The sequence below is a fragment of the Vanessa atalanta genome, chromosome 27, assembly GCF_905147765.1.
Source record: "Vanessa atalanta chromosome 27, ilVanAtal1.2, whole genome shotgun sequence".
In the NCBI taxonomy this organism is placed as follows: Eukaryota; Metazoa; Arthropoda; class Insecta; order Lepidoptera; family Nymphalidae; genus Vanessa; species Vanessa atalanta.
The window spans coordinates 406,576-694,933 of NC_061897.1; the positions used below are offsets into that span (position 1 = coordinate 406,576).

The 288,358-nt window shown below is 35.7% G+C and overlaps 12 protein-coding genes, 1 long non-coding RNA gene and 1 other non-coding gene across 18 annotated transcripts in view; 7 read left to right on the forward strand and 7 right to left on the reverse strand.

Moving 5' to 3' along the window:
* The window catches only part of LOC125074171 (aldo-keto reductase AKR2E4-like), a 7,114-nt gene extending 5,911 nt beyond the window's left edge, over positions 1–1,203 (forward strand). The window contains exons 6-7 of the mRNA XM_047685415.1: positions 1–84; positions 636–1,203. The exon at positions 1–84 is cut by the window's left edge and continues 120 nt beyond it. Coding sequence (XP_047541371.1) covers positions 1–84; positions 636–833 — 282 coding nt within the window. The 3' untranslated portion in view covers positions 834–1,203. The remainder of the gene's footprint in view (positions 85–635) is intronic.
* A 1,640-nt stretch (positions 1,204–2,843) lies between these two features.
* On the reverse strand, positions 2,844–14,720 carry LOC125074160 (protein ERGIC-53). The gene is made up of 12 exons (XM_047685403.1): positions 14,507–14,720; positions 9,790–9,944; positions 9,319–9,491; positions 8,874–8,989; positions 8,567–8,731; positions 8,119–8,231; positions 7,603–7,731; positions 6,787–6,888; positions 5,933–6,018; positions 5,576–5,716; positions 5,009–5,134; positions 2,844–4,392 (listed from the first exon to the last, which is right to left on the reverse strand). The coding sequence occupies exons 1-12, from the start codon at positions 14,667–14,669 to the stop codon at positions 4,356–4,358; spliced, it is 1,506 nt and encodes a 501-aa protein (XP_047541359.1). The 5' UTR covers positions 14,670–14,720; the 3' UTR covers positions 2,844–4,355.
* A 297-nt stretch (positions 14,721–15,017) lies between these two features.
* LOC125074163 lies at positions 15,018–21,446 on the forward strand. The gene is made up of 7 exons (XM_047685405.1): positions 15,018–15,256; positions 16,221–16,312; positions 17,610–18,080; positions 18,437–18,537; positions 18,901–18,997; positions 19,928–20,052; positions 20,248–21,446. The coding sequence occupies exons 1-7, from the start codon at positions 15,123–15,125 to the stop codon at positions 20,470–20,472; spliced, it is 1,245 nt and encodes a 414-aa protein (XP_047541361.1). The 5' UTR covers positions 15,018–15,122; the 3' UTR covers positions 20,473–21,446.
* A 4,663-nt stretch (positions 21,447–26,109) lies between these two features.
* Positions 26,110–45,390, reverse strand: LOC125074113 (polypeptide N-acetylgalactosaminyltransferase 1-like). The gene is made up of 20 exons (XM_047685340.1): positions 45,075–45,390; positions 43,157–43,357; positions 42,590–42,749; positions 40,569–40,782; positions 36,182–36,273; positions 35,699–35,826; positions 35,046–35,141; positions 34,307–34,386; positions 33,684–33,994; positions 33,212–33,287; positions 32,964–33,123; positions 32,314–32,368; positions 31,519–31,759; positions 30,585–30,686; positions 30,127–30,321; positions 29,559–29,629; positions 29,148–29,260; positions 28,705–28,784; positions 27,496–27,611; positions 26,110–27,053 (listed from the first exon to the last, which is right to left on the reverse strand). The coding sequence occupies exons 1-20, from the start codon at positions 45,388–45,390 to the stop codon at positions 26,858–26,860; spliced, it is 3,003 nt and encodes a 1,000-aa protein (XP_047541296.1). The 3' UTR covers positions 26,110–26,857.
* A 1,819-nt stretch (positions 45,391–47,209) lies between these two features.
* On the reverse strand, positions 47,210–54,728 carry LOC125074157 (vacuolar protein sorting-associated protein 53 homolog). Its single transcript, XM_047685398.1, has 12 exons — positions 54,548–54,728; positions 54,148–54,354; positions 53,509–53,727; positions 52,716–52,839; positions 52,141–52,259; positions 51,703–51,870; positions 51,097–51,220; positions 50,695–50,765; positions 49,988–50,128; positions 49,122–49,269; positions 48,674–48,818; positions 47,210–48,395 (listed from the first exon to the last, which is right to left on the reverse strand). Exons 1-12 carry the CDS (start codon positions 54,671–54,673, stop codon positions 47,606–47,608), a joined length of 2,382 nt encoding a protein of 793 aa, XP_047541354.1. The 5' UTR covers positions 54,674–54,728; the 3' UTR covers positions 47,210–47,605.
* A 279-nt stretch (positions 54,729–55,007) lies between these two features.
* Positions 55,008–122,234, forward strand: LOC125074166. 2 transcript variants are annotated; one of them, XM_047685409.1, is made up of 13 exons: positions 55,008–55,203; positions 94,966–95,031; positions 107,065–107,232; positions 108,004–108,076; positions 109,980–110,045; positions 111,105–111,245; positions 112,559–112,633; positions 114,237–114,320; positions 114,959–115,027; positions 115,902–115,987; positions 117,110–117,254; positions 117,480–117,562; positions 118,111–122,234. In XM_047685409.1, the coding sequence occupies exons 1-13, from the start codon at positions 55,124–55,126 to the stop codon at positions 118,142–118,144; spliced, it is 1,170 nt and encodes a 389-aa protein (XP_047541365.1). In that variant the 5' UTR covers positions 55,008–55,123; the 3' UTR covers positions 118,145–122,234. The 2 variants fall into 2 exon arrangements, with proteins under 2 accessions (XP_047541365.1, XP_047541366.1); XM_047685410.1 differs by having other exon boundaries at positions 112,568–112,633.
* A 504-nt stretch (positions 122,235–122,738) lies between these two features.
* On the forward strand, positions 122,739–127,268 carry LOC125074162. The gene is made up of 8 exons (XM_047685404.1): positions 122,739–122,785; positions 123,113–123,239; positions 123,603–123,779; positions 124,136–124,583; positions 125,827–126,009; positions 126,250–126,386; positions 126,870–126,927; positions 127,042–127,268. The coding sequence occupies exons 2-8, from the start codon at positions 123,118–123,120 to the stop codon at positions 127,237–127,239; spliced, it is 1,323 nt and encodes a 440-aa protein (XP_047541360.1). The 5' UTR covers positions 122,739–122,785; positions 123,113–123,117; the 3' UTR covers positions 127,240–127,268.
* A 3,043-nt stretch (positions 127,269–130,311) lies between these two features.
* Positions 130,312–132,485, forward strand: LOC125074176. 2 transcript variants are annotated; one of them, XR_007120091.1, is made up of 4 exons: positions 130,312–130,420; positions 131,046–131,172; positions 131,539–131,688; positions 132,303–132,485. It is a non-coding gene; the product is annotated as an uncharacterized LOC125074176 (long non-coding RNA). The 2 variants fall into 2 exon arrangements; XR_007120090.1 differs by having other exon boundaries at positions 131,539–131,681.
* On the reverse strand, positions 132,370–133,671 carry LOC125074175 (40S ribosomal protein S21). 2 transcript variants are annotated; one of them, XM_047685418.1, is made up of 4 exons: positions 133,553–133,670; positions 133,415–133,473; positions 132,951–133,142; positions 132,370–132,440 (listed from the first exon to the last, which is right to left on the reverse strand). In XM_047685418.1, exons 2-4 carry the CDS (start codon positions 133,462–133,464, stop codon positions 132,431–132,433), a joined length of 252 nt encoding a protein of 83 aa, XP_047541374.1. In that variant the 5' UTR covers positions 133,465–133,473; positions 133,553–133,670; the 3' UTR covers positions 132,370–132,430. The 2 variants fall into 2 exon arrangements, with proteins under 2 accessions (XP_047541374.1, XP_047541376.1); XM_047685420.1 differs by lacking the exon at positions 132,370–132,440 and having other exon boundaries at positions 132,947–133,142; positions 133,553–133,671.
* A 1,949-nt stretch (positions 133,672–135,620) lies between these two features.
* On the reverse strand, positions 135,621–142,630 carry LOC125074170 (cyclin-dependent kinase 6). The gene is made up of 7 exons (XM_047685414.1): positions 142,317–142,630; positions 140,701–140,869; positions 139,659–139,800; positions 139,080–139,247; positions 138,798–138,958; positions 138,327–138,462; positions 135,621–138,018 (listed from the first exon to the last, which is right to left on the reverse strand). The coding sequence occupies exons 1-7, from the start codon at positions 142,432–142,434 to the stop codon at positions 137,932–137,934; spliced, it is 981 nt and encodes a 326-aa protein (XP_047541370.1). The 5' UTR covers positions 142,435–142,630; the 3' UTR covers positions 135,621–137,931.
* Positions 142,631–143,414: 784 nt separating this feature from the next.
* On the reverse strand, positions 143,415–143,486 carry Trnap-cgg. The gene has a single exon. It is a non-coding gene; the product is annotated as a tRNA-Pro (tRNA).
* Positions 143,487–143,995: 509 nt separating this feature from the next.
* Positions 143,996–232,315, forward strand: LOC125074156. Of its 2 annotated transcripts, none has more exons than XM_047685397.1 (20): positions 143,996–144,305; positions 184,273–184,416; positions 210,259–211,773; positions 212,561–212,758; positions 213,281–213,445; positions 214,117–214,249; positions 215,112–215,185; positions 215,499–215,614; positions 215,981–216,055; positions 216,464–216,580; positions 217,016–217,163; positions 217,630–217,708; positions 218,900–219,028; positions 224,160–224,285; positions 228,303–228,408; positions 228,700–228,768; positions 229,238–229,326; positions 230,105–230,169; positions 231,069–231,181; positions 232,170–232,315. In XM_047685397.1, exons 2-20 carry the CDS (start codon positions 184,326–184,328, stop codon positions 232,287–232,289), a joined length of 3,528 nt encoding a protein of 1,175 aa, XP_047541353.1. In that variant the 5' UTR covers positions 143,996–144,305; positions 184,273–184,325; the 3' UTR covers positions 232,290–232,315. The 2 variants fall into 2 exon arrangements, with proteins under 2 accessions (XP_047541353.1, XP_047541352.1); XM_047685396.1 differs by lacking the exon at positions 143,996–144,305 and adding an exon at positions 181,857–181,908.
* Positions 157,662–159,678, forward strand: LOC125074114. The gene is made up of 3 exons (XM_047685341.1): positions 157,662–157,877; positions 158,426–158,795; positions 159,616–159,678. The coding sequence occupies exons 1-3, from the start codon at positions 157,807–157,809 to the stop codon at positions 159,676–159,678; spliced, it is 504 nt and encodes a 167-aa protein (XP_047541297.1). The 5' UTR covers positions 157,662–157,806.
* A 4,935-nt stretch (positions 232,316–237,250) lies between the features above and the next one.
* On the reverse strand, positions 237,251–252,633 carry LOC125074164. The gene is made up of 10 exons (XM_047685406.1): positions 252,588–252,633; positions 243,081–243,172; positions 242,034–242,198; positions 241,641–241,810; positions 240,891–241,020; positions 240,157–240,298; positions 239,714–239,805; positions 239,117–239,258; positions 238,014–238,210; positions 237,251–237,556 (listed from the first exon to the last, which is right to left on the reverse strand). The coding sequence occupies exons 2-10, from the start codon at positions 243,157–243,159 to the stop codon at positions 237,435–237,437; spliced, it is 1,239 nt and encodes a 412-aa protein (XP_047541362.1). The 5' UTR covers positions 243,160–243,172; positions 252,588–252,633; the 3' UTR covers positions 237,251–237,434.
* Between the last annotated feature and the right edge of the window lie 35,725 nt (positions 252,634–288,358).

Sequence of the window (288,358 nt, forward strand, 5' to 3'; positions counted from 1 at the left end):
CCGCCGAGGGTTGACGATCCGGCGCTGGTTACCATCGCTGAGAAGTATAAGAAAACGGTGCCACAGATAACATTGAGATATTTGGTAAGTTAGTTCTACTATTTTTATGGAAACTTTTTCAGCTATTACCTCTAACTTCATATGTAAAGTTTATTCGAATTAACTGCTAATTTATCTAAGTTTTTTAACAGTAGATTTACTTTTAAGAAATTACAGTATCGAGTTTTTTATATAAAACTTTATTCCAAATCAAAATCAAAATATACTTTATTCAAGTAGGCTTTTGCAAGCACTTATGAATCGTCATTTAACAAACTATATTAAGTGAAGCTACCACAAGTTCGGAATGCAGATTCTATCTAGAAGAACCAGCAAACTCAGTAGTTACTCTTTTTCAACATTTAAAAATACAAAGTCACGTTAGTTAAATACAATTATATACCTATGTATATAATACATTCTGCCTGGAAGTCAACAAGTATTATCTCCACGCCTTTTTATCATCTATATAATCTTGTATCGAATAATATGCCTCTTTGCCATTGTACTTTTTACAAATAATTTGAATTTATGATTTGGCAAAGTTAAAAATATCTACAGAATTTTATAATAGAAACGTATATTTTGTTTTGCAGGTGGAACTAGGCGTGGTGCCGTTGGCTAAATCTCTAACGAAGAGCCGGATTCAGCAAAATATCGACATATTCGATTTCCAGCTGACAGACGACGACAAAACAATTTTAAAATCCTTCGATAAAGGTTACCGGACCATCCCGCAATACAAATGGCTGGACCACCCTTATTATCCATTCGAAAAAAAATTAAACAATTAATTATTTTATTATTATTATGAAACTGGTCAAATATCATGACAAACGTTGATAGAATATTATTATTGCTGTAAAAAATATTAGGGAGGATTTGACATGCACCAAGTTCTCCCAGGAACTCAGGACAGGAATTATATATCAAGATTCTCAATTTGACATGATTAAGTAACAAACCTTTAAATAACGATATAATAACTTTTTTCCGATATGTAAATTAGGTACCATTATACGAATCGCTTTAATGTTAAAATTATTATAAAAAATGTCGAATACAACATTCCGGTATTTCACGATCGTTTGAATCGGGTGAATTACGAGTTACTTCTTACGGAATAGCTCCACTGATTGTAATTTAATTAAAACTTCTCAGTTATCTTGTTGTATTTTGTTAAAAACCCAATCCTAACATAAGAATAAATTTAATTTTGACTGAGTCGACGCAGTAATATTTCAATGTTCCACTTTAATGAAGTTTCAGACGCAAAAACGAAATATCTGCAACGTTCACTGTTATAGTTATCGAATTAGATGCTCAACCACGCACGGATCTACCATATGGCTTTTTGGGCTTCAGCCAAGACCCCCGTGGATTCAAGGGACCACAGCAAGTCAAAGTCAAAAATAGACGATAATGCGAAAGAATCCATAACTTTATTAAATTAAACAGATCGTATGGTTTGCAGCCCAGCGAGTCCTGCAATTAATCAAACCCATTCAATTAATTTAATTCAAGTCTACGTTCAGATATGTCTTAGATGGGTCCCTAAGTAGTGTTAGCCTACGGCCCCCTTAATTTACGGTCCGGTCCTGCTCAACCAGACAAACATGGTACTGAAAATGATCCAAAATCCGTGCCTAAAGTAAGTGCCGTGCACAAACTGGACGCGTTACTCCTTTCGCTTGTGTTCCTCTAATTGTGCCGTCATATACTCTTCTTGAGTAGTTAATCAAATCAATGGAGATAGTTAGGCATGTGTCCGATATATCGGAACTAATCAAGAATCGGATGTCATCCGAACATCAGATGTCATCGATTTGATGTTGACGAGTACCCGTTTTCACCGCATCTGATAAACTATGAATATTGTTTTGGACAAAGCATTCAAAGTACGATAACATTAAACTCATGAAACATTCACTATCTCTCTTTAACTTTACAGTAACCCATCTGTGAGAAAGAGATGAAGGGAATGTTAAACCGATTTCGATATCACATCCGTTTCATCTCTTTCTCACAAATCGTACGATGTTAAGTTAAACAAAGACAGGGCGACATCTGAAATCAAGTCACATCGAAATATACTCTATTCAAGTAGGCTTTTACACTTTTGAATCGTCATTTAACAAACTATTTAAAGTAAAGCTACCATCGGTTCGGAATGTAGATTCTACCGAGAAGAGCCGGTGAGAAAATCAATAGTCACTCTTTTTCAATATCTAAAAATACAGTCATGTTAGTTAAACACAATTATATATGTATGTTATGTCTCCTGCCTGGAAGTCAACGAGCATTAACTTCACGCTTTTTTATCACCATCGGATATCGGTCACGCCTAGAGGTGCCTACCGTGCACATGTCATGTCATTGCTCAAATAGCTTTACTAATTTTAGAATCATTTATTATAACTGTCAAGTATTGCTGACAAAATATAGGTTATATTCGATGGCTATCCAATGAACTTGCGGTATCTAGCGTGCTATAAATCTGTGATACAAACCAGTGCTATGTCCAGTGTCACTCACCAAATAATCCACCATTAAAAAGCACTCTACAGTTACAATAATTTCGCTGAAAATAATCTTCTTATATATTAATAGCGTAAGCAGATTTTTGTCCCAGGGATTATGGGACGATGGCTGCACATAAAAAGTCGGTTATTGTCTCATTCCGAAGAGCTCCAATTTTAGAGAGAAGATAATTGGTACGAAATTCAAAGACATCTTTTGAATTAACACGAAGTTTTCGGGAGACCCACTGCTTATAAACAAGGATCGGAAATAAAACAACGTACTGTGACAAATAATAAAATTTACTAAAAGAAATATATAAATATTTATTTATGTACAGATATATCACCCTTTCCTCAGTCACGCTGGTAAAAAAAAATTGAATCTCATCTCACTCTACTTACGTACAGACATTTTAACTCTTTATACATATAATAAAAATGCACTTTACATTTTTGATCATATACATTGAAAAACGCGAGTTTTGTTGACAAAATAATTACAAATACTCGAGAATCGTTTCGAGAACGTGTTGTTATCAATCGAAAAGTAAATAAACGTACAGAACAACGAATAAAAATAATACAACATACATTCTCATAAAACAAAAAACAAATGCCAATTTCACACAACCAGACTTTCAATTTTAATTATATTTAAAACAAAAAAAATATATTCTGACATTTAAACGACGCTCAAGTATTACGATATGCTTATTTTCTATATTATCGGAGGTAACAGTTAACAGAACTAAATCGTACCAGCGCCGCTCTGTACACGTCCACGTCGAATGAAAGGCGAAGCCACACTAAAGTCAGGTGTACGGACTGCAGTTCAGTTCAGTCGAACAGTGTTAGCGGATCGCGAAATCTAGTACAGTATATCGATGACTAGTGAATCATCTCGGCTCTAACATCACGTTGATATACTAAATTTAAATCGGGTGTTACTTCGAAGCGCAGCGACTTATATAATAATACTAGCTGAACCTGCGGATTTACACGCGCGAAATTCATAAAACACAAACTTCCAACACTCGATTTACCCCCTAAGGGGTGGGGTTTCGTTAAATCCGTTCTTAGCGGATGTCTACACCCCATAAGAAACCTACCTGCTAAATTTCAAGTTTGTAGGTGTTATAGTTATTTCGCTTTTATATATATAGATTATGTACTAAAGCGTTCTCCGAAACTCGCTTCATTTTCTGGTATAACTGTTATGTATATTATTAAAGATTTAGTATACGTCATTTCTGTCAAAGCAAATATATTCTCCCAAAAATCAGCATTCATTACACTTGAGCGTCCTCTCAGTCACTATAATCAACAATTACGCCTCTTAATGTCTAAATATCAAGAAAAATAATAATTCAAATGATATAATACATAAGTGTCTGCAAATATATAATTAGTACATAAAAAATAATTTGTGCAATATTAGGAGCTCGATGCGATACAGTCGACAAAAAATACCAAAAAAAAAAGTTTAAAAAGAAAAAATATTACACGTATAAATATATTACACTAATATTTTTTTTTTATGATATTGGTTGGCGGACGAGCATATGGGCTACCTGATGGTAAGTGGTCACCACCGCCCATAGACAAAGGCACTGTAAGAAATATTACAGTGTCTTTGTCTATAAATATATTTGTTTAACTAAAATATTTTAGCTATAAACTATTTTTGTTTATATTATGAACATTGTTTTGATACATACAAGCTAAGTGAACCTTATGGCTTCGTTAATAGATCTCAAATTCACACGTAAAGTACGTAAGTAGGTACACACACACTTAGAAGAACTTCTTAGCTTGTGCCTCCTTTCTTTCCCTGAAAAGAATAAATAATTAAATTACTACAGATATATATTTGATGATGAGGGCTTTGGGGCTCCAATATAAAAAGAAAAGGATCTATAATTGTCCCAAGTGTTACACAAGGCCCTCGAAATAAATAGCTATTATCGGTTCGCTAGGACCTGATTCAAAGAGAAACCGATGATATCACGCTGGCGAAATTTTTTTAAGTACAGCCTCGGGAGACAAATTTCAGCTTATTTTTACAAGTTCAGTTGAGACCTCGGAATCAGTGACCTGTGTTAGTTAGTCATTAGACCGACGAGGATATCATTTAAGTATATTTATTTTATTAATAGAGTTAGACGGTACACTTCTAAACTATCTACTACACCAAATCCTATTTCTAAACATTGTGTACAAGAGCTTTATCAGCGATAAGATCACTTTTGTAAGTGTTCTTAAATATTATGAACATTAAAGATAATTTGAGTTGATGTTGTTTGTGGCTGAGGGGGGGGGGCACTTGTTACGCACTTGTTGACATGACTAATTTCATGATTGGTTGAGTAAACCTAACCAACTCATTCTAGCATTTCTTTGAGAATTGCCACCATGAACACAGTTGTCAATATAAAAGATATACTTACTTATACAATCCGTAGAGGAACATAACAAGCAGCTGGCAGGTGATCACCACCAGCAGCGTCGTGGTGGACACGCACGATACCGTGGGACACATCGGCTGAGCTACCACGGGTGGGGCGGCCGCCACCCTGAACATAACATTTATTATTGGAATTATACCATCATATATGTGTATATCTTTTGCAATGAGAGAAAGAGTAAATATACATTTTGGATATCCATATTCTATGTAATTTATTAATAACTAAGGTATATTATCCTGTCTTATAAAAATGCATTTTATTCATGATTTATATAAATTTATTTATAATAGATATAACTACTTAAATCCATTAACCGACAACAATTTTAGTAACGTTCAAAACTTCACTAAAGTCTTATCAAAATCGGTCCAACCGATTAGGAGGACTTCAGCTACGAACGCGTACAGAAGATTGAGAAAAAAATATTGGATAATATCGCATTCGATCAGATGTCCCAAATACCCACGAATTATCTTTTAAGGGCTTTGGTTGTTTTGAATTTATATACTAAAAAAATAAAAGAAAAAGATGGCACATATATCTCACCTCTGCGCGACGCTCGCAACGGTCTGCTTGACCTGGTTCAGTCCATCTCGCATCTCGTTGAGCAGCTGCGGACTCGGAGCGGAACCCGCCCCGCCAGCCAGCAGCGTGTCAGACTTACGTGACACTTCGATCATGAAACCCCTGTTGACGTGACGTTTTATATAGTATTTATATTTAAATAATTAACTTCGTCTATTGACAGATTATGAGGTCCCAGGTTCGGATCTTGTTTTTCTATACAAAAATTATCAGTAGAAACCCGAAGTTATTAAAGCCATCTGACGTTTCAAACGAGTACTAAATGTAGGTAGTTCTGATACCAAACATCCTTCATCAGATACCAAATACAATACTTACTTTAACTCAGCAATCGTATTAATCATAATCTGGTTGTTAGTCGCCATCATTTCCCAATCCTGTCTTGTGATCGGTAGCGCTGGCATCTGGAAAATTTGTTAAGAAATATTTAATAATAATAATAATAACAATTTATTTCAAGTGACTATGACTCATTTTTATTGTTAGTGATACATATTACTTATCTCCTATGTTAGTGTACTAAAAACTATCAATAAATTGTAATTATGGTAGTAATCGCTGAACTAATCCGCTCGAAATAGCACAGCAATTACTAACATACTTACAGTCAAACCTATTTAAATAGATACTATGTTTCATGTTAGACCTAAGATGATTTGTTAACAGTTCTCCTATATCATGGACTATACTTAATTAATACACTTTTTCAATGTGGTAGGGCTTCGTGCAAGCATCTGGCTAGTTTTTTTTTTTTTATGGCATTGTTTGGCGGACGAGCATATGGGCCACCTGATGGTAAGTGGTCACCACCGCCCATAGACAAAGGCGCTGTAAGAAATATTAACCATTCTTCTTCAACTTGGGAACTAAGATGTTATGTCCCTTGTGCCTGTGATTACACTGGCTCACTCACCCTTCTAATCGGAACACGACAATACAGTGTACTGTTATTTGGCGGTAGAATATCTGATGAGTGGGTGGTACCTACCCAGACGGTGGTACATACCATCTACTCAATCAATATTCTATCGCGAAAAAACAATACTTTATAGAGTTGAGTGTTTTTACTATTAATGTGTGTTTTTATTATATTAGGTAGATTTTATATCCATGCGTTACAAGGTAATATAACCCAATTGGATTAGAACTTATGAAATTTTGGCTAAGCCTACCTGTGGAACCTGTCCGGGTTGAGTCGGCTGCAAAGGTTGCCCTTGAGAGTGGCTGTACACCGCTGTCAACATTGACAGTGAGTTCATTTGTTTCCCGATAACCTGAAAATAGATATTTCACTTATTATAAAATCATTATGAATGTTTGTCGTTTTACTGAACTTTAGTATTTATAAAGCATGCTCTCTTTTTATTTGATTATAATAGGACCAATGTTAATGTTTATGGTAAACAAAAGGTGTAAATTTTGAATTAGCCTGATATATATTACAGAAACACTTTACACGCTTTTCAATGTTCTAAATTTACAGCAAGTGAAGCTAAAAACCTAATCTGAAACATGTTATATCTTCTCGTACAAGTTTTATTTATATTTAGTATTTTTTTTAAACTAGCCGAATGGCCCATTGTTCAAACCCAGGCAAGCATCACTAAATTTTCATGAGCTTAATTTGTGTTTACAATTCATCTCGTGCTCGGCGGTGAAGGAAAACATCGTGAGGAAACCTGCATGTGTCTAATTTTAACGAAATTCTGCCACATGTGCATTCCACCAACCCGAGAGCCTTCTGCCACCTTCTACTCAATTGGGAGAGGAGGCCTTAGCCCAGCAGTGGAAAATTTTTGTGTGGGAAAAAAATATAAAAAAACATCTCATTGATACATATTTAGATATCTAAGAAAATATTGGGAACTGATTTTCCCAAAGTTGGTGGCACATTTCCGTTGAAAATGTTTTGGGCAGTGGCGACCACTTATCACTAAGTGGTCTATTTACCAGTCCACCCATCTATGCCATTACAATTATGTACATACCTCATCAACTTTCTTGTGTAGATCTCTCATAACATCCTGTATCTGTCCTAATCCTTGGAAGATCTGACGCAGTTCCCTCTGACCGTCAGATTCGAACCAATCATCGAACTCTCCTTCCTTATCACGCACCTGGCGATAGAAAGAGATACATATATATCAATCGGCCACAGCCTGAACATAGAAATATGAATGATTTATCCCAAAGAAAACCAGAGTTGTTGTCACTGTGCAGAGACTATGTTGTGGTTTATAGGCATTAAACTTTCTTGTGTTTAATTGATCTTTGAGTTGAGTCTTACATCGTGAGGGAAAACTTCATATCTTGGATGAGTGAGCCACATTTGTATCCACCAAACCGGAGAAACATAGTGGAATAACCTCCAAAATACTCCTTCAAAAGACAGAAGGCCTTTGTCCAGTAATTGGGCTCCAACTTTTAGTTACTTGAAGAAGTAAAACAGATAAAAACACTTCGCCAACGGACACATCAAATGAAAAGTGTATTGAAAAACATACTTCATCGGGATGTTCCTTCCTGTACTCTTCCTTCTGCTGCTCGAGTTTCTGCTGGTATTGCTGGTACTCCTGGGACAGTTTCTGCTGTTCATCGTTGCTGATCTGCTGACCACCTGAAGTCACAATCAATCAACGACTTATGCAATTGTTAAATTTTATTTGTAATAAGTCATCTTAAACGTATTTTTAAAAACAATTGAGTCCCACAGAACTTCTTACAACAATGTTGAGCTATGTGTCTTCTCTAATTTAATATGAATGAAACAACAGGATAGGAGTACTTACATATACACATACATATCCAGGACCTTAACATGGTGGCGGTCAATCAACCCACCATGTTACAAAAGTAGCACAAGGAGTAGGAGGTAGTAAGCTGACATCAAAAGTCCAAAGTAGACTTTGCTGATCCTAAATAATGGTAGCCAATGATAGTGGTAGTACTCACCGGCCTGTTGCGTGGAGTACAGGGACGACGTGAGGAGATGTATGACGTCGTGGTCATCAGCCAGGCCTCCTGTAGCGGCCGAAAGACCGAAGTAACCTCCACGAGGGAGCACCACGTTCTCCGCACGGAAACACAGTTCATAATCTGCCTCGTTGTTAGTGAGACCTGAAGTTACATAAATGATATATAAAATTACAAAGATATGGTTTTTAATATTGGTGGTACCAATATCCAGTGGCAATGGCATGCTAGTCCAAAATCCTACCACCAATTCAAAATGATGACATATATGGTACAGGCAACTTACCATTGTGGAAGTAAACTGTGAGGGTGTTCAAGTAATATTCAACGCGAGCGCGAGTCGGGAACGGCTTGTTACGGAAGTCCCGGAGACAACCGGAGAGAAGCTGAGTGGTACCATCACTGAAACAAGTTAATAATTTACATACCATATATTTTGGGGGACTGGAGTAGGGTACAAGATATGGTCGGTAGGGTGCTAATGGGAGTCATAAGCAATGACGGCAACCTCGATATCTTATCCCCTCATGGCCCCATTCAACCACCAATCTCTTCTCTCTTGTGTGTGTGTCTGTATGGTGCCTATACTGTATAAGTCATTGCTACATATAAGTACATTAATTTGACTTCATAATTATTTATAGATGATTCAATGAACAAATTTTAAAGAACCCACCAAGTAAAAGTCATAATGTTTTTATACAATGAAATTAAGAAGACAATCGACCTACCTCTTGTGATCGAAGTTTTTGGTACCATCGTTCAACACAGCCATGATATAGGGGTTGTTGTGTTTGTTGTCATTGTCGAACGAATCGAAGATGACCGCGAGACCGTTCCACCGGTCTGACGAACCGAACACCTCACCGGTGTAGTCGCCTCGTTGCGTCGTGTACCAGAAAGCCTGAAGAAAGGTATTTCAAATTAAGAGATAGACTGGCATCTGAAAGTCGGAACTGGACGTGGTCAATACATTGCCATCCATTGAAACAAAGATGATCCTTGCAACTAGCCCACCCTTAAACATACCAGCACATTAATATTTTGCAGTACAATCTTTTGGACGACAAGTTCCTCACACGGATCTGCTCAAAACTACAGAATAATGTCCCTGCGGCCTGTTATAGAGACCGATATATTTCAATAACATCTTGTAAAGTAATAATTCCTGTCATTGCGATGATATATGTTCATTAACTTACCAAACCATCAGCTCCGATACGACCTCGCCCGGTGACCTTGAACATGATGTCCACTTCCCACCAATCAAAGCCGATCGGTTGCTTCGTCCATATCGCACCCTTCTGGCTCCTGAGAGACGGCGCCAGACGGACACTCTCGCCAGACGCTATTGCATCTGAAAATTATACGTTCACTGTTAAAATCTATATAAATACAGTTATAGACATCAAGAAATCTTAAGGAAAATTTAAATTTGCATAATTTAAACTTAATCAGTTCAAATTGACTTGAAATAATTCTTCTCGTATGCGGCGGTGAAGGAAAGCATCACGCGAAATACTGCATGTAACAGATTTTTTATGCGATATAGTGTTGGCGGTCTGGTTAAATGGGCTACCTGATGGTAATATGGTGCTTAGTATTTGGTACAACATAGACATTGGTGCTACAAGAAATAATTATCATTCGCCACATCACGAATGGTTAACAACCTTGGGAATAAAGTTGTTATATCTGCAGATACACTCAGTCACCCTTCAAACCTATCTGGTATAAGAATATATGATGACTGAGTGACAAAGTCCTTCAAAGAAATAAAATGAAAAAGTTGCAATTCTGCAACATAAGACCATAAATACCGCAACGTGAAATGAAATAAACTCGCCCATAAAAGGAGCCCAGCAGTAAGACATACAAAGACTAACAATTTTTGAAGTCTTATTTCTAGCTATTAATTTGTACCGGAAATATATTAAGTTTAGATAAAACACAGAACATAAATGACGATATAAAAATATTGAATACGAATTAAAGAACTTCTCTTGTAATCTATTTTAAAAAAAAACTAAAGATATAAAGGAATATTTCTTATCTGACGAATTTATGACATATTAATCTCTGTAATTTATTAATCTTAAGCCTTTTACTGGCACGTTTAGCGGCTTTGCTCGCGAAATATATCTAATTCGATAAGACACGCGTTACGTATTCGATTTTATCGAAATCTTCACGAATATGGTTTCCAATATTGGCATATGTTCTGAGCGATTTGACCAAGTCTGCCATTCTTCAGTGAGACCAGCCAATTGCGTGGGATATTATAGTGAATAAGTGTGTACGCAAATACAAGTGCACTTTAAATCCCCTTACTTTCATTACCGACGGTTTTACGTGGTCTCCGAGGCACAGGAATATACACACTGGACACTTCCAACTTCTGGCTACAGGGAATATATCGACAGCAAGACCTTTTCATTTCATATTCTACCTGTCCCTGTCTAATACTAGTCTTGTCATCTTTCTCTCACTTTCTTATAGTATGTGGGAGTTTCTCTTGGTAGTAGGGCTTTGTGCAATCAGATATTCTAACGTCAAACAGCAGTACTCAGTATAGTTGTGTTCCGGTTTAAAGGGTGAGTGAGCCAATGTAACTACAGGCACAACATCTTAGTTCCCAAGGTTAGTGGCGTATCGGTGATGTAAAGAATGGTTAATATTTCTTACAACACCATTGTCTATGGGCGGTGGTGACCACTTCCCATAAAAAAAAGAATGATTTCGTGAAAAGGGACGAAATAGTGTAACAGGAAGACAGTTAACAGTCACATGGTTCCATGTTATGTTATGTCCTGAACATGTTAATGTTGCTTATTAATAAAGGTGAATCAGTTTATTACACATAACAAATAGGCTATATCTTATGGTACTACCTCAACTACAGTACATTTTTAAGGAAAGAAAGTACTAAAACTATTGGGAATTGGTATCTAAGACGATGGAATTTCATACAACAATACTTTAATGCAAGCATCCTTGCTTTGTGCAAGCTTGTACCCATCAGATATTCTACTTCCAAGCAGCAATACTTTGTAATGTTCAATGCTGGTTAGAAGGGTGAGTGAGGCAGTGTAAATCCAAGGGTAAGTCGCATTGGCGATGTAACAAATTGATATTTCGGTATGCGGGGTGACCACTTTACATAAGGTGCCATAAGTTGTCCGCTCCCCTACCAATACTATAAAATAACATCTGTATCTGTTCGTAGGTAACTTTCCCTTTATTAAGACCACATACCATCAATATTTTGCAGTCAGCCTACCTGTATCATATAAAAACAAAACGCCACATGAACCAGTATAAACTATTTGTTTCATCAGACAGGAGTCGAACTATATAGACTACAGTATAAGTACACTACATTACTTTCTATCTGAAAGTATTTTTACCGATAAATATTAACAAAGGCACAATTGACACACTTTAATATGCTGTTAAAACATATTTCACTTAAAAACAATTAGTGATATTAACGCTTACTTGATACTTTTATGCTTGACAAGCGATTATTATTTTCAATAGCAAAAAGTTAGAGTCTAGAACAGCTTGCGTCATAAAATATAACATATTAAGCATAAAGTGTGCATAATTTACTTAGTCACCGAGTATGGATTTGCAAAATTACAAAACAAGCTAAATATTTCAATTTTAAACCTTATTTCCATGTTAATAAAGATCAATGTATGAAATTACAAATTTGACATTCTTTGTAACACATATTTTATTAGCGATGTGATAATTTATTTAATCAAGAATTATAAATATTACTATGGGTTAAATGATAAATATTTGCCATATATAATATATTATTCAATAGGCATACTCTCATTACAGTAGCCACCATAACATGAACTGCCTCATTGGTCTGGTGGCTGTGTCCTAGGTTCAAACACCAGATTACGAAAAATAAAAAGCTATTGAGGGACTGCCATTCTATAATATTATATATCGATAAGTTTGCACACACAATATAGGTTTCGCTTGAGAATGGGCAACGAAACAAAAAAAACACCTAGATACATAAAACCACTTTTGAATCATCATATTACACTGGTGGTAGTAGCTTTAAATTTAATTCAAAATTAAATTTAAAGCTACCACCGGTTCGGAAAGTAGATTCTACTGAGAAGAACCGGCAAGAAACTCAGTTGTTACTCTTTTCCACCATTTTAATAACAGAGTATGTCAGTAAACAACAATTTTTTTTTATATATCCTGCCTAGAAGTCAATAAATACTACGTCCACACTTTTTTATCTTTAATATAATCATCATCTACCATTATTTGGTATTTCTGCTTGATATTGGTCTATCTCAAGGGCTGGTTGATCACCAGGAGATTGTAACTAATATTATAATCTAGTTTATTGGTATACTTTCAAGGAATCAACACAAAAATTTGCATGCATATTGTCATGGTTATTGAAATATTAATGTACATGTAATGTTGTTTAATTTTAACTCGCCCAGCATTTTTTACAAATTTTTTTGCCCAGTTGATGTTCTGGGTCTTTTAAATGGGTTATTTATATGACAAAAGGCAAGACATGCATGAGCTAAGATGTTATGTCCTGCGTGTCTAAAACTATACTGAGTCACTCATATTTTCCCCAGAATACAGCAATGCCATTGACAGTAGATTAACTGATGCATGTTTGGCACCTACTCAGAAAAATCTTACCACAACTTGCATACGGCCTTAATTCTATTAATACAAATTTTGTGTATAATTTACTGATACTGCTTAATTACATTACTTAAGTATTTAATCATCATTAATGTTAAACTGAGACATTAATTTAAAATATACTTGGATGACTAGTAATAAATAATACAGAAACAATCGTAACAGTGTTGTGGAGAAATGTTTAAACCCACAGACACAGTAGTAAAATTAATCAAGATTAAATGGAAACAATAACTGTTTTATTATACAAAATAAATACCATGTTACTACATAAAATTATTTATAAGTCTGTTCAAAACTAAATAATATACAAAAATAATATTAAGCGTTGCTCTTAAACAATTAAAAAGTTATTAAGCTGTAAGTCCCCTCAATTTTGTGGAATTTGAACCAATAAGAAATCTCTTGGCTGCATTAGGACCAATGACTGCTTAGCTTAATTAATGTGATTTATAATATAATTAATGTGATTTATTTTTTTTCCAATAGTAATTACCTAATATAATAAAGATAACTATAAATAAAATGTTTGCTATGTAAAGTATTTGAAGCTATTATTATTGGCACTGAAGGCTACTCATTATTACAATGATTTTAAAATATTAAATTATGTAGGTATACATTCATGAAATAATTATTGTATTAAAACTTTGGTTTAAGTCAATGAATGTCCTTGAGTATCTTTGTTGAAAGTATAAAGACGTTATTTTGTTTAAAATCATACAGGATTTATCTATTAAAACTAGTTTTATTTCAAATAAATTTTAATTTTCCAACATGTCTTAAATTAACATTTTAAAATGATTATTAAGATGAATAACTATATTAGTGCGTATGAAACGCGTAAATTATTTAAAACTATATTTATCATTTAATTCAAGAATCGATTTAAAAATATTAACAAAAAAAAAAAGTCATCAAATCCACGAGTGCTGTCGTGGAACCAAAAACGATAAACTGACAACAGCACTTTACTCTCTCGCACTCGTTCTAGTTCGTATATTGCTATCTTTTTTACACGTGACAAATATGACTGACGTGTCTCTGTCAGACGCGAAATACCGTAACAACAAGTTATTTTTATTTTAATATGCCTTTTTTATAACACAAAAATCATCAATACGATTATGGGACACACATAAAATACGAATTAACAAGACCAGATATTAACCATACGGTTGTTACACAGATTTATTTTAAGAAAACATCACTTACTTCCTCCGTACTCCCAGAAGGGTACAGATCCATCTTTTTGCGCTAAATACGGCGGTTTAAATGAAAATTTGTATTCAAATCTTTTGTGGACTGTCTGAGAATTAGAACTCACTAAACCGCTTAACACTGTGCACAATAATAAAATTAAACCGATGGTAGACATGTCGACAGCCCAGGTGACGACAATCTCGAATAAAATGTTCAACAGTAACTGTCAAATTATTTGGCAAATTGACGTATTGACGATACAATGTGGTTGTGGTGTGGGGATAATATCGTAACGTTTAGTTATTGCTATTGTTATTTTAGTTTCAGTTATATTTGTTATTATCAAAAAAGTTTTTTTTATGAATATGAATTATAAAAAATAATTATTAAATTATAATATTACTTTCTAAAGTTCAAAATTAATTAGATTTTTTTTATATTATCACACTCATACCTGATACACGATAGTAGGTACGATAGGTGACAGTTTAACTTAACTCATTTTTGTCAAGTACCGGCAACTTCAAATGGAATGCAAAAGTGTATACGATAAATTAGCAATTCAGCACAATATTATTTATTTTGAAAATAACTATTTACAAAATTAAAACGAATTCCATTATTGAATATGTCTGCATGCAAAAATCCAAAACCCGAGCTAATAGCCATATATCGCCTTGAGTTTTATAAAAAACAGAATAATTGGAAACTAAGTCCAACCCGTAAAGAGAGGAAATCATGTGGAAAATCTTCAGAAAAGAAGTAAGTCGATATTTAAACATACGTTGTAACGCTAGAAGTGATAAGAAGCGAAATTTAAATTGCATTTACTCATTGACGATGTTAGGTATACGAATATGCTAGTTTTCGACTAATTACACTTGTAATTAAGTTTGTGTAAGATATTTTGTGCGTGACTGTGGTGTTCGGTGGGTTTTTTATGTCTTTAATTATATTTTATAAAGTTAGTTTAGACTTTAGAAAATATTTTGATACAATACTTGAATATTGTTCAAGGAAATCTTCCATTCTCTAAACTTAAGATAATAAAATGTATTTCTTGCTATAAATAACACTATGTGCTTAAGATATTTTAAATTTTGAATTTATAATTATTTATATTGCATATATTTTATGTACATTTTGAGTATACATAAAAGATGCCTCAAAAATCAGATAAAGTATTACTTAATAATGAAAAATTTTTAAAAGTTGAACTTTTTTATTGATAACAGAAATACTGATAATAAACTAAGATCCTTATTGTAATTACATCATAAAAATAGGAACCATTTATGGAAAGCATACATAGACCTATACAAGATTAAACCTTGTCTTTATTGTCTCACACAATTCAACTGTTCTATTTAAGTCAATTTAATAAATTATAATTGTAAAACAGACATTGAATACCTTAAGAACTTGCTAATTGATACAATTATTTTCTCATTTAATTTGGAATTGTATAGGAATATACAAGACACACATTGATTTTAATACATAAAGATCTCTGATATGGTCTAGGCCTCTGGTGGTACCACTCAACAACTGTTTTCTGCTTTGATTGAGCTAATTAATAACAGGCACAGGAGATATACCATTTTAGATCCTATGTTGTAAAGAAAATTAGTGATTAGAGATCGCTTACCATCTATCGGAGAGTCACAACTACAACTAAAGTATAATTTTTTTTAAATTTGCCTTAAAAGCAATGATTCAATTTCAGAAAAAACCTGAATGTGACTTATGATCTTGACCATCATGATGTAGCTGAGCGATCAGATCCACTCAATGTGGCCTTTGTAGATTCTGACTCAGGTATTTTATTTTTTATTTTATCATATCCCTTACTTTTAATCCTATGTTTATGACGCTACGGCTACAGTATCGCTCGAACGTTTGTATTACATTAACAGCCAATGCGGGTTGGTGGATAAACATGTGGCAGAATTTCGTTGAAATTAGACACATGCAGTTTTCTTCACGATGTTTTCCTTCACCGCCGATCACGTGATGAATTATAAACACAAATTAAGCACATGAAAATTCTGGATATCATCGGTTAAGATGTACGCGTTCTAACCACTGGGCCACCTCGGTTGATTTGTATTGTGCTGTCAGAATCATATAGCAAAACACAAATATGTACACGCCGCTCGACGCCACAATGTTACGAATTGCATGTCTAAACGTATCGCAATAACGCAAGTCTTCACCTTATCGTGACAATGTGGCCGCAGCATGTATGAGTAGCTTACGAGTCATCGGTGCCTATCCACTTCAGTATCGACCTCTCGAAAGTCAGTTAGATATCTGATGAAGAACTCGCTTATTACGTCACCTGCTATATACCAACGAAAATTTAAGCTGACTTTGATTAGCGATTCAAAAACTAGGAGCTAGGTATGAAACGGCTTATTGAGATCTGCGCCAAAATAATTTCTATATTCTATAACTAACTTTAACAAACTTTTACAACAAACCTGTAACTCAGCGTAATCGAAGGTAGTTTATCTCAAAATGGCGATATTTTGGTGGTTTCTCTAGTGTTACAAATGTTTATAGGTATATATTCACTTAATCTTCCCGGTGATTCTTGTTTAACATTTCACTGCTTGGTGGCAAGGCTTTGTGCAAGCCCATCTGGGGAGGTACCACCCACTCATCAGATATTCTACCGCCAAACAGCAGTACTCAGTATTGTTGTGTTCCGGTTTGAAGGTGAGTGAGCCAGTGTAACTACAGGCACAAGGGACGTAACATCTTAGTTCCCAAGGTTGGTGGCGCATTGGTGACGTAAGGAATGGTTAATATTTCTTACAACGCCATTGTCTATGGGCGTTGCTGACCACTTACCATCAGGTGGCCCATTTGCTCGTCCGCCTACCGATATCATAAAAAAAAATCCTTCCAGTTTCCTTAAAGCCTCCCTCTTAAGAAAACTTATTCTCCCAATGGTATATATAAGAGGAATAGTTTATCGAGTCACTTTACCTTACGATGATTTTCTCCAAGACCATGAGATGAATTAGAAACATGAATTTGGCGTGTGCTTCAACTGAACCATCTTGGCTCTTCCACAGGGCCATCTGACCTACTATTACTCATATTTCAGACAAAACCACACAAACTAAATTATTGCCAGTATATTCTGATCAAAGAAATAAGGAGCTTTCACAGGAATGGCTCGAACCAGTTAACATTTGGCCAAGAGCTCTGCCTTCGGAAGATCCACCGAAATCTTCCACGATTGAAAAGGAGAAGAGTTTAATATGGAACATTCAAACAGATAGTAATGATAATTTTGTAGAAAGAATAAATTCTACCCAAAAACTTAAAACTTGTACTCGTAGGAGATTAGAAGAGTTACAGAAAGCAGCAAGATCAGAAGAATTCACGATAGAACAAGCGAACAATGAAGGAGACGCTTTTAAAGATGATTACCAAGAGGGTTCAGAATTAAAAACTTCGTGGGTAGATAGAAATGTTGATTCGAAATGGAAAGCGGAATGCTATCAAGAATTGCCGACGGACGCTGGAGCTGTGTTAGATTCTGGACACACAGCTCAAGATATTTGGACGCAAGGTATTTAAGACTCTTTTATTACTTATTAGCTCTGGTTTAATATACACGATTTTTAGACATGGCTCTTTAGAAAAACAATACATCTATGGTCGAAAGGTTAGGTGGTCATTTTTACTCGCTGGTTTAACTCTTTTTAGAGACGGACTTGCACCAAGCACTACCACCTAGTTACTGTTGATCAATATCAAGTCAATATTCTTATCCAAGTCCCAGGTTTATCTACATTTTAAACTTCATTAATATCAGTTAAGCGCGATCGTGTAACTTTGGTTGATAGTTAACGTTTTTTTTTTTTATATGGCACTTAACGAGCAATATTTGTAGTAGGTATGTCAGCCGTTTGTTTTGTACCACAGCACCAGAAGCGGATGTACCAGATGGGTTCGATTATCCTGATGTCATTAATCCAGAGGATTGGAGACCTCGACTAATGGACGGTGGTCATTGGACATCAGAGGTAAGCGACACATTAATGTCTTACTTGGTAAATGTCTCTCATACGGCGAAGGTGAAAAGTTTAATGCGTCAAATTGCTTAAATGCGGATCGGCGGATTAGAAGTTTCTAATTTCACTGGGAACATGCAAATTTTCTCCCGATAATTCTTAGTATCGAAGTATCGGTCATGTCGAATTTGACGATTTGACGCCCGTAGGATTATAAATGAGACCCGACGTTGCTACACAAACGTCGGCGTCGGCGAAGAAGTCGAAACCTGTCAGAAGGTCATCATAATTATACTTGATGAGATGTCATGAAGGGATTTCGCGCATGCGGACTCGTTGTGTGTAACTCAACTGAATGAGTACGCGTGTCCGCAGCGCTCGTGCGAGGGCTCGGTGGACAGCGAGGGCGAGTTCGTGCGCGGGGCGCACGCCGCGCCGCACTCCTCGGAGGCCGAGCTCGCGCTGCCCGCCGGTGAGCGCCGTGTGATTACATATTCGTCGACATTTTATTATATATATCTCTGCTAGTGTGCCTGGTTTGTGTTACTGTGCATGTGCATATACCACCGTTTATATTTCGTGTTGATGTGTGAGCCAGTACGGACGCAATGGACATAACATTTTAAATCTCGTCGATGGTCGTAGTATTATATTAAGAAGCGATTTTTGCTTCTTGTGGCTGACCACTTATCACCACGACACCTCCATCCTTCCAATTAAAGTTATTTATTTGATATAAAGTCACATAGTATAAGAATGGATCAGTGTTTTTTAAAGCACTACAATAAATCAGTTACTTAGCGAGCCGAAGTTAAATTAAATCAGATTTCCAGATTAATTAAATTCTGTTGGTATACTTTTGGTGTGTTAACAAAAACTCGACAAAGATGCCATTGGAAAAGTAGATGATGTTTTGAGAATTATGAAAGGCTTTCGACTAAGTACAACACGAGTCTATCATATTCAATATACTACATGTAGACGTGAATCAGTGACACAAAATGAGTGCAGTTTTACAAAATCTACAATCGTATCCCTGATTTGTTAATTGTGCAATAAAATGCAAACAATTTTCACAGAAATTATAAGTATGGGATCTTCCAGGGGTTAATTTTTGGTGCATTACACTTTCTTGTTTATATAAATAACTAAATTGAGAACAAGACATTTTGGTAATAACAATTTAAAGATTGGATAAATAGAGCTTAAGCTGCTTTTATTTTATTATATAATAAATTATTTGTATTTACGACTATTATTATAAATATACATATATATCATAACGAAATATGAAGCTTTTCGGTATTCCATTGTGTGGTAGAAAGCTATCCGTATCAAAATTCACCTTCCCTGCTAGTGTGGCCCTCTTGACATCAAAACATATGAATTAACATAAGTGCAGGTTTGAACACACTGGACGTGAGTTTCTCATCATTGTCGCGACTGTCGTCGTCGCAGTTGATGGTCGCCGCACGTCTGCACTCGCGCGTGTTGCGCAGACTGCTGCTGGAGAGCGAGCAGAGACAGGTGAGATAGCTAGTTGTCTATTTGGTGTTATAAATAGGACTCTCGCACATTTTCTTCAAAAAGTTATAACATACTAGCAGGCTCGGCAGACTTTGTCATAAGAGAGGAGCTGGGAGCTGGAAATCAAGGATAGTATGTTTTTATGAAACATAATAACATAATGTGTGTTAAAAAACCTTATTTTTGATGTTATAGAAATTAAGAAACATGGCTTCTATGAACAGCATCTCCGGGGGCAGTTTTGATGAATACCCCACGAGGGACATCGGCCTTTACGACTCGGGGAGTAGAGACAATAGTTGCGTGAATAGACATATATTCTATAATGATGTATTCCTTGCTGGTTCCTATAAGAATGTCTGTGCTGAGGAACGAGGAAGAGGGAGGGGGAGGCTGAATGAAACCTCCCTATGGAGATAAGGCGTTTATTCATTCAACTTACAAATGTCCAAAATCTGTTTATCTGGTAGTACGTTCAACTATTTCGGTTGAATTTATTTTTGATGAGCATTGGATTTATGAGCCCAAATTTATATAGAAGTAAAAGATTACTTAAATTAATAGTGAAATAGTTTTTTTTGTTTTTTTTTTTTATGTTTACAGTACATCTGTTTTCTCATTCTGTAAAAGAAAAGTTAAATTCCAATAAAAAATGATTTGATTATTTGGTACGGACAGCAAAAATATTGATTACCTAAGTAATTGCTAAAATTTCGTTAAATTATTAATTACATTATATTGTCTATAATTAAATTAATTTTGTGCACGTTTTGGTATTATTAAATTAGCTTATGCAAATATAAAAACTTATTTCGTTGATCCTCATACTAAAGTTGTCACTTTCGGTAATCGTTTAGGCTTAAAAACTGTTTTTCGAACCGTATAAGATATGACAGAGATGTGAATAGCGTGCAAGTGAGATAGCATGATATATGTATAATCATTTTATTGACAAATTTGAATTTGTTATCACCTAAAACGAATTCAATGCGACACAAGTCGCAAATATGTAAATTAAAAATGTTTACAAAACACTAAGAAATTTAAAATCGAATAAGCTACATATTATCTAAAATAGCTGTTTACATTTGGTCTCTGCGCACGCGCATATTCCTAACAAAGTTTATGTTATTGACAAGTTAAGACTGATTTTCCATATTAGTAATAAATAAATACTTAATTATAAACGATATCTTAATAATGCAGTTCTGACTTTTGAGAGTCAGAGGTCAGTTATACCGAAAATAAACAATCAAGTGTAATCTCAAGGTCAGTTGTTGTATATCAAGGTCAGTAAAAGGTTAGTTAGCAATATTTTTACTTAAATAGGCTTTTATATCAGGCCCTAGATACATAGTATAAGAGGTCACGAATAACTCTCTGGGATGTTCAAAGTGTTTTTATCAACATTTTGGTTTGTTTAAAGTTTCAAAAACCACTACTTTTTAACAACTTTGAATATACTTGAGCTTACTATACTCAAATGCTTTGTCCGTCTGTACACATCGTATAATTATTTCATACAGCAAATTGTTATGTGATTGTCTAACCCACAGTATTAAAACTATTAGCAAGCTTCAACCCCGTCTGGGTAGGATCTACCACTCATGTGTTCTACCGCCAAACATCAATACCAGTATTGATGTATTCCGGTTTAAAATGCGAGTGAGTTAGAACTGCACTCATAAATAACATAACATATTAGTTCCCAAGGTTGGTGGCGCATTGATGATACTTAGTATGATAAGTATTTCTTACAGTACCATTGTCTATGGGCGTGTGACCATATCAGATGACCTGTCTGTCAATCCGCCGACCAATACATATAATATAAAGACCTTCTATATATAAATAAATATATAAGAGGCATCTGTCAAATTAAACGATTTTTTCAAAGTAGAAATTAAATATACAAATACTATATTATATAAAAAATTATAAGTGTTAGATAATTTTATATATAAGCGCCATCTATTGGTTTAAATATATAAACATTTAGAAGCAGGACTTATAAACAAAAAGTGATAAAGTATTATATGTTTGACAACATATAATAACAGTGAATAGAGATTTTAACCAAATATATATTAAATATTATGGTCGAGTCAATAGTTACTTGTTTAGTAATCTACCGCCAACCACTAACAATTTGTAGATCGGTGTTAAGTTATATTTAAAATTAAATGTCTATTACAAGTATACTCAACATTCACACATAGTATCGTGATAATTTGATTTTAAGTTATGTCATAAAATTAAAAACAAACGTATGAAGATAAAGTAACTAATTTAGAATCTGAAAAATTAGTATGTTTATCGAGGCAGTGTAAATTTTATCAACATTTTGAAAATTAAGTAACCGAAAAGTCCGTTTAAATAATTAGTAACCGTATATCCCCTGCGCCTGTACTGAGAGTACGCCTGTACAGCCGCAGGGGATACAACGTCTTAATGTTTGGCAACGCATTGATACTGTACTGTTACCAATGTCTATAATGACGGTTCGTCACGTGACCTCAGTCTATTTGTCCCTGTCTGTCATCTGCGATATGAAGAAGACAGCATTAAGTCAATTAATTTATTGCTAACGCTAAAGTAACACAATAGCGACAGTTAAATCTTTATTCTTAGTATAAATTCGAAAGAGAGTATGTTTGTTTGTTTCACGATTTAACTGCTTAACTAAGTTATGAAATTTTGCACTCATACTGTTAGAGGTACAGAAAAACATCGAGTGTTAGATATCTGACCCGCTCCCCCCTTAACCCCCTAACAAGGGCTGTAAACCAAATTGTCATGAAAAAAAAACTAATGCTTTTTAAGTCCTGTTATAATTTTTGTGTTATAAAAATGTTGGACAGTAGATCTGTACAATGTTTATAAGTAAAGCAATAGGTATTATTATAAATATATATATTTTTCTAAATTTACTCCCAAGACTGATTGTAGCCAAATAAAAGAATAAAGTTGATTTTAGATTCTTTTAAGATTTATTTTGTTTAAGTTAAATACTGTGATTGCATGCCGATTTAAAATTATAGTTTTTGTATTTTTTGATAATAAATATTATTACTTATGTAAAAATTAGATTGTTTTATTTATTCTAAAATGATTGCAGTGGGAACACTGTTGGGATATAATTACAGACTTGAGAGTTAATATGTGAATTATTTGAGGACATTCTTAATTGGGCGGACCTTATATCACAGGTTGACCCGCTGTCTTCTTTAATCATTTTGCCCCCAAACAATTATACACTTTTATTAAGTTAACTATTTAATTATTAGTCTCAATTAAGTATTAATTATTTTAAAAAAAAAATCCAGCAGAGACCCAACTCTAACATACCCCCTTCTGGCGTACTATGTATAATAGATACTAGAAATATAACTTATCCAAAGACTAGAATTTAAACATAGACAAATTTACTACTTTTTAATGATTTGATCCCTAAAAAAAATGTTTTCCATATTTTAGAAAAAATGCACAGTATTTGTTGACGTTACTTTTTGCAGATTCAGTTTTTAGTCACCCAAGTTTTATCTTCTCAACTAATTTAATACATTTTCAAATTACAAATCAAATTCTATGATTGCATGAATTAAATTATATTTGATTAATATAAACTCTAATTAAAATGTTGGAAAATAGTGAGTTTTTTTTTTTTATGGCATTGGTTGGCGGACGAGCATATGAGCCACCTGATGGTAAGTGGTCACCACCGCCCATAGACAAAGGCGCTGTAAGAAATATTAACCATTCCTTACATCACCTATGCGCCACCAACCTCGGGAACTAAGATGTTATGTCCCTTGTGCCTGTGATTACACTGGCTAGTGAGCCAGTGTAATCAAGGGTGAGTGCACCCTTCTAACCGGAACACAACAATACAGTGTACTGTTATTTGGCGGTAGAATATCTGATGAGTGGGTGGTACCTACCCAGACGAGCTTGCACAAAGCCCTACCACCAAGTAGAGTAGAGTTTGAACAAAAGTGCTTTTATGAGTACATTGTTCTGTAATATATCGAGAGGTATATAATAATACTGAAGCCTTTAAATGCCTTACTGGTGGATGAAAGCCTCCCTTAAGATAATTTGGACCTTATTTCAACACGCTTCTTTAGTGAGCTTATGGAATAGGACGTATCCCTTAACCATCGAACGAAAATCGCATTTTTTTTATCCACTAAACTTGGCTCTGGAACGAAATTCGGACAATTAATAATCATTACATTCCTTTAAAAAAAAGTTAGGCAAAATGAAACAAAACGTTTCAGTCTTAAAAGTTTATTACAAATCTCCAACAAGCACTGAGATTCCAAACACACAAAAAAACTTCTAGAAAAATCTATTTATAATTTCAACCTTTACATTGATATGTATTAATGTCGGATCTTAATACTAATTAAATTGTCATTTATATAAATTTCGAAAAGACTAACGAATTTAAAGACAAACGATGATTCTTGAAAGCACACTTGGTTTCAAAAACTCTTAAAGTTAAAAACACATATAGATAAAGATTCAGTTGCACGCAAGTACGTGCACCAATCCCCCCCCCCCTCTCTATCAATGACGTAACCAGCCATTTTTGCACCCGGTGCGAGATTCTAGAAGCTGCTGATTCTAACTGCTGAATCTTTGCTAAATGCTCTAATCTTACAAACAGCTGTCAATAAAGTGTATTAAAATAACTATAAACAAATAAGAAATGTTTTTTTTTTTAAATAAGTATACAGTAATAGTAATTCTGTTCCTGATCTGGCCCTGTGCTCGGGTACCGCTTTAGTTACGATACTACACCACGTTTGAAAAAATCTTTGTAATTTTTAACTCATACTTTCGGAGTATAAAGTCAATAATAATATCATAACGCATACGATGGTCGTTAATATCAAAACGAGAAGATATACTAAAGTCTGACATACATTCTACATTTTTAGAAACGACAAAAACGTACGAATTTACGATAACAGTTCTTTAAATATGTTTTATTGGTATTCGTGAACCGGACATTATATGTAACTTAGTTAATGTCCCACAGATGAACACAGGACACTTCAAACAGAAAAAGAGTACTTAAGTATTAACGTTACCGCAACAAGATAGACTTACTATAAAACAATTTATATCATTGCAAAGAAAAATTATTCAACTTATAATAATAATAATATTATGTCATTTGAGCACCATCATTATGTAACTAAATAATTATACAATATTGCACTTAATTCTAGTTACTGAGAACCAATCGTGAAATACATATGCGATCAAGCTCTACCCACCATGCCCCCCCCCCTATTGGGGCGGCGGGGTACACATGTGGCAGAATTTCGTTGAAATTAGACACATGCATGTTTCCTCACGATGTTTTCCTTCACCGTCGAGCACGAGATGAATTATAAACACAAATTAAGCACATGAAATTTCAGTGGTGCCTGCCTGGGTTTGAACCCGAAATCATCGGTTAAGATGCACGCGTTCTAACCACTGGGCCATCTCGACTCTTTTTTTGATAACAAAGCATTGATTATTCATATGTCTAGATAGACTGTCAAAGGCGAGGAAGCATCGAAAATAGAGACCAACAGCTGACCTCGCAGCTTGGTACGACGTGAACTTGTTGCGAAAGCGGAAAGTCCGACACGACGAGGCGTCGGTACTGTGACATTAATTACAATAAGTTTTACATTTAATAACGTAGTAAAAGTCAAAACACATGAAACATCTTAACATATATGGGAAAGTAAATTTTTATTAAAAAAAAAAAAAATAAGCAACCTATGTATAATCTACATATAAAAATAACTTAAGTATACAAGTAACATACTGTACATCCCACTGGTGGGCTAAGGCCGGCTCTTTAGAGAGGGTTACGAAGTCAAAGGTAAGTCCAGCTAGGTAGTAGCAACGCTTAATATTGTTGTTTTGCGGTTAAAACAATACTAAATTGATCGGCAGTGATCATGTCGCTGGAAAAACACATTACGTGTCTCCCCTACATGAATTAGAGTAGGGGGGGGGGGGCTTGTGGGACTGGACTACCCACAAAAAAACAGCGTCACCCTCCGTCTTTTCAGGAGGCGTCATGGTCTTTCGCACGCTCCACCTCTAGTAGTAGTTACACCTCTAACCCTCTCGACCAAATACACGACCGCTCTTTGATTTCGCCTCTCTTTGACAATCCAAGTTTACAATAATACGTATAAAGAGTTACGGTACAGATATATTTTATAGAAGTCTAAATAGGACGGCATAGTTTCTATATAAAGCTTATTTATATCTAGAACTTAGTACATACAAATTTCCAATGTTAGGAAGGCAACATTGAAAAAGTAACAAATAATGTATTTTCGATTTCAAATGTCACTTTAATAAGAAAAAATAATCCCATACGCTCATATCTTAACATATTCGTCATATTTATTTCTGATTTCAACAATTATAACCTAACCCGACCTGAACCTTCGTCACGATTAACTCTGTCTATTAGTAAACACCGTGTGAACAAACATTCCGACTTTATTTATACGGAGAGACTTAAAGTGACATTTGAAAATGTCTTAGTTAGTTCTGCTTTTGGCCACGAATTCAAATGTGGCGCTGTTATATAAAAGCGCCAAGTATTAGGACTTAGCGTCAGCAAAACAATACAATATCGAACAAGAAAATAATTAGTTTTTATAAAATAAATATAATGAACAACTGCGTCAATTTAAATAAAATATATACATTTTTACTAAAAATTAATAGAACTTAAATTAATCAAGTGTTTTCGTAATATCGTCAACAAATAAAAATATCAATCCGAACTCGCGCTATCGGACTCGGACGAGTCGCCGTCAGTCCGGCCCGACAACACCATCTCCTTGTCTTTCTCACTCGTCGTATCTCCGTCTCGCTCGCTCTCTCTCTGCTCGTGTTCTGTGTCCGTGTCAGCGCGGTTGCGGACGGGAGTGAACGTGCTCGCTGGTATCATGAGCTCGCCGAGCAGATTACTGAAATACACACAAATAAAATAAAACAATAGTTTCGTTTAATTGTATAAAAATGCAATTATAAATTATGGACATTACAAAAGGATGGTTACTTATGTTTGCTAAGCGACCTCGTCTGTTAAGTTACTAGCAGATGTAAAAGATGATGTCTCAGATCAAATCAGAGGTCATGCTAATAAAAATTATTCGCATAATTCGCATTAATAGCATCATATTCTCCTGTTTGGGCATACAGACAGAAATATTTAGCGCTCAAGTTGGTGCGCAAACAATAGCGCACTATCCCAATTTAACACGACAGGAGAGGTCCAACGCTTCCAGAACTTTAAGTCCTTTCCGAAACAAGGGTTAAGTTAAGCGTTGCTAACTTCCAGGCTCCTGGTTGCTACAACAGAACGACAATTATTCGACAAAGTATACGTCGGATGGAAAATGAACTCACGCGACATCGTCCGCAGTGCGCTTCCTCCAGCGGAAGAACTCGTCACCGAAGTTGAAGGTGAGATTGCTTCTCATCACCACCTTCACCGGCGCGACGACTGTCGTACCACTTGCAACCTACACAAAATAATACTTAATTTGAAATCTTTTTAAAGCTAATGTCAATATTTTTATGGTTACAGGAACTCGAAATTCACGCCTGTCACATCAAGTTTAAAAATGGGGGGCGGGGTATATTGGTGTAACTGCAAAGCGCAGCTATTATAATAAAACCTTCTTCGAAACGCGTTGTATCTTCTCGTATAAGTTTTATGTATATTGGTTTAGCAGTTTCAGATGGGCATTACACAAAAATGTTTCCTTAACTTATTTTTATAGATTGCAAGATATTTTCACAAATAACATAGAAAACAAAGACGAACTTGTGACACCAAGTTTCCGGCTCCGCAAATTAATAAACCCCTTCTGTGGGCAAGATATTCGTTCATATAAAAAAAAAAAATTCAAGGATATTTGTAACTTTGCCAATTAAAACTAATATTATATACCCTACTTCTACTCCTTCGATTATACGAAGGAGTGAAGATATACAAAATTTAGATTAACATACTCCGTGCGATTTGCTAATAGTTTTGCTATATTATGTCTACAGGGTGTTCTTGACACATATATCTTTATTTACTTTTAAAGTTCAGATAACAGCTACACTGATATTTAAAATGATATTGTCACGAATACATGATAAATTTTATCAATTAATTGTCAAATGTTGTTTATTTTTGGTATGATGGCAAGTGGTCATCACCGCCCACAGACAATGAAGCTGTGAGAAATATTAACCATTCCTTATATCGCCAATGCGCCACCAACCTTGGGCACTAAGATGTTACGTCCCTTGTGCATGTAGTTACACTGACTAGCTGACCTATCAAACTGGAGTACAAAAATACTGAGTATTACTGTTTGGCGCATAAAACTATAATGAGTTTGTGGTACCTACTTAGACGGGCTTGCACAAAGCTCTACAACTAAGCCATTCATTTAATTATGTATATCATTTGAGAAGCAAATCAAGTACTAGTAAGTTAGGTTAGGTTTTCTAACGATGTTTTCTTTCACCAGTACGTTCAAATTTAGGGCAGCTTGCTCGGGTTTGAACTTCGGGTACAACTCAACCGGTCCGACCAATATCTAACTAAGCGTCACTCACCTCATCCGATGCGTACCCGTGCTCGGAGCCCCGCCTGTGCTCTGTTCTGTGCGTGATATTCCGACGGAAGCTGGACTTGCCTGATAATCAATTTACTATATATTATTATTACGATTTTATTTACACATTTTTATATAACAACGTCCCTTGACGTCCGTCCGTTTTTTTGTCGATTACTCCTTAAGGATTTCGGTTTTTACAATTATTTAGATATACAACTGGAAACGTTTGAGTAAACGATATCAAAATATACTTAATTCAAGGGGGCTTTTACAAACACTTTTGGCACAACCGGCTCGGAATGTAACTACTACCGAAAATAACCGGTAAGCTGCTCGGGGGACTTCCTAGGCCGCTAGGACAGCTATCGTCCCGTAACCCGTGAGTATCCACTAGCAAACGAGGCAGGCAGTCGGTCTGCACTTAATGAGTAAGATACGCACCAACGTGCCAGTTCTCGCTGGTGTCGTCTCGCCTCTCGGCGCTGGCCAGCATCGGAGCGCCCTCCGCGGACGCCACGGTGTCCACGCGCATCGAATCATCCCAATCGGCGACTCTGGAAACATATTCAATCTCTGTTGAGTAATTACATCTGATATTGATGTTGCGTGTGTATTGTGTATTATTATTGAAGATGTTCCGACTAGTCGTAAAAGCAGACCATCCGGTCGCATCCGTAGTCGGCGACTATTCGACGACTACACACACATGTGAATGGATGTTCGTATATTTAGATTCGGCATCGTTTGATGGATCACCACAAGAGTTGGTATATGTGTAAACGTGTTGTTTCATGGGGAAGGTTTTATAGACGCCAGGGAGGGGGGACGAGTAACCAAAGAGCTTAAGCTTACGTGGTGGGCGCGGCGCTGGCCCCCCCGCGGGGCCCGCGGATGCGCGGACGCTTTCGTTTCTTCGCCGCTCGCTGGAAAACAAGCAAATTTATTTTTTAATCCAAACTACCCGGTAGCAGGATTCAATTGATTGTATATTTGAACAAATAAAATCATGAAACATCGTTACATAGTGCAATTAAATCCTTTCCCCTGAATTGAAATTTGCAAATTCTAACTCCATACTTCTTTACCAGCTGTAGTCTTTTATAGAATACCCTAAAACTACCCTTTTATCTTTAATATTTTTGACGTCACCGACTGTTCTGTAGACATCAATATTGTTTAAAATTCAAAATTAATGTATTTCTTATATTATAGGCAACATTTTTAAGGTTTCGTGGCTGACCAAATTCAAAACTGCCAGGAATAGCAACAAGCACACAGAGGAGAAAAAGGTACTGCACTTTTTTGTCTCTGCCTGTTGCTATATAGATGAGTTACTAGGACTAGAAAGAGAAAGCAAGAGTGAGAGAAAGAATCCAGGCTGGAGCGCTGACTTTAGGCCCAGTCCGCATGTAATACATACGTGAGTGGTGGCCTTGGGCGTGACCTCCACGAAGTCCTCGATGATGATCTTCTGGTCGTGCGGGGGGGGCTCGACGTCGACGGCGCTGGCGATGTCGACGATGTCGGCGATGTTGGCGACGTCGACGGCGTTCGCGTCCTCGAGCGGTTGGATCTTTGGCTTCTTGCGTTTCCGTTTAATTTGTAGGATTGATTTCTAGGATGAATATTTAAGTTAAAATGATTTTACAGAGGCATGCGACGGGTACTTTTATCAAAGTGTAATACGAAAAATGTATTACGTGAAACAAAATGAAAATATACTTGATTCGAGTAGGCTTTATGTGCACTTTTGAATTGTCATTTTACACAACTGTTCTAAACGTAAAGCTACCGCTTCCGAATGCAGATTCTACCGAGAAAAACCGGCAAGAAACTCAGTTAATAATACAATCTGTTCACGTCACGCGCTTCACTCACCGCGGATTCCTCCTCGTGACGGGGCTCGGGAGTGTGGTCACGTTCTCTCTTCACCAGAGCCGACACCTTATTGTGTTCGAACACGCGACCGTTGTTGACCACCTTTAATTATACAAACGAAAAAAACGCATCAAATCTGAAATGGTCCAAGTATATCAAACCAAATCCCTTTATTCAATATAGAAGCATTACTTTTACTTATTGATAGTCAAATTAAACACAACCGCCGGTCCGGAAAAGATGATACCCTGACCTGAGAAGAACCGGCGAAAGAAACTCAGCGGGTCTTGTTTTTTTATTGTCAATATTATTACTTCCATATATTCAATATGAAAATAAATAGCCGGGAGATGATTGTAGTTTTGAGTATTAGCATTAGCAGCCTGTAAATTTTCCCACTGCTGGGCTAAAGGCCTCCTCTTCCTTTGAGGAGAAAGTTTAGAGCATATTCCACCACGCTAGGAATACACATGTGGCAGAATTTCGTTGAAATTAGACACATGCAGGTTTCCTCACGATGTTTTCCTTCACCGCCGAGCACGAGATGAATTGTAAACACAAATTAAGCACATGAAAATTCAGTGGTGCTTGCCTGGGTATGAACCCGAAATCATCGGTTAAGATGCACGCGTTCTAACCACTGGGCCATCTCGGCTCTAGTTTTGAGTATATTGTAAAAATTTAATTTCAATTTGTAATGAAACAAATGTAAAATAAGATGAGGTGGGAAGTTGTCTATTTCAAGCGACTTGACACTAAATTGGCGGCTTAGGGAACAACTTCATCATACACATAGTTATATGTCAATAAATACATCATCAAAAAAATCATGACGCACCTAAAGATGATGTACTGCAACATGGGGGGGGGGGGGCTTTGTTGCAAAATTTAAATCTAACCTGTGACGCTCATGATCGCAGGACGCTGGACTCACCTTAATATCCTTCTCATTGAGGATGGTAACCAGGTCCCTGACGAATGTATTGTTCGGGTACAGCCTCCTGTGCTTGCAGTAGACGTCCACCTCCAAGTGTTCCTCGGTATTGTTGGCGTCGCGCACCAGCTTCATAATGAACTTGTTCTTCTTGCTCTTCTTGTGCTTGTTCCTGTGCTTGTGCTTGTGTCGGCGGGTGGAATTAGGTTCCTCGTGATAGAGGAGGGATCGGGAGACTCGTCTGAAAGTTTTAAATTCAAATGTTAATAAAACTTTGTTGTTGAGTTAGGGGCTCAAAACTAAACTAAAATTTTTGGAATGATTTCTGTTACGCTTACAGCAGAGTGAACTGGCAGAAATCTTCCCATGAGGAAAAAGTATAAAGCCTCCTCCAGGCAACCTTATACTCTCATTCTATCTAGTATATTTTAGAGATAATCAATTTAAATGGGTATACGACCTCATTTATTAGAATGACAACAATAACACACAACGGGATTAGCGTTTTTTAGGTGGTGAGTTGGGAGACTTCAAGTGTAAATAATATAATTCGGGCACCGATTTCGTAATGATGGAAATAAAAAGATTCCATGGCGTAAATTAGACACATGCAGGTTTCCTCAAGATGTTTTCCTTCATCGCTGAGCACGAGATGAATTATAAACACAAATTAAGCTAATGAAAGTGGTGGTGGTAGTGGTGGTGGTGGTCTCAGATTTTTGTGAGATGCACCCACATTATAGTTTTATTTCATTAGTGTATTCTACACAATAGATATAATTATCCTTAACTAACCTTTGTCCTCTAAGTTTTCGCAATTTAATCTCTTGTTCGCTCAACTCCGGGTTATCTGCAACAAAAGGTGATTGACGAATGGTAACGAGGTCCAGTTCCTGCAGCGCCATCTAGCGAAACTTTACTCGGTGTAACCTTACTAGGCATCATCCACTCATAATATATTCTACTGCAGTTCTTAGTATTGTTGTGTTCCGGTTTCTAAGACTAAGAGAGTCAGCGTAACAAACACAGGGATATATATTTGGTTTGATTTCTTTGCCAACATTAGTTGCCACCAACATTGGCAATTAAGCGATGGCTAATATTCCTTAAAGAAATATCGCAATGAATAAATTATTTATAAATTGCGGACAGTACTTAGTGCGTAGGGACAGCAAAAAACTTATTAAACTCATTATTGAAATTATGTTAAATAAACAAGTAATCCAGTATTAACTATTATTACTTGGTGGTAGGCCTTTTTGCTAGGCCATCTGGGTAGGTACCATCAGGTAGGAAGTAAAGAATGGTTAATATGTCTTACAGCACCATTGTCTATGGGCGATGGTGGCCACTTACCAGGTGGCCCAATTGCTCGTTCGCCTACGTGCATGCACACTACACGATACGGCCGCGGCTCGTGGGTCGGGAGGAATAAGAGCAGTCACCGTCGAGATGGAAGTCGTTGAGCTCGCTGTAGTCGATGTCCCACAGCTGGGCGGCGGAGCGCCCGCAGCGCCGCGCGCGCGCCTCCTCGCCCACGCCCACGCTGAGGCACAGCCCGCTGTCCACGTGCTGCAGCTGCCGGCTGGGCAGGTAGCGCCATTTCTGTGGGAGTCGTTGAGGTTGCTTTCATCAGCGCCATGTTACAATCAAATGGGAAAGTAATCAGGTTCTATCGAAACGCATCACCGACCTGTCCTCGTTGTTTCCCGTGGCACGTCACCATCAAAACCCGTCTGCTCACGTCCTCGCCCATCTCACCCGTGTTCCTGAGGATTTCAATTTAAATAAATACTTACTAAACACGTAATTTTTCCTATCAATATAACAATGTTCTTCTATTTTTTTATCATCATCATCTCATCCATAATCGACAATGAGTGGACGGGATAGACCGTAGCGGGTAAATCTTCTAAGACACGTCACGTTTAGCCATGTTTCGTTACACGAGAGAGAAGAAAGTAATGACGTAAAGAGAACAAAATACACTAAAACAAAACGTACGTGCAAAAACAAAACATTTAAAACATTAATCGTTTTATTCTACTCAGAAACACAGCAGGCAAAAATAAAAAGGTAGTAAGAGTCACTGATGCTTTATAGCAGTTTAGACTGTAGAAGATACGACGATGAGTGGCTGATGAGAGGCTACCCCCGGCACCGACCTGGCGTACTGCACCTCGGCGCACTTCTCCTCGTCGCGCAGCTCCCCGCGCAGCGACAGCGCGAAGTGCTGCGTGGGCTCGAGGCGCGCGTGGCACGCGTACACGCCCAGCGCCGCCGCCTCGGCCTCGCGCTGCAGGCTGTCCAGGCACAGCCCGCTGCCGGCGTTGCGGAACCTGCCGAACCCGAACACGTCCCTCACGGGCACGAACTTCTCCCGGTACACGTTGTCGAGGTACCACTGGAAGCTCTTGCACTTCAACTTCTCGCGGAGGATGCGGCGGTGGGTCACGTCGCCGATCTTGGGGTTTTTCTGGAAAACACAGGACGAACATCCTTTCAATGTTCCCGCTGCTTCTTGTTCCCCCGTTCCTTCCCAGACGAAGACTTTCATTCGACACATGTAGACTTCCTCACGATGTTTGTGACTCCTCCACACATACATACATATATATATAAACATAAATAAATCGCGAGATTCAGTGGTCATTGTGAGCCCAATTATTGTCAACATCTTGAAGAGGCATTGACAACCACAAACTCTTTTACGAAGTTAAAAAGAAAACAGGTAATTCCAAATAAGGTATTTTTAGTGCTGTTAAAATCCAAAGATGCTATAACTTACCCTTAAATCAGGTCGATGCAGGTAGAACAGTTCCGCGTAATCATCCATCCATACTTCCGCCATACGCGCCGTGTTTATACCTTAAATACAAATATAATTATAGTAAACTTCAACAGTCTTGAGACTTTTGCATCAATGGACGTTTTACATGACTTCATAAATTTACAAGCTGAAACTGCGGTTTTAACCGCGCCAAGTTTATAAAACACAAACTTTCCACCCCCGTAGGGTATATCTACACCCTTTGAGGAACCTACCTGCCAAATTTCAAGTTCGTAGGTGTTATAGTTTCGCTTTGGTGATTAATCAGTGAGTGGTATTTCGCTTTTATATATAAGAAGAGCCGAGATGGCCCAGTGGTTAGAACGCGTGCATCTTAACCGATGATTTCGGGTTCAAACCCAGGCAAGCACCACTGAATTTTCATGTGCTTAATTTGTGTTTATAATTCATCTCGTGCTCGGCAGTGAAGGAAAACATCGTGAGGAAACCTGCATGTGTCTAATTTCAACGAAATTCTGCCACATGTGTATTCCGCCAACCCGCATTGGAGCAGCATGGTGGAATATGCTCCTAACCTTCTCCTCAAAGGGAGAGGAGGCCTTTAGCCCAGCAGTGGGAAATTTACAGGCTGCTAATGCTAAAATACTTAATATGGAAATAATAGTTTATTTCATGTTAAAAACAGTCACATAATTTTACCTTTGAATCATGTTTTAATCTCAAACAAATAACATACCGTGAGTGTCTGTATGAGCGGGCAGGCCGTAGGGATGGAAGCTGCGGAACACGTGACCCACGCGAGAGCACGGGATCGTCTCCAGAGTGCCTCCACCTAAGTTAGGAAGTGAGATAAACCTATTTAGATGACTTGCAAAGAGCTTTATTCTACGACTTAATTTGGGGTCGATGCGTTTATTCTGAATGAAATAATCTGAAACACTTGCGACCAACCTGACCTGCTTTGTTCAGCTTGTACGCTGCCTGACTGACTATAGGAAAACTCTTAATGTGTACTTATAAAATCGTTTATTCTAACTCTCTATCAACGCGACATCTAAAACCAGGGCCGGAACCATCTAAGCGCCCCGGGCTGGTCTTGCATTCGGCATTATATGACCAGGATTAGGAAGGTCAAAGAAAACATGGGACGAGCTTTTTTTCGTACATAGCGAGCGTAATTGCAGCGGGTCGAGTACCGACTCTAAAGTATAGAGTGTATGTAGGGCGGGAGGCAGGACAGATCTCTGACCAACCACGTTTTATAACGTTTTTTTTTTGGAATTAAGTGAGACGTGGGAGAGGCATGAAATTTACCCGTATAAATAACACATATTAAGAACCCCCTCCCCCCTTCTTTACTTTGATGTAAATAACTTAAATATTACTCACATTGCCAGATCCTAAAGGACATTTCCAAGTTCTCGCCCCCCCATCCGGCCATTTGTTCGTCGTAAGCTCCCAGCTCCCAATAGTACGCTCGGTTAATAGCGAACAAGCCACCGGCCATTGTTGGTGACCTAAAAAGGAGAAAGGGATTCAAACAACCAAGCGATGATTCGACGTGAATTTTACGGAATACTATTGACTTTTCAAATGAAAACATCGTGAGGAAACCTGCATGTGTCAGATGAATGTCTGCCACGTGTGTAGTTACCATGCGGTGGAATGACCTAGGAACGTTTTCCTCAAATAGTCGAGGAGTCTTTACCCCAGCAGTAGGACATTTTGCTGTTACTTTTAGCTCTCATGTTTTTTGACATATTTTTATTAATACTTAAGTTTGTCTGTTTATGTTCAAATAGCTAGCATATAATAACAATTATCATCTCTCATATATATTGACTAAGGTGCCAATTAATGTAATAATCTTACCAAGTAGGTGCTATGTCAGAGCCCCGTCTTTTCTTCTCCCGTTCCGGCACATCGATCCAAGTAAAATGTCCCATAAACGTGAAACCTCCCACCTACGCATCATAGAGATAATTATTTAAAAAAAAAAAAAACAACAGTACAAATAAAACAGACTTCATACAATAACGGCCTCAATTATACACGTTTGGCGGATGTATGGAATTCTATTCAAAATTAGTGAAAAGACTAGCAAATGAGCTACCAAGAGGGAGTGTGCGATCGCCTATACCCATTTGTGATCTCCATCGCGCCCCCTACCTTGGGAACTAACATATTATGTCCCTTGTGCCTGTAACTATCTCATCATTCAAACCGGAACTCAAAAACACTGTTGCGATTCTTTGGTAGAGTTTCTGATGAGTGGTTTAAACGTAACCAGGTTACATACAGTCCAAGTACCTATCAAAGTTCTATATAGTTCTATCTTTTTTAGGAACCTGTGGTAATGGAACTTATCTGGAGGGGATAGATTCCTTGAGACCACATTAAATTTAGTAGAGCTATTCTGTAAGAACAAACTCGAAGTTCATCGAACAGGAGCATGATAAGTCAGAATGAAACCAATGATTAGGATACAAGTATCAAAATGGCGTATCAATGAAGTCGATTGTCAATTATCACGAGTGAGATACGAAGTGAAATCTTACAGAATAGCACTTCTGGTTTATCTGAATGTTAATTACGTTTAATATATACAATCATGCAAGTAACTAAAAACAATTTACATTACTAAAACAACTTCTCACACACCGAATAAAGAAATTAGTACACATATACAAAACTAACTACGAAAAGCTGACATATATGATAAATTATATATATTATACTTACGTGTTACGATCCGTTAGTTAAAACTAACCGCACAATTATTATTTAATCTAAATATAATTCATTCAAGGAGGCTCGTAAAATTAATTTGATTCGTCGTGTTACACTATTGATTAATTTTTATTATTTAAAGTAGACTGCTTATAAATACCAAGGTCCCAGATCGACCTAGACGTTCTATCAACGACTATAGAGGCGGTTTTTGCCTGGCAAGACGGCAGAACACGTCAAGGGCCGAGGTGCGATCGCATTGGAGACATCATCATTCGGAGTCCAAGATATTAGATTGTTGTAGTGTGAATCGATATTATTTCATAATATTTAATTTGAGTAGTACCTTGATTATCCGAACCTCAATTATCCGAACGCTGACTTAGTTTATCCGAACGTTGACTTAGTTTATTGACTATTGTTTTTTTTTAATAATACATCTATTTATATATTATAAAGTGTATGTCGAATTTGAATAAACTGTACTGTTTTTATGGGAACAAGTTTTGTTTTTGTTTGATGTTGGCCCAGAGTAGCCAAACTTCGATTATCCAAACTAGTCTCGGTCCAAATTAGTTCGGATAACCGAGGCTCTATTGTATTTACAAGCTGATTTATTCCAGTGGTTAGAACGTAAATCTTAACCTATAAGTGCAAGTTCAAATCCAGACATAATCAGAAGTTTTATTTGCTTAATTTATATTATTATTTATCTCGTGCTCAGTTGAATGAAATTCTCATGCATATGTCCCAACTGGCGCTGGAGCAGTGTGCTGGATTTAGCTCCAAGCCTTCTCCTCAAAGGTGGCCTCAGCCCAGTATTGGGACATTCATAGGATGTCATCTTTAATGTTTGTAACATTATTACATAAGGAGAGCGTTTCAATTAAATTAATTAATATTAAAAATGTTTTCCAGGACCATGCTATAAGACGTATCAAAGAGCACATGTATGGGCGCAAACACAGATGTACTCTCTATTACCTCTCATCGAGGATTTACTTGCTGGTAGAGCTTTGTGCAAGCCCGTCTGGGTAGGTACCACCCACTCATCAGATATTCTACCACCCCACAGCAGTACTCAGTATTGTTGTGTTCTGGTTTGCAGGGTGAGTGAGCCAGTGTAACAACAGGCACAAGGGACGTAACATCTTAGTTCCTCAGGTCGGTGGCGCATTGGTGATGTAAGGAAACGTTAATATTTCTTACAACGCCATCGTCTATGGGCGGTGGTGACCACTTACCATCAGATGGCCCATTTGCTCGTCCGCCTACCGATATCATAAATAAAAAAGTCACATATCCGATACGATCGGTAAGTGTTCAAAATTCTGGAATCTGTCTAGACTATAACCAATAATCCTTACAAATTACAGAGACATATCGCGAATCTCTATCTCAAATCCTATTTACCAACAGAACGTCGTAATTCCTCTGTTTTCAATAATAAATAGATCATTTTAATATTGGACTGTTCATATATTATAACGTGCCGTTCTATTTGCATTGTTTAAACTTATCAATGAATTCCCACTGTTAGTATACAATTCTCACGCAGCACATTTTTTAACAATAAGACTATTGAGGCGTGATTTTTAATTGTTCTGGTAATGTTGGAAACGATTGTCACGCTTATTGTGTATCGTGGTTAGTTTGCACGGCTGCAGATCTAGAGGTCTTCGGTTGGGTTAATATCCGAAGGTGTATTCTTGATTTATAGTTTATTAGCGTTTAATAAATGAGGCATATTATTCAACACAAGATTAAACTTTCAAACAGGATACATTATATATAATTTTATTTAACAAATATTTCAAATTTTGGTAAAGAGTGACTACTGTATTTCTCGCCGGTTCTTCTGGGAAGAATCTACATTCCGAACCTATGGTAGCTAGATTGTAGGTAAAATTACAATTCAAAAATGCTTGTACAAGCCTACTTGAATGAAGTATATTTCAATCTGATTTGATTTTACTAGCGTGCGCCGTATACGTGTGAAAACTCATAATCAGTGGTATATGTACGACTACACAAACGATTTACAGGCAAGGGTCTACCCATGCGAGAGGGACGGGTATATAAATACACTTTCGTTTCGATTCGTTTAAATCTTTCCGTAGTGTTATCGCTCACACGCAGTTAGTATCGAGTACAAATTTATTATACAGATAAAAAATATATTCTTCTATAAGCGTTAGTACGTTAGCAGTATCGGAACTGATTAGTGCCACCACCTAAACTCAGCTTGACTCAGCCTGACCTGGAACTGCTGAGCGGCATCTAGCTGAAAGGTCGTCTGATCGATTACATCTATCAGTGGCGTTAGGACCGCATCCCTTTTATGTCTTATCCTTTGTAAGAGCGGTCTCAGCCAATCAGCGCCCGCCTCGCAGTGCGCGTCGAGGAACACGAGCACGTGTCCGCGGGCCGCGCGTGCGCCTGTTATGCGCGCGCGCATTAGACCTTGCCTGCGTTTTATTTTATCTGATCTCAATATATTGTATATACCTATTATTTTTTTATATTGTTCGTACAGATGTATGACTCCACTCCACCTGATGGTAAGTGGAAGTGGAGTCCAAACGCGAAGACGACTAGTACAGTCAGCTAGAATGAGGTGCACTAGTCACCCTCACCATGCGAGCCCGCAAGATGCCTCGTTTGAAGTCACCCAGGTTATAAGAGGAGGGGAACACGTGTGCTGATAAAGAGCTCCATCCTTTGGCGGTGCGACAAAGAAAAGAGTTGCCAAATAAAAATAAAAATAAATTGCCTATATACATTTACAGCTTTACTTACATATTTATTATAAATAAAAGTTTTTGAAATCGATAAATCTAATACTGCTAGTTGCCTTATACAAAATTGTCACGAGCTAAACTACAAGTTTATCCAAACCCGAATCAAAAAACAATTGACAACAAAAACGTCAAACGGAAAAACAAGAGAGGCAAATATATTTACAAGTTAATAAACAAAAGAAAAAACAACTAAAAAAGCAAAAGCAAACGAACGCGAAGAATGAAACAGTGTTGCAAACAATACAATACAATGGACACGTGATGTCGGTGAAAACATAGATAAGAGTGTTGAGGAAACATTTTGGTGCCTTTTTATTACAAACAGTGTGGAAAAACTTAATCGGACCGATTTATACAAGGAAGTATCGCCTTTAAATATAAATGTTGTTCAAGGGGAAATTAATCAAGAATTCTGTCTTCTTCCATCGTATATTAAATCAATGGTGACAGAAAGAGACAAAAGTGTCCAATTAATCATCCTCCAGACATCGTTTAATATAGGGCTTTGCATAGATTGCATTTTTTGTCTATAATTTTGACGGATTGGATGTCATAACTCAATTATTCGTTTTTTTTAATTTTCAATTAAGTATTAGGTATTTAATTAAAAGTTTTTTTGGGATCCCCCAGAGTACCATTTTAGGTCCGTCATTATTTACAATGTATAAGTAAGGTAAAAAAGAAGCAATAAACAAGTAAACACAAAAAAACGCTGCAACAAACGGCACCTGAAACGTGACAGGATCTTGGACGCTGTAGTAGAAGTTTGAAGCTTCGATGACATCAATGATCGGTACGACCACAGCGTGAGGGAAGTCTTTGACTCTCTGCAGGAGTGGCCTCAGCCAATCGATTTGAGCTTCGCAGTGCGAGTCTAGAAACACTAGCACGTCACCTGCCGCGTACCTCGCGCCCGCCAGTCGTGCTCTCGTTAGACCCACACTGTTTAGCCGTGAACAATATATATATTTAGTTGACACGGAGATAAAAGAAGATTTAAAAGAAAGAATAGAACATAGTCTGTACTACACATAAAATTAATTTACTCTACAAATAACAACTACATAAGTTACGAGTATAATTACATCAAGACAATGATTTAATAACAGACAACAACTGTAATTAATTAATGATCCTAATACTAATTACATTTATACGTCAAAAGAAAATAAACATGTACAACAATAACATTTACTATGACATGAAATATTTTATTTATAATAGGAAATTGGACTCGCGGAAGGGCCACGTGTTGGTAACCACTGCCTCTAGACATTGGTACAATAAGTACTATAATGTTGGCCTTGGGTTGGGTAACCAACCTTCAAACCGGAACAATACAGTAAAAGGTAGTGTTATTTAGTAGAATAAATGAGGAGTGGTTGGTACATAACAGAACAAATCCCTTTCACTGAGTATACATAATTTGAAAAATTAGAAATGATTACAGATTCCAACGTCAACAATCATCTAGATTAGTCTATAACAAGATTGTAGGAATGGCTGCGTTGGAGACTAGATTTTTATCATATTTATATATTTGGCAAACAAAATAAATCATGAAACCAAATCGGCGATAATAACAATTATGCCGCAACAAAAATATATGTAATTTTTTCTTGACTTCACGTAAATCAAGCTGATTTATCTCTCTCCCTTGCTACGATAATGTATTTTGAATGACACGTATACATAGATTACCACAATTATTAACTACAACAAACAAATAAAGCTACCCTTACAATTCACATTTCAATTACAACAAACCCAGCAACGAACGATTAAACATCCCTAGCTACGCAAAATCACCTCGAAATTCGAAATGTTCCCAGGTTGATATTCGAAAGTGTCTTGTTCTAAGAGATCTATGATTGGTGTGACGACGGCCTTTCGATTCTCTTTGATACGTTGTAACAGCGGCCTGAGCCAATCCATGACGCCTTCGCAATGGGAATCAAGGAAAACCATAACGTCACCGATGGCGGTACGAGCACCAGCGTGACGAGACTGAGTTACGCCTACCCTGTGCAAAGGTTAACTGATGATACTTCGAAGAATATGTTTTAGGAAATATAAGGAATAACAAAAGAGAAATTAAGAATAATATCTAAATAATTATTTAAAGATATAATTAAATCGCCTGCCCAATTTCAAATGCTCATCTTCGGCAATCATCAGAAAAGCGATTGAGACCACACTTCGCAAACTCTTCCAGATTCAAGAGCTATTATTTATATTTTTCTGAACTAACCGATCTTAGTTTTTGAATTTAAGCAGCCGTTTTATAATATAATATTCACTTAAATAACACTTAAATTAAAAGATTATATCTCCGACGACGTGCTGTGTGATATAGATGATGGCCTCCTGACCAATTGCTGTTAAAGCGGCCAATTTCAACGGAGCCTTCTTAACAGGCAACATTATAGTCCAAAAAATATATATGCAAAAGGCTATGCACTCTGCATTCCCTAACTTCTGGACAGGACGATAATTTGCCCGAACTGAAAAGGAGTAAAGGCTTTACGTGCTCTGCGAGACACCGAATTCTAAGATTGGATATTTAAAATTACACGATGTATGTTTCTTATCACAGAGCTCGAACTCAAACCAAAGTTCCAAAAAAGTTGGAACCTGTATTAGGATCAAATTTAATTTATTATTGACTTTAGTAATAATAGTACTATTGTTAAAAACTGAATAAATAAATAGTTTAAATTTTAAGCTAGGGTACAAATAGAACACTCACCGATCCGGTAATCTCAATATACGTATGAGATCTGGAGGTAGGCGCGTGCGCACGTAATGACTAAGTTTACCCTTCAGCTCTGGTAGCGTAGAGTTATCGTCCACCAAGATTATCTCCTTGAGATATACGTACGGGGACTTTTCGTCTTGACCAGGGTAACCTAGAGAAATAAATACATATTATATATAAAAAGAAATATTTTTACGGCAAATAAATAGGCAGTGGAGAAAAACATCGTGAGGAAACCTGGATGTCTCTAATTTCAACGAAATTCAGCCACATGTGTATTCCACAAACCCGCATTGAAGCAGCGTGGTGATTTTCATCGAACATATGCCTTTCTAAACCATTACCTTCTGTGGCAAAATACAAATTAATAGGATAATCCAGCGGTGCTTGACCGGATTTGAAACCAGAATTGTCGGTTAAGATCTTAAGCCGAGATGGCCTTGTGGTTAAAATACCTCATTCTAACTACAGGCCCATCTCGGCTCGTTTTACTAAATCCTAATGTTGGTATTGGAATTACAGCCCAGAAATAAAACGACAAATATATGTTTAACTCACCCAACCTCATGGTGTCTCCAGTTTCCCTGTTTATATAATTTGCCTTAGCGTACCACGGGTTGTCTCTGCGCGCACTGTTCAGAACGCTCCATATCGTACGAATCACTACAGAGTAGGGTTCATTGTGGAATATCAGTATAACAGAGGCGGATGGCAGTTCTGCGTCGTATACAACTCTCTGGCACGCTGGGTTGCGGTAATCTATTAATAAAACAATTGTATTTTATTAGTTTATTATTGAAGCGAGAGATAATCTATCTAAAGCTGCCTTAACAAGTTTCTACATAATCAGTCATTAAGGAAAGCGTTGAATAGCATTACAAACCCTTAAACCTTCACCCGGGTTGCAAGTCCCGGGAAAAGCTCGGAGTTTCACCTTTTGCACGATAAACCCGCGTGGTGAATCAATGGAGTGCTAAGCTTGTCTCCCACTATGCCCAACGGTTAGTACGAGAACGTAAAACAGTTGAAACCACGCGAATAAGCTTACATATCATTGGCAATGAAATTAGCAATGTAACATAGCTCGGTGTAGTTTAAGAAAAACTATTTAGTTACGTTGACTCAACAAAACAAACCTTAATCTAATCCAGTAATTGTCAGCCTGCAAGTGTCCAAGTATATACTACTATACAATATTCACGAGTTAATTGCGGTTTGGTTAAAATATAATCAGGATCGTATCATAAGTGATATAATAAGTTGAAATTGCCTCTCTGTTACCATTAAGCTGAAGTGATCTTTTATGAGGGACAGTCATTGCTGGATCGGAATAGACTTGGGAATTTATCTTTATCATTACAAGATAGTTAAATTGGCTCCTAGAATAGTTCCATACATTCTCTTATTTAGAGAAAGGTGAAATTATCAGTATGGAGATATGAACTCCAAACTTTCTATTTAAGAGGACAATTGATTGTCTTGTGGTAGAATATTTATATTTGAAATGTTGGAAAAGAAAAACACCATGGTAGTTTGCAATATAACAATCGATGAGTGTGTGCGTTTAAGAAAGATTTTTGATTTACTTTGTTTTTATTGAGTTTCTAGCTGTTTCTTTAGATAGAATCTACTTTCTACTTTCTGAGCCGGTAATAACTTTATAATTAATATAATCCTGCAAAATAACTGAAAGAACTTATAAAAGCTTTATCGATTTAAGTATATTTTGATTCAACCTACTATATTTATTCAGATTAAATACTTGAAATACTTTGGTAATTTAAGGGTTTATCATATAATGCCTGATATAACGAACCATTCATCGAGTTTATGGCTACGATAGATCAGGGTTTCAGGTTAAAGAATTTAAAGAATATTTGTATCAATTTAAGCGAAAGACTACCTTTTAAAATATTTTTTAGTAAACATAATCAAAGCCAATGACGGTGATTTTAGGAAACTTGAATATATTCATTCTAAATATTTCTTAAAATGTATTCCCTATTTGTGAATCGGATCAAAGATCTACACATAAGTTAATTTAATTATGGTATAGTTATTTTTAGAAAACTTATATATATATATATATATATTTTAATTTATATTGGAAACCATATTTATCTTCAATTACTTTCTTCTATGCTATTTACCTTAATTACCATGAATATTAATTACGGTTCCATTTAAATATGATGAATTATATTGTTAATATAGTTCAATTTAATAAAACTTGATAAAGAACGAATCTTATTTCATGGCAATTAATATTAATGTGTGATTTCGCTGATAAAAATTTTAAAAGTACTTTAAATCCTGTTTTAATTTGACAATCATGAACTCAATGAAATTCGAAATAAGTTATTGATATTGTATAAAAGAAATTGAACCTAATATATGGCATTAATTTGCTTAAATTATAAACGACAGGAAATAATCGTACCGGCAAAACGTCTAACTGTATATTATAAGTTCATACCTTTTAAAGTTCTATTGTAAGCAATTCGATCGCTTAGGTAAACGTTTATGGCCAATTTCTTCTCAGACTCCTCGCCTAGACGTTTCGCTTCACCGATCAAATGTGCGGCTACACCGCCTTCTCCTAAGCCAGTAATAATACGAGCCTCATCCTCCAGAATTTCTTTTTCATACTCATCTTCTGGATCGTAAAGTTGAGCGCCAGCTGATCGTTTCCCTCCGCGCCAATGTTCGAATAAACTCAATATTGTCACAACTAATATAAGAAAGAAAGTTACTTTTGCCGCATGATAGCACTTGCGAACCGGCAAATTCATTTTTTTGAATAAAGTACAAAGCCGCGCGTGCTTTACAAACAACAGCTAGGTTGACACTGACGTTTGCATGTTTACGAACAATTTTCTTAAACAGGAAGGCCGAAAGTAAACATGTCGTTCGGCCTAATCCTGTTTTGGTGATTCGAATTTTGCCATTAAAAATAACTGCGTTTAATTCGAAAAAGAGAAGCATTTTTCAGCATTGTATTGAATTGGGACCTGAAAGTAATTTCAAACATTTTTTCTTTCGTGAAACAATTGTTATCCTGATTTTTAGAATCCTTTTTTAATTTTTTATGTACAAGTCAATGAAATAAAGCTTGCTTGTTGGATCGGAATGAAATTATTTGCAAATATTACGGTATTTATACAGAAACTTATAATATCATTAACCAATAAAATCATTCAAATAGATATTTAGAATTTGTCCAAAAGAAACGCTTAAATTTATATCATTTACATTTAACTAATTAAAAATTGCAAATAATTTGATATTGAAAAGTAAATTAAACATTAGATTTTCCTACCAATAGAGAAGACTTAAGACTTCAGACACTTAGAAATTAATGTTATTCACCCATATGTGATGAATATCTACTCGTCATTGTCACTAGAACTCACCAATTCAAATTATTAAAAAAGGAAATATTGAATGACTGATGAGTGTGTGAAATTCGGGCGTATTTAACGTCTAGTAAAAAAACCCCTTTAAATAAGTATTTCTTATATGTATATACTGGATGGGTATCGGATGAACATTAGATTATATACGGTATATTTTGTTTAAAAAAGTCTACTCTAATGTCACCAAATACAAATCGTCTATTTTGACGTGTAGAAGAATATACACAAATGATATAAAAGCTGAATCCGCGTGGTTCAATTTGTGACGAAAATCCTTCAAGAACTTGCATACAATCCCTCATTGACAACTTTAGTAGATATGTGTAGGCTCTTTTCTTGAAGGTTATCGAACCGGCGAAAGGCGGGCAAACAATGTCTTAAAAATTACGCTGTTGCGGATTTTCGAACATCAAGCTGGTGCGGATGAATGTTGGAATTCTAACACGATGTCCGAAGGTGAAATCAGCAGCCGGGATTAATCCAAGCAATCCTAAAATACAACAATGTTTTTATATTTATGAATTTATAACGCTAATACAAAATACTTACACATTATTTTTATGAATAAAAAACAAAAATATATTCAATTATTTATTTATTTACGCGTACATATAAAAAAAATACCAACAATGTAATTGCACAGATAATAAATATCAACTATAATCGGAATGTGAATAACGTAGTAAATAATACTTAGAAATTTCCTTTATTACATACATTAATAGTATTAATCTTAGTATAACCTATTTTTTTTTCATAAGAATAAATATATTTATAATAATTAAAAGCGTGAGCTTGTTTGTCCTTAACAACACTCTAATTTCATCAAACACACGAATATCAACTTAAATAAGTTAGTCATTTATAAAAAAAAAGAAAAAAACGCTTGGACGTAAGCTATATTCCAATGGCACGAGGAATAAAGATAAACAAACCTTAGATTATACTATAGCCGAGATGGCCCAGTGGTTAGAACGGGTGCATCTTAACCGATGATTTCGGGTTCAAACCCAGGCAGGCACCACTGAATTTTCATGTGCTTAATCTGTGTTTATAATTCATCTCATGCTCGGCGGTGAAGGAAAACATGGTGAGGAAACTTGCATGTGTCTAATTTCAACGAAATTCTGTCACATGTGTATTCCACCAACCCGCATTGGAGCGTGGTGGAATATGCTCCAATCATTCTCCTCAAAGGGAGAGGAGGCCTTAGCCCAGCAGTGGGAAATTTACAGGCTGCTAATTTAAACCTTAGATTTACATATCACATACGATTTGCTAATAGCCCTGCTGTATTGTACACTGAAAACAGTTATCGATATATCTTTATTTATAATACAACACTATTCCATTTAACTACTTATATCCACTTTAGTTTTACTTCCAGTTTTACCGAGATTTAAAAAACATAATTTTTTCCGCAAGTTCATGATTAATATCCCGATCATTGATGTCATGTTAATTCAAGGTCAGTTGTTTTATTTTTACTCCTCGTGCCATTGAAATTGATTATATGATTTGATATTATTGTTTTCTTTGATAACCGCAGAGCAAATATAAATTGAATGTCAGCTGGAGAGTCGATTCAAGATCACTTGTTATCATTATGCATGTTCTTGGTGATATCTTTGAACAACGCGTCCAAAGAGCCCAACTGTGTCTTAGACATTTTAGCGCCTTTCATATCTAGAACTTTATGGAACTCGGCCAACGTACTCTCTGGTAGAAGTTGGACAAATTGCGCAACAAAACCCTCCAGATTCCCATCCAATGGTGCCATCACCAGCTTCAAAATCATTTCAGCCTTCGTCATCAGCTTAATAACGACTTTCGTGTATGTCGTTGGCGCTTGGCGTTTCACGTCGGAGCCGATCGAGGGCAGCTCCAGTAATGCCGTCTTGAGCATATGGGTATCTAGCAATAATTGCTCAGAACCTACGGTCGATATTGGTTTGCACTTGTAAATATTTTGTATAAATTTCGGTATGAAGGAATTTGCAAATCTTATACAGAACTGGGTAAAATATTTTCTGGACGAAGCCAAGTTGTCTCGAAGATTTGGAACTGTGTTTTTAAGGTGCATGATGATTTGAGTGACGTATGAGCTCTGGTCACCAACGTTGTCGAAATGTAGCCAAGATATCTTGGTCATAGCTTGGAGGGCTGGTTCGCAGGCCATCTCTAGATCCTGAACGAGGAGTTGGATGCAATTGCTGATCATTTTATGGAAGAGATCTTGTTCTGGCGCGAGGTCAATTTTATCAGCTAGATTGGGTGAGATCTTCTCTTTCAGCTTTTGTTCGAGGTGGATGGTCGTTTCGAGACAATATTCGGATGTCGTTATCACGCTCGTGATCTTAGCTATCTCCTGTCTCGTGTACCTGATATTGGAAAAAAATCAATTAGCTATTTACGTATAGATTTTTTATTTTCTGAATATACTTACGGTCCATTACGAACGAACAGCCTCAGAATTTTCATTTGCTGATTTTGTTTTTGTAAATTATTAGTACTCGTCAGTTAAGCAAATTATCGTAAAAAATTAACACATATCAGATGAATATCTAGCAAACGTGTATGTCTCCGTGGTAGTATGAGGCAAGCCTTCTCTTCAAGAGAAGAGTTGGCTTTACTACGAGGGTATCAGCAAGGCGGGCACCTGGGCGCGTCGTCCCTCAGCAGGCCCTGCAGGTTGGTGACGAGCGAGGGCACGGCGAGCGCGGGGGCCGCGGCGCGCGGGAGGGCGGCCTGCAGCACGCCGCCCGCGTACTCGCGCAGGTACTTGCCGAACACGCCCGCCAGCTCTGTGCACACCGCCGTTCAAAATCAACTTTACATATCCCTCGGCGCTAGGGCTAACAGCAAATATGTCTGGGTAAGTGCGCCAAGGGTTAGGCCCAATGGACATTATAACTTAGTTCCCGAAGTTGGTAGCATATTCGAGATGCAATGACGTGAAAAACATGGACGTTTTAACTCACATACCTTTGCGTTTGAATCTTGAAGAGATATCAAATACCCCCAATTGATCACATATTTAAAATAAATTGGCGTCAGGCAGTCAGACACAGCCTGCATGTCAATAAATAGGTCACTGTTAGTGTTACCTCGCATCGGTTCCCCGGTGGAGAGCGTGGCGCACTGCGCGAGGCACTTCTTGTAGAAGAGGAAGAGGTCGGCGCAGCTGGACATGACGGCGCCGGCGCCGCTGCCCACCTCGCCGCTGCACGCGCCCGGGTCGGCCGACTTTGCGTCCTGGTGGAAGACATTTCTACTATCAAAAATACAATTCAGGTCTTTTCGGAAAAAAATATCTTAACTTTTGGACCTCCTCTCCAGACACCAAATGGCAAAATTATATTTAGTCTTATCGATATTTATTTTCTATAGCTATATCTGTGAATATAACCAAACGCCACTGACTTATAACGAGCACTTTACAAATCAAGGTCCAATTGACTTGAAATTCAGCATCGTACTCCTCGGCGACGTGGACGCTAATTAGAAAAAGGTTTTTAAAAAGTCAACCTCATAATGTTAACTTTGTATGAACTGTAGCCATACGAACTAGGTATCGTGCGCTCAGCGAAGCGAGCGGATATTATCTAGCATAATATGTACATTCTTTTTATATAATATATGTACATTATTGCCAATAAAAAATGTCAAATAAAACATACACAAGTAACAGTAAAGGTGCCAATATTGGTTAAGGTTAGAGGACCTTTTTTTGACAAAATCTTTTGAAGAACATTTGGCACTTTTGCACCACACGGATAAATGTGGATGGTTGATGAAGATAACCTTCTGCAAACTTAGTAAGTCCTGGCAAACGTAACCTAGTTAACCAGAAGATTAATATCATCTATCCATAAATTTTAAAAGGACTCCTCTGTGTGCAACCTTAAAACTTAACCCGAGCATCTAAAGTTTAAGCCAGTGGTGGGTAATTTCCAGTAATGTATTCGTTTACCTGTATGAACCTGTCCATGAGGGCTCTCAAGTTTGTGTCCAGACTTGTGATGTAGAGAGACAAGTGGGGCTCGAAGCAGGCTCCTATTAAACCCACCCATGGGGAGCCTTTCGTGTTGACAGTGTTGTCATCCGTTTCGACCTGTTTTAGGTAAACTAATATTATGTATACTGCTCATTTAAAAGCTCTGACAATTTTGACACAGCCTACCGCTTTGATTTATCAATCTATATATTTTCATAAAATTTTTCACAAATTCAAATAATAGATTCTACTAAGAAGAAACGGCAAGAAACTCAGTAGTTACTCATTTTCACCAAATATAAGTAAAAAAATCATCAGGTAGCCACTCGTCTACCTTCGTAATATTCGTAACTGCATCACTAGTTTAGTAACTAGCGAGTCAAGCTACAAATTCCTGTGTTCAGATCCATGCACGTAAATGTTGACATGGTTGTCCAGAAACAAGTTCAGCTGATCAGCACCAGGATCCTCTCCATTGATTCCCCATTGCATTATAAGAGTAATAGGTCTGTCTGTGTTTGACTAGAAAAACACACGTACCTAAACTTGTATCCCATTATCCAATAAGAATGTGACTGTGTTTGCACACACAAACAATAGCTTACACAAACTTCTCCCGTGAAGTTAGGTTAGGTTGAACATATCCATTGAAAATGGCATTTTTGGCCGAAAATCAAACATACTTCTTTATCGTCGTCATCAAACACCAACGGCTTGACTCCGCCCTCAACGCCCTCCGCCCCTAGCTCCGTACCTGTGTAAATATTAAAACGTACAAATTATTTTTAACACGTTTGTTTTTATCTTTATTAAACAGGCTTTACACTGGTGCAATTTCTTATTAAATACAATATATACTCTGTAGCACTCAGGAATAATCTAGCTTTCTACCAGTTATTTTTCGAATGGGATAATTAAAACATGAGGTTAACCCCCCCCCCCCCCCCCCTACATACAGACAAACAAATTGTACCTCTTTATTATAATATAGGTATTTGAGTTGAATTCAATTTTGAAATTTCAATATAAGTATTGGCAATTATAAAAATACTTTTGGAATATTTATAGAAATAAAATATACAGACCGACGAATCTCTTGTGTAGCAAAAGTTCGAAGTTGTAAGTTTTCTGTATCGCGTACAGGAGGAGTTTCACGTCGACTTCGTTGCGTCGCGCCTGCATTATCTCGCTGAGAGCTTTTCGGGTTATCTACGATGGAATAACGTAAAATACATACATACGTATTTATTATTCATGTTTTACTATACATAGTATGGATCGATATTTATTTTGTAGATACTGTATGTGTATGTATGTATATGGTTTTTTTCTATAGCCAATCATTAATTACCGCCTTCAAACATCAACTGCTTAAATCCGCCTTTTCTTCTATTCACTTTGTGGTGGTAAAAATGTCTCACTACTGGTCGAGAGCTCGATTAATCTACGAAAACGAACTGCTATGATAATTTCAGAAGCAAAGTTAATGTGGAAATAAGTAGTTAATTGCATTAGTGTCGTATTATAAATAAAGATATATAGATCACAAACTCTTAGTAGTGCACAGTACAGCCGAGTTACGTTAATTTAAGGTTTGTTTATCTCTCATCCTACTTCCATTGGAATAGGCGATACGTACTTTTACGTACACAATATTGAGCTTTATCTCCGAGTATAAAGGTCCAAGTTACCTTGCAGAACCGGTGTGCGATGCGCTCGCTGAGCCTCCAGGCGGCCGGCAGCGCTTGCGCCAGCGAGTCCTCGAAGCGCAGCAGGTGCTTCTTGAGCCACGCGTAGCGCCGCTCCACGTGCGACACCCACGCCTCCTCCTGCTCGCCCGAGAACAGGTGCTCGTACTCCTGGCGAGCGCCGACCGAACGTTTTAATATATCACACAGACTCGCTGTAAAATATTGCATTAAAATAATTGTTATAGTAACTATAGTATAGGTGGCTTTCGACCATTTCCTCGAGAGGGGAGACCTTACCGAGCAGTTACTTAACTCATTGAGATGAGGTCAGACCTGCGCCTGATCTCTAAACCAATTATTTTAGATTTCCCGGATTATGAGGGAGAGAGTTTCCGATATTTAATTAAGGTAAGGTTTGATCTCGACGTGCTCCCATACCTGCAATTGCATGGAGATGAGCCACTTGATCAGCTCCTGCTTCACGTGCGGCTCCAGCGCGTCCACCACCGCACACGCCTCGCTCAGCGTGCGAGGCGATATCGTGGTTTTGCCACCACCTAGAGGTCATTCGAAATATTGTATTTACAAGTTGACTTGTTGGTTGAGATATTTGAATTTAGTTTTATTTATAAATTTAGTTTTATATATATTATAATAAAGTGGTCACCACCGCGCATAGGCAAAGACGCAACCAACGCACCAACGAACGCGAGAACTAAGGTGTCATGTCTCTTGTGCCCTGCCTATCTCACCATTTAGCCATACTAAGTGATGCTGATGAGTGGTGTTCGGACGAAATTCTCACGAGGTAAAGTTTAGTGTTAAATGAACATCATTAAATGTATACAAATTATAGAACTATGGAAATATATTTTTAAGCGGGCGGATTTTAGGAAGACTATTGGCTGAATAGTGGTCACCTTTGCTTACTTACCTGAAATTTTTAATCTACTCTTGTGTTGGGAATGTACCATCAAGTTCTTTGGTAAATATTTAGCATATATAATATTTACCTGTAAGTGCTTCCTTGAAATCAGCTAATATCTGCTGCGCGAGTTGGGCACGTATGGCGTGCACTTCGTCGCGCAGTGCGTTCAATTCTTTGATGTCACGATACATTTCCAGCTGCTCCAGAACCTTCGGGAATACAACTTAGAACTTTAGATACCGGGACCGGAGTTGAATGTTTGGAGGCCCTGGCGCCACAAAGGAGTGGAGGCCCCTAAATATCATTTTACAAATTAATTCGAAAAACTGAGGATAGCTAAACATATAATACATTTAAATTATTAATTATTTATTCGACGGAATTTCTATGGTGGGGGCCCCATCTCTAGTAGAGGCCCCAGGACAATGCACCGGTTCCCCTAAAAATCGGGCCCCATTAGATACACATTCTAAATGCACATTGGTCCTCCTTGTGTCCTCTTCACCAATTAGACCACAGTTATTAACAAGGGTGGCTAGAGACACAGGATATAAAGGACTAACACAAGTGCTTAGAGTGCTTAAGTGCAGTAGTGTAAACATTGCCCACAATCTGATATAGATTAGGGTAGGGTAGGGTACTTCTAAGAATTTCTATAATTGCTTCATTCAATCATTGATAATTTAAGATGTTTTTATGGTTTTTTTATAGCAGATGAGCATATAGACCACCCCTAGCCAATGGTGCTGTAAGAAATATTAACCATTCCTTACATCACCATTGCGCCATCAACCTTGGGAACTAAGTTGTTATGTTCCTTGTGCCTGTAGTTACACTGGCTCACTCACAAAATATTTTGATTTGATTTGATATCCTACCTCCATTATAGCCTGCAATGGCAATACTAATTCCTTATACTGTCTCTTTTGAGCCAGTGTCCTCAATGAAGCTGCACCACCCGCTAGCATATGCAGGTGGTTCAAGGCTGTGATCGCAGCTGTGAGGTTCCACTTGGCACAATCCAGCTGTTTGATCTCCGCTGTAATCTCCCGGACCATACTTTCACTACGTTCAGCCTTTTTGTTTATATCTGCTACCTGTAAAAATATTGGGGTTGGTTAAGATATATTATAAAAAATAAAAATTTGTAATACAAACTCAAACTCCTTTATTCAATATAGCATCATTACACTTACTTATTGATTGTCAAATTAAACACTACCACTGTGTTCAGAAAAAAAATACCTGACCTCAGAGGAAGCTTAGTTAAGTGGGCCTTTGTTTTATTTTTTAAAGTTCTTAACCCATAAAACACCTGTTGAATAAAGGAATTTGATTTGATTTGAATAGCTTCGTCTACTATAAAATTAATGACTAATTTTAATTGTTAACAATATGAAAGTTATAATAATTAATTTCATATATAAAAGGCATCCATTGGTTTCTTCAATATTTGCTAGTCTGCTGAAAAATTTTAGATACAAAATAATATGATGATAAAATAACCGTAAATCTACCTGCAATGCTAGCTCAGCTATACTATGTTGCGCGTCTAATAACGCCTGATGACCCGCAACCCGTTGATCATGCTGAGCGCGCACTAGTCTTCGTATGTCGTGCTGTACGCTCGCCAAACGAAATTCGCATCGCGCTGCTGCTGATTCCACACCAGATAGTGACTGTTCCGTCGGGAACACTCGGTTTATGTACGCTACTGCGTCGAACTGCCAAAGAGTAAGGAATATTATGTATTTGCATGTCATTATTCGACTATCTCATAATGTGGTTTTACTACGTTTTAAAAGGTCACATAGCTTTATTTTTATCGATACAATATATAATAGTTAAATATACATAGTATTTGATTGAAATTAATTATTAATTGTTTCAAAAAAGTGAAATTTTAGTTTAATTGACCTCTTCACTATCAAACTGCTCAGTTCCACCCATTAATTCTTCGATCCGGCTGATTACTGAGCCTGGCAAATTTAGCTGCACCTCCGGCCCACTGTCCTTGTCTTCCAAAACATCGCTTGAATCCATGTCTTATAATTAAAAAACGAATATTTACAATTTTATCACGCATGAACAGCAAACAAAATACTATCTCTGTCAAATGTCAAGTTGACATTTGTAATGTCAGCTGTCATTCAATATGACGAAACGGATACTTTAAAAAAATTATGTTTAAAATTGTTATGTTTAAACACAATATAACACATATAATGTAAACAAATTAATTTTGTAATATTAAATATAATTAGATATTTTTGTTTCTTTTATTTATAATTTGATAAAATATATTATATTTTGTAGCGAGTATCCAATACAATATGGTCCTATATTGTTTTCTTTCATTTAGTTTTTTCCATGCACGCGCTGCGTGTAGTTGTGTATCAGTGAACTTGTTATGATGAGCGGCCACGACCTCTCTCCGATCTAAGCCTAGTGATTGTTTCTTGGTTTTTCATTGTTAAAGTGAAGTGAAGTGCAATGGCTCGGTTAACGGAGGAAATGGTGATCGCTAGATCGAAACAGTCTGATCTATCAGCTATAAAGAAACTAAACTGCTGGTAAGTGAAGAAGAATGAGTCAGTTTCGTCAAATCAGGGAGAGTAGGGCTTACGTTGATAATATCGTTCCGGCTGTGACCTCGCGTTCGTTAACCCTATTTTTCCGGCCTAACGCTATAAAAAAAATAAAGACAATGCGTCGGCATTGAACTTAAAAACAGCTGGTCGTTTCTTGGGGGTTTGCGTTAGTTTCCAAATATTGTGTAAATAATTGTTTTATGAGTTCGGTGTTGTCCAAATAGCTACTAACTAACCATGATTCATAACTTACATTTAGTAATCAATAATTTTAATATTTATCAGTGAATATACATATTACTAACTTGAATAACAACATACAGACATGTCAACTCGAGATAACTCAAACAGTCAAATAATATGTGGATCAAAGCCAAAAGTCACTGGTTCTAATCTAGCTAAACACTTATTTAAAATGTTCTATATCCCACCAAAAAGCTACAAATAAACTCATAACCCTTTTAAGGAAAGAGGATATCTGCCCAGCTGTGGGATAATATATGTTTATCAATAAAACTTGTATTGATAAGGTATTCATTACCTTAACAATTTATTTTTTATTAATTATTATTATGGAAACTAGTACAATGACTTCAATACAATTGTGGGAAAAATACAATCTTCAACTATTTAAATCAGACAATGAATAAAACACTGTTATAGTTTTTAATACTGATAATGATTTACATTTGTTTAAATATTTTATTTACAAGCATTTTTAAATTTGGTATAGTGGTTATAAGAAAAATGGTTTAATGTATTTTGTCATAAATATGGCTCCTTTATATTTTGTAAATATTATAACAAAACAATAATTAATAGCAGTGTTGATCATGATGAAATAAACAAACTATCAGTGTTATATCATGCTTAGAAAGTGATTGGCCAGCTGTAGCTCTCACTGGTATAATTATAATCAAATTAAATCTTAATTTGATGTTTGTTTGTGTAATCTGTGACTTTCCTAATTTTGGCAATAAAAATTGTTACATAATATTAAGGTTCATTTTTTAACCATCCTAAGCTTTGAGATTTTTTATATGAATAGCCCAGCACCAGGTCTCTCCTGTTTGTTATCTTCAGAATATTTTTTACTTAACTAGCATAGAAAAAAAAAGAAATATTTTGTGTATTATTTTCTTATACACTAAAGTATTCTTATAATAATCCTATGGAAGGAATCTTATTGTGATGATGTAAACAAAAGAATAATAACTGTTTCATAGTCATATTGATGTCAATAGATATTTGACGTAGTTTTTGCACGCAGGCATGTGATTGGTTGGTAGGTTTTCAGGTGTTAATATTTAGTAGTCAGGTTTATTAGTATCTGTACATTAATTAACTTAAAATATTGTTACTGAGAACTTACATCTGGCATATGTTTTTCTGAATTGGTGGATCGGCATCATCATCGGAATTAAGTTTTTGATGTTTCGTGATAGGACTATTAAATTGGTGATAATCATTATGACATTCTATTTTCTAGGCAGACAGACCAACTGCACAGGAAATATGATTACATAAACACATTTATGTGTAATAACACATAAATGTGTTTATGTAAACAATGGCAAATCTGACATAACTAGATGATTTAAAATTGTAGAACTAATAGCTTTACATGTTTTTGGAGACGGAGGTGTGATGTGACTTCAGCTGAGGTTTACCAATTACAATGTAGCACCCATCTTGTATTTTGTGACTCAAGGAGCATGTTTCACGTGGGCAATGAACTTAATGCAGGATAATAAATGTCTGTTATCATGAGTGCCCACTTGTTATCATTTTATATCCCATTCATAGACCCATTGAGTCAAGCTCGACTACACTATCGAAAGAAATGGATTCAAGTGTGATTTAGGATGTTTCATTTTCAATCAATATAGAAATAAAAAATGTTTGCATGAGATATACTATCTATATTTTCTATATTATAATATTACAAATGTGAAAGTAACTCTGTCTCTCTTTCATTACCAAACCAATGAACCAAATTCGATGAAATTTGGTATGTAGCAAACTTGAACTCCAAGAAAGGATATACTTTTTTTGCCTAACACAAGACAACAAACCCTTTAAAGGCGAGCAAAGCGCCAGTGGCGACTAGTATTATTATAAACGCTTTGCTGTTTGCTGATTTGAATATAGACTATTAAGGTGACAAGAGTGAATAACATGTTACTGTACTACAGTAACATGTTATTCACTCTTAGTTCATTACAAAATTTAATTAGATAAGACTAAATCATAGCTCGTCAAGTTCAAATTTCCTTCAAAATAAATTTCATTAAATTCTGTTTAGTGGTTTGGCTGTGAATAGGCAAGATACAGACAGACAGAGTTACTTTCGCATTTATAATATTAGTAAAGAAGAGTTACAGATAAATTCTTGACAGATAATTTCAATGGTTCATCTTGCTATAATCTATATTCTAACCCTGTAACATGGCAACACGAATGTGCTTATACGAGCCTATTTGAATAAGAAATACTTTATTCGAGGCTACTCGTGCTATCCGTGTCTTTATTTTTATGTGTGGGCGCCTTTATCAGTATTAGAAAGTTACGTGATTTGTGTCCGCAGTCACTTTTTAAAAACGTGACTTTACTAAGGGAGCTCCTTATCACTATTTAGGAGTTTATTCTTGTAATAGCTGGTTTTTAAGTAACTCATAAATTTGAGTCAGTAATTATTTTCTATCCAAAATTACTTTGATCGTCAACACTGTTTATACATACTAGTATCGTTGTAAATTTTGTCCGTCGCAGTTACACGACCATCGTGGGAGTTTTGGTAGGTAAGAATAACATCCGGATTATGTGTGATTCTTACCTTAGTGTTTACGAATCTCCTTCATATTACGGACTTTTGATAAGTGAAAAAACAGCCGCAGGAATTAAATACTCAAAACTATATTATGTAAAAAAGTAGTTGGTAGTCTTTCCCGCGGGATCCAGTAAATGCTTCCATCAGTGCATCCAGTCTCTGCTCAGCTTATCTCTATTTTAATGATGTATTAATAACCTTATCTGTGGTATTAGATTATACTTCAAGCAAAATTTCTGACGTTGATCCTATCAGTAAAATGATCGAAGACGCCATTTTTTTTCTTGTCGATGTGTATTTTAAAGATCCTTTTAAAGCCTATATTTTTATTAATGGTAAAGAAAAATGTTCAGTAACTAAACTCCTTCTGCTAAACACGGTATATTTTTTGTTTTGTTTTGACGAGCATTAGGTTTATCAATAATTCCATATAATGATGATCTAGTTTTACTAAATGGCAATGTTTGTTTTATATAAAAATAAATATATTTTAAAATCGCAGAACGGCTTTTTTTGGGTAAATATGTGTTATACTAATACGTATTAATTACATAACGATTAATTCCGCAATGTTCCACGTGTGTGTCACGTCCTAATTGACGATTGTTTCGCGTGGAATATTTAAAACGTGTGGGTGCGGCTTTATGAATTATAGGCTGAATAGATGTGGGTGTTCGTCCTGTTATGGACTTCATAATAATTATGGAAACTAATACATATAAAGCGATGTTGTTGTTACGTTTTTGATATCAATTTTTATTAATGAAATGACCTCGTTCAATGAACACAGTATTACGCAATTTTATATTGATGTTAAATAAAATTACGCAGACGGTTGTATATTTACCGATAAATAAGGTTTAAACTCCGCAAAATTTCATAAAAGATCAACAGCTTGTAGTATTCGTTGATTTTCAAAATAAATACATTTAATTGTACATGGTTATTACATATTTATTTATTATAATAGAGTAACTACTTTTTTTATGATTCTTCTGCGTAGAATCCATGTTCACAAGACATTGTAATTCTTGTTGTCAGTTTATGCAATATTTTTCCCTCGCGGGAAAAACTCGTTACGTGATTCCCCCATCATTATTTGGGATTCGTTGGTGCCCAGGAAGATTAGCGTCTTAGCGTGCCCAGTACACTGGAATACCCACTAAAAAATCAGCGGTACCCTCTCCATCTCTTAGGGGGCATGCTACCGTGATATATCATGATTTCATACAACAATTGGATGTCCACGCTTAAATGTAATGAAGTAAAGTAACGACGATGCTTGAATAATTGTTTATGTTCACCCAAACACGCATGAGATGGCCCAGTGGTTAGGAAACGAGAAATCTTTAACGGATTTACCGAGTTCAAACGCAGCCAAGAGCCACTGAATTTTCATGTGCTTAAATTCTGTGCAAACAACTTGTGTAATAATGTCTAAGATATATACATATGTGTCCACAATAAAGTAGATTGCTGGACTATACACATATTTTTTATAAAGTACTTAGACCGGCGAATGGCCAAATGACAAGCAGTCACCACCGCTTGTAATTATTGGCATCCCTGGCAACCCATGGCGTCATGTCCCTTGTACCTTTACACTAGCTAACTCACCATTCAAACAGGAACACAACAATATCAATAACAGCTGTTTCATGGAAAATTATGGGATGAGTGGGCTTAACCCGAATTAACCATCAAGTCTAATATCAACCGTCGGTCATTTATGACTTTTTGTTTACAGACACTCCCCATACAAAAAGTAGTTGAATTTATATTAATTTATCGTCTTTAACCCGTTTTATTATCGTACGGCTAATTGCCTCGACGACTCGTTAAAGATTTTAAATTATTCATAAACTACACGTTCAAGGGCGGCATTTATAAACGAGTTATGTTTAACTCGTTTCAAATTGACGGAAGTCCTCTGCATACCATTTTTATGGCCATCACTGGAGTATTCTATATTACTTGCTGGACCTGCGGCTTTACCCGCTAGAAATTTATAAAACTTACCTGTAACGCACAAACCGTCACCTATTTTACCCCCTTGTAAACAAAGAGGCCTATGTTCTTCTCCGGAACTCAAACTATCTCCGAAGTGAATTTTACCTAAATCAGTTCAGCGGTTTAAGCGTGGAGGGTAACAGACGAGTAACTTTCGCGTTTATAATATTAGTATAGATATAATATAAATATATATATATATATATATATCTTGTTGAATTCCTTTCAGTGGTTCTTCTCAGGTCCAAGGTGTTAATTTCCGAATCGATGGTAGATTTTTGACTATCAATAAGCTAGTGTAACACTTCCATATTGAATGTAGATTTTTGACTTTGACATGTTACTGATGGTCATTAGGTAGGACTGGCAACGTCCTATGACGGTGAGCGTCAATACTCATGGAAATTAATGAGAATTATGAATTAAGATTTGCTTTGAAGTGTGAGTGTGTCCAATTACACTGAAACCGCTATACTAAGTGCTAAGTACGGACCTATTACTGAGACTCCGCTGTCCGTCTGTCACAAGTGCTGTATCTCATGAATCGTGATAGTTGAATATTTCACAGACGGTGTATTTCTGTTTCCGTTATAACAACAAATATTTAAAAATAGAATAAAATGAATATTTAAGGGGACTCCCATAAAACAGACATGATTTTGTCTGGTTTTTTATTAATAATTATTAATATCATAGTCTTTTTTGAATTTAATTGTTAAGATTCGAAAAAGAGAGGGAGTCAGGTTATTTGAAAACGAGACTGTCCTAACACAATACGAATCGTCTGGTCACATTACACGTGTATCAGATAGTACATAAATAACGGTAAAAACGTATACTCCCACGTAGAGCATGATGAAGTACGTTGTCTAGGATGTGAGGTATAAATAAGGCGTTAGTGCGTGGGTACACTCAGTTTCGACCATGTACGGTATACGACCGTAAGGTAATGTTCAAGGGGGAAAAAGTTGCCACACCAAAAAATAATGTAAAATTTGTATGTTTTTGTTAAGCTGCAATGTATATACACTCTGAAATGACAAGATAGAGATCTGAATACTATATTTAGGATTCGTTTTTTTTCTGTTTTAAGTTTCTTTCCGACCCGGTTGGTTTTTATATAAATTAGATAGATAGACTAACTATTAATATTCTCTTGATTTTTCCTGAGCCCTTTCCAGAGCACGCTGAGCGACTTTAACCCGGTGGACCAGCTTTGTCGTGAGTGTCCACGTTTCGGCTCCGTATGTCATGACGGGTAGGACGCACTGGTTGAAGACTTTCGATTCACATGTGGCAGAATGTAAATAAAATTAGAATCATTTTGGTTTCGACACAATGATTTCCTTCACCGCTCAAGATCAATTATATGTGTTCAGTGCATGCCTAGGTTTGCACCCGTAATCATCCGTTAACATGTAGCCATTGTAACCACTGGATCATCTCGACTACATCTATATATAATTTAACCTTCAGAGACATACATACACGTATATAAAGCATAAATAAAATGCTGTTCGAACCATATAGAGAAAAGTAATGCGGATACAACCTTGGATAGGGTAGAATAATAATCGAACCACAATTATCCGAATATGTACTTTATTTATAAAGACATAGGGCTACTGATCGCTTATATAATTTTTCATTCAAGGATCTGTTTTGACGTAGTCTGTTACTACGTATATCGTGGACTGCGGTATGTTTTATAACGTTATTCGTAGTAGAATTATATGTTGTTAGAAGCTGTTCTGGATGGATTTAATATAAAATAAGAGTCGAGAGCCACGTGGATGGAATACGAGGTATTATAACGAAGAAAGCGCGATCAGATTTGGATACTTGGTGGTAGGGCTTTGTGCAAGCCCGTCTAGGTAGAGACCACCCACTTATCAGATTTTTTCCCGCCAAACAACAGTACTTAGTATCGTTGTGTTCCGGTGTGGGACATAAAATCTTAGTTCCCAAGGTCGATGGCGCATTGGCGATGTAATTAATGGTTAATATTTCTTACAGCGCTATTGTCTATGGGCGCTGGTGACCACTTACCATCAGGTGGCCCATATGCTCCTCGGCCTTTCCGTACGCGTCGCGACCTTGTAAGGCATGCGTTTGATGTAATTCTTCACATGTACAATGTGCATCCACTAACCTGCGCTGAATCAGCGTCGTGTTATCTTAAAATATTTTTTCTTAAGATTAGATGCCGTTGTATTTTTTATTTTAGTTTAGTATAAAATTAAGGCGATTCTATGTGAATACAGAGATAAGTATTGTGAAACTTATATGTTTATTTTCACGTTAAATTATGTTTGTTCTATGCTGTGTACTATGTAGGTTGGAAATTTTAAATGTTAATATGTTTTACGTTCAGACTTTTAGCAAAGTAACCTGTCCCAAATATACCAGTGCTGGGCTCAGGCCTCCTCTCCCTTTAAGAATTAAGAACTTTTGGAGCTTATTCAACGCGTTGACCTGATGCGGCTTGTGGCAGAATGTCATTGAAATTAGAGATATGCAAGTATCCTCACGATGTTTTCCTCAAGACTTAATTTCCTAATTAAATATGTTAAACTAAATTAATATTATTACGTGGTATAGTATAATTTCAAAATATTTTTTTAACTAATTACCGTACGAGGCTTCGACAATGCGTGGGTGGGTACAGGGATGGATCAGTCCAGTTTTAGGTATCTCAAGTCTTATTCTGTACCGCTATCAAATTACATAATGTTCGGTTGAGTGGTTAAGGCGTGAAAGCGTGATAACCATACGTAAACTGACTTAAACATGTCTACAAAATCAAAATCAAAATATACTTTATTCAAGTAGGCTGTTACAAGCATTTTTGAATCGTCATTTAACAAGATATTAAAAGTAAAGCTACCACCGGTTCGGAATGTAGATTCTACCGAGAAGAACCGGCAAGAAACTCAGTAGATACTCTCTTTCAATATCCAAAAATACAGTCATGTTATGTTATGTCTCCTGCCTGGAAGTCAACAATACATACACACATATGTACAGTACATACATAGTATATACGCTTAGGTATTTTAAACTACGCAACTGACTTTAATGCGGTTTTCATTGATGTACAGAGTGAGTTAAGATGAAGGATTATATATGTATAATACATGCATATTATTATTTATTAAAGCCAAGAGTTTCAACTTCCGAGTCGTAAAAACATTTCTTTTTATGGTTGCTCTGCCGTCGTAACGCATATAGACCCTTTTTATATTCAAGTGAAGTTGGGTTGGGTAGCTAGTTCATCATATTAAAGTTATAACTTCTCTCGTCGTTGCGGCCGTTCGACAGGAATGTGACTGCAATGCGTCATCTTAAATTTTCATCCTTAAAACTTCCCTATTCATTCTACGCGTACACAATCTTATATGTACAAGTGATGTATACATTTATTTTTGGTGAGTGTAAATGAAATTTATAAGAAGATCTGAACTCAACTTAGCCGAGATGTGTGTGGTTAGAACGCGTGCATCTTAACCGATGATTGCGGGTTCAAACCCAGACAAGCACCACTGAATTTTCATGTGCTTAATTTGTGTTTATAATTCATCATTAGCAGCGTGGTGGAATATACTCCAAACCTTCTCCCCAAAGGGTGAGGAGGCCTTAGCCCAGCAGTGGGAAATTCACAGGCTGTTAATGTAATGTATGAACTAAAAGTATTGGTAGTATTACCGTGCTTAGCAAGTTGAAAACCGTTGAAACTCAATGGTCGTGTTAGATCATGATTCCATTAGTTTAAGCTATATAAATTATTACATTGGTTTAAACTAAAAATATTATCGGTAAACAACATTTGTATACACGTTTTTTCGTCGACTAGTTAGCGCCTGCGGCTTCGCTCTGTTTAAGGGATTGGTCGTTGGCATAAATAAGCCTATGACCTTCCTTGGAGTACAAGCTTGCATTCTACCGAATTTTATCACCGCCAAACAGTTGAGATCAGTGTTTTTGTGTTCCAGTCTGAAGGGCGAGTGAGACACTGTAGCCACAGGCACAAGGGACATAACACCTTATATCCGAGGGTTGATGACGCATTGGCGATGATTTACCATCAGGTGATCCAGTTGCTCGGCCGCTTAACTATATTATAAAAAAAACAGAAATAAATTGTAAACTCAAGTAAGCTCTTATAGGCACTTTCCCTTTCCCATTCAAACCATATTAAAATTCGCCCAATAAATTGTGTAAATGAAACACTTAAAGTAACAAAACAAAAGAGACTGTATTACACATCTGTTAGGAACGTAAATTGTATAACATTATCCAATCAGTAACGGGCAATGAACCGAAAACTAGGAGAGTGACGAGGGCTGACGACGTTGGAAAAAGTTGAGCAAGTATCGCATTAATCGTCGTGAATCGCGCTAGCGTTGTGTTTACTTGAGAGATATAAAGATGCCCTAAGAAGTTACGCTATTAACTCACGTGGGTACCTCAATACTGGGTCAAGGATAGGCTGGTAGAGTGCCATCCAGATCAAAACCAAACAATGACAATTAACAACGTAATCTCGAAATTATATAGAAATGTCGTCCTGACCAATCTCAAGGGAGACCAACCCAGGGCATTGAATAGTGCACAAATGTGTGTGTCCACTGTCGTAATCTGATGGGACGGCAAGGGCTGAATGCCATTTCTAGCAACGGAGTGTACACACTTCAAACTCCCAGACCCCGAGCTGTTACTGAGAGTTTTTTTGACAGAAAACCCAATAAGTTTTTAACGGCCCCATCTGGGCTGTAAACCTAATAACTTGGAGTTTGCGGCCTTATATGTAGCCACAAGACAAACGAGGCAGTTTACAAAACCAAATTAAATAACAGGAAGATACACGGACAACATGCCTGTGGAGATTTGTTTGAAAAATCCATCTGTCCTGCTCAGAGATAACTCACGAAATTCCATCCGACAGATATATGATTTCTCACAACTTAACCTTTCAAGTTGTTTTATTAAGTATATAGAGCAAGTTGGGATTTAGTAACCGCAAGGCTGCCAGTCTTGCCGGCTAGTGGGTTAAGAAGCTTAAATAACATTCTAGGTCTACTGTTCGACGCAATATAGGACAAGGTGAGTTTTGTGACCAGTCAAATGAGTAACTCAGTATTTGACCAACACCAACGCGACCATTTCAACCGCGTTATTTATATAAGTTTTGTTAAAATGATCTTGTGCTTGATGGTGTAGCACAAAATGGTGTGGACATCTGCACGTGTCGAATTAAATTTTAACACAAGTGTATCCAAACTATCCCTAACTCTAACTCTTAAGAGGAGTAATTAAAAGGTGAACGTTACTTGATTTGCCAATTAGTGCCAAAGATCTACAGGGTTTTTCTCCTCGCGGCCCTGCGCTAGACTAGTATGGTAATATTATATTATGAGTTTATTTGTTTGATTGAACGTGCTAGTCTCAGGAAATACTGGTCCGATTTGAAAGAAATATTTGAATGTAAGATAGCCTATTTATCGAGGATGCCTATATACCAACACGTTACGACCAATAGAAGAGGAGTATCATCGAAAAATCTTGCGAAAACGGGGATTTTATTCCTTTTGAGCGCTTCCGTTGCTGTTGGAATATACAAAAATTCAAGCCTCTATACATAATAGATTTCTCTTTCATTATATTATTCAATCTTTCACTCATTCACATTCGCTCACCACTCATTCAATCAACGAACAGCTTTACTTGATTATTTAATATTCATTATTAAAAACATTGTCAAACAGTGCAGACGTGTCTTATTATACCTACCCCATTTCCCTTCAGGTTATGGGCCCAGGTCATGTTTAAAGTTGTTTAAATAATTAAAATTAATAGTAAAAGTGTTACTCAAAATGGATTCGCGAAGTAAAAGAAATATACAACAATTTAACGGTGATCGCTATAGTACTTGGAAGTTTCGTATAAGGTCACTACTAGAAGAAATGCAGTTATTGCCTGTTATTGACGAAGAACCACCACCAATACCAGATAATGAGTGGATTAAGAAGAATATGCTAGCAAAAGGTACGATTGTAGATTACTTGGGTGACACATTTTTAAGCTTTGCAAGAGGTTCTTCTACTGCAAAATCCATAATGGCCGAACTAGACAAAGTATATGAGCGGAGGAGCTTAGCGACTCAATTGGCTTTACGTAAACAGTTACTTAATATGAAACTACAGCCAGATGTGACACTATTCGAACATTTTAACAATTTCGATAATATCATTACTGAATTAATATCGGCTGGTGCAAAATTGGATGAGATGGATAAAATATCACATTTACTTTTAACTCTACCCACATCATACGATGGTGTTATAACGGCACTGGAAACACTTGGAGAGGAACAATTGCATCTATCTTTTGTAAAAACTCGTCTTCTAGATCACGAAGTCAAACTAAAGAATACCACGACGACAGAACTCAAAGTTTTACATACATCAACGAATAAATTCAAATCGCAGAACAAAATTGGATTCGATAAAAGGAAATCATATAATTATTATAAAAAGAAGTCATACACCGGAAATTCATCATATAAAATTTCAAAATTATATTGTGATTATTGTGGACGACGAAATCATATGAAGAAGGATTGTCGATTTTTCAAAAAGTTACAACAAAATGGAGGTAGTAGCGGCAGTAAAACAGCAGCTGCGAGCGCTTTGCAAATCAGAAACGATAACGAGGACAGTTTCGCATTTATGTTTTCAACGTGTAAGTTGTCAAATTCTTATAAATATCATATTAATAATATTGTTTTCATTTTAGATTCGGGTGCAACTGACCACGTTGTAAATAGTAAGGAATTATTTTCTTCCTACTCAGAGTTCACAATACCGATTAAAATTGGTATAGCTAAGAACAATGAAAGCATTCAAGCGTTTGGTAAAGGTACAATAAATGTCACTACTAATTTAGGTTTTCAAGGGGCGATTAATAATGTATTATATGCGCCGGACGTGCCATGTAATTTAATATCTGTATATCGTATTCAACAAGGAGGTATGGTTGTTATATTTAAAAATAACAGTGTTTATATTAACAATAGTATCAAGTGTTTAGTATCGAGTGTTATCAGTAATAATTTATTTAAATTAGTTTTTCAAGTGCATACGCGATCTCAACATAATTTAAATTTGTCTCAAACTTCTACATCTTACGAACTATGGCATAAGCGTCTAGGTCACTTAAACAAAAATAAATTTAACATTCTAAAAAACTTAATTGATGATAGTTACCTAATTAATGATATTATGCCTAATGATACATTATGTGAGTCTTGCATACTTGGTAAACAGTCGCGGTTGCCCTTTGCAAAATCAAAAGATAAATCAGTCAGAAATAGGCCACTTTTTATAGTTCATTCCGATATTTGTGGTCCTATTACACCACCTACATTTGATGATAAAAATTATTTTATTACTTTTATTGACGATTTTACTCATTATACAGTAACGTATTTGATGCATTCTAAATCTGAAGCATATAAATGTATGAAAGACTACGTAACAAAATGTGAAAATTTATTTAATTCTAAAGTTGTTAATTTATATTGCGATAATGGCCGAGAGTACCTTTCAAACGAATTCAAAGAATTTTGTGTTGACAAAGGGATAATGTATCATTTAACGGTTCCTTACACCCCACAACAAAATGGTGTATCAGAAAGAATGAATCGTACATTAACCGAAATGGCTCGAACATTGGTTACAAGTGCGAAATTAAATAAAATATTTTGGGGTGAAGCTGTTTTAACAGCTACTTATTTAATTAACATACTACCCACTAAAACTCTGATAAATAAAACACCATACGAAATGTGGCATGGTAAAAGGCCGAAAATAAATCATTTAAAAATGTTTGGATCTACTGCATACGTTCATAACAAAGCTAGAAAAACTAAATTTGATGAGAAATCTTTCAAGTCAATATTGATCGGTTACGATGCAAACGGTTATAGATTATTCAATATCGAAAATAATCAAGTTTTTATAGCTCGCGATGTTATTTTTGACGAGTTAAACTTTGAAAAATCACGCCCTACACGTAGCAGTAGTGACAACATTGAAACCCTTTCAAAATTTAGTAAGCCCGAAATTGATTCGGCAAAGCTAAAAATAGATCAACAACAAGATTCTTTTAATGACAATTCGTTGGACGGTTCATCGAATACCACTAATTTAAGACGTAGCGAAAGAATTCGAGAATTACCCCCAAAGAATTATAAGCAAATGCACGATCCTGATTTATTTTTATCTCTTTTTAATGATACGCAATCTTTACCTACATCATATAAGAATATTTTCGATAGGCACGATTCTGATAAGTGGTTGAACGCTATACAGGATGAAATTGAGTCGCTTCGAAGCAACCAAACGTGGACATTAGTTATTAGACCGAAAAATGTTAATATTATAAGTTGCAAGTGGGTATTTACAATTAAAAATAATGAATTTGGTGAACCTACACGTTATAAAGCTCGGTTGGTTGCTCGAGGTTTCACTCAAGAGTATTTACAAGACTATCACGAAACGTTCGCACCAGTGGCTCGGATAACTACTTTTAGATTTATATTAGCACTGGCAAATCAGTTTGATTTACATTTACACCACATGGACGTTAAAACCGCGTTTCTAAATGGTATATTGAAAGAAAATATTTATATGGAAGTACCGGAAGGTATTTTAGCAAGTAATAACCAGGTTTGTAAATTGAATAAAACATTATATGGCCTAAAGCAGTCGTCCAGGTGTTGGTATGCACGGTTCGATCTCATTCTCAAGGAAATGGGTTTTAAGAACTCTGAATTAGATCCTTGTCTGTACATATTAGATAAAAATTGTATAGATAAAAACGTGTATATAGTTCTGTACGTTGATGATTTAATTATTACTACTAAAAATAGTAATTTATTACAAGCGTTTAAAAACAGTTTAATGCAAAAATTTCAAATGACTGATTTGAAGGACTTAAAACTATTTCTTGGTATTAGAATTCAAAGAACAACTAATACAATTTCTTTAGATCAAACAACATATTTGCAAAATGTTCTAAATAAATTTTCTATGAAAGATTGTAATCCATCGAATTCACCTTTTCCTTCTAAAATCAATTTTGTAGCTTTAAATTCAGACACTCACTATGATGCACCTTGTAAAAATGTTATAGGATGCCTTATGTATTCAATGCTTTGCACAAGGCCAGATATTTGTGCTTGTATTAATATATTAAGTAGATATCAATCTAAAAATAACGAAGAGTTGTGGAAATATTTAAAACATCTCTTACGATACATTAAAGGTACAATTAATTTAAAATTAGTTTATAAAAAATCTGAATATAAAGAGATAATAAGTGGGTATGCAGATTCCGACTGGGGAGGTGACGAGAACGACAGAAAAAGTACAACTGGCTATTTGTTTAAGGCCTTTAATAATTGTACAATTTCGTGGACCACACGAAAACAAAATACTGTCGCCGTCTCTTCAACGGAAGCTGAATACATGGCTCTCTTTGAGGCTGTGAGAGAAGCAGTCTGGATAAGGTCATTGTTAAATAGTATTTCTATACAAATAACAGAGCCTATTGTAATATTTGAAGACAATAATAGTTGTATATGTATTGCCAATAACCCCACAAATCACAAAAAATCTAAGCACATAGATATAAAATATCATTTTATTAGGGAACAAATCGCTAATCAAATAATAAAGCTAGAACCTATTTCCACAGGAAATCAACTAGCTGACATGTTCACAAAAGCGATACCCTCCAAGAGATTTATAGAATTAAGAAAGAATTTAAATTTGTTTTGAAAAATAATTCATGTTTTGTGTTAATCAAGTAAATGAAGGAATGAGTTTATTTAATAAATAAAACTATGGTTTATGTAACTAAATAGTTAGTATTTTATTTGTAAAAATGAGTAATGAAAGAAATTATGTTATGGTATTGTTATATTATATTAACTTGTATTTTTGAGGGGGACTGTTGGAATATACAAAAATTCAAGCCTCTATACATAATAGATTTCTCTTTCATTATATTATTCAATCTTTCACTCATTCACATTCGCTCACCACTCATTCAATCAACGAACAGCTTTACTTGATTATTTAATATTCATTATTAAAAACATTGTCAAACAGTGCAGACGTGTCTTATTATACCTACCCCATTTCCCTTCAGTTGCGTACGCATCGTAAACGGCTAAAGATTCGGATGAATCATATACGACAGAATATGTAATATAGCCGAGCAAAGTCGGGACGAGCAGCTAATATGCTATATGTAAAATAGCCTCAGGATTATCCAAGTTAAAAGCAATAAAACAGTTATAAGAAGTTATTTGATATTTAAATTACGTATATATAGGTATAATGAATTGTTTCCGAACCGTGTCGTTTACAGATACATCGTTACCGTGTATGATTGTAAGAGGTGACCTCATCGTTATGAACTTTACCAGCTGTGCTAATCTTTAAGAACTCACTTCGTAATATAAGAAATTTGGTATTATCGAAATAATTTCGTATCTAGAGCCGAGATGGTTTATTTGTTTTAACAGCTAAATTTTATCAAATGCATCCGAAGCAATTCGAATTGGAGTAGTTTAGAGGAATAAGTTCCGAATACAAGTAGTATTAAGGAGTATAAAGGAGTGAAAACCCTAATTTTCCGCGCTATGTGTCACGGATTGACTAAAAACTCAGTTGATTACTGCTCAAGACTGGACAAATTATCCATTTCCTCAGCATTGCGTAACTAACTATAATAGCCGTCAATTGTAAACCTGAACTTGTGACTCAGTGAGACAGTGGCCTCATTAAACGTTTCCCGACCTCGGGCCCCTCGCTCTGACAATGTCAAGAACAATAAACACTATTCCAGGACTGACGGCCTTTGTTCTTTGAAGTTTCCCAATCGACTGACATTCGTGGAAATTCCGGAAAGCGTTGAAGAATTCGTGTTACTAGTTATTTTTTCTGAATCATGGTATAGACATGGGTGGTTAGAACCCGTGCATCTTAACCGATGATTTCGGGTTCAAACCCAGGCTGAATTTTCATATGCTTAATTTGTGTTTATAATACATCTCGTGCTCAGCGGTGAAGGGAAACATCGTGAGGAAACCTGCATGTGTTCAATTTCAACAAAATTCAGCCACATGTGTATTCCACCAACCAGCATTGGAGCAGCATAGTGGAATATGCTCCAAACCTTTTCCTCAAAGGGAGAGGAGGCCTTAGCTCATCAGTGGGAAATTTACAGGCTGCTAATGTAATGTATGTAATAGACATTAAAAACTAGAAAACCCTACAAACAAGTTATATCAAACAAATCAATATTTGTGGATTGAACTGTTCACTACAATAGACTGGATTTAACAATAGTTTAGTATGTCATATTATGATTTTATAAATTGCGTGTCGAGTTCGCCTGTAAGTGTGTATACAATGTTAATCATATATTTTTAATTTAAATTTGATCATATATTCCATTATGCACCGTTGGCGTCTTAATAAAATAACTAGCCCACTGAAATAGCTACCAATTTACTGGCCAGATCTTTGTTTTACCACCCACTTATCAGATAACATACTTATAATACTTAGTACTGTAGTGTTCCGGCTTGAAGATTGAGTGAGCCAGTTTAACTGAACAAGTGACATAACATCTTAGCTGCCAAGATTGTTCGCGAATTGGTGATGAAGCGAATAGTTAATATTTTTCACAGCGCCGATATCAACATAAATAAATTGTTATAAATATACCATAAAAACTCTCAATCTGCAAACTTAATAATCCCAACAATTCTCACTACAATTGGCATGTACCCAAAAAATACATACGTCCTTGGAATCTTCCGAATTCTATGTAATTAAATATAGTAAGTATTTATTCAAATTACGTGCTGATTTATCTCGTCGGCTTGTTTACCTGTCACGTCGACCCCTGGCCGTTAGTCTCTGATCCCCCTCCACTATATTTAAAAGTCCTAATCCGTCTAGATGATTAGTGTTTCGAATCGAAGTTTTGCATTTTCGTTTGCATGCGTTAGCAAAGATATCTGAAATCGGATAATGTGCTGGTAAACTACTTGAATGACATCCATATTAATGACCTAGAAAGATATTTCAAATGTGCTATCGTTGCTATTTTCTTTCAATTTAACCGTTTGATGAATTATTTTTCGTCATAAAAACAGTATTATTTTGCCAGACTCTGGAAGTTTTGTAAACCGTTGGTAATAAGCTATTTTGAGCCGTGAGTTGTGCTTATGTGTGTTTAGTATGTGAGATTTTCGGCTACTTCGAAAAAGAAAGAGGTTATCGAATTGGATATCCATTAAATATTATAGTCAATATTGTTTAATTAATATCTTTCTTGTATTTCACGATCAAGTTCTTCGGTTAGTGTCGATTTTGTTCTTACAGTAATAATATCAAAATTAGACAAAACACCCTCTCAGATTGTTTCGGTGATTCTGCTCAGGATATTCTCTTTTAAGAAACAGTGGTGGTTTTAAATTTGACTAGCAATGAATAAGTGTAATGCTTCTGTATTGAATAAATGAATTTAAAATCGATTGTAATTTCAGTAACGCTCTGAAAACGAATCGTAACGAACGATTGGTTTGTTGAATTTTTTATCATTCAGCTCTCATTCGCGAATCAGTTACGATTCACCAAATAGACATTAAAACGATCTTCGATTTTCAAAATGCAGATTTTAGAGGCAGATTTGTTTGGTACGAAATTTATTGCATCTTTTGCGTTACCCAAAAGTAAAATATTGTTCTCATATAGGCATTTGTATTTTGAATTATTCATAAGTACTCAAGAAATGAATATTCAGTATCAACATACACTGTATTCATCAAGTAGTCTCTTGCAAGCACTTGATTCGTCATGTTACAAGATTATATTAAATTTAAAGCGATCAGTGGCTCGGAACGTATATTCCTGACAAGTGGAAAAAAATATCATTATTTGTACTGCTTGCCAATATTTTTGAAGTGAATTTATAAAAGGCCTTGGTCATTCCCTTCCGGGTACCAATCATATTTTACCGCCTTACAGCAATACTTAGTATTTTCGTTATTGATGGATGAGTAAGCCAGTGCTACTACAGGCACAAGGGACATCATCACGGTAGCATGCGAAAGCTATCCCGTGGCGCCCACCGAAGGGACGGACCGCTGGTTTTTTAGTGGTTATTCCAGTGTACTAGTGGTCCTGGGCACTGATGAGTCTCACAAACACCCCCCCCCCTCCCCTTCACGTAGGGGAAACCAGTAATGCGTTTTGCAAGCGACAAAAAAAGCACTAGTAATATGACATCAGTAATATGAGAGATGGGTCATATGTCTGTGTCGATGTCCAAGGGTGAATGGTGATGATGACTCCTTACCACTAGATGGCCCATTTGCAAGTCTGCCTGCCTATTTCAAATGTTGAACATATGCTTGGAACTTCACTATCGATTAGAGAACAATAATAAACATCGTTGTAGTTCAAAGTGTATAAATAATTTCATTGGTTCGTGTTTCAAGTAAAGTTCAAAGTCCAGCTAAACTATAAGTAGCAACGTTAATCACGATATACAATTAATCGGAAATTTCATTTACTGTAATTTAATACTTATGTTAATTGAACGAAGGATGAATTTTCCATGTTTATATGGAATATAACAGAAGTGGGGCTTCGTATACTGTTTATAGTAAAGGTTTAAGTTTGTTTACAAAATTATTCTTTCATTTATTTATACGGAATATATTAATTATTCGAGTCTACATTTACATTTTGTCATTAAGATTGTTCTCTGTGATAAGAGATGACATTGGTGACGATGGTCTTCTGACCTGGACTTCGAACATGGCTTCCGTTATTGATTGGCCAACTGCTTTTCGTACTTTCCGAGGTATGCGAATGTAATCACTGCCCATTTGTGGACCTGACCGCGACTTTTCTTTCGAGAATTTCTCGTCAGAAAAAGCAAGTAACTCATTTAACCTCGACCCAGACTCAAATCTGGGATCTAAAGATGAAAGAGCCCTGTAAAGATTTATCTATACTAATATTATAGAGAGTATTTGTATGTTCGGGGGTTATCTTCGGAACTAATTATCTAATTCTATCATAATTTGTAAAAAAGCTACACTATTCCTGAGCGTTATAGAGTTATAAAAAATATTTATAGTATAACAGTTTCTTTATAAACATAAATTTCTATATAAACTACATATTTGAATGACATAGCTACGCATGGGGCGTAGCTATGTCATTCAAATATAAGTAAATTTATATAATATAACCTGCCGATGAATGGATGTCAACAAGTACTAACTCCACAATCTTATTTTGAGGAATATTTAGGTACATCGATCAACGCTTTGAAAATGAATTCAAAATTGTTTTGGTTTACTTATATAAGGTACTTTGAAATATAATTTTACTTTCATAACAATTTCAACAAAGCTTTCATAGAGTAAAGTCGTAAATGTACGTCGGCAAGGGAAATAAATCTTCTCTTGAATAAAGGGTTTCGAGATTAAAAACTAGGTGATGCTGCCTGCGTTTGAACAAGCAATGTTCGGTTAGTATTTACCTATTTTAATTGAGTTTCAAGTTTTCATTCTTAATGTTCTCTCGAGTGTTTTTTTATGTCATTGGTTGGCGGACGAGCATATGGGCCACCTGATGGTAAGTGGTCACCACCGCCCTTAGACAAAGGCGCTGTAAGAAATATTAACCATTCCTTACATCACCTATGCACCACCAACCTCGGGAACTAAGATGTTATATCCCTTGTGCCTGTGATTACACTGGCTCACTCACCCTTCTAACCGGAACACAACAATACAGTGTACTGTTATTTGGCGGTAGAATATCTGATGAGTGGGTGGTACCTACCCAGACGGGCTTGCACAGCCCGTGTTATAGCTGTTCCCTAATATTTACCCATTTCAAGATGATTATTCTCTTTAAAAATGCTAGCCACATAAGCGAGTTGAGAAAACGTGAATAAAAATAGAAAATTTAACAATCGTGACGTAAAATCAGTGAAATGGGCGTGAACTTTGAAATCGTGACAGTTTGTCGCAGCAGCAGTCAGGTAATTCATTTTAAAGAAAATAGAGCCTGTGTCAGTACGAATAAAGTTTATACCTCCGTAGAGGTATACTTTAATTGATAAGGTCGCTGCAAAATTGGCGCTGAGCCAAATTATAACGGATACTATGTTTACTGTAGCGACGAAGCCTTCGACTGAGGACGTTCGGATCTAGTTCCATTCAAACAATATTAACTTTTTAAAAGTTCTATTGGATACGTTTGTGGTATAAATTATATAATGGAATATTCTAGAAAACATTCTAGTTGGTTGAAATATATTGTTCAAGGTCACGATATGATTTTCGCATCGTGTTGTTATGGTACTGTTTTTTTTCCTCCAGCATCTCGCATCTAATCTTGTACATCGAACACAATATAACTTAATATCAAATGATTACATAATCAAAGTATACCTTATTCAAATGGTCTCTGGCAACCATAATTGTATCGCTATTTTACAGGATTTTATTAAATGTAAAGCGTCATGTTAGATATGAATTATTCGACCGAGGATACCCAATAAGAATCTCAGTTATTACACATTAAATTCCACCATCCAATCTTATACTACCAAACATCAAACCAAGTATTGTTCTGTTTCAATTTGAAGGCAAGCAAGTATAGATACAAGGGACATAACTTCTTAGTTCCCAAGGTTAGTGGTTAATATTTCTTGCAGCGCCGAAATAAGGTAGCAGAAAAACGAAGATACTTAAATAAATTAAATAGCCAATACACAACGTAGGGTCCTAACCACTAGACGATCACGGCCAAGAGCCGAGATGGCCCAGTGGTTAGAAAAGAGCCGAGATGGCCCAGTGGTTAGAAAAGAACCGAGATGGCCCAGTGGTTAGAAAAGAGCCGTGATGGCCCAGTGGTTAGAAAAGAGCCGAGATGGCCCAGTGGTTAGAAAAGAGCCGAGATGGCCCAGTGGTTAAAACGCGTGCATCTTAACCGATGATTTCGGGTTCAAACCCAGGCAGGCACCACTGAATTTTCATGTGCTTAATTTGTGCTTATAATTCATCTCGTGCTCGGCGGTGAAGGAAAACATCGTGAGGAAACCTGCATGTGTCTAATTTCAACGAAATTCTGCCACATGTGTATTCCGCCAACCCGCACCGAGCAGCGTGGTGGAATATGCTCCAAACCTTCTCCTCAAAGGGAGAGGAGGTCTTTAGCCCAGCAGTGGGCAATTTACAGGCTGCTAATGCTACAATCCTTGGACTTGTCTGTCTTAATCTGTGTGGGTACTCAGGAACTTGTGGTTTTCCGTGTCTTCTTGATTTTAAGATTTAATAAATAAATAAATATTGGACAACGTAACATACATTACTCTAATCAAAATGAAAGTAGCTAAAGCACTTGTGTTATGGAAAATCAGAAGTAACGACGGTACCACAAACACCCAGACCCAAGACAACATAGTAAACTTAACTTCTTCTAAATCGAGTCGGCCGAGAATCGAACCCGGGAGGAGTGACGTAGGTGAACCGGTGTACACACTACTCGACCCCGAAGGTCGTCAAGATTTAAATATTGTATTTTTTCTAATGTGTTCTGAAGTAGCAACTCTGTTTAAGTTTCTCAATACATATGTTTCGTAATTTTGAACTTGTTGACGATTGGATTAGCGCCGGTCTAATTTGTGGCGAACTTGAATGGCAATTATCGGTGACACTTGTGACCTAATTCGTCATTTATGTGGGTCACTTTTGGATTGAATACAAGAACTGCATTAATATTATACAGTGAATCTACGGAAAATTTTCGTGTCGGTATATAGCCCTATATTTGTTCAGGCCGCGATTTCGCCAGATTTTCTTGAAGGGGGGGGGGGGATTATATTTCTTACAGTCTATGGGGGAGTGGTGACCACTTACCATCAGATGACCCGATTTCCTAGAAAAGACAATGATATCAATTCTGGCATTGGATTTGTGTCGATATTAATATATCACAAAAAATCCGTATCCATATGACCTTATTAAATAGTTTTGATAGTAAACTTAAGCAATAAGTTTTGTGAGTCATTTTCGCGTGTGACACAGAGCCTACACGGACGTACGGAACCGGTGACAGTGCCGATAAACTTAACCTAACCTACTTACATTACAATGATCTTACATAACTTTGTAGATTAGAATGACATATTATTTACTAGTTGTGACGCAGGGTGGTACAAAAAGGTCATTGTTTATCTTTTAAATGTAATTGCACTTGGGGCTTTATGGGGGTAGGTACTATCCTCTAATCATTTATTCTTCCGCCAAACAGCAGTGCTTAGTGTCTTAATATTCCGGTTTGAAGGTTGAGAGAAGCTATATACAAGCACAAGGGACGTAACGTCTTGGTTCCCATGGTCGGTGTTGCGTTTTAATGGTTAATATTTCTTAGTGCTATTGTCTATACCCATAGACGATCATGTGGTCCGTAAAAAAAAAAAATAGTTGTTCTTTAGGTTCTCTATGTATTATATGTGTTGATCTTTTATAGTTTTTATTTAATTAAAATACGTTAGCAGATCGGCGAATGGCCCACTTGTTAGTAAGGGGTTATCACCGACCATAGATATTGACACAATTAATTGTGAGGAATATTAACAATCCCCTACATAGCTGATGCTCAACCTCAGGAATTAAGATATTATATCCTTTGTGTCCCGCCTAAACAGTATAGCTTAACATAATTAAAACCTCGAGAAATATCTAGTATAATAATAAAAGTTACATATCAACATAAAATCCGGCACCATATGGTCTAATCTGAAAGTTTACGAACATGCAAATGGGTCGCATACCGACCTTCGACCTTCTAGTTTCTAGGAACCAAAGCTGGCTGGGTGAGTCACCTTTGATATTTACCGAAATTGAATGCAATTTGCAATGCATTGTGTAGTTTAACTTTGTTTGATGTATAAATGTGATTTAGAAACGTACAAATTGAGTTTAAATTGAACTTCATCATTCTTATGAAGCTTGCACAATACGTATCATTCACGAAGGCGCGCTCGCCCCCCACGACAATTTTTTATCCGCGTGCGTTAGTATAGGTGTGTGACGCCTGTGCTTATAAGATATCTTAGTGTGTGTATGACAAAGAGTAGAGACAGCAAAAAAATACAAATTAGATTTTATTTGTTAAGTTTATTAAATTTAAAATTAATTATTTGAACGTAGATGGACGCGTCTTCGTAAGTGAATAGGTTTATTTAAGCGTCTATTGTTGTATGAAATTGTAATGTAACTACTAAGTTTCTTGCTGGTTCTTCTCGGTAGATTCTACTTTCCGAACCGGTGGTATCTTTACATTTATTTCAATATTGTAACATGTCGATTCAAAGGTGCTTTTTATGAGCCTAATTGAATAAATAATAATTATTAACCACATGTTTTCCATATAAATGGTTAATTTCGTTTTAAAATAATTTACTGTACTGTTGGCAAACTGATTCGGCAATGATTTTTGACAGCGAACACAATTGAAATTTAATTTAATGATTAAAAAAAATTAACAAGGAAATAGTAAGACGTACAATATCCGTCGATTTTGTAAAATAATTTTGGTTTTAAAATGAAGACATAAATTTACGCCCGGTTTTGCCCTTGTGTATTAAGTAAAGGAAATTGTACGATATAAATATACCCTATAGAATTCAAGAATAATGTAGCTGTCTACTCTTTAAGAATATTTTTGAATGAATACTGTAGTGGTACGTGGAAAAGACGTTCTTATCGCACTTTCTTCCAACCAGTGGCAACCATTGATAATACGATTTTTGAACAAATAAGAACAATGACGAGTGTACCTGTAGAGCAATTCTGTAAGAAGCATCTCAAAACTCGTCGTAGAATACGAGCGTGAAATGTTAAAATGTGATTTTGATGAGTTTGATGTTCATGGATACACGCCACGTAATGGCGTATCACCGTGAGTCACTTGTCAACATTTCACGAGTGAGATACGAAGTGAATTGTTAGAGAATCGTACTGCAGTACGAACTTAGTATGAAATAGTCAGCAATAATCACTGTATAAACACGAAAGTAAAGATAAGATTGTTAACATCGAATTTTCGAATCCGCAAAGTCATTAAATCCTTTCTGGGGCAAGGTATTCGCTTATATCAAGGTTTATATAATAAAATTCTGCAGATATTTTAAACTAAAAATTTATATATTTTGGTTAAAAATGATATACTAACTTAATAATGATAACTACTTAGTTTCTTCCCGATTCTTCTCGGTAGAATCTACTTTCTAAACCGGTGGTAGCTTTGCAATCAATTCATGAACATGACGATTCAAAAAATACTTTTATGAGCCTAATTTAATAAAGAATAATTTTATTTGATTAGATATATTATATTAATATTTTTTTTAGCATTTATCAATTTCTCAACACAACATGATAAAGCTGACACAAAGCGTGGATTTAGTATTTGTTGATATTTAGGCAGGATATGTTGTCGATAAATATAATTTTATCTAGTTAAATACTTACTTTTTTATATATATGTTGGTGGACGAGCACTTGGGCCACCTGATGGTTAGTGGTCGCCACAGCCCATAGATATTAGTGTTGTACGAAATATAAACCATTGCTTACATCAACAATGCGCCATCAACCTTGGGAGCTAAGATGTTATGTTCCTATGTGGCTCACTCACCCTTAAAACCGGTACATTATGCCAAGTACTGCTGCTTGGCGGTAGAATATTTATTATAATCGATGGTGGTACTTACTATTATCACTAAGAAGAATTTTGTATAAAAGAATGAGGTGTTGCCGGCTCTTGTCTTGTCCATGTTAAATGACGATTCATAAGTGCTTGTAGAACTCCACTTGAATTAAGTATATTATATGAAGACTTAAACATGAAGCACGCTTGTCCAAATGTTTCATAATTACGTAAGTGTTTTTCTGTCTTTGTGTCCAAGAAAGCGAACCACACCAAAGCCTCATACAAAACTCTTGAAACATGGAAACATAAAATGAATGAATTTTTTTATGAGAAGAGAAAAAAGGTAATGAATTTATGACTGTTAAATTTTCAAATTTTAAGGATTTATTGCGTTTGGTCGCAGTCCTAACTAAGATTATAAATACGAATGTGAGTTTCACACCTTGTCATTACGTAACACCTGCCCCCCAGCACCCCCCCCCTCTCTGACGTGGACGAAGCCGCGAGCGGGAACAGTATGCCAAATATTACCTTAGTTGAAAAAATGTAGTATAAGATATGTGGTGAATAGAATGAACAGCAACATAGTATATGTCGATTTACATTATCGTAATATCAAATCTATTTTGTGAATTTGTCAGAGGTATCGATTGGAGCGGACGATAGAGCCGTCCATTAAGGTCAAACTAATTTCCACAGTTCTCGAACGATTGAGAATGTGCTGTGTGCTTTCCTATTATTTTCTATTGATCGGACTTATGTACGTCATTCGAATTATACGAAACTATTTGTCGGCCACGGCTTCGCTCACCTTGGGGGCTGGTCAGGTGTTAGGCATAGAAAAAACTTCCTTGGAGTTCAAGCTTGCTTCATACCAAATGTCATCAAATCCAAAGTTCAACACACAGACAGCCATTCGTCTTGTGAGCTTATAAGGCTGCGGTTATGAAGGTCCCGGCTTCGACTTCCGAAACTACCGCGTCGAATAAAATTACCCGCTTCAGGAAGTTGACAGTATATACATTCTAGTATATTACATGTTTTCGGTTGTGACGTACCCTCGGAACTCTTGAATGTGAGGTCAAACAGTTCCAGTAGCTTGGATATGATGATGCAACCAATGCAGTCGCATAAGGCTTCCTGATACATGAATGCCAAAACAAAAACAATAATTTTAATTCAGAGCCAGAAGACTCTCATAGACGTTTAAGGAACGCAAGGAAAATAGGTCCCAAATGTGAGCGTGTACACTAGGTCTGGCTAGATATAAGACCGAAGATCCTGGGTTCAAACCTCAGCTTAGGTTGTAAATAAATTATTGGGTTTTTCAATCGAAAATAATCTCGGAAGCATGTAAAGCCAGTTGTCTTTGTCCAAGACTCTTTCCCGTCGTGTGGCATTCTCTGTCCCATGTGATTATAAGCGTAAAATAATCTCGAAAACACGTAGAGCTGTTTAGTGAGGAAACAGAGAGGGCACCTGTGCTGCACACACATACTTGTGCACTGTAATAAATCCTGTGTAATTAGGTAGTTTTCTTGAGATTAGCCGCCGTGTCCAAAATCGGTCAGACCAAAATCATCATGATGACAAACGATCACAATGATGAAATATTTATTTCTATGAACGCACTACTTATAAGATTAGATATGCTTTAGGTAGATCATTCACTTTGTGCAAGCCCGTCTGGGTAGGTACCAATCACTCATCAGATATTCTACCGCCAAATACCAGTACTCCGTATTGTTGTGTTCCGGTCAGAAGGGTGAGTGAGCCAGTATAATCACAGGCACAATGGACATAACTTCTTAGTTCCCAAGTTTGGTGGCGCATAGATGATCTAAGCAATGGTTAATATTTCTTACAGCGCCTTTGTCTATGGGCGGTGGTGACCACTTACCATCAGGTGACCCATATGCTCTTCCGCCAACCAATACCATAAAAAATATCGTGAAAAGAAGTAAGAAGACTCTATAACGTCACGCTATACAACGTACAGGGGCGGAGTAGTATCGTTGAGGTGAAACCGCGCGAAGCAGCCAGTAATTATGTATTTCAAGCCAATTGTAAGATAATTCTCAGATTGCTATCAGTTTTCGTAATCAATGATATTAGTAAAGTATTCTTGACAATTAACAATCAATTCAGTCTGATTTAATCTCGTTAATTGACTGTTCAAGAATGTCTTAAGAGCCTACTTGAATACAGTAATTTAAAATTAGACACGACTACTGGATATTGCCAACTTAAGTACCGACCCTTTACCGGATGGTAGGTCTTTGTGCCCTTGTGTGTTCACCTACTCATCAATTCCGCTCCTGTTCTTCAGACCAGTCGATAGACAATTTCTCACTTTCCAAACGTCAATACTGTAAAGGAAATAACTTAGTTCCCAAGGTTGGAAATGCAAGGAGTAATTAAAATTTGATACGGGTGGGGATCACTTAATATCTGGTGGCCCATTTGCCTGTACACCTACCTCTTTCTTAATAAAGATACACACACACACATATATATATATATATATATATATATATATATATATATATATATATATATTAATTTTGTTAATATATATATATATATATATATTAACAAACCGCCCTTAGACATTTTAACCAGCTCTTATATTGCAATGCTCCACAAAGCTTGGAAACTATGATATCATGTCAAGGTGTCTGTAATAGGGTATTCTACTATGTTGGAAAAATCACTTTAAAATGTTGATTTTCATAACAAAATGCCACAAAAAAGAATATTTCGGCAAAATAAACAAGCTTTCTTCCCATAAAATTAAATCAAATTTTAAAACTTTTTTTTATCCCTGTAAAACGCTGTCAGTCATTTCGATGACGTCAGATTGTTAAAAACAACAGTTGTGTTTGTACAACCAGCACTCATTCAATGTTAACAGCTATGAATACTTTTTTGTTTTTTGTTATCCTTAGTGTATAGTGTACAATTATCAGAGTGCCAGATGATATCGAAATGACAGTTTTTGCCTGTATGACTTAAGACCATGGCGGCTCGTGTTATAGGTCACGTGGTGTACAGACTAAAAATTACGAATTTTAATTTTATTATAATGAACCAGTAATGTGCTTTTATGACTCAAAATCAGAATATTTACGTAAATTTCTAGATATATTCTAATTTTTATCAAATTTCATAATTTATTTTTCTATTAAATACCAGTCACACTGATTTTATTGTTGTTTGTTGGTATATATGCCCAGATGGGTATGCACAAAGCTCAACCACAAAATAAAATTTTCGTCTCGTTGATTCGAGTATTGTCATCTGATGATGAAATCTATATTTACAACACACAATACAACGTTGATAATAATGTGTTGTATTGTATGTTTGACTAATCATCCCATACGTTCTCGTCCATTGTGATAAATTTCGTATCGATCACGTCGAAGCGCGACTAATGACTCGTAACTCACGCGAGATCGCGTTCGTTTTTTGTATCAATGAAATTGATAATCAATACTTTATCGTTAGTATATTATTTGCTTTTTATGTTATATTTATACAGTCTTATGTCATCGAGGAATATTTAATACTTGATGTCTTGACTGAGTTAAATTATCATGATAGATAACCCTATTAGTTTGCGTGGTGAGTAAAGCTCACAGTCGGTAGATTTTTCGGACATCTTCAATAATCATTGTTATATTTCAACCACTTTATACAAAACCGTGTTCAATATACCTAAACCTTCGTCATAAATCACTCTGATCAATGCAAATGTGATTGATAATAGACAGGCAGACGAGGTAGCATTATTTATATAATGTATAAATTGTTTACAATTGTCTCAGATCATTAAAAGCGATATGTAATATGTATAAATAAAAATATACTTTGAACTTGACTTTATTTAATCCGATTTTCTGATTGGTCAATTGACATCTTGGAATCTTTCTAGAGTGATTTCCATTGGTTAAATATAACCTATACTTTTTAAAGTAGATTCAATATTATGTTACAAAAAGTTAAAAAAATCAAAATCTTAATCTTGTATTTGATAAATAGTTGTCGGTTCTGTAAAGTGAAAATATACATAATTCTTGAACTAGTAGGTAATAATCTCGGTAAAATCCTTATGTGTTGGATACGTTCTGAGATCAGTCATGAGCTCTAATTTGGGGCAACTAATTCGTTTCAGTTGCTTGTCCTAAATGTTAGACCTACAATCTTATGAATATTTGGCAAGTCAACGATTCTAGCACGGGTGGAAACATTAACCTGATTAGTAATTCATGGATAAGTAATCGTTTCAATAGTTTGCAGACCTAAAAAGGCTATTGTTATAAACCCCAATATTTGCAATTGTTGGTATATTCTTGGATAATTGAGTTCCATTTCTTGATAAGTATAGTAATGCATTGATATGAATTTAATTCAAAGAGTGGACTTTGACTTATAGTAGCTACAAGACGGTTTTTTGTTATTAAAAGATCTGTCATAACTAGTTATTTTATTTATTTATATATCTTGATAACTTAAACATTAACAGCCTGTAAATTTCCCAATGCTGGGGTAAAGCCTTCTCTCCCTTTGATGGTTTGAAGCATATTCCACTACGCTGCCCCAATGCCATATGTGTATCCACACACGTGGCAGAACTTCGTTGAATTAGACACATGCAGGTTTCCTTATGATGTTTTTCTTTACCACCGAGCACGAGATGAATTATAAAGAACACATGAAAATTCGGTGGTGTTTGTCTGGGTCTGAACCAATCATTAAGCTACAGGCGTTCTAACCACTGGGTCATCTTGGCTCATGATAACTTAATCTTGTTCATATTATAGAGAATGTTTCTGAACCGTTGCTTTGCGTGCTCTTTCATTCGTAATTAATATAATATTATAAAAATAACTTCTCGTCTCGTCAGACTAATCCTTTAAATATATTTTTTTCTTCACATATATATAGTGACGACCTCCGTGGTCGAGCAGTGTGTACACCGGTTTTAATGGGTACACCAATGGTGATTTTCCATAACACAAGTGATTTAGCTACTTACATTGGGATCGAGTAATGTATGTGATGTTGTCCAATATTTATTTATATAATAATTATAAAAAATCTATTGACGGCACGAGAACTGATTTGCTTACCGTGAGGAATATATATTATTTTTGAAATATCGGATTAAAGCTTAAGGCCATTCATCCAATGTGTCATTGGGAATTTTTAATTTGCAGTCTAATCCGTCTTTGAAATGTCACCTAATTGATATAATTATTAATAAGTATTGCAATAGGTCTCCTTTAAAGTCCCGCTTGTTTCTTATAAAGCGCTTTAATTTTCGTAATTATTTTTCATAGTATATGGAATACTAAAATCGAAAATCAAAAATATACTTAATTCAAGTAGGCTTTTACAAGCACTTTTGAATCGTCATTTAACAAACTATTTAAAGTGAAGCTACCACCGGTTCGGAATGTAGATTCTACCGAGAAGACCCGGCAAGAAACTCACTAGTTACTCTTTTTCAATATTTAAAAACAGTCATGTTAGTTAAATAAAATTATATATGTATGTAATAAATATACCTGGAAGTCAACAAGTATTAACTCCACGCTTTTTTATCATCAAAATAATCAAAATAAACTTAGTTACGTTACGAATATTACTTTGGTGTATGTGTTCGTAAAGAATAAACACATAATCTAAACTCTAAACATTAGCTAACGACATGTCGAAGTGGGGCGTGTTAGGGTGCAGGCGACGGCACGTGCCGGCACACCCTCGAGTGGAACATATTTCTATTTCGCAAAGGTGCGGTTTAATGAGGGTAGTTGACTCATTGACAAGAACTTAACCCAGGCGTTTACACGTCTGTAAGATGTCTTACAGAATTTTAAGTGCAAGAGTGTATAAATATTTTTTTTTACGTGCGACCGCGTCTTTGCCTTAGAACCGGATGTATTCCATTTTGTGGATCTTTTCTTTTAGGTTTTCTATGTGTGCTTAATGTTGGGCGTTTGAACGTCAGGTTCCTGTGAAGCTGACAACGTACCCTCGACTCTCTTTTGTGTCTCAAATATTAGTCGTAATTTTGACATCAGATATGTCAGTCCTTTTTTCTTTGGTGTGTCGCAATCTCCAGCAAATTTAGAAAATTACGGTACTGATCAAAGAATTTAGATCTCATTATTTGCATAGCAAGCTAAGATGTAAGATGTTTCAGAATTTCTTCCTAAACTTGAAGATTTCGGCCTTATCCTACACATCTGAGAAGGAAATCATTTACTTATATATCATCCAAATGGGGTTGTGATGAAAAATGTATCCACTGTTCGTTACTTTTCTGTTCTTGTGGTAACAGCCAAGTCACATATTTTGACTAAGGTGTAGAGTTTGTAAAGTTAGGCCTGATAGAGTTAGGACGAGTAGAGTTATAAGCTTGGCTCTACATGAGATTTGATAACTTTTTGACAGTGCAAGTCTCAAATATGGTCTCGTCTTGGATACATTTTAATTGTTTTTCTTTTTCGGTGGGATGCATTATACTACATAAACAACAGTAGTCAGTGGGTCGTGTTAATTCAAATTGATATCGATAAGGAAATGTCAATAATCATTAAAATTTACTTTTGTAGATTAGGAGATTAGTACAACGTGTTCAAAGATTATTCTCAATTGATAAGAATAAATGATAACGACGGTTTCAAAGAGACAATGATATTTATCGATTGGTGAATGTCGGAGGAAAGCGGTCGTATCTATCGTCATTTCGCCTATTATCTGACGTGATTTGGAATGCCATTATTTTTCCCTGATTTCTCTTCTTTATGACATTATCAAAGAGCTACATCAATCATTTGGAAACTTTGTAAGTTTAGCGGTATTTCTATCTTTTGTCACCGGATACTTTTACTTCCGACGTTGAAATACATTTATGCAGGATGGAAAGTCGATGTATACGAAATTTATATAATACAATATGTTTAGTATAGAATCAGTCTGGGTAGACACCGCCTATAACCAATTTCCGATATAAATGGTGTTTTTTTTATATGATCTCGGTAAGCGGACGAGCAAATAAATCCCCTGATGCCCATAGACAATGGCTTGTAAGAAATATTAACCATTCCTTATATCACCAATGCACCACCAACCTCGGGAACTAAGATGTTACGTCCCTTGTGCCTGTAGTTACACTGGCTCACTAACCCTTCAAACCGTAAAACAACAATACTGAGTACTGCTGTTTGGCGGTAGAATATCTGATGAGTGGGTGGTACCTACCCAGACGGGCTTGCACAAAGCCCTACCACCAAGAAAATTTGAGACAGTTTCATTTTATAGACATAAGAGATACTGTCTTCCTGTGTTTGGCGGAGCATTGTCGGTCTACGAAGTATTATATAATTTGTGCCATTGGAAATAGCGTTAAGGGGTCACATGCCATCAAGTGGTCCATTAGCTCGTCTTCAATAAACTAACCTAAAAATTGTTGCTTTCGTAAAATTAATACTCACAAGGTATAGTAGTTAATTGACATTTTATGTTCCAGTGTTACAGTCTTCTGGGATCCTATTCACGCGAACTCTAGGATATTTACGACACGCCCAATCCAATGTAGTAGTATAAATACGAAATTTTACAGCTGGCACTCGATCGTCTCCCTGGTGTGTCATATTATATAATTTGACGAATCCCTACCAGTCAGTCAGTCACGGAGGCTGACTGACTTGAATCTATTAGACATGTGTTCAATATGCATACTTACAAATACTATAAGTTAAAATACTACATCAGTACATATAAAATTAAATCAGACGGGAACTGACGCGAAGCCACTTTTAGAGCACACCGGTCTATCCGTCTGGGTTCGATAGACTCGGAAATTGACCGGATTTTCGTACGCTTTTCACCAATAAATGGAACGACTCATGAGGAAGGTTTAGGTGTATACCATTTTGCATAAATTATCAAGCTGAGAGCGGTAATGGCGTGCGCGGCGTAAACCAATAAAGATGTAAACATTATGTCGACTTTTTTTTCTAAACCAGGACGTATTGTTTCGTAACGTAAAAAAGCGTGGAGTTAATGCTTGTTGACTTCCAGGCAGGAGACATAAGATACATATATAATTGTATTTAACTAACATTACTGTATTTTTAGATGTTGAAAAAGAGTAAACACTGAATTGCTTGATCAGTACATACTAATCCGAAATACCGCTACAGTATTGAGATCTAAAACATCGCATATTTATATAAAACATATATATTCGAGGCATATTAGTAACTGGTAAGTTACTAAAGTTATAATAACGAAATCAAAATATACTTTATTCGAGTAGGCTTAAAGAAAATACTTTGAAGTCGTCAATGAATTAAAGTTGAAGTTACAAGATGAATTGAACGCGTACGCTACATCAAATCTTGCGTGTTCACAGTGAAATAAGTTTACAATCGCGTGTAACGCCTGAGGTTTTTTCTAAAAATACCGATTGTCTTTTAACAATGCCCTTTTCTTTCGACAAGGGTCCTTATAGAAACTTGTAGGTATTGGAGTTGAACTGTTGAAATATCTCGTTTTTGAAATCCAATTTCGGATTCACGTAAAAACCTTGCCTTACCTTAAAATAGCTGAGATTAGTCGAGCTGGCCCATTGGTTAGAACGCGTGCATCTTGACCGATGATTGCGGGATCAAACCCGGACAAGTATAACTACATTTTCATGTGCTTAATTTGTGTTTATAATTCATCTCGTGCTCGGCGGTGAAAGAAAACATCGTGAGGAAATCTGCATGTGTCTAATTTCAAACTAAATTTTTAAGATAGAAAAATATATGATCTCAGCATACATAGGGACAGACAGACAGCGACTTTGTTTTATACTATGTAGTTAGGATATATTAGTCTAGAACAGTATGTACCTATCGTATTATCAGATCGCATGTAATATGTAAATGTGAGATTCGTATATATATCTTTACTCCTCCTTCAATTGGAACCGGGATTTGCAAAAATATCAAGTATGTATGTTACGGGAACATTTTATCTGGCAGACGCCCCGGCGCCTATCAAACGAGCTCGGCCAGTTTGGCAACTCTCCGTTTCGACGTCGGCCGAGCATTGAACCTAACGTTTCGTTTTTCGTTGTAAGAATTCATATATCATTCGACATAATTATAACTTTCGCCGGATTTCGTTCTCGTTAAGAATTATAATCGAGTTCTTTGGTTATATAGTTTTCATCTAGATTTTTTTTGTGATATGGATAGGGGGACGAGCAAATGGGCCATCTGATGGTAAGTGGTCACCAGTGCCCATAGACAATGTCATTGTAAGGAGTATTAATCATTCCTTACATCGCCAATGCGCCACCAACCTTGGGAACTAAGATGTTGTGTTCCTGGTGTTTGGCGGTAGAATATTTGATGAGGGGGAGGTACCTACCCAGACGGGTTTGCACAAAGCCCTACCACCAAATATTTATTATCTACAACCTTTGCCCCTTTCGGATTAATCGGATCGGAAATAATAATTGGTCCTACAACTTTACAATAGTAACGTTATGTTCCTTGTGCCTATTTACACTGGCTCACTCACCCTTCAAATAATGTATAGCGGTACAGCGATAGAATATATACTGAGTGAGTGGTACAGCCAGGCTTGTGCAAATCCACAACATCCTTATTTATAAAGATTACAATACGATCGGGAATCTGCTACGAACCTTCGACCACACCGCAACTGGCTCACCGTCTTAGTAGGACAGGAGAACGGCTAAACGGCCATGATTACATTTCGTCTTAGAAGTCGAATTGATTTTATCTACCATCAAATATCAACACACGAAATGTCATCGAAATCCTGCAAATGGTCTTCGCGTGATGCTACCGATAGCCGGACAAATATCTAAAATTTAACATAACGGGAACTACTCTCATTTGAATAATTATTATTCTGTTATATTTAGTATAACATAGCGTGAATTATTTGTAAGTACATAACCTAAAAAGTAGAAGAACGGAACAATCACTAAATGTAGACCAATATTATATAGTACACTAGGCCCGTGGCTTATCCTGTGAGTGAAGGGAGGGGGGGTTGGTAGGTCAAGTCTACGATCCGGTATCCTTTCTTGTACCCCTGACAACTTGTTTTCAATATGTAATGATAGGTTTAGTATTTAAGTGGTAACAGATAAACAAATTCGCTTTTGTGTTTATAGTATTGGTCAAGATTGTACAAAACAATAATGTTTACGTATATCACTGTAATATTGTAAGGACAGTCTGTTTATAATACATCTAGATTGTAAACTGTCGCAATCGCAAAATTGTCAACAGTGGTTATTGTTTTTATTTAGATATGTGCCGATTATAACTTTGGCCGACCAGCTGACTAACCGTCTAGTCGGTGGTAGAGAGCCTAGCCGGCTAGCTTTATATTTATTATATATTATATTTTTTTTTATATAATTAAAAAAATAATGAATATATATTAAATGTGAAAGTAAATCTGTCTGTCTGTTACTCTTTAATGGGTAAACTAATGAATCGAATTTGATGAAAACAATTATGATGTAAGCTTGATCTCTACGGAAGGAAAAAGGATATTTTTCATTCCTGACTACTATAGACCTATAACTAAAATGCGAGCGATGCCTAGGCGATAACTGGTCTATAAAGTATATATAGTCTGGCTATGTAACTCGTAGGTGAGCGAACGCAGTTGACATTTCACCATCTATATATAAAGCTGCGTAGGTGTATGTGTGTCACGGCTCACTGATATACACTAGGAATGATTGAAGCTATTTGGATAGCAATGATTGTATTTATAAATGCATAATTTTGTAATACACTGAATCATCGGATACTTATAGTTGCCTGTTCGCTGGTATTTCTGGGATTGGTTGTTGGGTGTTAGGCATCAAAAGTAGCCTCACTAGTTTAGTTAGCTTGCTAAATATCAAATTTCGTTAATTACGGTTCAGTGGTTTGACCAAGCAAGAGCAACAGACAGACAGTTACTTTTGCATTTACAATATTAGCGCAGATAATAATATGCTTGCATTATAACATTAAAAAACAGAAATATTTTATGGTCTTCTACCGCCGACCACGGAGACAAATCTTTTGTTTTTCAAGCAGGTGAAATCCTAAGAAACCTTCAGCTCAGAATAATATATGTCGGATTATAAGATACCGGGAAATAGATACTGGATTTAGGCTCCGGTTCCATCACAGGTCACTAATTATTGTAAAAAAAAACAGCTTTGTAAATCTGTTTATTTAAAAAGAGCAACTATGCGAGCTTCTTACCGTTTCTTCTCGCTGGAGGCTGCTTTCCGAGACGGTGGTAGTATTTAAATATCGACGATTCAAAAACGCTTCGTTGTGAAGTTTACTTGAATAAAATTGATTTGATTTAATTAAGCCACAAAACTCCGGCGATGGTATTACTCGACTCATGGAAAGGAAATTCGCTAGTGGCATAGTGGCAAGGCAAAGATCGCAAATACGATCCTCTGCATGATCCAATAATTAAGCATTCTTTATATAATAGTTACTAAATTTAGAGTTACTATAATCAGCGATTAACTGTAGTTCACAAAGATGATTCCGATCAGAGCGTCGTCTAACAGGAATTCTGAATTGATTTTCCCAAGGTCACGCACACATGCTCAACGACGCTTGTGTGCGTGCATCGCGTAACCCATTGTTGAATAATATGTGCACGCGCATGTCTTTATTAAACATATTGAACGATTATTATACAAAACAATGATATAGCTTGAAATAAATATAATATGTTATATGTTAATCTGTTTTTTTATTTATATTATATAAGTCTTATGTCATATGGAATGTTGTTATGGGGTAATGCAGCAGATATTGAAATAGTATTTATTCTGCAGAAAAGAGCTATCCGAACTATTTACAATATTAGCTCTAGGACATAGTTACGTGAAAAATTTAAAGAAATACGTGTATCAACGGCTGCTTCACAATATATTTATGATAATATAATGTTTATACAGAAGAATATACAAAAGTATTCCATAAAAGCTGATATACATACTATTAAAACAAGAAATAAGAAAAAACTTGTAACCCCTACTTTCCGTTTGCATACGGTACAGAGAACGTTTTTGGGCGATGGTATACGCATACATAATAAGATACCGGGAAATGTAACCAATTTACCATTTATGAAATTTAAAAAGTTTATTAAGACTAAATTAATAAAATCTTTTAATCTTTAGAGAGTACTTTTTAGAAAAAAAAAACGCCTGGATGTATGCTCGGGTTCCATAACAGGACACTAATTATTGTAAAAAAAAACAGCATTGTAAATCTGTTTATTTGAAAAGAGCAACTATGCGAGTGTCTTGCCTTTCTTCTCGCTGAAGGCTGCTTTCCGAAACGGTGTTAGTATATAAATATCGACGATTCAAAAACGCTTCATTGTGTACTTGAATAAAATTGATATGATTTATTTATTTATTTATTTATTTATTTATTTATAGGTACACAAACAGAATACTATCAGAACATACATTAAAATTATGGAATTACACAATTTTGAGCTAGATTACATTCCTAAGCATGTGTACACGGCATGCTCGTATCAATTATATATCAATGCAGTCTGGTACTATTTTATGTAATAATCAAAAATTAATAAATTACAGCAATTAATTATCTAAATAACATTGAATATTCATTACTATTAAACTAATAACAATACATCCATTTGAATTATGAGACTAAGATAATAAATTAAATTGATTTGAATGTGAAACCTTAAAATCATAATGTACCTTCTAGCCTAAGTTAATGTTGAAAACATTTCGAACTGTGATTAGTAATACAAAAGAAAATCTAAAATATACATACATTTAACTTCCCCTTTTATTGTCTTCAATAGTAGCAGGTTTAGTTCATTTTCTTCATTAAAATGGAAACGCTGCTAGCATTCTTGCTGCTAGTTTACTATACTAAATAAATAAAGAGTTGTAACTTGCCATTGAGTATGTTTAACGTTTGCACGGTTTGTCTTCTTTGAAACGTCACATTGTGAAAGAGAGCAATCGATGTGAAATCGTCATCCGTTAAACAAGTCTTATTAATAATGCCGTGTTTTTGTTTGGAATATATCGTACTAGCGACCCGCCCCGGCTTCGCACGGGTGCAATGTGGGTAATCCCTAAGAGATAGACATATGCCATCGCGGACTTTTTTGAAGACCGTTTTATGGTGTACAATACTGAAGTACATTATTTTGATCTATCTTGTAGGGTTCAGCCAGCGTTTACAATGTAAGCGCAAAAAATGTATAAATTTACGACATCACATTAGAAACTTTTAAAATTATCAGTGTTACTTAACTATATTGTCTTATGTATTATATACAAAACCTTCCTCTCGAATCACTCTATTTATTAAAAAATACCGCATCAAAATCCGTTGCGTAGTTTTAAAGATTTAAGCATACAAATGGACATAGGGACAGAGAAAGCGACTTTGTTTTATACTATGTAAAGATTAGTCAAAACTAGTAGATTTGTATGTATATATTTGAGTACGCCAGAAGTCTATGATAGAATTAGTTCGCTGTAGTAATAATCAGTATATAATGTTAATGGTAACTCAAAAAGATTAAGAACGATAAGTGATAATTATGTGTGTGTAAACTCAAAACTCAAACTTAAATTCCTTTATTCAATATAGAAGCCTTACATTTATTGACAGTCAAATTAAACACTACCACCGGTTCGGAAAAATAACACCCTGACCTGAGAGGAACCGGCGAAAGAAACTCAGCGGGTCTTTTTATTTATTGATTTTTTATTATATGAAAATTGATATTGTTATATCTTTTTGAGATGCATGTGCGACTTGTCATATTTACTTATGTATTTTTTGTATATAATCAGCTTTGCTGTACCTCGTCTCTAGATTAAGCTATAGTATTAACTTGTGTACCGTCCAACCGATCTCCTTGACAATGTGTATCGGATTATAGTTTTATTTAAAGAGGCAATGTATGTCGAACATTCAAGACAATGTTGTTGTTTTTTTAAGTGATGTTTTTTATATGAGACTGAGGTACAATTTTTAAGTATGTGCCTCGCTAAGGCAGATTTCGTTACATGAGAGAGAAGAATTATATGACGTAGAAGAAATATAAATATATATGTTTAAGAAGTTTCACTTCTATCACGTGTCCGGTACTGTGCGCTTTTATATTTAGTAATTTTATACTTTAAAATACTATAATACAATATATTAAACGATCACGAATTGTGATTCTGTTATCACGGTAACAATTCCATCGTTGAAGATGAAAAGTGATTGCATTTTAATCGATAATAAACCGTTCTCTCGAAAATCGTTTTCGTTGGCATTGAATCGTTCAAGGTCAACCTGCGCGTGAGTTGAATCGCGACGCATAATAAGCGCTCGTTGAGTATGCGACGCGAGTATCTTTTATTATGTCACATTACATTAAAATACTTCTTATTTAATCGTTTTCGATATGTTTATTAGTATTATATCTTATCAGTATGTTTTTATATGTTTATGACAGGATGTAGGTATAAGTGGAATTTACAGGTTATGGACTGCCTATGAAATTTTAGCTTTACATTTACTTGGTAGGGCTTTGTGGGGGTTCGTCTGGGTGGTACCGGATGTCTGGATAGACATCGCTTATTCTACATCCAAATATAAGTTCGTTGTATTGTTGTGTTCCGTCTTGAAGGTCGAGTGAGCCAGAGTAAAGACAAACTCAAGGGACATCACATCGTAGATCCTAAGGTTGGTCACGCTCACGCATTGCCGACGTACGGGATTGTTGATAATTCTTATAGTGCCAATGTCTATGAGCGGTGGTGAACACTTACCATCAGGTGGCAAATTTGCCAGAATGCCCCAAAAAATAAGAGAGGGCTTTACAGACCTCGGTGATTTATTTTCGAGAAATTTATAATTCCCTATAAATGGTCAGTAAAAACGGCACAATAACTAGTTTAATCTTAAATGTTTCCTGTGATTTTTTTTATTAATAATCGTGCGTTTGTTCCAGGGGCGCCGAACTCGGTGATGTGAGTCTCATACGAAGGATGCCGAACGTCGAAGTTTTGGCGCTGAGGTAAGAGACTTTATATTAATTATATTATACAATATAGTGAGGAAACCTGTACATTGTGGGTGAGCATCTGACGTACCCACCAACTCGCATTGGAGCAAAAGCAGCAACGTGGTGGAGAGAGTTCCAAACCTTCTCAAACTGCTAGGAGGTCCACATTGGTGTCCTATTTTACCTATTTAGAAAGACCAGCACAAAGACTGTTAGTTAGTTAAGTCATCTTCCGATTTCGTACCGTTAACAAAACAATAAAATAACCATTATTTTAGAACTACCGTCGTAATAATGTTACACACTTTCACACCGTCCGAAAATCGATTCGCGTGCCTTAAAACAAATCGAATATATTTATCACGCTATCAAATATAACGTTCATGTAATCTTATTATTAAAGCGATAATGATTGTACGGTTAATATATATGTATGTTAAGTAAATTCTGCGTTCGTATCGCGAATTGTAGTTGCGTGCTCGTGCGCGTAAATTGCGATCGTCGATGTTCATTGACCTCTGGGTCGTTTGGTCGGTTTTAATGGAGTTTTCATTCATTAAACTGTGTTTATAATAATATGATTGACATTGAATTATTTTATTGGATTAAATTTATACAACAAAGATCTAGTTGATGAATCTTTTTGTCCCACTTTTAGGTGTCCTTTCCTCTTAGGATAGTTCCATATTCCGTATAAAACCGTGTTAATATTTAAGTTGTTTTTATGGTCCGTTGAGCCACTTTGAGCGAGTCGTGCGGCCCAGTCGCATATTAGCTTATAAAAAATTTTATCAATCATTTTAGTTTAGAGCATGTTCAAAGAAAGTCTAGATAAATTGAGTAAATATCTTGCGGATTGCAAAATCTCTTTTAAAATATTGTCAAGATGGCATCTTGGTTGTAATATCGTTTTTTTACGGCTTGTACTATGATTAGTCCAATGAACCATTAAATATATATTTCTTTTTATCTAAATAAATTTACGCAGTACCAAAACCAAAGAGTCTTTACTTAAAATAATAGGCCGAGTGTTGCTGACGTATATACTTGGTTGCAAGCTTTATGCTCGTCTGAGTTGGTCCCTTACCATATCTTCTACTGCCAAGCGTTAGGTTTGGTGTATTCTGGTTTGAAACATAAGTGAGGCAGTGGAACCCAAAAAAGCTCATGTACACAATTTGTTTGCAGTCTTGTCTAAATCTAGGGTATTTACATTAGCAACACTGGCAGTGGACCTCTGTCCCTGAAACGAATATAAATTTTACTGATGTCGGAGTCAGCGATTCCTCGAAGATTATTTTCAAACTAGATGATATTCCTTAATAGGGAATACTTTCAAAAGGTGTAGAATATATATATATATAAAAAAGAAATGAAAACCAAAATAATATTATGTTCGTAAGTGCGATTTTGGTTGTCTATGTGTATATGTGTGCGTGTACAAGGGACACAACTCGGTTCCCAAGGTTGTGTAAGGTATGGTTAAAATTTCTTACAGCACTCTTTACTTGATGGTAGGGCTTTGTGCAAGTCCGTCTGGGTAGGTACCACCCACTCATCAGATATTCTATCACCAAACAGTAGTACTCAGTATTGTTTTGTTTGAAGGGTGAGTGAGCCAGTGTAACTAGAGGCATAAGGAATGTAACATCTTAGTTCCCAAAATTGGTGGCGCATTGGTGATGTAAGGAATGGTTAATATTTCTAACAACGCAACAATTGTCTATGGGCGGTGGTGACCACTTACCATCAGATGGCCCATTTGCTCGTCCGCCTACCGATACCATAAAAAAAGCACCAATGCATCCATACCCAATGGCTAGCAGTACGCTGTGACAACTTTCCATCAGGTGTTCTATTCGCCAGCCCGACAACATATGCTATAATTTTTTTTATAAATTATAGTAATAATGATAAGCTTATTCATCGGCCAATATAAAAATTGGAAAGTGCAGCCATTACCGCTAACCACAAGTTCTAATGCCAGTGACATTAAATTACACTCCCCGTGTTGATTTTCATTCGCTTTCACGTATCGTTAGACCATATTCGAGATTATTGACAATTTGTCCAGCATATGGAAGAAAGTACATAAGTACATTCCAATGGCACGACGAGTTAAGATAAACAAACCTTAGATTTCATATTCCATGCGATTTGCTAATAGTTCTGCTATATTGTACACTACATATAGTTCTTGACCAAAATATATTTATTTATAATACAATTTTAATGTGATTACAACTTCGCTGCTAACAAACTGTCAACTTTTTACTAATCCATTATGAATACTGTAGTCTTATACCGACCTGAAGTGAATATGACCTTTTAAAGAGGAATAGACTTACTTTTACCTCTTTAATTACTTTCTGATTTAATAATAACAAATAACAGTTTAAATGAATAATAAGTACTCACAAAAAACAAATAAAATGACAATTTTTCTCTGGCTCTGAAATAGTATGTCCGAAGTACCCATAATTCGCGCCAAAAGTTAACCAAAGCCCCTGACAGGCGATAGTACGCCCTTTTATTTCAATATGTATCAGTCGACAAGAATTGTTTTTAGATCTCGACCAATGATATTTACTCAATTCGAGGTCAAAGCTCAGCAGTGTACGTTTAAATGCGGGAGGAGTAAAGATCCTCCTCCCGCATTTAAACGTACACTGGATAACCTAGTACTGATGAAAATCAGCTCCATGTGTATCCACGACCTCAAATTAGAGAAGCTTTAATTTTCTCAAAAGGGAAGGCGGCCCTAGCCCAGCAGTGGGATGTATACAGACTTTTTACTTTTATACTTTTAGAGAACCGTTAAAAGCACTCCGTCTTTTCGAAGATTAATTAAACATATATTTTTTTGTATCGTCTTCAATTCACGAATTCCAAACCTAAGTTAAGCCGATATTGACTTGATTATATGACTTTTGTTTATCTATTTCAGCTAATATACGTCACATACAAACTATATATGTATATATAATAAACACTAATAAAATCACAGGAAACATTTAAGTACTCTATAAGTGTACGTCTAGCACGAACATACAACAAATTATTTTCTCATTTAGACCTGTTTCACTTATCCAAAAAACAATTGAGGAATCAAATAACACTATCTTACCGCCAAAAATAAACACGCACACACACACAAACACACACACACACACTTTTGTTATCCACTTTGTTAAATATATTATATTAAACACTCTATATTGTAATCTTTGTGGCCATAGTCTTCATGAAATTTAAAAAACTGTACAAATATATTCTGAATATGCTGTTGATTACAAATAAATAAATAAATAAATAAATAATATACTTATCTTGTCTAAGGAAGTTAGTCTGCGCACCTCATCTCTGGTCTCGCCGGGTCATGAACTTCTATACTAATATTATAAATCTAAAGAGTTTGTTTGTCTAGTTGAACGCTCTAGTCGCAAGAACTATTGCTACGATTTGAAAAAAATCTTTCATTGTTCGATAGCCCATCTATTGAGGAAGGCTATTCGCTATATACAATCACGATACGACCAATAAATACGAAGTATCAATGAAAAAAATCATGTATGACAGATTCTGTAATATAGCCAAGCGAAGTCGGGACGAGCAGCTAGTGTACAATAAAATTACACCTGTGTCCTGTCTGTATATTGAATACGATATGGCTCAGTATGTAGCGTGTCATCAATTCTATAATTTTTATTTCCTACTGTTGTGTGATGGTTCCTCCTGCTTGACCTAGGCCAAGCGGGGTAAGGGCATACCTCCTTGTCCGAGCATGTCCTCAACGGTAGCACGCAGCTACGGTGTCAATGTGTTTTGACCCGATGGCTCAGGGCCCTATAGGCCCAGTGGTGTGTCCAATCCGGTAAGGTCGCCTAGGTCAGATTATAGATGGCAGCGCTGTGCAACATGAAGTTCGTTATAATCAATTTTTCTACACTCGAATAATGAATAATAAAATACTTTATGCTTGATTAGTTAACGAACTTAGTAATTTAACAAATTATAAATATTTCAATCGTAACCTCATTTCATATTCTGATCTAATATCAGTCAAGTAAATATAATTATCGGTTAGTTATGTGATTGTAGTATATGACTTTATTTATTATAATTTAATACATTTTGAAATATAACGTAAATCCAATCCTCTGAGCCTCGGCGATGTAGTTCCATATATTAAATACTAAATACGGCCGCGGCTTCGCTAGCGTCTTCAGGGTTGGTCGTCACGTATTATTCCTTGAAGTTCAAGCTTGCTTCGTATATTCGATTCAGTGTTTTGGTCGTGAAAGAGCAACATACAGACTGAGATTCTATCGCATTTATAATAGTAGTATAGAGGAATAATGTCTTGAACAATTAACACGTTAAATTATTAGCCTTAAGAATTTAACACGTTAAATTATCTTTGAGAGTCGAGGTGGCCCAGTGGTTAGAACGCGTGCATCTTAACCAATGATTTCGGGTTCAAACCCAGGCAAGCACCACTGAATTTTCATGTGCTTAATTTGTGTTTATAATTCATCTCGTGCTCGGCGGCGAAGGAAAACATCGTGAATAAACCTGCATGTGTCTAATTTCAACGAAATTTTGCCACATGTGTATTCCACCAACCCGCATTGGAGCAGCGTGGTGGAATATGCTCCAAACCTTCTCCTCAAGGGAGAGGAGGCCTTTAGCCCAGCAGTGGGAAATTTACAGACTGCTAATGCTAAAAAAAAGAAAAATTATCTTTCTTTTTGTTGGAGGCCTTTTAGGAAGGAATACCCTCTTTTCTGAGCGTTCCCAAGTCGTATCGCTTCGGAAAAACCGCCGGCGAAAGCTGGTTCCACAGAGTGATTGTGCGAGGCAAAATATGTCTTAAAAATCACGCTGTTGTGGATTTTCGGCGCTTTAATAAACTAAACTTAACAAATTAAATCTAATTTGTATTTTTTTGCTGTCGATACTCTTAGTCTCACGCACACTAAGACATCTTGTAAGGTCCGTCACTCGTACTAATGCAAGCCGATGATAATATTTTTACGTGGCTGGGCGGGCGCGCCCTTGAGGTTATAATAGTCTATAAATTTTAAGAATATAATAGTATAGGTACGTGAAGTGTACTTAGGCTACGTCTCGTCGGGTCGTGACCTGTCTGCATTTTGTGATATTAAAGTTGTAATCACATTTGGATTGTAGGAAACATCGTCTACGTTTTCTACGTTTGGTTTTTACTGTACATCCGACTGAGCCACCTTTTTTTATTGTTTAACAGGTTTTGATGAAGTTGATTGGACGTGCATATATAAATAAAATCAAAACATACTTTATTAAAGTTGGTTTTTACAAGCACTTTTGAATCGTCATTTATCAAGCTATATTAAGTAAAGCTACCACCGGTTCGTAATGTCCATTCTAACGAGAAGAACCGGCAAGAAACTCAGTAGTTACTCTTTTTCAACACCTAAAAATACAGTCATGTTAGTTACATACAATTATATATGTATGTATGTTATATCTCCTGCCTGGAAGTCAACAAGCATTAACTCCACGCTTTTCTATCATCGATATAATCTTGTATCGAATAATATGCCTTCATTACCGATGTATTTTTTACAAATGATTAGAATCTATGAAACGGCAAAGTTAAAAATGTCTGTTTAAAATATACTTACAACAGTCATTAGTACACTGTTTTATTGTTTGTCACCTGGAATGGAAACCTTAAGTAATTTACCTGGAGGGCGTACTGGATAATGTGGGATTCCTACCTACTAAAACTACCGCGATGATCGTCTTCGGCACGGAACTCAGACGCTGCGGTATTGTATCGATACAACGCATTTGCAAGTTGTGCTCCGTTCGTGTCTCGGCGAAGCTGTCCTCGGGGAAATCATCTTAAATCTTCAATACACCACCACCCTTAGGATTAGTTCCTATGACAGTACACAGATTTACCAATCATTAATATTATAAATGCGAGAGTAAGTTTGTTTGTTACGCTTTTACGTCTAATCTACTTAAGTGATCATTTTGAAATGCATATACGTCTCGGACACAAGGACGTAGGGTATCATCCGCCCCCTTCAAAAGTGCGAAGCCACGACCGGAAGCTATTAGTAACATAATTATTTTGACTTTGTAGCGCAGTTTGCGTACATTTGCGAATTTAATTAGTAGATTAATTCTAACATTATTCAGAAGGTTAATATGATTTGCTAACGCCTTTCACTGCTCTCGCGAGATGAAAGTGCCTCAACAGTACAGTCGAAGGCAGGAAATTATGAATGAATTACTTAAAATTTTTATTGTTAAATGTTTCCGTTACTTTAGAAAGTTACGAGCCATGTTTCGTAGCTGCCTGTACATGAATGAATATTTATAAAATAGACGTTACTTTTGGATAGTAATCAGCATATGACTAGATTTTTTTCTGGACACTAGAGGACAGATCATTTTGCTTTCAGTTTTATTTTTGTATATAAACTAAACTAAACTTTTAATCTAACACAAAAAAAACATGTTTACCTAATTAATATGCTATTCTTAATTTTAAGTAACTAATTCAGATTTGTTTTTTGCTGCTACGTATATTTTTGTGTGTATCTTTTGTTGGAGACTCATGAATTAAATAAATACGGTGACACTAGGATTTATGGAAGCATTCATCTTCCAAACTAAGAATTAATAAAGGTAAACAAACCTTAGTATTCCGTGCGATTTGCTAATGACTCGTATTATGATTAATACATCTTTAATTAAACTTAAGTTCTAATAACAGTTTCGTCGACGTTGAAATTTTTTCGAAAATCGAAATTGTTCCGTGCAGTGACGGAGTAAGAATACAATTCACTGCCCCTCTCTCTCCCATGGGTGTCGTAAGAGGCGACTAAGGGACATCTGAGCGACCATCTGCTCATCTGGTGGTAGGATGTCAATCATCCGCCTGGCTTGTTACCACCGTACGCATGGTGAAACACTCGTGAAGTGGCTGCTTGCAGCCGCGTTTCGAGATCAGCCGGCGTACAGCCAGTGCCCGAGCGCGCATTGTCGCGATAAGTGTTGGTCCGGTGGATGTTGCTGTTGAACCAATGCTGGAGGAAAGTATATTGACCCGCCGGTCAGGGAGACCCGTAGAAACGGTTGTTCCGCTGGCCGCCCGTGGCAGAGTACAGGGGCCCAAGCGTTGCTAACCAGCTCGCGAGGCTGCCCCACCAGGCCACGCATAATCCCGGTGTGGACCGTCGTGCCGGTTGGTGACCGGACGGTGGGGTCCCGGCGGCCACTACCGGGAGGGTTCGGGGGCCCTTCCGCCCGGCGGGTCGGTTTATTTTCTCTTCTGGCAACTTATTGGGGAAACACAGCTCCACACTTTGACCGTCCTTATCGTGGCAACGCATCGCTCGCTTCACGTCTCTTCCTCTTTTTTCCCCCTATCCATGACAGTGCATAAAAGAAATTACGGTCGTACAGCGGTGCACACCCCCACCATTCCCACGCTGTTTGAGGTTGAGTTCGTTAACATCCGTGGACTCCACGCTAACCTCAATGCTGTCCACCACCATCTCGAGACAGCACGGCCAGCAATGTTGTTTCTGACGGAGACTCAAATACTCCGTCCTGTCGATACCAGCTACCTTAATTATCCCGGCTACATGCTTGAAGAATCCTTCAAAGCAAAAGCCGGAGTATGCTTGTTCGTCAGGGCGGATGTTTGTTGTCACCGTCTGCGCTGCTTGGAGGACCCTTCCTTCTCCCTGTTAGTGGTACGTGTGGACTTGGTTCGTCAGAGTCGGGTCTACGTGTGCCTCTACAGATCCCACAATGGTGACTTGGAGACAAGCCGACTATTTGACCATCTTAGTCGGGTGGCAGATGCTGCGCAAGAGCAGTTTCCTAACGCGGAACTGGTGTTTTTGGGGGACTTTAACGCTCACCATGAATCATGGTTGAAGTCCTCCAAAACTGACCATGCGGGAAGGACTGCCCATGCTTTCGCTCTCACGCATGACTTGACCCAGTTGGTTGATCAGCCCACCAGGATCCCAGACATTGACGGGCAAGCGCCTTCCCTACTGGACCTTATGCTGACTAGCCACCCGGTGGAATATCAGGTTGAGGTTCGGGCTCCACTTGGTTCTTCGGATCACTGCCTGATATCTACCAAAGTGCCACAGGCCAAGCTGCCGCCACCAACGGTAAGCAAACGTCGCATTTGGCACTATAAGTCGGCAGATTGGGACGGTTTGCGCGATTACTATGCGTCAGTCCCTTGGAAGGAGCGTTGCTTCAGTGAGAATGACTCGACAGCTAGCGCCGCTGCTATTGCTGGTGAGATCCTGTTGGGGATGGAATACTACATTCCTAACTCAGACCTTGCCAGTAAGGGTACGCGTAACCGTTGGTTCACTCGCGAATGTGCCGATGCTGTGTCTTCTAAGCAGGCGGCATATCGCGCGTGGATCAATGGCTGCGTTAGTGGGGCATCTAACATTGACTCACTGAAAGCAACCTACAATAAAACTTCCAAGTCTTGTAGGAAGGCATACACAAGAGCGGATGCACAGCGCATTGCGCGGTTTGGCCATGACCTTATTTCACATCCTAGAGGCTCCCGTAGCTTCTGGCGTCTGACCAAATCTGTGCAAAGCAATTTCTGTCAACCTTCGCTGCCACCGCTCAGGTATCCGGACGGATCGCTAGCTCACAGTCCGCAGGAGAAAGCTGATCTTCTGGCAAACCTCTTTGCGGATAATTCCGTAATCAATGATTGTAGTGCGCTGCCACCAACAATTCCTTCATGTGGCTACACGATGCCTGACATCAAAATCAGGCAACGTGATGTACGTGCAGAGCTACAATCACTTGATGTGCGGAAAGCTAGCGGTCCCGATGGAATACCAGCCATAGTGCTGATGAAGTGTGCAGCGGAGCTGTCTCCTGTGTTAACGCGCCTGTTCCAGCTGTCTCTTTCTACAGGATGTGTGCCGGATTCTTGGAGAGAAGCTAATGTGCAAGCGGTTCCCAAAAAAGGGGATCGATCTGACCCGGCAAATTATCGGCCAATAGCTATCACCTCAGTTCTTTGTAAGGTGATGGAACGGATCTTAAACAACCAACTGATCCATTACCTAGAAGATCACTGTCTAATTAATGATCGTCAGTACGGGTTTCGACCAAAACGGTCCACAGGTGATCTTCTAGCGTACGTAACACACCTCTGGGGTGAAGCTATCGATAAGCGTGGAGAGTCGTTGGCCGTCAGCCTCGATATCTCCAAGGCTTTCGACAGAGTCTGGCACAGAAGTCTTCTCTCCAAGCTGCCGGCATACGGTCTGCCGGTTCAGCTCTGCACCTGGATTGCTAGCTTCCTACACAAGCGTAGCCTTCGCGTTCTAGTTGATGGTTGCGCTTCAAAATCCCATGTAGTGAATGCTGGAGTCCCCCAGGGGTCTGTGATATCCCCCACGCTCTTTCTTCTGCATATCAATGATATGCTCTCTCTCGGGAACATGCATTGCTATGCAGATGACAGTACGGTGCACGGGGGATACCACGGACGCGCAGCGGCTGGACGGGCGGAAACTGAGGAGAGACGGAGGGATCTTGTTGTTGAGCTCGATAGGACGTTAGGACTCATCGCCAAATGGGGCTCTGACAATCTTGTTGAGTTTAACGCCAAGAAAACACAGGTGTGCGCTCTCACAGCGAAAAAGTCACCATTTTCCCCTCCTCCTTCCCTCTGTGGCACCACGCTGGAGATACATAGCAAAGTCGCCATACTGGGAATCGACGTTCGGTGCGACCTCAATCCAAAGGATCACATCGAGGCTGTTATAAAAACAGCCTCACGTAAACTCGGAGTCCTGAACAAGGTGCGGCGTTTTTTCACGCCTGCTCAACTGCTCCTGCTGTATAAAACACAGGTACGGTCCTGCGTTGAATATTGCTCGCACCTCTGGGATGGCTCCGCTAAGTACCTACTGGAGGCCTTGGATCGGTTGCAGCGACGTGCGGTTCGCATTATTGGCGATGTAAAGGTCACCAACACCCTCGAGCCTTTACAATTGCGTCGAGAGATAGCGGCACTCAGCGCTTTCTATCGAATGTGTCACGGCGAGTGCTCAGAGGAACTATTCTCCCTTATTCCTGCTTCCCCTTTCCTTCACAAGTCCACGCGTGCTGGTTCTCGATGTCACCGCCTAACTGTGACATTAATTCCATCGCGTACAAAGAAATTTGGCAACTCTTTTCTTTGTCGCACTTCCAAAACATGGAATTCTTTACCAGCGCACGTATTCCCCTCCTCTTATGACCTGGGTTCCTTCAAGCGAGGCGTGAAGAGGCATCTTGCGGGCCGGCAAGGCGGGGGCGGCTAGTGCAGATCACCTTTCCCAACTGCACTAGCCGTCGTCGCGTTTGGACTCTACTACCACTTACCATCAGGTGGAGCAGAGTCATTTGCCCTCCCGGGCAATAAAAAAAAAAATAAAAAAAATAGTTGGAATAGGCTATAGAGGATATGGAGCCCTGCGTGCACATTTCTACCTCTATCGTTTGGTTCACTACCCAAAGAATTTGGTTAAAGAGTATTCTATCATTTGACTTGAGGTTTCATATCGCTTATTGTCACCTGGTTTACTCACGCTTCTAGCAAGCAGCAGCACAGTCAAACAGCAATACGTAGTATTTTTGAGTTCCGGCTTGAGCGGTAAGCGAGCGAGTTTAACTACAGGCACAAGGGACATAACATCTTAGTTCCCGAGGTTAGAGGCGCATTGGCGATGTGAGGCGGTTATGACCACATATCAACCTATTTGCTCGTCCACTTATCCATATTAAATATATAATAAATGTATTAATTAGGAAACATTTAATAAATTTAAATATAAACACATATTACAGATTAAAAAACGTGTTGTTTCAACGAGTACGGGACCAATCAGAGCGTTGCGCTTCATCTTGCCCAATCAACGAACGTAACGTTGCCCAATCAACACGACTGACCGTAACAACATTGTTTAAATAAATAAAAAAAAAGAATCGCATTAATTTGAAATTAATGTGACCTTTATTTCTATACATATTCGATTGGTTTTTCTTTAATTTTATTTTTTGCGATTTCCAGTTGAATAGGCTTAAAACGAAACAGCGTTAATCTTAACAACATGAGATTGAAATTGATTTTTATTCTTATGTATTTAAGGTTTAATTTTCATTGAAGAATTATGACAGGAAATATCAAATATTGTTCGGTTTTAATTTGGCGGTTTGAGGGATTATTTGTACGTCCGGAGGAAACTTGTTATTTTCTTTGCTATTGTTGCGCCGTCACGGATCGTTATTCGTTTTCCATTTGCGTAAGTTTAATTATATTTGAAATGTTTATTTTGAATGTAAAATTGTTACATGGCTGATTTTCTTTATATACGGCTCGAGTACAGTCGACAGAACATACGAGCTAACTACGAATGTTCAAACTCTCCTGAATATTTTAATCGTATAGATATTACCAATTAATTGAAGTACCAGCCTGTACATATACCACTGCTGGGCTAAGGTATCGTCTCCCTTTGAGGAGATGGCTTTGTCTCTTGTACGGGTTAGTGGATACGTATGTGGCAGAATTTCACACGTGCCGGTTTCCTCACGATGTTTTCCTTCACCAAGCACGAGGTGAATTATAAACATAAATTAAGCACATGACAATTCAGTGGTACTTAGTCTGCTTGGTTGGTAAGATGCATGAAAAAAAAAGAAAAAAGTCCGGCTGAGATTCTTTCGCCGGTTCTTCTCAGGTCGCAGGCGTTTATTTCCGAATGGATGGTAGATTTATTTTTCTAGACTTTTTTGACTTTGAGGATAGTTGAGTTGAGGAGGGCTGTGGATGAGATCTAAATCAAAATAATTATGAGGAAGATTTTGTCTCGTTGGATGATATAAACAGGTATTTTTCTTCTGGTACAATATAATGCCGTTTAAATAAAAATAATTATAATTTCCCCTTCTATTCCTTTAAATATATTTTAACGATGAATTATTTTTCCACAGCATCAATAAAATACGAACGCTGGGCGACTTCGCGGGCTGCCGGCGTCTCCGAGAGCTCTACGTGCGGAAGAACGAGATACGTGATCTGGCCGAGATACGACATCTTCGACACCTTCCCGACTTGACCAGTCTCTGGTTGGACGAGAACCCGTGTACTTTACACCCGGAGTGAGTATTCTAACTGTTCCACTAGATAGCGATACTCGTGAAAGGAATCTCTGTTTGTCTTGTGTAGATATTTTCTATGAGCGAAATATAGCGTCGTTACAAGTTTTAATTAAAAATGTAAAGCTATCGGTGCGGACTGTAATTTCTTTTGAGAGGAATTAATAATAACTTTAGTATTAATTTTTTTGATATTTATTTACAAATCAAATTACATCGATATACAACTGCAGCGGACACCCGGCAATCCGACAAATGTTTTGTAAGGCAGTGTCGGCCTATCGAATTTACCTAAGATTATATTCTGGATTTTTTTACAAAAGGATGGGACCTTGTTATCCGACTAATTACATATCCAATGATAATACTCTACGTGTTATACTCTGAAGTATAAAGAAGTGATAGCTATCACATGTGGTCAAATTCAAACTAAGCTATCAAAATCAGTGATTGTCGAAAAGATATTTGACAATAATAGAGACGTCGGATTAGCCAGGGGCCTGATTACCAAATACTTAATCTCTTTTTTGTCGTATTCTATTGAGCTCTGATATTGTAACACATCAGCTCTTTTTAACCCAAAATGTAATGTTGGCATGCTTCTCATGTTTTTACAATGACTGTCGCTGATTCTACCAAAATTTCGGCAATAAATATACATATTGTGTTGTATACATTATTTGATTTACATGTATGGATTCCAACTTAGCTGAAAACATCCAGCTTCGAGACCACCAGACATCTGAAGTGAATTTTCAATTTTATAATTTCCAGGTATCGAATGACGGTGTTGAGGAATCTTCCGAATCTCGAAAAGTTGGACAATGTCGTCGTTCAAGCTGATGAAGTAAGTCCTAACTTATTTCACCATTGATTGTCACCGTGAAAAATATGTCCATTTTTTAATTTGTCAGTTCACCACTAACTATGAGCTTATCATCCTTCAAGGGACAAAAATTAAAGTATTATTAAAATTCTATTAGACATTTGAGGTTTAGTATTGTTTAAGTTCAGTTCGGTTTAGTTTTGTGGTTGGTATTGCTTCGTAGAATAATGAAATGCTAAAATGGTGCTGGTGATCAAATTTACTCGTAAAAGATACTTACAGTTTATAAATATTAGAATTATTAGTAACTACTGGCCTTGTTGCTGATTTCATAGGACATCAGAGTGACCTAATGTTATGCGATTGACTGACTCATTTAAAAAGGTTAAGAATTACACTAGTCACAGTAAAATAAATGGCTGACCTAAGAAGAAGTTCCGAAAGAAACAAAGCTAGTTTATTTTTGGAAATAATTGGGATATTTTTTAAATTTGGAAATACAGTAACATCGGCTTGCAAATATTTTGTTTTTACTGAAAAAACATCTATTCAACTTTGAAAAACTCTTTATTCAATATAGGATTGATGGATTTGCATTATAATATTGATTGTCACACAGAAGTACTTCAGACAGAACAATGAAATGATGTCAAATTATATGATATAAAAAAAGATTACACCTACGACATATATATATGACTTCCTAACAGTTTACTATGAATATATGTATGTACATATGTCTCGCGGCAAGCCCTTGACATTGAAGATGCTCCGCCAAGCATGGAATCAAGTTGTCATGACCCTTTTGTTATTGAACAAGTTCTGTATTAAACCGGTAACCGTCTCGTTAAAGTTGCTAGCATAAAGAATTTAGTTTCTGAGGTCTTTGGATCATAATTTTTTATGTCCAGAAAATCTCCCATGATTTAGGAAGGTGCAGTGTTAAACTGTCGTGTCTCGAAATTTTTTATATCCAAAATATTCGAATCTTTATATATGTGACAGTATATTGCAAATTCAAAGTCCAGTTGAACATGTTCCTCTTCTTCATGGTCGTTCTCTTCATTATTGAAGGTCATGTCTTTGAAAATCCTGCGTGGCATCGGTTGAATGGTTTTTCCATCTCGTTCAGATTTTAGCTTTCCTTAGCACAGTTGTTATGGCGAGGCCAGTGAGAGTCGTTACCCAGGTATCGACGAGTAGGTGTTCGGCCGTGGTGTTTTATCGTCAACTTTGCCCACCACCAAAATATTTTAATTATGTATCATAAATGTTTATGGGGGAGTTAACTTTTTTTTTAAAATCGTAGTTAGAACGTAGATTAAAAATTGATCTTAAGTTAAGCTATGATCAAATAATTACTGTTTAAATACGTTGTCAATTTTATATGTTGCTACTAAGTGAGCCTATAAAGATGGTAATATGAGAATTATTAAATATAAACAAACTTAAGATTTACATATTCCATGCGATTTACTAATAGACATACTATATTATACACTCAAGCAGATCTCGATTAATATATGGTCCAATGTCTAGATATAAGGCCACAGAATCCGATGTTCTGGGTTCAAAACCCCAGATCGGGCCAATACAAAGTTATTAGGGTTTTCTATCTAAAAAAATCTCAGTAACACCCCGCAGTCTGGATTTTAGAAGATTTTTGAAGTTCGTAAAGCTGTCGGAACCTGCACTTTCCGATCGTGTCGAATTTTCTATCCCATCGGACAAGGAGCGTCAAGGAACAGGGCACTACAATATTTTCGGCGTAGGTGTCTAATCTCGCCTTGACTGGAATCGATAAGTACGTCATCATCACCAATTTTTTTAATAATGCACTCGAACACTATTCCATTCGACTAATTTTAAATATCTTTTAATCTTTTGACTTCCGAAATTCTGATCACATTCAACAAATTTTCAGGTGCAAGAGGCGATGCGACGCGGCGTCCACATTCCAGACTCTGACGATGAAGGATACCCCCAGCAGGTGAGAAATACAATCGATTTGTGATCATGGTATATGTATGCTCTGCTGTTACTCTTTACTAAATGGCGCTGCGATACTAGGACTTCTACACCGTTTTAACGACCATTGAGACAATCTATTTTCATGGCTAAATCGCTGGACCGAAATTATCATATTTGGTATGCAAGATAAGCAAGCTCAAGGAAAGCGTCGTCGGCCACCCTAGTAGATAGGAGAAGCCGCGGGTGGAAAATAATTGGTTGAGAAATACAATGAAATAGTTTTTGCTCTTGTTCGTATTCTATACGATGACGCACTCATTCGATTAAAGCTGAAACTTTGTACGGTTATTGTAACTCATAATAAGATTTATTATCTTCAGAGTTACGTGGTTTCGTTAACCGAACTGTCGCATCATCACTTTACAAAGTTCTTAAATGACGGGAGCCCACGTGACACATTTGACAATAAATCCATTTTAAAAATAACAATGTTACAAAATGTTTTTAAGAAATACATATTTGAATCTGTTTACGATATATTATTAAATCACTAATAAAAAAGTCAATAATACTGTCGATAAGATTAGGATCCTCAGACGCAAATACGAACGACAGGATATATATAGCTCTGAATGTTGTATAGGCTGTGAGTTCTGATTAGTTGAACGATGCTTTGTCTTCTTCTTTCGACTATTAAGTAAATGACGATAGAAAGAGAGATCAGTGTTTAACTAAACACCCGCTAAATTACGTTTGTAAATTTGCTTTACATAGATTGGAATTAATTATGATTACTGTTATGTATTTTTAAAATAAGTTTGGAGGTTTAATTGCAGTTATTGTAATACATTAGCCATTACTTGTATAATACTTGGAATTCGTTTGAGATATTCGTTTTGGTGTCTCTCAGGGTCGTATTCTAGGACCGTTATTATTTAAAATGTATAATTGTGGTAAAAAGAAAGCAACAATCAGAGAAATATTACAAATCGCTTCGGATAACGGCACTTGACAATTATAAGGTCGTAGATAATTAGTTTATTCTGTGAAATAAGTAAGAATTTGATTTTGATTACAGCAAGAATCATACGGTCAGTACCGCAGACAGCGGTCTTGCGAGTCGAGCCCCGAGCGCGAGCCCGAGCTGTACTACGCGCGGTCCGCGGCGCCGCCCGCGCCCGCGCACCCCGCGCACCCCGCGCACGCGCACCGACACGAGGTGAGCCCACTCTATGATATACACGTGTCGTCTATTTAACGAGGAATGAATTTGCATGATTTATGTTGAATGTATAAATAAATATATCATGTGATAGATCTCTGAAACATTCATTTCATTTTTGAAATAAAATCACGTTACTTACGACTTTTTGTACTTATATTACAGAAGTTTTATGTGTTTGGACGCATGTATTTTTAATACGCGATATGTCAATATTATATGCCATATTGATATGATTCGCTTTATATCTAAAATGTTTATATAAAACATTACATCGTAATTTTATATTTCTTCTATGTATGTTATATGTATGTGTATTTCGTATCACTAATATAATAAACTATTAATGTTTGTGCTAATCACAGTGGACATACCACAGATTTGGAGTAGGCTTGATACCGCACCAAGCGTGCCCGAAGTTTAGACCGCCCGGCCCGAAATTGGACGCGAAATACTTCAGTTTGGGTCTTTGTAATTGTGCCGTTGTAAACTGTAAAAACTCTTCTTGGGTCATAAATTAAGTCAAGGGGGGTATTACCTACCATAGCTAATTAAATTGGTTGCTTAAAATGCTGTCATTAATTTTAGAATCATTTTAAATGTTCAAGTATGTCATCGTAGGTTTAAAAAACACGACACGCTCGGTTTTTATACGATCTAATGAAGATGCGGCATCTAGCGTACTCTAAATCTTTGGGACGGACATATTTGGCAGTTTGGATATTTCCGGTTATATCTGGTTTTTTTAAGTTTTAACTAGATCCGAATTGTAGAGCATACGAATATAAGTGCATAGTATAAGTATATAGTATAGTATATATAATATTAATATAACAACATAGAAAATTAATGAACTTTTTCTACATCGACTCGGCCGGGAATCGAGCCCGGGACCTCGGAGTGGCGTACCCATGAAAACCGGTGTACCCACTACTCGACCGCGGAGGTGTAATCTACGATAGTTTTTGTTAATTTCGTTGACCAGTTATCGGGTTGAGCAAGTGAGGTCGACCAATGGGGATGAAGTTGTTAGTTTAGTCTTAGTCTTAGTTTTAAAATGTGTTCACGGTATTTTAACTTTTGTTATTGTTTTATTTTATTTCTTGTTTTATTTGATCACGTGCTCGTTTCTTATATTGTAATACGGCTATATGCTTGGTAAGCTCATGGTTATATTTGATAGTAGTTTTTAGTACTCGTAGTGACTTGATTTTGTGGTCACAATAGTGATAGAGATTAATTGTTTACAACTGCCAAATATGTAGTAGGCGTGAATGTGTACTGTATGTGTACGTGCAACTAACTCGTAGTGGGCGCAGGGAAGGGACAGTCCGGCGGAGCCCGAGCCCGCGACCGAGCCCCCGCGCTCTCCGCCCACTCAGCAGGTCTGTTTATAATACATTTGTTTTTAAATTATCACTAGCTATGTCTTTAGAAGTGATTTATTAGTCTAATCTCTTCGATTAGGTGTAAAACTTGTGTTAAGTGGACGTCAGTAAAAAAAAAACATAATGGTACGGAAGGTAAGGTGACCATAAGTCACTAAAAAAGTTTGGACTAATTTAATCTATATTTTACTATACACTGTACTACATTTATTCGAAACACCATCGGCATGTTCAAAAAATATTTAGTAAAAGTAGGGAACAAGTTCTTTTTCAGTGTGGTGTGTGTGTACACCACTAGACGCGTTTTCATTATACATTTATAACAACCAAACTAAACAGCGTACTCCTATATATATATAAATCTTTTAAACACACTACATTATACTACGCTACGTAATGTCTTGACATTATTCTAAAGTAATCACTGAACTGTTCTACACTTCTTTATATAAAACTTAATACAATTATACAAGTACCTACCTGTATTCGAATGATGCGCTTTTATATACAATGATTCAATCCTTAATAGCGTCGTGTTTCAGACGCTATGATATATCAAATATTATATTTTTATTATATATAAGTAAGTAAGTACAATATATTCAGCCACTACAAAAGCATGCTACTATAATATACATATAATAGTATGTAAATTTGAAATATATAGAACGGTATTATTATGTTTATTTACGCGATATATTGTCCACGTCAATGTAAATCTTGAACGTAGATAACGGGTTCAAAACTCTACAGTTATCACTGAATCATTATTTTCTTTTTTCTTCTGTAGTATGTCAAACCACTTATGACAGACAGGGACAGAGATATTTATGATTATATTATTTTTTGTTTTTATTTTTAATATATAGATTCGCATGTTCTGTTGTCTGCTGTATAATTAATACGTACTTAACATGTTTGTGTTTAATATGAGTAATAATTGAACAGAAAATATTGCCCTAATAAATAATTGTTTTGGTTAATTTAAAAACTAATACAGGTGTTTTTAATATTCATTAATCATTCTATGCTTGTGTATAGTAGAATTGTCTACGAGGCGTAATTTTATATATACGATTGGCTTGCTACTTACAGTTCACAGGGCTACGAATAACGGATAGTTGGGTAAATGTTTAAGAATGACAGATTCTAGTGTCTTTATAGCAAAATTGCAAACGTCAATCAGACAATTATACTATAAAGAAATTGAATAGATATTCGAATATAGGAACAGGGCTTCAGACAAGAGATAAACGATTTGATTTTTATGCATGTAAGTTAGTGAATCGTAAAGAGATTTTTAGAAAAATATATTATGATACGTTCCAATGGTGCGAGGAGTTAAGATAAACAAACCTTAGGTTTACATATTCCATGCGATATGCCAATAGATCTGTTGTATCGTGCACTACAAACAGCTCTTGATAAATATATATTTATTTATAATACGTTTCAAGGTCAAATTTAGTTTATTTAAATTAACTCGTCCTGCCATTGGAATAGACACAAGTCGATGCGACATTAAGTAAATTAGTAGTATTAGTAATTCGTTAATATTAGTAAGTTAGCGAGTGTATCGGCGTGTGCGTTGTGCCCGCAGTGCCCCGCGTCGCCGGCGCGCCGCGCGTCGCCCGACGCCGACGAGCGCTACGACCACCCCGCCATGACCACCTCGCAGTACGAGGTGAGCCCCTACGCACTGACGTGTCATCTTAACCCGACCCGTGTGAAGGCGGATCGGGTAGCGAGTAATACTTTGTATTTTATATTATCCCATCAAAAACATAAATGTAAAAATGAGAGTCAAGTTAAATATTATGATATATACCTTGGTTGTTGTCTTCAACGACAAAAGAAGTGAGATCTAAATTTGTGCCAAGCTAAATAGCCCTTTCTGAAATTTATTTATAACTACATAAAATATCATTTCTTCTTATAACTTGGGATAATATATTGTTGCCTAAGGTCTGACTTGGCTAGTTCTTACCCCGAGAAGGATTTATCCTTCTCGGGGTAAGGTTTTCGTTTCCATGATAAAACTCCGCAGATATTTTTAACTTTTCCGATCCATAAACTCAAAACATTTGTTAAAATAACATTAATAAATAAAGCATGTTATATTATTTAACACAAGATTATACAGATCACAAAAAAGCGTGGAGCTAATAATTTTTGACTTTCAGACAACATTTGACATAATACTTTGTATTTCAAATATTGCAACAGATAGTTTTACGTTTACGACAATTGTGTAAAATGATTTTTCAAAAGTGCTCGTATAAAGTGTATTTTGGTTTTGAGTAACCGTTTGTTCCCGTGCAGCCGCGCGGCGGGCCGCGCTCGCCGGACGCGGCCGCGCTCCGCCACTCCGTGTCGGCGCACAGCGTCAAGGTAAGCACTGCACGGTGAAACAGACACAGTACGATGGATATCAGTGACGAGCGGGGGGAAATCAGAGAGGGGTGGGGGCAACGGCTGGACGCTTAATCGGCCTCTAAACGTTGCATTTAAGAACTTACATCATAAAAGTATGTTTTGATGAAATATTAACGCGGACGGACAGTACAAAGAGTGGTGAATTATCGTTTGCTCGGGGCTTGACCTAACTGAGTGATTGCTTTTAGCAGATTTAACACCTTAAAAGAAAACAAAAACTATTAGATTTTTTTTTTTTAGCATTAGCAGCCTGTAAATTTTCCCACTGCTGGGCTAAAGGCCTCCTCTCCCTTTGAGGAGAAGGTTTGGAGCATATTCCACCACGCTGCTCCAATGCGGGTTGGCGAAATACACATGTGGCAGAATTTCGTTGAAATTAGACACATGCAGGTTTCCTCACGATGTTTTCCTTCACCGCCGAGCACGAGATGAATTATAAACACAAATTAAGCACATGAAATTTCAGTGGTGCCTGCCTGGGTTTGAACCCGAAATCATCGGTTAAGATGCACGCGTTCTAACCACTGGGCCATCTCGGCTCTTTAGAATAATTAAGTTTACTAAGATTTGTCACGGAAGAACTTGATGTTTTTAGAGGGGGGCTTGAGTCTCTTACACCCTCAAATCCGCCACTTCGTACTCCACAAACTCATGTGAGATTTATGTTATATATTTATGTATATTATTGTAATCATTTTCTTTTACCAAAATCATGTAATTCTGTCTACGACTATATTTGATAAGACAAGATATAATTGTAAACGCTTTTGATTAGGATTAAATAATCAAATGTATTTATATATAATATTTTGTGTGCTTGTGTCGGTAGGAGTACTCGTATCCCACGAACGGCGAGTGGAGACACAGCGGGAACGCGCTCACGTCGCCGCACGAACACTGCTCCGATAGAGACAGGTGACATCCCGCTCTCTTCGCGCCGCACTCTTAATTAAATACTGACCGAAATCAAAATCACTAACTTTAAATTTGAGACGTTGCGACCATGTACGTTAAAAAATGAATAAATCCTAATTTAACTTTTTGATGCATCGACGTATATTTTTGGTGTAGTTACCATATTTTCGAAATTGCTGTTAAATTGTAACTGAAAATCGCAAGACAAAATTAAAACTGTGTGGTTTTGTCTTAAATATATAACCTTTTAGTTTTATGAAATAAAAGAAATGTATTTTCGTTCATTAATTTAAAAACGGGACGCCCGACAGAAGTGGTAACTTAAAAAAAAACAGTCTGTCCGAAATAAGTGAGAGAAGAACCTGCCTACCGCTGCCGTATGCGTAAGAGGAAGGGAAGACTGATGCCGTAACGCGTTACGTAACGAAACGGCTTACCCCCCCCCCCCCTCCATAAGAAGTTATCACTTCAAAATGTTTTTTAATGTATTTTTACTCAACTAGAGTCAGCATTTTAAAATATGTTATTTTATAAAATTTTGATTTCGGTTGTTGATTTACTAAGAGCGCTATATACATATACAACTATATGTATTTGTATATATATAATGCTTTTTTGACTATATACTACGAGCTTAACACATAATATTATCTTAATCGATGCTTCTTGCTATATTCAACTGTTTTATATGGATGTTTGAGTCAATTTTATACGATATGATAATTTAACTGACAGTTTTATACAGTGGGTATTTTTTTTAATACAATAATATATGTAATTATTGTTATGTATTTCATTCTGTAGGGCTATTCAGAAAGAACAAATGATAGTAGCATGTCAGAATCAGAAAGTGATAAGTGACATCGACTTATAACAATAATACAATTTAAAGACAAGTATCAAAATCGTGTATCATCGTTAGTCGCTTTACAGCATCTCACAAGTGATACCAAAAGCACTGCGGGTTAAGATACTTTTCAAACGCCTTTTTTTTGACTGACAACACTAGCTTTCAATTTTTTAACTTAGTATTGCCAGTATATAACTATATGGCAATAAGTTACGCTAATCAAATGATAATAATAATATAATCACTAATGTTATCTGAATGTTACCTTTCAGAAGCGAAACTTACTCGGTGCGCGGCGACTGGGAGAGGGAGCGAGACAGGGATAGGGACAGGGAGAGTGTGCGGGATAGGGACAGAGAGTATCCGTCCGCTGTCATGGCGGAACATCGCGGCTTCACAAGGAGGCCGGTCGCAAGGGTGAGTGTGTTGTAAAAACATACATATGTACATATGTGTATGTAAAGAAAAAAATGTATTTTCGAACGCGCAGTGACATGTAAACTAAATTTTGTAGTTTCCTTAGAAAAGAACTAAAAACGAGCCAAATTTATTATTTTGTTGTGCGTGACGTTTACTAGTGTGGCCAACCGTTGGCTGTTATAACGACGACAACGCAGTATATAAAGATGTCGAACGTTTCAGAACTCAAACCTCCTATCTGCTGTCCTGTGTCTGGTCAAAGAACTGGACTACCCGAGCCTCGAGGTCGCCGAGATGGCGGTGCGGTGAGTAACGCTCAGATATCGTATTCGTTTATTTAAGTAATTAACTGAAGATAAATTATTATGAATCTTGCGAATAAATCAGTTGATATTAATACCGCTGCTGGTTTTAAAACTTTGTGTACGTTATTTATTTTTTTATGAAATAGTTTGGCGGACGAGCTAATGGGCCAGCTTATGGTAAGTGGTCAACATCGGCCATAGACAATGGTGCTGTTAGAAATATTAACCTTTTTTAAGATCGCCAATTCGCCACCAACCTTGTGAGCCAAGATATTATGGCCATTGTGCCTATAGTTACACTGGCTCAAATCCTTTCAATTCTTCAAACCGGAACACAACGATACTGAGTACCGTTGTTTGGCGGTATATAATATCTGATGAGTGGGTGGGTGGTATCTACCCAGACGGGCTTGCACAAAGCCCTACTACCAAGTACACGTATATTTTAATTAATTGAATTGAATTTTAATCAGTTTAAGTTGATTAATTGGAATATCTATTTAGACGATTTAAATCGGCCTTCAATATTCAAGTTTCTTGTACTTCAGATGTCGCATGGACGAGCTTGCGAACAGCCAGTGACCCAACGCTGAAGCCGAAAACTGACCGGCGAGCAATTTTCGATCTTAAGTCACACACAATAGAGGCGATGCGTCGCCTCGTTACGGGAAATTGAGCTTTTAGTGCAGGCCTATAGGCAGTCGTTAAGGACTAATATTGTGTGTGATCAAGGAATATGAACCTTAAGTGCGACCAGTAAAGTCTAAATTTGATTAAAGCTTACTAATATGTTACGCGAAGACCTTTTTTTCGTTGTATAATAACTAACAGATTTTTCAAAGGATATTGAATCTTATACCTATAAAATAAAGGTGATTATCGCATAACTATATAGATAAGATTTATATGTAAAAAATATTAATTTTGCGTGCAATAAATGATTTTCAGGCGATAGAGGGTCTTATGTGTATTGGTATAAAGGCGTTATTAGCGTGAATGATGTTGGTGGTTCCTGATTGGATGTTACGTTTGTGTGATTATCGTTCGATGTATGAATTGTTGGTGATGTGTTGGCGTCGATTTTAACAAATGTTTGGTATTAGCTATTGGTCACGAGGTTGGATCAATTTATGTATAAAAATACGATAAATTAACTATTATAAATTAGGAGTGTTAGCTTTCTTAATTAAATTAGGCTTACTAGCATATATACGCGGCTTTGTCTACTATTATAATTGAATTATTTTATCCCTATTCCATCCAAACATTTTTATATATAATGTTATTAAAGGTCCGGCGAAAATTAATACTTTTTTTAGGATGTACTTAGTACTAAGTGCCCTTCCAACTTTGTATTTATATAACTAACCTAACCTATCCCGTAGAATAGATGACCCCTGAAATTGAAATATTCAATTCTCACCTTATTAAATAAACCTACCCGACTACCGGTTCCAAATATCCTGTCCGTTTATAGTCAGTCAGGATGAACGACAGTAAGTTTAACACAACATTGCAACGTGACACATTCATATATATCGTCCTAGATGAATTCGTTTGTCTTTGAACGTGATTATTTTGTTATCATTCGCCAAATGTTTGTTCAAAATCGATACAGCCTCGTAATTGTGATATAACGATCGTTTGAGGCTTTATTTTGAATTAGCACTCATTAATGTTACTAATAAAGAATTATTTTACATTATTATAATTAGATATATATTATTTTTAAAATATTTTTAATGATTTCTTGTAGAATTGTTTATTTTTCTTTTTTGTATATAATATTAAATGTTTGTATTTTCTTAATTAAAACTTGATGTACAAATCAGTAATTAGTTTTATGTACTGTTATTAAAAACCGCAATTTTTTATTCTCTTTTATAATTTTTTATCTGTAATCGTTTTGGTTATAAATTTTAATCTGTTTCTCTTATTGTGTTGTGACATATGGGGGGGGAGTAGTATATCGTTTGCTGTGTTATCTGTGGACATTACAAAGATGTTTTGTTATTAGACTGCAGAGGTTCTAAGGTCTTTTCTGTCTAGAAACACCTTGTCCTCGGAGAGGTCTTAGTCTTTTGACCTATGCCTGAACTCAGAAACTCACCACAATTAAGAGTTGTGCTCTATAATGTGCCTCGTGTAGCTGGCTAGCCTATTCAAAAAGGAAGACTTCCAAAGCAACAATGAAAGTCGGAAAACTCCCTTAAATGTCTCTAAATATCGAATTCAAACGAAGTGTTCCCAAATGTATGTCAATTTTCTTGCTAATTAATTTGCACAGTTAATTATTCTAAATTAAAAACAATTAAAAACTGTCTATCATTTTATTACTTACATGACTGTTAACTCACTTACTCAGGTTCAAGGTCATTATTTACCCTAAACAGTCCTATTTGAACTCTATTACATATTTGAAATTAATTTAAATGATAGAATACCAGACTTCTCCAAATGTCGGAATACAAAACCAAAATGACATACATTATTACTAAAAATATACGAACTAATTTTAATATTTTTAAATGTATCGTAGCTAAAATATATTTTATCCTTTTTCTTTCGAAGATATTTTGTCTTGGGAAGAGCGAGATAGCCGATTTTTTATATTTCAAGGCCAGTGATTTAAAAAGGAATTATAGCGTATATATTATTAATACAGTTTACTGTTAATTATTTCTTTTTAATTTTAGAATATTATGTGTTATCTGTACAAATTGATTTGTAAAAAAAAAAATCTTATTGAGTCTTATGAATACTTAATTTACTTTTTAAAAATTTTGAAAATCTTTTAAACTGATTCATTCATTGAAATGACATTGGATTCGAATCCAATATTGCAATTTATAAAATATAAATCTTATATTATTTTGTATGTATATTAATTTTAAATTACATATATTGTTTTTGATTATTCCGGCTTCATCGAACCCTCCAAACGTCCTTAAGATACTTTTGCCCAGCGATGGGAGTGGGCTCATACCACTTATAAAAATTTATAACGTAATCACTATATATGATTTCATGTATGCACATACGACTTTTTGTAATTAATAACGATCAGTGAAACTGGTATATTTAATAAGGTTAAAATTAAATGGAGTATACAGTTTTTTTTTTTATTTACTCTAATGTGATTAAATACATATTAGCTTTTAAATGCGGTTGAGAAACTGATCCAAATGGTAGTCGAATATTTATATAAGTACCGTAAATGATGCGAACTCGCAGACAAATGTAATGTATGTGTAAATATATTTGTTATTAAACGTTATGTATACAGTGTAATTAGTTTTTTTTAGTTAAAACTAGGTGTTAGGTCGTTTTTTGTATGTCTGTAGACAATTGTTAGATACGTTTCGCGTAACGTAGTATGTACTGACAGTTATGACAAGAGGCAAATGCAGAGGTTCAATTAAAGATGGTCTAAGAAAAGATTCGGAACAATGAAATAAACATATATATGTATATATTGTGTAGCTATGGCATTATATACGCACAAAATGCAAACCCTTTCAGGATTTTGCTATATGCCAATATTGTCAGCCATATTGGATTTTATGTGGGCAAATATTTGTCTATGCTATGATGTGTGTTTCTTATTTATTAATAATTTGTTATAAAACAGTTAGCAAAATAAATTTACTTACATATATGTATGTATATATACGTAAATTTATTCTGCTCGGTTAATTTTTATTACAAAAAATAAATAGAACTATTTGAAAAGCAATTTATTCTGGATCATCATGAGCCGATCTGACAAATCCTGAAAAATTGTCGTCGATTTTTAGGACAGTCTTTATAATTTGAGTCTGTGTTTCGTTCAATTGAATATTCTTTAAGAACGCTTTAAACAAATGTAATAATAATCGTTCCTATATAAATACTAATTTGTATAATACCTACTAACGCTATGAATAAAGCAAAACTTATAACTAGAGGTGTTTTCAAAAATAGCCAGTTGATCTTAGAGTTATGATTATATATTTGTAGATACTTTATTCAGAAATCTAGTAATTGTATATTAAGTGTCATATATGTATAGTATCAGTACTTTGTATTGCGGTATTCTCAATTGAAGGGCGAGTGAGCCAGGATAATGACAGGTACAATGGATCAAGTCAGTTATGGTTTTGTTAATATTTCTTATAGTACCCCTCACATCAGATGCTCAAAAAAAAACCAATAAAGTCAGAAATCGTTTTGTTTTTATTATTATTATCAATAGAATGTTCTTTTTTTGTTATGTATAGGTTTCTCCAGAGACTGTAACTGTCTTTATCAGTTTCTTCTTTGTATTGGTCTTACATGTCTTATTAATAATGAAATAAATGTATTTACGAGTAAACAATACTCGCTCGTTGCGTTTAAGTGGAACAAACTGCGTAACGCAGTTATTTATGTATTAATACTAAAATCTTCTCCGAAACGAGCAGCATTTTCTGGTATAGTTATATGTATCATGTGTATAGTGTATTTAATGTAATATATAATATAAATAAATTTAATTGAATAAAAATATGCTGATATTCAAAGTCCAAAAATGAAATGTATAAATATTTTTGTCTGTAAGTTCGCGTCCAACAAGTCCCTGGACACCACACTAGATAACAGATTGATTGTTATATAATAATTAATTATTAATAAAATTAACTTGCCGACTCTATTTAGTCGTTTTATTTTAACACAAACTTTTTCTTTAGTATTTTAACGTGCGTGCGTGATATACTTTAGCGTGTTGCCTGTGTTTTATAATTATATAAAACGTTATAGTTCAAAAAGCAACGTTGAATGGTAAACATGGCAATACAGCTTGTGCGCACGTGCACGGTGTCGTGCTAAAGCTGCTATTAAAAATTCATGATTACTCTCTGAATAGGTCTGTATCCCAAAAGATGGTTACCATTTTGAGAGTTAGCCTTTTTATGCATGCTTCAACTCTTGCTTTGACTGAGATTCATAATGGGTAAATTAACCGTTAACGTAGTTTCATAGTAGCAGGAGCGGAGTACCCGTAAACAGCTAATTGTGAATCGTCGAGTTATTTGTCAAAATATGTACAATATAAAAACTATTATCACAGATTGCTAAAGAATCAAATATAGATTAAGATATAATCAAAATGACGCTTATCATCTTGACGAACGTCAATCATGCCTCATGTGTCAGTTATGTGTACAGCAACAAACTGGAGGCCTACCACCTACCACTAATCAGGTAAAACATAGGTTAAGATATCATTCTACAGTTTGAACATGATAACAAATATTTTATTTTTATAATTTTAATTTGCTGAACGAACTCATTCGAACAAACATTTTTTTTTCTTTTCAACTGTTTCCTTTAAATTTCAATGGACTTGTACTCCATTGAACGTGGAAAGTACTTCCGACAAATTTCTAGCTCGAAATGATTTATAAAAACAATTTTAGCACACCAAAACCTTACTTATTAGGCACACTAATCGAGAATTTGCTTAGCACTTTCGACATACCCAGGCATTTTCTATTTCATATACACATTTTTCTTATTTATGCTGTAAAGGCGCAATGTCTGCGTCGACTGTGTCGCGCGGGACACCCGCGAGGGTAAACGGCACGGACATCATAGACCTGGATCGCTACATGCGTGCTACGGTACGACCCTCGCGACACCGACCTCAACACAACCGGTAACTGTGGATGTTATTTATTCCTTTATCTTAAAAGTATATTAATCCTTTCCTTTATCCTTTATCCGAAATAATTACTTATCTAAAAGTCGAAGAGCAATAAAAGTTATGCAGAACAATTCAGTAACTAGAATAGATAATTAACAACACGACCACTCCACGTTGAGACTCGCTGGTAGTTGGTGCTGTATTACGCGTCCTATATCAATCAAGCGATCGTCTAGAAAATTGGATATGGTATATGTATATACATAGGTAGGACAATGTTTGCGCAAGCGCAGCTGCAGTCTCTCTTTGTCTAAAAGGAATGGCATTGTCAAGAATAGCTCACGTAACAGAAACCTAATTTATATAATATTACAGTGAGCGCTTGATCGTGGATGCGGGCGGTATAAACAGAATACCAGTAGATGTCAGCTCCAGTACCGAGAGTAGTCCATTGCAATCGCACACACACACTCGGGATCACTGCAAGCAATACTCGCACGACTCTGGATTGTCCGATGGTAGTTATCTGAGGCAGAGACATCGACCACAGAGGTAGGAAAGCTTAAAACTAACGCAATTCTCTTCGTGAAATCTAATAGATCGTAAACTTCGCTTTATGTTTTAGAGAGTATAATGAAAGTAATATCTCAATAATGTTGTAATTACGTCTCCTTGAAGAATTATTTAGGCATTTTTTAAACAGGCTTTAAATAAATAAGTATTAATTTTTGAGAAAATTTTCCATCATTTCTGGTTGGTTTTCATATGTTTTTGCTTCAGTTAATTTTAGATGCTCAAATTGACTCACAGTGTTAGGTAAATACTGCTTTACTTTCAAAAACGTTAAGAGAAAAATTCGTTAATACAAGTAATATTACAACATTATTGTATTATTAAAAATATTTCAGACGCGTCAGCGTAGAAAAATCTCGCGAGTCGAGTCGAGTGGCGGGATCAAACTCGTCAGTGCGCGAATTCAAAGCTGCTTGCGAGAAGGCGTTACGCGAACAACAGCAACAAATAGCTCGAGTCGCTGAACTTTGCGAGAAATTAGTGCAACCGCAAATCGCACAAAATATTCTTCAAACAGCAACTCCGAACGTCACAAACGATGGACAAAATTCTCCCAACACTCCCCGAGTGACTCAGACTTATAACTGTATGAGCCAAAATACAAATCAATTTGGCCAATATTTGAATTCCGATTTGAATGAGAACACTATGTGTGTAAAACAAAATTTCGGTCAAAATGTAAGCCCAATTAAACGCGTTAACCGTAATCTTTCACCGTGTACAAGTGACATTACATCCAGCAGTTGTAGTACGAGAAATATTAAGATACGCGACAAACATCGCGTGAGTATTTTGAAATACACGATTTATATGATACTCGTATCTGTAATAAGATTCTGCAGCAATTTATAACTTGGCCTATTAAAAAAATTAAAGCTAATGTCCAAGAACTAAATAAGCATCTTATTCGTGGAGTTAATTATTGTTGACTTCCAGGCAGGAGACGTAACATACATATATAATTGTATTTAACTAACATGACTGTATTTTTAGATGTTGAAAAAGAGTAACTACTGAGTTTCTTGCCGGCTCTTCTCGGTAGAATCTACATTCCGAACCGGTGGTAGCTTTACTTTAAATAGTTTGTTAAAGGACGATTCAAAAGTGCAAAAGCTTAGAATAAAGTATATTTTGATTTAATTTGATTTAATTGAAGATAAAAAAACGTGGACTTAGTATTTAATTATTTCTAGGCAGAATCTATAAAAAAATAATTGATGTAATCAAAATGGTGGAAAAGAGTAACTATTGAGTTTGTTGCCGGTTCTATTCGGTAGAATCTACTTTCCGAACTTACAAGATTTACATTTAAATTAAATAAACTGTAATATGACGATTCAAAAGTGCTTTTATGAGTGCTCCGAAAACACAAGAATCTTTTGGCAGCTCATAAAAAATACGTCAAACGACCATTATTTTTCATTAATTATATAATTTAAATCTTGATACCTATACTTTATATTATGATATTTTCTGTCTTCCACTCCAAGTAGCTGATAGGCTATTTGACAATGCGAAAAATAAAGTGTCAATTATTGTAATCAGTATATATTATGAGTTTTAATATGGTTATTTATCAACGAAAGTTGAAAATAATAATTAATTTATTCAAAATTCCATAAATAAAAATGCATTTTTTTAAACGATTGCCACGTGACACAATACGCTCCCGATTGGTCGGGCTTATGATGACGTCACTTGCTTATTAACCTCGTTTGTGGCTTATATGTGCCCCAGATTACAATACAGGCAAGTGACGTCACCGAACCCTTTGCAGCGCCATATCGTCAAAGTAGCGTTTTCGCGCGCTATTTAAATATGGAATTTTTAATTTGATATTTTTCAGCAAATATGTACTAGAATTTAAAAAAAAACACACCTTTTACTGGGTTCCTTAACCTCTATTAAATAATATAAACAGTCAAATAGCCTGTTAGTACCGCGTTGATGGCTTGAAGATAAATATTTTAAATTTAACATTGCTTTACGTTAATTGATGATGTTTGATTGAAATTATTTGATACAGTCTGACTCGTGTAAAACCTACAAGTTGATAATGGGAAAATTGGACGAACTAAGCCAGCTGTTTGCGACTCGACGCGTGCCCGTTCAAACTCAACTTGTAAGACAGTCCTCTGAGTCAGTGTCGATGTGTGACAAGGTGGTGGCCACGGACGACGGAAGGGGGAGAAATTTTGACACCGTAAAGGTAACTGGCATAAATGTGCCGTTTAAAAATGGTATAAATTATTGTGTGCCTTCTAAAAATCCCATGTTCTCGAATAAAGGGCGTTGATATATATCATAATTGTTAAAATACAAAATGCGTTTTTTAAAATCAAAATTAAGAAAATGTACGATTCATATATTGAAACCGAAAACGAGTTAACGGTATTTATAAAAATATGATTCATTTTTTTTTTATTAATATAATATGCTTCCAATAAAGGTACTTCATACTAGCAAACTGAACGGTCGTGTGCAGCCGAATATAAATCAATCTCTTGAAAGACGTCAGCTCAAAGCACTACACGCGATGAATGTCACAACAGTGGGACAGGGGACAAATCATGTTGCTGGCGATGGGTGATTTTTTGTATTAATATTTTTTGTTATCAAATTGGCCATGTGATGTTAAGTGTTTGGTGGGCTCAGTGCAAGCCCGTCTTGGTAGGTAACACCCACTCATCAGATATACCGCTAACAACAATACTCAGTATTCCGTTCCGGTTCGAAGGGTCAGTAAGCAAGTGTAACTAAAATCATAATTCATACATTTGTTAGGAACTTTCAAACCGGAACAGTTTATTACCTACCAAAAAAATTAGGTTAAATTGTAAGCAGTATGTTTACTTTACGGTCCTAGATTCAAGGTCGGGCTGATAAAAAGTTATATTTTAGGTTTTTCTATGGACAAATTCTCAATAACAGCCCGGAGTTTGAAAGTTGGAAGTATGAGAGGTACTCCTGTGTCTCTGATAGCACTGCGTAGTCGGCACATCATCACCTTGTCAAAGTGTTATTGGTAGATTTTAAGTAAATAGTCTATAACAATATGGCTGATTGCAGTTGCCTGAGCGACACCGGCTCAGTCAGCGATGTCTTCGACTTGGACAACCCTTTGCATGTGAGTTAATTTAGTTACTTTTAAATGATCTTTAAATTTATAATTAGTCTATGGTTTTTAATAATTCTTACTTAAATACGGCCTTATTACTATCTTTTTTATATATATTATCAGTTATATTCGCAAGCTAAACGCTTACAAGAGTTACGAGCGAGTAGCCAACGCACGAGTTCCAGTCGTCCACCGCACAAACAACAGAACGCACGCGACTACGAGTCGGACGCGCTGGGCGACCAGGTCGAGGGCACTCGCTCCGTGTGCGCGCTGTGTCGTGAATACTGGCGAATTATAAGACAGTATTTCAATAAATAATTCTTTGGAACTTTTATTTGATTCAGTATTATAATCATTTGTGATGTTATGTATTGTGTTTTATTTTTAATAAAGTTTGCGCACGGTTAAATATTTCTTATTATTTTATACCGAAATATTATTATACACACGTTACATATTTCTTCTAACATTTCTTAAATCAAAACATATTAGTTATATGTTTCTCTCCACCCACGACCAAACATTACACTAGCTCACTGACCCTTTAAACCGGAACACAACGATACTAAATTCTGCTCTTTGGCGGAAGAACAAGCGACGAGAGGGACATTAAGTGTATGTGTTTACGAAAATAAATATTTAATATACTAAAACTTTCCATGTAGCCATAAGTACCTATATATTATAACCTAGTAAGAAAATATTCGAAATAGTTCGTGAAAAAAACAACTGGTAAAAAAATGGACCGAAGCATGTGGAACTCTAGAATTTATGACACGACTTATAGTCGGGCTTAATAGCCAGTAACCGCGATATATTAATCTTAGTATCCTTAAATTATGAAATATTACATATTTACCAAGATTTATTTGATATCTATGAAAAAAATATTAAAGTATTTAATGAAAATTTAAATCAAAAGCCTTTCTAAAATCTGCATATAACTTACAAATTAGATTAAGGTGCTCAAAACTCAAAGAGTATAAAATTTGTCTATGTAGACAACAAATCCATTAAATAGTTTAAAAATAAGAACCTTTTAACGATTCACATTCAATTTTACTTCACTTGTTGCGTTATTTGATAAAAGGATAAAGAAATATTTTGACGTACGCGGATAATAATGATGTTCTCCTGGCCGATTTAACTTGGCAAACACATGTACTTTCAACAATACACTTTCTTTCCATCCTTTTCAAATTGTAGGCGTAAAGCGATCGGCTTTATTCGTTTTCCAAGACACGGAAGTGTAAACTGTCCAACTTCCAAACTAAACGCTGAAACCTAATAACTTTTTACCAACAGAAGGATTGAACTCAGGCCCTTTGTATCTGCAGTCTATTGACATGTGTGGAATAGGTTCGGGTGTGGTGACATAGATATTTATATTTGAATAATATATAGCAGTAATTATAAACGAGAGTTTAGACACGGGTTCATTGCCAAACTTGTTAAAATGTAGTAAAGATTTACCACTTTTAAGGACTGGAAATATCTTTAAGTAAAATATTGGAAAAAAATATTTTAATTCCACTTCTCGTCCATTTCGGTACAAATACTATTTTTCATAGGGAGCAACTCGGTTTTACAAGAGGTCGCTCGACAACTGATGCGGGAAAAGCACTTCTTAAACATATTTACGATGCTTGTGAAAAATCACAGAATGCTATTGGAGTATTCTGTGAATTGTCTAAAGCATTTGATTGTGTAGAACACGAGATGCTTCTTTATAAGCTCAAATACTACGGTATTAAAGGTAAAGCTCTTGATCTCATTGCTTCATATTTAAGTCAAAGAGTCTAGCAAGTTTTCATTAATATCATAAAGTCTTCTGGATCTACGTTAAAAATGGGTGTTCCATTAGGATCAATTTTGGGTCCCATTCTATTTCTAGTATATATAAATGATCTTCCTTTTTATGTTAAAGGTATTTGTGATATAGTGTTGTTTGCTGACGATACTTCACTGATTTTTAAGGTAGACAGGAAAAAACTAACTATGATGACGTGAACGATGCATTATCACAGATACACGATTGGTTTACAGTAAATAATTAAGTTTTGAATACTCAAAAAACAAAATGTGTAGATTTTACCCTACCCAATGCTAAAAAGCAAAATTATAAAATATCTTTAAATAGTAGCCGTCTTGATGGAGCCGATACTACGGCTTTTTGTGAAAAGCATTGGATTCCAAACTTCAGTGGAGTCCTCATTTATCATCCCTGACAGGAAGACTCAGCTCCGCAGCATACGCGGCTAGAAAAGTTAGACAACTAACTGATATTGATACCGTCTAGTATATTTTGGTTATTTTCACAGTATTATGTCATATTGCATATTACTTTGGGGTAATGCTGCAGATATTGAATCTGTTTTTATTTTACAAAAGAGAGCAATCCGGTCCATTTATAATCTTGGAGCTAGAGACTCTCTTCGGGATGTTTTTAACAAAGTAGGAATACTCAATGTTGCATCACAATAAATTTACAACAATATTATGTATATTCACAGTAGCATTGATCACTTTGATAAAATCAGTGATAATCATTGTATGTGCACAAGAAGTAAGGATAAGTTTCGAACGCCAAGTTTCCGACTCCGCAATCTCAAAAAATCATTCGTGGGGCAAGGTATCCGCTTCTATAATAAAATTTCGCAGACATTTTTAACTTTGCCGTTTCATAGATTCAAATAAATTGTAAAAAATACATTGGTAAAGAAGGCATATTATTCAATACAAGATTATATTGATGATAAAAAAGCGTTGAGCTAATGCTTGTTGACTTCCAGGCAGGAGACATAACATACATATATAATTGTATTTAACTAACATTACTGTATTTTTAGATGTTGAAAAAGAGTAACTACTGAGTTTCTTGCCGTTGTTATTCTCGGTATAATCTACATTCCGAACCGATGGTAGCTTTACTTTAAATAGTTTGTTAAATGACGATTCAAAAGTGCTTGTAAGAGCCTACTTGAATTAAGTATATTTTGATTGATTGATTAATTAATTAAAATGTAAAACCTCGTCTTATTGAACTGGACAGGAGTTGGCTGGGTTTGCCCAAAGGAACGGAATTTGGATTCAACGGGGAAATGCTGCTAGCATTTTTGCCACCACTCCACTTAGTCGTGTTTTATACAAATATTTAGGCGATCAAAGCGACATTGGTTTTACATAAAAAAGTTTAGTTCCTTACATTTATGATGTTATACAATTTTCTCCTAATCTTCTTTACCGTAGAACCTCCTTAACACTGACAGCGTCATCGATCAGAAAATTATTATTACGATTAAGTTGAATTGACAGAACAAAAGAAATTTTCAATCATGACAAAATTACAAGTTCATAATACATATTATAATAATATATAAAAATGAAAAACATGTAAAAAATTAATATGCTGGAAAGAATTAAAACATAAATTACATTTCAAGTAAATATGAAGAACTTCGAACTTGGTCTTTGCGGGCTCTTGTTTCTTCTGATACAGGTATGATTTTAACATTTTAATAATAAGCGTTTCTTGTTGTGCTATCTGAGCCAAATGGTCTTTGTTTGATCGTGAAAATTATCTAATTACTCTCAGTAGACGTTCATGGTAATAAATCAGTATTCAACGTTTCGTGTTCTCTTCAAATGTTTAAATATTTTAAATCTTAATACCGTTTCTAAAGTTACGTCAATTTAAACGTCACGGCAACAGTTTTAGTCCTCCTGAGAGTCGTATTATTGTAATGAATGATTTCAACTCTTGAAACTTTATGGATAAAAATGTGTTCAGAATGTATTTATACAACGTACGTATATAGTATTATGGAAATTGGCAATTTGTATATTTTGTGGAACCGCCCAGAAATGCCTTAAATTAATTACACACTTCTTAATCATCTAAATAGGTATCCAGGTTTTATCCAAACAACTTGCAATGTATATAAGTCTTTTACAAGCTTTTATACAACTTTAGTCGTGTGGATCAAATCTAAAGCTGAGCAGAATATAAGTTTTACGAAACCATTTGTAATTCGTTCAAAATTCCAACATTTTTCTTATATTATCTTATTTAATATATTTTAACTAAATGCTTAGCAAGTCATTATTATTGTTTATTAATTAAGGTTGTAAGCGCTTTTGCCTGTAAGAGAAAATCGTCTTGTCGTCCCCCGCGCTGTCCCGGCGGTTGCAAGCCCAAGTACTGGTAGATGACAAGAACTTCGGCTGAGCTTTTTTATCGACAGAATCATGGTATGTCTTACTAATTTAAAATATACTAATTATAAAGGCTTATAGCTCGTGTTTTGTATACTATTTACACTATCAAGAACCCGGGACCTCGGAGTGGCGTACCCATGAAAACCGGTGTACACACTACTCGACCACGGAGGTCGTCAATGCTTCAAGGACCTGAAATCTATCGACCGGGTTTCGAACTTGTATTTAAACGAAGCATATGAGATAAATACGCTATTCGAGCTTGTAAAAATGAAGTTCTCGGACATCATTAATTTAAATTTTTACTTTTTTAAATTAAGCGTAATTGCTATAAAGTTTTTGGAAGGAAGACATTGTCAAATTCTGCCTGCCTGTCTGTGATCTGATTTTATACTTTAGGTATTTTCACTGCTATGGCGTTACGTGTGGTGGGTGGCGTGGTGCGCGGCGTGGATGGTCGCGGGGGCGAGGGGCTGTAAAAAGAAAACAATCTGCCGCCCGCCTCCCGGTGGCCGACCTGGGTGTGGCGGAGGCAGATAAATGTTCGTGGTACCTATATTGTTTTTAAAAACTAATTACAAGAACATGAAATATAAACATGTCACAGTAAATTTAAAGATGAAACAGTCAAATAGTAACTTTTACTATATTATAATTTTACAAAATCCTTCTCTTCTCCGAAAACGGCAGCATCTTCTTGTATAAGTTTTATGTATATTGGTTTAGTATTAGTAGTTTTTAGTTAGCCTTTACAAAAAAAATCTCTTAATTTATAGTATAGACTATTAAAAATACATATCTGGTTATATATATAATGGTTTAGTGTAAATAGACCAATATTTAATTCATCATTTTAATCCTTCACTTAAGGCCAAATCTTTGAACCGAATTTCATAAAATTTGCTATGAAGCAAGCTTAACACCAGGGAAGGACAAAGGTAAATTTTTTATGCCTATAATCTGACAACCAAACTAAAACGCGAGCGTAGCCGCGGGCGACCACTAGTACTTATTAATCATTCGGTTGTTAAACTTGAGTAATCTATTGCAGAATTTGACTCACAAATACTAACAATTACAAGTTATTTAAAGGCTCGTTTGTATTGAGTTACATTTTAAGATTATTTTAGTTTATAATATTGAATTATGAATTTAATTCACAGATTCAACTACTCCAATGTCCAGATCTGATAAAGCACAAGTGGAAAATGTAACAAGGAATAAAACAAATTGACTTTTTATGAATTTTTATTGATTTTTTTCTTATAAAATATGCTTCTTACACGACTACTCAGTAGTTCCTGAAACAAGACATTAGTTTTTTTATCAAATCATGAAGTTTTTAATTTTGATTAAATATAAGATGCACTAAGCTTGATTGTTTTCAATTATTTATCTCCCTAATCAGGGGTTCGATGAAACCCTAATTTATATATAGTATGTATATCAGTGTAATAGTATATGTTCAACAATGAGCCCAAGACCTGTGTAAATTATGATAGTGTAACAAAATAAATCGACTTAACACTATCCATATGGATAATAATCATGGGTATATGGAGGTAAAGTCATTGAGACAATCAGCTAGCTAACTCAACATTTAATTAAGTTTGATTACAGATTGATACTAAAAGAAAATATTGTTATAAGTTTCTGTTAATTGTTTTCAAGTAAAGTAATCCATTCCCAATACATTTATTCATAAAAAATGCGTTTGTTGTTAAGATTGTGTTCATCAAATCATTGTTGTTCTCTGTAGTTAGTTGATTTATTTAAAAATATCTGATGAGAAAAATTAGAATTTGACTCACTTTGTTAAGATTCCATCTTTCTTGGTTAGTCTGACAATACAATCATCAGACTCCCCCATGCGTCTGATGGCACCGCAGATGACGTACATCTTGTTGGTGTCAGCAGCGCGGCCGGTGGCTGGGTCCACATCGGCGATCACGAGCTGTACGGATGCGTGATCCTTAGCGTGGATAAGACGGTTGCTCGCAGAGCTGAAAACAAAGAAAAATCACAATAAACATTGAAGGGTTCTCTTGTTAATGAGGTTATAAATTAAATAAATCATTATTTTAACTGCTTACATTATAAAGTAATACATGATTATTGTTCATTTATAAAAGCATCCTAAGATATGTAAGAAATGTTACGTGCAACGCTTATTAAGTAATAATAACTTTCAAACAGAATGTTAATATTAACACGAATCGTGGTATTGCGTTAAAACAATGAGACTTCTAAAAGAAATATGTGTAAGAAAAATCACCATTTCCTCGGGCAGTACAAGTCAACGAATTCACCAGCGTCGTTCTGCATTTTGTTTTTCTGAAATTAGATTTTAAACACAGTTAGTTCACTGTTTTGCAATTAATTACACAAAAGTTAAACTTGAGCCAAAACTAACCTAAAAGAAACACGCGAAACGATCAAACGTCAGAAGCGAAAAGAACATGGCTGCGGCATAAAGTTGCCACAACGATGATCAAAAACTTAGAAACTACACTAGCTGATCTTAATGATTATAATATACTCTAATAATATAATATTATCATATGTAATGATCACTATAAAGATGGTTTTTGAAGAAGATTTAATAAAAAACAATATATATTTTTTTAAATCTTTACGGTAAGGGTTGACTTGCCATGCAAATCCATTTTATATTATTTTTTTACGATAACAATTGTTTGCTATCAACAAAAAGAGCTGTTTTTTTATCTCCTTAGCTCTATTGTTGATTGTAATAATATAAAATATATAAAAAAAGTGTTCATTAGTTTTTTTTCCATGGAGCGATTTCAACTTGTTTTTTGTTATGGCAAGTATTGGGATCTACAATATAATCTATATTATGTTGTGATTCACAATATCAATAAGAGATGGCGCTACAGGTAAGTTAAATCGCGCTAGCATTAGACTTAGAAATTTATATATATGTATATTTTTAAAACTATTGTTTGCTTGCCTGGATTTGAAATCCGTTATTTTTGACGACCGATTCAACTGTGATTTCGGTTGATAATAAGTTTGTCAAGTTATTCCAAACAGTATTGTTATTTGATCAGCGTTGCAAAACTATCGATAGTGTGATATCGATATCTATGTATCAGTAGTAAAATAAAAGTTTACTAAAAAGTAATAAAGGTTTACTATCTATAGTATTGCTCATGGGGAGCTATCGATACTATCGATAGTATTGACACGTGACAATACTATCGATACTATCTCTAACACCTTAACTATCGATAGTCTATCGATATGCAACATTATATCTAGATCATCATAAAAATAATACTTAACATAGTATCCACTATCCATATCTTAGGGTTCTTTTAAAAAAATATTATTCGTGGGATCGCTTGCGCATGCTACCATAACGACTCAACGGATGGCCTACACAGGTTCCCAAATTGTTTATAAGCCTAGAACCCACTTACAGTTCAGAGTATTTTCTTTTCTGAACCGGTGGTAGTGTTTAATTTGACTATCAATAAGCAATAGTAATGCTTTCTATATTGCATTGAGAAAATTTATTTGACTTTACACGAAGCCGCGAAAGACTTCTTATAAACATTTTTATGTGGGTTGGAACATTTCTACACAACACGGCAATTAAATCTTGAAACATTTAATAATAACATGATATTTAATTTGACAAGGACAACATTTTTAACGTGTAAATAAAACAAATTATGTATTTATTGTCGATGTTACAAAAATTATTGTATATTTATCAAAATTATTTCTTATATCACTTAATAAGGAACATTTATTGTACTTAAAAATAATTAAGGTTTTGTTTTTGTTCACAGAATATTAAAACATATACTCGTGTATTAATTTTTTCTATGGTTTTAAAGAAAAGCAATTCGATTTTATCGTATTAGAGGACCCTTCGGTAATATGGCGCCCACTTTTATATAACCTATATGAGCAAACTAGGCTTGTATTTTATCTTAACGAGCTAGACTTCCGACTCCCGACTTCAGGATGTTTTTAACTAAGTAAGAATACTTACAGTTGCGTCACAATGTATTTACAACAATGTTATGTATATTCGCAGTAACATTGATCACTTTGATTGAATCAGTGATAATCACTGTATAAACACGACAAGTAAGGATAAACTTTTAGCTGAGTTTTTAAAGACTCTGTAAAGTAAATAATTTTTTCCTGGAATTTAAAACTTATTCTATAGTAAATTTGCTGATATTTTTAGCTTTACCGATTCATAATTTCAAATCGATTTTTACAAAAACATTAAATAAGGCACATTATTTAACACAAGAGTATTCAGACGCAAATCATTTAGAATGTTATTCGGTAAGAGTAACTACTGAGTTTCTTGCCGGTTTTTCTCAGTAATGAAAAGTATTATTTTACAATTTTGTGTGCATACTTGAGTTGAGTATATTTTGATATTGATTGAAGTCACATCATAATTTTAAAGGAATTTAAATATTTGTTACTGATCTCTATATCTTCTGTTGAATTATATGTTTTTTTTTTTTTTATTATTGTATTTTTTATAAATGATTTGAATTTTTGCATCGGCGAAGTTTTATGTAGTATGAATATTTTTCTGCAGGAAAGGACATAACTAATCAAACGCCCTACAAATGCAACTGTCCCTAAAAAAGGATTGTATGTTTTATATTATATATATCGAATACGTCTTAGGTCACGTGACTGCATTTCTCGTTTCTGGTCACACCTTGGTACTACCACTGAAAATACATGTGATTCATGTTTATAATTGATCTCGTGCTCGGCGGTAAGTCGTAGGAAAACCTGCATACTTCAGATGTGGTTCTGACACACACTTTAATCTAACCAGTAACCCACATTGGAGACGCATTGTGGAATTATCTCTGGGCCACCTCTTCTCAGGGCGAGAGATGACTCTTATCGCAGCAGTGGGATATTTACTTAGCAAATTTATATATATATTAGAGCGTTTGCCCGATTACCGAGGATCCATAGTTTTTTTTTATTTGTTTCGATTACAAATGAATCAAAGAAGCATTTTTTAATGTATCGCCGGTATGTTATTTCTTATTATTCGAAGAAATATTAATTGATAATCATTTCAAACTATGTAATAAATAAAAAGTTAAATGTTAGCAAAATAAACGACAATTTGATTTACCCTGAAATTTCATTTACATCACGCAGTAAGTTACTTTAAAGATGTATGTGTGTATGTCGTAATCCATAAATCCTTTTATAATACTTATACGAGTTATAATTGAGTTTCTTATTTGGTTAAATTCAATGTTATCCATAATTGACACAATATTATACTTTTATAAAGCACATTTTTAGTTTAAGCTGGCGGTTCAAATGATAGCGCCATATTGAATAAGATTTTTGTGCTGTATATAATATAGCGGACGGTGGGTGCCATATTTGTATTTATATATATTGATGAGGCAAATTTTGTGCGTTAAAGAAATATATAATCGGTTATTCCAGTGGCGGATTCAGAGTTAGGAGCTCAAAAGAGCTTCGGAGTTCATTCGTGAAAGTGAATTTCAAAATTATTATACGATTTTTTTTTTTTTTAAATATTAAAGATGTTCCGACTAGTCGGTAAATCCGGCCGCGTTGTAGTCGGCGACTACTCGGCCAAGAGTGGATTTTAGAGAAATTATCTTTTGTTACACTTGACTTTACATGAATCCAATTAGTAAAAAAAATCCACATGGGAGACTATTTTTGAGATAATTATATTTTAATTCTCTCAAACTCTTGAGCTTCATTTTAATTATCTGAAACTTTTTCACTGTAATGAATAATAACACTTAATTTTTTTCACAAAACACCGCTCTGATCTGTGCAAAGCAAAAATCAAGAGGCCGATTAGACGGCTAGTCAAGTTATAATCGGCACATCTCTAATAAATATATTTCTCACGGGAACAAGCCCCTTCCAAACGATATTTCTGAATCTGCCTCTAGATGAATCGCATACGGTTTTTTATCTTAATTAAACATGATCTTGAGTGTTAAAATAAAAAAATAATTAAAAACTAAGTAAGCTTATTGGTGGGCTAAATTAATATCTAACTAATTACTAAATATGGGGTTGAAATCTATTTATGAAATTCTAATTCTTGAAAATTCAACATGGCTCCACAGATTGAACTGCAGATGGTACATTCGAAGCCGAGCAAGCGTCATCAGAATTGTATATAAAACTTAGTTAAGGAAACCATTATTTAATCTGGGTAGAATCCATTATCTTCTTAAGATGATGGACTTTGCCCAGTCGTGGAACATTAACTGGCTGATTGTGGGCTTAGACGAAGTCATATGGCGAGTGTTGATTTCGTTTGCAGAAATGAAATGACTTAAAAATCGATTTATCACGTGCAACCTATTACATTGCTTGCTTGGTGGGGCTTAGTGCAAGTCTGTCTGGGTAGGTTACTTCACATATATTCTACCGCGAAAAACAATACATAGTATTGTTGTTTCGTTTTAAAGAGTACATATGAGAATAACTACAGGCACAAGGGACATGACATCTTAGTTTCCAAGGTTGGCGGAGCATTACAGCCCCAATGTTTATAAGCGATCTCACCATTTACCACCAAGTGGCCCATTTGACCGTCCACCTACGAATTTAATAATTTCGACGAAAGCGTAGATGAAATCGCTTTGACAAATGTCGAATGCACTTTCTCTAGCCCCCTCTTCTTGCGTATAAGGTTCGATTTAGCCCCAAATGATTATAATTGGTTTTTTTTTTGCTGACTGTATATGAGCTGCGTCAGCTATGTTATGTGAGCGGTTCTTCAGTGAAGTACGGGTGTTCGAGGCAGTCCAAAGCAGTCAGGCGTTTTGCCGGGTCGAAGACTAGCATACCCTAAAAAATAATATCAAATTTGTAACCAATGCTATTATAATGGATTGCTTGAGACATTTTTTTTAATTGTCCTCGTTTCAAGTCGTAAATTAGAGGTAATACACATGCAGTTATCCTCACGATGTTTTCCTTCACCGCTGATTAGGAAATTAAATATAAACTCAAATTAAACATAAAATTCAGAAGTGCTTGCCTGGGATGAACCCGCAATCATCGGTCAAGATTCCCAAGTTCTTACGGCTGGACGAACTCAGATCCAAAGACTTACAAAAAAACTCAATTCGTTTCGTTAGAATGTTAGATATTACCTTAATTAAATCTAGTGCGTGGGGGTGTATCCTTGGCAAGATGTCAGCGAGGTCCTGAGCCGGGTATTCCGGGAAGCTATCTGCTACTATCGATACGTTCTCTGGCCATTCATGGCGAGGTGGGCGTCCTATCAATCTGCAATTAGAAAAGATCATTTATTTTAATAAAAAAAAATACGTGTGCGTCACGGGACGTCAGACAGAAGTGGCTTCTTAAAGTTGAACTAATTAATATTGAAATTGTTTAAATTGAGAAAAGCATATAGTTATAAAATATTCTAGAGTGAGAGGGGAGGAAATTGCCTCCCGCTGTCGTACGCGTGTGAGAAAGAGAACCCAGACAGACTAGCGCCGTAACGCGTTACGTAACGAAGTGATTTACCATAAGAAATTCATCACTTCACAAAATTATAACTGTACAAGCAGTATTAAATAATTCAATCAAATATTATCGGCTTCAATGGCACTGACCGGAAGATGCAGTGCAGCTGCTCGGAGTCGCAGGAGCCCTGCAGTAACGGAGCGCGGGTGTGCAGCTGCGCCAGCACGCAGCCCGACGACCACACGTCCACCGCCGTGTTGTACGACACGCCCAGCAGCACCTCGGGCGGACGGTACCACAGCGTCACCACCTGTGGCATCACGTACCATTACTATGGATTCACATACACACACATACTACGCTCAGTCTCTACCGTGGGGTCTAGAACCGTGATATAAAATGAGTAAGTCTCGAATGACCTGAATACTCACCACACTAGTAAGCTTCATCTCCGTGTCGTAAGTCTTAGCGAGTCCAAAGTCAGCCAGTTTGACACGTCCAGTCGAAGTCACCAAGAGGTTGTGGGGTTTCAGATCTCTGTGGACTATTCTGTGGGAGTGCAGGAAATCCACGCCAGATAGTATATCGTAGGACATGCTCTGAAAAATAAAGGGGTTTCTTATTAGTTATAATGAATGAAAAAACACCAACAATATCTACAACCTGTAAATTTCCCACTGCTGGGCTAAGGCGACCTCGACGACGCTGTTCCATTGCGGGTTAGTGGATTCACATATGGCAGAATTTCGTTGAAATCAGAGAAATACAGTTTTCCTCACTATGTTGTCCTCGATTGAAATGAGCCCATGAAAATTCAGTGGTGCTTGCCTGGGTTTGAACACGCAATCATCAGTTAAGATGTACGCTTTCTAACTACTGGGCCATCGCGGCTCATAGCCAATGTCAGATACAAATCCGCCAACCCGCATTAGAGGAGCATGGTACCAGCTCCAAAGCATCTTATGGAGGAGCTACTTTTATATTATTATACTTTTAACTAAAAGACTCACCCTGATCCTATTCTCCGAAAGTGGTCCAGGTGCTCTTTTGAGGTAAGAGTCTAAGTCTTGCTCAACGTGTTCAAATACAAGGAACAGTACGAGCTGGTGGTCACGTTCCACTGACTGACCGCCGTGGCATACATCTAGAAGCCTGAAAAGACAAACATGACCGTCAACTTCCTGTACAAGTTGCTAGCTTATCGGCTACGAGAGAACTCATCCTGAGCTTTTAGGAATTATTTTTATGAGTTGTGACGCTTATCAGCAAGAAACAACGAGAAAATGTAATATGCTTAGATTAATTTAGTCTAGATAGACCGCAAAGCTGAGAGCGCGTCGAAATAACTAGTATCCAACAGGTCGTCACTATGCACACACACAAAGTAGATGACGTTTGGAGAGTGTCAACGTGTAATATTGGCACACAATAAACAATAAAGTTGGCTCGTTCTTTTGTAGTACGACACTCTAGACATATAAATAATCCAAGTTCATGTTTTTGATTATGACGTATACCGGGACGGCAAACAGCTTGACGCACTCTACGCCCTCCCTGTTCTTGTTGCACATATACTGTGGCTATATTTGGTGGTACGGTTTTGTGCAAGCCCTTCAGCATCAGTATTTGGTATTATTGCGTTCAGGTTTGAAGGTTGAGTGAGTCAGTGTAATTACAGGCACAAGGGATATAGCAGCTTAGCTCCCATGGTTATGGCACATTGGCAATGTAAGGATTACTCAATATTTCTCACGGAGTAATGTCTATGGGCAGTGATGACCTCTTACCATCAGATGGCCGATATGCCTGTCCGACAAACATCATATAAAAAAATAATCTTCATATATAGGAAAATCTACCACAGGTGTATCCATCAAATGTGGAATAAACTTCTCAATATAAGGAGCCATTGAACGAAGGCTATCACTTTTTTTAATAATCATTAACTATTTTTATAAATACCAAAAACCATTAAATAATTCATCTAATTTTACATTACATTATAGCATACTTACTATTAAAAACTGCTATTTAAATAATTTAATAGCTGACCTGACAATATTGGGATGTCTATAAGCTTCAAGCTGTCTCAATAACGCTATCTCTCTTAATGTTGACAATGGTATACCATCCTCTGTTAATGCAACTTTAACCTTTTTCATAGCGACTATTTGACCACCATTGTGGAGGTCCCGGGCTTTGTAAACTGTTCCATAAGCTCCTGAAAAGAGAAATATTAATATTAAAGTGTATTATCAAATGAAAATATACTTTATTTGAGTTAGAATCAAACTAATTGAATAACTATTTCAAAAATTAAATTGAATTTAAAGATACCATAGCTTAAGATTACAGATTGTAACGATAAAAGGTGTAAAGAAACTTGTACACTTTTCGGAAAATTTAATCATATGGGTATGAATTTAAATACAATTCAATTATTGTTTATCTATAAGCAACTCATATACTTATGATTTTCATTCGGGAAATCTATTTTCTGTTAAAGAGAATTTATAGCTTCATTCTTAAAATTATTTTGGAATTGAAAACCTTTAGGTGCAATTTTAATCACAATTTTTCCTTTAAATTCGGATTTATTACTACAATACATAACAACAATACAAAAAAACATGGTAAACATCCCGTTTTAAATAAATAAAACGGGATGTTTACCATGTTTTTTATTTTTATTTGGTGGAGTTCGATATTTTGACATTATCTACGAATGTCTTGTTCACGAGATAATGTCAAAATATTGAGCTCCACCAAAGAATATAAAAAACATGGTAAATATCCCATTTTAAATACTTGTAGTAATAAAAATAACCATGTTAATTTAAAATCTTATATAAAATTAGGATTTGTTTAAATTAGTACCCTATGCCATTGATTAAAATTTAATGTTAAAATTTCTTATTTGTCCTCTATTTTAAAGGCTTGAATTTCTTTAATTTTTTTTTAAATGTTTCATACATTATTTGTATTAATAATCCTTGATAATATCCCATTGTTGTAGTATATATGAATATGTTCAAAAAGCTAAAATAAAAGGTCAAATCAAGGGTATGTGTAAATATGAAGTACTTTTTATGACTACAATTTAAGGTAAAATAAAATTGTAGAATGGTTTTGTACCGTTTTTTTTTAAACTAAATTATTAACAATTATTATAAATTGAACTCAAATTGTTGAACACAATTGTATTCAAATCAAAAGTTATCGTGCTCCGAATATTTCGCTTTCAAATATATATTTTTTATTAACATTCATACTCTTAAACTGGTTATAGTGTCAAGATAAATCAAATGTATTTTTAACTACAAATACGATGAACATAAAGTTTTTTTTTTATTAAATGGCTAGGCTTGAGCATTATGCTGTACGTCTAAAAAAACGAAAGAGATAACAGTATTTAATTATTCTTGTCTTTTTCATTCACGGACCAATTATTTTGACTCCGGTTGAATTGATATTAAATTCAAACCACCATGAACCATATTGATATAATGTTTTATTAATAAATTAAGTTTCGAAGTTAAAGGTTTTTATAACACATATATTCTCATATAAAAATAATGGTTTAAAAAATGCGCGAGATAGTTAATCGGTTATACCGGCACATGGCGTACAGGTTAGATTATTTAAAGTTGAAAGTTTCTACTACTAACCTGTTCCGATAACATTTAGCTCTTCATATTTCTTAGCCGTCTGGAATAAAGCACTAACATCACTTATTGAAGCCATATTTGGTGGACTTTGTGAGGAACTACTACCACTTGACGACATTATAAACTTTTTATTTGTTATTATTTTATATTTAAAACGTATTTAAACAACTAAGTTAAATGTTTGATTTCAATCTACAAACACACATAATATGTTTTGACTTGTTATTGAATAAAATAAACAGTGTAATATTACAAAGATAAGTTTGTCACACATGAACTTTTTGATTATCTTTTAGTTTGTCGTTAGCGGGGCGCGGGGTACACAAAACGTAAAAGTTAAAACACCTGTTGTATAACATAAACAAATGTTGTTTACATCTCGGCGAAAAGAATATAATAGCAATACTGGTAACCGTATTTAGCCGCATTATACTATTCTTTGTAACCAGCGCCATCTTACGGTAAGCTTTTTAAATAATGATATTAGATGATATAAATAGATGGCATTCATTGAAAATGATTAAAACAATCCCTATTTTAATATTGTACTACTTTTTTTTGTTTTTCAGACGAAATTCGAGCATTTGTTATTATGAATTTGGAAATTCATGTATGTATCTATTGTCGGTACTTTCGAATAGATTAATAACATTAATTCTCGTCTTTACTTTTCTACTTTAACGTATTAATTTAGAATAAAATAAAAATTGTTGAATTTAGATATACAAATTTAAAAGATATTTTGAATTTTTTTTGTTATGATATTATCTACATAATGAAGTTATTTATATGAACGAAATATATTGACTAATATTCTTATAGAAAGTTCTCTCATTGATTCTGATATAAATAAAATTGTTCATTGTGTCATGAGTTTTAAATTATGAAGTTTTTATATTATTACTAATGTTTTCAATGCGTAAGAATTGGGCTATTAAACATAAATATTACGTCGATATGCATGAAGATGATATATTACTGGAAACACTTGCAAATCATATTAACTTTCACTTCTGTAGCTAAAACTAAATTGTTGTGAGATGTACGGACGTCAGTGTTATAAAAAAAAAGTAAAATAAAACTGCAAAAACAATCCTTGGGCTCGTCCGGGATTTGAACCCGGGACCTCTCGCACCCGAAGCGAGAATCATACCCCTAGACCAACGAGCCACATCTATTGAGGGCGAATTTATACATACAATTTTAAAATGAGTGATGTAATATTGAAAATATAACAAAGGATGAAATATCACTGAAAAGTAATTGCAAATTGAACGCAATTATTTTCAATACAATAAAGTTCCGGTAAACAGAACATTGCTGATTACTTAAATAATATAATATGTATGTTATTTAATGTGTAATCCACAATATTTTACACAAAAGTAACTAATTAATATCAAGTAATAGCTTAATTATTAATTATTAAAATTATTAAAAAATATAATTGACAAATCAGAAATCACTTCTAGGTGTTTTAGAAAGTTGAGCGCGAAAGGAGAAAAAAATTACCGCTACATGACAGTAAATATCCTATCCCTTTCCGTTCATCCGATTTTTATCTCTTCTCCTTGTCTAACATACGAGTTTTCGGTGAATTGAATTCGCTCGTGTCGTGTCGTCGCTCATCGTACGTTGCATCGGGCAATCACGTCAGTAAAGCCAAACGCCAACTTCAGTCGACACGCCGTTAGAGAGTACCGCGCGCATGTTCAAAAGTGGAACCAATTTTACGGAAAAGTGTTAAATTTAACTTCTTACTGGTGGTTCAATTTTAAACAATTTTAAACTGAAAGTTAAATATTTAATTATATAATTTGGTGTATTTTAAATGTTTCTCATTTGTGTTTAAACGGAACTGGTGTCTTAGTGTCTGGTGAAAGTTATCGTGTGCTAGCAAGACAGAATATATGTAAAGTGCGTTGTATTTTTCATATTCAAAATATTATTGAAACAACGAAACTGCTGTTATATATTTATTTTTAAATGGTAAGTACCTAACTCATTCGAGTTTTCTTTTTTTATGTTAGAAAGTTATCACTGGACCACATTACACGTCGTATTGGACCATTGATCAAAATTTTTGATATAATGGCGTGAATAAGCGCCTTTACGAAAATATCCCGTGAATATTCAGTTAGAAAAATTAATAAAGTCATTATAAAAGCGTGTTGCTGTAACGTTGAGCGCTATGCTTGACTTATTTTAGCCTAATTATTAGCCAACACGATACATCTACAGTCTCTACAGACGACTTCAAGCGGATGTAACTTAAAGATGTGAAATCACTTCGCTTTGTGAAACAGTTAATTCTTTAATATTTATTCTCTTATTTTACTTGGTTTTGTGTTAGTTGGCTTGATTGGACTTTTGTACGTCTGAGTAGGTACCACCCGCTCATAATATAAGTATTCAACCACCAAAAAGTAACACTTATTAATAACAAGAAGTACAGCGATGTTAAGTATGGGTGTGTTCCGATTTTAAGGGTGAGTGAGCTAGTGTAACTACAGGTACAAGAGACATATCTCAGAAGCCATAAAAATAACCGATAATTATGAAAAAGCTATTTAAATTTTTAAAAATACTATCACGTTATGAATTCTGCTATTTGGTTATTAGTATATGTTTATGTTGTATGTATTTATCTAATTTCCTTTCATGTTCTGTCATTGATATTAATACAATCTGATGTTAAGCATTCGAATATTATAAACCAATAATTATTTAAAAATTTTGTAATATTAATTGCACGTCGTAAGTTGTAATGTGGAGACAGAAAATACTCTACTAATTTAATTTCTATCGAGAATAATTCAAAGTAATTAAAAAACAAATCAACTCAATCAGTTTATAATATTCTTTAGACAAGTCGGCTCCTAAAACACTTGAATGTTGCTTCATTCAATTCAATGTAAGATTAGCACCGGTTCGGAATGTAGAACCTATCGAGGAGTACCGTGAAAAATTCTCCGTAATTATTATTTACTCTTCTCACATGGAAACAGGGTCAACTATGTAAAATAATTCTATAGGTACTTAAAACTAATTAATAATGTACGAACAGTCACATAATAGGTAACTTTAAGAATATTTCATGTGGACGTTCCTCTCCCAATAGTTGAATTGTATTGTACCAAATGATAATAATTTGTAATATTAACAACATTAATTATTAATTACTTTATATTATTTATTATTATATTTAATTATTGGTGTGTACTGTTTTGTTAATCGACTTTAGATTTTATAGTCTGTGGAAAAGATGAGTACGGCACTAAGGCGGGCTTTTAAGAAAATATTAGATTGGAGTAAAATAAAAATGGCGGTTTATTTTAGTACTTATTAAAGTACATAGTCTTTATTTTACAGAACATACACAACTATAATTTATAGAACGGTGTTTTTCTTATAATAGTCTCGCAGAATTTACAACTCAACTTCACAATTAGTCATAATCAACAAATGTATCCCTTAATCAGAGAGCCTATGTCTGTCAGTAGAAAATAAAAAAACAAAATTCGAAGTTTGAAATGTAAAACGTACTTCATTCAAATCGGGTTCTAGAATTTTCGAATCATTATAACGAAGTTATTTCGCTAGTATTCAACGGTTGATAATTTAGAAACATTGAATCGGTGAGACACTAACCTAACCTAGTATTTTTGAATTAATTACTGTATCATTACATAGTATAAAACAAAGTCGCTTACCGCTGCCTGTCCCTATGTATGCTTAGATCTTTAAAATTACACAACGGATTTTGATGCGGTTTTTTTTAATAGATAGATTGATTCAAGAGGAAAGTTTATATGTATGTATTATACATATATGCACAACATAGTAGAGAAACACTGATAATTTTAGAGATTTCTAAAGTGATGTCGTAAATAAACACATTTATTGCGCTTACATTGCAAATGCTGGCTCAATACTACGAGATACATCAAAACCGGATTCGTTAACAAAAATAAAAAATTGACCATAATCTAAGAAATAACCTAGCAAGTGTCATACCATTTTGGAATCCTTATTAAATGCGCCAAATTTTAATTTATAATTTTGCCTAACCAGTGTAGTATATTTTTTTGTCAGAAGAGTCTGTTGAAATTGAACGAAAAATTCAATTTCCCTTTTGATATGGGAATAATGTGTCATTTTTCTTTAAAATTGGAGCAGTTGGGTTAAAATTTCAGACTATTAGCTACAGGAGATTTACTCAGGGTTACAAAATAAATAAAAATAATGTGGAAATTTGTAGAAACGGGAAGTGAAAATGAATTACAGGATGTATATTTTTCGAGATTTTTCCAAATGGTCATAATTTTTAAAATACATGACATAGATTTTCTTTTAGATTTTTAAGATAACTCTTATGACCTGACCTATCACCCGGTACCGGCCCGGTCGCATTCCGGGACACTCTATGACGTGATAGATAAATGCGCGTTGCATTAGCTTGGATACAAATAAATAAAATTTAAACTATCTGTTTGTGATTGTATTTAAGGGGACTACATGAGCTAAATGCAAGTTTTATAATGCAAAAAAGTATATGATCCAATGCAGTAAACCAAATGAAAAAAAGATATGATAATCTTCAGGATACATGCTAAGTATTTGTTATTTTGAAAACATGATGTAATTAATTTGGTACGATAGAAAAAAATCACAAAGTTACCTCTAAAAAGATATTTTAATCAATAATAACTATACTTATATACGTTCCATAATTCTGGTTTTTTGTCAGATTATTCTACAAGCAATATACTATTTAACCTGGGTGTCACTTTTTTAGTAAAATCAATAGATTTTTTTTAAATCCGATATTTCTTATTTTCGAACAAAATACGTACGCATGTGTGCGTAAACGCCGTGTACAGACAATGCCGGCCGAGGCCTGATGCTATACAGACGTGTCGATCTTTTCGCCGCATCATTCATTACGTTACGAGATATTTTTTTGTAATTTTAATTGTAAATTCATTGTTTCATGTTTTCTTATAATAAATTTTATTCTTTCTTGTAAATAAATTTATTAAGTTAAAATAGTGTAGTAGTAATTAGGCATTTGTTTTTTTATTATATTATTTGTTATAAATTTTAATTGTGTAAATATGGGAAATAAAGTGAAACGCGTGAGGAAAATTAAAAAACGTTTATATAAATCAAGCGCCGAACATACATATGAACGATATTAAAAGGTAAGAGTATTTAATTAGTAAACATATTTTTTTTTTATAAACTATGAATATTGAAAACATTTATTAGAAAAATGTGCAATCAGTTCGCATATAATCAGATTTTTCGAGCCATTCTTAATAATTACGATAGAGTATTTGGTCAAAGGAAGGAAAACATCAATTGACTTTCATGTGGATCAAGTGACTACATTCGATCCCCATGAACTCGAAGCATTTTTTTTTTCTTTATAACTACTATGACATATTAAGATACATATTTTTTAAATACATAATTTTATAATTAATAAAAATGTAATTACTAACATATATTTATTTTTTACAGAATAAAGAAAGTCGAAAACAATAACACGGAAGCTATTTATATTGCGTAAGAGTTTAATTTTATCGATTGTTTATAATAAGAATTAAAGTTATGTATGAACTAATTTTAATAATAATAAAAAAAAGTAAAGTCGTAACAAAAAAAATGTAATTGTTGTGAACCAGAGAACTAGAATATTTAGAAGTGTCATTTGTACGTAATTCATAAATTTAAATTTTTTTGTAACGTCCGCCATATTGGATTGAATATAGCAGCAATTCATGAATCGTGCATTGTCATCGAGATTAAATATGTGTGCCAACTTTCAGCTGAAAGTGGGTGTAATATTTATTCCAAGATTCCAGGACATATGTAATAACATTAATACATACAAGTGAAAATAAATAAAATAAATATATAAAAATATATGAAAATAAATAAATTATAATTTAAAAAAAAATTAACACTAAATGTTTTTTTTTTTGTACTAAATATAAATAAAAATATTTTAAGTTTAATTAAATCAGTTTTATTTTTTAATCATTTTCGAATAACAGTCAAAAGCAATACAAATAATTCTAATATCCTATCTATTTTTATGAGATTTATGATTAAACCTATTATGATTAACCTCAATGATTCAACCAAATCGAATTGACAACATTTTTTTCTAGTAAATATTTAGTTTTTTTTTTTTAAATTGAATATATTTTTTTTCTTTATGAACCAATATTAATAAAACGAACAAATACTACGCCATATGTTACCCCACGGTCACTACACTACAGATTTCGAACACTTACGATTTTATTATATAAATAGATCATTAAACTTTAATAAAATGTTAAAAATTGGTATATTTCAATATTTAGTATAAGAACTAATTGTGGTATAATAATATAAATAATAGAAAAAAAAGGTTAAAACTAACTGTCTATTTTATTGTGTACAAAATATAAATAAAAATATTGTAAGTTTAATTGAATCAGTTTTATTTTATAATCATTTGTTAACTAACATCGAAAGAAATAAAAATAATTCTGTTGTCCTATCTATTTTTTATGAGATTTATGATAGATCTTACGTCGCTCGGTTTGGCGCCATCTATTAGAATATTTGGGCGTAATCTCGTTACCTCGCTTAACCCTTAGTACACGGGCTTGCCGTTTTTGTCGATTTTGTAAGTGTGTGCGTGCGATTCTCAAGGGCAGTTAGCTCTTGTAGTCCTCTTAAGATATAACTACCAATTGGCGAGTTACCCATGACCAACATTTAATTATATTTGTCCGGGGCAATCAACACATTTAAAGAAAATAAAAGTGTCAATTAGATTTTATTATTAGTAGGTAAGAATTCTAAGGTTATTTTTTTAACACTTTCTTGGTGGTAGGCCCAGTGGTTAGAACGCGTGCATCTTAACCGATGATTTCGGGTTCAAACCCAGGCAGGCACCACTGAATTTTCATGTGCTTAATTTGTGTTTATAATTCATCTCGTGCTCGGCGGTGAAGGAAAACATGGTGAGGAAACTTGCATGTGTATAATTTCAACGAAATTCTGCCACATGTGTATTCCGCCAACCCGCATTGGAGCAGCGTGGTGGAATATGCTCCAAACCTTCTCCTCAAAGGGAGAGGAGGCCTTTATCCCAGCAGTGGGAAAATTAACAGGCTGCTAATGGTGGTAGGAATTTGTGCAAGTACTCCTGGGTTTCACCACTGAACGTTATATTATCGTTATGCCAGAAGGGGGCGTTGGCAGTATATTAAAACTTCATCAATATAGTATTCTTAAGTGTGTCGAGTGGAATAAAAAGTACTGTTCCCGGGTCATAACAGATTGGTTCCGGAAATTGCTGACGTATTGACGCTTAAACGATTTTTTAATATTCCTTACAGCGTTAAAGTCTATAGAGGTTGTGCCCGCTTACCATAAGGCGGTCGGCTATTTGACAATAGTTTATTCCACTCATGGGAGAAGTCAATACATATAAACAACTTAGACATTGAATTGACGAATTCATCATGGATTCACGTAAAATTTGGTGTTTTTAATGTTGGCAAAGTTGCTATCGGAATTACTGAAGTAAAATTGTTAATGTATTAAAGTGGATATACTTCAGTAGATAAGTGGAGTACTGTTGTATTATTGACGATTGATTCGTCTCGGCCATGCACGGGTGCAATAAAGAGAGGACAGTTTGATTTTTTTACAGTTATCCGACTTCCTATTGCGGGAATTTTTCGATAGAAAGACCCAATACCTTTATCAGCCAGAACTGGGGTTTGAACCAAGGATCTCGGGGTCTCATGTAACATATATTACCCTTTGTATGGTTTGAGTTCAGGACCTTATACCCTATTCAAACCATAACAGAGAAAAAGTCAAATAAATAACATTTGACAGCAAATTGACGCGATATCATTGGCCGAGAGCTTTATAAATCTATGATATTCACTAATGATTTGCAAAAAAATTGCGTTTTCAACGTCTACGAAACTATTATCGGATTTTTGGAAGTTAAACCAAAGTGGAAATAAGTAGTTAAGTGTAATAGTGTTGTATTATAAATAAAGATATATTAATCATAAACTCTTAGTATAGCTGAGTTATTAAGAAATCGCACGAAATCTTAGGTTTGTTTATCTTATTTCCTATTTCGATTGGAATTAGGTATTCAGCTTTATACGCTAATAACTGGACACAGGGTATAAATTGACTACTGCCAAAGAATACCGTTTGCGAATAATGTTTAAATTCGTAAATACAAACGTTTAAGAAGGTGTCGAATTGAGATTTCGTTGGTTTCATGCCAAGTTTCTCGCGCTGCATGGATACGTGTTATTGAATGGAATTGAAGTAGGTTCATGTATGTGTAGATTATGATACCACCGAATGAGTGCGAAATATTTATATATTTAGATAGTGTTTTATGACAAATGAATTAAAACAACTGAATTATCTCGGTGTGCGTGACAGATATGCTTGACTAGTATGCGTGTCCTGTTGTGTTTGGATGTGTGCGGCCGCAGATGGTCATTTTTTTTCGACGTGTTTTCTATTTAGATAGCTTTGACAGTCTCTCTCTCTTCTCTCTCTCTCTCTCTCTCTCTCTCTCTATCTATCTCTCTTTGACAGATCTCTCCCCCGAGATTGGTCGCGTTACCGATAGCACTTACAAACTTCGTTTTTAACTAGTTCGGTGATTTGATAGTTTCAGATATTTTTATGACATCGATAGGCGAACGAGCAAATAGGTAACCTGATAATAAGATGTCACTAACGCCCATAGAAAATGGAAATTCGAACTGTCACTCTCCCGTGACTCAGAAAACACGTAACATTACTGTTAAGTTTTTCTCTAGTGACCTCTCACCGATCATGTCAGCTGCCTCTTACCTAATATGATAAATAAGACATGACTAACAATTTACGTCACGAATAAATGACACGTAACGTGTATGGAAGAAAATAAATACTGTTACTTGGTGATAGGGCTTTTCCGTCGCCACAGGGCAACACTGAACATATAAAACATCTCGTTTCAAAAGACTGGTGGCGCCTTAGAGAAGGGATGATGAATATATATATATTTAAATTCAAATAACTACGAACGGTGCCCGCAAATTACCATCAAGTGACCCTGAGCCTGAGAGCCATATTAAACAAACTGTCCTTTCACATCATCTGTCCAATATGACGACACGGGCCATGATACGGTGGCAAAGTCAAATCAATAAATACACCAATTTTAAGAATTTCTCAACTGATATAGATATTCTACCGCTTAACAGCAGTACTCAGTATTGTTGTGTTCCGATTTGAAGAGTTAGTGAGCCAGTGTAAGTACAGGCACAACATCTTAGTTCCCAAGGTTGCTGGCGCATTGGTGACCACGCAATAGTTAATATTTCTTGCAACGCCATTGTCAACGCGGTGGTGACCACTTACCATCAGATGACCCATTTGCTCGTCCGCTTACCGATATCATAAAAAAAGATATATATGGCTATAGCCTATTATAAGTCAGATAAACAAACCTTAAATATACATCTTCCATGATATTCGATGATAGCTTTGCTATATTATGTACGAATTATTCTTGATTAATATATCTTTATATATAATACAAAACTCTTCCACTTAAACACTCATATCTATTTTAATTCTAAAGTTCGAAAATCTAATATTTCACGAATCCGTAATGTGTATGGTCTATTATTCAATGATATCGCGTCAATTGAATGTCAAATTAATTTATTTGTCTTCACGCGTGTGATTGGGATGTGCTATACCAGTGTCTCCCGTAGTTGATTGGACCGCAACCCACCAAACCAAAATTTGGGACTCATCTCTAGGTTCTAAGGAAGAGAAGGCATAACAATGAGAATGTGAATGATGTATTTGTTTCCTAATTTTAACTTTATCGGCAATTTTTAGTTAATTTTGATCGTAAATTATTTCGATATTAATTTTTAATATTAATAAATTGAAGCTTCTTACATAGGTATGAAATAATGATCGGAAGGACTTTGATGGCGCCATCAAAAATCAAGACGGCACTTTCGACGACTCAACAATGGGTTCACCACACTCAGGGAAATTGTCATTCACATGAATTGTTTTACTAATTATATTTTTTTAAAAAGCAAATACTATTAAACCTTGGTACCTTATAGGGTACCTTGGTACCTTATATACCTATATTTATAATAAAGTGTTATAAATTTGTAACGCAGAGAGGGCTACTAACCTACATTCCTAAGGTACGCGCCCACTAACCGGTTCCGTAGCGTGTTGTGGCTTGCAACTTTAGTTTGTATTTGTATAGCAGTCAACAGTCTAACTCCTTTTTCCCTAACTTTAAGCTAGAATACGAATTTTTAAAATAATTATAAATGTATTTTTAATTAAAATTGACAATTAAAAAAAATACGTTTATTTACTTTACAGCGAGTACCTATATTTATTTAAATATTTATCGTTTTATAATATTTAATTATTAAATATTAATTTCTAAAATACATACAATAAAATTCCGCAGTCATTTTTAACTTTGCAGTTTCATAAATTCAAATCATTTGTAAAAATTACATTGGTAAAGAAGGCTTATTATTCGATACAAGATTATATAGATGATAAAAAAGCGTGGAGTTAATGCGTGTTGACTTCCAGGCAGGATATATAACATACATATATAATTGTATTTAACTAATATGTATTAATAATATAAAATACTTTGTATTTTGAAATGTTGAAAAAGAGTAACTGCTTAATTTCTTGCCGGTTCTTCTCGGTAGAATCTGCATTTCGAACCGGTGGTGGCTACACATAATACAACCTGTAAGATGACAATTCAAAAGTGCTCGTAAAAGCCTACTTGAATAAAGTATATTTTGATTTTGATTTTATGTATTTTTATAAAATAAAGTATTCTCACGTCCTTGCCCGCACAAAAAAGTACGTTAATAATACTTACTGTAAGGTACGGATGGCAACTCTGTTTCATCTCTATCTAATTTTTTTTTTTGATTTGAATGTATTTATTGGTTTCGTAGAATATTGTTCCCGTTTGGTCCATTTTAAATTTGAAGATAAGAAGTCGAATAAGCACTCTATGTGACCGACTAGAATCAACCGATTAGTAATCACAATAAATTAATAATCACTAAATAACACATAAAACCTTCGAAAATGAAAAAAAAAACATTTTATTATAAATAAATAAATATTGAACAACATTACATACATTACTCTGATCCCAATGTAAGTAGCTCAAGCACTTGTGCTATGGAAAAACAGAAGAAACGACGGTATTACATACACCCAGACCCAAGACAACATAGAAAACTAATGAACTTTTTCTACATCGACTCGACCGGGAATCGAACCTGGGACCTCGGAGTGGCTTACCCATGAAAACCGGTGTACACACTACTCGACCACGGATGTCGTCATATTATATTATATATAATAAAATTGGAGTGTCTGTTTGTAATATTAAATTAACAGCTTTTACGGTATACACAGTAAATATACCAAAACAACATTTTTTTTTTTTTTAATTTTTGTCTGTTTTTTCCGGCTAATCTCTGGAACGGCTGGACCGATTTTGACGGGAAGTGAAAGTTCACTGGCATATAGCTGATGTAATAAGAAGTAACTTAGGCTACAACGATAACTTTTTTGTTAAATTCAAACGCGCACAGCTAACATAAAATAATGTATGTTATTTTTATTTTAATGAAAGTATCTGGTCGACAGAACTTTGTACTTTGTCCATGTGCGGTGTCACTATCCATCAGGTGAGCCTCCTGCTCGTTCGCCATCTATAACATAAAAAAAATATAAACTATTGTTTCGTGACGGGATGATATCAAGCTCACGAATGAATGATATAATATTTAATGAGAAAATTAATGAACCACCCAACGCCATCGGAATTGATGAAGTCACGTCTCTGGATCTTTAGATGTCCATCTCGAATTCTGTTCGAGAGAACGATGAAAAATAACGCAGTAGTAGATAAACTTCACACGTCTGGCGCCGGTAAAAATTCCTCAGAACTGACCGCCGAAAAAATATATTGCGTCATTTTTTTGCGTGCACTACTAGTCATCGTTGAGCGACTAACATATCTATTAAATACGTCAAATTAGTTATCGAATTATTATCGACATATTTTCGTAAAGAGTATGACTTACGTATATAGTACGTAGTACGAAGCACACTGGCGTCGAGAACTCGATAGGACTGTATCAGTGACGTCATCTTAATACAAGAGGCGAGCCCATGAGTAAATTAACGCCTTATCGAATAAATTAATTAATTAGAAACTTATATTTAATTAATTATAACTATTTGTTCTATGATTCATTTATCTCCATATAGTATAAAAACAAGTCGCTTCCCGTCTGTACGCTTAGATATTTTAAACTACGCAATGGATTTTAATGTGGTTTTTGTCAATGAACAGAGCAAGTTAAAGTTTATATGTATAATAGATTTATTTATTTGGATCCAAAATATAAAAAAAAAATGGTTAAATAAAAATAACAAAAATTTTAAGCTAAATTAATAGTTGCACTATAAAATAAATCTCATGTTTTCATGACTGATGAGAGCCAGTCACAACCATTTTCCAGCGTTGCTGTATTTTTTAAACAATAGGCTATTTGACTGTTTTTAAAATCCATTTTATATTATTTAGTAGAGGTTAAGGAACCCAGTAAAAGTAGTTTTTTTAAATTCTAATACATATTTGCTGAAAAATATCAAATTAAATATTCCATATTTAAATAGCGCGCGAAAACGCTACTTTGACAATATGGCGCTGCATTGGGGTCGGTGACGTCACTTGCCTGTATTGTAATCTGTGGCACATATACCTAATCCACATACAGTAGGCAAATGAGGTTAACGAGCAAGTGACGTCATCATAAGCCCGACCAATCAGGAGAGTTTTGTGTCACGTGACAAACGTTTAATGGATTACATTTTTATTTATGGATTTTTGAATTAATCAATTATTATTTTCAACTTTCGTTGATAAATAATCATTCTTAAACTCATAATATATACTGATTACAATAATTGACACTATATTTTTCACATTATCAAATAGCCTGTTATTATGCTCTCGCGACATTCGATATCGAGTCATTTCGTCCAAGTTTCCTTCGTTCGCCGCCAATTTTAAAGAACGTACATACATGGGTTGCTACTTGCTAGGTTGTCGTCAAAGAACATTAATATTAAATCTAATCAACAGTGTATCGTCATAATTTATTTCATTAAAAACTTTATAAAGCAATTTCATATATGAGATCGGTGAATCGCCAGTGACTTCATTTTAAAAGCCAAGAATTTCGTCATCCGTAGTGTTTTCCTGTTTGATATTCAATTTAAAAGTATGTACACCATTATTGTAAACGTGTCAAGCCGGGACAAATAGCTAGTATATATTAATGTGTGTTAAAAATTAATAACGGAAAACCTACTGAAGTTGTGCTTGTGTTAAGCCGGGGCGATTAGCCAGATGAAACGCAAATCGAAATTGAACGGGTGCAATGCTGATACTAGATATACTACAGAATGTCTTACAACGTTCACAGTTGTTCAGTCATTAGACAATACAAACCGCTATGTCTCTGCGTTTTAAAACTGTAATATCTTCAAAAATATTCATTTAAATTACATGCCCTAAAGGGCCATATTGATCTATATTAAATTAACAATGTATTTAAGGTACTTTATTGAGTAAGGATTAATGTTGTATTGTTTAAAATCACTTCGAAAATAAGCCATTATTTCTCGTAAAAAGTAAATGCTAAAAAATGGTTATTGTAGGGTATCCCTAAGAGATAGACATAAACCATTGTAGACTTTTTTGAAGAGCCTTTTAAGGTGTACAATACTGTAGTACATTATTTTGATATATCTCGTAGGGTTCATCCAGCGTTTGGAATGTAAGCGCATAAAAATCCGTTGTGTAATTTTAAAGATTAAAGCACACACAGGGACAGACAGCGGTAAGTGACTTTGTTTTATACTATGTAATGATTACAAATGTTTCTATATAGAGATTACAATATAGATAGAGAAAAAATTTAGAGAAAACAAAATTGGTAAGCACACTAGTAATAAAAAATAATTTTAGTAGCTATGAAATCGTGACAGACAGACAGAATTCCTTATGCATTTATAATGTTAATAAGCCTTACGTCCAAGTAGAAGTTAAAACTTTTGGGAGTTTTCTTGGGTAAAATCTCAAGCGATTGGGAATTTTTAATGGCAAAGGCGAGGTCGAGGTCAGGGAAACTACGTTACGTATACTACGGACGCGGAGATAAATCAGCGTCGTGTAGATCTTGTACTTTGTGACATTACCGAACCGAGATTATGCGGCAGAGGGCTGACACGTTCTTGGAAATTTTATCATATCTTAGCCAATTGGATAGGTCAACATATTTAACTGAAACTAATACTAATGTATTACTTATAGACTGGGAGATCCCTTATAGACGGGACACCAAAAACTAGGTCATTGGTACCAGTAAGGCGGTTCTTCAGGGGTCTAATTACGTAAAGGCATAAAGGAAAATGATCGTCATAGCGCTCGCACCGGCGGCCCAATCGCGTGGGCGTTAATCGAACGCGTCGGATAAATAACGAGTGTCGAACGATTTGTTCCACAAAAATGTTTGTATTTTCAGTTAGTAGTTTATAGATATATTATAATTTATATCTATCTATATTACTTTATAAATCTGTACTGTCTGTACACGCAATTTCATTGTCGTATTTCGTCATAAATATTCGTTATATGACCCATTGAAATCAGTTTTACCGTTTTTGGTACGAGGCGTGGTTACTTTGATTGTTTATTTGGATAATTAATGAATAGTTGGCAATAATGTTTGATGGCTGATTTACTTCTAAGAGCGGGTCATCCCGAATGGAGTTGTGTTGAGTGTCATGGCAACGCGAGTCGTTATGTTTTGTAAAGCGATTCGAATGCGATGGTTGCATTTTGCTCTTAATCGAGATCAATTATTGTAATCCATTGATATTTTTGTGGTGTACAATGAAGAATGCTACTAGGTATGCCAAATCGCTTGAAATTTTTTCTCAGTAAAGCCTGTATGTATACAAATACACTAGTTTTTGTTGTAGTCAAAAATACCTAGTAGTTTTGATTTTATAGGCATTCAAAGTTTCGAAAAAAATCGTGTCCCGCTAACAGCCGCTTGAGTACCTGTGACGTCATATCACAACGCGTCGCGCGGGCAGCGTACCGCTTAGTATCAAGTCGCCAGCACTTATAGTTGTTGAAATAGCTTGCGCAGTATTTTGTCGTGTTTTCGTTCGCGTATTACGTTAATAGTCTAATAATAGTAAATATTATTCGATTATTTATATTAATAAAAAGGACGAAGGATTCGAAAAAGGGCAATCGGATAATCTACCTAAAATAGATGGATTAATGGTTGCTCATTATTTATCAACAAATAGTGATTTTGTTGCCACCGAAATGCGAGGGATAAAAATGCAAAGGTAAGTAAACTTTCCAGAATTAATGAATTTATTTAAAAATGCACGAGTATTTATACAAGCATAGGAGTGGGCATAGACAGAGCTACCTTATTTCAATGCACACTTGTTTCAAACGAATGCACAAGTTTTTATACAAAAAACAGACGTTGCAATAAATAATTATTTTCGGAAAAATAAGTTACAAACGACCGCGTGCTACTTCAAATTCCAATAACAAAATCTGAAAGCTTTTCATTGTTTCAAAGGGGTCGTGTAATAGGTGTGGCATGCGGTTCAAATAAGTTAAGTTTATTATTAGTTACTTACATACTTGACATAAGTTTTGGTTTCTGTTGATAATGCGACGACGTATTGCTACAAACTCAAATAGTAGAAGTACCTACCTATCATTAAATTTAAAATACGTAAGGTCATTTTATTTTATTTTACTCAATTTTTATTGCAAATATAGATGTTTGGACAGTTGTACTAAACCTTTTTTATTTATTTGTATTTTTTTACTAACAAAATACGTAAGACCATTTATTTTTATTGAAAACTTATTTCAGATCGGCAAGAGACAGCTATGGCGATGATGCTATTGGTTATGTTCAAGTAAAAAGAGTAGGTGATGTATGTACGGTTAAATGTAGAATCACGCCAGAACACCGCGTACGTACCATACCTTATCATTGCAGCTTAGAATGTAATGAAAAGGATGAAGAAGTTTTAAATGTAACCTGCGAAGATTGTGCCGCCAGCAGAGGTGGCTGTAAGCATACTATAGCATTTTTAATGTGGCTACATCGTCGAAGCGAGGAGCCTTCAACGACTGCTACCAAGTGTTATTGGAAAAAATCTAAGCTCTCAGGTATTGGTACCACACTGAAAATGATTAAAGCTAAAGATTTCGGTACAAGTGGTATAACACTTCATTCAGTCGGCCAGAATGGAAATATTTTTTTTTTTTTTTTGACCAAGTAGCATTAAAGCTTAGAGAGCTTCAAATACAATGTTCTCTTTCACATTTTATATGTGAAAAAAAAAAAAAAAGAAGTTGAAAAGATGTCCATTCATTATTTAATTAATCGTTTCAAAAAATCCTGTGTTGATTTTCACGTTGAAAGTTTTATAACATTTTGTAAAAACGAAATGACGGAATCAAGATGTCATCAAGTAAAAGAGGGTACAACAGCTCAATCAGATTCAAATTTGTGGTTTGAGATGCGCTACGGACGTATAACAGCTTCAAAAATGCACGAAGCTGCTCAGTGCACAACAAAATGACTGCGTTCTTGAAGTAAAGTGTCCAACCAAGGCAAACACTTTTACTACGTATTGTAGTAAAGGTAAACTAGGCAAAAAATATTATGCTCAGATACAAACACAAATGCAAATGACCGGAAAAAGGAAAGCCCTATTTTGTATTGCACATGTTGACTTTGAAAGCTCAAGGAAGGTTGATGTGCATGAAGTAGTTTATAATAAAAAATATTGTGATGATATGTTTGAAAAATGTATTAAGTTTTGGAAGGAAAATATTTTTGATAAATTAATAAAATAACATTATCCTAATGTAAGATAGTTTTATTAAAACTCTATAAATAACACAAACATTAATGGAAAATGGAATGTACGTTACCTCAATATTTTATATTTTTAATACAATAAAATAAACTTAAATGTATTTTGCTTAAAACACTAGGAAGCTACTCTAAATTAAACAGACTGCTTTGAAGATTAACTATTCCCCATGCAGAAATCACTACTGAATCTAGCAGGTCAACTTGCTTTAGATCTACACAAGCGTGTTGTACAATGACGTCACACCGTCACCCGCAGCCCGCGTCGTGCGGTTGCAGCTTGTTTTACTTATAAATCGGAAACTAATTGACGTATCGAATTAATTCTTTCGCTATTATTTTTTATTTTTGACAGAAAATATGGAGTGCCAATAATCAAAATTAGTTAACATTCTTCATTGTTGAATCAATTAATACAGTGATTAGACCATATTACCTAAATACGTTTTATTTTGTGTATATCTCCATTGCACGCCCACATAGTCTTCCAAATGTCGGATCAATCCCCGAACCCAACTGTTTGGCATCCTGCTCCTCCGACATATATATATATATAAATTTCACATAAGGAAAATCACTACTTGTAATGAATCCTGTGGCTTTAAGCGAATATATATTTTTAGATATCAGAGAAACGAAAGTTTAATGTAACCATGAGTTGCTTATTGTAAGGTTAAACCTGTGGTCATGGCTAGAAACCATGGCGAAGGTTATTAAAAAAAAACCAAGGGGTTTTCCGTCGAAAAAAATCTAAGTTATAACCCAGGATTTGCAAGTTACCAGTGTACTCTCATGCCTCGGAAGGCTATGTAGTTCCTTCTGCGTCTGAACTTCTGGTTGTGCCGTTCGATCACTATCAATAGCAAGGTCTCGTGTTATATGTAATTGAAGTTAATTACCAATTATACCGAAAGTGCCGTAACTGTGCCTTTGATACCTATACCCGATTAGTCATGATTTATGCATTGCGGATCCCAGAGAGGGAACTCAAATTGACACTTACTAAATAAAAAAAAGTAATTTAATAGCCGAGATGGCTCAGGGGTTAGAACGCGTGCATCTTAAACGTTGATTTTGGGTTCAAACCCAGGCAAGCACCACTGAATTTTCACGTGCTTAATTTGTGTTTATATTTCAACGAAATTCTGCCACATGTGTATTACGCCAACCCGCATTGGAGCACCGTGGTGAAATATGCTCCAAACCTTCTCTTCAAAGGAGAGGAGGCCTTTATCCCAGCAGTGGGACATTTACGGGCTGCTAATGCTAAAAATAGTTATTTCTATTGGTGGTCTCATTTTTCATTAAAATATATTAATCAGAAGTCGAGAGTCTAGTTAGGTAAGCTACAAACGAACGGATGATAAATGTTTACGTAATTTGAAAGTGAACTCACATAATGGCATTACTCATTCAACTTAGCAACGAAATATAGTTTTTCTCTTTGTATTTATCAATGAATATTTTGGATATAGTTAGTAGGGGGGCAGGTAGGCCCTGTAGGCCTTTTAAGTAATGTTGCCTTTGAAAAATTAAACGATGTTCGCTTTAGTTGTCAAGACGTGAAGTGTAAAAAAGCAACTAACTTTCACTTTATGTTTTAGTTGAGATTCAAGTCGGCTCTTATAAATTGTCATTTTAAAAGATTCTATTAAGTCGAGTCAATTGTTGACAAGGCGGTGCGGCCATATAGCTCAATTTGAGCTCTGGAATAGCTCAATTTGAGCTGATTTTATCATAGTAAGCTTGGTTTAATAAATATTGTGCATGATGATAATTTTTTCAATGATTTATGCAGAAGCAATTAAAATAATAACTAGAGTGGTCAAAGATTTTTTTATAAAAGTTCGCTATTTTTTTCTGTAGTAATTTTTTTTTATCGTGTACCTATATATTTTCTGGAAAGAAAAATATATTAAACATCAATGTTAGGTAATATTTGTGTGTCATAAAAAAAATCTTAAAACGAAATCAAAAGTATGTTCAGTCGAAATCGACAACGATTTTCTAAGTTCACTTCAATTATTGCAATGATCGTAAATTTAAAGTTTCTACCGAGTAGAACGGACAAATAAACTTATCGTTATCTCTTTTCCACAAAATTAAATAATATATGTAGATATTTTAATAAGATAGGAGTCGAAGTCGTAAATTGTACAATTAAAATATGTTTAGCGATAAGATCCCGTTAACAGTTCAATGACCTGTCGCTTTCGACTTTGCGAAGTTTTTTTATGAGTGTTATATGTGTGTTATCATTGGTCTAGATGGCATAAATAGCCAAGGTCCTGGGTTTTAACGGATCGGACTGAGAGTCATTGGGTTTTTCTGATAAGAATTTTTCAAAAATATACTACAATATTAATACCGTCTTAAAAACAGTTTAAATGAGACCTTCCGGGGCGCTCATTGTTCAGGACCATCATGAGCCCCCAAAGCGTGGCGCCTGGGTTTTAATAAATCCCCTGCACCCTGGATTAAGACGGATTTAGATAGTCAAATTACCGTGTTGATATATAGATAGACCATAAATATATAACTTTTAATATATATTATTATTTTTCGTTGAAATCAGACCCATGCCGGTTTCCTCCGAGCACGAGATGATTTATAAACACAAATTAAGCACATGAAAATTCAGTGGTGCTCGCCTGAGTTTGAACCCGCAGTCATCGTTTAACGTCTAACATCCTACGGCTCGGCGTTTACAAGACTGGGACGAATAAAAAGTAAAACGAGGACATCCGGGGGAAATGAGGACGAACGGCTGAACTACGCAGGCAGCCTCGTAAACTCCGGTAATAAACTTGCATAACACATCTGTCGCAAGCGGCTCCGAAGGCTTTCGGTTGACTCACCGACTGTGTCAAATGAGGAATTAAGTTCGGTAACAATGTGCATGGTTTTAGGGTTCCGTAGATATGTTAAAATTATGTTTACAATTTAAAAGATGGATTAAAGTCGAAATAATAAATTCCTACCCAATGTTTGTTCATAGTACAAAACAAGTTATTTATTTAATTTACGAGTCTCAAATGATACACACTAAATACATTTTTTTTTATGATATCGGTAGGCGGACGAGCAAATGGACCACGCGATGGTAAGTGGTCACCACCGCCCATAGACAATGGCTATGTAAGAAATATTAACCATTCCTTACGTTACCAATGCGCCACCAACCTCGAGAACTAAGATGTTACGTCCCTTGTGCCTGTAGTTACACTGGCAAACCGGAACAACAATGCTAAGTACTGCTGTTTGGCGGTAGAATATCTGATGAGTTGGTGGTACCTGCCCAGACGGGCTTGCACAAAGCCCTTCCACCAAGTAAAATGCTTAGTATTAAACAATATAAGGTTTACAAGTTGTGTGATCCTTCAATAATAGGAGACCACAGCATGCACTAATAAGCAAATAATTATTTAGGTAAGAAACGAGATGAATAGCTTCATTTTCTTTGTATTAAATATTTATTTTATGTTTTATTTACACTTACATAAAATCAAACACAAAACGAAATATTCTTTAATCAAGTAGACTCATAAAAGTACTTTTGAATCGTTACAGTGTTGAATTAAATGTAAAGCTACCGGTTCGGTAAGTAGATTCTACCGAGAAGAACCGGCAAGAAACGCAGTAGTTACTCTTTTTCAATATTTTAATTACATATATTACATTAGCAGCCTGTAAATTTCCCACTGCTGGGCAAAGGCCTCCTCTCCCTTTGGGGCGAAGGTTTGGAACATAGACCACCACGCTGCTCCAATGCGGGTTTGTGGAATACACATGCAGGTTTCCCTTCACCGCCGAGCACTATATGAATTATAAATACAAATTAAGCACATGAAAATTCAGTCGTCTCTGCCTGGGTTTGAACCCGAAATCATCGGTTAAGATACACGTGTTCTAACTACTGGGCCATCTCGGCTCGATTACTCAATAGATGAATCGTTTTCGGATCGTACGTTTTAGGTATAAAAAGTACCCTATGTTCTCAAAATTTACATACAAGTAAAGTGTTAACATCCGGTTTAAAAATATTAATAGTTGACGTTTATTATTTGAGTAATACTTTAAAGCGATACCGATTCACATGCGTCATAAATATAACGTAATATAAATAAGATTTCAGTAGACTTATTCCCGCCTTTGAAATCGATTGTATCATTTAGAATATGTAGGTATTTATTGCACAAATTAAATCCAGCTCTCGGGGAAGTGGATTTAATTAAACGTTTAACGTTATTGCCACCGCTGTGGGTCATATAATATGAGGCGTGATGTTTTATAGCTCACTATGTAAGGTATGGTTAATATTTCTTACAGCACCATTGTCTGTAGGCGATGGTGGCCACTTACCGTATGGTGGCCAATTTGTTTGCCACCCTTTAACATAGAAAAAATCCCTTCCTCAATAATCGATCTTTTTTCTTGATTTAACTTACACACAATCTTTCTATTTTGAAATATTTTAAGCGATATATATTTGGTTGTATTTGACAAGATTTGTATCGATTTTGATATGCTATAATTCTTATTTACCGGTTTTTCGTTGATTGAAAGGTCGACATGTGGTGTGACGAAGTAAATTACGACGAAAACTCTGACACTAAAGTCGCAGTAAAGGCTTCCTGTAATCCGCCATTTTATTTAGCATATACATACATACATGTAACGTAATTTACTTCCAATCATCTATAAATATAAAATAAATAAATAAATAAATAAATATTGGACGACATCACATAGGTTACTCTGATCCCAATGTAAGTAGCTAAAGCACTTGTGTTATGAAAAATCAGAAGTAACGGCGGTACCACAGACACCCAGACCCAAGACAACATAGAAAACTAATGAACTTTTTCTACATCGACTCGGCCGGGAATCGAACCCGGGACCTCAGAGTGACGTACCCATGAAAACCGGTGTACACACTACTCGACCACGGAGGTCGTCGTCTATGAACCGATCATTCATCAGACTTCTTATCTATTTATACAAACTCACAGCAGAATACGATGGTAAATTTTATAAAAGTCGTATACGATATTGAAAGTAAACATTATTACATTTAAAGGAAACACGTATCAAATTCGCTTATCAACGACTTCGTTTTTAAACACTTCACGTGTGAGATAAAGAGTTCTCACATAATGGTGACGGTTTTGCAAAAAAACGGGCATAAATATTCCAGGCAATAAATTATTTCCAAGAATACATTTCGTCGCTGTATTCTTATCTTATCTAGCGGTGCAATGAAATTGCAACTGTGTTTTAGCTGAACTATTTGTATAAATGATTAGATAGACTTTTTAAATTAAATACGCTAATAAGATATTTAGAGCCGAGATGGCCCAGTTAGAACGCGTGCATCTTGACCGATGATTTCGGGTTCAAACCCAGGCATTCACCACTGAATTTTCATGTGCTTAATTTGTGTTTGTAATTCATCTCGTGCTCGGCGGTGAAGGAAAACATCGTGAGGTAACCTGCATGTGTGCAGGTGCGCATGGAGCTGCGTGTTGGACTATGCTCCATACCTTCTCCTCGAACTGAGAGGAGGCCTTAGCCCGGCGATGGGAAATTTACAGGCTGTTCATGTTCATAATATATTTAGAAGATTCCTTTAGCCATACAACTTACTAGAACAAATTTAAAAAAAAAAACAAAAGCGCGGGATTAATCCGCCATTATTTTTCTTTTCGGGCGCGGGCAGTAACTTGTAATTTGTTAAAAGTGTTCCTTGTGTTTTATTTTGGACTTGTAAGATTAACTCAATAAGTACTTTACTTAAATATTGTATGATTAAGAGATAACGTTAAGATAATTTCGAAGTTAGTACTATTGGTTTTTTAGCAGGGTTCGCGGATATATATCAGCGGGTATATATCATGATATATATCACGATATATATCAATTGATTTTTTCCTATCTTCTGAACAACACTCATAGATGAGTGTCTTAAGGCCTGACTCTGAATGATAACTTTTTATGATTAGTCGATTACAAATTAATATTAAAATAAAATTAGTTGATTTATCTCACAAACAAATGAAGATATAATAATAAAAGGTACTTGCTTTTTAAATGTTCATTAAAATTTCTTTCTCAAATAGATCCAAATTAATTCCTTTGTTACTTTTTTTTTAAATAAAAAAATATGGTATTTCGACACTTGTATTATTTTTAAGTGTTTACAGAATTAAATTCGTTTCGTTTTCTTAGCCTGGATACATATATCAGATATATATCGGATATGTATAAAAATATCTGATTTTTGATATTTATTATAAAAATCGGATTTTTTCGAACCCTGTTTGTTAGTAAATTGTTTTAAGTATTATAACAATTTTGTTTTTTAATCTATTTCACTTATGTACGCTAAATATATTGTTATCAAACAAAATTGATAATAACCTTCACATTGTTTTACATTTATGAATGAGTTATCTTGAGAGAAATTATGATTAATTGATGATATCTTATCGTATTACACATGTTATTAATTAATAAGTGTCAATTTTATTTTTATTTGATGGTACGGGTTTGAGCAAGACCAAACAGTAATACTTTGTATGGCTGAGTCCCGTTTTAAAGGTCCAGTGAGCCAGAGTTTGGTGGCGCAGTGGAAATTGAAAGGAATGACTAAAATATCTTACGGCGCCATTGTCTTTGTTGAGTGGTGATTTTTAACTATCAGAAGGGTCATTTGCCAGTCCTTCTACGTATTTCGTAAAAAAATTGCACAGTAGTTAACAAGTTTGAAAGGCACAGGTTCGATCCTGACTTGGTTTATTGTCGTCCCCACTAACATAAACCTAACGCTTATATAGAAATATCGTTATTATGACTTTGATTTAAAAGCAACGTTTTAAATCAAAAGATCATCATTCAGTGTACGTTAATAACAAAATTCTAAATAATAAGGAAATCAATAAAATATGAATGATCCTTGGGTCATTTTAATTCGTCATAAATATCTTAATGATTTCGAGTTCAAACCCAGGCAGTGGAGCATATACCACCACGCTGCTCCAATGCTGGTTGGTGGAATACACGTGTGGCAGAATTTCGTTGAAATTAGACACATGCTGGTTTCCTAACGATGTTTTCCTTCACCGCCGAGCACGAGACGAATTATAAACACAAATTAAGCACATGAAATTCAGTGGTGCCTGCCTGGATTTGAAGACGAAATCATCGGTTAAGATGCACGCGTTCAATCTCGGCTCGGCGATGTAAAGGATGGTTTTAATTTCTTACAGCGGCAAGGTCAATGAGGACATTACCATGACTATTTCAAACTGAGAGCTAAACTGTCATGCATTATTCCATTGTGTACTTAATTTAAACGATTTAAACACTAATAAACAATCAATAGGATGCTACGAACGTAACGGTAAGACAGGTGGAATGACCCACATAACTCCATTCAAGTTTGACGCATACGACGCGGTGCGTGTGCGCAAGCATGTCGGAACGAAAGACCGTTGTGGCTTGTGCCATGCTCATTATATAGTCACCATGATTGTACAAATGTATTTATTATTTATTTAATGTGTATTTGTAGGGATTAAATGGACAATGATTAAAAGGGTTTCAATTGGAAATTATTGTTACATAATATGGAATTTGATATCAATGTACACCGGTTTTCATGGGTGCCACTCCGAGGTCCCGTTTTCGATTCCCGGCCGATTCGTTGTAGAAAAAGTTCATTAGTTTTCTATGTTGTCTTGGGTCTGGGTGTTATTGGTACCGCCGTTACTTCTGATTTTTCATAACACAAGTGCTTTAGCTACTTAAATTGGGATCAGAGTAACCTATGTGATGTTGTCCAATATTTACATCCAATGAATGTGCCTTGCCTGGGCCCTCTCGCTAATAAGTTGGTATGCGAAAGTACATCCACAATTTCCAATTTTTGAGTACCAACCACGTCATTTGTTTTTATACTTTAAGAACAGTATCTTTATATATATATATAGAGATAGGCTCTAACATTATATAGATATATCTATATAATGTTAGAGTAATTTTTTACACATTGTATAACTATAATTTATTAGATTAATTTAATTAATAATATGTCGATTGACTATTTTTAGAATATGTTGTAATGTGATATTTTAATTTTTCACGATGAATACTTCCCGAATGTCTGATACGGGCCGGTAAACAAAAGAATGTCAAGAAATCGAACACGGCGGCAGTGTTTTGTTATATAATGCTAATTATTATTATTTTTTAATAAATAATAAATATTGGACAACATCACATACATTACTCTGATCCCAATGTAAGTAGCTAAAGCACTTGTGTTATGGAAATCAGAAGTAACGACGGTACCACAGACACCCAGACCCAAGACAACGTAGAAAACTAATGAACTTTTTCTACATCGACTCGGCCGGGAATCGAACCCAGGACCTCGGAGTGGCGTACCCATGAAAACCGGTGTACACACTACTCGACCATGGAGGTCGTCAAATTATTAAAAATAATTAGAATTATAGGCGAGATTTGGAGAATACGGGATGCATTGTGAAACACGGATTAGTGGGTAAAATAAATGTGAAAATAGTGTGGAATCTGGAAGGTGTTGTTTAAACTTGCGACCATCCTAAGAATACTATGTTAAAACGTGGGTATGGGTACCATGCAACACCACAGAGTCCTGTAACTTATTTAATCAAAATTTTATCATCTCAAGTCAAAACTATTTCTTTTTTTTTTTTTTTATGGTATTGGTTGGCGGACGAGCATATGGGCCACCTGATGGTAAGTGGTCACCACCGCCCATAGACAAAGGCACTGTAAGAAATATTAACCATTCCTTACATCACCTATGCGCCACCAACCTTGGCAACTAAGATGTTAAGTCCCTTGTAAGAAATATTAACCATTCCTTACATCACCTATGCGCCACCAACCTTGGGAACTAAGATGTTAAGTCCCTTGTGCCTGTGATTACACTGGCTCACTCACCCTTCTAACCGGAATACAACAATACAGTATACTGTTATTTGGCGGTAGAATATCTGATGAGTGGGTGGTACCTACCCAGACGGGCTTGCACAAAACCCTACCACCAAGAAGATTTACTCTTCAATAATCCAACTATTACCCAAAACGGGGTTCTTGCTGACTATATCTATTTAATATAAGAATAACATGTTTTCTCTTTGTAAAAAAGTTAAAATCATAACTAACAAACCTAACTTTTAAGTTCTTACTACAATTAGAATTACTAACCAAATACATACATTATACTTTTTCTTATATATATATATAGATACATTCACAATGCATATAAACTTGTGATATTTAATATGTAAAAGCAAGAAATAAATGGCTTATTATTGTTCTCTTTATTTATTCTTACTCGTGTTTAATACATTTTTAAATATAAAATACAAAATAAATTTAAAAACATAAAATACAGAGGTCAACCAGTGGCGGGAACAGGGTCCAAGCCACCGGTGGTCAGGGCCCCAGAGAGAGGAACTTCCTCACAATACGCGCCGTGCCGAGGAGTACTGCCTTCTGCATCAGGCCCTTGACCCAGCTGCCTAACGAGAGCCTCTTAAGGTGTTGGTCGAGGCCATTAGGTCAATCGCTGAAATTATTATTATTATTATTATTAATCCAACTAAGCATCCTCACAACCCTTAATAGAAAAGCTAACGGCAGCTTTTATAGTATGTACTTTATTAAATAAGAATAAAATGAAAATTGTTCAATCAAACGAACTAACAGTTTCATCAAAACCAGTTCAGACGCTTAATGTCCTTCAAGTATTGCGGTCACAGACACATGTTTGTTCGACGTTTGATAAAATACCGCTATAATAGAAACTATGTTTACAACATACATTCCGAAACGGTGTGAAGTGTATATCTTGTAACTTATATACATATAGATATCACTAAAAATTAAAATACTATTGTATAACCATATCTATTACTTGGTGGTAGGGCTTTGTGCAAGCCCGTCTGGGTAGGTACCACCAACTCATAAGATATTCTACCGGTAACTAACAACTAACAATACTCAGTATTGTTGCGTTCCGGTTTGAAAGGTGAGTGAGCCAGTGTAGCTACAGGCACAAGGGACGTAACATCTTGGTTCCCAAGGTTGGTGGCGCATTGGTGATGTGAGGAATGGTTAATATTCCTTACGGCGCCATATATGGTTGGTGGTGACCACTTACCAGGTGGCCTATTTGCTCGTCCGCCTACCGACATCATAAAAAACAAAATCTATGATAGTATCTTTATCTATATTAAAAATGAATGTCTGTACGTTTATCCTCTTAAAAATCTTGTCAGTTTGTTTCTAAACCATTGATTTGATTGTGATCAAATCTAAGTGAGTGTAGGAGTGTGTAGTGTGTCTTAGGTTTTTGAAGAAAAAAGACAAAGAAAATCAATGTATGTCCGTCAGCCGATACAAACATCTAGTCTAATATTATAGATCCGAAAGTATTTGTCTGTTAGTAACGCTCTCACTGCTAAGCTATTGAATTGGATTTAATAATAATAATAATAATAAAGAAGTTTATTCGCCAAGCATAGAGGATGAAAACTAATTTCTTACTACTAAATAAAAATAACACAGAAAAAAAAACACATTAATCTATGCCGGTAAAAAGGTCGTAGACTCAGCTTAAAGCTGCTTTTCAGTCTGCACCTACTTACATACAAATGCTGCCAACACAAAGTGTAAACTACTTATTTTATACTTACAAAGTTTAGAAGAAAATAAATATATATAGGGTAACAAAATATTGAAAGGATTTGATGAAATTTGGCTTGAAGCAAACTTGGACTTCCAGAAAGGGTACATTTAAACCTATGACCACCTGGTAACCAAGACCTATTTCGTTCAAGTTTATTCCAAACGAAGAAGCCAAAATACACAAACCTTAGATTTACGTATTCAAGGCGATTCGCTACAAACTATTCTTGACATATATCTATATTTATGATACAACACTATACCACTTAACTATCATATCATCCTCCTGCCCTTATCCCAATTTTACTTGGGGTCGGCGCAGCATATCCAGCATATTCCAGCATATCATCTTTCACACAATCCATCCATCGTTTCTTGGGTCGTCCCCTACCTCTATATCCATCCACATCCATACTCAAAACCTTTCTCACAACATGGTCCTCATTCCTCCGCATAACATGCCCATACCAAGACAGCCGGTTTCCAGATAGCTTCTCGATATATACCACTTAACTACTTGTATCCATTTTAATACTACTTCTGTAAAGTTCTGATAACAATTTCGTCGACATTCAAAACGTTGTTTTTCCACGAACCAGTAAAGAGAACCATGGATTGTTCGAGATCTTTTATGTATTAATTAATTGTATATTCCTTCGTTTCATTATTCTTTTTTATACCTTGCTACTATTAGCGAGTAGCCCTGGCACCCGATACGGTGTTACGTCATACGATGTCATAATTAATTATATCACATTATTATATATAATGATTATAATCGAAACTGTATATTTTACTGTGAGAGTCGAGATGGCCCAGTGGTTAGAAAACGTGCATCTTAACCGATGATTTCGGATTCAAACCCAGGCAGGCACCATTGAAATTTCATGTGCTTAATTTGTGTTTATAATTCATCTCGTGCTCGGCGGTGAAGGAAAACATCGTGAGGAAACCTGCATGTGTCTAATTTCAACGAAATTCTGCCACATGTGTATTCCACCAACCCGCATTGGAGCAGCGTGGTGGAATATGCTCCAAACCTTCTCCTCAAAGGGAGAAGAGGCCTTTATCCCAGCAGTGGGACATTTACGGGCTGCTAATGCTAAAAAATGCTAATGCTAATGTACCTATATAAAATTATTTTTATAATTATTTGTTAAACTTTAAGTTTTTACATTTCACATTAGCAGCCTGTAACCTTCCTTCACCGCCACATTCACAAATTAAGCACATGAAAATTCAGTGGTGCCTGCCTGGGCTTGAACCCGAACTCATCGGTTAAGATGCATGCGTTCTAACCACTGGGCCATCTCGGTTCAGACTTTAATTAATACTATTTTATTTGGCACTAAGACTAAAACTTAATTTTTTAAAAAGATCGATCTTTCACGAGAAGTAATGAGATGATTGAAAGTTATCGAAAAGTATATTTGTTGGAGACTTATTATAAAACGTGATTGTATTTTATCATCTTAAACTACTGAATTAGACTACCTACTCCTTACTTTAAAAAGCAATTGATTCATCATCTTAAGTCTATCGAAACAAATTTTATTTTGGTAGCCGCGCTATGTGCGAACCGGCTTGGGTACACCCACTGCAATACAAATAATTGTATTCCGGTTTGAAGGATGAATGAGCCAGTGTAACTACACGCACAGCGGAAATGACATTTCAGTTCCCAAGTAATGTCAGTTAAAGACATCACGTCATTGACAATTAAATTTATTCGTTTCTAACCAGCTAGGTATAACCTTAACTAAAACACCAACGTTGGTGGAGTATTGGCGATGTTGGGCATTGGTGACCATCACCGTCATTCACAAATCCTCCCTATGCTATAGAAGAAAAACTTGAAGTTATCGGTCGGAATGTGGGCGTTATAAAAGTATAACTGTTTTAAAAAAAAACAGTTGATTTAGGTGACTTCCGTTCGAATATTTATTAAATATTTATATATTTATTAAAATAACCAACATAAGAAATTTTTATATTAAATTGACAAGATATAAAAATGTATATAATTTTATATAAATCATAAACGACTTTGTAAACTGAACGTCATTCAATTGTCCTCGAACGCGTCTGAATCATTTTGTTATCTGTATTTATTATTTGCTAATACTAAATTTGATTTTAAAAGTAGTTTAATATTTTTTTATTACCTTATATAAAATTACTTACTATAAAAATCTTTTTTTTTTTTTATTCATTATAAAACTGTGGCTCCGGTGTTGCCCGAGCATGCATCCTACATAAACTGGGAAATTCCGATAAATCCTTTAAATTGTTTCATTTATTTACTAGAAACCCGCCCCAGCTTCGCACGGGTACAATGCTTATACTAAACATACTACAGAATGTCTAACAACTTTCACAGCTTTTTTGTAATTTAACATCTGTAATATCTTCGAAAATATTCATTGAAATTACATGCCATAAAGGCTATTTTGATCTATATTAAATGCACAATGTATTTAAGGTACTTAATTGAATAAGGATTAATGATTTATTGCTTAAAATCGCTTCGTAAATAAGCAATTATTTCTCGTAAAAAGTAAATGATAAAAAATGGTTATTGTATCAGTAAAAGACCATCCATGACTTTTTAAGGTGTACAATAATGTAGTACATTATTTTGAAAGAAAGAAAGAAAGAAAGAAAGATTTTTTTATTTGTAAGCATCGTTTTGAGACATCAGTGACATAAACAAAACAACAAAAAAAAAAAAAAAAACAAAAACTTAAAATAACAATACAATTAAATAATATCTAAGAAAAATTGTAAAAAGAGGATTTTGATCTATCTCGTAGGATACAGCCATCGTTCGCAATGTAAACGCAAAAAATGTGTTCATTTACGTCATCACTTTAGAAACCTCTAAAATAATCAGTGTTTCACTATTATCCATGTATTATTCATATCAAGTAAGTGGTAGTGCCACACTGCATACCTTCGGGTTGCAGCCGAATGGGCCGGCACGCCCGGGGAAGTACCACTCTCTCACTTAAAATCGGCGTGAAGTGGTAGCTATGTTACCGCGTTTCGTCTGGTATGTGAGAGTCCCGGAGGCCCGATACCCCCCCCCCCCCCCTTAAACATGATGGTTGTGCAGAATTTGGTTACATTACCCCAGGAGGGTACCATCAGCGACTGCGGTGGAGAATCCCTCTCTGGGCATCCATGCTCAGGACATACACCACCTGAGCAGGAATGCCCAGGCTGCCCTCCGAATTCTGGGGGGGGGCAATTTTGCGCTCGCCACTGTTCGGGGCAAGCGGAGCAGGCATCATAAGGCAACCCCTACCACCCTCACTGTGGACTTCTGCAACATAAGGGGACTCAACTCGAACTTGAACGCCGTCCACTTTCACCTTGAGACGGCGAAGCCGGCCTTGCTCTTTCTTACCGAGACTCAGATATCTTCTCCTGCCGATACGACTTTTCTTTCCTACCGCGGGTATAAATTGGAACATTCCTTTGTACCACGAGCTGGGGTGTGCGTTTACGTCAGAGACTGCTCTCGACGCCTCGGCAGCCTTGAAGGACAGGACCTATCAATTATATGGCTGCGTGTAGATTGTGACGACCATCCGCGAATCTACGCTTGCCTTTATAGGTCCCATAGCGGTAATGCCGAAACCGACCGACTGGTTGAGCACGTCCAAATGGCTACAGATTCCGTACTGCAGCAGATCCCATCCGCAGAGATCGTTATTCTTGGCGATTTTAATGCCCACCATGCCGAATGGCTTGGATCGCGCACTACCGATCATGCGGGTAGATCTGTTCTCGACTTCGCTTTAGCATATGATTTGACACAACTAGTCCCCTCGCCAACGCGAATACCAGACGTGGAGGATCATACACCTTCCCTGTTGGACCTTCTGCTGACTTCCCATCCGGACGGCTACCAGGTTATCGTCGAACCCCCTCTGGGCTCGTCGGACCACTGTCTCGTCCGAAGTACAGTGCCGGTTGCGCGTTACTCACGACCTCGTTTCGTGGGCTGCCGCCGAGTGTGGCACTACAGGTCAGCAGATTGGGATGGGATGCGGTCCTTCTTTGCATCCTACCCATGGGGGCAGGTTTGTTTCTCGCCGGATGATCCGAGTGTTGTTGCTGACTCTGTTGCCGATGTGGTACTTCAGGGTATGGAACTATTCATTCCGTATTCTGCGGTCCCCATCGGTGGCAAGTCCCAGCCCTGGTTTGGTCGTTTCTGCAAAACGGCTTCACGCAGAAAATGGGAACGCTACCAAGACTGGGCTAACGCATCAGCGTCTCGTGATGTAAATACCAGCGCAATCAGAAAGGAATATAACTCTGCCTCTAGGTCCTTCAAAAACGTGATTGCTAAGGCGAAGACGGAGTACATTGGCAGAATTGGCGAGAGACTGGTGCGCCTCCCTTCAGGAACACGTGCGTTCTGGTCTCTCGCCAAGGCTGTCTTAGGGAATTTCTGTCAGCCTTCCTTACCATCTCTGCACAAGGACGGTGAGTCATTGGCCCATACAGCGAAGGAGAAGGCTGATCTTTTAGGCTCTCTCTTCGCAGCGAACTCGACTCTGGATGACCGAGGAAAGTCACCACCAACAATCCCGCGGTGTGATACCACGATGCCGGAGGTTAAATTCCGGCAAAGTGCAGTTCGTAAAGCACTTATTTCCTTGGATATTCATAAGTCGAGTGGACCCGATGGCATCCCTCCAATCGTGCTACGGACTTGTGCTCCCGAGTTGGCGCCGGTCTTAACGCGTCTTTTCCGGCAATCCTATGCATTCGGCGTCGTCCCGAACTCCTGGAAGACTGCTTTGGTGCATCCGATCCCTAAAAAGGGCAACCGCTCAGACCCGTCCAATTATAGGCCTATAGCCATTACCTCCTTGTTCTCCAAGGTAATGGAGTCCATTATAAACTGCCAGCTCCTGCGGTACCTAGAGGAGTACCAGCTGATTAGCGACCGCCAGTACGGTTTCCGTCGGGGTCGCTCAGCCGGTGATCTTCTAGTTTACCTTACTCATAGATGGGCGGAAGCAGTTGAGAGCAAAGGGGAGGCATTAGCAGCCAGTCTGGACATAGCGAAGGCCTTCGATCGCGTGTGGCACAAAGCGCTTCTTTCGAAGCTTCCTTCCTATGGGCTTCCCGGGAAATTATGCAATTGGATTACCAGTTTTTTGGCAGATCGGAGCATCAAGGTCGTTGTCGACGGTGCATGCTCTGACTTAAAATTCGTCAATGCTGGTGTTCCACAAGGCTGCGTTCTATCACCCACTCTGTTTCTTCTGCATATCAATGACTTGTTGCAAATCAGTAACATTCATTGCTATGCAGACGACAGCACCGTAGACACCTCATACACCGGCCGTGCTAATATTTCTCGGGAAAACGTCGAAGAAAACCGGAACAAACTTGTATCTGAAATCGAGTCTTCGTTAAACAAAGTCTCGAACTGGGGTCGGCTAAACCTAGTTCACTTCAACCCCAAAAAGACGCAAGTTTGCGCGTTAACTGCTAAAAAAACACCATTTGTCGTATCTCCACGATTCGAGAACATTCCGTTAGCCGCTACAGCTAGTATCGGAATACTTGGCGTTGATGTTTCGAGTCTCGTTCAGTTCCGCGGTCAATTGGAAGGCAAATCCAAATTGGCATCAAAAAAGCTTGGTGTGCTCAGCAAGGCAAGACAGTATTTCACGTCGGCCCATCGTCTAAGACTATACAAGGCGCAAATTCGGCCTCACATGGAATACTGCTCTCACCTCTGGGCGGGTGCTCCCCAGTACCAGCTCCTTCCATTTGACCGTATCCAACGTAGAGCGGCTCGAATTATCGACGATCAAGCCCTTTCCGATCTGCTTGATCCTTTGGCTTTGCGTAGAGATGTTGGATCGCTCTGCATCTTCTACAGAATTTATCACGGGGAATGTTCCGAGGAATTGTTCGAATTAATCCCGGCTGCTGAATTTCACCTTCGGACATCTCGTCAAAATTCCAAATATCACCCGCACCACCTAGATGTCCGAAAATCCACAACAGCGCGATTTTTAAGACATTTTCTGCCTCGCACAACCACTCTGTGGAACCAGCTTTCGCCGGCGGTTTTTCCGAACCGATACGACTTGGGAACCTTCAAGAAAAGAGCGTACTCTTTCCTGAAAGGCCGGCAACGCACCTGCAAGCCCCCCGGTGTTGCAGATGTCCATGGGCGGTGGTAGTCACTTTCCATCAGGTGAGCCTCCTGCTCGTTTGCCACCTTATGACATAAAAAAAAAAAAAAACCTTCCTCTGGAAACATTCTATCTGTTTAAACCTGCATCAAAATCCGTTGCGTAGTTTTCAATATCTAAGCGTACACAGGGACAGACAGACATGTAGCGATTTTTTTATAACGTGACTTTGAGCCACCTGATTGACCATTTAGGTTACTCCTAGACACGACCGTAAGATATTTTAATAATGCTTTAATAAATATTCGTCAACACGTCACCAACCTTGAGATTTGACACAATGTCCCTCGTGCCTGTAGTTCCACTGGCTCGTTCATCCTCCAAACCGGGACACAATAATCCTACGTATTACTGCTTGGCGGTAGACTTTCTGATAAGTGGTTTGCATAAAGTCTGATCACTAAGTAAGTAGTCAATATCAAAATATACTTTATTCAAGAAGGCTTTTATAAGCACTTTTGAATCGTCATTCAACAAACTATTTAAATTTTTAAATTTATAAATTTTTAAATATTTAAATTTAAAGCTACCACCGGTTCCACCATGATAAGTTTTGTATTCGTTATAAATGCGTAGAATCGTAATCGACGGCGGCGAATTACTATTTGCATTCGCGTTAAAAACAATTAAACAAATAATTTTATTGTTATACAGTTAACTCTATAATTGTCAAAATGAATTGCGTTATAAATATATTTATAAAATACAATAAAACGAAATTACGCTTATCAATGACGACACGTACGTTCGAGTCGAGAACAACACGTGATTTTTAACCGGTGATGATGAACTCACTATTCACTACACATTACACAAATTTAATTAAAACTGGAAGTGTTGTAAATTTAAAACATAAATAATTTAATTAGTAATTATTTACTAATAGCATACTTGTTACAACAAGTATTTAATACGGGATATTTACTACGTTTTTATATTTATTTGGTGAAGCTCGATATTTCGTGAACAAGACATTCGTAGATAATGTCGAAAACATGGTAAATACCCCGTTTTAAATACTTGTTGTAATAAAAATAACCATGTTAATTTAAAAGCATACACTTGGTTATTGAATACACGTTTTAATATTAATTGTTGCAAATTTTTCTGTGTAACCTATTCATATGTTTAGATGGTCAATGACAGGGCATTTGACCTAAAAACCGCATCCATTCTGGGCCAGGCGCGTCCTTGAATAACAAGTACATAACCTCAACACATTCCGCGTTCACTTATGGGCAACATTGATGTCTAACTTCCATGGAAGTGTCATGATTAAATATTCACAATATATAAATATATACGAGTAACGGGGCGTCTGTTGTTAACAGTTAGATACTTAATCGGCTTATACGATTGATGTTGTTATACATGTGTAATGTTGTTTACACCTTTAAAGACGTATCACTTTGTATGTTACCCAAGTCAGATATTAATTTTAAGTGCTTTGTGATAAGTTGATGGTGTAACTTTTCCAATAAATAAATGTAAACTAGATTTTATGAACGAATTAAAAAAAAAGACTCTACTGCTTCAGAACTTCGATATTTATGAACGGATTTGGAGTAAGTATTTTCTGACCGGAGATTTAGTAAAAGATACGCCTAAGAGTGCGAAATATGGGATGTTTTTATTATGAAGTCGAATTTTATTAATGAGTTGTCGCTCGCGGTTTCGCTCGCATTTTAGGGGTTGGTCGTTAGATGTTAAAAATAAAAAGTAATCTCTTATATCAAATTCGGTTCAGTGGCTTAGAAAGAAAGAGCCACAAACGGACAGACAGACAGAGTTACTTACACATTTATAATATTAGTAGAGATTAATTTCCTCAGAGTTTATTTTGAAGTGTTGTATGTAAGGTTTTTTTTAATTTAAAATAATAACACCAGCTATTCGTGAAATTGGACTACCAGGTCGTGGAAATGGGTTATAATAAAATATAATATATATAATAAAATATATGAATGTAGAAATGTAAGTTATAAGCACTTAACATACCTAAACACAGCCGAGATGGCTCAGTTATTAGAACGGTTACATCTTAACCGTTAATTGCGGGTTCAAGTACAGGCAAGCACCACTGAATTTTCATGTGCTTAATATATGTTAATAATTGGTGTCGTACTTAGTGAAGGAAATGAATATATCTAATTTCAACGAAATTCTGCCACCATCACTCATTGGAGCGAAGTAGAATAACCTCTTTCTGCTCAAAGGAGAGGCCTTAGCCCAGCAGTAGAAAAATTAACATCCTGTTACTTTATACCTAAACAAGCTGCACACGTTTCACGCGTTTAACGTGATCTTTCGCCAGTCATAGTGTGAAGATATACATATCTCAACGAATAGGCCATCTCTCAAAGATTTCCTCAAATCAGATTGATAAATTCTGAGATTTCGAAGCGATTTTGAACAAAACAGCATTAATTCTTATTAAATAAAGTACCTTAAATACATTATGCCTTTAATATAGATCAATATGGCCCTTTACAGCACGTAATTTAAATGAATATTTCCGAAGATATTAAAACGCAGTTACGTAGCGGTTTATATTGTCTATTGACTGAAAAACTGTGAACGTTGTATATAGAGACATACTGTAGTATATTGACTATCAGCAATGCACCCGTACGAAGCCGGGGCGGGTCGCTAGTATTACTACAATGATGTAATAATTCAAGTGATTGCGTTCGTCTCGTCGTTTCGTTTATAAATAATAAGTTAAATTAAAAAAATCATAAACACAAAAAACACTATTATTTACCAGTGAAAGTAATGTATTAAAACAATAATTAATTTTATATGAGCACGCGTGTGTGTGTAATCGTATCAACGGAAGTAGGAGTAGAGATAAACAAACCTTAGATTTACGTATTTAATGCGATTTCGCTAATAACTCAGCTATATTGTGCGCTACTGAGAGTTCATGATTAATATATTTTTTATTCATAACACATAACTATTTTACTTGACTACTTATTTCCACTTTAATTTTACTCCCAAAATTCCGATAACAGTTTCGTCGACTTTCAAAACGTAATTTTTTCGCAAATCCATAGTGAATATCATAGATTAATCAAGCTAACCAATGATATCGCGTCAATTTGCTGTCAAATGTCGTTTATTTGGCTTTTATCCTTTTATAATTGGAACAGAGTATATGTCTGTACATGAGTATTTATGTGTGTATTTATATGTGTGCTATGTAAATATATATTATATGTATCGCCAATGCGCTTCCAACCTTAGGAACTAAGTTTTAAGTCCCTTGTGCTTGTCACTGGATCGTGAACACTTTGAACCGTAACTGAACAGTACTAAGTATCGCTGCTTGGCTCTAGAACAACCTCTTTCCGGTCTTGAAGTATATGACGTCATCGTATCGGATCACGCGAGTTAAGGAAATGGGGAACAGGGCGCATGCGTGATTGCCAACACACTAGAGCATGTATTATGTTGCGCACTTGGACTAAATCCTCTTGAGGAAATTTTCAAAATTGATGTATGTATGATGTGATGTATCGTCTTTAAATACAAACTTATTTAAATTAAATACTATTCTACGTTTAGCTATAAAGCTTTGTCATATTGATTAAGATAATAGCTGGATATAAAATCAGAATTTATATTTAATCTATCTCTCTTAAGAAAAGCAGCCTTCAACGATAATAAACGTCAAGATACTCGCATAGTTGATCATTTAAAATAAACAGAATTACAATAGGCTATTTGACTGGTTTTTAAAATCCATTTTATAGTATTTAGTAGAGGTTACCCAATAAAAGTTGTGTTTTTTAATTCTAGTGCATATTTGCTAGAGCCGAGTTGGCCCAGTGGTTAGAACGCGTGCATCTTAACCGATGATTTCGGGTTCAATCCCATGCAGGCACCACTGAATTTTCATGTGCTTAATTTGTGTTTATAATTCATCTCGTGCTCGGCGGTGAAGGAAAACATCGTGAGGAAACCTGCATGTGTCTAATTTCAACAAAATTCTGTCACATGTGTATTCCGCCAACCCGCATTGGAGCAGCGTGGTGGAATATGCTCTCCAAACCTTCTCCTCAAAGGGAGAGGAGGCCTTTAGCCCAGCAGTGGGAAAATTTACAGGCTGCTAATGCTAAAAAAAAAACATATTTGCTGAAAAATATCAAATTAAAAATTCAATATTTAAATAGCGGACGAAAACGCTACTTTGACAATATGGCGCTGCTGTGGGGTCGGTGACGTCACTTGCCTTTATTGTAATCTGTGGCACATATAATCCACATACAGTAGGCAAACGAGGTTAACAAGAAAGTGACATCATCATAAACCCAACCAATCAGGAACGTTTTGTGTCACGTGACAAACGTTGAAAAAAAAAAAAAAGGGTTTTTTATTTATGAATTTTTGATAAATTGAATTTATTATTTTCAACTTTCGTTAGTGAATAACCATTTTTAAACTCATAATATATACTGATTACAATAATTGACACTTTATTTTTTGCATTGTCAGATAGCGTATTATTCCCAATTAATATTCAAACAGTACCGTGATGGTAGCGGAGCCTAAATCCAGCCTTTTATTTCGAAAAAGTAGTCTTTTGATGAATAATAAGATTTATTGATTAATTTAGGCTTAATAAAATTTTTAAATATTATAGGCCCAACATAGTCTAATTTGCAAGGAAACACACCCAAAAAGCCTAACCTAGACTCGTATCTCGACGCCTAGCAACCTTCGATATCAAAATCAAAATATACTCTATTCAAGTACTTTTACGAGAACTTTTGAACTGTCATTTTACAGAACTATGTGAAGTATGTGAAGCTACCACCGGAAGAACCGACAAGAAATTGAGTAGTAACTATTTTTAACATTTATAATACAAAGTTATGTTAGTTAAATACATGTATATAATATATCCTGCCTGGAAGTCAACAAGTGTTAGCTTTATATTTTCTTATCTAATATATAATTTTGTATTGGATAATATGCTTTTTTATGAATGTTGAAAATACAAATAATTTGAATGTATGTATGAAATACGAACCTCAATATGGATACGACTTGGGAACCTTCAAGAAAAGAGCGTACTTATTCCTTAAAGGCCGGCAACGCACCTGCAACCCCCCTAGTGTTGCAGATGTCCATGGGCGGTGGTAATCACTTTCCATCAGATGAGCCTCCAGCTTGTTTGCCCCCTATAACATAAAAAAAAAAAAAAAACGATCCCGCAAATACGGACCTCTATGTGTGAACGTGTTCTTACACGACCTTCAAGTAATAAGTAAACCTGAAAGCTGTTTGTTAACCAATGGAAAATATCCAGAGATTAGATTGTTTGTTTAGTTACGGAAATAGCGGGAATTTTCAGTGCGGGGAATTCCCGGTATCATTCCCGTTAAGTAACTGTTCATGGAATACAAATTGATATTGTAGTTGAACGAATTATTTATTTAACACTGTTTGAATAGATCTGGATGGTCGTGTGGTAGCTAACCGTAGAGCGTGAGTTCTTCTACCATTTCCATGAGTTTAATTTTTATCTAATTGGTCTCGTGTGTTATCAAATTTTGCCGCATGTGAACTCTTAACACTAATTAAAAAAATGCAAGAGAAATATGTGCCGTCATAATAGTTTTTTAACGAACGTCGCTCATTTTTTCGTTTCATTTTTTCGTTTGTCGAATCTTGAAACCCCACGAATTTCTTGGAATACGTTTTAAACATCCCATGACGTAGTTCAACAACCCCAGTTAATGATTAATAATATATAATATTGCGGTTTCTTAACGGTACATAAGTTGACATTTTCTAAATATATATTTTTTTACTGGTGAGAACGAATAAAGGTGAAAGCCTGTAGAGCCTAAGGCACTAAACACACTCAAAAATTACATTTATTTTTAGGAATAAACCAACTGTCAACTCTTGAAAAAAAAAAAATATAATTAAAACATATATATTGAAAATGTAATATAAAACTATAATGATTCGTACTTTAAAATTAAAAAAAAAAATACAGTAATGTATTTAGATATCTTTAACGTGAATCTGTTTAGATTCTTAAGAGCTTGAAGAAAATATATTTGTCATTAATATTCTTTGTTTTGTTAGTTTGTTTGTTTGTCTGTTTTGTTACAGTTTAAAATACTTTTACTTTTTTTTTTTTAAAAACCCAGATTTTATATACTTTTATTATCTTATTAGATTCACTTCATGTTTTAATGTAACAGTGGAAACTTTGTTCGTTTATGTGACATATTTTGGTATTAAATGTTTGTGCAGTATACTATGCTGTATGTTTTCCGAAAATAAAATAAAATAAAATAAATAGATTATCGTCACGCAAATAATTCCTACGTTAGTCCTTTAACAAAACAATGTTTTTATTTTTTATTTATTATTAATGGTTTTTTTTTATTATTAATGGTAGTTTTGAAATACATATTTGTATTTCTGAAATCATTTTTTAATTTTAAAACCTTGCCTCGTAGTTTCTATAGCGTATTTACAGATCTGAATATCTATTACAGTTAATAAAAAGGATTGATCAATCGACGATCTATTGATTGACGATTTTGACACCTTTTTTTCGGCTTTAGTGTTGGACCAAAACACTTGCCACCATAAACACGGCCTTATACTCACGAATACTTCTTAGCTGGTCCTTACACTTTATCTTTTAAACATCATTGAGTATACTGTCAGTAGAAGAAAACATTGTTTATTTACTCATCCCAAATAGCTTTGTCGGCTTTAAAATGTTCGTTATAAACTCTTAGATATTGCTAGTTCCGTAAACAGATTTAAATCTGTCGATTAATAATCAACCATTGAACAAAATCAACGGATAAGTCAAGTTTAATATTAACACATACACAAAATTTAAAAATAATTATAAAATAATGTATGTGATATCAAAATCTCTATTTAAATTAATTCATTGCTGTTATAAGTTAATTCAAGTTACAAAAACCAATAGAACCATTTCTTTCATTTTCTTCAAGACTTACAATTTAATACAAATTCAATACAGATGCGTTATTAAAACAAGTGTTCCAAGTGTATTCTCCAAACGAAGAAAACACCTGGCCGTGTTGATATAAACAATTTATATCACATTATGACTTATTTTTAACAAACCTTAAATATGTTTTTACATTGCATTAGTAGCATGTAGCCACTGCTGGGTTAAGGCCTCCTCTCAATTGAGGAGAAGGTTTGGAGCATATTCCACCACGATGTTCCAATGCGGGTTGGTGGAATACATATGTGGCAGAATTTCGTTGAGATTAGACACATGTAGGTTTCCTCACGATGTTTTCCTTCACCGCCGAGCACGAGATGAATTTTAAAGACAAATTAAGCAAATGAAAATTCAGTGGTGCTTGCCTGGGCTTGAACCCGAAACCATCGGTTAAGATGCACGGATTCTAACCACTGGGCCATCTTGGCTCTAGAAGTATGTACTCTTACAATTTTAATTATCTTAAAACGAGTCAATTATCTTATCGCCTCCCAATTCTCGTATAAAACCATTATGTGGAACTCCAAGTTACAGAGGTTCCCGAGGTATAGGGAATCCCTGCTAACAGTAACCAGTACGAAGCTAGGCAGATAAAGGCCCCCGGTTATTCTAATATATGAAAATTAATAAAATCTTCTCCTTTACGTTTCAGAGGGCAAAAATGTAAAATCAAATGACCTCTAATTACTCTATTGAAATAAAGAATATTCAAAATATCGGTTGCTAAATAAGTCTACTTTAACTTACGAGTGCTCTTTTCCTATGATCTAGGTACCACGTCACAGTATCTAATGCCGATAGACTTTGTTACATCGATACTAACGTAATTTTCTCTATTCCAGATAACAAAAGACGAGCATATCCCGGTTCCAAAGTGATGTAAGTTATGTGACTCATGGCCTGTGACGGGAAAAACAAGATGGCGGTGGGAAGATGGCGCACGTGTTTTGGCGCGCTTTTCATTATATGTGTACAAATTGTTAATTGTAAGTATTTTATATTTTATCTTTTAAAATTTAATCAAATATTCCAAAAATCAAAATCAAAATATACTTTATTCAAGTAGGCTTTTACAAATATTTTTGAATCGTCATTTAACAATCAAATAAGTGAAGCTACCACCGGTTCGGAATGTAGATTCTACCGAGAAGAACCGGCAAGAAACTCAGTAGTTACTCTTTTTCAACATTTAAAAAATACAGTTATGTTAGTTAAATACAATTATATGTATGTAATACATCCTGCTTGGATATCAACAAGTATTAACTCCACGCTTTTCTATCATATGTTTTGAATAATATGCCTTCTATACCAAATTATTTTTTACAAATGTCTTGAATTTATGAAACGGCAAAGTTAATAATGTCTGCGGAATTTTGTTATAGAATCCGTTTCTCTTATAAAATACCTTACCTCAAGATGGATTTATTGACTTTACGAAGTCTTGAAATTTGGCGGAAACTTGGCGTTATAAACTTATCCTTACGTCATGTGAACAAACAATGATTTTAACTGATTTTACCAAAGTGTTACTGTGAATATACATAATGTTTTTGTAAATATATTGTGACGCAACAGAGAGTCTCTAGCTCCAAGATTATAAATAAAATGATTTAATGTTAGTATTTAGCTATAAGTATTGTTTTGGGTGAGATTGATTATAATGTTTAATTATTTATATGTGTAGATAGACTGTCTGTCTGAGCTGAGAACGCGTCCAAAAAAATTGGATTCAAACGTTTGGTTAACTAATACACGCACACTAGTACAGTAGTATGATGTTTGCCGACTGTCAAGTGTATCTGTCACGCACACCAATATAAAAAAGTTGGCTCGTTAGGGTTGAAGGGTGAGTGAGCCAGTGTAGCTACAGGCACAAGGGACACAAAATCTTAGTTCCCGAGGTTGGTGGCGCATTGGTGATGTAAGGAATGGTTAATATTTCTTACAATGTCTATAGGTGAGTGTGGTGACCACTTACCATCAGATGACCTATTTGCTCGTCCGCCTACCCATATCATTCATTCAAAGAACGATTTTTAAGCCAATCCGTAAAGAAAATCAAAGATTATACAAGCTCTCGACCAATGATATCGCGTCAATACGATGTTAAATATTGTTTATTTTATTCTTGTGGTTGTAATAGATTATTTGTATTATTTTAAGCTCTGATAATAAATGTTTTAATAAACACTTAATTATCAGAAGTTGTTGAAGCGCTAATTGAAAATTAACTCACAATATTTGATAAAAAGCAGTCATTCGAAAATTTGTCGCTGACCATAAGCAATAAGGAAAACATAACATGTACAATATGTAAAGCAACGGAACGGAACGCTGATTTCTTAGATACGAACAATTAAAAAACTTATTACTTACATCACTCTGCATCTGTTACCGAATTTTTCACGGGGAGTGTTTGGATTAATCCCGACTGCTGAGTTTTAATTTCTGACAATATTACAAACAACATTAACAGCCTGTAAATTTCCCACTGCTGGGCTAATGCCTCCTCTCCCTTTGAGGAAAAGGTTTGGAGCATATTCCACCACGCTGCTCCAATATGGGTCTGTTGATTCACAAGTGGAAGAATTTTGTTGAAATTAAACACATGCAAGTTTCCTCACGATGTTTTCCTTCACCGCCGAGCAAGAGATGAATTATAAACACAAACGCTTCGTGGTCCACAGCTAAATAAGCATAATACCGAGAGTCAGTTATTTTACCAAGAGAAATATAAAATGCAGCACAAGAAAGTTACTTTTTCTCGCTTAACAAACATCTAGGCCAATGGATCGGATGCTTCCTAGATATCGATCTGTTTGTCTTTATATATATTTGCATAATAAAAATCGTCTGTCTGTACATTCCAGTGATAATAAAGTTTTGTCGATATTGTTAGACAATTTTAACGGAGGTGAGCCCTAAGTGGAATTTTCGTTATAAACCACAATAACATTGTCCATTTTAATGAATTACTATTATTTCTATTTGGGGCAAATAAACCTAAAGTTAGTCGTAATGGTCTCATGGTATTCAGGCCATGGTCACAGAGGAATGGAGGCCCTGGAGACACAAAGAAGAGGCCCATTATTATTATTTCACTGATAAATGTCATTTTCATTTCTGTTTGTCAGGTTTGTTAATAATTTATTTATTCTTAAAACAGTCATTAGTAATCTTGTATATTAATAGCGTAAGCCGATTTCTGTCCCAGTGATTATGGGGCGATGGCTGCACATGAAAAGTCGATAATGGTCTCATTTGAAGAGCTCCAGCCAAAGATGTGCAGAAAATTTAAGAGCATTCTTGGTTGTAACTCAGTAAATTGTTACAATTAAAAAAAAAACTGAGAGAGCTGAAGTTACTGGCCGTTTATAGAGAACTAATGTAACATGTATTTGACATTAAAAAAATCGTTCAAAAAAGGTTTCATCATTTTACAATGAAATGAAATCAAAACAAAACATAGTCATAGTATTTGAGATACCCGAAAAAAACTTTTGAATAAACCGAAAAAGGGCGACCGACTAGTATAATAATAATTTGATTATATCTAGACATCTAAACATATACTATATTACAATTAAAAATTCTTAACATCTCTCGTGGAAGTCCCAGGGCTCTAAATCCGGCCCTGCTTCCCGCTTTTATATACTAACATCATTTTAAAAACGATGAAGTTCAAAATCAGTTCAACAAAACATTGACCTATTTCTCACCACGCAAACAAAACCCGGCGAGTTAATGACCGCGATTTAAAAATACCGATGATATAATGTAACGCTTTGAAATGTAGTGAATATTTGCATTCGGCGTTTAATAAAAGATTATTTAATACAGCGTGGCGTAAAACGAAGTCGCTTCCCGCCTCTGCGGTTAGATATTTTAAACTACGCGACCGATTTCCATGCGGTTTTTGTCAATAAATAGGGGGTCAACTCTACTAACTTATAACGGAAATGACACGTTCCCGTATCGATACCATGAAGTAATTTTTTTTTAATTAACATCAGCTAAGCAAATAAAACCGGCCAAGTGTAGTACTCGCGAACGAAGGATTCCGTACCATTATCTATAAAAAATATTTATATCTGTTGTGTGGGAGGCCCCTTAAATATTTATTTTATTCTGTTTTTTGTTGTTAGAGCGGCAATAAAAATACAATACATGTGTGAAAACTTCAACTGTCTAACTATCACGTTCATGAAATACAGCCTGGTGACCGACGCGACGGACGGACGGACATAGAGTCGCATTAATAGGTTACCCTTTGGTACGGAACCCTAAAAATGATCTGTTACGGCTGTTTACATTCTCAAAAATATTGGCAATGTTTAAACAAACTTGGCACGCTTCAGTTGGCAACACAAGCTTACAATAATATAATTTTTCGAAAAAAATCGATGGCTTTGATAATAACAATGACAAATATTTCGTAAACAAAAGATGTAAAGATATTTGTGGAAAATGTACGCCTCCGCAAGTCGATTCATCTTCCGTTGGACAATGTGTTGTGTAGGTATAAATAGGTATACAATCTGCAAATTCTTTTATTATTATTATTTTTTATGATATACAATATAATCCGTTTATCATGACTCCGCCTATATTGACCAACCGTTTATAATGATGTAATTACATGAAGTTTGGATTTCATTTAAAATTTTTTGTAAAAAAGTCGGATATAATGACTTTCCTTATAGTGACAGTTCGCTTATTATGACCCATTTTTAATACATTGTGTCCGGTTATAATGACCGACATGATTCTTTACACCTTCGGTAATGTTCGTTTGGCATCTGTCTCGTTATTGTTTTTAATCACATACGGGGAAAAAGAAGGCGAGGTAGAACCATTACTTACCGCAGAAGAGGCAGTAAAGGCTGCAGATTTGTTTATAGCAATATTGAAAATGATAATTTGGAGCCCTCTTAAATATTTATTTTAATCTGATATTAAGTATTTGTTTTGATAGCGGCAACAGAAATAAATATGTGAAAAATTTCAAGTGTCTAATTTTATCACGGTTCATGAGATACAGCCGGATGACAGACGGGCGCTCGGACGGACGGACAACGGAGTCTCAGGAATACGGTTTAAACCTTTGGGTACGGAACCCTAAAAAGCATGGAGTTAGTATATATAGTAGTTGGATTTTAGGAGGTTATTACCGCTGTTTCGCGGTAGACTTACATTTTGAAACGGTAAATTTTAATATTACTATTAATTCTATTAATTCAGTAGGAACGTCAAAGCACGTACTCATGAACACCTGTTACTAAGAAAATGGAGGGTATTAAGGAATGTGTGCTCTAATTGGGTGCCCCTCCCCAATATTATACTACAGTACCTATTATGATAAAAGTTTGCGTAATGTATAATCTAAAATGGATAGATAGGATTTTGTAGTACTTTGAAGTTAATATTGTGCCTCGGTAAACATCGTAATTGAATACGGAAAAATCGTATTGTACTTTATAAAAGTAAAAAAATTTAAAAAACAATCTTGATATTTGAATTTTAATACATTTTTTTATGGTATAGGTTGGCGGATATTATTTATATAGATGATAAAAAAGTGTGGATTTAGTTAGAATCTTGTATCGAATAATATGCCTTCTTTATCAATGTATTTTTTTTACAAATGATTTGAATTTATGAAACGAAAAAAATTAAAAATGACTGCGGACTTTTATTAAAGAAACGGAAATTAATAATTAATGATATAATAATTAATTATTATAAAACATAATGGCATAAACGATAAATATTTAAATAAACATAGGTACTAGCTGTAAAGTAATTGTGAAAGCCTACTCGAATAAAGTAAATTTTGATTTTAGTTTATGATTTTAGATAGGTAAATCCTACCTTTACACGGTCTTGATGGTTACTGGTCACCACTTGTTACTATTGACCTGTTAACGGTTAATATTTATATATGCCCATATACGTTAGCGCTGTAAGAAATATTAAAAAATCCTTACATTTATTTATTTTATTTATTTATTAGATCACCAAAAAAATACACACTGAAAACAATCCAGATACATGAATAAAAAATAAGACTAGTGGTATCTCACTTATAGGTGATAACAGCATGCACAAAATAAAAGTTAAGCGACAACAAAAGGAAGGTAAAAAATGCTAATTAAAGACTATTACAAAACAACAATAAATTAAAATTAAGATAAGAACACAATTAAACTATCTAAACTAATAATTTTGAGTAATTATAGTTAATATTTTATTTTTAATTTTTTTCATATTAACGGAAATATCTAAATCATTGGTGACATATACGTACAAAATAATTATTTATGACTTTTCTCGCATTATAGCGGTTGATCGGCCCGTATTAAGCATACAGCTTAGCCTATATTCCTCCCTGGAGTTAAAGCTTAATAACAAAATCGGTTCAGTAGTTTGACAAAACAGACAGAAATAAAATAATTTAATATATTTAGAATAAGAACATATTTTTCATAAACTTTTTATTAGATCACCATTGAAATTAAAACGCTGTTGAACTATACACCAAGTGCAAATCGATCATTGACCTTTAGAACCTTGAATTCGCTTCGATGTTTGCGCCGTGATGAAATAATCGTCATTTTAACGCGCTCAGGGAAATACATCGAACGACTTAAATTCGAGATTAGTAACTTAACGTTACTTTATTTTTGAGGGTAAGTGGGGGGGGGGGGTGTTAATGAAAATTGGTATGAAAAAGTCCACGATAACAGTAAGTTCACGGCAGCTTTATATTGAATATCACAATTCAAATGTGCTTGTAAGAGCTACTGTACTGTACTGTAGAATATAGTATATATTCTTGATACCGTCACGTATGATACGTCAATTATTATTACAGTGACAGCACCCTTGTTAAAATAAGTATGTATCTTAGTATGTTGTTTTGTTGTTTATTTTAAAGACATTTCACATTTTTTTTAATGTATGTATATGTCGTGGCCATATCGTAGATTTGCTCACTTCATGAAATGCTCGAGAATTTCATGAAATGGTCGCATTTCATGATGTGGGCAACTTAATTTGACCAGAACATTAAATCGTCAACATTTCACGATTTTTTCATCCACATTTGGCCGGATCGTATAAATAGGGTGTCAATAAAATATTTAATAAAAATCCAGAATATCTTAAGAATTTCTTTATTGTTATTTAAGTCCGACTGATACAAACAAAATGAATTAAATTTTTGTAACAAAATTAAACATCAAACACGTCAAGTAACACAATTATTTTTAGAAAACAAACAAATATTTAGAAATAAGTATTTTGATAACCAGTAATAGTCCATGGACTTCTTTTGCGTAGTCACCCTATTCTCCTTTTATTAACGAATTATTCACTTTTTCACTGCGAGAAACAACATTATCGACAGCGGCCGCCATCTTCACACATAAACAAAGCGTTTGCAGCGCCTCTACCGGTAATTAATGTAACTACTTTACGGTATGATCAAATAATCTTGGCCATTTCATGAAGAAGCCGCGCGTTTAGTTGCCCATATCGAGAAACGATTTCTTATCATTGATCTGCCCAAACTACATCATGATGTGGCCAATAAACAATGAAACATTTCATGAAATGTAACCATTTCATGAAATTCTCGAACATTTCATGAAGTGAGCAAATCTACGATATGGCCACGACATATATACATTAAACACATTATATATATCTATACATAGATATATTACATATATCTATGTAAAGATCTTCTTTCCAATACGGTGTTCCAAGACTATCAATTCTATTCAATCTAACAGCTGAGTTTCGAAACTAAGTATTAATTAAATTGGAAATCGTTAATAACAGTAACAACCTTTAAATTTCCAACTGCTGGGCTAAGGACTCCTCTCCCTTTGCTTTCCACCAGCCCGCATTGGAGCAGCGTGGTGGATGAGCTCCAAACCTTCTCCGCAAAGGGAGACGACATCGTCAGTCATATGTAGCTAATTGTCATAATTACAATTTTTTTTATGATATTTGTAGGCGAAAGAGCAAATGGGCCACCTGATGGTAAGTAGTCACCACCGCCCATAGACAATGGCGTTGTAAGAAATATTAACCATTAACATCACCAATGCGCCACCAACCTCGGGAACTAAAATGTTACGTCCCTTGTGCCTGTAGTTACACTGGCTCACTCACTCTTCAAACCGGAACACAACAATACTGAGTACTATTCTTTGATAAATTTACTACAGTCATTTTTCCATTATAATTGTTAAAGTATTTCACTTTCCCTTCTTTGTACCGTATGTTATATATGGCACCGTATTTTTACATTTGCAATCTTAATTAATTACACATCTACGTAATTAAATTAATATTTCTTAATTAGCCTTAATTACTGCTTTGAATCTTTCGTGTTTTTTTGTGTCTTAGTCTTTTACCACTAGGTTCCGTCACGACGTTTTCTTTCATGACCGAGCACAAAATGAATCTTAAACACAAATAAATAGACGCCTCATCAATGCTTGATGTGATTGTTAAGCCTATGATCATACCCTGTACAAGTTAGCTTGATCTTTTTGACAGATGTAATTGTATGTAATTTTTCGGATCGACATAACTTTGCAATGACGAACATATTATTTTCTTAATTTAATGATTTTAAAAATTGTATAAATATTTAAAATGTACATGTAACACAAAAGTCCCTAAATATTCAAGCGTTATCCGAAAATTTTAAGACTTTTCATTGCTTCAAAGTAAATTTTAAGTAGAAACACTGAAAATAATAGACGCTTGTACAATGTTACATCGGTCGGACGGTAGGGACGCGAATGACAGGCAGTAACTGTTACAAATATCGATTAAAAAAAAATCATTATTAAAGATCATTGTTAAGTTATTGTTACGAACGGGGCTTTTTGGTTGGGGTCACTTTAGCTGGTATAGTTATTTTTAGAAAGATAAGTTAAACAAAATAATTGATTTCTAATTTGAATTACGCAATTATTTATGTCAAGTGCAATGAAGAATTTTACACATAATACATGCACCCCATCTCGTCACATTTACAAGTATTTTAAAACATTATTTTTTGAACTACTAGATATTTTCTGTTTCCCATCAAACAAAAAAAAAAACACAGGGTATAAGTAACTATTTATATTCCATTAATTCAGATCCGAAAGTCTAACCATATTTCGCCTAGTCTCGTATAGAATCGGGATTAAAAAAATTGTCCTATCTTTTTAAGTAAAAATAAAAATATATCATAGTTTTATTAATAAATAACTTATCCTTATATTATGATATTAATATACATACAATTTAAGTATTAATAAGTAAATCTAAGCTTTTTTCAAGTTAAACGATTTCAATATTAAATAGTTTAACTTAGATTAGTTTAAGTTATCACTTCAGTAGGGCATTTCAAGACGAACACGTATTTTTATGAAGAAGAGATGACAGAAAATCTGTGATGCCATGTGTCATTAACTTCATCTGGCTTAATATAGCTGCACTCGAGCACCTTTCATTATCCTACTTCCCTTATACCAATTTTATTTGGGGTCAGCGCAGCATGTCTTCTTCCATACTTCTCTGTCTAACGTCATCTCACAAATAACATTCTTTCCAGCCATATCATCTTTCACACAATCCATCCATCGTTTATTTGGTCGTCCTCTTCCTCCATCCATCCACATCTATGCTCAAGACCTTTCTCAAACATGGTCCTCATTCCTCCAAATAACATACCATGACAGGGCTTCCACATAACCAGAGCAACAAATGTTGTGTGTCTATTTTTCTATAGTCTATTGCAATCGAAGACGAGATAAAGATAAACAAACCTTAAATTAACGCCACGTTTTGCTAATAGCTCAGCTATTTTGTGCCCTTCTAACAGTTAACTAATATTACCTAACCCTCAATTATGATGAGGTAGAATCACTATTAAAACGCATATTATAATTTACACACTTAATAATATATACATGTATATGTCATTTACGTAGTTACATGACACACGCACACACACACAAAAAAACACACACACGCTTATAATATATGCTGTTGTAAGAGCGGTGTCTTCTGGCACAGGTGCCCTGCTGAACTTAAAAGAAGGCAACCCAACCTTTTTTACCATACCATAAGGCATATCATAGATTTTATTCGAGCTCTCGACCAATGATATCGCGTCAATTCAATACTAAATGTTATTTATTTGGCTTTTGTCCTCTTATGTAATTAACTACACATATCAAGTTATCGATAATCTTTACACGTTTTAATGGATTGAAGCAAATGCCAAAGTATGAAGACGTCGATTAGGTTAGTTGGTGAATATTTTATGAGTTCGTGCTACCCAGATGGGCTTGCACAAAGCCCAGCTAAATATGGTAGATTCAAAGCGTTAGCCAGTTCAGACAAACTTTTATTTATTATATATAGTTACGGATAAGTCCTACGTAAATCGTAGTTAGGGTAGTTTTGATTTTTATATGATTTTTATTATTAACTAATATTTAAAAGTGGTTCAATTAAATAAAAAACAATATATATGTACATTTTTTTAATCGCTCGTCGTCTTCTTTTTGCCGGAATAATTTTAATATAATCTATTGTCTAAAATTTGCTATCAAATTACCACGCGTGGGCGAAACCGTGGGCGGCGTATGCGACAGGCGCGTGGGCGATGGGAGCGGGATGGGTCTGAGAGAGAGACTGGGTCGACACGGACTGGCTACCAGCGATGACGGGAGCGGCGTAAGCTCCAGCGGTGTAAGCGCCAGCGATGTAAGAGGGAGCTGCGTAGGTGGCGTAGGCGGGGGCGGCGTATGCAGCCACAGGTGCGGCTACAACGGGAGCAACGTGACCGGCGAGCTGGCGAGCGATGACGGGAGCGGCGTTAGCGGCGGCACCGTCAATAGCAGCGGCAGCGGTCTGAGCAGCGTTCACCGCTTGCCAGGCGTGGTCCTCAGCGGCGTTGATGGCTTTGCCGTGGCTCTCGGCGACTTGGTCGTTGATCTGTTGGACGGTGTCGACAGCGGCACGAGCGTGGTCGGAGGCTTCGACGTGGGCGTCGATGGCAGCACCCTCGATATCACCAGGGGGAATAGTAGGGACGGCTACTGGGGCAGCGTGGGCTACTGCCACGGGGGCAGCGGCGTAGGCCAAAGGTGCAGCGTGAGCTACAGCCCATGGTGCTGCGTGGTTGATAAGACCACTGGAGTAAGATGTGGCCAGCAGGGGCCCAGAAGGCGCGGCTGCGGCGCAAGCGAAGACGGCGGCGGCTACAATCTGTTGAAAAAAAAAAACAATTAATGGAGTCAACGTGACCTTCTGAAGTCAATGGTTGTACGAATAGCAAAACGCGCTCGGTTTCAATGGCACAAGTAAAAGTCTCTCGATATCAAATTAGCAAGCAATTAATTGAACAGCATTGAGAAATAATTGAATTACGATAAAAATATAAACCAACCAGAAATCTCATCGTGCACTTCTGTTTGACTGCTCGAAAGCTACTGATAGATTTTGCAACGCCTCAGACAGCTTTTATACCCGCTCGACTATGACTAAACGGAACTCGAACGAGTAACTGGCCACCACCAAGGGCGCAGGGGGGCCAGGAAGCAATTTTGACAGATCTCTGCGCGGCAAGTCTGACATGTGTTCGAATTTGGAATGCGGCCAATGTCAATTACTTTTTAATGTCAGATTTGTCCGGTCCACGCAAAGGACCACCTTTCTTATTACGTATCGAATTATATTTATTAAATTTTAGATTGTTGTTAACATTGGTTAGAAATGTCCGGGATTTGGACTCGCACGGACGTCTTATGTATTAATTTAATATATTAAAATAAAGTTTATTTGATTAGTTCGTATGTAAGTGCATATTGACGCAGGTCTGTACTTAGGTAACGTTTTTAAATCTGACTGTACCTATTATGTCATGGCGGATCGTTAGTTACTGGATTTGGAATTTTGTTGTGTGTGTGACTAACTACGCCGTTGCTAAAAAACCACATACGATTAAACAAACCGTTGTGTCAATGAAGAATCAGTGGAAATTACTTTGATATTGATTTTTATTTCAAACAAAAAAATATGAACCGTTTAGTTGCGACACTGTATGTTCATATTTTACAAGAACGCTAAGTAAACGCTTGTTATCTGCGATCGATGCGATGTTGAATCTGATCTTCTCTGAAACATCTTTTGGTATAAAAGTAAAGTTTTATGTATATTGGTTTAGAATTAATTTCAGCTAGGTATAACAAAGATAGTCTTCTCGTATAGTGTAGATAGTATTTGTTTAATCAGACTTCTGGGACGCCTCACCAATGGTCCAAGACTTAAACATATCGGCGACGAGACAGACGGACGGACAGCAGTCTTATATCCTGTACAAGATAGCTTGATCTTTTTGATAGATGTATTTTTTTCTGATCGACATAACTTTGCAATGACGAACATATTATTTTCTTTTATATGTATCCTATCAAAATATGTCGCAAACATACACCAACGACAATTTGTATATACGAGTCGTTACGAACGATATATGTAGGTATGAACGATGATGTTCCGGCACAGAATAGCACCTCCTCTTTCATGTGTTAGTGTCGAAGCCCATTAGAATATGTTAAATGTGCATTTTTTAAGTACATGAGCAATTTGGATGTATTTCCATTAAGACAATATCTTCGATGGATCTAAATTTTGTTATACTAGATGAAATACCGGTTTCGCTTAGGTAAAATAAATAAAACTAAACAAATACGGTTTACTGTTTACTTGTTTTACATATTATAAAACAAAGTCGCTTATCGCTGTCTGTTCCTGTGTATGCTTAGATCTTTAAAATTACACAACGGATTTTAATGCGGTTTTTTTAATAGATAGATTGATTCAAGAGGAAAGTTTATATGTATAATTTATGCACAATATAGTAGAGAAACACAGCTAACCCTACGATATAGATCAAAATAATGATATATGTATATCTTTAAGGGTTAGCCCACAACAAGCATTTTTTATACTTTACTTTTTACGAGAAATAATGGCTGATTTTCGAAGCGATTTTAAACAATACAGCAATACAGCGACTGAAAAACTGTGCACGTTGTAAGACATTCTGTAGTAGGTATATTTAGTATCAGCATTGCACCCGTGCGAAGCCGGGGCGGGTCGGTAGTTTCATATAAAATATACCTTCTTCATAAATGTCGTGAACATCTACGATTATCAAACATCTATATTTTCTATTTAGGTGGTGAGAAATAAGGTAATTTTACTAATTTTGGCATTCCAATTAACATAACGTTCAAAGGTAGTAAGTATTCGGAAAGTTCCTTTAGTCAAACATGGCCGCCCGTTGAACTGTCATGTCTGTAAATCCCATGGGATTAATATCGATATATCTCGATTATACGACTTTTGCGGATACATGTTGTCGTCTAAAAATCATTATTTGTAAGCGATCTGTACTTGTGGATAGGCTTCGATCGAGTATCTCGTGGACCTGCACGAAATTTTTAATATAGTACATGTACATATATATATATATTAATAAAAAAATAAAACAGTTTAATAGAAGGTATGTCTTAACCGGAAGTTTATCCAATGCCTTAACCACCCGGATTTATTAAGCGTCATTTGAATACATGTTTGCGTTTTTTAATTTCAGTAAATGTCAATAGCGGGCTGTTTCTCGTTGGTCTAGTGGCTAAATATAAAATCAAAATTAAAATATACTTTATTCGAGTAGGCTTTTACAAGCACTTTTGAATCTTCATCAAACAAATTATATTAAGTGAAGCTACCATCGGTTCGGAATGCAGATTCTACCTAAAAAAACCGGCAAGAAACTCAGTAGTTACACTTTTTCAACATTTACAAAATACAGTCATGTTAGTTAAATACAATTATATATGTATGCAATAAATCCTGCCTGGAAGTCAACAAGTATTAGCTACACGCTTTTTTATCATCTTTATAATCTTGCATTGAATAATATTCCTTAAAAATGCCTAAAAAAATACATTGATAAAGCTAATGTATTTTTTACCAGTGACATAAGGTTAAAGACCCCCGAGTTCCTGTGTCAAAAAAACCCCAGGTCGGTCCGATAAAAAGATTTCGGGTTTTTCTGTCAAATCTCACTAATATCCTAATATCCCTGAGTGAAGTTGAACTCTTTTTGTATCGGATTCGCCATCCCATCGGGTTTGAAGAGTGAGGGCGTTGTTGTTAGTGAAATTAAACGTAAATAAGTCGCACGCTATGTTTTATCGAATACGAGTTCGACCAAAGATAACATAGTTGAGTAAAAAATTACAGAGGACATCCAGTGATAAACTTATAAACTAGGGATGTGAAAATTGAAAAAAGGAAGTTATTTAAATATTTTTTTCTTTATGGCATTGGTTGGTTGGCGGACGAGCATATGGGCCACCTGATGGTAAGTGGTCACCACCGCCCATAGACAAAGGCGCTGTAAGAAATATTAACCATTCCTTACATCACCTATGCTCCACCAACCTTGGGAACTAAGATGTTATGTCCCTTGTGCCTGTGATTTCACTGGCTCACTCACCCTTCTAACCGAAACACAACAATACAGTGTACTGTTATTTGGCAGTAGAATATCTGATGAGTGGGTGGTACCTACCCAGACGGGCTTGCACAAAGCCCTACCACCAAGTAATATACTATAGATATTTCAACAGGGAATAGAGAGTCCATCTGTGTTTGCACACACACACATTACAAACGACGTTATATATATATTATGTATACTATTACGATTGTAAATTAAACGTATCTACTGTTGATCGAAATCAAAGTATACTTTATTCAAGTACGTTCTTACAAGTACTTTTCGAATCGTAATTTAACAAGGTTATTCTAATTTGAATATTAAGCTATCACCGGTTCCGGTCCCGAATGTTGGTTATAACGAAAGTAACCGATTAGATACTTAGTCGTTACCCGGTTTATTGAAAAATGTGTCTCGTTTGATGAACAGCGAATATTTACTCCTAGTTCTTCTATCGTTTGTATATCGATATAGAAAAGTATAATATATTTTACGAGATGGTCCAGTGGTTAGAACGCGTGCATCTTAACCGATGATTTTGGATTCAAACCCAGGCAGGCACCACTGAATTTTCATGTGCTTAATTTATGTTTTCAACCCGCATTGGAGCAGCGTGGTGGAATATGCTCCATACCTTCCCCTCAAAGGGAGAGGAGGCCTTACCTAGCAGTGGGAAATTTACAGGCTGTTAATGTACTTTTCTATTGCACTGTTTCCTGAGAATAAATAAATAAATTCAAATTAAAAGTTATGCCTTATTTGTAATTATTGGATCGAAGTTCTTTTACGCGACTTACAGTGAATGAACAAACAGATCGTCACGTCAATGAAAAAGCCTCTGGGCGACCATTCCCCCTCTCTGTCTATAATCTAGAAATGATATACAAAAAAACAGGTCAAGAAATGCAAATACGGTGCGAAGGTTGATTTTTGTATATGTTGTAAGTACGCCTTAGAAAATCTGAAAAGTTAAAAAGCTAGGTTAAAAATGTACACGACCTTAATTGTAGAGCGTAAATTAAGCAACAAAAAACTATTTATCATAATTCTCGTATAACGACGCACAGCTAATTATCGCAAAGAAAAAAAACGAAATTCAATCACATTTTCAAGATGGCGACGAACGCACATACGAAATCGAGGTCGACAATTTCGAGTTAAGCTTTTTTAATACCGATTCATTTGTATTTCTAAATGTATATAATGACTGGACTACTAAAAAATAATATATAATACCGAATCTGTCAACTTCGACCCACAAATCATCGGCTTCCAATCGTCATAAGCACTTTTCGATCTAATAATGTATTTAAGAGACCTGGCGCCTCACTGATGGGCCAAGACCATTACTGTCTTTACCATAGGGCATCAAAAGGCCAGTGACGATAGTCAATATTAAAAGTAGTAAGCTGGATGTGCTCTTCATGATAGAAATAGATATACCATAGCCATAAGATTGTATAACCAATCAGATTCCTACGAATTTACAAAAATTACGGCACCGTTTATTTGAAACTATACTTAAGGCTAAAAGCAAATTATTTGTACCTGGTAGTAAATATCTACCAAAAGGGCCCCAAATTCATGGGTACCCAAGGGCCCCGGCACAGCTTGAGACGGCTCTGCGCAAGACTTGACTTTATGCTCCCATGCACTGTGGACTAAGAGGGGCTTGGATATAGAATTCCTTATACAACTAGTGTGAACTAATTATAACTGTTTAATTAAATCAATTGAAAAGTTGATCTTTGGAGCTATTTATTAAAAAAAAAAAATGAACCGATCATAAATGTCAGAGAGTGTTATGCGACATTGACGTTAATGATTATGACATTTAAAGGATACAAGTATCATAAAAGTGTATCAAAGGTAAAGGCGTAAAGTCGGTCTATAACTCGCGATACGAAGTGACTTTTAACAGAAAGCCCTGCGGCTGCTATTTGGTATTAAAGTCCTACCACTAAGTATTTCTATTTATTTTATGCTTTTAAGAAACGAATATTATTCGTTGTAACTGTGTGTGTAACTGTGTTTGGGCGTGTGTGTTCGTGAAATTTGCATCATGCGTTATCATCTACGTTTTCTTGTATTGTGTAATAGTCCTTATCTATTATTTCTTATCATAAATTTGAAATTTATAACTAATGACTTACGACGCATGTACTTAAATTAGCTGCTAATTAATAGTAAAAGTATTATAATCAGCCGTTTATACACCAGTTTAAATATTATAATTACAATTAATTTTGATTGATTTTAATGTGATATTTTTATTCATACATCATTTTAATGTAGGTAAGAAAACCAACGAATAATCATGTAATAACGAATGTCATAATCCACGTTTTATCAACGTTAATATTACAAATGCGAAGTAAGACTGTCTGTCTGTCTGTTGTTCTATCACTGGCAAACAGCTAAACCAAATTTAATTAAATCGTTTTTATACCTAACACTTGATAATCAACCCCAAAAAATGCGAGCGAAGCCCCAACAACTTGTTATCTGGTTAAACATGTATTGAGTCATACGCGTTACTAGCTTCCCATCCTGACTTCGTACTGGTACAGTAAAGGTTTATATATAACTTTAAGATTGATTAACAAACATAAAAAAAAAAAATCTAGTTTTTTACGGCTGATGAAGCTTAAATTCTCGACTATTTTCTACCTTTCTGAGCTTCATTCGCCGATTCTGATATTTCTTTCGGTGGCTCTTCTCAGGTCCGAAGTGTTTGTTTGATTTTTCAAATCAAATCATATGTATTGCATTCAAATAAACTTCACAATGAAGCGTTTTTGAATCGTCAATATTTAAGTACTACCATCGTTTCGGAAAGCAACCTCCAGCGAGAAGAAACGGCAAGAAACTCGCATGCTCCTTTGAAACAGATTTACAATGTTTTTCACAATTAGTTTACTGTGATGAAATCCGAACCAAAATTTTTTTTTTTTTTTATTGCCCGGGAGGGCAAATGACTCTGCTCCACCTGATGGTAAGTGGTAGTAGAGTCCAAACGCGACGACGGCTAGTGCAGTTGGGAAAGGTGATCTGCTCTAGCCGCCCCCGCCTTGCCGGCCCGCAAGATGCCTCTTCACGCCTCGCTTGAAGGAACCCAGGTCATAAGAGGAGGGGAATACGTGCGCTGGTAAAGAATTCCATGTTTTGGAAGTGCGACAAAGAAAAGAGTTGCCAAATTTCTTTGTACGCGATGGAATTGATGTCACAGTTAGGCGGTGACATCGAGAACCAGCACGCGTGGACTTGTGAAGGAAAGGGGAAGCAGGAATAAGGGAGAATAGTTCCTCTGAGCACTCGCCGTGACACATTCGATAGAAAGCGCTGAGTGCCGCTATCTCTCGACGCAATTGTAAAGGCTCGAGGGTGTTGGTGACCTTTACATCGCCAATAATGCGAACCGCACGTCGCTGCAACCGATCCAAGGCCTCCAGTAGGTACTTAGCGGAGCCATCCCAGAGGTGCGAGCAATATTCCACGCAGGACCGTACCTGTGTTTTATACAGCAGGAGCAGTTGAGCAGGCGTGAAAAAACGCCGCACCTTGTTCAGGACTCCGAGTTTACGTGAGGCTGTTTTTATAACAGCCTCGATGTGATCCTTTGGATTGAGGTCGCACCGAACGTCGATTCCCAGTATGGCGACTTTGCTATGTATCTCCAGCGTGGTGCCACAGAGGGAAGGAGGAGGGGAAAATGGTGACTTTTTCGCTGTGAGAGCGCACACCTGTGTTTTCTTGGCGTTAAACTCAACAAGATTGTCAGAGCCCCATTTGGCGATGAGTCCTAACGTCCTATCGAGCTCAACAACAAGATCCCTTCTTCTCTCCTCAGTTTCCGCCCGTCCAGCCGCTGCGCGTCCGTGGTATCCCCCGTGCACTGTACTGTCATCTGCATAGCAATGTATGTTCCCGAGAGAGAGCATATCATTGATATGCAGAAGAAAGAGCGTGGGGGATATCACAGACCCCTGGGGGACTCCAGCATTCACTACATGGGATTTTGAAGCGCAACCATCAACTAGAACGCGAAGGCTGCGCTTGTGTAGGAAGCTAGCAATCCAGGTGCAGAGCTGAACCGGCAGACCGTATGCCGGCAGCTTGGAGAGAAGACTTCTGTGCCAGACTCTGTCGAAAGCCTTGGAGATATCGAGGCTGACGGCCAACGACTCTCCACGCTTATCGATAGCTTCACCCCAGAGGTGTGTTACGTACGCTAGAAGATCACCTGTGGACCGTTTTGGTCGAAACCCGTACTGACGATCATTAATTAGACAGTGATCTTCTAGGTAATGGATTAGTTGGTTGTTTAAGATCCGTTCCATCACCTTACAAAGAACTGAGGTGATAGCTATTGGCCGATAATTTGCCGGGTCAGATCGATCCCCTTTTTTGGGAACCGCTTGCACATTAGCCTCCCTCCAAGAATCCGGCACACATCCTGTAGAAAGAGACAGCTGGAACAGGCGCGTTAACACAGGAGACAGCTCCGCTGCACACTTCATCAGCACTATGGCTGGTATTCCATCGGGACCGCTAGCTTTCCGCACATCAAGTGATTGTAGCTCTGCACGTACATCACGTTGCCTGATTTTGATGTCAGGCATCGTGTAGCCACATGAAGGAATTGTTGGTGGCAGCGCACTACAATCATTGATTACGGAATTATCCGCAAAGAGTTTTGCCAGAAGATCAGCTTTCTCCTGCGGACTGTGAGCTAGCGATCCGTCCGGATACCTGAGCGGTGGCAGCGAAGGTTGACAGAAATTGCTTTGCACAGATTTGGTCAGACGCCAGAAGCTACGGGAGCCTCTAGGTTGTGAAATAAGGTCATGGCCAAACCGCGCAATGCGCTGTGCATCCGCTCTTGTGTATGCCTTCCTACAAGACTTGGAAGTTTTATTGTAGGTTGCTTTCAGTGAGTCAATGTTAGATGCCCCACTAACGCAGCCATTGATCCACGCGCGATAAGCCGCCTGCTTAGAAGACACAGCATCGGCACATTCGCGAGTGAACCAACGGTTACGCGTACCCTTACTGGCGAGGTCTGAGTTAGGAATGTAGTATTCCATCCCCAACAGGATCTCACCAGCAATAGCAGCGGCGCTAGCTGTCCGGTCATTCTCACTGAAGCAACGCTCCTTCCAAGGGACTGACGCATAGTAATCGCGCAAACCGTCCCAATCTGCCGACTTATAGTGCCAAATGCGACGTTTGCTTACCGTTGGTGGCGGCAGCTTGGCCTGTGGCACTTTGGTAGATATCAGGCAGTGATCCGAAGAACCAAGTGGAGCCCGAACCTCAACCTGATATTCCACCGGGTGGCTAGTCAGCAGAAGGTCCAGTAGGGAAGGCGCTTGCTCGTCAATGTCTGGGATCCTGGTGGGCTGATCAACCAACTGGGTCAAGTCATGCGTGAGAGCGAAAGCATGGTCAGTCCTTCCCGCATGGTCAGTTTTGGAGGACTTCAACCATGATTCATGGTGAGCGTTAAAGTCCCCCAAAAACACCAGTTCCGCGTTAGGAAACTGCTCTTGCGCAGCATCTGCCACCCGACTAAGATGGTCAAATAGTCGGCTTGTCTCCAAGTCACCATTGTGGGATCTGTAGAGGCACACGTAGACCCGACTCTGACGAACCAAGTCCACACGTACCACTAACAGGGAGAAGGAAGGGTCCTCCAAGCAGCGCAGACGGTGACAACAAACATCCGTCCTGACGAACAAGCATACTCCGGCTTTCGCTTTGAAGGATTCTTCAAGCATGTAGCCGGGATAATTAAGGTAGCTGGTATCGACAGGACGGAGTATTTGAGTCTCCGTCAGAAACAACATTGCTGGCCGTGCTGTCTCGAGATGGTGGTGGACAGCATTGAGGTTAGCGTGGAGTCCACGGATGTTAACGAACTCAACCTCAAACAGCGTGGGAATGGTGGGGGTGTGCACCGCTGTACGACCGTAATTTCTTTTATGCACTGTCATGGATAGGGGGAAAAAAGAGGAAGAGACGTGAAGCGAGCGATGCGTTGCCACGATAAGGACGGTCAAAGTGTGGAGCTGTGTTTCCCCAATAAGTTGCCAGAAGAGAAAATAAACTGACCCGCCGGGCGGAAGGGCCCCCGAACCCTCCCGGTAGTGGCCGCCGGGACCCCACCGTCCGGTCACCAACCGGCACGACGGTCCACACCGGGATTATGCGTGGCCTGGTGGGGCAGCCTCGCGAGCTGGTTAGGAACGCTTGGGCCCCTGTACTCTGCCACGGGCGGCCAGCGGAACAACCGTTTCTACGGGTCTCCCTGACCGGCGGGTCAATATACTTTCCTCCAGCATTGGTTCAACAGCAACATCCACCGGACCAACACTTATCGCGACAATGCGCGCTCGGGCACTGGCTGTACGCCGGCTGATCTCGAAACGCGGCTGCAAGCAGCCACTTCACGAGTGTTTCACCATGCGTACGGTGATAACAAGCCAGGCGGATGATTGACATCCTACCACCAAAATCCAGGCGTTTTGTTTCTACAAAGTATGAATTTAATTAATTATAAGAGATATTTATTAATTTAGCCTTAATAAACTTTATAAACTTTTTAAATGCATTTAATATTTATGAATTATATATATATATATATATATATATATATATATAGAGACCTCTTTAGTCACTGTTTTCATTGTTGAAAACCGCATTAAAATCCGTTGCGTAGTTAACTAACCGTACAGACAGGAAGCGACTTTGGTTTATACGTAGAGATGATATAGATTTAGAAAAGTTTTTCAACATAAAATTCAAATGCTTTTACTGTTAAAGTTAAATGTTATTGAAAAGCGTGCGTGACGCTAATTCTTGGGTATGATTTTGGTGTTTAAATTTTCTCTGAAGTTTAGACATTTAGTAGATTATTACGAATTTAAAAATTTGCCTTAACTTTTACGTTTGTCAGTTGAGTCGGAGATGAGAGCTACTGCTCTCTGAGTGGATCACGGCAGCGGGTACATATCAAAATGTTACTTGGTAGGTCTTTGCGGATTTGGGTATACATATATACCGTCAAACAGTAGGGGAAGGATGAGTGAGACAGTGTAACTACAGGGACAAGGGACATAACCATAACTCCCAAGGTTAGTGGCTCATGAGCTTGTAAGGAATCGTTATTACTTCTCACAGTCAAGGTCGTTGGTGACAACTCACCATCAGGTGGTACCTATGCGTATATAACAAGCACTCACGAAATTTTTCAAGATTATATTATATGTACTATACGTACTACTAATAATTACAAGTTTCACACTTGTTCATTATTTAAAAAAAAATTATGTTATATTTTATGGTATCTTAAAACGATCCCAAAAGTTTTTCCGATCCGTGTTGAGAATCATAATCTCAAGGATTTTAGTGGGTAAGATCCCCACATAACCAACACCCGTACCCCCAAAATACTAAGCATAGGTATTCCCATGAATGCATCTCCGATTATACATTTTTGAGAAGAAATAGCGACCGTAACGCGATCGTCGACATTGAAATCGATTTCGGTTACAACCGTCCGCAGTAATTGTTCCACATACCTGACGCAACCTCAGCCGGCACCGGCGCGGCGTCCGCCCGCACACTAAGTCACTGATTAACTTTCTCTGAAACTAAACTTTCATTTTTGTTGGTAATTGGATGAAATAGCATTTTTTTTACGTACACGTGCGGGTTTTGATAATACCTATAGTTATTCATATATATATACGCGAATTGTTGAACGCGACTTTGCTCGAGTTTAAAGGGTAGCCTATGTTTTTCCTTGGATATCAAGCTTGCTTCATACTAAATACCATCAAAGACGTTTCAGTGGTTTGGTCGTAAAAGAGCAACAAACAGACAGACAGAGTTATTTTCGTATTTTTAATATTATAATATAAAAAAAATAATGTCTGCCTCTGTCTGTATCTTGGATTACGTCATCTAAACCACTCAACGGTTTTTGATACGGTTTTTACTAATAGACAGAGCGATGAAGAAGAGATTTTATTTCGTACAAAATGGCCGAATTGTGACGATGGTTTATCTAACAGTTTTCGTACGATTACATAGCAAATGATAAATCTTAAGGGAAAAATCAAAAGAATATTCTAGAAAGTTGAAGTTTTTAAAAAAAAGCTCCAATAGCACGTGTTCGTCCTCTAAGGAACACTCATTATAACTATTTTTATATTAAAGTTCAGTAAAAAGCTATAAGATTTTCGGGAAGGAATTTCCTCCAATTTATAGAGATTGACGAGACATTGTAACAATTCAAATATATTTTCTTTATTTTTATATTTTTTTGAATTCATTTATTTTCCTATGACGGCTGTCAACCCGTGACCGACGCTAATCCCGTCGCTGCTGCTCTATCTACTTAAATATATAAATATATATGTATATTAGGTATTAGCAACTAGGTAGGAATTCCATCATATCGAGATTACCATTGTTATACATCACCATCAGTATTATAGTAAAACATTTAGACATATGTCACGATAGTCGACCTCATTAGCAGCCTGTAAATTTTCCCACTGCTGGGCTAAAGGCCTCCTCTCCCTTTGAGGAGAAGGTTTGGAGCATATTCCACCACGCTGCTCCAATGCGGATTGGCGGAATACACATGTGGCAGAATTTTCGTTGAAATTAGACACATGCAGGTTTCCTCACGATGTTTTCCTTCACCGCCGAGCATGAGATGAATTATAAACACAAATTAAGCACATGAAAATTCAGTGGTGCCTGCCTGGGTTAGAACCCGAAATCATCGGTTAAGATGCACGCGTTCTAACCACGGGGCCATCTCGGCTTCAGTCGACCTCAATTCAATCGAAAAGCTCAATTCTAATCATATGGTTTATCTTATTGGTTTTATTAATTATTATTTATTATATAATAGCTTAAAAAATGTATTATATTTTTAATTTTTTATTATTATGCTTATGTTTAATTCATATTTTCAATAATTACATTGTGTAATATGATAATGCACGGTGAGACTACCTGTAAGTAGTAGAACTTTTGCCAAATTTAAAATGTATTTTTTTATATTGGATGTGATATTGTATCAATTGTTGGTTGTCCTAATGAAAATAAAATAAAATTACAATAACCGCATTCATATAACAATATAATTGTATTTACTTGGTGGTAAGCCCGTCTGGGTAGGTACCACCCACCATCAGATATTCTACCAGTGAGTCAGCCAGTGTAATCATAGGCACAAGGGACATAACATCTTAGTTGCCAAGGTTGGTGGCGCATAGGTGATGTAAGGAATGGTTGATATTTCTTACAGCGGCTTTGCCTATGGGCGGTGGTGACCACTTACCATCAGGTGGTGGCTCGTCAGACAACCAATACCATAGAAAACAATAACATTTAGTAAATATTCTAACTGCGAGAGCGCCGAATGTTCTTGCTGGTTACTCTCGGTAAAATACCTTAAACTCGCAATCGCAGTAATAAATGGCAAGAGCCTACTTGAATAAAGTATATTTGTATATATGAATGGTAGACCTACCACCTACCAGCGGTTTAACTTGCCGTTTGTAATAAAAAACAATGTGTTAATCGTATCTCATTGTTGCAACATGTGAAGATCTCGTGTTTTTACCGTTTGCCGGCGATTAACGGTGATCACGGTCTTGTATGGTTGCAATTGAATAACAAAATCAAGTGTCAGGCCAGTGGTTCTCAATCTTTATGTATTTGTTTTTGTGTGTGTCCATAAAATCGTCAAATGTCTGTAGCCAAAGTCACAGATCAGAATAATAATACTACATTTCAAAGCCTATTTAGCGCGATTTGTAACCTTTGTTTAAATACTTGGTATCTATTTTATTAACAGAGAATTCTTAGAAAATGGTCAGTCATTGTGACATTTAAATTTTTTTGCCTTAGTGATGCAGTAAAAATGTATTTTCACGTACATGCACACAAACAGACGCATACATTTTTATGTTTTAAAACACCCTCACTACAGAATAATTATAAATTAAAACATTAATAGTTTCTTTTTCTTTTACTTTAAGGTCTTAAATGTTTTCATACAGATGTTTATACTTGTATATTTTATCTGAACTATGAAAAGCTAGATACTAGTACAGTTATTATTTTTCTTAAAATAAATAAGGATCTTTTTTAAGAAAGTTTTTACGACTAAATATTATTACCTGCTCTCGCGACTTCATCGGGGTGAAATAACAATATTATTTATTTATCGATCGTCAGTCGTCAGTGGCGCTGCGATAGGGAAATAAAGTTTATAACTTTATTTATAACTCACGTGACACGTTAAAATAATAACAGTTTGTTTTATATAGTCCTTGTTTATTCATTTTCTGTCGGAACACTTGAAATTGTTTTACGGATCACCAGTTCTCCGCGGAACATGGTTTGAGAACCACTGTTCACGCTCGCAGGTGGCAACGTTTGGAACGTTATAAATACTTCATTAAAATAAGTTCATACAGGCATTTTTGATCTTCAATTTACAAGACGTAATGTTACCACCTTTATTTGAACCGTAGATTCTGCCAAGAACCATCTCCAAACGCAGCAGTTACTCTTACTTGCCAAACCAAAGAAGGAGTAAAGATTAACAAAGGTTTTTGTGTTGCAATTTCAAGGGTGAGTGTGCCAGTGTAACTACGGCCATAAGGGACATGAAATCTGGCTTCCTAGGGTTTGTAGAAGTAAAATGGGGCAGATACGACCACATCCTATATCTATATGACATAAAAACAAATACCGATGACAGTTTAAGTGCAATTAGAGGAACATAACATACAAATACAGAATGCTTCAAAAAATTCCTCAATAGAGAAACTCTGAATATTTTACTGGTTCGATCCGAACGAATAGTAAGTTCATAGATAAATTTAATTAGTACGTTATTATAATACGTCTGTCATAGTGAAAGTAGACAGCTATAAGGACCGTTGTCTATTGTTCGTGCGCATGCGCACTTATGTCACCGTTGTTATAGCATTGTCGCATTTTGTGTGGCAATGTCACTATAGTGACATATAGGTAATTGTGTAACGGATTGTGCAGTGTTAAACTATTAATTTTTATTATATAACGCTTGGAAAGCCGTGATACCCTAGAAGGTGGAATACGTTGGGCGTAACCGGAGACCGTAGTTTCGTCTAACACCTCTGAGCTTTCACTGAAGTCATGTCGAGGAATTCTGTATTAGTTGGGTTGTGCCATGTTTGAGTGGACGCGTGTGTCATAACCGAGGATTGCGTGTTCAAATCCAGGTTTTTGGTGCTCACCACTGGATTGCCATGTGCTTATTTAAGTATTGTTTGTAATTAAAAACATCAAAACATCTTTAGGAAAACATCCTGTGTCTAATTTTTAATGAAATTATACCACATATGTATCCACCAACTGTCATTGGAGTAGCGTGGAGGAATCCAAGCCTTCTGAGCTACAAATCATGTTTCATTGACTAGTGAAGCATTGTTGTGGGATAACTAGATTTCGTCTGGGGCGGCAGGGTGGGTCTATAGTAATTATGACCAGAACAGTTTGGACTACTTTGAGTTTGAAAATAGTAGTACGTTTCAGAAATGAGACGGGAGGCTCAGGGTCAAGCATTCTTTACATATTTCCGTTTTATTCATCTCTAAGTATGCATAAAATTTTAGGCTTTAATATAGAAAAATTTATGTCCATTACCCCAGGGTAATGTCCCCGATTCAGACAAGCCAAACCCTGGCAAAAGCCACATTGACTATATAGTCTAGCCATATGGCTAGTCAGATACTTGATCTATCACCAACCTACTCATTACAAGGAGCAATTTGTTGTTCAGTGGCACATTTAAAGGCTGTCGTTATATTGTAAAAAAATGTTTAAATTATATTTGCGCTTGTCTGGGTATGAACCTTCCTCTGAATCTTATTTTCTAGTCAGATTCAATGATTTATCTCGCTCATGATCAGCATGATTATATTTAATTTATACAGGATCGAAATTATTTTAAAATAAATGTATATTTTTGCTCGGGTCATGTCGTCATTAGTTTTAGGATCTGCGTTTTTTTTTGTTTCATCACAATCAAATAAATGTTTTACAAATATACACACATATATATATAAAATATTTGATCGAAGACACGTGTTAATCATATTTAGAAAAAACATAAAATAATATAATTAAAATAACTAATAACAATAAATTTCTGTTTCAGGTTACGAACAGACATACACAATATCGCAGCTATCACCAAAGTCAGTCGTCGACGATAGGTTTAACGCTAATATATTATTAAAAACAAGCGACGCCGAAATAGCTTTTAATTTAGAACCTAGTGCCAAATATGACGACATTTCAATAACACAAGACGTAATCTCGGACGATGAAACGGGAAGCGAAGTAAACGTCGAACCATCAGTTGAACCAAGCAGAGGTTCGAGATCAATCAATGTAGACGAAATACCATCGTCAAATAACAATGAAATAGACAATGTAATCGAAGTACACAATAAGAGGAAGTATTACGATATAGATCCAACTAAAACTATTGATTATTACACGAGCGATGAAGCTATGCTGATGTCGTCCGGTTTCGGTGACAAATTAGACTTCAAGTTTCCGGGGGAAGGGAAGAGGGCTCCGAAGGGGCGTGCACTAGCACCTACGGGGCCCAAAATCAGATCCACTGCAGTGCAGCCGCCGACATTCGCCACTACCAGCCCTAGAGATCAAGGACGTCAGAATTCAGAAATACATAATATTATAACGGGAATTGTCCAAATGTTAAACGGTAAAGTTAACGTTCAAGCTAATACGCAGCTATTGAACGGCAGACCTCGACCAATGACGTCTAGGATAAACAATCGCGGCCCACCGAGGATAACTGAGTCTTACTCTGCATCTGATTTCGATAAACCTATTACGCCACCGCCATTATTCCATCCCACGAAAATACCACCACCGTATCCCTTCGATATACCTCATGGTGTCAATTTACCTGAGCAAATTGTTCCACCACTGAATAATAGACCAGGGTTCCATCGACCTATGCCGCCCTGGCAGAGACCGAGGCCAAGACCACCAACACGAAGACCGAATCCAGGTCTTCCAGTATACAAACCTACTCACATTCCTCCACCAGACATTCCAGATTTAGATGATAAGCAAAACGAAAACGTCTCACATTCTGAGAACAAATTACATCACGACGATGTTATACCCTTAGTGACTCCTGAATCAACAACCGAAACAAGAAACATAACAGAGGACGATAAAGAAAATCAGTTAACAACAGCCGAAACAACTACAAGCGTTTCGACAACGGAAACGACAACGGAATCTACAACGACATCAACAACGACGACAACTACAACGACAACAACAACAGAGAAACCAATTGAACTCACAACACAAAAGACAACTACAGAAAAAGCGAAAACCGAAAAACCTTTGAAACCTGAAAAGAAAAAGGAGCAATTTAATTCAGATAAAAATAGAGACAAATATAAAGTAACAGAAGAGAAAACCACAGAGCGTCCAGTTAAAAATAACATTGAAGTCGCACCAGTTATAGAATCCTCTTTAACTGAAGTCCCACCGTCAACAACAGTCTCCACCGCCGCTCCAACGCCGACATTGGGTTTGATGAGTCACGCGCCATCTGCCACTGAAGCTGTCAAACCTAACGTCGAAATGCAGACGTCGTCAATAAATACAGATCCCTTGCCAAGTGAGTATCATTTCGATTATTTATTGTGAGTATTAGTGGTAGGGTACAGGTAGCAAGGTACCACTATGTTCAGTTGTGTTCCAGTTTGAAGTGTAGGTAATCTAGCCTGTTACAAAGCACGAGGGACATAACGTCTTTGATCGCCTGGTCAGTGCATCACGACGGAACTATTAGGAGAAGAATAAAATAGGAAATTTATCACGTTTTCACGGATCGTGGTAAAAAGAGAGTTATTTTTATGCATTTGAATAATGGGGTGTTCCTTCCTTTACCAAGATCTTAAGATACCAGAATATATATACTCATAAAATAGTCTTAAATTATTTATATACGTAGTTGATTTAGTTACGAACGACAAAAGCGACGTGGTCACTCTGTGACAAAACCTTTAACCATTAATAAATGAAAAAAAAGAAGGATAAATTAATATTATTTACAGTGTCAGTGTATAGACAAAGGCGATCTGATACCGACATGGCATTAAAAAGCTACAAATACCATTATTATAATTACATATATTACATAGAAACGCGTGCATTTTCTGGTATAAGTTCAGTGTATATTGGTTTCGTAGATTCCGTTGGACATTACAAACAAAATCCTTATTTTTTAGTATCGATTAATTAATTACGTGAACTAAGCTTTTATCTATTATATAAAACTAGCCGAACCTGCGGCTTTACCCGCTCGAAATTAAGTACTATCTCCACCTCTAATTTCATGTGTGTAAGCGTGAACAGGTTTTGCATTTATAAAATGAGTATAGATATAATATTATTTTCTGCAGCATCCGAAATTCCATATCGGCCTTATCGTCCTCGTCCCGGCATAGTCCTCGATGACACCGACTTCAAACCGCATGGAACTAGGTACCGTCCAGATGCACCCATCATAACCGCCGCTGAGACCGCGTTGCCAGGGTACGGGGAGATATTTGACGTGACCGTATCCGCTATCCAGGGTCCAGGGGAGAAACCGGCTTCTGGTGAGTTACACTTTCATTATTTTAATTAATTGTCGTATTCCTTTGTTGATTATAATTAATTCTTGGATAGTACTAGTATCATTCAAAGTCTAAATTATTTTGTAGTTGTATCATTCTACAGTAACGGACTTCCTCAGTAAAATTTTATATTTTTTATATAGACCCTCTACATAAATCATATAACATTTTACTGGTTTACGCAGTCCACGCCAGTAAAGCTCTTAGTCGCCATAATTTTAAATTCACACAAAACCTTAATAAATTATATAAATATACACCTAAACCTTTCCATATGGATCACTCCATTGATGAAAACCGTATGAAAATCAAACTAAGCTCTAATAAATGACAAATTATCACAAAATATTCAATCTTACATAACATTACCCTTGAAGGAATTAAAAGAACCCCAATCTTGAGAACGCTCGTACGAACGTCAAATCCAAGCAAACTTCTTCCTTTCATGTATGTATTTAACTCGTGTTTATAATACAGTTAATTTTCGAGAATTTAATTTAACAGTTAACGTGGAACATATAAACATTCACCGTGACGACATCATCGTGTCGGCAACAGGAGAACAAGGTTTCGTCTCAATCGATGGGAAGAGGACTTACCTCAACTTGTTCGATACGTCCACTCCTACTATTGCACCCACGAGGGTGCAGAGCACACCCTACCATACTGGTGAGTCAAGTCTTAGACTAGAGGTATTCGTTTCAATTATAAAACCCTGTTTTTATATGTTCCCTATTTAAACATTTATTTTCTTAATTTCACGTACTTAAGATAAATTTAATGTTACTACCGGTTCGAGATATAAGATTCTATCGAGAGGACTTGGTGGTAGGGCTTTGTGAGAGCCCATCTGGGCAGGTACCACCCACTCATCAGATATCTACCGCCAAACAGCAGTACTCACTATTGTTGTTCCGGTTTGAAGGGTGAGTGAGCCAGTGTAACTACAGGCACAAGGGACGTAACATCTTAGTTCCCAAGGTTGGTGGCGCATTGGTGATATAAGAAATGGTTAATATTACTCAATAAATGAATATATTATTTATAAAAAAGCGTGGACTTAGTATTTGTTGATTTCTAGGAAGGATATATAAGAATTTAATTGTGGAGGTGGAGAAGAGTAACTACTGAGTTTCTTGTCGGTTCTTTTCGGTAGAATCTTAAGCCAATCGGTGGCTTTAATTCAACAATGTAACATTACGATTCAAAGGTGGTTGAATGAGCCTACTTCAATAAATAATATTTTGATTTTGAATATTGTTTAAAAACTAGTATTTGATTTTTTTTTATTATTTAAGCAACCATTTTGACTTGGTGTTATGTTCCTCTTATTTGTGCAGCTCCCCCACCGACCCTGGGCCCCGCGATGGGTACGGGGGTGGCGATACCGGCTGATGACGTGCCGCTACCGCCGAGACGGCCTCACGCTCCACACAGACAGCCTCCCTACCGACGACCGCAACCGACCGTTAGGTAACCTTCCCCATCACTTCCCCTATTGCAGTTCAATTTAAATTAATTTTAGTTTAAATAATGAACCTGCAACAGAATTATATGTGGCACCGATAGCCGAGAAGTTTTGTGGAAGGCCGCTATCATGGTATGGGCATGTTATGCAGAGGAATGAGGAACATATAGTGAGAAAGGTCTTGAGCATAAACGTGGATGGATACAGAGGAAGGGGACGACCAATGAAAAGATGAATGGATTGTGTGAAAGATGATAGGGCAGGAAAGAATGTTACTTGTGAGATGACGTCAGATAGGGAAGTATGGAAGAAGAAGACATGCTGCGCCGACACCAAGTAAATTGGGATAAGGGCAGGAGGATGATGACTACAGAATTATATGTAGAAAATACCTGTTTTATATCCGAAAAACCAAATTTATTTTACCAAAATATTTACTAGCTGCCCATCCCAACTTCATACATACATACATACATAAGCAGCCCGTAAATGTCCCACTGCTGGGATAAAGGCCTCCTCTCCCTTTGAGGAGAAGGTTTGGAGCATATTCCACCACGCTGCTCCAATGCGGGTTGGCGGAATACACATGTGGCTGAATTTCGTTGAAATTAGACACATGCAGGTTTCCTCACGATGTTTTCCTTCACCGCCGAGCACGAGATGAATTATAAACACAAATTAAGCACATGAAATTTCAGTGGTGCCTGCCTGGGTTTGAACCCGAAATCATCGGTTAAGATGCACGCGTTCTAACCACTGGGCCATCTCGGCTCTTTTATCCCAGCTTCGCCCGAGTGAAATTCATGCAATGTAATCCCATTCAATATTTTAACTGTGGCTTAAATAATTAATTTGGTTTAATTCCAGAATCGACACTTGCATAGTCGGTGATGACTCCACTTGTGATCAGGCCCAGAACGAGATGTGCAGGACGGAAGCGGGTAAATACATTTATATACATATTTGGTAATACGGCTTTGCCCGTAACAAAACATCTTAGTTTGCAAGGTTGGTGGTCACATGAGGAATGATTAATGTTTCTTAAATTGATGAAGTGGTCAGTACTGACTGTAGACCTAGAATCATGGATGATACTGTTCACTTACCGTCTGGTAGACCATGTTTTAGTGCGTCATCACAATTCCACCTTCACAACTTTAAGGGATACGCCATTTTGATACGTGTAGCCCTTAAAATTCATAATTATTGAAGTCAATGTCACATATAATTGACTTCTCCTGTTCCCTTTTCCAGGTATATCTAGCTGTCAGTGCAGACCGGGATACGCGAGGAGGACACACCGGGACCCTTGCAGGCGAGTCGTATCCCTCGTCCTCAACTTGAGGGTGGACAGGATATATGACAGAAAGGTATGATCTCTTTTCTTGGGGTCTTAGAGCTGATACCATTAGTTTGCCATTGCGATAACGGCTTTGGAGATATTCAAAACGCCATTTTTGCAATTTAATAATGAATATCATGTATTATTCAAGCTCTCGACCAATGATAGCGCGTCAATTCAAGGTCAAACATTGTTTGTTTGGCTTTTGTGTTCCTGTGGTTCGAACAGACTATATTAATATTGCTAGAATAGCGTAACTATTGAGTTTCTTGCCGGTTCTTCTACATTCTGAATCGGTGGAAGACATCATATTTAATCCTGTATCGTTACGATTCTGAATTTAATAAATAAGCCCCTATCTATGTCAAAAACTGTATAAATGTGTTTATTTTAGATGGCGTGGGACGCGAAGTTAGCTGATAAAGAGTCGGAACCTTATCAGCAGTTGAGTTACGAAGCTGTGAGAGCCGTAAGTGGACTTATCATTGTTGGTGCTGTCTAAATATTTTAAAAATAACCAAGTTTGGGTAGGTACCACCTACTGGTCAGATATTCTACCGCGAACCAGCAATACTTTGTAATGCTGTGTTCCGGTTTGAAGGGTGAGTGAGCCAGTGTAGTTTCCATAGTTGGTGGTGCATTGGTGATGTAAGAAATGGTTAATATTTCTTACATCGTCATTGTCTATGGGCGGAGGTGACCACCTACCACCAGGTTGGTTATTTGCTCGTCCGTCCGGTAGGTGGTAGGTAGATTAAAATAACTTATTTTACTACTTGAAATAATGTACGTGAAAACTTTATTTTTTTATTTTAAATAGATTTCATAAAAAATGTGTCCAATTATGTCGGAACTGATCGAGTGTCCGTTTTCGCAGATCGACTCGGCGTTCTCAATGACTCCGTTCTCGGACGATTTCGTCAGCGGCTCAGTGAATAATGTTTTTAAAGGCGACGAGGAGAACCGCGGGATCTTCGTTAATTATACGGTTTTGGTGAGTTTATTTACTGCACATAATCTTCGCTCGCGTGCGACCAAAAGGGGGCGGTTTAGATACCCTATATCAAGATTCTTAAGTACAACAAGCACTCGGATGCAAATAGTATTCTGACTATCCCTAATAAAAAAATAATTTAATGGTCCAAGATTTCACCACTGTTTGAGTTTTTGTCGGAGTTTTTCCTTGGATTCCTTGAAATTTTACTGTCATCGGTTGAGTAGTTAAGGGGTGAAAACGTAACACGGAAACTCCCTCTCGCATTTAATAAATTAATTAGGATTGCTAGAAGCGGAGATGATCATTACTTTGAACACGAGAAATTTAACTGGAGTTCTAGGCTTCCTTTTAAGGGGGGGGGTCTTGCTTGCTGGCTTAGCCGGGGGGCTATTAAAACAGGCAGTCGGCATACTCGTCGGCTTGGTGTCGCAGATGCAAGAGACGGCGGAGACGCTCCGGCCGGCGGTGGCGGGCGACATCCAGAAGCACCTGCTGGGCGTCGTGCGGCGCCGCTCCAACAACATCGGCGCCTCCGCGCTGTGGGTCGACTCGCCCGCCGCCTGCGTGCTGCCGCTGCGCGGTGAGGCCCGCCCTTAGCTGTTACCTCACCGTACCACTACCACGAAAATACCCATACCATACGACAGTTCACCATCAATGCATCACTGGTACACTACTTCCACGCCACCTACATAAGCCCTTCACCGTATCACCTACATACAACTGAAACACCATGAATACGACAACACCCCACCTGCGTATACTGGTGGTATACGACAAGCATATAATCACCAGCTCAATTTGTTGACCATGAAGTTCTGGTCAAGGTAGGAGACAACCCTCACGATATATTATAGTCATCATAGTATATCATTCTTCAGTGGTCGGCAATCGATACTCGTGGGGAGAATCCAACTGCAGGACAGAACTTTACGTGCTAACCAAGACACTTAAGTGCGAACATCCATCAACTAACCAAGCTAACTATCAACTCCATATGTATCTTTTCATTTCTCTAACGTGACTGTATTGTTTTTTTTTTTCAGATTTGGATGAATGTTCGTCTTCTGATCTGAACGACTGCCACGAGCTGGCCGTCTGCACGAACATGTGGGGATCGTTCTCGTGAGTTTCATTCATGTTATAGAAGTTAGCAATGGCCATATCAAGTTATAATTCAATCGGGTGCATAAAAACTTTTTAAGAAAGACTTGTTTTATTAGTCTTATAATAAACTATTTAGCCCAGACAAACATGTTATAAATTCTTGGTTTTATTTGTTTTGAAATGAGATTAAAATTACTATGAAAATCAAATAAAAAATGACTACACCATACACCTTTAAAGTCTACTTTCCCCATTCCATAAATAACAAATCATCATCAGTGTAAACTTTTCAGTTCTTCCTTGATATCTAAGCATCTTCTATGACACTGACAATATCAGATTATAAATTATACATTGTTCAATTTTAGAAGGCCAAGACCAACCTCCTAAAAAATTTTCTGATGAAGAGACACAGGAACATCCTCAGAGTTAATTGTCTTGATTCTACCAGGAAATAAGCTTCCTTCTTCTTTAAACACACAAAATTGTTCTTTAGATTCCTCTCTTATTCCACAACTTCCATTCCACAGATCTCTGCTTCTTCATTATCCAAACACAGAATTTCATCTCTTTTTTTATCTTCATTTTTTTCTAGCAAGTCGGAACTCTCTCTTTCCCTCGGAACTTCTTTTTGTATTTCATTTTCCGTATCTTTCTCTGCTGGTGGTTGATGAATTTGTGCTGCTCTTTATTGTTTCAACAATTGCATCGCCGCGTAAATGTTTCTGGTTAACTTTTATATTATCTCAATTTTCCACCTCACCCTCTTCGTTTTCTTTGACATTTTGAATGCTTCGAAGTTACCCAAATTTTGCCGTGTTTTGACCAAGTTTAAGTTTATCAGTATTTATTGGTAATAAAGGCACCCAAAATCAAATATTTATTGTTAAATATGAAGAATAAACATTAACAAACAAATACAATCCATTCAAGTAGCAAGGGAAAACGGGGGTAAATTGGAAATAAATCTGCCGCACCTATTTTTTTATCATAGACTTGTAAACATATTATTGGTCGTTCCATTTTACGCATTCAAGGAGGAAAAATTACAAAAAAAAAAACTTAGAAAAAAATTATTAAACAGTCTGTTTCAATCTATTCAAAGTTGCACCGAAATTCAAAGCTACCTGAAATTACTGTAATTTTTGTATTCTGTACGAGAAATAAATGTTATAAAACCGAACGATAAAAACGAATCGTCGTCCGCAGCTGCGCGTGCCCCGACACCACGCTGGACGCGGGCGGCGCGCGGGCCGGGCGCGCGTGTCGCGCGTGCGGCGCGCAGCACTGCAGCGAGCGCGGCCTGTGCCGCTACGCGCACGGGCAGCCCTACTGCACGTGAGTAACCGCCCCTCGGCCCCCTTGTTATTTATTTATTTATTAGGGAAACATACAGCATATCGTATATTACAACTTAATATAATCATCATATTTTAACACTTATGCCAGTTAAGTTTCCACTACTGTTTTAACAGGGAAGTGGACTAATATTGATGTTACATAAAATATAACTAATTATGACAAAGTAAAATTTTAACGTAATATGGTTATGGTTAATTACTAATAAGTATTTTTTACAAGATTATGAAATTTACTTAAACTATTTTTAAACAGATCAATGTGGTTGTATTTTCTATTATAACTATTACAAGATCTTAGATAAAAGAATTTTTGAAATAATTAGTTTCACAAATAGGTATTGAAAAAGTATCCTGAGAGCGAGCGTTAAAACGAGGACACTTAAATAAAATCTTACTGAGCAGATATGGAGAATCAATTAAATTATTTAATATTTTGTAAAGAAACATTTGGTCTCTTTGTTCTCTACGTTCTTCGAGTGGCAAAAAGACAGAGTCAGGAAAAATAAATTTGTATCGCAACCTCCTGATAAATTTGTTTTGTATATTTTCAATTAAGTTGACATATTTTGCATATTGTGGATTCCAAACAGTTGACGCATACTCTAAATGTGATCTAACGAAAGCATTGTACAAAATTACAAAGGTATGAATATTTTTAAAATCAGCCCCTTGCCTATCTTTCGGCAATCCAAGCATTTTATACGACTTCATCACTATTTTCTCAATATGCTTATCGAATATGAGTTTGTTGTCTAGTTGTACCCCAAGGTCTCTCACCTCGGTTACCCTTTTTAATTTAGTATTAAATATGGAATAGTCAAAAATTATTTGTTCTTTTTTTCTCGAAAATGTAATTACACAACACTTGTCAACATAAAGCTGCAAATTATTAGCAATGCAATATTGTCCTAATTTATTTAAATCCTCTTGTAAATGAAAACAGTCTTGATTATTTTTTATTATTTTAAAAATTTTAGTGTCATCAGCGTATAATAAAACTTGAGAATTTTTGAAACAATTAGTTACGTCATTAATAAAAATGTTAAAAAGTAAAGGGCCAAGGTGAGAACCTTGAGGCACACCCGATGTCACCGGAATAAAACTAGACGTATATCCTTTAATAGCAACGGCTTGAGATCTTTCGCGGAGATAAGATGTAAGCCAACGTAGAAGGTCACCATGTATACCGATGTTGTTAAGTTTTTGTAATAACAAATTGTGCGATATCTTATCAAATGCTTTCGAGTAATCAGTGTATATGACATCTACCTGGAAACCAGCTTCCATAGCACTCAATACTGTATGCAAGAACTCACAGAGATTGGACTCAGTGGATCGCTTATTAATAAAACCATGTTGGTTACAGGTAAGTAGAGGCCTTAATAATGGAAATATCGTATCATAGACATTCTTTTCAAAAAGTTTTGGAATAACTGACAATTTAGAAATACCGCGATAGTTTTTTATATCGTTTTTATTTCCAGACTTATAAATCGGCGTAATTAAAGATTTTTTCCAAATAGTTGGTAATAATCCGTTGTCCAATGATTTTTTGAAAAGCATTGTTAAAGGCACACATAACACTTTACTGCAGTTTTTTAAGAAAATGGTATGTATTCCATCTGGACCATAGCCCTTGGATGTATCTATGTTCGATAAATATCGTTCCACTTTTTTGTCAACAATCTCGATAGAGCTGATGATGGTCTGATTTGCGCTATAATGTATAATGCTCCATTGTTTGATTTCCACTATTATCCTCAAAAACTGAATATATGAAAATAAGAATTAAACATATTTGCTATATCGTGTCCATTGTGTCCATTGTATCCAACCTGAGAGTTAAATTTTACATTACATCAGGTACAGATGTATAACCTTTTTTAGTCTTTATGTAGGACCAAAACTGTTTTGAGCTAAAACGAATATTATATTCTCTGCTCGTTCCAAAAACTCATTATAACACGTTCCTTCTAAGTTTTTTGATTGTAGTCGTAATTCAGAGAACTTGTTATAATCGCTTTGTTGGCCATAAATTTTCCATTTTTTGTGGAATTTTAATTTTTTATTAATTAATTTTATCAAGGGTCGCGTAAACCAGCGTGGATATTTATTGCTCTCATTTATACAATTAGACGGGACAAATGTCTCTACAATGTGATTTACGATAAGATAGAACGTATCAACTACCTGACTAATATCTTTGTTTTTAAATTCGTGTTGCCAATTAACTTTTGCTAATTCAAAATTAATTTTATCATAATCAGCGCTGTGAAAGCGACGTACAACACGAATAGCTGAATTTAAATTTCGCTCAATGGTATTCATATCAACTTCAATACAAAGGGAAGGATGATGTTCATCCTCAGGTTCTGATAAAGGGTCCACACGAGATATGTTACAATTCAGATTTGAAAGTACTAAGTCTAAGAGCCTGTTATTTAAGTTAAGAACATAATTTAATTGTTGTAATCCGGTAAAATTCATAAAAACAAATATTTGATGTACAAGGAGACATTCCGAGGGATTTAAAATATAAATTGAATTATTATTATTTAATGACCAAACTATATCACCAAACTATACCAAACTATAGCATCTCGTATATTAAAATCGCCTGTAATAATTATATCATCTTGTGAATTTTCTATAATCAAATCAGATATAAATTCAAAAAAATTAAGCTGTGAATCCGTTTGAGAATTATTCCGTGGAAAGTAACAACAAAAAAAATGCAGAATTTTCCTAATAATACCGCGTTTAGTTATAATTTTTATATGAGTGACTTCAGCACTAGAAAAATTAGGCAACTGAACATTTCTTACATCAACATCAATTTCGCGGCGGACCGCTATCAGAGTACCACCTCCCTTTGTCATTTCTAACTGCTCGAAATCACGGTCGTTACGATAAACATTATATCGAGCATTAAATAATTCACTTTCAAAGATTCCAGGTAAAAGCCAAGTTTCTGTTAGACAAATAATGTCGTAATCGCAATTAAGCACGTTTTTATTGATTAGTTTTAGTCCGTAAACCTCGGACGTTTTGATAAAAAATATTTAAGAACAAGTTGAATACTTAAAACACAAATAATAATTGTATATATTACATATCTGTAATAAAAAAACCTTCATACTTTCTATTTCTAATAAGTCATAAATAAATGATTCCCGCAATGAACGCTGCTCAGATAAAACGAAAACAATAAAGTAATAACTAAAAAAGTCATGAAAATGGACATTAACTAAAAAAGTGAAGTTACGAAAAAATACTAACAAAATAAAATTAGACACTTGAAACTTATGTTTTAAATAAAACAATTTCGCACTTATACGATTTTTTTTAAACAATCTTCAGAAGTGATGTGCAGGACAGGCGAGCTTTCTGTGCGTCTAACCATAATCGTGCAGTTACGTACCCAACAAAACAAATAACCCTTTTCCTTTGACTTTCGCTTTGCCTCATTGAATAAACTTTTATTGCGAGTAGAAAGGCGATCATTAACGTAAATTTGATTTTGCATTCCTGAAAATCCTATATCGCAAGCTCAAGACAAAAAATCGTCTTTTTTGTAACGAGCTTGCATTTTTAAAATAATTGGTTTAGGCCTGATGTCATTGGAATCATTCTTAGTCGCTACTCTTGTGATAAAGTCTATGTCAGTAAGCGGGTCCAAAGGGAAATTGCAATTATCAGCGAGCACCTTTATTAACTGTATAAGGTTTTCGCCTTTCTTTTGGGGAACTCCACTAATTTGGATATTTGAACGTCGAACCCATTGTTCGTTCTTGTAATGGCTATCTTTTAAATCTTTCATAGAATTCTTTAGCTCATTTAACTCCAATTCGATGTTATGTATTCTTGTAACTTCTTTGTCAAAATTATTAACTTGGTCCATGACCATATCAATTGATGATTCAACGAGCTTAATTTTTTTTGTCCATTCGTTTACAGTTTCGGTAACTTTTTTAAACTCATTGGTTATAAAACTTTTAAATGATTCAATAGATGAATTTAAATGAGTGAAACGTTCATCAAAGTGGTCTATTATAGATTTAGTATTCAAGTTCGAATAGGGCTGTGCAAGATCAAAATTGGTTTCGTTGGCGACATTAGGAGTAATGGGACTTATGTTATTATTTTTTTTTGGCCTGTTTACAACTTGGACATTTCCATTTAGCTTTATTCATTGGTAGAATCTTTTTAAAGTCTGCAAGCGAAATTCCCACGCAGCCATGATGATATATATTTAAGCAAGCAGTACATTTAATAGATTCTTCAACTTTCAATAAGCATGAGCAATGTTTACACTCCATTCTATTCGCTTTTAAATAAATGTAGGTAAGCTTTAAAGAGTTAACACAACGTATTCAATTTACCATGCTCTTCGATAAAAGCTCGCGCCCAAAAAGTCGTAAGCGCCTCGTATACCGCGTACTTACGCGTTCTCTTCAAATAGTATGCACTTCAATGTAATTACTGTGATTGTTTTAGTATTTTAAATGTTTTTATTATACTGTGTCTTTGTATATTATTAAAAACAAAGACAAATATACTTTAATACTTATTAAACAACATGAAATAAAAAAGTCACTTCCAATAACACTTTTATAAGGAATTAGGGATTATTTTATATAGCACAAACGATATAGCTTGTTTAGCTATACCCGTTTGTTTGTTATATAGTGTTTACTACGTATCCCGGCTTCAAATTCTTCCCCTGACCTAGGTGCCCCCGTTTAGTTATTGGTGTTTTTTATAGTATTGCGGTCGTGCCCCATCGGACCATAAATATTAAACGATAGACAATATTTTTTTTTTATTTTTTATATAAAAAAGTTTTTACAAAAACATAAGTTCTCGCCAAGCTGGTATGCTTAACGGCGAGACGCGGACGTTATTACATAAAAAAATAATAATAATACAGTATTCACTTCCCATATACATTTGTTTAAATATCAGAATGGCGACATTTTTTATGTACACGAGCACCGTAATCCATAAACCATATCTCAATAGTAGTTGAACGATGTCGAGATTATTTGGGACGGTCCAAACTTGAACCTAAAATAATAGTAAGATTAACCGTGAACATCCACCCGCAGCTGTTCGTCCGGCTACTACGGGTCCACGTGTGAGATGGACGGCGAGGTGATCGGAGTGGCGGTGGGGGCTTCCCTGTTGGCGTTGGTGGTCATAGTGATCACGCTGGCGGCGCTGATATCTTGGAGGTGAGTCTTAGTTTATTTTTAGACTCTAATGAAACAAGTTCGCCTTTCATCGAATATAATTAATTATATAATATTCTTAACTAGTTTTCGTCCGCGGCAATGCTTGCGTTTTAGAGGTTGGTTGTCAGGTATTATTCAAATAACTATTTTTTATAAATTATAAGCTATGTGTTATTCGGATGTATAAGCTATATTATTGTAAAGTTTCATTAAAATCCATTCAGTAGTTTTTGCGTGGAAGAGTAACAAACATCCATACATACAGACTTCCGTCTTTATAATATTAGTAAAGTTTAGACTTAAATTAAATTTTCTAACTTACTTAAATGTTACTTTGATACGCCTATAACAAAAACGAAGGCCTCCATTATGAAGTCGAGTATATATTGTCAAAAGTACCAAGATTTCTTTCAAGTAAAACAATAATTAAATTAATAGTTGGTATTTCTCGAAATGGTGTTAAGTCTTAGACAAATCGACATCTGAAACTAATTAAAATTTAATCTTAATTCCCATTGGTCGGCCGCGCTAACGCAACAAGCCAATCAGCGTTCAAATATTTATTTGTCTCCATTCGTCTGTGTCTAGTTAAGTAATACAACTAGGAACGAATTGTACATTCATATGGGATTACAAATGTCGGTCTGGTCTCTAGCGGCCCCTATCTGTCCCCGTTCCTCCCGGCGCGCGCGTACGGGCGGCGCCGCGCGGCGCGCCCCGCCGAGTGCGTCCCGCTGCGTGACGTCAGCCGGGGCGCTGGTCGGGGCTCGCTCGCAGAAGGAGCGTAGTCATTTTCAGAGCCTCCCGTTCTATTCGCTCTCTGAGTGCCGGCGACGAGTAATTAACAGTAGTAACAAGTGTGAAACGGTTCTTATTTGTACTATCGAGCGATGACGTCATGTGTCAGGTGACGTAGTCGACGAGCGAGATTAGCGCCATCTACGCGTCATGCAAAGATTGTTAATGGAATTTCGCTATTTAGATAGAACTCTAAGCGGTGTGTAACGTGTTCTGTTTCGAGTGCTTCTATGTTTTAATTATTATGTCGGTTAAAACGCCATAGCTAATCACGCCATAATCGTTACAGTAATCTGTGATCGTAGCGATAAGTTTTGCTTCCTCTTAAAATTATGACTAGTGCTGTATTAATGTTATTATTTAATTTAATTGTATTTTTATTTTTAAGTTTTTGTAAATAAATATTTTAAATTTATATGTTTTGTTCTATGAGGGCTGTCATCGTCATTCGCCTGCTATATGTTGTATGTTGCTGCTTTTGTTGTTTCTAGTGTCTGCTTCATAGTTACATCTCATTGCTTACGTCATCGAATTCGACGCAACCATCCGCAACCCTGTGCACATCCCTTTATGCGTCCGCCTTTCGTTATTATACTAGTTACCGTTTGCAATTAATTAATTTACTGATTTTAATGCCGAAATTAATGCCATCAGAGAAAGCAGATATTTCGTAAGAAGGTGAATATTAAATAAACGTACATAGCTACAAAAAGATATATAAAAACAATCTAAATAATATATACAGTACTTAAATTAATACTTGTACATATCGATGTATACAGTATATCAAGATTATGATAAAATTTAAATTAAAATGAAATGACTTGCTTATACACGAGTTGTGGTAATCAAGTTCAAGAAATTTGGCAAAAACATACAGACAAATTCAGTTACAAACAATTTTTTTTAAAGACTCACTATAATATCCTTACTCTATACAAAGAATTCAATGTTGCTTCCACGATTGAAAATTCCTTGGTGACTCTCCGAAATAAACCAGTACAGCATCGCTTTCTTGATCACCTGGACGCTGTCATGATGGGTTCCCTGTGCTGGGACTTCTTGTGGTTATTTTTGAGATATGGGGTGGGTGCGAGAACGTTGGAGTTTCTTCACGGATTGGGCGTCGTCGTGCTGCAAGTTCCAGTTATTCTCATCGAGTTTGAGCATACGGAAAATGGTAGCAACAGCTCTTGGACGTGAAAAAAAAACTAGTCACTGGTGTGCCCGATCTGGAAAATAGCAGCATATTCAAGATTCATGATGTCACGGATAACGAAAAAGAATATTAAAAATGGTCTTTTTACTCGAAAAATACCACGATGTGTTTTCGTTAAAAATTAAACTGTGGCAGATTCAGAACCGAATAAGGTTGCATGTTTTTCTCGAGAATGAGATAAATTGTAAACACAAAAATGACTGAAAATTCAACGGTGCTTGAAAAGTGTAATCTTCAGGTTGGATCACGTGTTCTACTCACATTGTTTTGGTATGTGACTAACTGTGATCTGGTGTAGCAAGGCAAACGTTGTGGTCAGATTCAAGGATTAACACCGAAAAAGAAATCTTCAAGGAACTGAACGAACTGAAGCTGCCAGCTAGAATCAACACGAAGAACTATTAAAATCGAAAAAAAAAAATCTATTTCTGAAAAATATTTATAAAAAAAAAGAAAAAATATAAGGCAAATAATACGTATAAAAAAAGTAAAAATATATATATATAAATAAAAAAAAAAACAGGAGAACTTCTGAAACCGAATAGATGTTTCTAAAAAAAAACGAAATATAAAAAAAAAAGTAAAAATAGACAAATGTATATCGATATGGATTATAAAAAAGAAAAAAAAAAGAAAAACTACAATAGTAGTTAGTATAAAAGAAGTGTTTGTACTATTTTGCTTGTTGGGCGTGGTCCAGATCCAGCACTGGGATTGATGGTGTGCATTGTGCTGACGACGCTACCTCTACAGTCACTTGTATAAATTCTCATTACCTCCATTCGTGACAAGAGGACATGTTAATTTTTTTCCAGATCATCAGACATTACGCAGTCACGATTTTTACAGTAAGTATTTTTACTTTCTACATAATTAATGCTTTTTAAAAAAATTTTGATGTAAATAAATGATTGTAGAAAATACCATATAGAGGATGAATCAACAGTCAAAACTAAACGGAGGTCTCCGTTCCGTCCGTCCGGACAAGAGGCAAAATTATGTCAGAATCGAAAAATAATTTTACGTAGGTGAGTTGCAAAAGGCATATTATAGACATTAAACAAAAACGAGGACTCAAAACTGAATCAGAGTTGTGTCTTAAAATATGTTACCACTACGACTACGACTACTACGGTTACGACTTGGAAACCTTCAAGAAAAGAGCGTACTCATTCCTTAATGGCCGCCAACGCACCTATATTGTTGCAGATTTTTATAGGTGGTCACTTTCCATCAGGTGAGCCTCCTACTCATAACATATTCTTCCGTCAAACAGCAACTCTTAGTATTGTCGTGTTTAAAGGATGTGTGAGAGTGCACAAGGGACATAACTTCTTAGTTCCCAAGGTTGATGTCGAATGCAAGGAACGGTGAGTATTCCTTAGAGCGCCAATATCTATCAGCGGTGGTGGTTAAGTTCCATCACATTGCTAGTCCTAAAAGAAAAAAAAAATCTTAAATTTGCATCTATATAAAATTTGATTTATCTTTTCTTTTCTGAGTTTAAATGTTTATTTGTTTTTTGAAGTCTGTTATTTATGATGTCAGAAAATTTGTTAATTCATTGTTTCTTAATTTAATGTTCTTTAAATAGCGATTTCAGTTCACTCAAACATGGATCACCTCGTAGTGGAGCGGCCCCTTCGCGGGAATTATATATTCGTCATTTATTCCAAATTATGTCTTTGTCCCACTTGCAGTGGAGTGTTTCAACAACTTGGAGTGCTAGTGCACAAATCTTTATTAAAAGTATAACCCAACTTTATTAAAGGTATTACCAGTCGTTCCATTGCCGCCATTGGTGACTGGAGAGCTGGATCTGGGATCGAAGAATGTTTTACGGATTCCAAAATTTCCAATCCTTTGGTAACTGGATCTGGGATTGAGGAAGGTTTTTCAGATTACAATTTTATCCATTCCTTTTATCCGGATTTGTCCGAAGAAGTGTAATGATAGGCACATAAATTATGATATATTTTAATTTGTAATTTTTCCGTCAGCCGCAAGTGGTCACGCGATCAGATGGCTGGTGTGGGGTCCCCAGTGTTCAACTACATGGCAGCGAATACGGTGAAGACTCCGCCGGTGGGTCAACCGCCATACCAGGTGAGATACACTAGACAGGATGAATGAGGATGGAATAGAAATCAAAATCAAGATTTATCCGAATATTTAAGCCATTTTAATGACGAACTTTTTCATTACTACTGTATTGTAGTACCTTACTTACTGTTTAGAAGGTATATTATTCAAAACAATGCAATGGTTCCTGGTAAAAGCCTACTTGAATAAGGTATATTTTGATTTTGATTGAATGCGCCTTGAATGATATAGTGATTCCATATAGTTTTATTATGATTGCTGAAAAGTTTTACCAACAATTGTTTATAATTCCAGGTAACTTTGGAAGAGAGAATGCGATGGGCGCAAATAGCTGAGGCCATGACGCAAGCGAGCCATTATGCGGTGAGAATATTGTTTCTAAGTTTTGGACGAACTTTTTGGATGATAGCTGGGTCTTTTTATAGTTTTATAATATGATGGCACAGTTCCAAAAGAGATTAGCTTTATACACACAATTTGCACATGTTAAATTCTGTAGTGTTTGTCTCGATTAAAATTGTTTATCATCTGTCTTTTTGTACAAGATACATACAGTCGAAAGGAAGGAAACCTGAAGTGCCAGTTAAAGTTATTTTTTTTTTTTACTTAAAATCTAATTTTCCAAAAAGATAATATGTATCTAGTACCTCATATTAGTATTAGTGATGGAATTCCATACCCTCTTGACTCCTCACCATCATCACCCACCAGTAGGACATTCACACACTGTTACAAATATATATTTGTTATTTATGTCAAATGATATACTTGACAGTTTTCCTACGTTAATATCCACGAATTGTATTTAATACTTTAAATTATATTTTTCCAGCAAGCTGATCACACGCAAACAATGGCGACTCGTCCCTCCTCAGCCATGTTTGGAGGGTACCCGCCACTGCCCCCCGTGCCTCTACCGAGGTAGGTTGGAGATCGTAATTAGACAATTTCTGTTTTAGTATTGATTGCTTCTAAAAGATAAACTCTGAAGCACAGCTAATCATAGATTTGTATATATTATTAAATTCAATTGTTTGTTTGTTTGTACTCAAGAAATTTTTTTGATTATCATCATATACAGACTGTATCAGTCCACTGCTGGACATAGGTCTCCCCCAAGGCGGGCAACTGAGCCCAATCTTCTGCCCTTCTCATCCTCATCAACTAAAACTCTCCACTCTAGAACCTTCTAGGCCCCAACGGTTATCGGTTCTTTTCGCAATCGCATAAAACAAGCGGTACTAAAACTAGATCGCTTGCGCATACTACCGTGTCAGCTCATCCCGAGACATACTGATCCGCTTTGAATTAATCTTTTTGCATTAGATAGCCTCAGAATAGATAAATATAGATATTGATGATGATGTCGTCCCGATTCTCTTCCGCCTCATGCGGGTCTAGTGGCTAAAGGATATTACAACACTAATGACTTATTAGTTGATTGCACACCTTGGGAAGGAAATGATCGCCTCCAGGCTGTTTCAAATAACTAAAATATAATTATCATTGTACATGCAAAATGGTTAAAAAACAAAATATATCCCGCTGAGTTTCTTTCGCCGGTTCTTCTCAGGTCCGAGGTGCCAAATTCCGAACCGGTGGTAGATTTTTGACAATCAATAAGCAAGTGCAAACACTTCTATATTGAATAAAGATTTTTAACTTTGACATGAATTCGTAATATTTCCTCGGGTTTCAGAATGGGCGTGCACGGCGGCCACCTCAGCGCCCCCCGCGCCCCCGCCGCGCACCACTCCCTCTACGGTAACGCATCGCTCGTCGCTTTGCCTCTTAACAAATACCTATCCGACAAACGTTGCTAAGAAACGACACCTGGAATCATAAACCTCTGAGGTCCTTTCTTCAATTCCAATGGCTTTAGATTTTTGGTAACGTGCGAAATTCGACAAATATTTGGGAGATGCCACTTGGTGGAAGATCCTTGTGCAAGCCCGTCTGGGTAGTTACCAACCCATATTACGGTAATACTCGGTATCGTTGTGTTCCGGTTTGAAGGGTAAGTAAGCCAGTGTAACTACAGGCACAGGGGACATGACATCTTAGCTCCCATAGTTGGATACGCATAGGCGATGTTATTAGTGGTTAATATTTCTACCATCAGATGGTCCATTTGCCAGTCAGCCTACCTATTTTATATATTTATATTATAAGGCCATCAGTGAAAGCACAGCGAAAAATCTAATCTCACTTTCGCCCTCGTAACTTATAAAGTATTACAATTACAATATAATTTATGACGGCACGGCGTGCCAAGTTTCACGGTCATTTAAAAACTGGTTAAGCCGTGAAATCCCGGCAACGCGCGTCCACTGTTTACGACACGCAAGTTATTGGGAGTACTTAAATTTTACTATTTATAGTAATGACGAGGAGACGTTTATTTTTGTAATGTCGAACTTAAAATAACGGCTAAATCGAAATTCATAAAACTTGTCGCCGAAGATGCAGTGCGTTTCGGAGAAGGATTATTAGTATATTTATATATATTTGGGCATTGGAGTAACGTGGTGGAATAAACTTACCATCACCGAACACGAGATAAATAAAAGCACAAATTAAGCATATGATGTCATCGGTTAAGATGTTCTAACCACTGGGCCGTCTCGGCCGTATATAGCAGTATAATATGTTTTCTTGACCAGGTTACACGAACCACATGGCGACCGACTCGACCAGCTCCGAGGCGTCGAGTCACGTGCAGGACCGCGCCGACCTGCTGGTGCCGAGGCCGAAGTCCCGAGCGAGGAGTATGCATGTAGGTTTAGGGCCGGAAGAATTGAGCATCTATATATATAATAAAATTGGAGTGTGTGTTTGTAGTATTAAAATAACAGCATTTATACTAAATGCACAAATACCATAAAAACTTTTTGTCTGTCTGTCTGTTTGTTCCTGCTAATCTCTGGAACGGCTGGACCGATTCTGACAAAAATTTCATTGACAGAAAGCTGATGTAATAAGGAGTAACTTAGACTACAACAATCCATTTTTTTGTTAAATTCAAACGCACAAGAAGTCGCGGGCACGGCTAATTTTAAAATACTTTTCTAAAGACTAACAGGTTTCCCATCTCACCTTACTCTTATCTCCTACCTCGCTTTCATACTTCTCGTATGTAAATGCATTTATTTACACACACACACACACACACACTTGTTCATTATAATGTGTCCTGCACAGTCGGCTAGTTCATCTTATGAATGGCTTTCGTGTCCCAAATAGGTCAGGAAGACAATATCGGACAAAACCCGAACCATAATTATCAAAAAATATTACAAATTACCACTGATCGATAAATTGCTCTTCTTCCTGTATATTCTTGGTGTAGATTATTTACTAGTAATAGTAAAAGTAACTCAATCTAGCTTCTAGTCCTAGTCTAGTCTATTTGTCCGTCGGTCTGTCACTCTTTCAAGGCACAACCACTGACCCTAAATTTGCTTGAACATCAAGGAATCATTTTCAGTACAAGCTTAATTCATACTTACTTTTTATATCGAATACATATACTACTTTTTGAAATGATAGACTTCTTATGGGAGGGTAAACCGTGTCGTTACGTAACGCGTTACGGCGCCAGTCTGTCCGGCTTTCCTTTCCTTTCTTACGAATGTTGAACTTAGATCCGTCGGTCGTCCCGAGACGCACGCGCTTATTTTTATTCCTAAAACTCACCAACGCCCACTAACACGCGGACGAAAACTACTATTTTATGAAAATAATAATTGAAAAACATTTTCCAGAATCAAACCGGTATATACTACGACGTCGAATATGAGAACGCTGAACCGATATACGGAACCAAAGGGATACCGCTGTCCACGTACACAGTGAGCCGCGGGCCCCCCTACTACAGGTCATAATATATGATTCAACGGACAACGAATTTATAAATCAACATATACTATATAAAAAACTTTTATTAGTTATTTAAATGTAAAAATTAATTAGGTTTTTGTTTTATATACAATTGTAGCATAATATTTTAATATAGTGTTATATGCTATGTATTATAAAAGACTGTGTCTAGTTATATCACTTATTTAAATCGACAAATCGATTCGTTTTGTACATTATACAGTCACTATTATACAAAAATGAAGTTTAAACAATAGTACATATTTATTAAATTGTATAATATACATGAATTAATTTTGTAATAGAAAGTATAATGTGTTGTTATATATTAAATTCGAATACATAAAATTGATTTAAATTTTACATGACGCTAAAACTACTCGACTAAAACTCGATTATTTATAACGAATATCGATTAATAATCACGAAGGCGTCTTTTGTGAAGTTAGTTCAAGTTCAAATGTATTGTCAAGATTAAAATTAGGGGTAAAGGTTTGTGTAGGTACAATTAATCACAATTCTACCGCCAAACAGCAATTCTTAGTATTGTTGAAGAGTTAGTAACTGCAGCCACAAGGGACATACAATCTTAGTTCCCAAATAGTGGTGCGTTGGTGTTCTAATGGCTGAGGGTGACCGTACCATCACGTGCCCCATGTACCAATTTATATATAATATACAAACGAATTGATATTTGTAGTTGCTATATTATATAGCGGGTTAAAAACATCGATTTATCTCTTTCCCTCATCATAAAACTTGATCGTTGGAAAGAGACAACTATATTGTAACTGTACAACGTTAAATCTATTGCGTCCAATATTTTCTAACTTAAAGTATTAAAGATTAAATGTATTTTTCTACGAAATGTAATTTGTATATTTTTGTAATATTTATTGACGTTTGAACAACGAATGTATCTCCTATACAAGATCAATAGATTTATTATAAATATAAATAATGTATTTAATAAACAAGTATTTTTATATAGTTATCTGTAATCCGTTCCAATCAAGGGAAGATAAAAGCCGACAAACAACATTTGACCTTGAATCGACGCGACGTCATTGGTCGAGAGTTCGAATAAACTCTATGATATTCACTATGGATTTGTGGAAATATGACTTTATGAACGTTAAAATTAAATTGGATATCGTTTATAGAAACTCTATAATAATATTGATTATTAATAAGAAAAAATCTAGCCATTATTAGCAAGCTAGTGATTCAGGATCGAGGCAAACTACAGCGCCATCTCTTGGCAGCAATCGGGACCACACCGGGCAGTGCAAATGGAGTCTATACTCGCCTCCTTGATTGGAATCGGTTACAGATTTAGCCGAAGAGTTTGATCTCAGGATCGACCAATGTGTTTTGAATATTTGCTTTAAATGGTTTATTTATCGCAAATTTATACATGACATCGAAACTGCCACCCAAATAGGTGGGATAACTTATATTATATGAAGTAAATTTATATGTACTTTTAATAAGTCAATTATGTAATGTAAATATGGACCATTTTTATATGATTTTTTTTTATTTCGTGGTAATATATAATTGTATATAGAGTTACTATACGGCTATTTATACAGGTGTAAAGATAGTCTTACATAAATCAATTTCAATATAAACTATACTTTAAACATACAATTATTGTTTTATAAATGTATAATTATTTACATCACACTTTAGAATCACTGTAATAAATATAATGTATTTTTTTTGCAAGCACGCTGTATATACCTTTATATATGTATATAAGCGAAATATCAGTGCCTGACTCATCACGAGATCTCCGCATCTGTGGATGTGAATGATTCGATACTTTGCATAGGTACTCCTTTCGCGATGTGGAAGCTAACTGAGAAAGGAATGAGCTTCAGGGGGGGGGGAGTAGTCGGAACGGACAGCTAGTTATTCTATGAGAATAAAGTTCCACATACCGCTGACAACAATTGTAAAATATCAGCGGAGTTATATGCGATAAATAACTGTGTCCTAGTACTAAAAGGACCAATATCAATAACCCTTGACAATGAACTTATGCCTTTTGTCTAATATCGTCCGTATCAGTAACGTTATGATTATGTCATTTTAACACAAACACATTTATTAATTTTTAAATGATTTAAAAAAGGACAAAATGTGGTTTTGGTCCTTTTAGTAACAGAGGCGGAATTTATTGTTTAATTTTATCTGTATATATTTGAAAATGTTCTTTAAGACTTATCTATGTATGACTTTTGTATGGATTCCATTCACTTTAGACAATTCCATTCAATTAGAAAAGATAAAAAAGTAAATGACGATTACAGTCAGCTAAATACTCGGGTAAGGTTTTGTGCAAACCACTCATTACATAATCTACCGGCAAATACTTGGTATTTTTGTGTTTCGGTTTGAAAAGTGAGTGACCCAATGTAATTTCAACCACAAGGGATATAACATCTTAGTTTCCAAGGTTGGTGGCGTTTTGGTAATATTGGGATTTATCTATCTCACGGTACCGATGAGCAATGGTGACTTACCATCAGGTGGCCCATTGCTGGTTAACATATATGACATACCGACAATTTCAATCGCGAGGATTGTAGGTAAATAAACTACTTTGACCTTGAATTGGACTAACATCATTGGTCGAGATCAAATCAAATCAAATTTATTTTATTCAAGTAAACTTCACAATTAAGCGTTTTTTAAATCGTCAAAATTTTAAACTCTACAAACATCTCGTAAAGCAGCCTCCAGCGAGATGAAATGCCAAGAAACTCGCTTAACATATAAAATAAAAATATATACATAACATCTATTCATTATGGATTCGTGAAATATCAAAACTTTGGAAGTGAAATTAAAGCGAGAAAATGGAGTGTATTATATTATAATAGAGATATATTTATCAAGAGCTGTTTGTGTATAATGTAGCAAAAAGCAAATCATATGCACTATGTTTATCTAAGTTTTGTTTATGTCCACTCCTGTCATTGGAATTTAACATAGTACTTTTAATTAAAAGTAATTAAGACAATTGTCTAATTTGATAGCTCACCGAAAAAAGACAATAATTACCTTATTGATAAAAGTTAAGCCAGTGTTAAGTTAAACACTAACAGCCGTACAGACCAGCGTTGCGGAACTATCGATAGTTTAGGTTAAAAGTAATGGTTTTTGCAGTACTATCGATAGTATTGCTCATGGGGAGCTATCGATACTTTCAATACTATCGATACTATCGCTAAAGCCTTAACTATCCATAGTATGTCGATAGTGGACTATCGATATGCGACACTAGTACAGACATACAGATTTTGACAGACGATTTTTATAACAATCACAACACTTCTGACATTTAGACCTCAAGATAAATGGTTAATTGACGTGTCGGCTGTCTCTTTCTACCGTCGCTGATTTGAAATAGGAATGAAGAAGACAGCAGCAGCTGTTATTGTTAATATCAATACTTCCATCTGTGTTATTTACTAATATTTTTATACTACGACAATATCATGACGATGATGCATTTAAAAATAATGTTATGTTAATAATAAAATCAACGATTTTTATACAGTCATAATTTGTTTTATTTCAACCAATGAGTGTGGTTTATTCAACCAATGGAACGGCTGTGGAAGTTGGTCTCGTTTTTAACAGCCAATCAGACGTAGTTATTGGCGTATCGTTGATGACGTGTTGTCTTGATCTTTACCGTACGAAATGTTTAAGGGTACAGGTGAGCTGGTACAGTTAAACAAGGATTGTATGAACAATTGATTTTTTTTTTATTTTTTAATTACGAGATGAAACTGCGGCTTTCCCCGCGCGTACATTTATCTGATTGGCCAAAGCACAAACAATATTTAAGAAAAGTTAAATTGAAATGAGCTATATTTCTTACTTAAGAATAATTAATTTCCTATACAAATATCACCTCCATTTCATACCTTTAAGGGATGATTTCCGCGATAAACCTGTCCTTTCCCGGCACTCAAACGCCATCTAAATCGGTTCAGCGGCGTGATGTAACCAGACAGAGTTACTTTCGCGTTTATAATAGTAGGGATGTTAGTGCTTATTCCAAATTATTTAAGAGTGTATGTTCCATTGCCAAGTTTAGATGTACTCGGAATGGTTGTCTTTGACTTTCAGTTACACGGCCAATAATTTTCCGTGTGATTTTAATTTTATTAACTGAATTTTTAATTTAACTTCTCACATGTAAAAACTTAGTATCTCAACCGATAATTACAGATTCAAATCTAGGGAAGCACTTCTGAATTTATAGATGTTCACTGCTTATAATTCATTTCGAAGAAATTTACTTTTGTCCAATCCAATGGAATTCTGCAACATGTGTATCCATCGTGCATTGGAGAAGCATGGTGGAATTATCTTCAAATGGTGTTCTCAAAGAGAGAGTCGTTTATGGGCTTTACTTTTTTATCATTTAGATCTTACATAACTAAATATTATTGATAACCAAAATGTCGTAAAAAAAAACAACAAAATTATTTTTAAATATATAGTTTTTTAATTAAACATTAATATTAAATGCATCTCTGGCCTAAGTTTAATTAATAAATAATAGTTACACAATACTCATTAGTCATAGTGTCATACGTCATAGAGTCATTATTATAACACCTAAAAATTACATAGCGAATAAAATTACAACCGTTTCTATGTATACTTTTTATACTTGATATTTGACATATCAGTCAAAAATATTTTTTTATCTGTGCTAAAATGACATCAGCTTAATATCTAATAAGGCATATCTAAAATTAGTTTTGAACAATGTCGCTTCCCGTCTGTACGCGTAGAACTTTTAAACTACGCAACGGATTTTAATTTGATAAATTAACAGAACGATTAAAGAGGAAGGTTTATATGTATAACACCATATTATAGCAGAGAAAAGCCGAGAAATTCCACTTCTCTAGCCGAAAAAAAACGAGAATATTATATAAACCCTTATGTATCTTATGAATGTACCCGTGTGAATCCTGGACAAGTTGCTAGTTTTATTTAAAACAACCGACATTTTTTCTATTACGATACCGAATGTAAGGATAATCGATATTGGCCATCTTAGCACGAGGACGCAGAACTGTAATTATTCATTAAGTTCATAATATGGCACCTGTCTGTTAATGTTTGGTATAGCAGTTGTTGAGTACGTTGTAGTTAAAGCGGAAACCGGCTTCGTTGACGTCTTGAGTCACTAAGTTGTCACTGTGGAAGTACACGTACAGGGGGCCCGGGGGTGTAGCTGGAATTAAAATTACACAGATCAATACTCATTACATAGTACCTAATATTTTTCAGGACGCCAGGATGTTAGAGTGGGGTCTATGGGGGGTACTCTGTATTAATATTCATGATAGTTACACACTGAGTTTTTCCCGGTTCTCCTCAAACTTATAATTTAAAAGTGATGGTTTATAGTGTGTACGCCCAAATTTCTAGAAAAAAATTCTTTACTAGTGGTACCACATATTTTGCCACCATCATCAATAGTTTTGTTCCGGTTTCAAAGGTGAGTGAGTCAGTAGATTAACAGGCACATGAACGTGACATAACGTCTAAGTCCACAAGGTTGGTGGCGCATTGAATATGTAAGGAATGGTTAATTTTTTTACAGTGCCTATGTCTATGGACTGATCACTTATCACCAGGTAGCCTATTTACCAATTCGCCTTCCTATATCCAATTTAAGTCATACATACATGCAATGATCTGGTTTGATGCACTCGATCCACAAAACTTGGATCCTCTCAGACCGTCGGCTGTCTCCGCCTCGGGGATGAACAAGTAATCCTCTGATTGCGCGAAACCTTGGGTGACCGGATTGATTTGACAATCCGTGTCCAGATACAAGTTGGAATCGTCGTGGTAAGCCATGTCGAAGCTGGCTGCTGTCAATCTGGAAATGGTAACACGAGATTATACCACAAATAGCATGTTCCACATTAGTCCACCAAGAGTACCACCATCAGAAAGTTCTATAACTGGTGTGATACAAATATTTATTACTAGCTTAACCCGGCATTGTGGTGGAATTCACTATGTGAGGAAAATACGTTAAAACGTGTGTAAAACCATATCGCTAACATTAACCCACTCAAAGTGTAAACGCCGTCTGTCCTTGGGGTTAAAATATACTTCGTACCAGATTTCGTAACAGTTTAACGGTGATAGCGTAACAGATAGACATTAGAGTTACTTTCGCATTTACAATTTTAGTAAAAATTTAATCTTTGGTAAGTTAATTTAGTTTATGTATGTTTTATAAAATCTTGATTCCATGTCAGGTGACGTTTTGCCCAAGTTCCTTTAATGACATTGAAAATGACTTAATGTTAAGGAGATGAATAAGAAGGTCAAGCGCTCACTCCACCAGGCTGCTCCTTTGAACCAAATTGTTGAATATACATTGCAAAATTGTAAAGTATCCTTAGAAAGTTTTCTTTCATCGCTGAACACGAGATGAATTATAAATTTAAAAAAATGTTTAGTTAAAACTGTACAACTGTTGTGATTACTTTGAGCAACAATGTGTTGATGATTGGAGCCACACGATCAGGTACCGGATTATATCGGATATTTTATTTGTCTACAAAATAAAGAGTCTCATCTATACTAATACTATAAATGCAAAACTAACTGTGTCTGTCTATCTATCTATTACTCCCTCATGACAAAACCACTGATTTGAGATAATTTTGTTATAAAGGACATGGGCTACTTTTTTTTGCCAAACATCTGACGAGCAAACCCTTAAATGCGAGCGAAACCCCGGCGACAACCAGTAATTAATAAATCCACTTACTTGATACCACAAACGTCAGAGTTTCGTTTGAAACAAGTGGCGTACGCCATGTTGGCGATGTAAGGACCAGCTCCACGGTTGTAGTTGAACGATTCGAAGAAACCGGAACGGTCAGGGTAGTACTGCAAACAGCCAGGTGGCGCTGGAACATCGTAAATCATCAATACATAGAAGGCTGTGTATGTTCCGTTGCATAACAAAGGCGCTTTTCTCTTGAAGATAAAGAATTTATACCAGTATAGTGGCCTTATGCAAGTCGATGAACATATATGGGTTTCTGAACTATTTTTGTTGAATAAAAACGAGGTGAATTTTATTATAAACGTTAATCAAGTTAAGAAAAATTCAGTTGCCACAGTATTTGTATTGACGGCATCGTCATTTGTCTCGAAACTCTCAATACCATGAAGATGGAGGGGATTGAGGTTTAAAAACACTAGCAGATGGCAGATAATATGACACAGATTAGATATAGAGCATTTTTTAAGGCTTTAGCTTTAGAATTATAGGTTAGGTAAAGTATCTAAAGCTCCTCTTTGGTACATATTTTTATGTAATATATTTGGACAGTTCTATTACAGTATGGATTTTAGTTACCGATCATGTATTCATCCCTGTCTGCTGTGCTCGTGAAGGGGGTAGCCGGTAGTGATGCCGTTATAGCTTCCAAGATACCATCCCGATACTTTCTGTTGATTAAAAATTACACGAACTATTATTATTATATTATTTTAAACCTTGACTCAGTCCTCAAATCTTGACCTTCATGTAAAATGCGATCCTTAGAAAAGACGAACGATTGATTGGATTTGATGGTAGGTGGTCCTAAAGTGGTCATCTTCAGACACTTCTACAAGAAGTATAAATGGTTCATTTAGCAATGGCCCGTAGACCCTGAAATCGTATCAGCTTGCTTGCTTTCCAAATTTGAAGGTTTGGGTACATCCGATTACCACAGGGTTAACTGTTCCTCAACGTTTCATCAAATATATATTTGTATCGTAAAATATTAGGTTAATATAACAGGACGTGACCATTACCCGAGGGTGTTGAAGCATTCGAGCTGTGTGACTTTTATCTTCCAAGTAGCTTGAGGCAGGTTGGGCTGAGAGACGCGATCAGCCAACTTGAAGTTCAGACGAATGGAACGGCTATTGGTTGAGGCGTTTACTCGTACATAAACTGGAAAGGTAGTATAGTAAAGTATTGTTACCTTATTTACGGTTTCACCCGCGGTAGAGAGTAAAGATAAGATATTCTACTTTCTTTTCAGAACCCCTGATAACATATATGCAAAATTTTTAATTGTCGTTTGAGTAGCTAAGACGATCTAAGCGTAACCTAACCATGAGCCGAAGCCTGTCTCATAAGACAGAATTGGTTGACGATTTTACTTTAGCAGCCTGTAAATTTTCCACTGCTGGGCTAAAGCCTCCTCTGCCTTTGAGGAGAAGGTTTGGAGCATATTCCACCACGCTGCTCCAATGCGGGTTGGAGGTATACACATGTGGCAAAATTTCGTTGAAATTAGATTCTTCAGAATGTTTTCCTTCACCGCCGAGCACGAGTTGAATTATAAACACAAATTAAGCACATGAAAATTCTGTGATGCCTACCTTATTTTGAGCCCGAGATCAACGGTTAAGATGCACGCGTTCTACCCACTGGGCCATCTCGACATCACGATTGTATTTGAAGGTAATATCATTTAATTTTAATATTTGACTATATTTTGTACATTACATACAAACGAACTCTTTATTATAGTACTCACTGTGTTGACCGCTATTGTCACCGCACAGGGATGGCAGGAAATCTGAGTTGGCGTGTAAATTGGTTACTTGGAAGATGTCGTTCTTACAGACGTACCCTGGACGATGGGTTACATTTTCGACTGATTCCACCTGCGAAATTAATAGTTTTGGTAAGTTATTTAGGCAATTGTACCACTGATGGACTGAGGCCTATTCTCTCATTTAAGAAAAGGTATTTTTCTTGGTCTACCACGCTGTTTTAATTACGTTTTTTTTTTTAATGTAATATGTAGGTAACACTGGCTCAACCACCTCTCAAACCGGAACACAACAATACTCTTTGGCGGCAGAATATCTGATGAGTGGGTGGTTAGGTACCCAGACGGACTTTATTACTAAGTAAAAGCAGTCGATTTTTGAATGTAAATTTATGGGAACCATGTAGATTGAAATTACCGACGGCAAATAAAGCGAAACACAAATTAGGCACACAAAGATTCTTCCCCAGGTTTCAACTCGCTATGGAATGTAACCTGTGGGCTTCTTCCTACGCTTACATTATTTCAACTTACTTGGAACTACAAGTCGACTATTTCAATACACTTAGCTAAATCTATAAATATGTTAAATAATATAATTTTCATTAACTGTTCACTTAATATTATTACTTTTAAGATTAAACTAGTTTATTACTAATGTTTTTTTATTAATAAGTATTATCCGCAGGAGGAGGCCTTGTAAATAAATACTAGAGTTAAAAGTTCGCTTACCGTGGTCGGCGGTGCCAGATTGAACGTCTCGAAGTCAATCCTCATTTGACAGACGTTATTATTGTTGATCTCGATGTTGTAAGAACACTCAAGGCCTGACGACTCCCTGTTCAAGGGGGGGTTGATGAAGACCGCGACTTTCGTGTTTGTCCGTATGTCACATGCGTTCACTAGAGACGATTACGAAAATACATAAAAGTGGTAATGGTAATTCATTATTTAAATGAACACGATTATAAATTAATTATCAAACTTTAATTTAGCGTGTTTAGTTAAACTTCGATATTATTATTTTTGGGGCATGGAGGTGAGAGGAGAAATAAGTAGTGCTTATCCGGTTTGAACCCGTATTTTCCGTTCAGATTTCTAGTTATTTAAGTGTGTAAAACTCACACGAGCAACACGTTGCGAAGACCCCACAGAACCCTATAGCCTTCCCACCCTGGGTGTTGCACTGGTTCCTGGATAAGCAGACGCCTCCAGTAGACCTGTCCCCTCCGAGACATGGTTCGCCATTGCCGGTTGTAAAGATACTGCCTGGGCCGGACTGACGAGGCGCTGAAACACACACATTTAAAATCCTTATTTATATGACAGTAATTTCTGTTTGCGTAATGTAGCTCATTGAAATATAATTTTCGACAGTTCTTTAAAATTTTTTCATGGTCATAAACTGAGACGATGAATTCAATTTAAAAAAAAAAAAACAGAATTATTCCAACAATGAAAATGTGAAATGTATACAATGGTAAAATATTTTTTACAACACCAATATAAACTACAAAACCAATATATATATGACCGTAAATACTGTTAGATTATCTCGCGAGATTGTGAACTATCGACAGATCGTGAACCGTAACATACTGTTTACAATTTAACGCATTAATTTTCGGTAGATTATGATCTATCGAAATTGTATATGTTTTATTGTAAGTTGAATAAACGTTTACAATCTTTCGACAGCTTAAAATTGCGCGAGATAGATTATAATCTAACGGTATTTACAATTTTACAGTGATATATAAAAACTTATACGGCAAGACGAAGCTCGTTACGGAGAAGGTTTCAGTACATAAAATTATTTTACCAATATTACGCTTCCCGCTTTAAATTTAGACCATTGTAGTGACAAGCGTGAACCTCAGTTTATTGTAATACAGTACAATTATAATAGTTATTTTATAAACAAATATTAAATTACTTTAAGGTCTATCTTATACTTTAAGTTAGACAGACATAATTATATATTTCTTGATTGAACTAAAACACGTGGAAGTTAAAATATTCAAACAAAAATACTTAAGAAAATCTCAACAGACAACATAAGTTAGATTTAACTTTTTTTCGATTATATTATTTTTAATTTTAAACAATGGTTCATATCCAAGTATTATGAGCATTAGCGACATCTATGATGCAATAGCGGTATTAACATACTTCTAAAGTATTCCGTGGCGGCGCTTATCTCTGCTATCACAAAAAGCAACAGCATCCCTCCGTGTTTGATGAACGCCATCTTTGATTTTTATCTGAAACAAAAACGTCGTATATAATATACATACATATAAGTGTATTTGTTATATTTTTTTACTATGTTAGTCTTAAACATTTCGTAATATTCTGTGCAATATAGATATTTAATACATGTATTCTTAACTTAAGTACATAAATATAGTAATTATTATACGCTTTGTAAATTTACCATTTATTATATTATTAGTGAAAGGATTGGTTAATTTTTTCGAAACATGACAAAAGTCTTATTTTATACCGAGTAATGGTAGATGTCTACAGTCCTCACGTAAATCAGACGACCTGATGGCAAACTCAATAGATCCTCCTTTACCAATCAAAGAATATGTCAACAATAAATATTGTTTTACATTAAAAAAGCCGCAGCAGTACTCGGTATTGTTGTGTTCCGGTTTGAAGGGTGAGTGAGCCAGTGTAACTGCAGGCACAAGGGACGTAACATCTTAGTTCCCGAGGTTTGTGGCGCATTGGTGATCTAAGGAATGGTTAATATTTCTTACAACGACATTGTCTATGGGCGGTGGCGACCACTTACCATCAGATGGCCCATTTTCTCGTCCGCCTACCGATATAATAAAAAAGGCCCAATACTTGCAACTTTTTTCAAACGTCAGTAAGTAGAAATAAAAATATTATCTATTTAAATAGTTTCTGACAAGCACTTTTGAATGTTGCTGCCACCGGTTCGGAATGTAGATTCTACCGAGAAGAACCGGCAATAAATAATGTTCTAAATGTCGGATCGCCATAGTTCCGCTGTACTTGATTGCTGAGTATCGCAAACTATTTGTATCGTGATATTTACAAAATTCGACTGAGATGGTCTTCATTTCTGTCATTCATTGATCGGTATTTATATTTAACGAATCGTTATTAAACAACAATAGCCGTTAATTTGCAATATTATTTAGATTTAAATAAGTAATTATTAATTATTTATATTTTGAATTAATAAATAAATAATTGTGTTAAATGCAATCGAACGTTAATTTTGTTCATCGACTCAACTTATGATTTAATTGTCTGTGGCAAAGTATAAGTAGATTTGGCGGGCTTTTAAGAAAATATAGCATTGGAGAAAAATAAAAATGGCGGATTATTTGTAACTAATCAAAAAGATAAGTATATTTCTTAAATTGATGAACGAAACGTGTGTATCGAGCTGGAATTGTGGTTTCTATAAGTTTATACGTCACATACGTACGTCTTCGAAACGCACAGATCATATAATTATTCGTCTTCATTTTAATATGAATGAGTATACAAAATTTGTTAAAAAAAAAACAATAAAAATGGCGTACTTCAGTCTGTCACACAAATCCGTCCGTTCTTGGGTGATTGTGTAACGAAATTTATTTCCCCATTTATATTATTAGTAGTATCAATATTAGTGTACACACGATCTAAGTATATATAATTGTAATAATCGAATGTCACTACGCCATTTTCTATATATTTGATGGTAAATTGTCACCCATCCTAGTGGCGCTAACATATTAACCATTAGTTACGTCACCAATTCGACACCAACCTCAGGAACTGATATATTACGTCCCTTGCACCTGTTGTTACACTGGTACACTCGCTTCAAGCTGAAGCACGATAATCCTCTAGTTATTTGGCGGTAGTATATGCTCTGAGTGGGTACGCATTCAAACAGGCTTGCATAAAACCCTACCAAGAAGTAAATTTCCTCTTGTTTGACATACGAGAACGAGATGATATCTTAAATTTTTACTTAAAAAATGTGTTAACAAGATAGAAAATAAAAATTATTAATAGATAAGGTATGTTATCAGCGCTAAATGCTATTATGATATGACCTTTTGGAATGGGGCGATGTATGACGTCAATTGACGCATGTGGGTACCGTTGGCATCGCTATCGATGTTATTTAATATTTCATTACATTAATTTGTGTTTTACTAGCTGAACCTGGTATATAAAATTTTATACCAAGGAAAGTTTCACCCTCCATTTACGCCCGATACGTTTGTAACCTTTGTTGATTCCCACTACAAACTTACACACCTTTATGGAAGGATTTTCGTTATAAAAACTATCCTCCCTACGACTCAAACTATCCCCACACCAAATTTCATCTAAATCGGTTGAGCGGTTTAAGAGAGAAGAGGTAGGTCCCAAAACTCGACTTGGATTGAATTGTGTTCATTTATGTTCTACTAGCCGAACCCGCAGTTCTACCCGAAATGTTACTTCCATACAAACACTGATTGATTCACTATACAAACCTCCAACCCCTTTTCTCACCATTATGTTGATAAAATCATATATGTCATTACTGTAACGTTTTTACAAATATACAATATGTTTTCTTTAACAACTGACTTATTAAATTTATTTTTCTGACGCTACACGTAATCACTGCCGCGTAACGCAGTCTTAAAAGGTCTTATCGTAATAGAATTCGAAACAGATAATGTAGATAATTCGAAAGCGTAGAATTATTTTTTTACATGATTAACATTACATGACAGATCGATAACATAAGCTTTATAATCTGTACTGATATTATAAATGCCACAATCTGTCCGTCTGTCTCTCTGTCTGTTATTATAACTTTAAACCACTTAACCGAGTTAAATTGAATTTAGTTTGTTTCAAGTTTGAACCCTAAGAACATATACTCTATTCATAACAGAAAAAAAGCCAAATAAACAACATTTGACAGCAAATTGACGCGATATCATTGGTCGAGTGCTTGATTAATCCATGATATTCACTATGGATTTGCGAATAAATGGCGTCTTGAACGTCGACGAAACTGTTATCGGACTTTTGAAAGTAAAATTAAAGTGAAAATAAGTAGTTAAGTGTAATAGTGTTGTATTATAAATAAAGATATATTAATCATAAAGTGTGTATAAAAAATCTCAGTAGTGCACAATATAGCTGAGTTATTAACAAATCGCATGAAATACGTAAATCTAAGGTTTGTTTATCTTTTTTCCTACTTCCATTGGAATAGGTTATAGGCTAGTTTTTTATACCTAAAACCTACTACAAAAGACACGGACGAAAATTAATTAGAGGTAATTTAATTACTTGTCGCTCTTAGGTAGAATCTATAATTTCTTAGATTAATATTAACAAACAACAATTCAATAACACGAGAAGTTTTCTTTTTTTTTATGACATAGGCAAAGATTGATCTTATAAGTTATATTTAACAAAAATATCTTAAGATTAAGCCGCACCCACACACGTATAATTTGTCGTTAATAAACAACATCTAAAGAACAGTTATACTTAAAATTGACCGCCAAAGTACACACAACGAGTTCTTCAAACGCGTAAAGATGGCCGCATGCCTAACGGTGTATACATTCTCAAAAGTAATTAACGCCTACGATATAAAATCTTGCATCGGTTCACACACGGGCCGGATCCATTAGGCAGTGTTGCCACAAGTCAAAAATGCAAAACTAAAATCGAGGAATTAAATGAATTGTTGATTTTTTTCTATTTGAATATCGTTATAGCAACCTTCGAAAAAAATAATTAATATCAATACATAAATCATCTACCTTTAGATTGTTAGAAAAGTGTAATCTCCCCCCAAAAGGTTAATCCAGCCCTGATGACATGTTTCTTAAAGTGTTCACATGTATTTATTTAACTTCAGCTATTAGTGTGTGTTTAATCTTGCAATTAACTGTTAAGCTACTTCCACACACACGATTGAGCTGAAATTTTGCGAACAATTTTGACGTTAGACAATGCAATCCATTTATTTAATCTGTTTCGATGTACTAATTAAATTATTTATTATATTTCAAGCGAAGATGATCCTTAGTTAGACATGTTGAATTGTGGGCTCAAATCGGGCAAACACCTATGAATTTTTGCCCTTTATTTGAGTTGCTTGCTTAGCAGTGAAGTCAGTAAATCTGCATGTCACAGATGTATCTACCAACCCTGGTTGGATGCTCTAGGAATGACGTGCTTACGATTTACCTCGAAATCTTTCGCCATAGAACTTCTAGTCACGGAATCCACTATGGATAATTCAAGAAAAGACGACCTCCGTGGTCAGTAGTGTGTACACCGGTTTTCATGGGTACGCCACTCCGAGGTCCCGGGTTCGACTTTCGCGGCCGAGTCGATGTAGAAAAAGTTAATTAGTTTTCTATGTTGTCTTGGGTCTGGGTGTTTGTGGTACCGTCGTTACTTCTGATTTTCCATAACACAAGTGCCTTAGCTACTTACGTTGGGATCAGAGTAATGTATGTGATGTTATCCAATATTTATTATTTATTAAAAGACAGCCTCAATGGTAAAGTTATCATAGAGAGCATCTAGAGTCTATACATTAAAAAAATCTGGTATACTTTTAGGGCCAAATCACATAAAACATACATTTATTTAAATACTATGTCAATGTATATTTTTAGTCAAGGTCTAGTTACATCACAGTACCTATACGACTGGCGTATAAAATAACAGCCCACGGCTGGGTTAAGAACCTCCTTTTGAGGAGAGGAGCTTATTCCACTTATTATTTATAATGATGATGATGGTGAAACGGAGACAGGTCACTGACTCATTCCCCTTAAACTGGAGGGGCAAATATATTAAGCTGCCCTCAGACTTGTTATATAAAATTGTGTGTTTTTTTCGCCTTTAACGATTGATTTCGTTATATAAGTCGTTTATAACATGAGAAATTTTATTTTAATTATTAAATACTAGCTGTGCCCGCGACTTCGTACGCACTTGAATTTGACATAATATGACAATATTTTCATATAACATTTCATCTCCCTTTTCAATCCTTTTGCTAATTAAAAAGTAGCCTATGTCCTTTCTCAGGCTCCAGACTATCTGTGTACCAAATTTCATTTAAATCAGTTGAGCAGTTTTGGCGTAAAAGCGAGACAGACAGACAGAGTTGCTTTCGCATTTATAATATTAAGTATGGATTGATTTGAACATAAATCTTAAACAATGACTACGGATTCAATCGTGGAAATGCACCGCAATTCTCATTTGTTTAATTTGTGTTTCTTATTAGAAATGGATTATTATCCATCCCGTGCTTTGACAGTAAAATATTACGGCAATCTCAATGAATCGGATAGAATCGACCTTGTGTTTATCACCAACACGCAATGGAACAGTATGGTGGAACATACTTTAAATCTTCTCTTCATATATAAAAAAATTAATTGTACTTTACTGACATATTCTGTAATTAAAATCGTGAAAAAAGAGTAAATACTGAGATTCTTGCCGGTTCTTCTCGGTAGAATCTAATTTACGAACGGTGGCTTGCCACGTAAAGTTATATAAATTTACAACAAGCAGAAAATGATTTAACTTGTTTAAAACACAATTAAAAATAATATTCAGAATGTCCGAATCATTCCGGTACCTGGTTTTTTTTATTTGAGTTCGAAGATCGAAAATACCAAAAAAAAAAATGTTTTTTTCCGATTTTCAGGAAAACGGTAAGTTTTATCGCAAAATTAGCTTATAAAATTTTCTATAAAAAATGTACTTATACTTTTTTCTTAGAGCAACCGTTTCTGAGATATAGCGCGTTAAAAATTGTAATTGTAATATTATTTTTAATTATGTTTTCAAGAAGTGAAAACCTTTTCAACTTGTTGTAAATTCATGTAACTTCGAATGTCTATATTGACCGGACTATAAAGTACATTTTGATTTAAATTATTAAAGATTAATTTATTTTAATTGTTTATTAATTGCATTTACGTGGTATTAGGTGTCCAATTAGCAAGTTTATTTGTGTTGCAGACAGCTTATAAATAGATACAGTATGGACATCTCATGAACCGGTTCATGAGGTCGTGACCGATGCATAGATTTATATAGTGTCGTTGGACTAGGTGCTTGCTCGTAATGGCTGCATTACACAAGGTCCTGGATACAAATTCCAAGTAGAATACTTTGACTCTAACAGGTGTTTCAGGAACAGCTATACCTCGGAAAGCATTTAAAGCCTTTTTGTCTTATTTATTTATTTATAGATTTTCGAAACACTATCGGCATTTTACTTTGTGGAAGGGCTTTGTACTACCCACTAGGTACTACCCACTCGTCAGATATTCTAACAAACCAAACAACAAGTAAATAAGCCAAACAACAGTAAATAGTATTTATTGTTGTGTTCCGGTTTGAAGGATGAGTGAGCCAGTGTAACTACAGGCACAGGGGACATAACTTCTCATTCTTTCCCTTTTACAAGCGTTTTTGAATTGTCATTTAACAAAATATATTAAGTGAAGCTACCACCGGTTCGGAATGCAGATTCTACCGAGAAGAACCAGATAAAGAAGACACAACCAAAAACTGTAAGTCAATAATTGTGTTTGCTGCTGTCCGTAATAAAAAAACTAACACACGTAACTACTAACCTCGAAATGTTAGAAAGACACGGAAAATACGTCTGTAGAGATCAGGGATGTTATGGAGCTCCGTATCCGAAACCATCGTTGATGCGAAATTAAAATCTATCCGACATTGTTACCAAATCCGATAGTGCTATACTTCAAGAGATTATTTAAAGGTTGTTTAAATTAAAAGCAGATGATAACTTTATATCTACAATGAAGAATATTTGACTTCCAAACAGGATATATTAAGATAATATAGATAATTGGAAAGCGTCGAATTATATTTTCACGTGATTAACATTACATGACATCAGTAACAACAACGAGCTTTATAATCTGTGCTGATATTATAAATGTATCAATCTGTCCGTCTGTCTCTCTGTCTGTTATGCTTTAACTTTAAACCACTCACCGAGTTTAATTGAATTTAGTTTGTTGCAAGTTTAAACCCTAAGGACATACACTCTATTCCAACCATAACAGGAAAAAAGCCTTATAAAGAACATTTGACAGCTAATTGACGCGATATCATTGGTCGAGTGCTTGATTAATCTATGATATTCACTATGGATTTGCGAAAAAATTGCGTTTTGAACGTCGACGAAACTGTTATCGGACTTTGGAAATAAATGCAAGGCTAATAAATTTAAATTCAAATTGTCTTTTATACAATTTATAAATGATAGAATATTCGTAACTGAAACTATTCGGAACAATCGGATAATCGGAAGAAACAAAACGGATTATAATCGTATTTGAAATCGGTAAAATATTAATAATATATCCGTAACAATGAATCATATCAATAATATAAACCTGCGCTAGATTTTTGACAGACAATAAGAAAGTACTTTAATATCAAATAAAGTTTGCGACTATTAGCGGATTATATAAGGGTGGTATTAAACCCTGGTTATTAGTAGCAAACGGAAAGTTATGACGTATAATGTGATATTAAAAATAGATAAGGTCTTTATCTAAGGTAATTCTAAAAGTGATTTTTCAAGTAGTCATATTAGAAAACTGTTTTGAGGGTCGAGGTTTAAATCTTAACATACAATATTAGTATTAATATTTAAAAAATGGCGCCAATTTATAAATTACATTTTCCCGCGCTCCGCGATGTGTCACTCAAGATGACAGATGGTTAAACACAGATAATAAATACTCATATAGAATATAAATCTAATACTAATGATTATGTTATCGTCGCTGTAAACTACAACAAGTATAAATGTTGTACTGCGTGCTCTAGTTCTGTCAAAGTCTATGGCCTAAATTTAATCGATTTTCTTTTTTGATGATTATTTATATATTTAGATATTCTAGATAAAAAAAAAAAACGAAAAAGTTGTTAAAGTTTTCCTTGAAGTTCAAACTTGATACATAAATTTATAAATTCACTTCAGTGGTTGTCGTGAAATTGCAACAGACAGACCGAGTTACTTTCGCATTCATTATATTAGTATAGATAAGTATTATTGTCAAATCACGCCGCGACTTCACTCGTGAAAACATTTTATATATTAATAGCGTAAGCCGATTTTGTATTTTATATTTTAATAGATGGCTGCACATGAAAGATCGCTTATGGTCTCATTGTGAAGAACTCCAGCCGTAGATGTGCAGAAAAATAAAGAGGATTCATAATTACAATTTACTAAATTGCTACGATTTAACAAAAGAGTTTAGAAAGCGGAGGAAAGTTCTGGCCGGTTAAAGAGCAGTACTACGGCTGTATAAGAAAATGACAAAAAAAAAATGAATAACGTTAACAAAATTAAATTTTTGTCGACAAACTCCAATTGTAACTGAACTAATGTCTGCTATTTGATATTAAAAAATCATTTAAAGGAGGCTTTATTATTTTGGCGCTAAATGTAGAGTGACTTTCAATTTACAACGAAATTAAATAAAAAAAAAACATAAGTAATTTTCGAAATTCCTACAAAATCTTTTGAACAAACACGAAGGTTAGCGGGAGACCCACTAGTGGGTCTGTGGTATTAATTGATCGACCAAGTACCACATTACGTACAAAGTATAAAATAAATTTTTAACAATTAATAACGAAATTTTTTACAATTATTAACTGTGTATATAAATGTCTAACATAGATTTTGAATTACAAATTACTGAAATTTAATTTATATTTAAATCAATGAAAATATAACCCCCCTTTTTAAGAAGGTTTGAAGCCGTTACGCTTTGAATTGAAGGGCAGACATGCAAGATTAGCTTCAATACATGAAGCTTTATAATTATTATTTCTACTTAACGTAAGTCAAATTAAGACACAAAATAATTACATTAGTTTATAGTTTAGTTAGTTTTTAAATATACAATTATTGTATAGTTAAGTCTACTCCGTAAAAGGAATAAAGATAAAAAAAATCTTAGATTTGCTCTCAAGATAAACAAACTCAGCTATATTGTGCACTACTGACAGTTAACTAATGTATCTTTATTTATAATACAACATTAATCCATGAAACTAATTATATCCACTGTATTTTTACTTCCAAAACTTCGATAACAGTTTCGTTGACGTTCTAAACATTATTTTCCGCAAATCGATAATGGATACCGTAGATTATCCAAGACCAATGATATCGCTAATAATAAAACGTTTCGATAAAGTTCATTTTTGCCTTTGGATATATATTAATAATATAATAATTAAAAAAAATATTTCGGAATTAACACTGATATCAAATATAAGCATTAAAATTATTTACTGTCAAATAAACACTACCACCGGTTCGGAAAAGAAAACACCCTGACCTGAGAAGAACCGTCAAAAGAAACTCAGCGGGTTTATTGGACTATTATAAAATAGAATCAAATTGATACACTATTCATTGACATTTTTTATCAATTTTCAGAATAACATACTTAATAATGTAATAAAGTTCGTTATATTAAACGTAAATATATAAAATCTACGAAGGTCAAGTTCAATTATTTTCATATACGAAAATACCACCGAAACACTCCTTACGACTAAATATATATATGTAAATATACATACGTCTTCCCGTGTCCGTTGTGGCACCGTAATTATTGATGCAGCTGGACCCGTCTTGTATATATAGGCCTTGGCAATGACCTTAGTCCGGGCGACGGTCGTAGATCTGCCCGCTCATTGAGTCAATACAATTTCATTAATATTCAATACCAACTCAACCGCGACTTTGTTTGTATATACTTTAGGTTTATTTAATTTCATTCAGTATATCTATAATAATATTATAAATAGGTAAAATTTGTTTGTACGTACGTAGGGGGGATAACCGAAACTAGTAATAAAATTATTATTTTTTTCTCTGTTGGTTAAGTAACTTATTCTTGAGTGCTATAAATTATATTTATACTATATAATTTTATTTATTAATAAATATATATGTTAATAACCCACCCTCTGGGCGGGTGCTCCCCAGTACCAGCTCCTTCCATTGGACCGTATCCAACGTAGAGCGGCTCGAATTATCGACGATCAAGCCCTTTCCGATCTGCTTGATCCTTTGGCTTTGCGTAGAGATGTTGGATCGCTCTGCATCTTCTACAGAATTTATCACGGGGAATGTTCCGAGGAATTGTTCGGATTAATCCCGGCTGCTGAATTTCACCTTCGGACATCTCGTCAAAATTCCAAATATCACCCGCACCACCTAGATGTCCGAAAATCCACAACAGCGCGATTTTTAAGACATTTTCTGCCTCGCACAACCACTCTGTGGAACCAGCTTTCGCCGGCGGTTTTTCCGAACCGATACGACTTGGGAACCTTCAAGAAAAGAGCGTACTCTTTCCTGAAAGGCCGGCAACGCACCTGCAAGCCCCTCGGTGTTGCAGATGTCCATGGGCGGTGGTAGTCACTTTCCATCAGGTGAGCCTCCTGCTCGTTTGCCACCTTTTGACATAAAAAAAAATTAATATTATACAAATATAAGCGAATATAAATAAAGTAGGTATTTGGGAGATAAAAGATTTCAAAATCAAAATATTCTCTAATCAATTTTGTCATCGTTTTACAAGATAATTTAAATCAGTTTAAGACTTAGATTCTATTGCCAAGAACCGGTAAGAAAGTCAGCAGTTATTTTTTTTTCCAATAAATAGGTCACATGGTCACAATATTTATGGTTATGGTTCTGTGGATTGATTGAGATGAGATTATTATTTACTCTCTTCTAAAATCTATAACTATAAATAAATTAATATCTTGGTTCGGATTACTGATGCTATATGCATTTTAATCTTTTTATATAAGGTTATATAATTTGGTAAAATATTTTTCTTTTTCAATCCTGGCGCCATCTTGAACAGCCTCCGTAGGTACTTTAAAATAGCGTACTAGTAGTGTATATTAAAATTGGCAGTTTAAATAAAATCATGGCTTTAAAATGAATTTGTTTTATTATATTCGTTTAAAACTTTCACCAAATTGTACTCTACCGAAATTATACACCCCTGTATTTAAAATTAAATTTAAATAAAATCGAATAAGTAATAGATAACACGGCAAAAACTCAAATCGTCTCACGGCCTGCGCAAGCGCATAACATTTTATACTGAATGAATACTTGCAGTTATCTGTCCTCACTAGCACAGACAGATACGAAGATTGAAACTGCAAATAAAATTGAATGCGCTATCCAAATAGATGAGAACATAAATGTGGTCATAGGTGACGGCGAAGGCCCCAAGCGGTAAAATCATTGGGGTCTTTAAACTTACAAATATACGCTGCTATGTTTGAAATTTACAGGAATTTCCGGAAATTCCTTGTTCGAAAGTTTCTTTTTTTTTTTTAAACGTATTGTTGCAAAGCATCGGCCTCAATAGTATCAGAGTGGGATTTACTAGCAGATTGAGTACGCTCAAACCCAGAGTGTTTTGACGTGGGTTTTATTTGGTTTTTGTTTAAGGCAACCCTGACATCAGTAAATAATCCGTAAAACAGATTTGTGATGTGTTGCATAGAGAAACTTATTTTTTGGTCTTCCCTGTCACTTTAAATTTGGGACGTTTTTATGTAATAGGTAGACGGACTGGCTGATCAACCACCTGATGTTAAATGGTCATTAGCGCCCATAGACAATGGCGCTTTAAGAAATATTAACCATTCCTTATATCGCCAATGCGCCACCAACTTTGGGAACTAAGATGTTATGTTCTTGTGCCTGTAGTTACACTGACTCACTCACCCTTCAAACAGGAACACAACAATACAGTGTACTGTTATTTGGCGGTAGAATATCTGATGAGTGGGTGGTAAAAAAATAATTGAATTATCTTACCAAAAATAGTTGAATTATCTATTTGTCTCCAATATAAATATGTTTTTTTTATTTCTATTGGTCTTATATTTCTATTGGAGTCGTATCGAAGAATATGGGAGTTAATTTTATTTAGCGCACAGAGACATGGAAACTACACGATAAAGTTGCTCGAGTAACTGCTAATTCAGGGCCGGACTGTAACTTTAGGGGGCCCTGGGCTAACACTACTTAGGGGCCTTAAGACATATCTGGACGTAGACTTGAATTAAATTAATTGAATGGATTTCAATAATCGCAGGACTCGCAGCGCTGCAAACCATACGATCTGTTTAATTTAATAAAGTTATGGATTCTTTCGCATTATCGTCTATTTTCGACTTTGGCTTGACTTAGCTGGGGTCCCCTTGAATCCACGGGGCCCTGGGCTGAAGCCCAAAAAGCCATATGATAGATCCGGCCCTGCGCTAATTAATATCAAATCGCTCGATAAATACAACTTCACACCTTAACTTATTTAAAAATGTTTATTTAATTACAAATTTAAATTGTAAATGTTTAAATTTATGCACGAGTGTTATAGTAGCGTTAATACAATAAGAAATTACCGTAATCACAATGATCATTATTATTTTATTGTAATTATTATTTACCTACATACGATTAAAGATTAAACACTGTTATATAAATAAGATAATATTATATATCACTGTTATATAAGCAGACGAGTCCTAGAGTGGAGACCGCGAATCGGCAAACGCAGCGTAGGGCGCCCTCCAGCCAGGTGGACCGATGACCTCATGAAGGTGGCGGGGACCGACTGGATGCGGAAGGCGGAGGACCGGGAGCTTTGGCGCACCTTGGGAGAGGCCTATGTTCAGCAGTGGACAACGATTGGCTTTTGATTTGATTTGATTTGATATAAATAAGTCAAAGCAAATCTTTTATAATTATTGTAATTAATTAATATGTACTTACAATATAAACAAACAATCAAAATAAAAGACTATTGGGTTTATATCGCGGCGCTCCAGTGGATCGGTGGACAGATATGTTAATTATAAATTCATTTATCGCATCGGTTCCGTAATCTTCGTTTAAGATTCATTCGATATCTCATCTCACAGTTAAGTGTAAAACAAAAAATTAATTATGCTTTAATTATGGTTGAAACTCGACGGAGCCCGTGAGGTGCAGAGGTCGGCGAACATACTCGTACAGCTACAAAACCGGAAGGTGTTTACGATCGGGAATCTGAACTGTTGAGTCGAGCAAAAAGCCGATAGCAATGACCACGGATCCAGCGTGTATGTATTTATTATATATATGTAAATTACAGTACAGCAGGCATTGGACTACATAGAGTACATTTAAAATGCGATGGTTACACGATTTATCTTTATCACAATAAACTATGTGGTAGGGTTTTGTGCAAGCCCATCTGGGTAGGTACCACCAGGTGTTCCGGTTTAAAGGGTGAGCCTACAAAAGTCAAAGTCAAAGTCAAAAATCTTTATTCAATATAGAAGTGTTTGCACTTGCTTATTGATTGTCAAAAATCTACCACCGGTTCGGAATTTAGCACCTCGGACCTGAGAAGAACCGGCGAAAGAAACTCAGCGGGATATATTTTTTTTTCATTTTTTTTAACCATTTTCCATGTAGGTACAATGATAAGTATATATTAGTTGTTTGAAACAGCCTGGAGGCGATCATTTCATTCCCAAGGTGTGCAGTCAACTAAAAAGTCATTAGTGTTGTAATATCCTTTAGCACACAAACGCTCTTTAACGACTCTTTTGAATTTTATAATTGAATAATTTTGAACGTTTACTGGGATCCTGTTGTAAAAACGTATACATTGCCCCAAAAAAGAGTTACTAACCCTGTGTAATCGGGTACTTGGAGTAACAAGTTTATTCTTGTTCCTAGTGTTAATAGAATGTACGTCACAATTTCTGGGAAAATCATTTATGTTTTTGCGTACATACATAACATTATCAAAAACAAATTGAGAAGCGACAGTCATTATTTTAATTTCTTTAAATTTACCTCTTAACGAATCTTTTGGGACCAGGTTATAAATTGCACGAATAGCCCTCTTCTGCAGTACAAAAATAGTATTAATGTCAGCTGCATTACCCCAGAGTAGGATGCCATACGACATTATACTATGGAAATAACTGAAGTACACAAGGCGTGCCGTATCCACATCAGTCAAAAGTCTAATTTTTTTTACCGCATAGGCTGCAGAGCTAAGTCTATTCGCCAATTTATTTATATGGGGGCCCCATTGGAGCTTAGAGTCTATTGTCATACCAAGGAACTCTGTTGATTCTAAAACATCTAATGCTTCCCCGTTTAAACGTACACTCGTTTTGACACATCTTACATTGGGAGTAGTGAATTTAATACATTTAGTCTTTTTACTATTTAACATTAAATTATTAACTCTAAACCAATTTACTATTTCAGAGAGAGTATTGTTCACATCGTCATATATTGAAAGACGTCTTTTTATTTTAAAAATTAAAGAAGTATCATCAGCAAACAATACTATCTCGAGTTTATCACCTAGGAGATGTGGCAGGTCATTTATATAAACAAGGAAGAGAAATGGTCCAAGAATTGATCCTTGAGGGACCCCCACAGTAACTGGAGACCCGGGAGATCTCTTTCCATTTACATCAACCCTCTGAATGCGATTGCTCAGATACGAAATCAGAAGACTGAGTGCAGTGTCCCTAATTCCATAATGACGTAGCTTCCTGACCAAAGTTTCGTGTTGCACACAATCAAAGGCCTTAGATAAATCACAAAATATCCCTAAGGCATCCTGTGACTCCTCCCAGGCCCTGTAAATATTTTTAACGAGCTCAACACCAGCGTCAGTTGTCGAGCGACCCCTTGTAAATCCAAATTGTTTCTTGTGTAGCAACTTGTTATTGTTAAAATGTACTAGCATTTGATTTAGTAATAACTTTTCAAAGATCTTGCTAAGAGTTGGCAGTACAGAGATGGGCCTATAGTTGTTGGGGTCTGATGTACTACCTGATTTAAATATTGGTAATACTCTACTATGTTTCATGAGGTCAGGAAACACGCCACTAAGGACACATTTATTAAATATAGTGACAAGGTAGGGTGCGATTACATCAATTATTGAATTGACTACCTTGACAGAGATCCCCCACAGATCGGCCGTTTTCTTAATATCTAGTGATCTGAAGGAACTTATTACATCACTTACACTTACTGTATTAAATTTAAAGCTAATATTACATTCTTCCACATGGTTTTTTAATAATGATTCAGCAACGGTAGGAGAGGAATTTAATGAGTTAGTTGTCGAAAATGGAATGTCAGCAAAAAAATTTTCAAAAACAGTTGCAACATCCCGATCTGAGGAAAATAAATTGTTGTCAATAGATAAGCTAAAGTCGGAGATGTTATTTTTGACTCTTCCAGTTTCACAATTAATAATTTTCCATGTCATTTTAATTTTATCAGGTGCCTCAATAATTTTTTTTTTTATATGCAATGATTTAGCTGTATGACATACACGTTTGAATAGTTTAGAGTAGGCACTAACATAACTGATAAATGAAAAAGACCGGTTGTATGATCTTTCACTATAAAGTTCATACAACCTCTGCCTACTCTTGTGAATTCCGACAGTCGCCCAATCATTAAATTTAAGAAAATTCCTAGAATAGACTGTCTTGGAAGTAAATATGGCATTAAATTCTGTTTTAATTAATTTAAAAAAATTGTTATAAAGCTCATTAGAATTATCATTTAATTGTAAATATGAGAGCTTTGCCATGATATTACTTCTGAACTTCTCAATTCGATACAAATTGATTGGAACAAATGTCTGTTTTAAATCCTTAGCATTGTTATTTATTTGCGAATTAAATGAAGCCAACTGTCCACAATGATCAGAACTTAACATATTTATAATACATTTATGATTAGGTACACAGTTGGTAAATATGTTGTCAATACATGTTCCAGTGGATTCAGTGATTCTAGTTGGCTCTAAGAATAAGTTAATGAGGTTATATGAATATAATAATGATCTGAATCTAATACTTGTGCTACAGTTTTCTAATAAATTTATGTTGAAGTCACCACAAATAAAAATATATTTACTTGATCCAGATAATTTCAATAATGCACTTTCCAATATTTTCTCAAATGCTTCATATAACCCGCTAGGAGGTCTGTATACGCATACAACAATGACATGCTCAAGCTCTGCACAGGCTATTTCAATAGTCTGCTCAATAGAAAGGCTCACAACATCCTTACGTTCTTTAAATTTTAGATTTTTGTTAATAAGTATTAATGAGCCACCACGTATAGCTTTTTTTCTATTGAACATACTAGCCATCTGGTGACCACTAAAGTTAAACATAAACTGATAATTTACAAGCCAATGTTCTGTTATACATAAAATATCAATGGCATTACTGTTTATGAATAACTCAATTTCTAAATCTTTTCCTGTCATTCCTTGAATGTTTTGGTGCACCAGGTTTACAAGTTTACTATTATTATTGTTTTGATTATTTCTAATTTTAAGATTTAGGAATTTATCCAAGGTTAAATTACTATTAGGTAAATTAATATTAGTATTAATAATACTTGAGCCAGAGACTATCTCTTTTGTCTTAAAATTCAATTTAAATTACTTTTATCAGTGTTAATATAAATTAAATTGTTATTTTTATTATGCATATGATCCTTGGTAACATTAGGCATAAAATAATTATTGATATTGTAAGCTATTAGGTTACCAATTTGTCTTCTCGATTTTATTGGTAGGTACATAGTACCCTCTGTCAACTTAAATCTATATATGAATTTATTAATGTCAAATAACATAAAATCATTGCTACAATGTCGGGTCAAATTGTATAAAGATACATTTAAGTCATAAAAACAACCACCAGGGATCAAGGTTGGTGTCGCACTGGTGATGTAAGGTATGGTAAATATTTCTTACAGCACTGACGTCTACGTGCGGTGGGGGCCGCTTACCATCAGGTGGCCCATTTGCCTGTCCGCCAAACTAAAGGAACTATATATTATCTATATACGGATTATGTTACAATGTATGTTTTAGTATACCTACTAACTATCAAACGGTTACAATAAGGGTCTATATACAAATTTTAGATTGAAGAACCAACATTAAAAAAAACATGTTTTAAACATGGGATATTTGAAATTATCGGCTTTTGTCTACCGTAATATGTTTATTGATAAAAACCGCATTAAAATCCGTTGCCTAGTTTAAGAGTTATGTTATGTTTTATACTTATGTACAGATGTATATTCAAATAAATTAAAGTCACAACGCATTGATAGGCTGACAAGTGATTGACCTGATGGTAAGTTGTCAGTTTCTCACGTAGACCTGTCCCAGATAAATAACTAGATCTTGGTTCAAATAATAAATTGCAAAAGAAAAAAAGAAGTCATTTAAATGTCACTGCAAAATCCAAATAGGCTTTCTTAATTCGGGTAGGTTTTTTAAAAGCATTTTACAGAATTGTATTAAATTAGCTGTTGCCGTGTAATCGCTCGCGTTTATGGTGTTCGTCCTGAGGTCTTAGGCATTAAAAGTAACGTATGTTCTTCCTTAAAGTTCAAGCTCGTTTAAGACTAAATTTCACCGAATTCGGTTCATTAGTTCGTCCGTGACAGAGCAACAGACAGACAGAGTTACTTTCGTATTTATAATATTCTACCGAGTAGGACTTTTTCAACATTTCGAATACAGAATTCAACCAAACACAATTACATTTATTATAACATATTGCCTGAAAGTCAACAAGTATTTGTAGTAAGTAAGCTCCACGCTTTTTTATCATCTTGTCTTGAATATATCCTATTTGCTCATATATTTTTAACAAATTATTACAATTTATGAATCGAATTAGTTAAAATGCAAGATATCCATAATGATCCTTCAGAATTTTTCACGTAATATCTACAATTGATTGTATTATAATTTCTCTTCGCCGATATACAACGGACGGCCTTAACCAGTGGGTGTAACGGGACAAAATAAAGCATATGAATTCGTCTTGGAACGACGGTGACCATTAATAAAGCATTTATCAAAATTTATCTCTAATGGGGTTTAATGGGAGATGAAATTCGGTATGGAAATTCGTTGCTTAGTCTTGTGTTAATGAGTTAAAGACAGAAGTTTTTTTTCCATTAATTACCAAGGCGGTGACTTAGGATGAAAATTTGTAAGGAAGATCGTCATTATTTAAATTTCACATATAGAAATTACATACAAAAAAATCATGAAATTACGGCATGTAAGTATTTTAATAATTGATACTAAAAAATTCAGGGAAATACGAGGTTTTCAATTATAGTTACCAAAATGTTAAAGGTGATTAAATCGACGTGTAACTAAATAGGAAAGATTTAAAAAATAATTTATGCACACGGTGGTGAAGCTTTGTGCCCGTCTGGGTAGGTACAGGTGGTACTACCTAGACGATCACAATTAAAATCAAAACATGCTGTGGTGACCACATACCGTCAGGTGTCTCATTTCTTCCCGCCTACTTATGCTATGAAAAATGGGCCTTCTGAAAGCGTTTTGTGCAACTTTTTTTACACACAGTAGATAACATTCAAATATTTTTTAAACAATTCTTTGACTATTTTATGTTATCGTAACACAATGTTTTAAATATAATTAATTAATATTCAAACCACTAATAGACTTGAGTTGTTGGTGATTTTTTTGTACCTTTTTTTTGACAGGTCAATGAACTGCTATATATATAAAAAAATATATATTTGCTAACAGTAAATAGGTTTCCCGTTCAATTACTTTAAAACTTAATCATATTTGTTTGAAGCATATTTTAATATTTGTGTTTGAAAAGTACCAGAAATACGAATGTCAGAGTAGTTCTTAATATATTCATACTTTTATATAAAATTAAATAGTTTGTCTGTTTGTGTTAAGAATAAGATATTATATATGTCGCAGCGACAGATAATTAAATACTATGATTGTAATCACTTAGTTTTGAGATTTGATTCTGGATTGTCGCGTTAAAAAAACATGGAATGGCGGGTTTCAAGAAGGAGATGACAGATGTTTTCGCGGCCAATGAAATTTTGTAAAAATCAATTTTTAGGATGGTCGCAAGTTTAAACAACAATATCCTTCCAGATTGAACACTATTTTCATATTTATTTTACCCACTAATCCGTATTTCACAATGCATCCCGTATTCTTCAAATCTCGCCTATAATTCTAATTATTTTTAATAATAATTAGCATTATATAACAAAACACTGCCGCCGTGTTCGATTTCTTGACATTCTTTTGTTTACCGGCGCGTATCAGACATTCGGGAAGTATTCATCGTGAAAAATTAAAATATCACATTACAACATATTCTAAAAATAGTCAATCGACATATTATATAATCCAGCTATCGATTTTTTGTATTATTTCGTGAATATGTATGAGTCCCCCCCCCCCCAACCCCGAATCAAACAATCTTGCCGGCTGCCCGTCATATATAAGAATAATAATGATCAGAATCAAGCCATCTTAGTCTCTTTCAAGACCGTGTAGACAAAAAATTAGATAGATTTGTGAAAAATGTTATACTAATAAAATGTCTGATATTTAAATCTTCCCTGGGGTCAATTCTACTAACGGTTGTAACTGAGGACAAATTCTACTAATTTGTAACGGTTACGATACGATCCCGATTATATTTCGATGTAATTGCAGGCGAAACGCAATTCGTTGCGTTTTTAGAATAGGAAGACGGCGGAACAGAAATGATTACGTTTTGATTTGATTGCGATAAATTGACAATTTTTAGGAGAGTTAGCGTCCAATTCTCTTATAAGACATTTTCACCAAAGGTTGTCTGTTAGAGATCGCTATAAGCGATAAGACAGACTTTGCGCTTAATTTTTTGATTGTTTCCTGTTACTCTTATATATATACCAGGTAGGTATATATACTCCACCTCTCTCTCTCTCTCCTCCTCCACTCCACCTGAAGATAAGTGGTAGTAGAAGTGTTAAGGGTAGTAGTCCAAACGCGACGACGGCAGTACAGTCAGACTCACTCTTCACTCGTTTGAAGAAACCCAGGTTATATGAGGAGGGGAACACCTGTGCTGGGAGAGATTCCATGTACACAGACATAACTACTGAATCTAGAAAATGAAATTATTATTGTTAATGGATCGATTCGATCTGGCTAAATGTCAAAAAGATTCCCGAATAAAATTTAGTATTTTTGTAGTAAGTCGTTCAATAAACATAAGGGGGACTTCCATGAATATTCGTTTTAAAGTCGGCTGTAAAAGGTGTGACTGGAATTGTTACTAATTATAAAAAAAAATAGTCCCGATGAGTTTCTTTCGCCGGTTCTTCTCAGGTCAGGGTGTTTCCTTTTCCGAACCGGTGGTAGTGTTTAATTTGGAAATCAATAAGTAAGTGTAATGCTTCTATATTTAATAAAGGTATTTGATTTGATATAACACAAAATATCACATAGTCGGTAGTCGATGTATGTCATTCGCGAGTTCCCGAGTTATGCACGTGTTAAGCTTACATTGCAATACAATTGTATTAAATTGAACTCCGTTAGGATAACTGTATATATATGCAGGAATTTTCAATAGCTCAACAGATATGACCTTACACATAGTAAAGCTATGCGTAAGTCAGTCTTTCTATTGTTTCTGATTGGCAGTAAAATACGTGTAATTTTAAGACCCTCTTCGAAGTTTAAAAACATTTATATAAGAAGAACTAAAATATACAATAATTATATTTTTAAATTATAGAGTCTGCTGTCTCTCCGAGTTGAGTTAATTTAATAAAATAAACTTAGAAAAATATAATGTAATTTGTATGTTTTTGCTGTCTGTACTCACGCACACTGAGACACCGTGTGAGTGTCACTGAACGTGGAGGGGCGCGCCATCGTATGTTAATAGATCTATATAAACTATTAACATAATATAACATTGATGACCTCCGTGGTCGAGTAGTGTGTACATTGGTTTCCATGGGTACGCCACTCCGAGGTCCCGGGTACGATTCCGATGAAGAAAACGTTCATTCGTTTTCTATGTTGTCTTGGGTCTGGGTGTATGTGGTACCGTCGTTACTTCTGATTTTCCATAACAGAAGTGCTTTAGCTACTTACATTGGGATCAGAGTAATGTATGTGATGATGTCCGATATATTATTATATTATTATATTATAACAATTGATGGAAGATATAAAGCTAAGGATAAATAAATATTGACGATTCAAAATGCTTTATTGTAAAATTCATTTGCATTACATTGGATTAGCAGCCTGTAAATTTTCCCACTGCTGGGCTAAAGGCCTCCTCTCCCTTTGAGGAGAAGGTTTGGAGCATATTCCACCACGCTGCTCCAATGCGGGTTGGCGGAATACACATGTGGCAGAATTTCGTTGAAATTAGACACATGCAGGTTTCCTCACGATGTTTTCCTTCACCGCCGAGCACGAGATGAATTTTAAAGACAAATTAAGCACATGAAATTCAGTGGGACCTGCCTGGGTTTGAACCCGAAATCATCGGTTAAGATGCACGCGTTCTAGCCACTGGGCAAATGGACAAATGTATTTAATTCATTTGAATAAAATACATTTGTCTTTGTGTGCGTGAATGTGTTCGTGTGGATACGACGTGTGTTTAAGTGTGTTAAAAAAAATATTACTAAGACTTTCAAAAATGAATTATTTAATAAAAATTAAGTAAGTAAAAATGGGTTCGGCACGAATATTAACCGAGTGGTTTTGTAACGTTCTTTTACGCGACGTACAGGAGAACGAACTGATAAATATCGTCACGTAAGGAAAAATAATAAGCTATCCCCTCCTGGTGATTCCCTCTCGTTCTATTCATCTCTGTCTCATTCTAATTTCCTATTTAAACTTATTGTTTGTTATTGTTTTAATTCAAGCGGAATTTTTAATAACAATTTTATTTCTTACTATTGAATTATTCTCTATTAAATTTATTTTATTGTGTGTCATTTATAACATATTTACTTGGTGGTAGGGCTTTGTGCAAGCCCGTCTGGGTAGGTACCACCCACTCATCAGATATTCTACCGCCATATAATAGTATTCTGTAGGTGATGTAAGGAATGGTTAATATTTCTTACAACGCCTTTGTTGATGGGCGGTGGTGAACACTTACCATAAGGTGGCCCATTTGTGGCCAAAAAAAAAATAATTTACACACCTCTGTTTTTTATTTTTTTTTTCAATGAAATATCCGAAATGTGAAACTGCTTCGTGAAATCAACGTGTTTGCTTATGAACAAACATTCCTTTTGGATTTGGAACCTAGTAACGTGAAATTTACGGCTATTGTTGACAATAAAGTCAGACTAACAAACGCAGACGTTTTTAACTTTGCCGTTTCGTAAATTCAAATATCTGTAATAAATACAATGGTAAACAAGGCATATTATTCGATACAAGACTATATAGATGATAAAAAAGCGTGGAGTTAATGCTTGTTGACTTCCAGGCAGGACACATTACATACATATATAATTGTATTTAACTAACATTACTGTATTTGTTTGTTACTGTGTTCATACTGTGTTCATTCCGAATCGGTGGTAGCTCTACTAAATATAGTTTGTTAAATGATTCAAAGGTGCTTGTAAAAGCCTACTTGAATAATGTATATTTTGATTTTGATTTTTCTGAGATTTTAAAGATTATCTTATCTTCCTAATATTACTTAATGGTAGGTCTTTGTCCGAGCCCGTCTGGGTACACAAACATTACAAAAGTTAATAGCAATAGCTTAATGTTGTGTTCAAGAACTGCAGACACACAAGACCTTCGTTCTCAAGACTGGCAAGAAGACGCCCGTTTCCCAGTCTGCCTGCCTAGTTTATCATTATTTGCATCAACTAGTAGTTGATGCGTTTTGAAATTCTTCAAAACGTTTGGTTTCTTTTTATTGTTCGCTCAATGTTTGTTCGTCCATCGAGAACGAGACCCGTTAGTTTCACAACAGCTTGGAATCCAAGTTTAAGATAAACACTTGAGTGTTTAAACATGCAGCGTTGAGTTACGCGTCTCTGTAGTCACTTTTAAATTCGAGATCCCGTTATAATACTGATGTGTTTTGTCCAACTATTAATATTACTGGGTCTGGGTGGGTACAATTAGACATTAAACATTATCCAACCGAAGGTTATTCTTTGTAATGACTTGAATTGGAAACCTGATGCTAAGTTATCAGCACCATCCATAGACATTAGCTTTGTAAGCAAAAATAATCTCTTAAAACGCCAATGCGCCACTAATTTTGGGAACAAAGTTAGGTCACTGTAGTTACACTGGCTGACGTACCTTTCAAACCGGAACACACCAATACTAAGTTTTACTGTTTTGTGGAATAAACGACGAGCTTACAGAACGCACTAACCATCAATCAGTGAGATAGTGGAAAAAATAGCATGTATATATAAGCTCACCCTTTGAGGAGACTTGGAGTTAATTTACTCAAAATGCTCTAATGCGGTTTTCAAATGGAGGGATACATGCAGGTTTCCTTACGATGTTTTCTGTTAGCACGAGATGAATTGTACATACATATTATACAAATGAAAATTTAGTAAGTTTGACGATGTGAACTTCTGTTGATCGCGTGCTCTAAGTGGTCAAGCGCTTCTTGCGTCTCGTTAATTCTTGGGGTAACATAAATTGGCAGATCCACATTGGGGTGATATGAAATCGCGATTCGTAGCTAGTAATTATTAATTAATAGATATAAATGTATTACAAATATCAACCGGAGATAAACCGACCTATATTTTCTTGTGAATATTGTTATGGACGTGACCGGTTACCGGTGACCTGTTGGGATATGACACAACTCAGGCAAGGAAAGGGTACGCAATATATATTTGACAGATTTAATTTTAATGAATCCATTAACACATATTAATTTAATTAACAGCATATAATTGACCTACTGCTGGGCTAGGCCTATTCTCCCCTTGAGAAGCTTTGAAGCTTATCTCACCACGCACGTCCTGTGAGTGTTAGGTATATATGTGACAGAATTTCATTGAAATTAGACACATATATTCTCTTAAGACGATTTCCTTCACTGAGCACAAGATGAGTTTTAAAATACAAATTAAACACTTGAAAATTCAGTGAGGATGGCCTGGTATTAAACCCGATATAATGGGTTGAGATGCACGCCTTTTAAACCACTGGGTAATTTTGGCTCTTTTTTTAAGCGTATGAAAGTAATCTGAATAAAAAAAAAAATGGTTAATCGGGTTTGTGTTGATATTAATATAATTAGATGTTTTGTGTGAGGCAACGTCCAGTAACGGTAGACAAACCTACTCGCCTACGAGAACCTGTTCCGTGGGCGTCATTAAACGCGCGGATAACACGTACGTCGAACATAAAGCGTTTGATCCAAGCTTTGTACAAGTTTCTAAAGTATCCTGATCATTAATTCTAGCGCCAAACTTTAATACTACGTATCCTTTTTTTTATTTTTTATTGCATTTGTTGGCGGACGAGCATATGGGCCACCTGATGGTAAGTGGTCACCACCGCCCATAGACAAAGGCGATGTAAGAAATATTAACCATTCCTTACATCACCTATGCGCCACCAACCTTGGGAACTAAGATGTTATGTCCCTTGTGCCTGTGATTACACTGGCTCACTCACCCTTCTAACCGGAACACAACAATACAGTTTACTGTTATTTGGCGGTAGAATATCTGATGAGTGGGTGGTACCTACCCAGACGGGCTTGCGGGCTACAAAGCCCTACCACCAAGAAACCGGACCGGATTTGTTTGTTTCGGACCGGATGTTAAACGTATCTAAGTTAACCAGTGAAGGCAAGGTTTTACTTGAAACATTTCACTTGTTAGTATGGCCAAGGTACCATCAAGTATAATCCCACTAAATAACATTACTAAATATTATTGTATCTCCTATCTGGCAGGAGCTGGATGCGAGTTGCCGAAGAAAGACCACAGTGGCGTGCATTTGGGGAGGCCTATGTCCAGCAGTGGACGAATGCGGGCTGATGTATTGTATCTCCGTTTGAAGGATGAGTGAACCAGATAAATATAAAAAAACAGGCACAAGGGACGTGACATCTTAGTTCCCAAGGTTAGTGGCGCATTGGCGATGTAAGGGCTTAACATTTATTACAGCGCCAATGTATGTGACAGATGACAGAGCCGAGATGGCCCAGTGGTTAGAACGCGTGCATCTTAACCGATGATTTCGGGTTCAAACCCAGGCAGGCACCACTGAAATTTCATGTGCTTAATTTGTGTTTATAATTCATCTCGTGCTCGGCGGTGAAGGAAACATCTAATTTTAACGAAATTCTGCCACATGTGTATTCCGCCAACCCGCATTGGAGCAGCGTGGTGGAATATGCTCCAAAACCTTCTCCTCAAAGGGAGAGGAGGCCTTTATCCCAGCAGTGGGACATTTACGGGCTGCTAATGCAAAGTATGCGTGTGTAATGTTGCCATTTCTAAATTGTGTGTGTCTCTGTCTTTAATGTCAATCATTTATTGGCACGACTCGTGGGTAAAATTGCCTCGTATATCATGACGATGAACAGCGTGACGCTCTCTTGTGACGTCATGCTCCCTCGCCACCCCTCGTCACACCCTGCGTGTGTTTGACAAGTATACTTATTATTATTACAAAATATATTCATCTTAATGAACATATTTTAGTTTTGTTTTATTAACCAAACTCTACGTTATTATTTATTCATTGGCTTTCTTTATTTATTTTGGTTTGGTTTTTAAATATTGACGATACAAAAACGCTTCATTGTGAAGTTTACTTGAATAAAATACATTTGATTTGACTTGACTTGATTTTAATACTTTCAACAACAATAAATTTCAGTGCTCTACATCCGCTGACAGTTCTGCGATTTATTGTTTAAAATAAAAGCAATGTAACCCGCTGTGCTCGTGGCCACAGATTGTAATGTTAGCTTTTAGTTCTAGTCAGGGCATTGGCTTGTTTCGACATATCCCGATGACCGCCGCCCTGTGACTGATTGCTATGTACGCACTACAGATTCCGTCCGTCATTTTTATGTTTAAATTAATTTTAATATACGAAATGTCTTTTAAATTGATTTTTATCTTCGATTACATAGGTTTTAGAAGGCTGAAATAAAATATCCTATGTGCTAAGTTAAGTAAGAATATAAGCTCAAATTTATTTCAAATCCTTTATTATAAAACTAGTTTTTTAACGGATTTAATCGCGTATATTATTTATTTTATTTTAACATCCCGACGTTTCGAGCACTTTGCAGTGTTCGTGGTCACGGGCAGACTAAGGTGACATTTGTCTGTTCGAATTAAAAAGAAATATTATTTACAACTACCGCCAACGATTTCTTAATTGGTATCTTGAGTAGCGTTCCGGTTGCACGCAGAAGGCACTAACTGTATCTTTAGGTCTTGCAGTCTGTTGGATTTGGGATTTTAAATTTTTAATAAGTGGATCCCAAGTGTTAGAAAGTCTCCAACCATCTTCTCTATTGAAGTTCGGATGTTTTTGAATTTCAATAGCCTCACGTATCATTCTAGGAATGAATCTGTGTTCTCTAGAGAGGATCTGTGGTTTATCAAATCGAATAAAATGGTTGGGTTTATCCAGAGCATGTTCACAGACTGCAGACTTTGAAGAACGCCTATTTTTGACATCTCCTATATGTTCCTTGACCCTAGTACCGATGCTCCTCTTTGTTTGACCTATGTAAGATAAACCACACTCACATTCGAGTTTATATACTCCCGCAGTTTGTAAAGGGATATTACTCTTGATAGGTCTCAAGAAGTAGCAGTAGTAGTAGTCTCTTAGTCTGCCCGTGACCACGAACACTGCAAAGTGCTCGAAACGTCGGGATGTTAAAATAAAATAAATAATATACGCGATTAAATCCGTTAAAAAACTAGTTTTATTTCAATGTGTAATAATCGCGAAAATCTAAGACAACATTATCCTTTATTATATTTGGTGATCGTGCAATCCCACCTGAGTCACCACCACCACCACCAGTTAACCTATATTCTTCCGCCAAACAATAATAGTTAGTATTGTGGTATTCTGGTTCGATGATTACAAGATTATTTTGATGATAAAAAAGCGTGGAGTTAATACTTGTTGACTTCCAGGCAGGATATATAACATACATATATAATTTTATTTAACTAACATGACTGTATTGAAATAGAGTAACTACTGAGTTGTTTGCCGGTTCTTTTCGGTAGAATCTACATTCCAAGCCGGTCGTAGATTCACCTAATATAGTTTGTTAAATGACGATTCAAAAACATATTACTTACAAAAGCCTACTTGAATAAAGTATATTTTGATTTTGATTTTGATGGGTACTTAAGTGGAACAACAGGCGTAAGAACATGACAAGGTTTGGGGTGCATTGGCAATGTAAAGGATGGTTCACATTTCTTCAATTCACCAAGAGGCTTTCACCAGTCAGCCTGCATGAAATAAAAAAATCCAATCGGAGTTGGCTATATCGCACAATGAATCAATGAAGTCATTTTAGATTTTTTTGAACAATACTGATGATTTCGGGTTCAAACCCAGGCAGGCACCATTAAATTTTCATGTGCTTAATTTGTGTTTATAATTCATCTCATGCTCGGCGGTGAAGGAAAACATCGTGAGGAAAAGAAAAGAAAACATGCAGGTTGCATGTGTCTAATTTCAACGAAATTCTGCCACATGTGTATTCCACCAACCCGCATTGGAGCAGCGTGGTGGAATATGCTCCAAACCTCCTCAAAGGGAGAGGAGGCCTTAGCCCAGCAGTGGAAATTTACAGGCTGCTAATGTAAAAAAGATGTTATTATAAAGTACTTAAACCGTACGGACATATTAAGTATTCCGTCATAACGTTTGTACGTCTTATCAAGACTGATTCAATGGTCTAGGACGCAGACGTCAAGTAGCTTCTAAAGAAACGCGTAACTGCAAATGCAAATTTTAATCCTAAATTATTACTATTTGACGATGTATGCCGAGATGTTATTACCACCTCGGTGGTTCGGTGTATTGAGTGGATTAAAAAATAATCTTTATTCAAGTTGTAAGTGCGAAAGGTACTTTGTTAAGCTTACACGGTTAAACTATTGAACCGAATTATATAAGATTTGGTATAAAGTAAATTAGAAGCCCAATCAAGAGCGTGGATTACTTTTTTATGTCTAACACTTAACGAATAACCGTTAAAACGCAAATGAAACTGTAATGTATTATGCGGAAATATTTTTTTAATGAGCTTTGACTGTTTTTGTTCGTTGATAAAATTATTAAAACTACAATAAATACTATTCCTACTTATGTTTTTATTTATAAGTTAATTAGTCGGACGAGCAGATGTACAACTTGATGGTAAGATGGTACAGTTAGACTCATTTACCCTTCAAACCGGAACACAACAACGACGGGCTAGCACGAAGCCCTACCACCAAGTAAACTTATAAATACAAGCTTCTTAAAAATACTTTATTTTTTAAGTGGGTTATGTCATTTATTAAAGTTCATTGACATCGCTATTGTAAAAAATATCAATCATTGATGTTATGACCATTGTTTCTGTAGTTACACTGACTCACTAATCATCCAAATCGAAACGAAACAATACTGAGTATGACTGTTGTTAAATATCTGATGTTTTTGTGGTAACTTAATACAATTCTATAATTAGTTATAGAATAAGTTATTTGGATGTGCGCGGTGGTAATAACAACTCAATATAGTTTTAAGATAAATGCATCTGCGGGTGATTCGCGCGCCGCTCGCCAGTCAGTCCGCAATAAGTCTGGATTTGTAAGAGTCTATCTTGGTTACGGTGCAAGCTTGATAACTAGGTAAACTAATAACTACTCAGCTACGGAAATATATGGTATGTTATACAAGATGTGAATATTTAATTGTCGTACCAGATCTTACAGGAATGATGGTGATGATGTTGTCCTGTGCGATTTTGGCTTCGGCGGGAGACTAATCAACTACGCAGGGTAACTGTGTGCACAAAGAGAGGATTCTCTAATTTCTCACTCTCATAATCCGACAGAACGGCAAATCCGACTCGACTGAAAAGAGTTCAGGCGCAGGACCAACGGCTTTACGTGCTCTTCGAGGCATGGGAGAGTATACAGTTCAACTTCTACACTTAGGACTATTACCAAGATTTTTTATAGAAAAACTCAATACCTTTTCTTCGGCCCGACCTGGGGTTCGAATCCAGGATCTGCGGACTTATATCTAGCATCTAGTGTCGGCGTCATCTCATCAACACTTTACAACAGGACAATTTAGAAAATATCTACGATTTGACTTAAATTTAGACGCTAGAACAACGGGACACTCAACATAAATCACGGCGTGTTAAATATGAATAATACAATAAAAAAAATTATACTTCGATCCCGCTGACTTTATAAATATTAAGGACAGTTTTCTCTTTCGCAGAGTTAGGTTTTTATTATTATCTTATTTCAAATCATTGGTTATGTCTCATTTATATTTTTAATACATGTTGTGTAATGTGATAGTGCATGGTGAGACTTCTTTTAAATAGTAGAACAATTGCCAAGATAATTTTGAAATATATTTATTTTATTTTTATGTGATATTTGTATCTACTGTTGTTTGTCCCATTGAAAATAAAATAAAATAAAAATCTTTTATGTATTAAAACTAAATACGGTAATTTAATCAGCTGGGCTTTCCGTGAAGTGCCCGTAGTTCGCTAACGACCGTAACATATCCACTAATACTCGTGATCCGGGCGTTATTGAAACGTATACGAAACGTTAACAATTGGCCCTTCTGATTGTAGCCATTATAAAAATTTTTCATTACAATATGAACGCCTTTGTTACTTTTATATTTCGAGATTTTATTTTTTACTTTTTTATAAAAACTCGCTGTGCTTCGTGACTTTGCTCCAGTATATTATATAAAATTGGAACGCGATCTTTATAGTTATAAAGTGTACCATTTGACAGTCACCACAAGATCCACTTGGTGGTAAGGTTACCAACCTGTCTGAGTAGGTAACCCCACTCATTAGTTATTCTTACTAAACAGTAAGATTTAGTACGTCGAGTGAGCCAGTAACTACAGGCACAAGGGACATAATATCTAAGTTTCCAATGATTATATTTATAACAGCCTACATGTAAAAATACATACAAACATAAAAGGCTTTAAGAATACTTAAGTGTATCGGTGATGTTTTTTTTTTTAAATTAATTTCAAGAGCTGAGTCACTTGTGTTTTTTTTCTGTTGACTATGTTGCTCTGGTTACACAAATAATCTTATCTTAATTGAATTATACTATGTTATTTGGTTTCGTATATTTATATTATGTTTACCTATATTATACATAATTGTGGATAGTTCTGAAGCAGGTTTAACAAGATAAATATGACATATTACCATTGAAAAGATGTATAAATTCTGATAGAATGGGTTCGCTACGAACTCACTCCATTGACTATTCGTAACACTTACATTTACATTACATTAGCAGCCTGTAAATTTCCCACTGCTGGGCTAAGGCCTCCTATCCCTTTGAGGAGAAAGACTATTTAAAAATGAAAAAGTCTTATTGCTTTGTACAGGATTATTTATATACATGATAGATGAGCTTGGAGCTAATGTTCTTCGTATATGATTACTAGCTGTGGAGCTAATACTTGTTGACTTCCAGGCAGGATGTATAATTGTATTTAACTAACATTACTGTATTTTTAAATATTGAAAAATAGTAACTACTGAATTTCTTGCAGGTTCTTCTTGGAAGAATCTGCATTCCGAACCGGTGGTAGCTCAATATAGTTTGTTGAATGATGATTCAAAAGTGCTTGTAAAAGCCTACTTGAATAAATTATATTTTGGTTTTGTTTTTTTTTTTTATATTTCGTGACAAACAACGATCATTATATCGATCATCATAAGGAGGTTGATTTCTAAAAATAAATTATTACTACACCTCCACATTATCTATAGAGCATACATTTTTAATTTTTAAGCCTCTTACTTTAGAAACATAGGATTTTCATACAAACTTCATAGCGTAATGTTTGAATTTCGTAAAATCCTTTCTTAGCGGATGTCTACACCCTATAAGGAACCTACCCGCCAAATTTCAAGTGTGTAGGTTTTAATCAGTGTGTGGTATTTCGCTTTTATAAAATATACATAAAAAATACTAACTACTCAGTTACTTGCCGGTTCTTCTCGGTGTAATCGACATTCCGAACCGATGCTAGATTGATATTAATATTTATCTTGTAAAATAAGTTTAATCGATCGCCTCCTGGCTGTTTCTATTCATATACAGTTATGTATGTAATTAATTTGACAAAAAAAAAGGACCCGCTGAGTTTCTTTCGCCGTTCTTCTCAGGTCAGGGTGTTCCTTTTTCCGAACCGGTGGTAGTGTTTAATTTGACCATCGATAAGAAAGTGTAATGCTTCTATGTTGAATAAAGGAATTTGAGTTTGAGTTTGAGTTTGAAAAATAATTTATCATATATCATTCATCATTTAAAATAGTTTAATACTTTCTTGACCAGAGAACACTAAGAGTTATCATCAATTACTTAGCTCTCGAGTGTACTGTACTGTTGCGTCTAAAAGTGTTAATGGAGCTACTTAGAACCACGGTAGTGAGTTTGAGAACCCCTCAGTTTAACTGTACAGAGGTGTTTACAACTCGTCGTGTTGAGTTTTATCGATCGAGTCGTGTATTCTGTTAGGATAGTTACTGCATGTTTATTAAAAAAATCTAAGTTTAACATAGGATTTAGAAAGCTGGGACTTAGACTCCCGTGCCTGATCAAGGGGGGATAAGTAATTATGTCATAAAAATGGGTCATTATTAATAATAATATTTAATTAATACGATATCTGTATAGATCCGTTCATTTATGTATCTTTGAAAACACTAAAAGAACTTTAAACCTAAGGCCAAAACGTGATTTTGCATACGCTACGTGCCAAATTAAACGCGCGGAGTCAGGTGGCAAAGGCTTCTAGGGTTCCGTTGTGAAATGCGAAAAACCGTAAATAAAAATGGTTGTTTTTTGTTAGTTGAATGATATGATATAACTTTCTTTACTTTTTTCTAGTATTTCTTTTGTTAAAAGTTTAAATTAGTTTGTTGATAGTCTGTACCAATAGATGGCGCTTTTTAATTTAAAAATATGAGTCACCAGTCAGTCATGAAAATGAGATAGAAAAATGAACCAAGAATAGATCCTTTAGAGATCCTATACCCTCCGATGCTTTTACCGAGAAATCTCTTACCATTTACAAGATCCTTTTAAAAATTCCTCAGGCATAAAATACAAAAAAACGGGAGGAGCTTATTTAACGCCGTTATGATATATCTTTCTACATAGTCTTATGTTATATATAGCAATTGAAACACTTGCACCTTGGAATAGTAGTACAAAAATCTTCATTTAAAGTATAACCTCGCCTTGTTGCCTCCACTGGTGGTAGGAGGGCTGGTTCGTTTATTGCCTAGAAGATTGAAATTGTTATTCAACGGGGAAATGCTAGCAAACTTGCAACGCGGTCATAATTTGGACATTTTTTAATTATTTGTATATAGTTAAGGTGTTCATATTTATAATTCTCAAGTAAAAAAAACGATAAATAGCAAATAAATCACAATTATACACGCCAAAACACACGAGGAATGTGTCACGACGTCTGCAGACACCAGATTTACCCCCAAATAGCACCAACAGTAATGGACACACTCGTACAAAATCATGGAAAATTATACAAAATGCTAAATAATGTATACGGAACCACTCGGTATAAAAATAAGATCAACGCTGTTTGTTTCGTACAAATAGGTTTACACACCTTTGATATGCGACATTGATTTTGAGACGTCAATTTTTATAGTCTGTGCTCTTGGTCAGATTAAAAAGACCATTTAGCAGACTTCTTACAAAGGAACACATAAATAATGTATTTCAGACTTGGCTCTCTGGTCTCTGTGTCAGTCCGTCTGGGTGTCAGACATTCATCAGATATATCGAACAGCCATACTTAGTGTAGTCTCGTTCCGGTTCGGGTGAGTCAGTTTGATTACAGGCACAAGGGACATAAAAATCTTTTTAAGCTTTCTGGCGCATTGATGATGTAACTTTTGGTCACTCTCTATGGGGGGTGGTCAAGTAAAAGTTTACCAGTTTGTGAACTGCATTTTCAATACAATTTAAATCTAATCCCAAAACAATAAATTCCACAAAATCATTATGCTTGCATTACATAACCTTTTCTCCACCTGAAGTAGGGGGTATGTGGAACTCGCCCAGGACGATCTAGTGCGCCCTAGTACAGCGGAATACTCACTTAAAAACTAAGATGTTTTTTGTGCCTCTCACTAACACTTTAAACCGGAACACTACAATAGTACTAAGTACTGCTGTTTGACGGTAGAATATCTGATGAGTGGGTGGTACCCACGCGGACTTGCACAAAACCCTACCACCGAGTAAATATGATGTAAGGAACATGTAAGGAATAGTATATAATATTATATATGTAATTAATCTATTTACAACTAATTAATGTCTTAAATAAATATTGTCTTGAGACTTGCAAAGTTTTTCCATTTGAGCGGACAGTGTCATTTTGGGGACCAGTTCCACCTACATTTAACTTTAAATTAACTAACGTTTCGAATGTCCTCGAAAAATAGGTTATTATCATAGAATGTTGATAGTGTTATCATACTCAGACTCAAATTCCTTTATTCAATATAGAAGCATTACACTTACTTACTGATAGTCAAATTAAACACTACCACCGGTTCGGAAAAGAAAATAGCCTGACCTGAGAAGAACCGGCGAAAGAAACTCAGCGGGTCTTTTTTTGACAATAGTATTAACAAATATTCAATATGAAAAGAAATACCCTTAAGGCGATCGTTTCATTCCCAATGTGTGCTATCAATCATAAACTCACTAATTGTATACTAACCTTTCGCACACAAGCGTAATTTTTATTTTATTTTAATTCAATTTTTAATTCTATTCAAGACGACATCAAAATCAATATTAAATAATTATATTGTAATGTGAGACAACGTCACAATCTAAATTATATGATTACTGATTATTATCATAGATTGTTTTTTATAAAATAATCTTTAACATTTGTTGCCAGTGAGAATGCCTTGTAAATTTCTGGGGCTATTCGGGGTACGTATTGTTAAAATAATTTCATATAAACTTAAATGAATGTTTTGATTTTAATTTTTATTGATATTTTGACGCATAAATATAATTTAAAATAGTAAACAAGATCCGATATTATCAAGAAATATTCATTCAATATAGAATCGTTAACATAACTCATTGCCTGCCAATACTCTACCAATACTTCCGAAAGCGATACCCGAGAAGAACCGGCGAATCACATCGCGACTTTAGCATTTTTTTGAACAATTTTTGTTTAAAATGAATTATATATGAACTGCAACTACCCGGAGGTCATCGTTTAATTTCCATGATATAGTCATCTAAGCCATTATCAAAATCAAATATACTTTATTCAAGTAGGCTTTTACAGATTTTGAATCGTCATTTAACAAACTATAATAAGTAAAGCTACCACCGGTTCGGAATGTAGATTCTACCGAGAAGAACCAGCAAGAATCTCAGTAGTTACTCTTTTTCAACATCTAAAAATACATTAATTTAACAACATGCTTATGCAGGCAAATTTCCTGAATATATATTTTATTTTATTTGAACTTTTAATTTGTTTTCTGGGATCTTTGTGTATATATTATTAAATAATGTAACGTACGTCTATTTTTAAGAGTTTAGGAGATTATTATGGGGGAGGATATACACGCGTTAGAATTTCTTAAAAACATACAGGTTACGATACGATATTTTATTTAACACTTTATAAAAAAAAACAATTATAGTAATAAATTAAACATATATAAACTCAGCAGTACATAGATCAGATTATAACCCGCAATCTTCAGTTAAGACTCCCGTGTAGAATTTATTAAAACTTCAGTTAAAGCACGGTGGTGCCGTTCGGCTCAGGTGTGGCGTTAATGCTGTTTTAGTGACTTGTACTTTTACGCGAGATAAAACGCTGAACTAATTGATAATTTTGTTGATATACCACCAGCCTGGCCCGACTTCGCCGTATTATGCGAAGTTACTATGTTGAATAAGAATTATGTAACTGGATTTTTGTCAGAGTCAGATCAAGCGTCGCACGTGGAGATGGATTGGTCACACGCTCCGAAGGGACCCCGACCATATTCCCAAACAAGGTTTAGACTGGAATCCCCAAGGGAAAAGAAGGCGTGGCCGTCCCCGTCAAACCTGGCGACGCTTCGCGTTGGCAGAGGCGGCGAGCATCGGAATGACGTGGAGCGAGGTAAAGCGCGAAGCTCAAGACCGATGGAGGACATCTGTGGACGCCCTCGGCCCCATCTAGGGGACATAGGACATTCATCATCATCAACTGGATTTTTTTTTAATTTAATTTACAACATCTACGCTCATAGTTGCCCGTGCCTTTTTTATATTTTTATTTTTATAAATTTTGGCGTTATTTTATATATTTACTGAACATCAGCAGATCTTCGCTGGACTTCGAGCTTGGAAGACGTGGCCTACACTGACACTTTTTTTTTCAATTTAAAATAATATATAATTTTACTAGTAAATTTATTCTACCTTACGGTAAGATTATTCCTTTACTTAATTCTATAAAACGCCAACGCAACACCAAGCTTAGGAACAGAGATCCTATGTCCCTCGTGCCTGTAGTTTCACTGACTTCCTCGTCCTTCAAAACTTAACTCGTATAAAGTAAATACTAAAATTCTACTTGACTTATATAACCCCTGGCGTACCCTGGCGGGTTTGTATAAAGCCCTACCATCAAGTGAGCATGTATATTGTACATAGTATAGATTTAATATCTATTGAATTGATATTTATATTATCCTGGGCAAATACGAAAGTAAAAAAGGAATCGCCCTTCAATTAAAGACCTTCATTCTACCGCCAAACAGCAGTACTCGGTACTGTTGAGATCCGGTTTAAAGGGTGAGGCACAAGATACATAACATCTTAGTTCCCAAGGTTGGTAGCGCATTGGCGATGTAAGGAATGGTTAATCTTTTTACAGCGCCGTTATCTATGGGCGGTGGTGACCACTCAACATCAGGTTACCAATTTGTTCGTCCGCATATCGATATCATAAAAAATATACCAATGTCATAAAAATACTGGTGAGTTTTATCCTCGTTTTTCTCAGGACAGGGTGTTAACTATACTGAATCAGTTTCTACGTTGATTATCAATAAGTAAATTTAATGCTTTAATATTGAATATAGTAATTTCTATTTGAATAAATCAAGGAAGATGGCCGTGTTTTTTTAAAATCATACGTGTTCACAATTATTCGTATTTAAAACGAAATATTTGCTTAAAAATAATAAAACCCACGGTTCTATGAAAAAAATTCCAATAGTGTTCCTTCAAATATACAAACTTTAAAAGTTTACTTATATTAGAGTAGGGATGTGTTCTGTTTCAATATTTTTTATCGATAAATTCAAGTTGTTGGTTTGAAATCAATTAATTTCAATCAATACACGTTTTTATCTTGTGTCATGGCGGACGCATAAGTATGTGGAGATTGATTTACTTTTTTCCTCAGAAATTTCGTTTGCGTAATTTATTTTTATATTTCACGTGTGTGGGTGGCTTAGGAGCAGCATTGTTTTGTAAGCTACAAGCCTTCGAGAGGAGTGCAGACCTTTGTCCAGCTGCAGAACATCTACAAGTTATTACTTAAGTACTTCGACTAAAACGAGTAATTGTCTATTAGTTAATACAATCATCGGCACTGGTTATCTGTCCACATTTTGAGCTCAACCGCTTGAAAACAATGAATTTAAAATTCAAGTAAACTTAAAAGCCTTGAAATAATGATTATATATTATTATTATATCAATATTTATAATTCTTCAATAATGAAATTATCATTATTAAAATATTAAAAAATATATTTCATTAAATTTAATCGATATCAGTTCTATAATTAAAGTTTGCACATCACTAACATCATTTTTTCAACCACTCATCGCCGGCTACGAGATAACCTATTGAAAAGGTTACATTTTGCGAATATTTTACGAATACGGCCGCTGCATTCATGGAGTAAAAAAAAAAATTAAAACATCGTATTCAATTTTTCATGTTAATATGCTGATATGAATATATTACTTTCGTTTGAAATATTTTTAATATTGATAAAAATCAATGTAATAAAACATTCATAAGCGCCTGGAAAAAGTAAATAGCAATGTGGTCTTGCGTTGATATTACGTTTAGTAATACGCAGGCGAATGACACACCTGATATTATTTCTTGATCTTTTAAAGGTCAGTCATTCAGTATTATTACAATTAAAGATTTTCTAAAGGTTCTATTAGACCTGTAGAAATGTAATAGTGGTCTGGTTTAATTATTATTATTATTTATATGAAATTAGATATATATTTGTGTTATTCATATTAACATTTTTAAGTATATAAGAGGAAGTTTGAAAGTGGCACCGATAACCGAGAAGTTATGTGGAAGGCGGCTATCATGGTATGGGCATGTTATGCGGAGGGATTAGGAACATATTGTGAGGAAGGTCTTGAGCATGAACGTGGATGGATATAGAGGAAGGGGAAGACCAATGAAAAAATGGAAGGATTGTGTCAAAGTTGATCTGGCTGGAAAGAATGTTACTTGTGAGATGACGTCAGATAGGGAAGTATGGAAGAAGAAGACATGCTGCGCCGATCCCAAATAAATTGGGATAAGGTCAGGAGGATGATGATAATATAAACATTTTTAATTGTTACGACAATTACTTGATCAACCGATTTCGAGGCTTTCGAGGTGACAGTTTTTTTTAATACTTGATTAAATTGCAATACGGGGTCAAATATATTTCAAAAGGAGCGAATGCTCGAAGCGGCACGTTGCAAAGGGCGCCAAAATGCAAATTAGAGGTACAACAAAATAATCACGGAGCTGCTCGTCTAGGAACCACAATTGCAAGATTCTTACGAGTTTCTTACGAGGTAAAAAAGCACCTGAAATATGAGTGTGTTTTGTCTTTTCCTACAAAATATATAAATATATGTGTAAGTTATATCACTCTAGTTACTCAGTTATATTACTCTAGTTAAAATCTCTAAAGCCCTCGTGTGAAGTATTAATTACTGTTAAAAAGTAAACTCTAGGTATACTTTTTCATAGCCACGATGAACTCACCATTCCGTAGCATTTTCGCTCCACAAAACTCTCATTAAGAGACTACTGAAACTAACTAGAATAAAATCATATTTGTATTTAGCTTTAGTTTAAAATATATTAAATAAAGATGTGCTTATGGCGAAGCGGACGGAACACGTGGATAGCGGCTTCAAATCCGGTTAAGTGTCATAGATTTTTTATTCGTTATCTTTTGCTAATAGAGTATAAGCTCGACTTTAAACATTGGCGCTGTTAGAAATATTAACCATTCCTTACATCACCAATGCGCCACCAACCTTGGGAGCTAAGATACTATCTCTTGTACTTACACTGACTTACTCACTTTTCACACCGGAAGACAACATTATTAAGGTGGTAGGTGGTAGCTACCGAATGGGGCACAAAGCCACCAAGTAAGTTATTGAGTTTCAAAACCTATTAATTTATTAATATTAATTTTGAAATTGTCTCTAAGCAATTGTTTCATCCCGAAGTGTAATAAAATCCGCGTACCTATACGAGTATATCATCGTAAAATTGTCCAAATGTGAAATTTCAAAAAGAACCTGCGATTCATAATAAATTTAGAACGAAAACTGTCATATAGAACATATATTTACTGATAATATATAAGAAATATTTATATATATATTACACCTATATATTCAACAAAAACTTAATTTAGATTATAAATTACTTTTAGTGTCTCTTATAACGATATTTTCTGGTCTGAATCAGGCAGGTTGTCTTCCTTAGCCGGGCGTATCTTCACAGGTCATTTTGTTTTGACCTAGAAAGTCTCATCGGTCTAGAAATAATTATTCTGTCTCACTCACCCTTCAGTCTGCCACACAATATTACGAAATTGTCCTGTTGAGCGCAACTAAACCTAACCCCCAAGTATGTACTAATATAATACTAAATAAACCTGAATTTATTGTGATTCTCAAAATGAATATTGACTTTTATACGACGGTTATAAAATATATATATATATAAATAAAATAAAGTCTATTTGTACCACCCACTCATCAGATATTCTACCGCCACACAACTGTTCTCAGTATTGTTGTTTTCCGATTTCATGGATGAGGTGAGCCAGTGTAACTACAGGCTCAAGGGACATAACATCTTAGTTCCCAAGATTGGTGGCGCATAGGTGATGTTAATATTCTCTATGGGCGGTGGTGATCACTCACCGTCAGGTGGCCCATATACTCGTCCGCCGACCTATGATATAGAAAAAATTAAATATATATGTATAATATAAGATTAAGAGGGTTCCAATAATTTATCACGCAGGCATGCAAGAACCCCTCTAATGTGAGGTCGGAGGACTTTTGTAATCGTATTTTTATTAAATTTATTAATTAGCCTATTCCAATGAAAGTAACTAAAAAGATAAACAAAACTTAGATTTACCCATTTCATGCGATTTGAATAACTCAGCTATATTGTGCACTACTAAGAGTTTATCATTAATATATCTTTATTTATAATACAACACTTAACCAATAATTTCGACTTAAATTTTATTTCCAAAATGCCGATAAGATTTTCGTCGACGTTGAAAACGCAATTTTTTCGCAAATCCATAGTGAATATCATAGATTAATCAAGCTAACCAATGGTATCGCTTCAATTTGCTGTCAAATGTTGTTTATTTGGCTTTTCTCATGTTAGGGTTGGAATAGAGTTTATCTATTGTGTTTCCGAGAGTGTAAAATAAACATGTTATTAAAATTAAAAAAGATATATAAATTTGGTTCCAGCAATGATCCAAGTATCATTCCATTTTATCCTAAGATATAATACTATGATGTTTCGCCCCCAAACTCATATTGTAGCTGTTGAATAGATCTCGGCGTCGGAACTCACTAATTGGTATCGCCTTAGGCTCCGCGCGTTAACGGATGTGAATTTTCTAGACTTTAAGGCCTCAGAGATGTCTTTGGTATGTGTTTTAAAATAAGATTTTATATATTTATCAAAATCAAAATGTTCTTTATTCGAGTAGGCTCTAAATGAAAGCCTTTGAATTATTTTACAATGTTGAATTTAATGTAATGCAACCACCGGTTCGGAAAATAGATCCGTAAAGAAACTCAGTAGATACTCTTTTTCACCATTTTATTTTTTTATATATATGTGTGTGTGTATGTATTCGTGATTATTATGACGGTTTTTGATATTCATTTTATGTTTATTGATATTCCAAGATTTGTTTTGTATAGATTATTAAAATTTATACTGAAAAATTCATATAGGCGTGTGATGTACAATTATTTAATAAAAGGTCTTTCCTTTGAAGGTCTGGGTCTTATAGTGGTCATCGATCCATTCAGTGGTTGCACATGGCACCAATTTACATCCGTAACAAACAGTTTACCTCACTATGTTTTCGTTCACCGAGCACGAGAAGAATTATAAATAAATTAAGCAAATGAAAATTTGGTTCCGGTACGGATTTGAATCCGCAATCATCTGTCAAGATTCACGTCTAACCACTGAGTCGTAACTAATATTTTATATATATATATTAGTACTCATTTGTAATGTATTATTACATAACATTACATACATTTAATAATAAGAAGATTTTAAAATACTTTATTGTAATTACATTAATACACTCATTGTTGATTGTCGAAGGCTTTTCTTATCAAAATTATGATCCAGAGAAGAGATCGGATGAAAGACCAAGGATTACGTGACCCCCAAATAAAAAGCTATTAATTTACACTGCAGGCTTTTTTTTAAGCCCAATCAGAGAACAATGACCTTGAAACAGTAGCCTTTTATGCTTGCCAGACCAACGTCTTCGTAATAGAGTATCTATCACAGACAGGCTAGCCGAATACCAACCAGGAATCCAGATTCCTTATTCGTCTACTCGAACGATATTGAGACTTCGTAATACGACCTCAATTGTGTGACATCCTCTCCCTTTGTGGAGAAGGTTTGGCGCATAGTCCACCACGCTGCTCCAACACGGGTTGGCAGGATTTCTTTGAAATTAGACACATACATGCTTATCATGATGTTTTTATAGATGATTTGAACCCGCAATCATCGGTTAAGATGCGCCTGTCTATGGGTGATCACTTACCATCAGATGGCTAAACTGCCCGTCCGCGTAGCAATTCATTAAAAAAACCAACTTACTATAGAGAAATATATTTATAAAATAGCGACTCCACGCCGTCTCTGTGCGACGAAAGTTAACAGAATTGTGTGTATTTCTCTATTCAAAAATATGAAATACCTATTGCTTTTACATACAACATAAATGTATGTACGTCCCCGTTGAAAATAACCGAACATTAAATAGTTTTTTTTTTTTTTTTTTAAGTTTAAATGTATCGAAGAGTTTGTTAAGAATTTTGTCTTGACTTAAACTTATAATGGCTTGGGAGTTTTTGTATGAGTAATACATTGTTGGCTTAGAAGAAATCTGTATTAAATAACTGTCTTGATATTTTAAAAGTTATCACGTTAGGTATCTGGAATTTTAAAGCTAGTAAGTTGATTTAAAACCTCGCTGGCTCGATCATGACCACGTGGTCTATTGTCGTCCCGACTCCTAGCATAAGCTTTAAGCTTAATTGTAATAAATAGTGTTTTTTATGGTATCAGTAGATGGACGAGCGATGGTAAATGGTCACCACCGCTCATAGACAATGGCGCTGTAAGAAATGTTAACCATTCCTTTCATCACCAATGCGCCACCAAACTTGGGAACTAAGCTGTTATGTCCCTTGTGCCTGTAGTTACACTGGCTCACTCACCCTTCAAACCGGAACACGACAATATTTAGTGCTGTTTGGCGGTAGAATATCTGATGAGTGGGTGATACCTACCCAGACGGGCTTGCACAAGCCTTGCAACAGAAATGCAAAATAGAAAACACAATTGTATATAAATAGCGTTGCTATCAATATATCTTGAAGATTTCTTAACATATAGTTAATATACATATTACGGACGATTTAAACGATACCAAGAATGACCGGACTATTTCCCTGTTGGATCGCTATGCCGATTCTCAATCCCTTCCACCACCTTACTCTAAGTACTCGGCTCTTTAAATTTTCACTAATTCATTTGCATATAAATTGGTGTTAATATTCATTGAAAGTCATACAGGATACATAAATATAATTGTATAAGATTGTTACATGAAAAAAAGGTAACTAATGAGTTTCTTGCCGGTTCTTTCGGGCAGAATCAACATCCCGAACAAGTGTTAGTTAGACGATTCAAAAGTGCTTGGAAGATTTTACTTGCATAAGTTATATTTTCATTTTGTTTTTATAAGTCCTCTCGTGCTCGGTGGTGAAGGGAATCGTGAAACCATGCGTGGGCTAAAACTGTGTCGCACACGTGACACCAACGTGATACACCAACACATAACGTTACTATATAATCTTATGTTAAAAACCTAAGGTTTATTACGCAACACTAGAATATTTATATGATAAAAAAGCTTAGAGTTATTCGTTGATTTCGATACAGGAAATATATTTAATGTTCTATATTAATATTATCGATGTGAATAAAGAAAAACCTGTACGTTGCTCTTTCAAATCCAAACCACTGAACGGAAATTGACGAAATTTACTATGAAGCAAGCTTTAACTCCAAGAAAGGACATATGCACACATTTTTTTGCTTAACTAATGACGACCAAACCCTAAAACGTGAGTAAAATCGACGGTGACAACTAGTGTTATAATTTTAAGTTCACTGTAATATATAATTTGCGAAAAAAAGTATTTACTGAGTTTCTTGCCGGAGGCAGTTGCATAAATTATTCCTGAAGATCTTAAACCCCTTTTGCCTGATATTACGACTCACCCTTTCAAACGGAACATAAAAAAAAAATGTTTTTAGACAGGCTTTCACAAAACCTTGTTTTTGAAACAATTACAAAAACAGACCTAAAAAGAAAAACCGCTGAGTTTCCAACGGTTCTTCTCAAGTCATCGTATTTTTTTCACCAAACCAGTAGTTTTTTTTTCTTCTTGAATATTTTTATCAATACTAATATTATACCAATATAATATTTTTTACAATTTTTATCCGTCTGTCTGTTTGTCCGGCTAATCTCTGGAACGGCTGGACTGATTTAGGCGGGACTTTCACTGGCAGATAGCTGATGTAATAAGGAGTATCTCAGGCTACTTTATTTTAGAATTATATATAAAATAAAGATAAAGTCACGCTGCAACGTCCAGTAGCGCGCGCAGCTAATAAAGTTTTTGTTAATTTCAAACGCGGCCGATGTAGCGGGCAAAGCTAGTATTAATTTATTTGACAATTATTATAAAATTGACTAAAACCTTTTTTCAATCGATATATATATTTATAGTGTCGTCACAATGTTCCACTGATTGCGGAATCATGTACAGTATTGCATCGCCTCCGGGGTCTTGGTTCACCCGCTCAGTACTGACCACGTCAAATGCGTTTAAAATGTCGGAAATTTCGCTTCAGGTCATGTTTTGACCATATTCGAATATTTCAAATACCTGCACCAGTTAAATCTCATAATTATTGAAGATCGTTGTTTTGGTGGTTCATTGATACAGCTGCAGATCTTGAGGTTCTGATGCCGAGGTTTAAGTGCCATCATGATGAAAATTGAGTGGTTCAAGCAAGGACACGACAATACTGAGTACTGCTGTTTTGCTGTAAAATATATGATGAGTGGGGGTACCTACCCAGAGGGGTTGCATACAGAAGTCCTACCACCAAGTGATGATACATTTTGTAATATTACATAACACGCCTGTAATGTTACATTTTGAAGACGATCTATCCACGAGAGATCTTGTAACAACCTCAGAATTGGTTATGAGCATGACTTCTTACACTGACTGATCGGCATTTGGACTTCAGTACCACTTACCATCAGATAGAATGGAGACATTTGTCTACCCGGAATATATATAAATATATATATATATATATATATATATATATATATATATATATATATATATATATATATATATATATATATATATATATATATATATATATATATTCATATTATATATATATAGATAAAATACGATTTTGAAAATTCGCCTGTATTTAAGTCAGCAGTTTTTAGCTGTATTGCTCGAATCGGAATTGCTGACGAGGTACTGACTTTAATTAAATCAAAGTATTAAAAATTACAGTATTAATATAGATTTTTATAATTTTAGGACCTTCGTATTCGTTATAATGGACATAATTATAAGATAAATAGAGTAATATAGCGCACGAACCTTCAACCCCTATTTCACCCCCTCGAAGTGTAAATTCAAAAAATTTGGCTATGTTCCCCAGGACTAGAACTATCTCCAGCCCAAACGTCATTTAAATCGGTACAGCAGTTTAAGCGTGAAGAGGTGACAGACAGAGTTACTTTTAGTATAGACAAACCCGTCATAATTGAGGGCCGGACCGTAAGTTTAGGGGGCCCTGGGCTAACACTTCTTAGGGGCCCACCTAAGACATAACTAAACGTAGATTTGAATTAAATTAATTGAATGGGTTTGATTAATTACAGGACTCGCAGAGTTGCAAACCATACGATCTGTTAAATTTAATAAATTCATAGATTCTTTTGCATTATCGTCTATTTTTGACTTTGACTTGACTTAGATGGGGCCCCTTGAATCCACGGGGCCACGGGCTGAAACCCAAAAAGCCATATGGTAGATCCGGCCCTGCATAATTGGATGCTTCAAGAAAGCATAAAACACAAATTGTTTTTTTAAGAAGAAATAAATGTTGTAAAAGTCGTGAATTAACTTATAAACGAGCTTATAAATATATGTATGTATCGCAGAACCAAAGGTTCTACAATGTCTAAAGGCTTTTGTCTAGCGATGTACAAGAGGGCTGATACGACAATTATCATTTATCTTTGACAACGGATCGTATACAACACAATAGTTACATTCTCTCTCGTCTTTTACTATTCAAAATGATTATTATTTTCGATATTTAAATATAAAAGTATAACAAAACAGAATTACTTTTAATTAATTAATTACAAGAATAT

Excerpts from the sequence above, each read along its gene's own strand:
- LOC125074160 (XM_047685403.1), bottom strand. The coding sequence starts at position 14,669 with ATGTCTACCATCGGTTTAATTTTATTATTGTGCACAGTGTTAAGCGGT. Across the intron at positions 8,232-8,566 it reads GTACTCCACGCAACAGGCCG|GTGGTCAGCAGATCAGCAAC; the intron begins GTGAGTACTACC and ends TTGTGACTTCAG. Across the intron at positions 5,135-5,575 it reads GTTGCGAGCGTCGCGCAGAG|GGTGGCGGCCGCCCCACCCG; the intron begins GTGAGATATATG and ends TGTTATGTTCAG.
- LOC125074113 (XM_047685340.1), bottom strand. The coding sequence starts at position 45,390 with ATGAATTTGCCGGTTCGCAAGTGCTATCATGCGGCAAAAGTAACTTTC. Across the intron at positions 42,750-43,156 it reads TGGAGACACCATGAGGTTGG|GTTACCCTGGTCAAGACGAA; the intron begins GTGAGTTAAACA and ends TTATTTCTCTAG. Across the intron at positions 33,124-33,211 it reads ACGGGAAACAACGAGGACAG|AAATGGCGCTACCTGCCCAG; the intron begins GTCGGTGATGCG and ends CGACTCCCACAG.
- LOC125074114 (XM_047685341.1), top strand. The coding sequence starts at position 157,807 with ATGGTTGCTCATTATTTATCAACAAATAGTGATTTTGTTGCCACCGAA. Across the intron at positions 157,878-158,425 it reads CGAGGGATAAAAATGCAAAG|ATCGGCAAGAGACAGCTATG; the intron begins GTAAGTAAACTT and ends AACTTATTTCAG. Across the intron at positions 158,796-159,615 it reads GTGGTATAACACTTCATTCA|AAATCACTACTGAATCTAGC; the intron begins GTCGGCCAGAAT and ends TTCCCCATGCAG.
- LOC125074164 (XM_047685406.1), bottom strand. The coding sequence starts at position 243,159 with ATGGCGTTCATCAAACACGGAGGGATGCTGTTGCTTTTTGTGATAGCA. Across the intron at positions 241,811-242,033 it reads CTTCGCAACGTGTTGCTCGT|TGAACGCATGTGACATACGG; the intron begins GTGAGTTTTACA and ends AATCGTCTCTAG. Across the intron at positions 238,211-239,116 it reads TCTGACGTTTGTGGTATCAA|ATTGACAGCAGCCAGCTTCG; the intron begins GTAAGTGGATTT and ends TACCATTTCCAG.
- LOC125074166 (XM_047685409.1), top strand. The coding sequence starts at position 55,124 with ATGGCTCGGTTAACGGAGGAAATGGTGATCGCTAGATCGAAACAGTCT. Across the intron at positions 55,204-94,965 it reads ATAAAGAAACTAAACTGCTG|GGGCGCCGAACTCGGTGATG; the intron begins GTAAGTGAAGAA and ends CGTTTGTTCCAG. Across the intron at positions 117,563-118,110 it reads GTCGCCGAGATGGCGGTGCG|ATGTCGCATGGACGAGCTTG; the intron begins GTGAGTAACGCT and ends CTTGTACTTCAG.
- LOC125074162 (XM_047685404.1), top strand. The coding sequence starts at position 123,118 with ATGTCTGCGTCGACTGTGTCGCGCGGGACACCCGCGAGGGTAAACGGC. Across the intron at positions 126,387-126,869 it reads AATCATGTTGCTGGCGATGG|TTGCCTGAGCGACACCGGCT; the intron begins GTGATTTTTTGT and ends GGCTGATTGCAG. Across the intron at positions 126,928-127,041 it reads ACTTGGACAACCCTTTGCAT|TTATATTCGCAAGCTAAACG; the intron begins GTGAGTTAATTT and ends ATATATTATCAG.
- LOC125074156 (XM_047685397.1), top strand. The coding sequence starts at position 184,326 with ATGGCCTGTGACGGGAAAAACAAGATGGCGGTGGGAAGATGGCGCACG. Across the intron at positions 215,615-215,980 it reads ACAGGATATATGACAGAAAG|ATGGCGTGGGACGCGAAGTT; the intron begins GTATGATCTCTT and ends TGTTTATTTTAG. Across the intron at positions 216,056-216,463 it reads GTTACGAAGCTGTGAGAGCC|ATCGACTCGGCGTTCTCAAT; the intron begins GTAAGTGGACTT and ends CCGTTTTCGCAG.
- LOC125074157 (XM_047685398.1), bottom strand. The coding sequence starts at position 54,673 with ATGGATTCAAGCGATGTTTTGGAAGACAAGGACAGTGGGCCGGAGGTG. Across the intron at positions 50,129-50,694 it reads TTGATGACGACGATAAAGAA|GTCGAAACGGATGACAACAC; the intron begins GTATGTTTGATT and ends TACCTAAAACAG. Across the intron at positions 48,819-49,121 it reads CACCGGGGAACCGATGCGAG|AGCTGGCGGGCGTGTTCGGC; the intron begins GTAACACTAACA and ends CGGTGTGCACAG.
- LOC125074170 (XM_047685414.1), bottom strand. The coding sequence starts at position 142,434 with ATGTCGTCAAGTGGTAGTAGTTCCTCACAAAGTCCACCAAATATGGCT. Across the intron at positions 140,870-142,316 it reads GCTAAATGTTATCGGAACAG|GAGCTTATGGAACAGTTTAC; the intron begins GTTAGTAGTAGA and ends TTCTCTTTTCAG. Across the intron at positions 138,463-138,797 it reads CAGCTGCACTGCATCTTCCG|ATTGATAGGACGCCCACCTC; the intron begins GTCAGTGCCATT and ends TTCTAATTGCAG.
- LOC125074163 (XM_047685405.1), top strand. The coding sequence starts at position 15,123 with ATGTCTGCATGCAAAAATCCAAAACCCGAGCTAATAGCCATATATCGC. Across the intron at positions 16,313-17,609 it reads CTTTGTAGATTCTGACTCAG|ACAAAACCACACAAACTAAA; the intron begins GTATTTTATTTT and ends CTCATATTTCAG. Across the intron at positions 18,998-19,927 it reads CGAGCTCGCGCTGCCCGCCG|GTTTGAACACACTGGACGTG; the intron begins GTGAGCGCCGTG and ends ACATAAGTGCAG.
- LOC125074175 (XM_047685418.1), bottom strand. The coding sequence starts at position 133,464 with ATGCAGAACGACGCTGGTGAATTCGTTGACTTGTACTGCCCGAGGAAA. Across the intron at positions 133,143-133,414 it reads TTGTACTGCCCGAGGAAATG|CTCTGCGAGCAACCGTCTTA; the intron begins GTGATTTTTCTT and ends CTTTGTTTTCAG.